The following is a 273,532-nucleotide window of genomic DNA, read 5'->3' on the forward strand; positions in this document are numbered from 1 at the left end:
CAGGGAGCTGGATGGGAAATAGGGCCACCAGGATTAGAACTAGCACCCATATGGGATCCCAGAGCATGCAAGGCAAGGACTTTAGTCGCTAGGGGACTTTTGAAGGTGGTAGGTCTTGGAGCCACAGGGGCAGCACAGCAACGTGTATCTTGTTGCACCACTTTCAGAATGACAACGTTCCTTTTGTCTCCTACCAGGAAGCATACACATATGTGTGCGGGCTACCCAGGTCAGAGACTGGGAAAAGCTCCATGGAACTCTGCGGCTCAAGAGCCTACACCGATCCGATCCAGGGCCTAATTCCTGTCTTCTGCTCTCTTTTATCCAGAATCCTGGTCCCTTAAGAAAGAAGGCAGAGCGGCCCCCAATACAAAGATACAAGATATTCCTGAGAAGCGTTGAAAACAATTCACCATCTTTCATCACTAACTTAATTTTTTTTCTGGTCCCGGCGGCACAATAGACTAGTGGTTAAATCCTTGCTTTGCATGTGCTGGAATCCCATGTGGTCAACGGTGTGTGTCCTAGCTCCTCCACTTCCCTTCCAGCTCCCTGCTTGTGACCTGGGAAAGAAGCAGAGGATGGCCCAAAGCCTTGGAACCCTGCACCCATGTGGGAAACTGGGAAGAATCTATGGGCTCCTAGCTTTGCCCCTTGTGGCCATTTGAGAAGTGAACCAGCGGACAGAACATCTTTCTGTGTCTCCTCTCTGCCTTTACAAGAAAAAAAAAAAAAAAACTTGAAATAATTTTTTTCTTCCTTTTTTTTTTTTTAAGATTTATTTATTGGGGTCCGTGCAGTGGATGTAGGGGACACGAAGGTGTGAAGAGTATTGTTCCATTGCAGGCAGGGCCGCAAGGAACTTCCCGCTGTTTGGCAGGGCCCTGAGGACAGAGGTCTCTACAACCACCTGAACGCAGCTCCACCTTCTTTTGCATGGACACTGGACCACCCTGCAGAAGAATTCTAATCCATCCAGGCGTTGTTTGCTACTATGAGGTTGGCCTTTTACTCAATGTGAGCTTGGAGGTTAATGTCAATAATAATGTCTTGCAAAAGGGCCTTCTATTATTCCTATTGTCTTGGCTGTTCCCATTGATCTTATGCCAATCAATGGACCTACTTTTAGGGTTTCATTCTTTCCTCATTCTTTAGGTTCCCCTTTTCTTTGTGATACAAGATTGAGTTATAGGATAAGAATTGTAGCAGGAACTTCTATTGTTTCTAGGTAAAACTAATGGCAGAATTATCCTTAGAAATGTCCAACTTGACCATGATGTAAAAAGTCTGAGCCAGAGTTTGATTTTGTATAAATAAAGTGGACAGCTTTCGTGTATTGTCCATTATGATCATGAAATCCTAGTGGTCCGTCTGTCTTTCCTCTTTGCGCCTCATCCACACACCCTTCTCGAGTCCTGAACCCAGCTGGAGCTGGACTCTGGCATTTATTTATTTTTATTGCAAAGTGAGATATACATAGAGGAGAAGAGACAGAGAGGAAGATCTTCCGTCTAATGGTTCACTCCCCAAGTGAGCGCAACAGCTGGAGTTGAGCCAATCCTGGAGCCAGGAGCTTCTTCTGGGTCTCTCTTGTGGGTGCAGAGTCCCAAGGCTATGGGCTGTCCTTGACTGCTTTCCCAGGCCACAGCAGGGAACTGGATGGGAAGCGGGGCTGCCAGGATTAAAATTGGAATCCATATGGGATCCTGGCACGTTCAAGGCGAGGACTTTAGCTCCTATACTATTGCTCCGGATCCTCTTTTTTTTTTTTTTTTTAAGATTTATTTTATTTACTTATTTATCCCATATGGGATCCCAGTTGTTGCATGGCAAGGCTTTAGCCACTGGGCCACTGTGCTGGGCCAAATTTTAAAATTTTAAGGAAAATTTAAGATATGACACTAAAATATAAGATGTGGGGCCCGACGGCATGGCCTAGCGGCTAAGGCCCTTGCCTTGAACCTGCCGGGATCCCATATGGGCGCCGGTTCTAATGCCAGCAGGTACACTTCCCATTCAGCTCCCTGCTTGTGGCCTGGGAAAGCAATCGAGGATGGCCCAAGGCTTTGGGACCCTACACCCACGTGGGAGACCCGGAAGAAGTTGCTGGTTCCTGGCTTCGGATTGGCACAGCATGGGCCGTTGCGCTCACTTGGGGAGTGAATCAACGGATGGAAGATCTTCCTCTCTGTCTCTCCTCCCTGTATATCTGACTTTCCAATAAATAAATAAATCTTCAAAAAAAGTAAAATAAATAAAATATAAGATGTGTGTGCAAGGGATTAACAAGTCAGCCCATTTGTCTAGAGTGAAAAAATTGGCCAGTATAGCGGCAGACATCTGACACAGTAGTTAAGTTGCCACCTGGACACCCATATCTAATATTGGAGTGTCTAGTTCAAATATCGGCTTCTTTCACTTTCCACTCCAGTTTCTCTCTAATGCCCTGGAAGGCAGCAAATGATGGCTCAGGTATTTGGGTCCATGACACCAAGGTGAGAAACCCAGATAGGGCTCTGGTCTCGCTTTGTTCAGTCCTGGCTGTTGTTGGCATCTGTAAAATCAGCAGATGCAAGATTTCTCTCCTCTCTCCTCCCTCATCCTGTGCCCTCTGTGCCTCTGCCCCACCTTTCAAATGTATAGATTTGACCATAATGAAATGAAATAAAAAACACAAAGGCCAATAGAGGTTATATTGTGGAAGTCCCTGAATGTGCTGTTAAGGATATTCAGAAAGCATTACAATATGGAGAGATTTCTGAGGTGTGTAAAAGTGCTACTTGCTAACTTGGCAACAGTGAACAATATGTCTACACTTCTTACTGCCATCCAAAAGGCCCTAGTGGGGGACCAGCACTTTGGCGTGGTGGTTTAAGCCCCTTGCCGTGCGGACAGCCCATAGGAATCCCACTTCTGACCCAGCTTCCTGCTAATGTGTTTGAGAAAGTAGTGGTGGATGGCCCAAATTCTTGAACCCCTGCACCTGTGTGGGAGACCCAGAAGAAGCTTCTGGCTCCTGGCTTTGGACTGGCACATTCACAGGCAATAGGGACATTTGAGTAGTGAGGCGTGGGATAGAAAATTTGTCTCTCCTTCTCTCACAGTAACTCTTTCAAATAAATAAAAATCAATATTTCTTTTTGTGTGTTAAAGATTTATTTGTTTTTATTGGAAAGGCAGATATTACAGAGAGAAGGAGGAACGGAAAGATCTTCCATCTGCTGGTTTAATCCCCATATGGCCACAATGGCCAGTGCTGAGTTGATCTGAAGCCAAGAGTTTACTCTGGATCTCTCAGATGGTTGCAGGGTCCCAGGGCGTTGGGTCATCCTCTACTGCTTTCTCGGCCACAAGCGGGGAGCTGGAAGGGGAGTGGAGTTGCTGGAACACTAACTGGTATCCATATGGGATGCTGGCACTTGCAAGGCGAAGATTTGGTCACTGAGTCATTGCGCCCAGCCCATCTTTATTATTTTTTTCTCCAAAGATATATCTATTTCTTTATTTGAAAGGCAGAGTTACAGAGACAGAGGGAGGGACAGAGAGAGAGGTGCTCCATATACTGGTTCATTCCCCAAAAGGCCCTGATACCTCCAAAGCCAGGAGCCAGGAGCTTTTGTTAGATCTTCTGCACTTGTGCAGTGGCCCAAACACTTGGGCCAGTTTCTGCTGCTTTCCCATGCAATTAGCGGGCAACTGGATCAGAAGTGGAGCAGCCAGAATATGAACCAGTGTCATATGAGATGTGACGTCCCTCACCAGCAAAGTCAGCACTATAGTTTTTTTTTTTTTTTTCCCATTGTTTAAGTTAAGAGATGAAGGGGCCTGTCAGGGAGGTATTAAATCTATCTCCATTTGAGCTTGACTGTCCCCCAGTTATACACCCATAGGCTTATTCTTGGCTAAGTCCATTCACTAAATCCAACACCTTGCACCTAGCTGCTGGTGTTCTGAGGAGAGAGCAGAACTTTGCAGCTAGTCTTGCCCTCAAGGAGCTGATTAGCAAACTCAGCCACTTCAAAGGGCCCTTGGTTGGGGAGACAACGTCCTCCGGCGATCCAGTCAGGTCCACCTTCTCTCCCACACCACCTCCGGGAGTCCTAGGCGGCCCCTGCACTCCAGCCCTCACGGGGTCTGCTTGGGGGTCTGGCGGATCCCGCCACCCACCCACCCACCCCACTCACCCCACCCCGAGGCCGTCCCATCCACCTGGGCCCGAGGCCCCCAGCGTCGCCGCGCGGTCCGCCGGGGCCGGCCGAATGCCGCGAGGCCCGCGCAGCTCGGCGGCGGCCAGGGGCGGGGCCGGGGGGAGGGAGCGGGCCGAGCCGCAGCGCTGAGCCGGGCGGGCTGCGGCCACCGGAAGAGTCGCGGTCGCCAGCCCCGCGCCGGGGGAGTGCAGGGCGGAAGCGGCGGCCGCGGCCGCGGCGGGCGGCGCTGGGACCCGGGAGCTCCGGGAGAACAAGGGAGCTGGCGCCGCGGCCGGCCGCCGAGCTGGGCTGAACCGCTGGGCCGCGCCGAGCGCGAGCGCCGCCGCCGACCGAGAGGCCCGGCTCGGCCGCCCGAGCAGGCCGCGCGCGGGCCGCCGGGCCCGAGCCGGGGCCATGGGCGAGACCAAGATCATCTACCACCTGGATGGGCAGGAGACACCGTACCTGGTGAAGCTGCCCCTGCCCGCCGAGCGCGTCACCTTGGCGGACTTTAAGGGCGTCCTGCAGCGGCCCAGCTATAAGTTCTTCTTCAAGTCTATGGACGATGATTTCGGGTGAGCGCGGCCTCCGCCCTGCCTCGGGGCGCGGTGGGGGGCTGGCCTCTACTCCCCTGGCCTTCTCGGGGCCACCCTGGCCCCTAGCCCTGCGCTCCCCCTCCCCCAGCCGCAGCTTTTGCCGAGGCCGGGATTCCGGCCCCTCCAGGGACTCCCCGTTCTTCTCTTGAGGGTGGAGGATGGAATCTGGGCCTCCTAGTTTGGGGGCTGGGGGAGCGTACAACTCTTCAAAAGGTCAAGTCCCCCCGCCCCCCGCCCCAAACCTCCTCAGAGACCTCACTGAGGGACACACACCCCCCTCCACCCGATCTCGTAGTCCTGCTACCCCTTCTGTGTCCTCCGGTAGACTTGGGGGCGTTGGGCCTTCCTTCGCCTTCCCCATATTTGGATCTGCAGCATCTGAGGGCCCGTCCGTGGAACTTTGAACTGGGGGAGGGGGCGTTCGGGGATGCTCCGGTGGCGCCAGGCCGGTGCAGACCTGGTGTTTATTTAGCCGTCTCCCCTCCGGCCCCTGAAGGCTGCTTGGAGATTGTCTAGAGGGGACGGGTGCCCGAACCTGCGGGAGCAGCCTTCCCCTAATCCAGGTGCTGATCCCTGCCAACTGGGGCCTTTCCCCTGGAGTTGGGGCCAAGGCCGATGCTGGAACGAGGGGGTGGGAAAGAGCCGGGAAGAGCTCTGGGTGTTTGTCCTCTCCCCAGCGGGGTCTCCCCTTGGGCTGCAGGGGCTCTGGGACTCAGTTTGCATGTAACGACTTCCCCTTTAAGAGGGGATGGAATGTTGGAGGAAGGTTCTTAGCAGCTGGCTTGGGAGGGGGGAGTCTGGCTGATTCTCTCTCTCTCTCTCTCTCTCTCTCTCTCTCTCTCTCTCTCTCTCTCTCTCACACACACACACACACACACACACACACACACTCCCTCCCAGCTCCCCCTGGGGACTGGGGGAGGGGAAGCCCCCACACTAGCCTGCCCCACATTAGCTGGGCGCCGGGCCCTCACCTCTGGAGGCCTCAGAACTGAGGGAGGGAGGGACATAAGTGTTCCCCAGGTTTCCTCCTCCAGCTGGCTGCCTTCCCAGGACCCTGGCCCTCGGGAGCCCCAGGAAGCAAGCCCCTTCTGTGTCCATCTGGCCTGTTTGGCTGTGGCCTTCTGCCCTGGAACTCAGGGTGTGGGGAGGCCCCGGAAGCCCGTGTGTGTCAGTGTGTAGTTCCGTGGGAATGTGGGTGTCAGTGTGCTTGCTGCGCCTCCCCTGGGGTTGGTTGGGGGGCTACTAGTATGATGATGACTGCCTGGGCACTCCAGCTGAGAAGATTCTTGAAGAATGAATTAATCTTGAAGGAGTAGGGGCCTTGACCTGGTAACAGAAGGGACCAGAATGCAACCTGGGTGGGGAGGCAGATGCTGTGTGTGGACAGAAATGAGATTGAGAAGAACCAGCCAGAGGATGCCTTGCTAGACCTGTTCTGTACCCTCCACTGGCCGGTGCCTGCTAAGCTTACATCTCTTGGGGGCTGTCTTTCCTTTTCCCAGGCCTAACTGCAGCCAAGCCCTAGACCCTGCTCACTCTTTCCTTAATAGTTTTCTTTAAATCCTCTGTCAGTCCACACTTTTCTATTTCTTCTCTCTCTTTCTGTCTCTCTTTTTAACATTTGTTATTATTATTATTTTTACTTGAAAGGCACTATTACAGAAAGAGAGAGAGGGAAAGACAGATAGATGTTACTTCTGCTGGTTCACTCCCCAAGTGGCTGCAACAGCCAGGGCTGTACCGGACCAAAGCCAGAATCCAGGAACTTCTTCTGGGTCTCCCATATAGGTGCAAGGGTCCAAGGACTGGAGCCATGCTCCAGTGCTTTACTAGATGCATCACTGCCGCAGTCCAGCTCCAGCTGAGTTCGGAACTCGCGAAGGGTGCGTGGATGAGACGCAAAGAAAGAAAGAGACGGACCAGTAGGAACTCTTGACCATCGTGGACGACGCACAAAAGCTGTCTGCTTTATTTATACAAATTCAGTAAAACTCTGGCTCAGGCTTTTTACATCACGCTCAAGCGGGGGGGGGGGGGGGGGGGGGGTTCTCAAGATAACTCTGCCATTAGTTTCATCTAAGGCTAGGTTGCTATTCACCTGGCACCTGGCTAGGAAAAGGTTCTCAATAGATGATGCATATCAGTCAGTAGCACATTCCTACCACAATTACTTTACAGCTAGGTCTTGAAACAGTCAAGGAAGGAAGGGCCCTAAAAGATCAAAGAAAGAGGGAAAGAATAGATTCCCACTACACCTGAAGACAGAACACCCTTGATTAGCATAGGATCAAAAGGGGAGTTAGCACCCTTGATTAGCATATTGCCACAGGATGCAGCCGGAACAGCAATAACAGCTTTTTGGCTAAAAAATCGGCAACAGCAGTATCAGCTTCTAAGCTCCCATTGATATTTAACAGTAACTCCGCGAGGCAGACAATTTACAGAAATTTCAATGGGGTTGTCCGGTGTCCATGCAAAGGGAGGCAGAGCTGCATTCAGGTGTTGTAGAGACATCCACCGGGCCTTGCCACACAGCGGGAAGTTCCTTGTGGCCTTGCCTGCAATAGAACGATACTCTTCACACTTTCCTGTCTTCCACACCCATCACACGGACCCCAGCACATCACCAGCGAGCTGAACCAGAAGTAGAACAACTGGGATGGAACCAACATTCATATGGTATGCCAGCATTGTGGGTGCTGGCTTAATCTGTGCCACTGTGTTGGCCCCTCCTCTTTATTTTTTCTTAGTCTGATCCAACCAATAATATGAAATTACAGGTCTGATTGTCCTCTGTATATTTCCTTCTGAAACACATTAAAAATAGATACTCATCTGAGCAATATTTCTTCTAGTGCTTTAGTCAACTTGCATACATGAGCTGTGCCTTCGTGAGCTCTCAGAATCTGCCACTGTAGCAGGATTGAGAACAGCGCTAAAAATGAAGTGGGCAAGATTGGTTTCCCCTTTATCCCCACAGGGATAATTGAGCAAAAGACTTGGTTGGGCTGTCTTATCACAGAGAACAAATAGCTGAGGAGCTATTATATATAGGTTTTATCTATTTATATCTATTATATATATTTTTTCATCTATTTGGTAAACTTTTTGTGATGCTTCCAGTACACCAAGCACTGACCTAATGCTGTCCAAATCTTCATTCACTGAATCCTCATAACAGCCGAGTGAAATAGGCCATGTATCCCCAGTCTGTAAATGAGGGAAGGGGAATGCAGGAAGTTCAGAGCTCAAGGAACTTGCTCAAGGTCACACAGCAAGTAAATAGCATATCTTGATTCACCATCAGAACTTTTCCTCCAAAATCTGAAGCCTTACTCACACAATTTCAATTCCAGGTGACATTACTTAAAAAAAAAATTATATATTTGAAAGCCGTTGTTAATAGAGAAGAAGAGACAGAAGAAATCTTCCATCAGCTGGTATGATTCCCATATGGTGGTAGGCCTGGCTGAATCCAGGAGCTTCCCCCTGTCTTGCAAGTGGGTGGCAGGGGCCCAAGCACTTGGGACATCCTCCGCTGCTTTTCTAAGCACATAAATAGGGAGTTAGAACAAAAGTGGGACAACCAGGATTCAAACCGTTGCCCATATGGTGCCACATTGCCACCCCACACTCTCAAATGAGAATGTTGTCTCTATGATAGAGATGTGTCCCCTAGGAGAGAGATGTAGAGGCCCCTGGGGCGGCCATTCATCCTGGCCCCAGGCCAGTGACCCCTGCTGGGAGAGGGGAAAGTAAATCAGAGGAGGAGGGTTGCGCTCTCCATACCAGCTCACCCCTGAGGTTCTGGGTGTTAGTCCTGAGGACGCCCAGGTGCCCTCTGGTCTCCAGAAGTATTTTCAAGCTCAGAGTAATCCCAGCACTCCTAAACTATTTGAGAAGTGGAAGAAGGACAAACATTTCAGCGCTGAGGAGATAGCTGATGGATAGAAAGGATAGGTACCCGCTGCTAGACTTGAGCTGGGGAAATGCATCAGGAGGGCAGATGAACTCAGTTTTTTTTTGTTGTTTGTTTTTAAATATCATTTTATGACACAGTTCCATAGGCTCTGGGATTCCCCCAGCCCCTCCCCAAACTCTCCTCCCATATTGAATTCCTCCATATTGTTACAGTAGTACAGATCATGTCCAGTCATGATTCCTTCATTGTGGGTATGGACCATCCGGAGAGTCCAGCATCTTATTGTCCAGATAAATTCAACAATTTCATTGGGAGATCATCCTTGGTCTGAAAGTAGAGTTGGTAGAATATCATCTCCTCCAATGAGATGCCACTACACAACTTCAACCACAGGAAGAAACATCAAAATTAACAACATCATGAAGTTAATTAACATGGTATTGAGTGACCAATATGTTAGAAAATGCAAGTTCTTTTTTTTTTTTTTTAAAGATTTATTTATGTTTTGTTACAAAGTCAGATATACAGAGAGGAGAGACAGAGGGGAAGATCTTCCGTCCGATGATTCACTCCCCAAGTGAGCTCAATGGCCCATGCTGTGCCGATCCAAAGCCAGGAACCAGCAACTTCTTTCAGGTCTCCCATGCGGGTGCAGGGTCCCAAAGCTTTGGGCCGTCCTCAACTGCTTTCCCAGGCCACAAGCAGGGAGCTGGATGGGAAGTGGAGCTGCCGGGATTAGAACTGGAGGCCATATGGGACCCCGGGGCGTTCCAGGCCAGGACTTTAGCCGCTAGGCCATGCCGCTGGGCCCAGAAAATGCAAGCTCTTAACCACATCCTGTAACTACTTCTTTGGCATCTCAATTTTAATGTATACACAACTAGCTACTAGAAACCTTTTTTCTTTCTCCCAAGCTAACATGTTTTTGAGTTTAACCTAAATCAGAGTGGCACAGGAGCAGTGGAAGGATCAACGTGAACACCCATCATATATATAACAGCTGAGTACAAACTTAGCATCAAAGTTTCTATGCAGTTAGGTCTTGTTCAGCATTAACAGTCGTAAATTGATAAAGTTTTTTGGAGAGAAAATTAAGCCACAATTTAAACTTTGCAGTATATACTGATTAAGCATGGTTTTACAGAACTTTGCATTTTAACAATTGAAGAATAGAAAAGTTTTAGGCAGATGAACAGAGAAATCTCCAACAACCCAGTGAGTAAGGAAGAATTTAACTCTACATCCTACCTAGTAAAGTCCAGGAGAAGCAAATAGGAAGCCTGACCAGTAAGTATAGGCTGGAGCTCAGTTTTTGTTGCTTCCCACTCTGTGTCACACACTGGCCCGTCTCTGGCCTCTTAAATCAGTGTGCTTACCCTGCCTTCTTAGCTCCGTGTTCTCCCATCCTCCAGGGTGAGCTTTCTTTGAGAACATCATGGTACCTTATTCTCTTTCTCTCCACATCCCTAGCCAGTGCCTGGCCAGAACCTGACACTGGAGGGTAATGCTCAGCAGATGTCTCTTCTCTGCACACATCTGCTGCTTCTCCCTCTCTGCCTGCTTCCCACTTACCATGCATTTACAAGAACTGTCTGCTGGGAGGCAAGGCAACCCCTATCAGAATAAGGCAGATTCCAGGCCTGGTGCTGTGTACACATGTGCTCAAGTCCGTTGTTCTCTCAGCACCTCCCGCCTTTTAGCTGGATGAACAATGAATGTTGAGCAGATATTTGGTCCCTGCCCTTAAAAACTTATACCTAGTTAGAAAGAAGTTGTAGATTCCAGTAAAAATTGACCTAGCAGTGAAGCTGCCTTTTGGAATGCCTGGGTTTAAGTCAGCTCCAGCTCCCAAGTTCAGCTTCTTACTAATGCAGTCTCTGGGAGGCCGCAGGTGATGACTCTAGCAGTTGATCCCTGCCACCCACATGACAGACCTGAAGATGGAATTTCTAGCTCCCAGCATTAGCCTAGTCTAGTCCTAGCATTGTGCACATTGGCACATTGTGGGGGATGAACTACTGGATGGGAGCATAACCAACTTACTCTCCCTACCCCCACCAAACCCATCTCTGTCTTGCAAGTAAAAAAAAAAAATAAATAATGACCATTGACCAACTTAGTAATAAGTTTTTATTGTATGTCTAGACAGTGTAGGCCATAGCAAGAATTTAAAAAATCTCATTTGCCTTGATGAGACAAAGATAGGAAAGCTAATAAGTGGTAGAATTGCGATCTGAACCCCTATTTGTCATACTGTGCTTGGACTCTGTGTGTGTGCGTGTGTGTGTGTGTGTGTGATTCGTGCCGTGGAAGCCTGAGCCATTTGGCTCTGTAGTGGTGGGGGAGGGCCTGGCTGAGGTCCCCCATGGCTGCTAAAGATCAGCTGATGGTTGTGAGTCAGCAGAGTCTGGGCGACCTGTCAGTGACCCCCAGAAGAGAGAAAACATCTGTGATGCTGTGGGGCCTGCTAAGGGAGGGAGTGGGGACTGTGTAGACAGATTCCCACCACGGGGCTACCACTCCCTGCAAGGCAGGCCATAGAGTCCACGCTGTGCACCCCCTTCCCACCCCTCTTCCTTTGAGCCCCAGCTCGATGCAGGGCTGCAAGCTTGGGGTACCCCGTGGGCAGTCTGGCGGTGAGTCTGAGCTACTTCTGTCCCTTCTTTCCAGTCTCCTCTGTCTCTTGACTGTGACCTGGAACAGGATGATTTGGAGCAGGCTGCCTTTTTTAGGGTCACTGTAGAGTTGGAAATGGTAGGGGAGCCAGAGCTGAATGGGAGGGAGATGGGCAGGTTCGGCTGGCAAACTTGGCTGTGAGTCCAAGAATGTAAGCATCACAAGGAACCAGATGTGTTCCCAGCACTGGGCAGAAGCTGCTTTAAGAATAAGGGGAAACAGGGCCTCTCAATGTCTTTCATTGCTGTCATCCTTTGCCATGAACTCTAGACATGTGTCATTTTCAGCTCTGCTCACAGCTTCCTGGCCCTGTACTCCTGGGTGTTTGACAATCTGATGTCCTCACCTTTTCTGTTCCCTTCCCTGACTCCACCCCAAGTCCATGTCTGATTCTACCTCACTACATTCTCCAAGCCAGACTACATGGCCGCAACCACATCCACATCCCTCAGGCCCCATGTCACTGCCTTTCACCACCCACCCTCCACAGAGACCCACATTAGCTCTGCCTTCATACAGGAAAGACTGAAATACAATGGGAAAAGTTTGGGTTTAGGAGTTCAACAAGTGTAGGATGAATTCAGACTCTGTGGCCTTGGCCAGGTTGCTGAATGTTGCTCAGTATCCTTTTTCAGAAAATGAAGATTGTATTGTCTACCTAATAAGGCTGACATGAAGACTGTATATTCTAACTGTAGGAACACCTAAGAAGGATAAGCCAGTGAAAATAGGTAAGATTATATACGTTAAGGCAGTCTGGCCAGGATGCGCGCTCTAGTTCTTCACTTACTTAGGCGGTATGAGTTTAGGTGAATTACCAAATTTACCAAACCTAGCTTTCCCCATGATGTACCTACTTTATAGTGGCATCCTCGGATTAAGTGCGATCACTTATAACTCTTCAGTTGTCTTAAGGGCATCTGGTCCTTACTAGTTTCCTAAAATTCCAAGCCCACGCCTCCCAGGACAATGTCAGGATTCCTAGGTGAGAAGAGAAGGACAGTGGTGATTGTGTGCTTTCTGCCTACTTTGGGGTCGGAAGGAAAGAGGAGGGCCGTGTGGGAGTTGGACACAGCGCTGAGATTCTCAGGGGTGGCCTGGGGCAGCCATGAGCCTTTTGTAGGTGGCAGTCACCTGACAGAGAAGCTACCCCAGAAGGCAGCTGGTCCCTGTGGGGCTGGCATCTTCCAGGTGGTGACAGAGAGCTGCCCTGGGGTGACCCTTGCTGTGCCCATCTGAACAGGCTTGTGCTGTTGCTCGAATTCCTGACTCGGTGACCCTCCATTTTGATGCTAGAATGTTCTCTCTGACATCCCCATTTTCCTGCAGGGTGGTGAAGGAAGAGATCTCAGACGACAATGCCAAGCTACCCTGCTTCAATGGCCGCGTGGTGTCCTGGGTGAGGAACCTTGCATCCACCTGCATCCCTGTGCAGGGCCAGAGGGAGAGGAGGCATTATTGCACTTGTAGCTAGTGGTAGCTGCTTTAATATTACCATCTCCCTAGTGTGTTGTTGTTGTTGTTGTTTTTAAGATTTGTTTTTATTGTAAAGTCAGATATATATAGAGGAAGAGAGACAGAGAGGAAGATCTTCCATCCACTGATTCACTCCCCAAGTGGCTGCAATGGCCAGAGCTGAGCTGTATTGAGGCCAAAAGCCAGGAGCCTCTTCCGGGTCTCCCACTCAGGTGTAGGGTCCCAAGTCTTTGGCCGTCCTCAACTCCTTTCCCAGGCCAAGAGCAGGGAGCTGGATGGGAAGTAGAGCAGCCAGGACATGAACCAGTGCCCATATGGGATCCTGGCAGTTGCAAGGTGAGGACTTTAGCCATTAGGCTACCATGCTGGGCCTTCTCCTTTAGTTTCTTTTCTTTTTTTTTTTTTTTTTTTTTTAAGATTTAGTTATTTTTATTGCAAAGTCAAATATATATAGAAGAGGAGAGACACAGAGGAAGATCTTCTGTCTGCTGATTCACTCCTCAAGTGACCTCAATGGCTAGAGCTGTACTGATCCAAAGCCAGGAGTTCTTCCAGGTCTCCCATGCAGGTGCAGGGTCCCAAGATTTTGAGCCATCCTCAACTACTTTCCCAGACCACAAGTAGGGAGCTGGATAGGAAGCAGGGCTGCCAGGATTAGAATTGGCGCCCATATGGGATCCTGGCAGTTGCAAGGTAGGGACTTTAGCTATTAGGCTACCATGTTGGCCCCTCTCCTTTAGTTTCTAATGAAATTATTTTTTACCTCACAGTCTTAGCCTCTTCAAGAAGGGTGAGAGTGGTAGAAAGCAAGAAAAAAAAATGGGAGCAGAATCGGAACAAAAATATCCTCTGGGCGCATTAGGCCAGCTGCTCTCACCTGCTGATCCATGCCTTGGACCCATATACCCACTCTGCTTCACCCCCCATACCTCCCAGCCTTCCTGCCTTCCCATCACCCCCCAGGGCAGGGGGCTGTCCTCATACAGCTCTGTTCCTTTTCCCTTAATGTCTGGCTTTGTTCCCCGTCCTTCAAGGCCTTCATGCCCTATCTGATGCTCCTTGTTCCTGTTACCCTGTAACATAGTTCCCCTCATTTTCTCCCCATCAGCTGGTGTCAGCTGAGGGCTCACACCCAGAACCTGCCCCCTTCTGTGCTGACAACCCAGCAGAGCTGCCACCACCTATGGAGCGCACCGGAGGCATCGGGGACTCACGACCTCCATCCTTCCAGTGAGTGTGACTTGAGGGAGGGTAGGAAGGGCTGTGGGGGAGGGAAGGCTGCCTTAGCTCAGCCCAGTATTGGGGCAGGAAGCCCTCAGCCCACCCAGCCCCTGCCCAGGCCTCTCTTTCCCACAGCCCTCATGCAGGTGGGGGCAGCCAGGAGAACCTGGACAATGACACCGAGACGGACTCTTTGGTGTCCACCCAGCGGGAACGGCCACGCCGGAGGGATGGTCCAGAGCATGGTGTGTGTTTTTCTGGAGCAGGAACATGCTCCCTGCCCCCTCGCCCCACTTTCTGGCCCTCTCTTTTTACTCTTGTGCTACCCTGGGCGCGGTGTGAGCCCAGCTGCCTCATCTCCTGCAGCAGCCCGGCTGAATGGAACTGCCAAGGGGGAGCGGCGGCGGGAGGCCGGGGGTTATGATAGCTCCTCTACCCTCATGAGCAGCGAGTTGGAGACCACCAGCTTCTTTGACTCAGATGAGGATGATTCCACTAGCAGGTGGGGCTTTGGTTCCCTGGGAACCTTGGGCAGGGAACCCTGAGGATACTTGGTCACCAGGGTGGGACATGGGCTTTGTGTCAGAGGGCTAGGCCCTGCAGTGCCTCATGTGGGGCAGGGCTGGGAGCCTGGTGGGGAACGGCTGTGGGCCCCCCAGGTTCAGCAGCTCCACAGAGCAGAGCAGTGCCTCGCGCCTAATGAGAAGACACAAGCGCCGACGGCGGAAGCAGAAGGTCTCCCGGATTGAGCGGGTAGGCAGCCCGGGGTGGGGTGGCTGGCGTTGGGGGCAAGCAGATGGCAAGCCCTTCCAACTCTGGCAAGGCTGGGGCTTCTTCAGCACCCTAGCCCTGAGGCTCTTTGGCTCCAACCCTTGGGGCTGTGGGGCTGAGGGCTAGCCTTGAGGAGGAGGCCCCGGCCGCCTGGCCCGTACTCAAGGCTTCTGTCTCTTCCAGTCCTCCTCCTTCAGCAGCATCACTGATTCCACCATGTCGCTGAACATCATCACTGTCACCCTCAACATGGGTGAGTGCGGGATCAGCATGCTCCAGCACCTGCCACCTGCCAGACCCCAGGCACACTCGAGCACCTTTGGGGACAGAACATGATCCCTGCCTTCCCTGAATTTTCTTTCATCACCATCCACTGATGTCTAAACTGATCCTTTTAGCATCTGTAATTTTGGCTGTCTGGGAGATGAGCACAGGCAGCTTGTGGGTGGAGCAAATGACATCAAGGAGGGCTTACTGGAGTCGGCTTACTGGAGGAAGAGGCTTCCTGGAACCCTTTCCTTTCCATCTTTCAACTTCTGCTTTCTTGCTGTGTGGTGTCTGTCTGCAGTCTGGGTACTGGCTTTAGGAGATAGCTGGATGCAGTAAAAACAGCCCAACTTTGGAATGTAGTGCTGAGTTTGCATTCTGGCTCTGTCACTTACTGCCTTAGGAAGTTATTCCAATTCTGTGAATGTCAGTTGCCTGCTCTGTGAACTGGGCTCCTACAGCTGGGGAGGTGGAGTGAGCATGCATGTTAAACATGCTGAACACAGGGCCTGAGTCAGGTTCTGTGAATATCATTTCTTGCCCCTTTTCATCCTTTCCTAATAAGGGGTTGATGATTGGCCTAGGAACCATGCTTCTCTCTCAAGCACTTCAATTACTCCCTGTAGAAAAGTACAACTTCCTGGGCATTTCCATTGTGGGCCAAAGCAATGAACGTGGTGATGGAGGTATCTACATTGGCTCCATCATGAAGGGCGGAGCCGTGGCAGCTGATGGACGCATTGAGCCTGGAGATATGCTGTTACAGGTACCATCAGCCTTCTGGAGTGGCTGTAAGAGTAGGGGGCTAGGCACAGTCCCTGCCCTTTGTACCCTTCTGCTCAGTGAGAGGAGGACCCTCTGACCCACCAAGCTGAGTCTCCCAGCCCCCACCCCCTAGCACAGCTTCTTGGCCCACTTTGCTGGTCCTTTTCCCAGGTAAACGAGATCAACTTTGAGAACATGAGTAATGATGATGCAGTCCGGGTGCTGCGGGAGATTGTGCACAAACCAGGGTATGGCTCGAGATGGCCCTGGGGAGGATGGGCAGGCATTTCCAGCTGTTGAAATGGGTTCAGTGGCTTCCACACAGCCTGCCCTCAGTAGGACCACCTTGTTTTCAGGCCTATCACCCTGACCGTAGCCAAGTGCTGGGACCCAAGTCCACGTGGTTGCTTCACGTTGCCCAGGAGTAAGTGCAGGGGGGACTTGATCCCACAGGTGGTTGTTGACCTGTCTGAGGCCTGTCTCTCCTTTCTTCCCTGTAGTCCTAACCCCCTGAAACCTACCATGTTGGGCTTGGCAGGGTGGGCAGGCCATGACTCCTAATCCTCCCTGCAGGCGAACCCATCCGGCCCATTGACCCTGCAGCCTGGGTCTCCCACACTGCAGCCATGACCGGCACCTTCCCCGCCTACGGCATGAGCCCCTCCCTGAGCACCATCACCTCCACCAGCTCCTCCATCACCAGCTCCATCCCTGACACAGAGCGTGAGTGCCCAGCCCTGTGCCCTGAGGCAGCAGACTGGGCTAGGTGGGAGGGACTGGTAAGGGTCACTGGGTATCTCTTGCCTGAGCACTGGAGAGGGTCAGAGAGGGGGACTCACCTCATGTTGCAGCTTCCCCAGGGAGCACTCCAGCCCTCACTGAACACGTCTACTTCTGAACCCAGACTGAGCATCCTAGGGACCTCAGTTCCCTTTTGTAAAATGAGACTCACAATGCATGCCTCATCCCAGGTTCCTATGGGGTTACTGAAGGGACATATGTGAAGCCCCATCACAGTGTGTGCGTAGGAAGCACTCGGTGTGCCTTGCTAATGATCACAGTGTGCGTTATACACTGTGCTAAGCCTCACATTGACGTTATTTAGTCCTTCAACCATTCTTGTGAAGGAAGTATTGAAATCCCCATTCTTTACAGAAGGGGAAACTGAGTGTCCAAGAAGTCAGTCTTTTTCCCCCCAGTGGTCCCATTACTATCAGATGGTAGGGTTGGCATGCCAAGTCCTATCTGCCTAACCCTGAAGTTCCCTTCTGCCTTCCTTACCCAGGCCTAGATGACTTTCACCTGTCCATCCACAGTGACATGGCTGCCATCGTAAAAGCTATGGCCTCTCCTGAGTCAGGGTTGGAGGTTCGTGACCGCATGTGGCTCAAGATTACCATCCCCAATGCTTTTATCGGTGAGAAAGTCCTGCGGTGGGAGGAAGGATGAGGGTGAGGAGCTAGGGGCAGGGAAGGCCGAGGGCCCAAATCTAGTAGGCCTCCCAGTGACTGACCAACATCCACATCTCCAGGCTCAGATGTGGTAGACTGGCTGTACCACAACGTGGAAGGCTTCACTGACCGGCGGGAGGCCCGCAAATATGCCAGCAACCTGCTGAAAGCCGGCTTCATTCGCCACACTGTCAACAAGATCACCTTCTCCGAGCAGTGCTACTATATCTTCGGAGACCTCTGTGGCAGTATGTGCCTCCCACTTGCCCTGTTTTCCTGGTGGGGAATGGGGAAGTACCCAGGGATATGGCAGCAGACTCTGGGGATCTAGATGGAGTGGGGAGGGGAATAGAGCTGGGGATCCAGCTCCAGGCCTGAGAGGTCCAGGCCAGGCCCAGCCCTACCTCTCCCTCCTCACATTCCTTATGTGCCCGCTTAGCTTGGCTGGCCAGTAAACTGGTTACTTCTAAAGCAGCATTTGTCTCAAGCCTTCCAAGGGCACTTGCCATTGCTGTCCAGTTGCTATTTCTGTTCCAGAGGAGGGGCCCCTGATCTCTAGCAGGTGGTCTATTCTGGGTCTCAAAACTAGATGCATGGAGCGTCTCTGTGGCCCCTAACCCTCTGGGGTTACCCCAAATGTGTGCAGCAAGGCTAAGCACAGTTCCTGCCCAAGCAGGCTCTACCAGATCCCTAAGGATTGCACCCTGGGATGAAACCAGAGGGGTTGTTCAGGGCTCAGGGAACGTGTTGATCCTGAGGGAGGACCTTCTTTATGTGGAGGCCCTGAAAGCCTAGTGGCCACTCTGGGCTTTTCATGGGACTTTTAAATTCTAGGTGATAAGGAGTGCAATATTTCCCCAAACTTTTTTTTTTCTTGGAGAGTCATTTATTTAAAGGAATTACAAAAAGAGCGTCCACTTGCTAGCTCACTGCCCAAAAGGCCGAAATGGCCAGGCCTAAGCTAGACGCTTCATCTGGGTCTTCCACATGGGTGGCAGGCCTGTGCTCATATTGGATGCTGGCGTTGCAGGCGGCAGCTTAACCACTGTCCCCTTCTGACTCTTCAATAATGACTTCATTTAGAAAGGTCAGGTAAACAGCATTCCCTAGCTCCTGCTCCAGCCACAGTGCAGGCTGCCCTCAGGCTGTCTGTTTGAACCTTTGGACCTACCTCACTTTTCCTCATCTGAAGGAAATGGGAGGCCTTCTTTCTAGGGTAGTGGTAGCATTTTCGGGAGACACCTCAATTATAGGTGTGTAGTACCTCATGGTCCTGTTCTTTCAGCCTTCCACTTTTCCCAAATTCATGTCTGGCTAAAGAAAAGAGGAAGTAGTCCACTAAGAGTTTTGTGCCTTCTCCCAGCTGGCTATGGAGGCAGGGGTTGCCAGGCTGTTTGGCTGAGAATCTGAAATGGTGGCTTTAGCTCAGTGCGTTTGGAAAGGCACTCTTCCAAGGCTGGCTTGGAATAGGCAGAGGGGAACCACAAGGGGTGAGCTTCTCTGGCCACCAACTACCACTGCTGCCTTACTCGAACTGGTGCTGGGGGCCTCTTCTGGTCAAGGGGTATAGGGATCTGGGGCAGACCCTGCTTACCCAGCCTTCTCTCCCCAGACATGGCTAACCTATCCCTACACGATCATGATGGCTCCAGCGGTGCTTCAGATCAGGACACGCTGGCCCCCCTGCCACATCCTGGGGCCGCCCCTTGGCCCATGGCTTTCCCTTACCAGTACCCACCACCCCCACACCCCTACAACCCGCACCCTGGCTTCCCAGAACTGGGCTACAGCTACGGCGGGGGCAGTGCCAGCAGTCAGCACAGTGAAGGTGAGGAGCTGAGACCACGGTGGGGGCCCCCTGAGAGTCCCAGGACTCCTCTCTGGTTCTGACCGTCCCTTGTGCCTACCTTGTCCCCTTGCAGGCAGTCGGAGCAGTGGCTCCAACCGCAGTGGCAGCGATCGGAGAAAGGAAAAGGACCCGAAGGCCGGGGACTCCAAATCGGGCGGCAGCGGCAGTGAATCAGACCACACTACCCGCAGCAGCCTTCGTGGGCCGCGAGAGAGGGCCCCCAGTGAGCGCTCAGGCCCGGCGGCCAGCGAGCACAGCCACCGGAGCCACCACTCACTGGCCAGCAGCCTGCGCAGCCACCACACGCACCCGAGCTACGGCCCTCCTGGAGTGCCACCACTCTATGGGCCTCCCATGCTGATGATGCCTCCGCCGCCTGCAGCCTTGGGGCCCCCTGGAGCACCCCCGGGCCGTGACCTTGCTTCGGTGCCCCCTGAACTGACCGCCAGCAGACAGTCCTTCCGCATGGCCATGGGAAACCCCAGTGAGTTCTTCGTGGATGTGATGTGAGCAGGCTCCCCCATCCCCTGTTCCGTCCCACCCCATTCCCGAGCCGGTCAGTCCCCCCCCATCCGTCCGTCAGTCTTTTTTACTGTGTCTGGTACCTAAAAGGGAAATAAACAAAACTAAACCGAGGCGCACTAACTGCTAGCTAGCTGGCGAAGTGAGGAGGGGCCCCTTCTCCACCCACTCCTCAGCCCCTAACCTGCCTCCGGCCCCAGCTTGCCTCTTTGCCCATTAACCACTGTGCAGTTTCCTCCTTGCCCCAGAGTCTGGACTTGCTAGTGGTGTCCTGCTCTGCCCCCTATACAGGCCAGGAGCTGAGCTGACCCTGGGGTGTCCTGTCAGTTTTCACTTAACCATTCATTCAGCTTCCCCTTGTTGGCACCCTGCCCCCCACTCCCTGCATGTGTGCAGGTCTCTTGAGGGTGTCTCATGATACTGACACCAAAACCCGCTGCCCTTGCCTGCCCCTCCTAACTGCCCCTGCTTGCAGCCTCAGTCCTGCACCCTGTTGTCTTCAGGAGCCATTTGTGCCATCCCTGCTTGTATCCAACTGGGACCACGCCTGCCCGTGTGCTAGTTTCTCCAGAGCCTAACCCCACTAACCGGCAGGCTCTTCTCACTCATGGGCCTGAAATATTTCTTTTCTCTCTTTTTTTTTCTTCCCCCACTTTTTCCTGGGCCTGGAGCAGCCAAGAATTTCGGGCTCTTTGACTTTCTGTGAGCCCCGAGGGGAGGCCCAGCCTCTGAGGAGACCAGGAGCCCTGCTTCAGCAGCACCTCAGGGCTTCCCAAGGATGTTCAGCCCCCACACCCATACCACATTAGGTCCCTGGGCTTCTGGGGAGGGCCCTAGGCTTGCCCCACACAGGTCAGAGTGCCCCCTCTCAAGAGAACACACTGTATCTCTACACACACACACACCCCACACACACACATGTGCACCTATGCAAGTTTGCTCACACTCAGGGCTGGTCCCTGCAGAAAGGGCTGGACCCTCTCCTTTACCCTTAGTCATTTCCCAGGTTATGGGGCTGGTCCCCTGTCTTCCCTCTCCTCTTCCTTTTAACACTTTTAGTCTCAGACACACACACATACACACGGCCAGCATTGTTCCACCTGGATAAAGCCTGCAAGCTGAGCTCATCAAAGGACTCCCCACGACTGATAGGCCATTTGTGGGCCCACAAGACACTACATTCATGACACCCCAGAGCACAGCCGCAAGGGCCTAGAGGCCAGCTTTAGACAGGGGTCTTCTGGGACTTGCAGACATAGTGCCAGGTTTTCTTACTTTTTACCTCATTCTCTTTATACAGATCAGGCCTTCTCTCTTTAAGCCTCTGTGATAAATCCTGGCTCCTTCAAGTTCCCATATTTTCAGGGCTGGGGTGTCAAGAGTAAGATGAGATCATTCGCTCTAAGCTTTGGAGCTAACCAAGGTAGGGCTGTTAGCATTGATTTCTCCAACAAACACTTCCTGGAGTTCTGCTGGGCAAAGGCTGTCTTTGTTGAAATTTGACTCAGTCTTGCCTGCTCCCTGGGAGTTCTGGGTTTACTCCCTCCTTAGACCACGGCTTCCTCTAGCCATCACCACAGAGCTGTTTGCTCTACTTGCTTCCACTCTTGCTCATGACAGTGTCAATGCTTCAATTACTCCATCCTTTGGTGCACTTCTCTTTCTCTATTACTCTCCAAACGGTGTCCTCCATCTTGACATCTTCAGTGCTGCTGACATGCTGGGAATTTACCACCTATGTTGCTCCAACCCCAACTTTTCCCCAGTCTCAGCAGAGTATTTTTTATGAAGACCTGGACAGTCTCATGGACCTGTCTACATGAACTCAACTCATGCCTCCCTCCTTCCCCTCCGCGCCGATCAAATGTGTTCCTCCTGCATTCCAGTGCTGATCACCTGCATCGTGACCTGCATAGGTTCACTGACTAGGAACATTTATGGGCTTAAGTTCCACTCCCCCCCCCCTTTTTTTTTTTTCATATCTTACAAGTCATCATACCATATCCACTGCATCCAACAGCCTTTTTGGAATTTGGCTTTTCTTTCCCCTCTGCCTCTACTTTAGTTCACTAGAGTGTGGGATTTGGACTGGGGTTGTTCTGAGTCTGAATTCTAGCTCTGATCCTTTCTGATTTTGTGATAGGAGAGTTATCTAACCTCTCTGAGCCTTGGCTCCCTCCTATGTAAAATGATAATAATACCTACCTCACAGGGTTGTTGTGAGGATTGAAATTAGAAAATTGTACGAAAAGTGCCTAGCACAGTGCCTGGCACAGACTAGAGTAGGTGCTCAATAAATGGTAGCTATTATTACAACGGTCATCATTACTGTTTATTCCACCTTGATAGGAGTATGTTTGAAAGATGAAGCTTTTGCAGGTATGCACGAAGGTTTCGATGCTGGTCATTCAAGGGCTTCCGGTCGTGAGAACACATCTTCGTCCTGCTACATTCTGTCTTCTGGCTGAAGACTGCTAGGGACAATACTAAACCAGATTTTCAGGGAATCTGCCCACAGAGAGAAAAGAAGCCCAAGATTTTTCCTTCTAGTCCTGAAAGACCCAGGCAGGCCTTTCATGTTTGAGGGCTGGTTCTGTTTCTTTTCACCTTGGATGTGAAGATTAATTCTGTTCACCAAGAGGGCATTGCCAGTCCCTTGGCCAGTGAAGTTCGACTTGCTAGCGTTTTCTAGAAAACATAGAAGGTGCACACAGAGAACAGCACACTCATGAAAAGCTTCAGCTAGTTTCAGGTTCTGGCTTTCTGATCCATCTGGTCCATCTGTCTGGGACAGATAGAAGAGCTTGGGGGAACCGGAGGTGGTGTTAGAAAACAAAGTCAGCACAGACACTACTGCCACGGTGCATGTTTGTGTGCAAGGTGAGGACAGCCAGTCCTTGGACTCCACGCAGAAAATGCCTGAAGCAACCCGACAAAAAACTTCCTCTGAGGATCTTCCCAACATTGAAATAGGAACGGGGGACTACAAACCCCAGAATGCTCAGTGAGGAAAATGAAGTGGGTGGGGCGGCGTATGCCGGAATGTTAGACTTCTGCTCGGGGAGGATAAGGCCACGCTCGCCTCCACCCCACTCCCGGAAGGCGGGTACAGCTTCTCAAAGGCAATCGGTAATTGTAGTCTTGCTAGACCTGTTAGTGTTTAAAAAAAGCAGGCGAGGGGCCTGACGGGATTTGTAGTCTATGCGGGAGGCGGGCGCGCACGCGCAGCCGGGGCCGGGGCGGGGCCGCGGCACTGCGGTGAAAGCCGAGGCAGCGGCCAGGCGAGCAGGGGGCGGGCGGACATCTTGGGATCCGGAGAGTGGCCAGGCCGGCCTAGCGCTGGGGCCGCGGGGCACCAGGTGAGCTGGGATCTAGCCTTTTGGGGTGGAGGGTCGACGACGCGGGTCGCTTACTCCGCAGCCCAGCGATGCTATTCCTTGCGTGGGCTATAAGGCTACCCACACCCGGGAGTGGCCTCAGCCTTCAGACCCGGGAGGGAGCTGACGGCGGGGCGGGGGTGCCCGGGGCGCGGTTGCAGGACGGGTGGGGAACGGCGCCTCCCGTGACGGGGAGCCTCGCTGGAACCCTCCCGGAGCTGGGCCGCCGCGCGGACCTTCTCCCTGGGATCGTGACAGCCCCCCTCCCCCAAGCTTTGAGCACAAGGACAGCTCCACCCGTCTCCCGGGGCAGTGACACCCGCTCGTGTCGCTTGCTTGGACGGTGACAGGGCTAACTCCATGCAGCCACCAGTGCTCCAAGCTCCGTGGCACTCCGTGGCGCCGTCTCTTCCCGCGATGTCTCCTGTTTCGGGCCAAAAGTCCCTACTCCTTCAGGCCTCGACACGCGGACCCCAAAACAGGCTCCGTCTCCCCAGCTTTCTCGCTTTACCATTGTCCATCTCTCCTGCCAATTTTTTCCTCCCTGACACCGTCACCCTGGCCTTTTCCATACTGGAAACCCCTTCCTTGAGATGCCCACACAGCGGCCCTGGCTGCAGACTCTCCCAAGGATCCGCTGTCCGCCGCCCCCGCCAGTCGTTTTTTCCTTCAGTGAGATAGCTGCCATCCCCATCCAGGGCCTCACCTCTGGTTCTCTGGCGCCCTGAGCTATCTACAACTTGATACCCCACAGCCTTGGTTCTTTGCCCTGGGCTGAACCTCCATTTTGCACTTCTCCCCTCAGCCTGTGTGGGGCTGAGGGATGGGGTGTCTGCACCCTTGGAGACCACTCACAGGCCTGGGTGGCCTTGAGCTCGTAGTAGAAGGCTTTATTTTTCAGTTTTTGAAATCCTGCTGAACAATTCCCTGTGAAATGAATGCCAGGGCTAATCTAGGAAATCTAGAACCAAATTAATGCCTTTTTATATTAGTTTGACCTAATAAATCAATTGGATGGATCAGGCGTTCTGGCCCCCCAGCCTCTGGCTTATAGGTGCTCTGGCCAGAAGGGAGTTCCTGAGGGAACCTAGAATCACTGTTCCAGCTGGAAGGATCTGTGACCCACCCTCCACCCCATCCTTATTTTTCTTACACTCTGGCACTTTTTGAAAGAGGGGTGTGCGAAATAACTAATTTGCAGTGTGGGTCATTGACCAGTGCCTGGGACCTTTCTCCTCTGTTCTTTAGCCTGCTTATCTGATTGCCTGGGAGAAGTTGAATCCTTGGCAGGTCCTAAGGCCTCCTTTCTCTCCTCCCCTGCACACCCTTTCCTGGAATGTTTAGGCTCCTGGGGCTTCAGGCCTTGCTGCCTTCCCAGAGTGCTAGAGGAGCCTCAGAGACAGGGTGCCTCAGGCTGAGTACCAGGCTAGAGTGATTGCTACCGCCAGCACTGCAGCGGCAGGCAGGTCTTCCTTCCCACTACAGCTCATTGTCGTTGGTCTTAGAGGCTCCCAGGAGGGGTTGGAAAGGACCCTTACTGAGCTCAGCTCAGCTTCTCTGCTTATACAGGAGGCAGGAGCTACTCTGGCTCAGCCTGGGAGAAAGAAGGCTCAAAATGGCCTTAGTGACCCTGGACCCAAGTCTTTGCTATTTCTTTTCCTTCATCTAGTTTGGAATAAACAGGAACTGGAGCCTAGTTGAGGGGAAGGGCATGCCTGGGAGGGCCATAGGGTCACTTGCTGGAGGGTTGAGTCAGGGGAAAAAAAAGCAAGCCAGTGATCTGTGCAGCCCCAGCGGGGCTGTTGGCTGGCCTTCTGAAGTCTTTGCCTGCCCCACCCCTGCCTGTCCTAGGTCTGTTCTCAGAGCGATGGGCCACCGAGACTGAGCTGCCGCCATGATTGGAGGCCTGTTCATCTATAATCACAAGGGGGAGGTGCTCATCTCCAGGGTCTACCGAGATGACATTGGGTAAGTCCCCTGACTGAGCCAGCCATGCCCCTACTGCTACAGCATGCAGGACAAAGTGTGTGCCAACCGGAGGCTTGACCTGGGCCACTCCCGCCCCTCGCTGCATCCTTGAAACTCAAGTAGTGTATCCCAGTTCTGAGTAGGTCTGGTGGTGGTGGCCTCGCATCCGGCTTGCCAGCCTCTGGGTGGGACCTGAGAAATGGCGTGGCTCCCTTAGCCCTAGAGATTCCTACACCTCCCCCAACCCCATTTCCCTTAGTTACAAGCCTGTCTGCCGGAGATGAGTGCCTTTGCCCAGACAGATGGGACAGGGATATTCCTCCCCCATACCGAGGAAGTAGAGTTAGTGACCAGGCTGCAGGTGTTAATCCATCTAACTTGCTCTCCAAAACCTTATGCGGAGCGCCTGCACTGGATTCTCTTGAAAAGCCCCTTCTGCTGCCTTTCTTAGGAGGCTGCCGACTCAGCTGTTTTCAGTTCCTCTGGAAGATAGGCCATTCCAGGAAGACAGGTTGTGGGCAAACTTGAGGCACTTCCAGGTCTTTGAGGGAAGGGCAGGGAGGCCACACTGTCCTTTCTGGCCCCTCAGAGGATACTCAGCACAGTGCCATATTCTGAACCCTTAGATCCTACAGCACCACGGCCTTACTTCTGCCGCACCCTGCACACCATTGTTCTGTCCTGGCTGAGGGGGCTTGTCCCCGCCTCAGTAGCTCTGAGGAGATTATGCCCCTCTTGTTCCTGCTACCCTGTTTTGCTTCCTCAAGGAGCTTGAGATCAAAGCCACTGAATGGACCTGTTGCAATGTCCCTAGCTCTTTGGCTCCTCCCTGGCTGATGGGCTAGCCTGGCCTTCGTGGCTGTTTGCCTCTCAGCTGCTGGGAACGGCATGAGCTAGGCTCTGGGCAATACCTGGCCCATCTGGCACTGGCTGTCCGGACCTGGGTAAGTTGAGGTGAGGCCACACTCCCTTGCAGTGCCTCGCTGTGCTTTAATCCTCTGCCTGCCTTGTCTGCTCCCACCTCATGGTGTGTGCTATGCCCCTGGTGTGTCATGTGTCTAACCCTCTCTCTCATTGCTGTCACTCTCCTCTTCTTGCTGGCGTCATTTCTCTCATCCCATCTCATTGGCTGCCGTAGCAATAGGTAAGCGGCCTGTCAAGCTGCTGCCCCGGTACAGGGTACAGGTGGGTGGGGGACCTTGCCCACCTCCACCCCGCATCTCCTGAGTCACTGTATTCCTTCAGCCTTTTTCTGTTCCTTGAATTTGCCCTGGAGTTAGATCCCAGACAAGAATGGATGGCTCAGTTCCATGTTCCCATGGTACTTCTCCTCCACTAGATCAGAGCCTTCTCCAAAATCTTGCTAGCTTTGTCTGCCTTCTAGAGGAGTCAGTCTTGCCCACTGCAGGGGCAGCTAGTGGAAGGACTAAAGAAACAGGGTCTCATTCTCTGCCGGAATTTACCAGGACACTGGAGAGGTGGTAGCTGGGTTAGAGCTGGGAAAGTGGAGGCAGGCCTGGCAAGCCAGGAGCGTATCTTTCCATATCAGATGAGCCTCACTTTACATGCTCACATCTGCCCTCCCAGCATTGCCTCTCGACTTCCCTATTTCTCATGGTCTTTGGCCCAGCTCAGGTTCCCACTGGTTTCCTGGTGGTGTAGGCATTGTCTATGGAATGCATGATAGACTTCAGCTGTAAGCAGGGTGGGGCTTTTGGCAGCTGTAGTTGGGCCCAGCAGGCTGAGGTTTGTCTAGGTACTGAGCAGTCCCTGTGCATCCTTTTTCCCACAGGAGGAATGCAGTGGACGCTTTTCGGGTCAATGTTATCCACGCCCGGCAGCAGGTGCGCAGCCCCGTCACCAACATCGCTCGCACCAGCTTCTTCCATGTTAAGCGATCCAACATCTGGCTGGCAGCTGTCACCAAGCAGAATGTCAACGCTGCCATGGTCTTCGAATTCCTCTATAAGATGTGTGACGTAATGGCGGCTTACTTTGGCAAGATCAGTGAAGAAAACATCAAGAACAATTTTGTGCTCATATATGAGCTGCTAGATGGTAAGGCCAGCAGGGCTGCAGGCCGAGGGTGGGGATAGACCTGTCTGGGCCCAGCCTGCTATCTGAACTTTCCTGAGTATGTAACCTCTGGGGCTGGGATCAGGCCAGTTCAAATCCAGGCCTAAAGGCTGCTGAGAAGTAGAACACAGAAATAGGCCAGCAGGTGGGGGTTGGGGAAGTTTTGTTGTTTCTTGAGGGATAGAACATGATTGGACTGATGCAGCTGGACCTCCTGCATTCTCCTCCTACCTTTGTGCTTTGCACCTTTGTCCGCTGTCGTCCTAGCTTTCCATCTTAGCAGTTGCTTCAGAGCCTGAGAGGGGGTGAGGTGTTGCAGCCCCTTGGGATGTGCTGTGCGAGTCCTCCCACCTTCCCAGGGGCTGTTTTCTAGAGAAAACAAAGTCTTACTTCTTGACCTCTGACTCACTGGCCGTGTGACACTTCTGCTGACATCTTTACTTGAAAAAAAGCCAAAACATTGTCATGTTTTCTTACAAAGCACAAATCACAAGGTAAATTCTACAAAGCTGAAGGGTGATTGCTATGGATGATTCTGTAGGGTCTTTACAACCATGCTGACCAGACATGTCCAAGCCAGGGGAGGGGCTGGAAGGAAAGAGCCTTCAGCTTGGTCCAGGGCCTTACAGTTCCCTTCCCTTTGCAGAGATCTTGGACTTTGGCTACCCACAGAACTCTGAGACAGGCGCTCTGAAAACCTTCATCACCCAGCAGGGCATCAAGAGTCAGGTACTCAAACTGTCCAACCAGTGTTGGGGAGGAGCCCAGCTCCCTTGGGCCAGCTGACTCCAGCCTTGTCCAAGTTACTCAGGAAGTGCTGGCCTAAGCCTCCTGCCATGACTGCACTCTGTTCTACCCCATGTGGCCCTCCCACGTCAGGAGCAGCCGAATCAGCATCTCTGTTGCCGGGAATACAGCTTGAGCAGTTTCCTGTTGCACTTTTGGGTGGGGGTGTGAGGGAGCACTGCTCTACGCTCCCGCTGTTCTTCTGGAAGAGAGTGCTTGGGCCTGCCTCTAGGACCCAGGCCTCACAGCCTTGTCCTTCTTTTCTGCTTCCCCTATGGCTTCCTGTGGACACCGTGTTGGTGCTGTGGTCTACAGCATCAGGTAAGCTGTCCTGTCAGCCTCAGCCCTTGCAGCTTTGCTCTGTTGGTCTAGACCCTGCACCCTTTAGAGACTGAAGAGGAAGATGGATTACAGGGTGGAGACTAGAAAGGAGAGAGGAGAACAGAGTAGGGACTGAGACAGGAAGAGTGACAGGGCAGAGAAGTGAGGCCTCTGCTGTGTCTCCACCCACATACAGACAAAAGAAGAGCAGTCGCAGATCACCAGCCAGGTGACTGGGCAGATCGGCTGGCGGCGAGAGGGCATCAAGTATCGCCGGAACGAGCTCTTCTTGGATGTGCTGGAGAGTGTGAACCTGCTCATGTCTCCACAGGGTGAGAGTCCTCTGTAGGAAAGCCGAGCAGGGCCAGGGCAGGATGTGGAACCCCCCCCCTTCCTGGCTTGACTCTGTTTCTCCCATGTCTCCATTTGGTCCCCAGGGCAGGTGCTGAGTGCCCATGTGTCTGGCCGAGTGGTGATGAAGAGTTACCTGAGTGGCATGCCGGAGTGCAAGTTTGGGATGAATGACAAGATTGTGATTGAAAAACAGGGCAAAGGCACAGCTGATGAAACAAGCAAGAGGTATCTGAGTCAGGGGAGCTGATGGAAGGGGAGGGCTCCGTGGGGTCCAAGTTCTTTCTGAACTTTATTTGCTGTCTTCAAACTCTTCTCAAGGATGTGCTTGGCTGGCTGGTTGTCTATAGCCTTGATGCGCTAAGTCCATTTTCCTCAGAAAACATGCCCTTGGGTGGGTCCCAGGAGTGAGCTATACGTGCCACTGGCCTCTGCCTGGTGTTTCAACACCTGCAGCCTGAGCAGCAGCATCCCGAGATGAGGAGCGCACGACACTCCCACTCGGTCCGTGTGCTGGGTGGGGGCTCAGGCTCCCACATCCGAAAGCTGCATTTGGGCAGCTTTCTCTAGTGTGTGGAGTCAGTCTTGGGCGGTTCCCTGGCGTGCTACCTGCCACTCTTTGGACCAGCAAGATTTCTTTGCCTCTGACTGCAGCGGGAAGCAATCAATTGCCATTGATGACTGCACCTTCCACCAGTGTGTGCGACTCAGCAAGTTTGACTCTGAACGCAGTATCAGCTTCATCCCACCAGATGGAGAGTTTGAGCTCATGAGGTGCCACTGGAGTGCTGCTGGCAGAGAGCAGGTATAGGGAGGGAGGGGAGCAACTCTCTGGTTCTAACCTTGATCCCTCTCCTCAAAGGTATCGCACCACCAAGGACATCATCCTTCCCTTCCGGGTGATCCCACTGGTGCGGGAAGTAGGCCGCACCAAGCTGGAGGTAAAGGTTGTCATCAAGTCCAACTTCAAGCCCTCACTGCTGGCTCAGAAGATTGAGGTGAGGGCAAGGAGCTTGAGGGCAAGGAGGTACTTGTCTCCAGAAGTAAAGGCCATTACTGTCAGGGCTTGATCCAGCTCCCTGACAGCTTGGTTCCTTTCAGGTGAGGATTCCGACCCCACTGAACACAAGTGGTGTGCAGGTGATCTGCATGAAGGGGAAGGCCAAGTACAAGGCCAGCGAGAATGCCATCGTGTGGAAGTGAGTCCTGGCCAGGTCATAGCAGGGATCAAGATGCCATAGTGTGCCCTCTTGTTAAGTTTCCCCTTTCATCCTCGTTGTGGGGGGGACAGGGGCTGAGAAGTGTGCCTGTTGCTTCCCAGGAGCTTCTGTTCATGTGGGTAGACTGTGTTTGGGTTTGGGTATGCACTTTTCAAGATGCTTTAGCATTTCTCCACTTGCCCCTGTAATATCCGTGAAATGGAGCAGAGGACATCATGCACTTGGGTTGAGGTAGAAACTGCAGCCCATGGTGCTATATGAGGAGCAAATGTAGGGTTCCCCAGCCAGTGGCTTTCAGTCCCAACAGCTTCCACAAGCTCCCAGGCGTCCTTCCTGTGTGAAATAGTGATCCCCCTTGAAATTCTTCCAACCTATTTCGGGCACTTGCTGCCCGTTGCCCCTGCATTCCCAGGATCAAGCGCATGGCAGGCATGAAGGAATCGCAGATTAGCGCAGAGATTGAGCTTCTACCCACCAACGACAAGAAGAAATGGGCTCGGCCTCCTATTTCCATGAATTTCGAGGTATGGCAGAGGGTGGGCCTACAGCCATGTGGCAAGGTGTGCTCGGAAGGGTGGTTTTCTTTGATTGATTATTTGAAAGACAGAAGTTCCAGAGAGAGGAGGGGAAGCAAGGGGGTGGATCGAGAGAAAAGTACCTGCCAGCTAGTGGTTCACTTTCAAATTGGTGCCAAACAACAGCCAAGTCTGGGCCAGGCCAAAGCCAGGAGCCCAGAACTCCATCCTGAACATTAGCAGGAAGCTGGGTTGGAAGTAGAACAGCTGAGACTTGAACTGACATATATAGGTGCACAGGTGGTAGCTTTAACCAGTCATGCCACAATGCCAACTCCAGATGAGCAGAATGAGGCTTAGGAAGGAAAAGTGACTTACTGATAGAACCATTTCTTCTGCCTTCAAGCCTCTTAATAGAGAACACTATTCAAATCTTTGACTTCTCTTAGCTTGCAAAACACTTATTTGGGGAAGATTCAGATCATCCGAATGCCGGAAATGACACCAAGTTTAGTCTCATACAGGACAGCCAATTGGCTTTATTTTGAACTCATTATTACTGAGCAGGGAAGTGAATTTTAAAGCTGTCTGTTCCCTGCTGACTAGAGGAGTCGATTCAGGTTACCATAGGCTGGGCCTGTCTTCAATCCAAAATGATTGCTGGTTACTCTTGGATATGCTTTCGTCCATAGTACCCTTATGAGGGCTTCTCCCACCTTAGTTTCTCAACTTTCAGTGTGGTCATTTACATGCTTGCAGTAGAGATGGGGGAAGGAGGCAGGGAGGGAAGAACTATAGAGCTTCCCAGAGGAGAGCAGCTGTGCTAAGAAGGCTGCATTCCTGAACTGGAACTTCCTTGTGCAGGTGCCATTCGCACCCTCTGGCCTCAAGGTGCGCTACTTGAAGGTGTTTGAACCGAAGCTGAACTACAGCGATCATGATGTCATCAAATGGGTGCGCTACATTGGCCGCAGTGGCATTTATGAGACCCGCTGCTAGCTACCTTGCAGCAGCTAGCCCACTTCCCCAGCAACCCTCTTCCATGGGTCTGGATGCCCCCGGCCACCACATATCAGTGTCTCCTCCCTTCTGCTTTGCTACCTTCCCTCTGCACCAGCCCCTGAGTCTAGGTCTGGACCAACTGCATTGTGAGCTGGACTGGCGGAGCAGCCCTCGGGCTCCCTGCTCAGGGTAGTGTCTGGGGCTCTTGCTCTTCCACCTGTCTGTCTTGGCCTATGTGCCAGGCCCTGAGTTCTGTGACCAAAGCCAGGTGGGCCCTCTCTCCTCCCAAACCCTGTGGCCGCAACTTCTGGAGTGGGAGGGTTGGCTGCCCCTCACCTCGGAGCTCCCCCAAAGGCCAGTAATGGATCCCCAGCCCCCAGTTCCTACTCTGCTTTGGGATAGTGTGAGCTTCATTTTGTACACATGTGACTTCGTCCAGTTATAAACCCAATAAACTGTAGAGTGGAGTTGTTGGCTGGGTGTTGCTGCACAGACAGGGAGGGGAGCTGGTGGGATTTCTCTCCCTGCAAGCTGTGAGTAGGGGTTGTGAATTGCATGGCCAGGTCCAAGAAAACAGCCTCAAGGTCACACTGCCCCACCAGTCCTTGAAGAGATTCTTCTCCCACCTCACTCTGGTATTACCATAGTTAACATAGATAACCAGGTATACTTAACCCTGCAGTCTCCCAGAGCGAGACTGTTTCCCCTGGCCTCCCACACCTCAGGGGGTGGGAGGGAAAGATTGGATTGTTCCGCCCTCCAGGTTTAGAGAACTTCCTTGGATACTATCACCACACCAGAGACCCTGTGGTAAGCAAGTCCTGAAGAGACTGCATCCCGGGGCTGCCCAGCGGGCTGGGAAAGAAGAGTAGACTTTCCCTCAGCAGTTGCCCATGGTTGGAACAAGTCCAAGAGTAACAAAGTGAATCCCCCACAAACCAATCCAACTTCAACAATGATTAACTCATGGCTGATCCCCTGTCTCGCATCAGTCTATTCATTTACTCCAGCTATCTTACAAAAACTTCCAAAGGTTCCATCTGGATCAGGTGGGGATCCATTGTGGTTGGTTAATCTGTCTTAAAAACTCAACAGTCTTTCTCCTCCGCTCTTGTTATTTTGTTGAACAAACAAGAGCTCTGTAGTTCCCCATCAAAATTTGCCTGTTGTGTCCCTACATTCCTCTTTTTTTATTATTATTATTTTTATTGGAAAGGCTGATATACAGAAAGGAGAGACAGAGAGGAAGATCTTCCATCCAATGATTCACTCCCCAGCTGGCTGCAACAACTGGAGCTGAGCCAACCCAAAGCCAGGAGCCTCTTCTGGATCTCCCACGTGGGTGCAAGGTCCCAAAACTTTGGGCCGTCCTCGACTGCTTTCCCAGGCCACAGGCAAGGGAGCTGGATGGAAGCGGGGCTGCCAGGATTAGAACCGGTGCCCATATGGGATCCTGGGCGTGCAAGGCGAGGACCTTAACCACTGCACCATCATGCCGGGCCCTCCTCTTTTTTTTTTTTTTTTTTTTAAAGATTTATTTATTTTTTATTGGAAAGGCAGGTATATAGAGAGGAGAAGAGACAGGAAGATCTTCCCTGCGTTGATTCACTCCCCAAGCAGGCTGCAAAGGGCGGTGCTGCTCTTAAAGCCAGGAGCCTCTTCCAGATCTCCCATGGGGGTGCAGGGTCTCAAGGCCTCGGGCCATCCCCAATTGCTTTCCCAGGCCACAAGCAGGGAGCTGGATAGGAAGCGGGGCCGCCGACTGGCGCCCATGTGGGATCCTGGCACATACAAGGTGAGGACGTTAGCCACTAGGTTACCACATGGTCCCCTGCGTTCCTCTCTACCTTTATCCTATTAAATAGATCTAGAGATTCCGGGCATGTTTTTCTTCAGCAATTTGAAAACTTGAGATTTGGGCAATGCTTAATCCAAAAAGATTGTACAATGTTAGGTTCATTTAGAGTCGGGTCACAATATTCACATGAAATATAAGGCAGTGGCCTCATCTACTTTACGGAATCCATCAAACAAGCGGCCTTTTACTATGACTGAAACTTGGGGACAGAAGTCGGTTCTGGGACGCAGGTAGGGAACAAGCACCAGTGAATTTACACGGGCCACCTCGTCCACCAGATTCTGTTGCCCCTTTGGCAGTGAGCGAAGAAGTGTCCTCGGGGGAGGAGGGGAGGGTGAAGAACTCAAAAGGCAAGACTCCCGCTAGGATCCGCTGAACACAGGCTGCGGGAAAGGCTGAGGCACAGAACAGCAGGGGATTTCTGAGAGTTCAGGAAACGGCATGAGTCAGCAAAGCTCACGGCGGATCTTCAATATGGGCTCGTTTGGTACGTGCGCCCCGCGGGAGCACATAAAACCTAGCAAAACCAATGTGCTTTATCAGCCGCCTGTCTGTCCTCCGCTCCCACCAGTGGGAGAAGCGCTTCTCCGCACCCTGATAAGCCTCCAGCTTGCAGGTCCCGCCCCGGCCCAGCCCTGGCCTGCGGAGCTCCACCACCCACCAACCACGCAGCCAGAGTCGCACGCGGGGCTAACCCTCCAAAGCAGGCGTGGCGCAGGCGCAGAGAGCCCCTCGGCACAAGCTGAGCTGCGCTTGCGCACGGTTCTTCCGGCGTCGGTGCACCCCACCCGCGGATTCCGCGCCTGCTGCTCCGGGCTTACGTCACCGTTACGCTTGCGCTTTGGGAATAGAGGCGCGCGCTTTCCGGGGAGGGTAGGGGGCGGGTCCAGGCCGAGGTCTCAACGCGACTGCGCAGACGGGATGCCTCCTGGAACATGGCGACCTGCGCCGAGATCCTACGGAGCGAGTTCCCGGAAATTGATGGACAGGTCTTCGACTACGTGACTGGTGAGCTGAACCGAATCAAGGGGCTAGGGAGGCTGAAGAGGAGCTCGGAGTAGGAAAGACTGCGGGAGGGCAGGGCCGGGGACCGCTGCCAGGCCTCTCCTCCGCGTGACCTCTCGTCCCGGACGCCGGTAGGGTCTGCAGCCCCAGTTGGGGGCCGCGGGTTCAGGGACTGAAAGTGTTTGTGTGTCCGCCGCTTCCCATGTTGTCGTTATCCTGCCACGTCCGGCCTAGGTGTGTTGCACAGCGGCAGCGCGGATTTCGAGTCTGTGGATGATCTGGTGGAAGCTGTGGGGGAACTGTTGCAGGAGGTGTCCGGGGACAGCAAGGATGACGCGGGCATCAGAGCCGTGTGCCAGCGCATGTACAACACACTGCGCCTGTAGGTGTTGGGAGGCCGGGGCCGGAAAGCGGGAGGAGGGGAAGAAAGCCGGACCACCACAGGAGGGCTCCTACTAACTCTGTTGTCCGCCCCGCCCCCCTTAGTGCCGAGCCACCAAGTCAAGGGAACAGCCAGGTGCTGCTGGACGCCCCCATTCAGCTGTCAAAGATAACGGAGAGCTACGGTGAGCTGAGGAGAGGCTGCGCCCTGCCCTTCCCCAGCTGCCCGCCCCCACAGGACTGGGTGCCCGCGTTTCTGTAGTGACGGCCAAGAACCCCAGGGTGCAGTGAAGCCCTTGAGCTGGGCAACTTACTAACCAATTGCTCTGACTCCTCAGAGGAGGAGGTGGTGTGGCCCAGCCTTAGCTTCTGCCTCCGTGGGAGTTAGTGTTTTGGCTGCAGGGAGGGGAAGGATGATAATAGCTCCCTAGCTATCTCAGGATGCTGAGACTTTTCTTTTTTTTAAGTCATTTTAAACCTTAGCTTCCTTTCCCTTCAGGGAGAAGGTGACTGCTTTTCTTATCACTTACAGACTGTGACCCCAGACTTCCAGGATTGCTAAAGAGAGAACAGTCCTCGGTGAGCAGGAGGAAGAAAGGGAGGGTGTGTGTGTGTGTGTGCAAGGTGGAGGTGGGAGGCAGGAGTTGTGTGTAACTGTCCCAGGGAGAGTCTCGTGGGAATTTCTGATGCTTGCCATTCTGCAGTCTTTAATGGCGGTGACTAAGTGGAGAGGGTATCCTTGAGGCTTTTTCTCTGGGGCTTCCTTTCTGAGCCTGCACCCTAGGGTGAAGTGGTTTCCTTTGCAACCTCAGACAGTGAACGCCAAGAAACTAGAGAAGGCCGAAGCGCGCCTGAAGGCCAAGCAGGAAAAACGCTCAGAGAAGGATAGCCTCAAGACCAGTGGCCCTCCGTGAGTTTAGGAAGAAGGGCTCTGCTGGGAGCAGGGCAGGGGATGCAGGGCGCCCAGAGGCACTAACAGCCATGGCTCTCTGTTCAGAGTCTTGGAAGAGGCATCTGCAAGCCAGGCAGGGAGCAGGAAAGAGAGTCGGCTGGAATCTTCTGGCAAGAACAAGTCCTATGACGTGCGCATTGAGAACTTCGACGTGTCTTTTGGCGATCGGTGAGGGATTTGCCAACAGGGTGGCAGTCTGTTTATTTTTCCAATGAAAGGATCATCTGGAGAATGGAGCCAAAACCTGCTTCACGTTTCTGTTGGGGAAACTAAGCAGGTCTCCCATCTGCTACCCCTCACAGGGTACTGCTGGCTGGAGCTGACGTGAACCTGGCGTGGGGCCGCCGCTATGGGTTGGTGGGGCGAAATGGCCTGGGAAAGACGACGCTGCTGAAGATGCTGGCCACCCGGAGCCTGCGGGTACCAGCCCACATTTCTCTGCTGCACGTGGAGCAGGAGGTGGCGGGAGATGACACTCCTGCCCTCCAGAGTGTGCTGGAGAGTGACAGTGTGCGGGAGGACCTGCTGCGGAGAGAGCGGGAACTCAGCAGTCAGATTGCTGCGGGCAGGTGAGGTTCTTCTCTCTCACAGCCCGAAATGCCTGGAGCCGGCTAGAGCCTGGGACGAGACACGATGGGACACTGATGTTCTACTGTCTCCATCTCTTTCTATCTCTTTTAAAACTTTTTAAATTGTTAGGGTTATTCCATTTGTTAGAAAGGCATAGCAGTTGCGGGGGGTGGGGGAATCTTCCATCAGCTACCCAAATGGCCACAAGAGCTTGGGCTGAGGGGCCATGCTGAAGCCATGAGCCTGGAACTCCATCCGGGTCTCCCATGTGAGTGGTAAGAGCCCTTTTGACTGCTTTCCCAGGACATTAGTAAAGAGCTGGATCAGAAATAGGGCAGCTGGGATTGGAACTTATGCTCATATGAGATGCTGGTATTGTAGGTAGAGTCTTAACCCTCTGTTCCACAGCCACAGCCCCTGGCCCCCCTCTCCTCCCTCAAAGCCCTGTTCCTTCCACAGTGCTCGTACCCTTACTACTTTGGGAAGGTTTTTCTTACAGTCTTTTCTTGTCCCAACAACATAGTGGCTAGGGGCCCACTTTGCAGGGTGCTGGAGGACATGCTGCTGGGCTGCCTGGGCTCAGGCTGCTTGCTTTGTCCCTTTTTCTCCAGGGCCGAAGGCACTGAGGCTGCACAGCTGGCAGAAATCTATGCGAAACTGGAGGAGATTGAAGCAGACAAGGCACCTGCCCGGTAAGTAAAAGCCCCCCTTTCTTCCAGTTCCCCTTTTCTCTCCTGTGAGTTGTTGTAGCTGGGTTCTTGAATGTCTTCACTCCTAGGGCCTCTGTCATCCTCGCTGGGCTTGGCTTTACTCCTAAGATGCAGCAGCAGCCCACCCGGTGAGTGCCCTGCCATTGCTGCCCCTGAACACTGTTGACCCTGCTCTGGTGAACCGCCACCCCTGACATGTGGCTCTTTGTTTAGGGAGTTCTCGGGTGGCTGGAGAATGAGACTGGCCCTAGCCCGGGCCTTGTTTGCTAGGTAAGCATCCTGGGCCCCATGTCTAGAGCCCCATGGAAGATGGGCCCTGACTCCTGCGGGGTCTCAGTGGAGTCAGTGATTTACTTACACCCTGATGCTATGTGTTCCCTTCCGCAGGCCAGATCTCCTGCTGCTAGATGGTGAGTTTGACATGGATTCTCCTGACTTTGGGATGAGAAGGAGAGGTAGTGCCTACGCTCCTGGTTCTGCAGTCCTTTAATCACTGTGTGTGCTCCCTGACTTCTTCTCCAGAACCTACAAACATGTTGGACGTGAGGGCCATCCTGTGGCTGGAGAACTACCTGCAGGTTAGTGCCAACAACTACAGGGAAGTTGGGGGGCAGTGGGGAGAAGGGTGGATATACTGCTTTGGAGAAACACCTGGGGGCCTGAAAACTGACTGCCCTCCCAAACTGGGCCTTGCCGTCCTGTGCCCCTTCCTCAGACGTGGCCCTCCACCATCCTAGTCGTCTCCCACGACCGCAACTTCCTGAATGCCATTGCCACCGACATCATCCACTTGCACAGCCAGCGGTTAGATGGTTACCGCGGTGACTTTGAGACGTTCATCAAGAGCAAGCAGGAGCGCTTGCTCAACCAGCAGCGGGAATATGAGGCCCAGCAGCAGTATCGCCAGCACATCCAGGTGTGCAGTGTGCACAGGGCATGCATGGGTGTCAGGAGTTGAGGGGAGTGAGAAAGCTTGACCGATCTGCCTACACCATGCTTGCCTCCTCTCCCTCCACAGGTTTTCATCGATCGATTTCGCTATAATGCCAACAGGGCTTCTCAAGTACAGAGTAAACTGAAGATGCTGGAGAAGCTGTGAGTACTTTGTCCTTGGCTGGGCCCCAGCCCCGCCTCATCTCTGTGTTTTCCCTCCTGCAGGAGAGCAGACTGCTCTGTACTGCTCTTTCAGAGCCCATCTTGCCTGGGCAATGACACACCCACTTCCTGGCTCTGTTTGCTCACTCGGGGATTGCCCATAAGTAGAGTCAGAACCATGTGACTTTTGGTGTCTGGTTTCTTAGCATCATGTTCTTCAAGGTTCACCTGTGTTGTACTATGGATTAATACTTCATTTATTTTTATGGCTAGATATTACATCCATATAGAGAACATATTTTGTTTATTTCTCAAGGAATTGACATTTGGTTTTCCTTCGTTTTGCTTATTATGAATGATGTCGTTATGAATATTTGTGTACAAGTCTTCATGTGGGCATGCGTCTTTACTTTGCATACCTAGGAGTGGGTTTTCTGGATGATGAGATAATTCCATGTGTAGCTAAGGAAAGCTAGCCTGTTTTCAGAGGGAGCCGCAGCAGGCAGCAGTTCACATTCCTGCCTGCAGCCTAAGAAAGCCTGTTTATTCTTGGTAGGCATACCAACGGCTCTTGGCATTTCAGCCATCCTAGTGAATTATCAGTTTTGGTCTTGATCTGCTTTTCCTTAATAAGTATCGATCTTGGCCATCATCCTTGAAGCATCCTTGTTAGAAGTGCCAGTGAGGGGTAAGGGAGTGGAATGGTGACTTGGCAGCCCACCCGTGCTACACCCTGCAGGGGCAGCTGTGTTTCAGAGCGCAGTGAACCATGAGACTGGGGTTATGTGAGTAATGTTTAGAGAAGCCTTTTCTGAGTTTTAATCTATGCACATGCTGTGTGTTCAAGAACAGATAGGGGCTGATGTGATGGCTCAATTGGCTAATCCCTTGCCTGCAAGGGCTGGCACTCCATATGAGTACTGGTTTGTGTCCCGGCTGCTCTGCTTCCCATCCAGCTTCCTACTTGTGGCCTGGGAAAGCAGTGGAGGATGGCTCAAAGCCTTGGGACCCTGCACCCATGTGAGAGACCCGGAAAAACAGGTAGTTATTGGAAAAGCAGAGTGAGAGAGACATCTTTTAACCACTGGCTCATTCTCTACATGACCACTGAGGAACCAGGAACTCCATCCCAGCTGGCAGAGTTCCAAGGACTCTGGCCACCCTCTGCAGCCGTCCAGGGACCTGGATTGGAAGTGAAACAGCCAGACCTCAAATCAGTGCTGTGATATGAAATTCTGTATTACAAGCTATGACTTAACCCACACACAGGCCCTAGGGTTCATATGTCCCATCTCTCCCTGCAGACCGGAACTGAAACCTGTGGACAAGGAATCGGAAGTTGTGCTGAAGTGAGTGTGGGGCCAGGGGGTGCCGGTAGGTGACCCTTGCTCCCGGCTACCACCCTGGCTTCATCCCCACCTCCTATAGGTTTCCTGATGGGTTCGAGAAGTTCTCCCCACCAATCCTTCAGCTAGACGAGGTGGATTTCCACTACGACCCTAAGCATGTCATCTTTAGTCGTCTGTCCGTCTCTGCTGACCTTGAGTCCCGCATCTGTGTGGTATGTTTGCTGTTTGCCCGCCTGACGCACCGACCCCTCTAAGAGTCCAGGGCTTGTGGGATGGCATGACCTGAGGAGGGTGGTTCCACAGAGGGCCAGCACATTGTGTTACTGATGCTCCCCTAGTAAGTGCGAACTACAGGTGGGGAGCCTGGTGCGGGGTACTTGTTGGCTTCTTAGAGCCACACTTGATCTGAGTTTCCTTAAACCATGGGGCCTTGAGGATTTGGCATGGCCCCAAGAGCCAGGCTGCAAATTCTGACTGGGTCATTTCCTGCCTCACTTATCAGGCAACTCCCTCCTCCTTAAGATGGAGATAACATCTGGCTCCCTTGGTTATTGGGAGCAGTCAGTCCCCAGCACTTAGCAAGTGCTAAGTATCAGTTATCGGCTCCTTTTCTAGCTTTACTTTGTATTTCTATACACATCCTTGAAACATCTGGTTTTGGTTGCAGGTTTTTTTTTTTTTTCTTCATTGGAAGGTCAAATATACAGAGAGGTAGAACTTCCATCTGCTGGTTCACTCCCCAAGTGGCTGCAAAGGCCGGAGCTGAGCCAATTCAAAGCCAGGAGCTAGGAGCCTCTTCCGGGTCTCCTATGCAGGTGCAAGGTCCCATCCTCAACTGCTTTCCCAGGCCACAAACAGGGAGCTGGATGGGAAGTGAGGCTGCTGAGATTAGAACTGGCACTCATATGGAATCCTGGCATGTGCAAGGCGAGGACTTTAGCTACTAGGCTACTGCTCCAGGCCCTGGTTTTGGTTGTTGAAGCAGCCGTGGGTACAGTGAGGACCCCTCCTTGCGACCTTCCCTTCCGCATGCACTGTAGCGGGTCATGTTTCTGCAGGTTGGAGAGAACGGAGCTGGAAAATCGACTATGCTGAAGCTGCTCATGGGGGACCTAGCACCCGTCCGAGGTATCAGGCATGCTCATAGGTAAGACCCACCCACCTCGCCCTCATCTCCTAACCCTATACAGAAACTGCTTATGAGCCTCCTTGGTTGCTGCCTCCGTGCGCTTTCAGCTTCCCTTCTGCCCATAGGAACCTGAAGATTGGTTATTTCAGCCAGCACCATGTGGAGCAGCTGGACCTGAACGTCAGCGCCGTGGAACTACTGGCACGCAAGTTTCCCGGTGTGTTAGGGACCTGAGTTGAAGCCAGACAGCAGAGCTGGCCCCTTTAGGTCCACTTGCCTTGGGATGGGTGCAGAAAAGCCCCTGAACAGTAGGTGTCAGAATGTGGGCGTTTGTTTTTAAAGGTATATTTATTTACTGGAAAGACAGAGTAACAGAGAGGGTTAGACAGAGCTCTATCTTCCGTCTTCTGCTTCACTCCCCAGATGCCTGTGACAGCCAAGGCTGCCCTAGGCTGAAGCTTGGAGCCAGGGCCTCCATTCATCCAGGCTTTCCCCATGCCTAGCAAGGGCTCAAGTACTTGGGCTATTATCTGCTACCTTCGCAGGTGCATTAGCGACAGACTGGGTCAGAAACAGCAGCCAGGACTTCGAGCTCATGCTACAGTAGGGGATGCAGATGTCCCAAGCAGCAGCCTAACCCACCACAATGCCCACCAGCAGACATGGATATTGGAGGCAAGGCTGGAGGGAGAGGGAGGGAGCCAGGCCAAGAATTCACCTGATGCCCCTTTTCCAGGGCGGCCTGAGGAGGAGTATCGGCACCAGCTGGGCCGGTATGGCATCTCTGGAGAACTGGCCATGCGTCCTGTTGCAAGCTTATCGGGGGGCCAGAAGAGCCGGGTGGCCTTTGCCCAGATGACCATGCCCTGGTGAGGCCTCATCTGTTAGCACTCCTGCCCCTGTTTCTTCTTCGTGTGCTGTAGAAAATGGTCCTTCCCCCTTGTACCAGGACAGTTTTATTTTCTCCCATCCCTTCAGTCCTGTAACCGTTCATCTTCCTGGCTTCTATCCTTCAGCCCCAACTTCTACATTCTGGACGAACCCACCAACCATCTGGACATGGAGACGATTGAGGCTCTGGGCCGCGCACTCAACAACTTCAGGGTGAGTATGCCTTGGCGTCAGCCCTGACACAGGCCGTGGCGCGCCTCTATGTACCCTGATTCTTCCCACTCCCCTATCTTTCAGGGTGGCGTGATTCTGGTGTCCCACAACGAACGCTTCATACGGCTGGTGTGCCGAGAACTGTGGGTGTGCGAAGGAGGTGGTGTCACTCGGGTTGAAGGGGGGTTTGACCAGTACCGGGCCCTCCTGCAGGAACAGTTTCGCCGGGAGGGCTTCTTCTAGAGCCCAGGACATGGACTCATCCCCCAGACCCATGAATCACCACGACTTCCCCCAGCGTGGGACAGCCTTAGCCCTGGACACCTCTCTCCACTGTGCAGTGTGGAGGACTAGTCTGCCCAGGCAGGAGCTGGGACTGCCTTCTGGAGTTAGGGGTACCCCCTGGCCCCAGCTCTGACTGGGCCCAGGTGGTTGCTATGTAAATTAAACCCTCCTGGCACCTCCCTGGCCACCTGTCTGCTGCTCCTGGGGTGAGCCACAGTGGTCACCTGCTGCCGGGCCTGGACATCTAAAATGAGTCTAAGATGCAGTCTAGATGAGTCTAGGCCTCCCATTGTGGTCACACAGAGGAAGCCACAGCAGCACCAGCTGCGTCTCTGAGAGGAGGTGACGTGGAGATCACCTTCCCTGACTTGGGGTGGTCTGAGCCAGCCCATGCAACCAAGGGGAGTGTGCAGGCACTGCTGAGGTGCTATCCCCCTCGCCTGCACTCAGCCTCTGCTGAAGGAATCAGGGGCTTGCTGTCTCGGCCCTGCTGCTTTGGAGTTGGAACTGCCTCTGGAGCCTGGCCCTGAACACACTCTGCCACCTGCCTTCTTCTGCAGGCCCTGGCCCAGACTTGTCTTGTTTCTCTGCTCTGGACCCTGGGGCTGAAGGGAAAGCCAGCCTTGTCCCCGTTCTGCTGGAGTGTTTTCCTGTTTTTTTGTTTTTCCTGATTGAGAACCAGATCTGCTAAAAAGAAAGCAGTGTGCTTTATTTTCTAATTGAGCAGTCTGTAAGGGGAGAGGAGGTGGTAGCCCAAGCAGTGTGCTTCATAAATGGTTGCCACAGATGCAACATTAAAACGCAGGTGTCACTGTGCTCTTGGTGACAACTGGGAACCCAGGGTCAGCAGCAGATACTTGCTGACTCTGTGGAGCTGGTGACTGCTGTGAGAGCTGCCACGGGCCCTGAGGGTCAGGTGGCTGGGGGGGCAGCAAGTTGGTGAGTGCTCATGGTGTGGCTCCCAGGGTGAGAGGGCTGCTGGACCCACTACCTGCGAGCCCTGCAGTGCTCTGCCTCCTCGGGCTCCCCAGAAATGCAGCAGATAGCTTCCAGGACACAGACTCTGTTTCTGTGTGTGGACACAGCTGGGTCTAAGCTCAGCCCTCTGCCTGCATATCAATAAGAAAAAGCCCTGGTGTTACATGCTTAATTTATTTGAAAGGCAGATCTTCATCGGCAGCCAGAGCTGATCAGGCCAAAGCCAAAAATTGCAGCTGTATCTCCTATGGGATGGCAAAGAGCAAACCAGGGCTCTGACCTGCTGTCTTCAAGGCACATAAGCAGGGAGCTAAGTCGGGGAGACAAAGAACAGCTGGAACTTGAGCCAGCGGTATGTTACAGGGATTTGGGCATCCCAAGTAGCAACTTACCTGCTGTACCACAACCCTGGCTTCTTTTTTTTGTTTGTTTGTTTTCTGCCTTGTGGGAAAGAGTTTGCTAAAAAGACCACAGCCAACTTACAACAGCCCACACTGTTAGATGAGCAACTTCTAATAGCCTGCACTGCCTTCTGAAAGTACATGCCTTGGACTATGGCCCTGGCAGCCTGGACGAAGCGCTGTCTTGTGAGGAGGCACCAGATGGTTTCCAGTTGCCTTGTGGTTTCATGATGTCTGGGATGCGAGGTTGCTGTACGTGTAGTAACCGAAGCTGTGCTGCAGGAGCCAAGAAGTGCCCTGCCTGTGGTAGAACGGGGGAGGCAGGAATATGCTGCTGGCAGCCAGCTTCTCTTCAGAAAGCAGAGGGCAAGAGGGAAGAATCTGCTGTGGGAGGGTGGGAAGGCACCATCGGCCACTCCAGCCACCACTTTCACTGGCTAACCCCCAGCTAGCTGCCTGACCAGCTCTCCATGACTGCAGGCCTGTGGTTGCTTTGGAACCTTGAGTCTCCAAGCCAGGCAGGAGTTGTCTAGGTTGCCACCTGTATCTGGGTCTAGCCTCCCTGCCTCTGGGTCCTTGCTATGATCACCTTAGGCAGCCCAGCTGGGACCCAGTGGGAGGCGTGAACAGGCCATGGGTTCTTGACATCAGTCCATGAGATACTCTTAAGATACCAGCCAGAACTGTTAACTCAGGGGCAAGTGCTGGGGCGTAGTAACACATCCTGTGTGGCAGCCATTCGTGCCCAGACTGCTCCACTTCCAATCAGGCTCCTTGCTGATGGCTTGGGAAAGCTGTACAAGATGGCCTAAGTGCTTGGGCCCCTGTACCTCTGTGGGAGACATGAGTGAAGCTCCTGGCTCCTGGCTTCAGCTTGGCAAAGTCCTGGCTATTTCATTCTTTTGGGAGTAAACCAGTATATGGGATATTGTTTGTAATTCTGCCTTTCAAGTTAATAAAGAGGAACCACCTGGAGATTTGTGGGGGGAAAAGAATTGTTATCTCAAAAAAGATAATATCTTGAGGCTTGTTAAGCATCACAGGTTTCCAAGCAGAATTCAGCCACATCAGTGCCACCCTGTGGCAGGCCTAGGTACCCATGCTGGTATATGGAGCAGGGAAGACCTAAGCCTGTTTTGGTTGGGCTCTTGTTGCATTTTGCCTTTCCCTTTAGGGGCTGTGCGTATCTAACACTGTAGCTTGCACTTAGGGGACATCCTTGAAGCCACACCAAGGCTTAGGCTTGCATCTTCAGTTCCTGCCATAGGCTTGGGTCCCCACGAAGGAGGCTGTGTGGATAGGTCAAGACAGCTTTTGCAGGGAATGGGGGGAGGAGGGCAAGTGGCCAGCCAGGCCCAGAGTACTTCAGACAATCCCACATTATGGAGCTAGGATTGTGCCCCACAGGATGGTCCTGAGTCAAGCCAATGGCTCAGGTGGCCATGTCCTGGAGGAGGCATGGCCTTGGGGAAGGACGTTTTCCAAGGCTGAACTTGTGTCCCTGAGGGCTGGCCTTCAGCAGCCAGGACGTGGTGGCCACCACATTGCCCAGTACAATGGGCAGTGTCTTACAGGTACTGGTGCATGTGATGCCAGCATCCTATACTGGTGCCAGTTCAAGACCTAGCTGCTCCGTTTTTGATCCAGTTCCCCATTAATGCACACAGCAAAGCAGCGGAGGATGGCCCAAGTGCTTGTGAATATGGGAGACCTGAATGGCGCTCCTGGCTCATGGCTTCCAGTGGGCCCAGACCTGGCTGCTGTGGCCATTTGGGGAGTGAATCGGTTGATGGAAGATCGCTAACTCTTTCAAATAGATTTTTAAAAAATAAAGTCTTAACACTGACACAATTTTTTTTCCTGTCACATGTAAGAGGGATTTCAAGGGACTGGCATTATGACAAAGTTGCTACTAGTGATGGTGGCATCACAGAAGGGGACTGATTTGTAGCCTGACTGCTCCTTTGCTAATGTGCCTGGGAAAGCGGTGGAAGGTAACTCAAATGCTTGAATCCCTGTGTGCACGTGCAAAGCCCAGATGGAGATCCTAGCTCATGACGTTGGCCTGGCCCAGCCCCAGCTTTTGCAGCCATTAGAGAGTGAACAGATAAAGGGGAGATCTGTCTCCTCATTCTCCCTTTCCCCCCACCCCCCGCCCCTGCCTTCTCTCATTTTGGCTAGCAAATAAAATAAATTTATTTTTGAAAAGTGGAAATGCAGGGTGCTGACAGGTGGTATCAGTGCTAGGGTTCAAAGCCAGTTTGACTATGCTGCACAGCTCTTAGCGACTATGCTAGCCTGGCATGCTAATGCCCTCACTTAAAACAGTTCATTAATTGCACGGGAGGGATGTTGAACACACACACACACGTGTGTGTATAGATAGATATAAACACAATGTTTGTTTCACCTGTTCTTCACACACGTTTGCACCCCCATCTGTCATACACACACATACAAAACTTTGTATTTAAGCAGAGTGGTTCATGAATAAGTTGCTCAGCACACAGAGGCAGCAAGGATTCCTTTGCTCCCTTGCCCATGGGTGCTGTGCAGGGTTGAATGAGAAAAGACCAGTATAAACTCAGCTAGTATTTTTGTGAGCTGTGTAGACCCCTGGCTCTAGGAAGTATTGCATCATGGGAGGATCAACAGGGCAGGCTGAAGCCCCTTTGAATATACACAGACCCACCTGTGCTCAGCCCGCAGAAATCAAGACAAGAGCCCAGCAAGCCACCCCCTAACCCTCCAGCAGGCAACATATGCTCTGCCCAGGACCTGCAGTGGGTGGGACAGAAGCTATGCAGCTCAAGTCCATTCCTAACAGATAGAGGTCATTTTTGTCAGCGAATCTCAGCCTTTGCTTTCTTCATGTAGAATGGGTAGTTTAGGAGTGATTTTTGCAGATCTGGCACAGTGGCTCAATCCTTCCCTTTGAGGTGCTGGGATCCCATGTGGGCACTGGTCCATGCCCCAGCTGCTCCACTTTCTGTCTGGCTCCCTGCGTGTGTCCTGGGAAAGCAACAGGGGACAGCCCAAAGCCTTGGGACCCTGCACCCACCTGGGAGACCCTAAAGTTGTTCCTGGCTCCTTTCTCCAGATTGGCTCAGGTCTGACCATCGCAGCCATTTGGTGAGCAAACCAATATATGGAAGATCTTTTCTGTTTCTCCTGCTCTCTGTAAATTTGCCTTTCTAATAAAATAAAATAAATCTTTTTTTTTTTAAGTGAGTTTTGCTGTGCTGTTAGAGACCTTTGAAACCTTAAGTTATGCTGAATGTAAATCCATACAACAGGTTGGGGTTTTTTTAAAGACATATTTATTTTCATTTGAAGGGCAGATTTTAGAGAAAGGAGAGACAGAAATGGTCTTCCTTCCATTGATTCTCTCACCAAGTGGCTGCAATGGTCAGAACTGAGCCATTCTGAAACCAGGAGCCAGGAGCTTCTTCCAGTTTTCCCACATGGGTGCAGGTCCCAAGACTTTGGGCCATCCTCTACTGCTTTTCCAGGCCAAAAGCAGGGAGCTGAAAGGGAAGTGGAGCAGCTGGGACATGAACTGGTGCCCCTGTGGGATCCCAGTGCCATGGCACAGGCACCCAACAACAGTTTTCCACACCAAAGAGTGCTTTCACAAACGCTTTTTTGTGGTCTGGTTTTCTCAGTAGTCTTGCTTTAAAATTTATCTATCAATCTATCTGTTTATCTATCTATCTAAAATGCAGAGTTACAGAGAGAGGGAGAGAGATCTTCCACTGGGTTTCTCCCCAAATAGCTGCACTGGCCTGATTTGGGCTAAGCTGAAACCAGCAGCTTTTTTGGGGTCTCTTACATGGGTGCAGGGGTCAAAGGATCTGGGCCATTTCCCCAGGCTATTAGCAGGGAGCTGGATCAAAAATGGAGCAGCTGGAACTTGAAGCAATGCCTAAATGGAATGCCAGCATCTCAGGCGAAGGCTTTATGCAGGATGCCACAGCCTTGGCCCCTTCTCAGTACTCTTACGTTAAGTGGCTTCTGCTGAGTTATTCCCATTGTATAGAAGAAAAGGAGGGGGCATGGCCCGGCAGCGTGGCCTAGCAGCTAAAGTCCTCACCTTAAACGTGCCGGGATCCCATATGGGCGCCGGTTCTAATCCCAGCAGCTCCACTTCCCATCCAGCTCCCTGCTTGTGGCCTGGGAAAGCAGTCGAGAACGGCCCAAGGCTTTGGAACCCTGCACCTGTGTGGGAGACCCGGAAGAAGTTCCTGGATCCTGGCTTCAGATCGGCATAGCACCGGCCGTTGTGCTCACTTGGGGAGTGAACATCGGATGGAAGATCTTCCTCTCTGTCTCTCCTCCTCTCTGTATATCTGACTTTCCAATAAATAAATAAATATTTAAAAGAAAAGGTGGGAGCAGAAAGCTGTTGCTTTGCTTAGGTTCAAGTACCTTTATGCCTGCAGAGATGGGGGTAAGAACCCAGCTACCTGAGTCCCCCAAGCTCCTGACACCCAGGTTGGCTGTTCTAGGCTTTGCTCAGTAGCTGTTCCTGTTGTAGAAAACATTCTCATGTTACATGTGTCCATAGCATGCACCCTCTGTCCTTTCAGAAAAGTTTTTTTTTCCCTCCCATTCACTTAAAATAGAGAGGCAAATTTTCCATCCACTGTTTCACTCTTCCAGATTCTCACATCAGCTGGAGCTGTACCATGCTGAAGCCAGGAGCCTGAATCTCCCAGGCAGGTGGCAAAGACCCAGGGCCTGGAACCATCACCTCCTGGCTCCCCGGGTATGCACTGGCAGGAAACTGGAATCAGGAGTGGTGCCAGGACATGAACTCAGGCCCTCTGCTATGAGCTGTGGGTGTTCCAAGAGGGTCTGAATCACCGTGCCAAGTACTTGGTCCTGCTCCTGGAAAAAGATTTTCATCAGGAGTGAGGGAGCATGACAGTGAGTCTTATTTGTTTTCACTTACAAATAAGAGGTGAACATCCTGGGATTAGAAAGAACTGTATTTGATCTGGATTCTGTTAACTAATAGCTGCGTGGCCTTGGCAAATTCAGCCTGGCCGCACCTCTGTTTCCTGTTGTGTCAAGTGAGGATGATGAAAGTCCCGTGATGGAGGGTCACGGTGGAGATCAAGTCTGCAAGGCTCTCCCGATGGCTTCTGGCAATTTGCTATCAGGGATGGTGATCAGCATTTGCTTGGTCGATTTTTATTAGAAATTGATGATGTGGGCCCACTGCAGTGCCCTAGTGGCTAATGTCCTCGCCTTGAATGCATCAGGATCCCATATGGGTGTCAGTTCAAATCGCAGCAGCCCCATTTTCCATCCAGCTCCCAGCTTGTGGTTTGGGAAAGCAGTGGAGGACAGCCCATGGCCTTGAGGCCCTGCACCCGCATGAGAGACCTGGGTGAGGCTCCAGGCTTTGGATCGGCATAGCTCTGGCTGTTGGGGTTACTTGGGGAGTGGATATTGGAAGGAGGATCTTACTCTCTGTGCATCTGACTTTACAACAACAAAAAAAAATCTTAAAAAAAAAAAAAAAAGAAATTGATGATGCTCTGTGGTTGGGGCCAATCCTTTTGATCATCACTGCTCAAACAAACAGGTGCAGGTTGGGGGAAGGAGAGCAGGTGTCAGTGTCTCCCACCTGGAAGAGAATTTCCCCCTCAAAGGCGTTTTGTTCCAGTCCTACACACCTCTAGACTCCCGCACATCCAGTGTGTTCCCAGTACTTTGTTTCAGTTTTGCAACCCTCCCTACAAGAAGGCTTTGAGCACAGCCACCCGAAAACTCCCTCAGAGTCTCTTCTTTGCTAGTGATCTCTGTAGTCAGAAGCAAGACATGCTATAGCTGGAACTTTGGAGTAGTCTTGTTAGAGGAAAGCTGGGCTGAGCCAGGGAACAATGGGTGAGATGCACAAGCTGTTCAAGGCGAAGTCTGGTCTTGGTGGTGCAGGTGTGTCTGTCAGAACTGGGGCATACTTATGAACCATGTTAGGGCTGCTGCTGTAGCCCAGCGAGTGAAGCTGCTGCTTGCAATGTCAGCATCCCATATTGGAGTGCCAGTTTAAGTCCTGTTTACCCTGCTTCTGGTCCAGCTCCCTGTTAATACACCTAGGAAAGAAAAAAAAAAATGGCCCTAGTGCTTGGGCCCCATATGGAGACCCAGATGGAGTTCCTGGCTCCTGGCTTCAGCCTGGCCCAAACCCTGGCCATTGTAGCCATTTGGCGACTGAACCAATGAATACAAGGTCCTTCTTGTTCTCTGTCCCTCTGCCTTTCAAATAAATCAAATCTGAAACAGAAAGAAAGAATGAAAGAACAAAAGGAAAGAAGAGGCCCCGGTGTGGTGGCCTAGTGACTAAAGTCCTCGTCTTGCACACGCAGGGATCCCATATGGGCACTGGTTTGTGTCCTGGCAGCCCCGCTTTTCATCCAGCTCCCTGCTTGTGGCCTTGGAAAAGTAGTTGAGAACAGCCCAAAGCCTTGAGACCCTGCACCTGTACGGGAGACCCAGAAGAAGCTCCTGGCTCCTGGCTTCGGATTGGCTCAGCTCTGGCTGCTGCAGCCACTTGGGGAGTGAATCATCGGCCGGAAGATCTTTCTCTCTGCCTCTCTTCTTCTCTGTAAATCTGACTTTTCAGTAAAAATAATTTATTTCAAAAAAGGAAGGAAGGAGAGAAAGAAAAGAGAAGAAAGATGGGAAAGAGGGAGGGAGGCAGGGAAGGAAAGAATGAGCGAGGAGGGGAAGGAAAAAGGAGAGACAAGAACTGTGACACACAACAGAAAAGGAAGGGGCTGGAAGGACAATGGACACAGGGCCCAGATTCATAATGCCAAAGCCTCCAGTGGAGAGAGGGACTGAGAGGGGCCTTTAAAATAAATATATACATCTTAAAAATGAAAAAACCCTGCCTGGTTGTTCCCCAGCACATGGGACTATGAACAGAGGCTTAACCTGAAGCCAAGAGTGCCGCTTCACAGCTGACATTGGTGTTGACACCCTGGTGAAGCCACGGGAAGCCCCTCGATGCTGTGGAGATCTCAGCATTGGCTTTCCCCTGGAGGTCACACCTGAGCAGCCTGGCTGGGGCTCACCACTATGTTTCAAAAGATTTCATCTTGGGGGCCGGTGTAATCATATAGCAAGTTAATCCTTCATCTGCAGCGCCAACATTTCATAAAAGGATCAGCTTGTGTTCTGGCTGCTCTACCCCGATCCAGCTCCCTGCAGCAGAAAATGACCCAAGTTTTTAGCTCCCTGCTTCCACATGGGAGACCCTGAAGAAATTCTTGGCTCCAAGCTTCGGATTAACTCAGTTCCAGCTGTTGCAGCTATTTAGGGAGTGAACCAAAAAAAGCTATTTGGGAGTGAACCAAAAAAAAACCAGATCTCTTTTTCTGTCTTCCTTCTCTCTGTGTAAAATCTGCCTTTCACATAAAAATTAATAAATCCTTAAAAAAAAGAGAGAGAGAGAAGAAACTTTCTCAGGAAAATAATTGTACCTTAAAAAAAAAAAAAAAAAAAAAGAGGGGCCCAGCGGCGTGGCCTAGTGGCTAAAGTCTTCGCCTTGAATGCACCAGGATCCCATATAGGCGCTGGTTCTAATCCCAGCTGCTCCACTTCCCATCCAGCTCCCTGCTTGTGGCCTGGGAAAGCAGTTGAGGACAGCCCAATGCTTTGGGATCCTGCACCCGTGTGGGAGGCCTGGAAGAAATTTCTGGATCCCGGCTTTGGATCGGCATAGCATCGGCTGTTGCAGTCACTTGGGGAGTGAATCATCGGACAGAAGATCTTCCTCTAAAAAAAAGAAAAGAGAAGAAAGGTCCCACTGGAAACTGACCTAATGCATTAGATAATTTCCCATGAGAACTGCATCAGGTGTAACTTGATTGCAGTCTCAGTCGCCGGGCCGAGCTACTCACTACTACCGAGGAGGGGGCGCTGTTTCACTGAGCTGCGGCTTTGGCGGATGCTGGCCCTGGACCCGTCCTCCCTCCAGCAGCAGCCATGTCCTGCACTCTGAAGCCAGCAGCTGCCTTCTCAGACCCCAGGCTGGCACTAGGGAGTTGGAGGCCACTGCCTGCTGCCTCACTCGCTGTCTCTGCAGCCATTAGCGGTGCCCAAGCCTGAACTGCCCGAGCACAAATGTGTTAGGTCTGTGGACACAGCAGGCAAGGTTGGCCCAAATTGTTCAGGCATCTGGGGAGAGAGAGCTCCATCTAGTTGGATGTTTGCCCTGGAGGCTTAGATTTTCCCCTTTGGCAAATGGGTTTGCCAGCCCTGATTTATTCAGTGTGATGACCTAAGGGCTGCTCAGAGATCTAAGCCAGAGAAATGCCCATGGAGGGAGAGCGTGCCCAGAACACACCTCACACCCCAAATCCTCGCTGCTGGAACCCTGGCCTGCTTGTTCAGGACCAACAGTGCCAGAGCCTGGGAACATCTCACTGAGATGTTAGTCTTTGCCTCAGGGTCTGGGCCACCCGGGGGAAGGCAGAGGAGCTGGGTGCACGTGTGTCATGGTCATAGGAGCTGGTTAACCAGGGCTGAAGCCAGTAATTAGGATGTAGCCTTACTTAAACTGATCTGAAGCCAAAAGCCAGGAGCTTCCTCCTAGTCTCTCATACAGGTGCAGGATCCCAAGGCTTTAGGCTGTCTTACATTGCTTTCCCAGGCCACAAGCAGGGAGCTGGATGAGAAGTAGAGCATCTGGGACTTGAACCAGCATCCATATGGGATGCCGGTGCCTGCAGACAGAGGATTATACAATTGAGCTGTTGTGTTGACCCCAGTAAATAATTTTTAAAGAACTATAAAAAGAACATAAATGTAAAATTACCGTACTCCCACTGTACAAATCAGGGACAATTTGAGCATAAATATAAGTAATAATAGTAATAGATCATAACCTCTGATAAAATTAAAGCAAGCTTTTGTATAATTTCTAATTCTATTTTTTTGTTGTTGTTGTTGTTGTTAATGTTTTTTAAAAGATTTATTTTTATTATTTTTTTTATTGGAAAGGTGGATATACAGAGAGGAGAGACAGAGAGGAAGATCTTCCGTCCAATGATTCACTCCCCAAGTGAGCGCAACAGCCGATGCTATGCCAATCTGAAACCAGGAGACTCCTCCGGGTCTCCCACGTGGGTGCAGGTTCCCAAAGCTTTGGGCCGTCCTCGACTGCTTTCCCGGGCCACAGGCAGGGAGCTGGAAGGGAAACAGAGCTGCCGAGATAGAACCAGCGCTCACATGGGATCCCAGGCGTGCAAGGCGAGGACCCCAACCACTTGCGCCACCACGCCGGGCCCTGTTGTTGTTAATGTTTACACAGTTGGTTAGTGTCGGAAGGGTCAAGAATTAGGGGAAAGTGAGTGAGACTATTGTTTCCAAATTTTCTTTTTTTTCTTCCTGTATCCCAGGGAAGGGAGGAGATAAAGAGAGAAGCCTCACACAGCCTCCCAACTGCCTCAGTTCCCAGGGATGGGGAAAAGCCACTTTACATCATCCCAGGGTCCCCATTGTGGAGCATGCTCCAAGGGTCCTGCTTAAATAGTTTTGATAGTTCTGAAATGCTGTCGATCTCATGAATCCAAGAATGAAGGAATCCTTCCAATGTCTGTTGGCTGATGTAGTTTACCTTAAAGTCTCCATTTGCCCAGATATTTGCTGTCAACACTTGGCTGGGATAGTTGACCAATTTGTTCTGCCCTCCTTCCTCTGCTATGGTATCAAATGTCCTCTGCAGGGCTCAATACACTGCTAAATCCCCCATGTGCATTTGGGTATGCTGTCCACTGCTCTAGCTAAGCCACTGAGGAGGCCTAGTTCTAACATATGCACTCCACGGTCAGGCCACAGATCATGCGATTTTCCCCATGGGTGGAATTCTGAGTCCAGCGGTTCAGTTACAAGGGTCCCCAAAGAAACCCTGTCTGAAGTGATCCCAGACTAGACTTTGTGTGTGCTTGCCAGTCCAGCTCTTTTCATCACCTACATCAGCCTGTACACACATTGGTAGTACAGTCGCTGGGTTAGTTCTGTCCCCAGGTCCATCTCTTACATAAAGGAATAGATGCTGTGGCCCAGCCCAATCCTACCCACCACACACTGGTCACTTACATACACGAGCAAGAACTGCAGCCCAGTCAGAGCGACCCCGAATAACTCCCACTAGACCCACCCCAACACTAGTTCCTGTACTTGCCAGTATGCTGCGGACTGATCCAGTCTGTCCCACATCCCATTCAGCTCTCATGCATGTCAATGGGTGTTGGAGCCTCCCTTAACCCAACTGACCCCACTATCTGGCCCATTCTCGTGCTGATGTGAGCCAGCACCTGTCCAGTCAGACCTGCCCCCAGCACTCGTTCTCATGCTCACCAGAAGGGGATACAGCCCATCAAAGAGGTGCCCACAGTTTTCCTACTAGGTGCACTCCCAGCCCCAGATCTTGCACTTTCTAGGTGGTTCTACAGTCTAGTTTAACAGGTTTTGTCCTTGGTCCCAGCACTTGCCAGCTGATGCTATGGTTAAGCCCAACCAGCCTGTACTTTCTCTGTCCTATGCATATACCAGTGGGTACAATTGGTTAGCCCAGCCAGGCTCTCCCCTAACCCAGTTTACAAGTAGGCTAATGGGTGTTGTAGCCATGCCAAGCTTGGTCTGCCCCAGTCCCAGCTCTCACACTCACCAGCAGGAACAGTGGCCCAGTAGGGAGTATTTCTGGATATTGCAGGATGGCCTGGCCCAGACTGCCCCAAGTCCCAGCTCGAACGTGAATTGGCATGTGTTGTGGTCCAATCTGGCCCATCCTGCACTCCATCATGATTCTCTCATCTGCCACTAAGTACTATGAATTGGCACAGCCTGGAACATCCTCAGAACTAATCTGCACTTGTGCCAGCAGGTACTATTACCCAGCCTGGTCTGGGCTGTTCCCAGCCTTGGTTCTTGCACTCACCTGCAAGGATTACCTCCTCCCAGAGGAGTTCCCCAAGCTCCTCTACCAGGTATCCTCCCAGTGGTAACTCTTTTTTTTTTTAAATATTAATTTATTTTATTTGGAAAGTCAGATATACATAGAGGAGAGACAGAGAGGAAAATCTTTTGTCCGTTGATTCACTTCCGCAAGTGACCGCAACGGCCCGTACTGCACCGATCCAAAGCCAGGAGCCAGGAGCTTCCTCCAGGTCTTCCACACGGGTGCAGGGTCCCAAGGCTTTGGACTGTCCTCGACTGCTTTCTCAGGCCACAAACAAGGAGGTGGATGGGAAGTAGAGCTGCTGGGATTAGAACCAGCACCTATATGGGATCCCGGTGCATTCAAGGCGAGGACTTCAGCTGCTAGGCCACGGTGCTGGGCCCCCAGTGGCAAATCTTGTGCACACTGATGGGTCCTTGGTCAGGACTGACTTTATCTACCTCCTGTCCTGGCACAGTGGCCTTGCCTGACCAACCCTCACCCATTCTGGCTCTTTCTGGTAGGTGCTACATCCCAACCAAGCCTGGTCCATGCCCAGATCCAGTCTGGTTTGGTTCAGCAGGTACAGACACCTAGCCCAGCCCATTGTACACTCACCCAGGCTCTCACAAGCACCAGCAGGTGCTGGAGTCTAGCCCAGTCTGGCATACCCCAGGCCCATTCCATACCCATGCCAAGGGATACTACAGCCATGTCCTGTCCAGGTCACTGCCCCATTCTGGCTCTCTTTCTCACTAGTGGGAACTGTAGCTCAGCTGAGGCGTCCCCTTGGCTCCCCAACCAAGCTTGCTCCCAGCCACAGATCTGTGCATGCCAGTGGTTGCTCATACCCAGCCTGGCATAACCCATTACCCAGTTTGACCTTTGCCATCAGATGCTGCAGCCTGACCTGGCCTGTCCTGTCCCAAGTCCCAACTCTCATTGGAGTGGGGGGAGGTGCTGCAACCTAGTCCTGCCCAGCCTGTCACTGTCCCTGACTTTCATACAAACGAGTAGGTATGATGACCTAACCCGGCATAGCCCACACTCCAGACTGACTCCTGCATATTCCAGTGAGAGAAGCTTGACTCAGCCCCGCCTGATCTGTCCCCTTCAAGAACCAACCAACACACCTGCCAACAGGTGGAGCTGCCTTTCCCTGCCTGACCAACATCCAGGCCTGAATCTCTTGTTCACCAGAAGGAGCGATCATGGGAGTTCCTCAAGCTCCCTTACCAGGCCCACTCCCAGACCCAGATCTCACACGTACCAGTGGAGGGTGCTAGGCTCTTACTCAGTGTAGTCTGCCCCCTCCGACCTGGCCTTTGTATGGGCAGGCCTGCCCCTCACTCTATTCTTGGGTGTACCAGTGGGTGTTACAGCCTGGAACAGCCTGGCCTGTTCCCAATCCCAGTACCCATGAGTGTCAGAAGATTCCATGGTCGTGCCTAGATCAACCCGTCACCACCCCAGCTCTTAAGTAAAACAGCAGAAATTGCAGTTCCACAGGGATGGGCCCTTGTATCCCCCACAGAATCTTCCCGGACCTGGTTCTCTCCGATTGTGCTTAGTGTCATGGTCCAGGCTAACATGACTTGTTCCCTGTTCTAACACTCACTGGTGGGTACTGTGTTCTAGCCCTTCCAGTTAGGCTCCCAGCCCTAGCTTTTGTGTGCACTAAAGTTGGTGGTTGTGTGTATTGGTTGGCTGTGGTCAATGCTAACTAGCCTAACTTGTATCAGTCTAACCCAGAAACATCCTTCAGCTTCTCCCCTCTTCCTCCAAACTGTTTAGTCTCAGCCCCCTCATTTACCTGCAAGTACAGCAACCATGTCAGTGGAAATCCCACAAAAGTCATTCCTCACCTGCAACCTACTTCCTTGGTAGTCCTCCTTCTCCTGAATCCCCATACCCACTTCCCTGAGCAATCCACAATCCCTGTGCACGGGAGCACACGGCTTCCCAAGCCCAGCCTTCTGCTGCAGTGGCATGCTGGCTTGGAGCTCTGCCTGCCCACCAGTGACCCAAGATCATAAACGGGTTCCCAGACCTGGTCCTCTGGCACATGTGCAGATCTGAGACCTTACCTTTCCACTTGTCTGGGACACAAGTGTGCGTGTGAGGCCCCAGACACGACCCATGGGCACAACGCTAGCCTGGGATCTTCCCCAGACCCCTTCCCAACTGCTCTTGGGACAAAAACACGCAATGATCTCAGGTCTGCTCTACCTGCCCTTAGTGCAAGTCTCCAGACCCCAGAGTACATGGAAGAGAGCAAAGCTGCTGGCAGCTCCAGCTCAGCCTCAAATCTATTTTTCTACAAACTGTTTTTTTGAAGTACTCTAATACCTAAGTACATGAATAAATTGAAAGCTTAGTGAGGAATGATATACTCACACATTTTTAAAGTGTCTCTATCCCCAAAGCATTTATTAGTTATAGGAACAGAAGGAGCTTGTTTTTGCAAGGAAAAAAAAAGTGGCTGATCCTACCTTAATCAAGTCATCAGAATGTCCCATCAACAAGGAACATGGCAGCATCTTGTGCCCTGGAAGGACACAATCCACAGACAGAAAATTCCTGCCAAAGACACGTAATCTAATTTATCACAGGAAAGCATTGGCAGGCCAGACTGAGGAACAGTCTATAGAACAAATTTCCTGGATGGTCACAGAATGTCAAGGTTGTGAACCTCAAGAAACCAGTGAGGGGCCCAGCAGCATGGCCTAGCAGCTAAAGTCCTCGCCTTGCACACACTGGGATCCCAGGTGGACAACAGTTCTAATCCCAGCAGCTCCACTTTCCATCCAGCTCCCTGCTTGTGGCCTGGCAAAGCAGTTGAGGTCGGCCCAGTGCTTTGGGATACTGTACCCGCGTGGGAGCCCTGGAGGAGGTTCCTGGCTCCTGGCTTCGGATCGGCGCAGTACTGACTGTTGCGGTCACTTGGGGAGTGAATCACTGGACAGAAGATCTTCTCTGTCCTCTTCCTCTCTGTATATATCTGACAATGTAACAAAAATAAATAAATTAAAAAAAAAAAAAGACAGTGAGGACCATTCCAGAGTGAAGAAGAAATGAGAGAGCCAACACCAGGTGTGACATGCATTGGATTTTTTTTTCCCACTGCATTAAAAAACAAAAATACTTAGGGCCCAACATGGTGACCTAATGGCTAAAGTACTTGCCTTGCATGTGCTAGAATCCCCTTTTGGTGCCGATTCATGTCCTGGCTGCTCTGTTTCCCTTCTAGCTCCCTGCTTGTGGCCTGGGAAAGTGGTAGAGGATGATTCAAAGCTTTGGGACCCTACACCTGCATGGGAGACCCAGAGGAGGTTCCTGGCTTCAGGCTCCTAGCTTCAGATTGGCTCAGCTGTGACCATTGCGGCCACTTGGAAAGTGAACCAGTGGATGAAAGATCTTTTTCTCTGTCTCTCCTTCTCTCTGTAAGTCAGCCTTCCTAATAAAAAAAAATAAACCTTTGAAAAAAACTGGGCCCAGCACTGTGGCCTAGCGGCTAGAGTCCTAGCCTTGAATGCACCAGGATCCCATATGGGCGCCAGTTCTAATCCCAGCAGCTCCACTTCCCATCCAGCTCCCTGCTTGTGGCTTGGGAAAGCAGTCGAGAACAGCCCAAAGTTTTAGTACCCTGCACCCGTGTGGGAGACCTGAAGGAGGTTCCTGGCTCCTGGCTTTGGATCAGCGCAGTACGGGCCGTTGCAGTTACTTGGGGAAGTGAATCAACGGACGGAAGATCTTCCTCTGTCTCTCCTCCTCTCTGTATATCTGACTTTGCAATAAAAGTAAATAAATCTTAAAAAAAAAAAAAAAACCTAAAGGACATTATTAAGAAAGAGGATAAGACAGAGTTTTAAGGATTAGAGGGTTGGGGGCCAACCCTATGGCATACCAGGCAGCGCCAGCATCCCATATGGGTGCCAGTTGGAGTCCTGGCTGTTCCACTTCTGAAGAGTGGAGATTCTGAACAAGTTCTGAACAGGCGCTCTGCTAGTGCACCTGGGAAAGCAACAGAGGCTCCTGCACCCATGTGGGAGACCAGGCTTAGTTCATGGCTTGGGTCTGGCCCAGCCCTCATTGCTGCAATCATCTGGGGTGTAATTCAGTAGATGAAAGTGGTTTTTCGTTTGTTTAGTTTTTTTTAGATGTATTTATTTCAATTATATGTTTTCAGAGGAAAGAGACAGAGAGATATTTCACTTACTCTGGTTCATGCACGCCCCCATGGATGTTTGTTTAGCCCAGACCACCTAACCCAGCTCACATGCAGGCACATGAGTTTCGTAGCCCTGCCCAGCTTGGTCTGCCCTGGTTCCTCTCACACTCACCAGCAGGAGCAGTGGCCCAGCAGGGAGACCTTACAGCGCCCCTGCTGGGCCCATGCTCACCACCCTTGTCCTGGGTCTTAGTTATGCTGATGGGAGTTGTGGCCCAGACTGGCATGGCTCACCTAACCTTGGCATTCACCAGCAGGTGCTGCACCCTAGCCTGGCCCAGCATGGCCCCAGTTCCAGCTCATGTTAGCAGGTGCTGTAGCCTAGCCCAGCCCAACCAACCCCAGGTTGTGGTCCAACCTGGCCCATCCTGCACTCCATCATGATTCTTTCATCTGCCACTAAGTACTATGAATTGGCACAGCCTGGAACATCCTCAGAACTAATCTGCACTTGTGCCAGCAGGTACTATTACCCAGCCTGGTCTGGGCTGTTCCCAGCCTTGGTTCTTGCACTCACCTGCAAGGATTACCTCCTCCCAGAGGAGTTCCCCAAGCTCCTCTATCAGGTATCCTCCAGTGGCAAATCTTGTGCACACTGGTGGGTCCTTGGTCAGGACTGACTTTATCTACCTCCTGTCCTAGCACAGTGGCCTTGCCTGACCAACCCTCACCCATTCTGGCTCTTTCTGGTAGGTGCTACATCCCAACCAAGCCTGGTCCATGCCCAGATCCAGTCTGGTTTGGTTCAGCAGGTACAGACACCTAGCCCAGCCCATTGTACACTCACCCAGGCTCTCACAAGCACCAGCAGGTGCTGGAGTCTAGCCCAGTCTGGCATACCCCAGGCCCATTCCATACCCATGCCAAGGGATACTGCAGCCATGTCCTGCCCAGGTCACTGCCCCATTCTGGCTCTCTTTCTCACTAGTGGGAACTGTAGCCCAGCTGAGGCTTCCCCTTGGCTCCCCAACCAAGCTTGCTCCCAGCCACAGATCTTGTGCATGCCAGTGGTTGCTCATACCCAGCCTGGCATAACCCATTACCCAGTTTGACCTTTGCCATCAGATGCTGCAGCCTGACCTGGCCTGTCCTGTCCTGTCCTGTCCCAAGTCCCAACTCTCATTGGGGTGGGGGGAGGTGCTGCAACCTAACCTTTTCCCTGGCTTTCATACAAACCAGTAGGTGTGATGACCTAGGCTAAACTAGCATAGCCTACATTCCAGACTGACTCCTGCACATGCCAAAGTATTATGGGATGACTTGACCCTTTGTGGCCTGCCCGCTATAGAGCCAACCCCCACACCTGCTGACAAGCAAAGCAGTCCTGGCCTGTACCAGCAGATGTTAGGCCCTTATCTGGCATTTTCTGTTCTCCAGTGTCAGCCTTTACGTGTGCTGGAGGATTTTGTGGCCTGACCCCACCCACATCCAATTCTTGGGTGCACCTGAATGTGCTTCAATCTGGAATAGCCCAGCCTTTTCTCAACTCCAGTACTCATGAGTATCAGAGGGTTCCATTGCGATGCCTAGTTCAGCCCATCACTACCCTAGCCCTTGAGCAAACCAGCTGGCATGAAAGTTCCACACAGGTGAGCCTAACATCCCCCACAGCATCTGCTCCCAAGACCCTGTTCTCTTGCATTCTGCTTAGTGTCATGACCCAGCCTACCATGGTCTACTCCCTACCCCAACATTCACTGATAGGTACTGTGGTTGGACCCTACCAGGCAGGCCCCCTAACTTTAGTTTTGTGTGTGTCAGTAGTCAGGGTTGATACCAACAATCCCAGCTCAGGTCTCCCGTGGGGGTGGGCATATTGGTGTGGTCTCAAAAGGTCCTCTGGTTTCCCTCCTCTAAACCAGCCAGTCTCAACCCCTCATTTACCTGCGAGTGCAGAAGCCAAGTTGGTGGAAGTCTCCCAGAAGTCACTCCTCACCTGTCACATTGTCCCTCAGCAGTCCTCCCTCCCACACATTTCCAGACCCACTTCCCTTGTGCAATCCACGGCTTACCTTGCATGGTCCTCTGGTGGTATGCTGTGCCAGCCTGGGGCCCTGCTTGCCTACCCAGAGCCCACCCAGTCTTGGGTGCTGGTCCCTAGATCCTGTCTGTTGGTGTGCCAGCATCTGCCCCCACATATCTTAAAAAAATAGAGTAGGTAATTATGCTGGCTAAGCCCAGGTTACATACTAGCTATTAGCTGCCCAGGAGCCAGAAGCTTTTTCTGGGTCTCCCAAATGGATGTAGGATCTCAAGAAGTTGGGCCATCCTCTACTGCTTTCCCTGGCCATCAGCAGGATGTTAAATTGAAAGTGGAGCATCTGGGACAGAATCCAGTGCCCGTATTAGATGCTGTTCCCATAGGCAACGCATAAGCCTGCTGTGCCACCTAATTTTTTTTTTTTAAGTATTAGTAAGTAGAGACAAATGGATGCTGACTTCCTAATTTGGTTGCTTGTGCTGTGATTGTATAGCAAATGACCTGGTTTTTAGAAAATAAACACTGAAGTATTCCTGAACGATATTGACACTAAGTTGGCCACCTGTGAATCCTGGAGAAAATGTTCTTGGTCCTTGTACATTTCCTGTGTGCTTGAGGTGGTTTCATTTTTTTTTTTTTAAGATTTATTTTTATTATTTTCTCATTGGAAAGGCGGATATACAGAGAGGAGAGACAGAGAGGAAGATCTTCCGTCCGATGATTCACTCCCCAAGTGAGCGCAACGGTCGATGCTATGCCAATCCGAAGCCAGGAGCCTCTTCCGGGTCTCCCACGCGGGTGCAGGGTCCCAAAGCTTTGGGCCGTCCTCGACTGCTTTCCCGGGCCACAGGCAGGGAGCTGGAAGGGAAGCGGGGCTGCCGGGATTAGAACCGGCGCCCATATGGGTTCCCAGGAGTGCAAGGCGAGGACCTTAACCACTTGCGCCACCGCGCCAGGCCCTGGTTTCATTGTTTAAAAGATTTATTCATTTTTATTGGAAAAACAGATTTTACAGAGAGAAGAAGATAGAAAAATCTTCCACCTGCTGGTTCACTCCCCAAGTAGACACAATGGCCAGAGCTGAGCCAATCTGAAGACAGGAGCCTCCGCCGGGTTTCCCACGCGGGTGCAGAGTTCCAAGGCTTTGGGCCATCCTTGACTGCTTTCCCAGGCCATAGCAAGGAGCTGAAAGGACAGTGCAGTAGCTGGGACATGAACCACTGCTCCTATGGGATCCTGGTGCTTGCAAGGCGAGGACTTTAGCCACTAGGCTACCACAGTGGGCTTGAGGTGGTTTTATTTTGTAAAATATTTCCAAAATATGAAAGTAATGCATGACTTTTGTAACAAGTTGAAAAATGCATCCAAAGAAAGTTAATATCACTCCAAAAGAGTCAGTGTCCTACTTGAGAGTTAGTGTCCTTCCCTCCAAAGCAAGTTAGTATCTCCTTCCACCTTGCGGAGATGGAGCTACTGACAGCTTCACCCTCGCCCGCAAGCTCTGAGGTCTCAGGGCTTGCACCAGGAGCTTTTTGGAGTAGGCCTGGAGACTTGCACACATGTTCCCATCCCAAGGGCAGGTGGGCAAAGGAGAGGGAAAGGGCCCATGCTGGTGTGCTGTGCTGTTGGGCTGGGCCTGGGCTCTTGCACACATGCTTATGTCCCAGGCAGGTGGAGCGGTGAGGTCGCAGGCCAGCATGCGTGCCAGAGGGCTGGGGCTGGGAACCTGTTATGAACTTCGGTGGGCTCCAGGCCAGCATGCCACCCCACCAGAACACTGGGCTTGACAAGACCAGGATGAGGAACCCATATACTCCTAGGTGCAAACTGTGGATTGCTTAGGGAAGAGGGTATGGAGTGGGCTTAGCAGGGAAATTGTAGGCACCTCTCTGATGGGCTGCAGCTCCCACTGGTGAACATAAGAACCAGGGCTGGGGGTGGGCATGGCTAGACAAGCAGTAGCACCCGCCAGCATAAATGTGGGCTGGATAGTCAGTTGGGCTAGGCTCCAACAATAATTGGTATGTACAAAATCCAAATGGGATGTGGATGGGTCAGACCAGAGCAGTACGTCGTATATAAAGGCGTATGTAGAAACCATGCCTTGGGGCAGCCGTGGTGGGAGTTATTGAAGATCGCTCTGACTAGGCTACAGTTCCTGATGGTGTATGTGAGGACCATGTATGTGGTGGGTAGGGTTGGGCTGGGCCAGCATCCATTGGTTTACATAAGAGATGGAGCTGGGGACAGAAGTGACCATATGACTGCAGCCACCAGTGTGTGTGTGTGTTTGTGTGTGTGTGTTTGTAGGCTGATGTGGGGGACAGACTGAGCCAGACCCAATACTGGCTGGCACACACAGGAGTCAGGATGGGGTCACCTCTGGTGAGGTTTCTTTGGGGGCCCTCCCGTCTAAACCCCTGGACTCAGAACACCAACCATAGGGAGAATTGCAGGATCTGTGGTCTGATCGTGGAGCGCATGTGTCAGAACTGGGCCTCCTCACTGAAGCCTATGCAGTGGTCGCCCAGATGCACATGGAGGATATGGCAATGCCCTCGGGACGTGTCCCACATCAGGGACCCTGAGATGACATCGGTGGCTGCCACCCATCCCTGGGTGCTGATGCAGTTAGGATTCTGGCTGTGGCTTTTCCCTTTCTTTCCTCCATTTTCCCAGATATAGGAAGAAATAAAAATTGGAAACAATGGTCTCATTCACTGTCCCTATTCCTAGATCCTTCCCACCCTAATCAGTGGTTCACTTGGGCATACATCCTTCTCTACTATGTAAATATCATCAAAAATAAAATAAATTTCTTATAAGTTTTTTTTTTGAGGGCCTGGTGCAGTGGCCTAGCAGCTGAAGTCCTTGCTTTAAACACGCTGGCATTCCATATGGGAGCTGGTTCTAATTCTGGCAGCCATACTTCCCGTCCAGCTCCCTGCTTGTGGCCTGGGAAAGCTCCTGGCTTCAAATCGGCGCAGCTCCAACTATTGCTGTCACTTGGGGAGTGAATCATTGGACATAAGTTCTTCCTCTCTGTCTCTCCTCTATATATCTGACTTTGCAATAAAAATAAATAAATCTTCTAAGAAAAAGTTTTTGTTTTGATACAGCACTGGTATCCAGTCTGTAAAATTTGTTTGCATTTCTTTTTTTCTTTTATTTTTTGTTTTTTGGGGATTTTTAAAATTCCTATTTAAATTTGTTTATATTTCACCAATTGTGCCACCCACTTCCTTTATAGAAAATGAATGGTAGGACTCAGGATCCCACATTGCATGGGGTTGTTACGCGTTTTAGCTTCCTATTCTTTGTTTTTCATAACCTTGATATCTTGGGAGAGTACAGACATGCATGCATCTGGGTTGGTCTGAAGCAACCTCATGGTCAGAATCAGGCAATGGGCTTCCAGCAGGAGCATCCTGGAAGCGAGGCTGTCTTATCAGCGGCGGCAAGACCAGCTCCTCCCTCCACTGCTGATGGCGACCTTGAATGCTCCTTTGAAGTGGTGTCTGCCGGGTTGCTAATGAACAAGCATCTTTCCTTTTGATCAGAGAGGCAGGTAGAAAGATTAAGAAGTTTCCTGTGGAGAAGAAATACTTAAATTTAATCAAAGTCATCAGTGTTTTGCAAAGATAATTTGTCCTTTTTAAGTTGTTTTTCACTTTCTCCCCCATCTCCACCCCACCTTCAGGTGACAGATTTCTCTGCAGCATTTTTTTTTTCCTATTAGCTGCATAGTTTCATTTTTTCTATTTAGATCTTTAATGCCTCCAGAATCTGTGTGTGTGATGTGATATTCAGCTTTCTCCGTAAAGTGAAACCATTTTCCTGACATTATCTGCTACGCAAAGCATTATATTTCAGTGATGATGGAGGTACTTGAAAAAATATTTATTTTTTACTCCAGCATTTATTTTTTACTCCTTTCATCGTCACAAAGGTACCTTTTCTTACTCCTTTTCCAGTTGGCTACAAGTGGCACAGAAAGGAGCTATTGATTTTTGCAGGTTGATTTTATATTTGGCCACCTTGCTGGATTCTACTAGGCTTGTTGCATCTGTTGCTTGGTTTTTCTTTTCCTGAAGACTAGAAAATACTTTATTGACTTAATCATGCATTACACAAACAAAATCTTTACACCATTAAATTAAGCACATCCAAAAAAAAAAAAAGTAAAACAAGGAAAAACTAGTCTAAACAGATTTCTGTATCCTGGTTCAACTATTTTTATACCCCATTTATAATGCAAGTAAAATTTTACTCCAAATATTTTTATTTTTATTTATTTATTTTTTAAGATTTATTTATTTATTGGAAAGTCAGATATACAGAGAAGAGGAGAAACAGAGAGGAAGATCTTCTGTCCAATGATTCACTTCCCCAAGTGACTGCAACGGCCCATACTGCTCCGATCCAAAGCCAGGAGCCAGGAACTTCTTCCAGGTCTCCCACATAGGTGCAGGGTCCCAAGGCTTTAGGCCGTCCTCGACTGCTTTCCCAGACCACAAGCAGGGAGCTGGATGGGAAGTGGAGCTGCTGGGATTAGAACCGGTGCCCATATGGGATCCTGGTGCATTCAAGGCGAGGACCTTAGCTGCTAGGCCACACCTCCATGCCCCAAATATTTTTAAACAAGATAGTTTTGTCTGGAATCATGGTGAACATACATATCTTGAGGTGAACATACATACCTTGGGGAGAATCATCTTGGTTTTTAACTTAAACTATAAAATACTCTGTTTTTAGTCTATTTTAGACTATTCAACGAGTTCCAAAATAGATATACAGGTTCCTTTAGCACATTAATAAAAGGAAATAAAGAACAACAGAAAGTGAAATAAATAATCAGCCATTAGGAAGGTGGATAATCCTTGATAAATAAACTTGTAAATACAGTAAAATGTGCAAAATGTCACATAGTGATGGAATGCCAAAATTCGTTTTTTTTTTTTTTAAAGAGTTCCTTTGAGTTATTGAACTCCACTGTTTCATATGAATACACTCAATAGTCCTTGGTTTATGAAGACCTTTATACGACGTTAAAGGTGATTTAGCATCCTCATGGAAGGACTTAGTTGAGCTGTATCAGGGAAAAGGAGGAAAGTGGTGACAGGGCAGTGGGTCAGAGAGTTCTCTGTTCTGAGGGTGTAGAATACAACAAACATCAATACAATCCCGAGCACTGTAGTGACAGGCTAAATATACAAAAAGACTTATAAAAACTAGAATTTTATCCAAAAATTTTGTGCAATTAATGCTAAAATATTTTAAGTTAAACTTTCTTTTTTATTTTTTAAAGCAAAATAACATGAATTTTGATTTTTTTGTTAGTTTCATCTCTTTAAACCATTTTCTTATGATTAAATTCTTCAATGATCATACAGTAACGGCATTTTAAAAAAATAAGATTTATTTATTTTTATTGGAAAGGTGGATATACAGAGAAGAGGAGAGACAGGGAGGAAGATCTTTCGGCCAATGGTTCACTCCCCAAGTGGCCGCAACAACTTGAGCTCACTTCCCCCAACAAGAGCACCACATTCGTAACCCTAAGGCAACACACAATAATAATAATAATAATAAAGTATTTTTGTAAGATCAGACTCCACATTGGTTTAAAGACATCTTCTAAAACAAAACAAAACAAAACCAGCACACACACACACATTGAAAAACATATGCTCAGTTCATATCCAATAAAGGCTACAAATACTGGAGTTCTTTTTTCCATTTCTCCCATGAAATATAGTAATTACAGTTAAATTAATGAGCTACACAGTAAGCTGTGCTTCCCACCAACTTACACCTGCCCCAGATGTCCTTCAGCAGGTGGCCTGCATGTAGTGTTGGAATCAATAACCTTTTTTGATGGCAGTGATGCAGACCCTTTTTCTGTCCAAGCAAATATTTTGCTGTGATGTCAGTTTTCACTGATTCACACAAATACATTGGCAAGGACTTCAGCTCCTGCACTGGCAATACATGCTTTTGAGAGATGAAAAGCAACATTATAAATTGATTCATCTAATTTCTTCCTATGAGCTGTTATTTCTTCCACACAAGTCTTGCTGTCTAAATTCCACAATCTAATAGAACTCTTATGACTTCCAGAAATCAGACAGATTCCATCAGGGTCTACTGTTGGACTTGTAACAGAATCCAAATGAGCTACTACAGAATGGATCATTTTGCCTGTTTATTGTCAAAAAATTTGATGTGTCTGTCCTCGTGAGCAGGTACTGTTACAGGAAGTGTGGGATGGTTTACTAGTCTATTAATGTAATTAGTAGATTGTAAACCAAAATCTACTTGTGATGAAAGCATCACCAGTGACTGTGATGTTTCTCAATCACAAATGACCACACTACCAGTGTTGAAAGAGGTCACCGTATAAGCTGGACCACAGCCTATCACAGTGAACAGTGAACAGAAGTAAGGATTCCATGCTCCTGGTCTCCGTTGTAAGTGCAAATACAAGGCATTAAAAAAAAAAATTAACAGTGCCATCTGCTGAACAAGACAGTAACTGATTTTTTTATGCCACTATAAGCAAGACCCCAGACGGCAGCTGAATGTGTAACTAAAGTGGACATTTGGCTCTGGGCAGAAACAGCAAACAAACAACAAAATTTGTTATAAGAAGTAACAAGGAAATGTTTATATAAAGATAACTTATCATATAATTAAAGCCATAAGAAGATGAAACTAAATATACATTGAGGCTACTTCTAAGCAGTGGAATTATAGCTCATTTTTATCCCTTCCCCTCTTTTGTGATGGGCTTCTTCCGTTTATCATAATGTTCTCAAAGTTCATCCATTTTTTAGCATGTGAGTCTATTGCTGCTCTGAGATAGATTCTTGTATCACTTATGTATGACTTACGTATACACACACACAGTCCCTACTTATTTCCGTATGTAGCCGTGTGCAACTGTGGCACGCTGCACCTGAGACGGCTCCATCTCCCACCCGTGTGATCATTCCAGCCTTCTCTTCTTTTCCTAGCATCCCCCATTCCAACAGTGAGAAACCTGGTGTTGCCATTCATTGACCAAATCGTTCATTTTCAGGATCACAAAAATCACTTTGTAAGTTGTTAACCCACTTCCCCATGGCGGTTTTCTCAGCTGCAGTGCAGTACTTTGGCACAGTTCCTTAGGGACGCCACACATCTCCAGATGAACTTAGGTCAACACCCATCGCCTCCTCAGTGAGGCTGCTTCACGCATGTACAAAATGTCAAGACTCTTTATTCAGATTCTTGATTCTATTAAGCATTTTCTAAATCTGCTGAATGATTTTTAATTAATTAATTTTGAGGCCAGTGTTTTTTTTTAAAGATTGAGTTATTTGAAAAACAGTTACAGAGAGAACAAAAAGAGTGAAAGAGAGAAAAAAAAATCTTTCTTGCTCTGATTCACTCCCCAAAAGACCACAATAACCATGATTGAGCCATGCCAAAGCAAGAGATGTGGAATACCATTCAGGTTTCTCTTAAGGGGGCAGAGACCACACACTTGGGCCACCTTCCTCTGCTTTCCCAGGCATGTTAACTGGATAAGAGATGGAACAGGTGAGACTTGAACTGGTGCCCACATGAGATGCTTGTATTGCAGGTAGTGGCACAATGCTGTATGCCCTGGGTTTTAACTTTTCTAAGAGACCCCGTGGTACAGTAGATTAAGCTGCCACTTGCAGTGTCAGTACCTGTGTGTGAATGCTGGCCTAAGCTCTGGCTGCTCTGCTTCCCATGCAGCTCCCTGCTAATGCAGTGGAAGTTGACCCAAGTGCCTGGGTCCTTGCAGCTGTGTGGAAGACCCAGATGAAGCTCCCAGCTCCTGGTTCAGCCCTGGCCATTTGGGAAATGAACCACCAGATGCAAAATCTCTTTCTCGCCATTTCTCCTGTCTCTCTGTTTTTGTTTGTTTGTTTTTATTGCTTTGCTGTTTAAACTAACAAATACAAATAAGTCTTTGTAAAAAAAAAAAGTATGTGGTGTTGTTTGTGTGTGTGTGTGTGTGTGTGTGTGTGTGTGTGTGTGTGTGTGTGGTGGTTTTTATGGCATTTTTTTTCCAGTGAGCCAAATAAGATTTATTAAAGATAGGTGTCACGGCTCAGGAAGGAATGTTACATGAGAGAAAATCTCTATTTATGCCATTTTAAAATAAGTTTTCTGGGCTTAGTGACTAAAGTCCTCGCCTTGCACATGCTGGAATGCCATATGGGCACTGGTTCTAAACCAGGCAGCCCTGCTTCCCATCCAGCTCCCTGCTTGTGGCCTCTAAAGGCAGTCAAGGATGACCCAGGGCTTTGGGACCCTGTATCTGTGTAGGATACAAAGAAGAGGCTTGAGGCTCCTGGCTCCTGGCATTGGATCGAGTGCAGCTGTTGCAGCAGCTTGGGGAGTGAATCAATGGTTGGAAAATCTTGTCTGTCTCTCCTTCTTTCTGTATATGTGACTTTCCAATAAAAATAAAATAAATCTTTTTTTTCTTTTTAAAAAAAATTTTAATAATCTTATTTAGTTGATTAGGCTACAAAGGGTAAATAAAATAAATCTTTAACAAAATTTTAAAAATAAGTTTTCCGTCTGTGGTCCTGATACAATTGCTCAATTGGCTAAACCTCTCCTTGTAAGTGCCAGGATTCTGTACGGGGTCCAGTTCATGTCCTGGCTTCTCCACTTCCCTTCTAACTCCCTCCCTGTGGCCTGGGAAAGCAATGGTAGATGGCGTTGGGATCTTGCACCTGCATGAAAGACCTGGAAGAAGCTCCTGGCTTCAGATCAGCTCAGCTTTGGCTATTGTTTACTTCAGAAGTAAACCAGTGATTGGAATACCCTTTTCTCTGTCTCTCCTCTCTGTAAATCTGCTTTTTTTTTTAATACAAATAAACAAATCTTTAAAAAAAAAAAAAAAACATTTTCTCTTTGTGAGTAATGTTCCATTGATGGGAATGTACCTAGGGAGCGTGGTCTACGTTGGCCTACATCGGTGGTCCACTGGAATGCGCTTTGGGCCTTCCAAGTGACTGGATGCTTTTAAGCCTCTATCGTGATAGGCTCCCTGCAGACAGAATGTAGCGCAGCTGGGGGTTTGGGGTACAGGTTTTGTTGTCAGCCTGCCTGGTTTCAAATCCTGTTCTAAGGTTGTTAACAGCAGGACTTCAGACAAACTTAAACTTAACTTCCTTGCCTCAAATTCCCCTTCTTCTTTTTTTTCTCTTGCTTCCTTTTTTTAAAAATTTTTAAATTTTTTTATTTTTTGAAAGGCTGAACGGCAGAGAAAAGGAAGGGAGAAGAGGGAAAAAGAAATCTTCCATCCACTAGCTCACTCCCCAGATGATCACATAAATTTAGGTAAAACCCAGGAGCCAGGAGCTCCATCCTGGTCTCCCACATGGGTGGCAGGACCTGGACACTTGGCACCTCTTCAGCTGCTTTCCCAGGAGCGAGAGCAGGGAGCTGGATTAGAGGGAGAGCTGCCGGGACTCAAGACCGTGTTCTGAGAGGGAAGGCCAGCGTTAGCAGCAGCTTCATGCGCTGCACTCTTACCTCTCAGAGTCTTTACTATGGATGGGAAAATAGCAACAGTAGCTACCCTCAGAGTTATGCCGAGATGGAAAAGCTAATATTTGTGAAGCGCTTAGAAATGTCCTGGCAGAGATTTGTGTGAATGTAAATGAGAAAAATGCATTTATACTTAGTGTGTATTTTAGGTCTTCTGTTTTCCTTATGTATGTATTTTTCCATCTTTCAGTTTACAAATAGAATGTTAAAATCTCTAACTGTAGCCTGGCGCTGTGGCATAGCATGGAAAGCTGCAGGCTGCAATGCTGGCAACCCAGGTGGTGTGCAGCTTGAGTCCCAGCTGCTCCATTTCCAGTCCAGTTCCCTGTTAATATGCCTGGGAAAGCAACAGAAGATAGCCCAGGTGCTTGTGCCCCTGTATCTGTGTGGGAGACTCAGAAGAAACTCCTGACTCCTGGCTTCACACAGGCTTAGCTCCAGACAGTGGCTGTTGCCATTTGGGAAGTGAACTAGTGGATGGAAGATACCTCTCTCTCTCTCTCTCTCTTTCTCTCTTAATCTCTCTCTCTGGCTCCCTCTCTCTGTCTGTAAATTCTTTCAAATAAATGTTTAAAAATATCTGACTGTGATTGTTACAACACTCACTTCTTGCTGTTCAAACAGCTGTTACTTGGTACATTTTAAGGGCATTGTTAAACTCACATGTTTGTGACAGTTTTTCTCCAGATTTCTTTAAGCTATAATTTTCTGCTACATGTTTTAAAATTAATTATGTATTTGAAAGGCACAAAAGCAAAGAGGCTTCCAGCCACTGGCTTACTCCCCAAGGAAGCCAGGAGTGGGAGTTTACTCCAGGTCTCCCAGGTGCATGCCAGGGGCCCAAGTCCTGGAGCCATCACTACTGCCTCTCAGGGTCTGCTTTAGCAAGAAATGGAATCAGGATCCAGAACCAGGTACTGAACCCAGGCACATCCGTATCTAGTCTTGGGGGCTGGTTCGTGCTATGGCATAGCAAGGTTAGCTGCAGCCCATGACACCAGCATCTCATATGAGCACTGGTTCAAATTCTGGCTGCTCCACCTCCGATGCAGCTCCCTGCTAATGGGGCTTGGAAGGCAGCAGAAGCTTGCCAGCGTGTTCAGACTCCTGCTATCCATGTGGCAGGCCCAAACAGAGTTCCAAGCTCTTGGCTTCAACCTGGCTCAGCATAGCCCACCCTTAATGGTTGAAGCCACTTAGGGAATGATTCGATACATGGAAGACCTCTCTCTCTGCCTCTCAAGTAACTAAAAATAAATAATAATAATTTTAAAAAATAGTTCTTTCTACCTCATCACTGCCTGTGAGGACGGGAGCCTTCTCCTTGGTATCATGGTCACCCTAAGACTTGAGATTGTCAAAAACAGGTCTTGGGCCCAGCAATGTGGCTCAATTGGCTAATCCTCCTCCCTCAAGCACTAGGATCCCATATGAGCACTGATTCGTGTCTCGGCTGCTCCACTTCCCATCCAGCTCCTTGCTTGTGGCCTGAGAAAGCAGTAGAGGATTGCCCAAAGCCTTGAGATCCTACACCCGTATGGGAGACCTAGAGGAAGCTCCTGGCTCCTGGCTTCAGATCGGTTCAGTTCTGGGCATTGCAGGTACTAAGGAGTGAACCAGTGGATGGAAAAATCTTTGTTTCTGTCCTTCTTTCTGTAAATCTGCTTTTCTAGGAAAATCTCCTTCCCCTCTCCACAAAAAAAAAAAAAAAAAGAACAGCTTATGTGCACGTTCAGTTGTGTTTGAATAAAATCATGAAAACAAAACAAGAAAAATGCCCAGCATCTTACCTATATGGCCCAGTTCCTGCCCATTCCCCATGCTGTACCTGCTTCTGTCTTTTCATTCTCAACTTCTCACTGTCTATTTGTCTCTTACAGACCATATGTTGTTGGATTTTGTTCTTTTTTTGTTGTTGTTGTTGTCAAAGATACTTAAGAAATGCCTTATTTGAAAGAGAAGAAGAGACAGAAAGAAAAAGCTCTTCCATCTGTTAGTTCACTTTCTGAATGGCTGCTACAGCTGAGGCTGATCCAGGCCAGTCAGGAGACTACAACTCCATCTGGGTCTCTGGGTCTTCTTCTTTAAGATTTATTTATTTTTATTGGAAATTCAGATATACAGAGAGGGAAAGAGACAGAGAGGAGATCTTCCATCCCTCCTCAAGTCTTCTCCCCAAGTAGTCACAATGACCAGAGCTGAGCCGATCCAAAGCCAGGGGCCCAGAACCTCTTCTGAGTCTCCCACATGGGTGTAGGGTCCTAAGGCTTTGGGCTGTCTTCTACTGATTTCCCAGACCACAAGCAGGGAACTGGGGCTGTTGGGATTAGAACCAGCATCCATACAGGATCCTAGCGTGTGCTAGACAAGAACTTTAGCCACTAGGCTATTGCATTAGGCCCCATCTGGGTCTTCTGAGTGGGTGGCAGAGCCCAAGGACTTGGGCCATCTTGTGATGCTTTCTCAGGTGCATTAATAGGGAGCTGGATCAGAAGTGAAGCAGCAGGGGGGCTAGTCATGGCACCTCAAGCTAATCCTCCATCCGTGGTGTTGGCATCTTATTTGGGTGCTGGTTCATGTCCCAGCTGATCCACTTCCCATCCAACCCCATGCTAGTGCACCTGGAAAGCAGCAAATGATAGCCCAACTTCCTGAATTCCCAAACCTCCTGGAGACCCGGAAGTAGCTGCTGGTTCCTGGCTTTGCCCAGGAACAGCTCTGGCTGTCTGGCTATGTGGATTATCTCCCATAAGATGGGAGATATCTCTATCTCTCTCTCCATAACTTTACCTTTCTTTTTTTTTTAAGATTTATTTTTTATTATTTTTTTATTGGAAAGGCGGATATACAGAGAGGAGAGACAGAGAAGAAGATCTGCCATCCGATGATTCACTCCCCAAGTGAGAGCAACAGCCAATGCTATGCCGATCCGAAGCCAGGAGCCTCTTCCAGGCCTCCCACACGGGTGCAGGGTCCCAAAGCTTTGGGCCGTCCTCGACTGCTTTCCCGGGCCACAGGCAGGAAGCTGGATGGGAAGCAGAGCTGCCGGGATTAGAACCGGCTCCCATATGGGATCCCGGGCGTGCAAGGCGAGGACCTTAACCACTGCGCCATTGCGCCGGGCCCTAACCTTACCTTTCAAATAATAAGTAAATAAGTCTTAAGAAAAAAAAGAAGAAGAAGACGGCCCAGCATGATGGTCAGTGACTAAATCCTCACCTTGCATGTGCTAGGATCCTGTATGGGCAACAGTTTGTGTCCTAGTTGCTCCACTTCCCATCCGCTAACTGCTTGTGGCCTGGGAAAGCAATGGGGGATGACCCAAAGCTTTGGGACCCTGCACCTGTGTGGGAGACCTGGAAGAAGCTCCTGGTTCCTGGCTTCAGATCAACTCAGCTCTGACTGTTGCGGCTACTTAGGGAGTGAACCAGTGGACAGAGGATCTTTCTCTCTGTCTGTCCTTTTCTCTGCATATCTGGCATTCCAATAAAAATAAATAAATCTTAAAAAAATAAATAAATGGAGTAGGTGGGACTAGAATGGGTGCCCATGTAGGATTCTGGCATTGTAAGCATCAGCTTAGTGCCATGACACCAGTTCCCAGATTTTGTTCTTGAGTTTAGAATCTCCTTTGTTTTTAAAAGTCTCCTTCTTAATGTTCAAGTATTTCCTGGTATGTTGAGACTTAACTCTCTCTTCTTGTGTTGTAATTTCCTTTTACTATGTTTTATTTTTGTGTTTTTCTTCATTTTCTGACACATTCTCTCTTATGCAAGAAGACATAAGGACAGTCTCAATGCTGGCATTACTGTACTACCCATGACCCTTTGTCAGTTCATGTTTTGCCACTCAACAAGCAGTGCTTTCAATTTTTTTAATGTCTTTTTAAAATAGTCCTGGATTTCAGAGTTGCGTGTTTAAGTTAATTTTTATTTAGCTGAAAGGAAAAGAGAAAGACTGAGACAGAAACTGATCTTCCCTGTACTGGTTCACTTCCCAAATGCCCACAGACAGCTTGGGTTGGGCAAGGCCAAGGGCAGGGGCTGGCGATCTAGATCTCCTACATGGTGGCAGGCACCCAGGCACTTGCGCCATCCTCTGCTACTTCCCAGGATGTATATTAGCAGGAAACTGGATTGCCCATGCACCCAGAATTGATGGGACGCTGGTGTTCCAAGTGGCACCTGCTCCTGTGGCCAATGCCCACCCCCATCGTCCCATTGTTGCCGTTTGTTGGTTTGGACTGTTGACAGGGGATTTGGATCCACAGCTCACATTGTATTTGTGGTTTCCTGCTCTCCCTCTGTGTTGCTGATGAGTTCCCTTCTCTCCTCACATTTTGATTAACATCTGTTCTAAATTCTTGATCCATCTCACTTACTTTAGAAGGTACATGTTATCTGGTTTGTTGCCTTTCCCTTGGGCCCTCTAGATGCCTGGCAACTCATGAGAAGCTCATCCCCACCTCTCACCCCCACTTCAGTTGGGGGTTATCTGTCATTCCATCCTGGAACAGAACAACAGACCAGGTGCTGGAGATGCTCTGCGGCCCCAGGCTATAGCAGTCCTGATTAGGCCTAGGACTGTGCAATGGAAAGGAGCTGCAGGGCAGAGAGCAGCTGGCACAGTGATTCACCACCTCTGTTGGATGCCACCCACTCGGATCCTGAGACCTGTTAAGCCCCTAGGGGGAAGCAGGTAGGAAGGAGGTTATGGCAAGGAGGAATGCAAGAGTGGCACAGTCCCCTCTGTTCTCTGGGAATCCTCTCCTGGAGGTGGCCGTGCAGTGTCCTAAGATGATCTCTAGGGGATTTAGGCAATATTTTCAGCCACACAGAAGTGTGCCTTTTGGAAATTGGCTTTGTCAACTGCAGCCATGGACAGCATAAGGCTGTATTCCATTCACAGTGGGGACATCCAGGGTCGGCTCAGCAGTTCTGCTGGTGGACATTCAGGTTCCGGCCCTCTTTACTTGCCCCTTATCATGCCCTTTCCTCTTTGACTGTGGGCTCCCACACAGCAGGGGCGGCTAGCTTCTGTAGGCAGGCTTTCCAAGGGGAAGGTGGCAAGACACAGGATAGTCACCCATCCCACGAACGGCCTCCAGGAGAGGGATGCAGGAGGGAAAGGGAAGGAAACTGGCGATTTTCCATCAAATAAATACACAGTAAGATTTTGTGTCCCAAATGTGTACTCATTTTATAGTGTTTAAAAAAAATAGACCAGCATGGAAGCTCAGCAGGCTAATTTTCCACCTTGCAATGTCAGCATCCCATGTGGGCACTGGTTTGTGTCCCATTTGCTTCACTTCTGACTCAGCTCCCTGTTTGTGGCCTGGGAAAGCAGTGGAGGATGGCTCAAGTGCTTGGACCCCTGTACCCAAGGGGAAGACCCAGAAAAAGCTCCTGAGTTCCGACTTCAGATCGGCTTAGCTCTGGTCCTAGTGGTCATTTGGGGGTAAACCAGTGAAAGGAAGGTCTGACTGTCTCTCCTTCTCTCTGTAGAGCTGCCTTTCAAATAATAAATACATCTTTAAAAAAAAAAAAGGAGCCAGCATTGTGGCACAGGAGGGTAAGCCATTACCTGAGATGCCAGTATCCAATTTGGGTGCCAGTTCAAGCCCTGGCTGCTCCACTTTCGATCCAGCTCGATCGCTGCTAACACCTTTGGAAAATAACAGGTGCTGGTCCAGATCTTTCTTTCTCTGTTGCTCTGCCTTTCAAATAAATAAATAAAACCTTAAAGTAACACACAAGAAAAGACAATGACACAACAGAAATAGGACCTAGGACTTTGTGAGGCATTCTTAGACATGACACCAAACACAGAACCCATAAAGGGGGAAAATGGGTAGGGTGAGGGCTTGGCACAATGGCTAACGTCTCCCTCCAAGTACTAGGATTCCATATGTGCACTGGTTCATGTCTTGGCTATTCTTTTTCCCATCTAGCCCCCAGCTAGTGGCTTGGGAAAGCAGTAGAGGATGACACTAAGATATGTGAGTGAGGGCCTGGCGTGGTGGCCTAGTAGCTAAAATCCTCATCTTGAATGCGCCAGGATCCCACATGGGCACCAGTTCTAATCCCAGCGACCCCAAGGCCCAAAGCCTTGGGATCCTGCACCTGTGTGGGAGACCTGGAGGAATTTCCTGGCTCCAGGCTTTGGATCGGCTAAGCACTGGCCGTTGTGGTCACTTGGGGAATGAATAATCGGCCAGAAGATCTTTTTCTCTGCCTCTCCTCCTCTTTATATACTTGACTTTCCAATAAAAATAAAATAAATCTTTTTTTAAAAAAAAAGGTATGGGGCCCGGCGTGATGGCGCAGTGGTTAAGGTCTTCGCCTTGCACGCCTGGGATCCCATATGGGCGCCGGTCCTAATCCCGGCGGCCCCACTTCACATCCAGCTTCCCTGTGGCCCGGGAAAGCAGTTGAGGACGGCCCAAAGCTTTGGGACCCTGCACCCACACGGGGGAGACCCGGAAGAGGCTCCTGGCTTCGGATTGGCTCAGCTCCAGCCGTTGCAGCCGCCTGGGGAGTGAATCATCGGAAGGCAGATCTTCCTCTCTGTCTCTCCTCTCTGTATATCCCCCTTTCCAATAAAAATTTTCTTAAAAATCTAAAAAAAAAAAGGTATGCAGGTGAGATTTTGATCGTCAGGATGATTACATAGGTCAAAGCATTTCCCTACACAAGTACTTATTTCTCTTTGAGGAGATAAACCAATTTATATTATTTACCATTAGGTTATGCAAAAATGAGAAATACTAGATATATACAGAAAAAATCATGGATAATGAATGAGAATGCACGAGACATCATTCTACTTGCCATTCCATGCACCCCCTATGATCTTCGAGTGATAACCATTTCAAGGCACTTGCATCTGGCTTCAGGCTTCCTGCACTAGCCCAAAGTCACACAGCATTAAGGCCTTAGTGTCGCTCTCTGCTCTGCTCCGGCTCTAGGCAAATCTTTCAGATCCTGGCAGAAACTAACATCCTCTTGACGCCGCAGGGTGCTGCTGCGCTCTGTCACCTCCTCCATCAAATGCTGCCCACTCCCTGTCCACAGAGAACTCCACCAGGTGGTTACACAGGCCCCGGGCAGGGAATCGGCATGTCCTTCTGCTCCAACTGCCTGGTGGACAGTAAGCTGAATTCCCTAGTGCAGAAAGCACCATGCTCAGCAGATCCCAGACAGATATACAGACAGGAGAGACAGAGAGGAAGATCTTCCATTCGATGATTCACTCCCCAAACAGGCAGTGGGAGAACAGGGTGCATTTCACAGCCATGTCCACACACTAGAGCCTAATCAGGCACCATTTTGTTTAAGGAGGCAAAGCGTATAGGACAGGACTGCACATGCATTAAGCTGGGAGTGAACTCATTTCTGGCTCAGTGAATTGAACTGGTCTCACAGGGAAAATAATACTAACTTTGGCATTATAAGGATCAAAACAGCCAACGGGTTCCAGCAAGATCAGCACCACCAACAATCTAGCTATATAGGACATCTTGTGTCTCCCTAATCCTGTGAACTGCTTAAACTGGAAATGGGAGAAAGGTTGTACAGACAATGGTGCAGCCTTGGCACAGTATCACAGAAGGTGGAGACTGGTGAGCCAGGAGCTGGGGCTACAGAGACCATGGTGAAAATCTAACATAAGAACCCAGACCTGGAACTTGCTGTAGGGAGTGGCACAAATGATTGCAAACAAAGAGCCATGTACAAACCAGAACAAGTAAAATCGAATTATAGACCTGTGGGTGACACAGCTTAGAAACCTGCCCCAAGGAGAAGACTCTGCTGACCAGAAGTACAATGATCAAGAGCAAAAGAAGAGACAGAGGCACAATGAATATTACTGAGGACTCCCCTGCAAAGGAGCAAATAATTCTTTGTCACCCTCAGAGTTAACTGAGGAATACATTGAGAAAATGGGGGATACAGAATTCAGAAAACTCATTATTATCATCAATGAGAAGTACATACAGGTTTTGAAGGAATTTAAGGAGTATGTCACACAGGAAAGAGCGACACTGAAACAAATTCAAGCCGAATTATTGGGAATGAAGGACACAATAGAGCATTATTAAAAAATCAATAGAAATTCTCCATAATAAAATGAATGAGGCAGAAAAAAGAATCTCAGCATTGGAAGATATCTCTTGTCACAATGGGGAAACAACCAAAAAGCTGCAGGGATTGTGTCCTAACAGAGGAATTTCCCAAGCTCCTTCATCAGAACCTCTCCCTATGCAAGATCTTGCACATACTGGTGGGTCCATGGGCTGGCCCTCCTTGCTGACCTTCAATCCATTCTGGTTCTTACTGTTGGATGTTTCAGCCCAGCCAAGGCTTATCCATACCCAGACACTGCTCACACATGGCTCAGTAGGGGCAGAGACCTAGCCTAATCCGTCCTACATCTGCCCAGGTTCTCCAGAGCACCAAATGGTGCTGGCATCTAGCCCAGCTAGGTGTACCCAGCCCCAGTTCACACTTGTGCCAAGGGAGATTGCAGCCATATCCAGACCAGAATGCAGCTCCCACTCTAGTCCCCGCACTCTTCCATGAAAACTCCAACCCAGGAAGGGTGTACTCTCACAGCTCCCTAACCGAGCCTATTCCCAGCCCTAGATTACACGTGTACTAGTGGTTGCTCTGACCCAGTTGGCTTAGCCCCTCACCTGTTTCAGCCTTTGCCTTCAATGCTGTGGCCTAGTGTCCCTGGCTCACGCAGGCCAGTCAGTGTAAGAATCTAGCTCGGCATGACCTGTGCTCCATCCTGATTTCTGTTCTTCCTTGTGAACTGAAGTTTGTTTGGACCTGCTCGGTCCTCCCTCTTCCAGCTGTAGCTTGGCCCACCCCACATCCTATATTAAGATGCACGTTTAGGTGCTGATGCCTTGACCTGCCCAGACTGTTGTCGGTTCCTTTACCCATAAGTGATGGCAGGTTCCATGATCACACCTAGCTCAGCCCATCACCACCCCATCTCATGAGCTAACCAGCGGGACTTGTATTTCCACAGGGTTGGGCTCATACTTTCCCCACAGAATCTATCCCTGGACCTTATTCTCTTGCATGCCAGTTAGTCTTGACCCTGCCAAGTGTGACCCGTCCACTGTTCCAACACTCAGTCAGGTACTAGTACCTAGCCCTGCCATACAGGCCCCCAGTCATACCTTTTGTGTGCACTGGTATGTCGCAGTCAGTGATGTTCTATGCTAACAGTCCATCTCAGAATTCCTATTTAGGCTGGTGAATCAGTCTGACCCAAATGGATCTTATGGACTCTCCCCTCCAAACCACCAGAACTCAGTCCCCACACTTGGCAGAAAGTTCTGTGACCCCATTGCTGGGAATCACTCAGAATTCATCCCTCACCTACAGTCACACTGGCCTTATTCCTGCATGTCCCTAGGCAGCAATTATATATCCTAAAAACCCCAGAGCTTGCCACCAGAGGGCCAGCAGGTAGATCCTCACGCCAAATAGGCACACTACCTTTGGACCCAAAGCCTAGGACTCGGTCACTGCCTTTTGGCAGTGACTTTGGCCTGAGTCCCCAGCATTGGGTCCGGCCTGGCTGGGACACCCCCCACAGCCACCACACTGCCGGGAGCTGTTTTTGCCCCAACCCCACGGCGAACACTCGAATAGGTAAATCTTTTAAAAAGAAAGAAAAAAAAAGAAAGAGAGGGAGAGAGAGGAAAAAAAAAAAAAGAAAAAGAAAAGAAAACCATAAAACCATGTAATCATATTTGTTGGGGCTGGGGGGACATGTTTGTACTTGGGACACCTGCCTTCTATAGTGGAGTGATTCCAGTCCCAGCTACTCCTGATTTAGTTCTCCTGGAATGTACCTGGGAAGACAACAGATGATAGCCCAAGTACTTGTGTCCCTATCAACCATGTGGAAGAACCTGGATTGGGTTCCTTCTGTTTTCTGTCTAGCCTGGCTTGGCTGTTCCCAGCATTGGGGGAGTCAACCAGCAGGTGGAATATTTCTCTGTCTTTGTTCATCATTATGCCTTTCAAGCAAATCTTTTACAAACAAACAAAAAGCGTGGCATAACAGGCAAAGCCACTGCCCACAACACTGGCATCACACAGACAATGGCTCATGTCTCAGCTGCTCCACTACCATCTCAACTCCCTGCTAACGGTCTAGGAAAAGCAAGGGAGGGAGGCACAAGTGTTTGTATCCTTGCCACCCACAGGCAAGACCCAGAGGGAGTTTCAGGTTCCCGACCTCAGCCTGGCCCAGCCCTGGCCGTTGTAGCCATCTGGGGAATAAACAAACAGATGGAAGATCTCTGTCTCTCTTCTCTAATTCTGCCTTTCAAATAATTTTTTTTTTAAAGAAAATAAGCCATATGATCTAGTCATTCTGCAAAATAGACATAATTCAAAACAACATAACACACAATACATATATGTGATTTTTATTTTTCAGTTAAATACTTAAAGAATGACATATTGTCTATATTTTAAAACAAGAGTTCTGGAGGCTGGTGCAGTGGCACAAGTAGGTTAGTCCTTTGCCTATAGCATCAAGTTGTGTCCCAGCAGAGGATAGCCCAAAACCTTGGGATCCTGTATCCACCTGGGAGACCCTGAAGAAGCTTCTGGTTCCTGGCTTCAGACTTGGCCAGCTCTGGGCGTTGTGGCCATTTGGGGAATGAACCAGTGAGTGGAAGATTTTTCTCTTTGTCTCTCCTTCTCTTTGTAAATCTGATCTGCTTTTCCAATAAAAACAAATAAATCTCTAAAAAAAATTTTTTTCTAGACCCAGCACGATAGCCTAGCAGCTAAAAGTCCTTGCCTTGCACATGCCGGCATCCCATATGGGCACCAGTTCATATCCCGGCAGCCACATCTCTCATCCAGCTCGCTGCCTGTGGCCTGGGAAAGCAATCGAGAACAGCCCCAAAACGTTGTGATCCTGCACCCAGGTGGGAGAACTGGAAGGAGCTTCTGGCTTCTGGTTTCAGCTCGGTTTAGCTCTGGTCATTGCAGTCACTTGGGGAGTTAATTAGCGGACACATCTTCCTCTCTGTCTCTCCTCCTCTCTGTATATCTGACTTGGAAATAAAAATAAATAAATCTTAAAATTTGTTTCCCCAAATTAATTTTAATTAAATAAAATAATAAATAAAAATAAACAAAATAGATGAATATATAATAGAATAAATAAATAAAATAATAAATAAAAAAAGAATTCTGGGGCCGGAGCAGCCAAGTTCAACATCACTGTCTTGTAATGAATGTTTTTCACCAGTAAGTAAAACAATGATACCCCTCTCTTGTCGATTGATTGATGATCCATGCTTGTGCTGCAGGTGTCTGGCCCATAGTAAGAGCTCCACGAATGCTAACTCAGAGCAAATGTACCCTCACTTGCCCTAATACCACCTTCCCACCCCTCACTGCCTCTCTCACCTTTTGGCAAGCAGATCCCCTCAGCTGACATACCTTCCACTTAGGGCTCCGCCTCAATGCCTGCCCTCAGCAGCTGGGGCGCTCCTCCCAAGAGCACCCATTAACCACTTTGACCCCTCCTACGGCTTCTTTGTGGTGCAGCACTTATCTAAATGCAGGCACCCAGTGCCCTGTTCCCTGCAGCGCGAGCCCCTAGGGGCTGAGCCTTTGCAGCTGTGTGTCCTCTACCCTGAGGATTCCTGGCACCCAGCACCCACACTGTCCTTCGGACCTGCTCAATTCTACCTGGAACACAGCCCTAAGAGGTTATGCTGTCCCCTCCCTTCTCCGCTGCCATCCTGCATTACCTCCCCACCCTTGCTGCTCTGAACCCAGATTCTGGGCAGCCTGCCCTGACTGCCCACCTGCAGGACAATAGAGCAGCCTTACCCCAGGCAGCCTTCCCAACAGCACCCGGGGGCCGTGTGCTGCTTCCCAGCCACGCTTGCCTTGTGCCAACCTGTTCATCTAGTCTCTGACAGGGATCCCATCTTTCAGGGGAGCTGTGTGACTTCCAAGCCCTCCCCACAACCAACAAAGACAGGACCTCTCTTTCCATTGCCATGTTCTCCAGGCTCCCTGTGACCATTCTGTCACCTCATCAATGCCTGAGGGCACAGAGCTCACTGTTTTTAAAAGATTTATTTTATTTATATGAATAGAAGAGAAAGAGAGGGAAGAGATAGACATGTTCCACCCACCTGTACACTCCCCATGTAACTGCAATAGCTAGAGTTGGGCCAGTCTGGAGCCAGGAGCTTCTTCCAGGTCTTCCAGGTGGATCCAGGGGTCCAAGCCCTTGGACCATCTTCTGCTGCCTTCCCAGAATTAGCAGGGAGCTGGATTGGAAGTGGAGTAACCGGCACTCGAACCTGCACTCATGGGATGTGGGCATTACATGCCACAGCTTACCCTGCTGTGCCACACACTGACCTTTCATGGTTCATTCGCAGAAAAGGCAAAGCACAAAGGGTCAACGGTCTGGACAACAGGGTCAGGCAAGGTACCTGAACCCCTTGAAGGGACCATCAGCTCTCCACTGTCACTCCCCAGGCCCTCTTACAAGAGGGAGCTTCTTTTGGAATAAGGCTGAGAGTGAAGCTGACTGGGAAGAAAGAGAGGAGTCAATGGGCTAAGAGCTTAGAGTCCTGATTGCAGCTGCCCCCGGGGGCTTCCTCTGTGTGGCCGCCTGAGTGCTCCCTGGCCTCTTCACTGAGTGCTCCCTGGATGGTCCCCTGGCCCCTGCACTGAGTGCTCCCTGGATGGTCCCCTGGCCTCTCCACTCGCGGAGGCCTCTGGGAAAAGGCACAGCTGTTGCCAGTCCTCTAAGTGCTTTGTGCTGGGGAGGGCTCAGGTGCTGAGAGAGAGAGAGAGGTCCCCAGGGCCAATGTGACGAAGGTGACTTCGATCAGGAGGATGAAGTTCACCAGGAAGGCTGAGCTTCTCCCTCCATCATAAACAAACAAAAAGTCCCTCTCTTTGCAGAACCTAAGTGGGCCAGAAAATATGCACAGGGGACGGCCAGACCTCACTCCCCCCGGGGGCTCCCAGACTTTCCCCGCAGGGGTCCTGAGAGGTTTGTAGACTTCCTGGCAAGCTCAGCTCAGGGACCCTAAGCAGCGACGTCTCATGAGGTGCTGCAGTCACTGGCCCAGAAAGGGCTGCAGGCTGCAGTGCCTGCACCCCGAGTTACAACCGGAAAAAGGCGCCCCGCATACGGCAAAAGTAGGGAGGAAGGCTGGCTGCTTTGGAGCGGGAACCAATCTCTGCAGTGCCGGGGGAGTCCCGCCTCGGGGCTTAACTGCGTGCGCAGGAGCTAAAGGAGCCATCGGGATGCGGGAGTTTGTCGCAGAAATAAGAGCACTTGGTTGGATGCTTGCGGGAAAGTGTTCCGCGGTGCCGCGGCGCAGGGGCTGGGTGCAGTGCGCTGCAGGGACAGAAGCCTTCCCAGGGCGGGGGTGGGTGGGCTGCGCGCGGTGACAGCGGACAGCTGAGGCAGGCGCTGCAGGGCCCGGGGCGCGCAGGATGAGCTGCTCGGGCCCCTCTTCTCCCGAAAGCTGGAAAAGGTGGGGGCCACAAAGGCCTCGGTCCCGCACTAAGTGTGTGGCGGTGGCGGGGGACGCGCGGGTCCCTGCACTGCGGAGTCCATTCTGGCTCCCGCGGCCCGGGCTGGCGCGGAGGCGGAACCGCGCCCGTTGGAGGGGGAGCGTCCACCCGCCGCAGCGGCAGGCGGGGCCGAGGCGGACTGGCAGGGCGGACTCCCGGCGCGGGGGGCGGGACCACCGCCCCGACTCGGAGCAGCAGCTGCAAGAGGCTGGAGCCGGCGCCCCAGCAGGTGCGGGGACCCAAGTGCAGCTCGGGGTGCAGGGCCCGCATCACCCACCCTGGACCCTTAGCGGCGCCCCAAACTCCGCGGAGGACGTGACGGTGAGGTTGGAGTCGCCCGCAGGGATGGGTGGGTGGAGAGAGAACCCACGACCCAGCCCGCAGCAACCCGAAGCGGGGAGACTTCCCGGTGGGTTCTGCCAGGGTGGGGGAGAGGTGCCCTACACCCATCGCTCGGGCGCTCTCTGTCCCTACACCTCCTCTCACGCGTCCCAGTCTCTGTTACCCCCACCACTCGGGCATGCAGCCCCTCTGAACGCCTCGGCCCACCCCGCCCGCGCTGCGCCCCCGGGCTAAGGTAGCCAGGGTGGATCCGGTCCCTTTAAACCTTCGCTCCGCACGCCGAGCATCTCCCAGCGCTCCTCACCCACCCCACCCCCGCAGCGCTTCCGACAGCTGGCAGCCGCCGGGGCCCCGGGGGGCCGGCAGGTACAGGGGTGGCGGGGAGGCCCGGCAGCGGCTGACGGAACAGCTGTGGCCGCCCCCCGAGCCCCAGAGGAGCGGGCGGGCGGCGGGACTGCCGGGCGCCGGGGGGTGGGGGGGACTCCAGTTAATGATTAACCCTCGGCTCCCCGGGTCCCCACGCCGCGGACAGCCGCGTCTGCCCCGGTTTCCCAGGTAACGGGCGAGGATGCCCCAACTCGCCGTGCCCTCCGCTCCCCTCGGCTTATCATCGCCCTTGCCACCTGTCGGCCGGGCGGAAGCCCCCGGTCTCAGTCTTGCGCCTCCCGCAGGCGAGCCGCCTCGCGGCGGAGTTAGACCGGTCCTCCCCAGCTCCTGCAGCGCCCACCTCCCGGCACCATGCCTGGCCTCTACTGCCCCTCCAGCTGGACGCCGCTGCCCCTCACCGACTCCAGCGTCCGGGCCTGCACCAACGGCCCCTGCCTCAGCCTGCGGGCTCGGCTCACCTACCACAACCCTCAGCCGCAGCCGGTGGAGGGTGAGGCCCCGGGGCAGGGGGACCCGGGGTGCTGGGAGCCGCTGGGGTGTGCCGGGCGCGCTCCGACGCCGTCTCCGGCCCCGCAGGCGTGTTCGTGTACCCGCTGGCTGAGGCCGAGGTGGTGTCGGGCTTCGAGGCCGAGGCGGCGGGACGGCGCGTCTCCTTCCAGCTGCAGAGCCGGCGCCGCTCCCAGCCCGCCTGCTGTCGCGCGCTGGGCCCGGCGCTGGGCGCCTCCACGCCCCGCCGCTGCGCGCAGGGTGAGTCCAGCGCGGCCACTCCGCGTTCCTCCTGCAGGCCAGCCGCCGCTCAGATCCCTGCACCCGCTCTCCCCGCACTGAGCTTGCCACCCATTGATTCATCTCTTCATTCAACAGTCGTGGACTGCATACCTGGCCCGCCCCCAGGTGCTGGGGACACGTGACCTAGGTTTGGCGCTAGGTCGCAGGCAGATAGCACGGGTTTGCTGGGACACTTGCCTGTTCTGCCCAGGTGATCGTAACCCTCCAGGGGGTTGCCGAGGGAGCTACCTCTATGGCTAACCCCTCAGACGTCCTCTGCTAGGCCCTTTGTGACGCCCAGCTCCCGGGTCAAGTGCAGACTCTTCTGTTTAACAAACCCCTTGCTCACCTGATCCCATCCCTTCAGCCCCTTTCCCACCCCTGGCACCACACTGGCCACCCTGCCAGGTCCTTCTGCACCTCCCTTCCCTGATTTCCCATTTCTGAAGAGCAAAATGTGTACTACTGGTCCTTTAAGAACCATCCAGCTGTCACTCCCTGGGAAACCCTGCCACACCTCCCCTCCTTAGGCCCCTCAGTGGGTAATTGCACTCAGAGGCTTTTGGCGCCACCTCCTCACATCCTGATCTGTCGGGTCTGCCTGTCGGGTCCCCAGTTGAGCACTAGCTCCTGGGCTTGGGACAGGGTTCTGTTCACCTCCAAAGCCCAGCGTCTCCCAGGGGACCCAGCTTGGCCAGGTTCTGTGGCTCTCCCTGTGTCCTGTCATTTATTCATCCACATAGTGCTTGGATTCCTGCCCAGGGGTTTACCATCTGAGTGAGAAGGACACAAGCAGCGGTGCTGAGAGCTGGGATAAAGCCCGCAGGTGGTTCAAAGCCATTGTGAGTTCTGGGCCAAGTGCCAGGAATATTCCAGAAGGACATTTAGGCAGCCTGTGGAAGGAAGGGTAGGACTTGGTGAAATGGCTAGAGGCAGTGGTATGTATATACCAGGATTGTAGGCAGCTTCTACTGAGTAACCCAATATCTTGTGTTTGTAGTGATTTATAGTTTAATTTGTGTTGTCGCTGGCATCCTCTCAATTTGAATCCAGAGAGGTAGGTAATAAAGCAAGAGTTTCTCTTGCCCTCTTTTTTTTTTTTTTAGGATTTATTTATATTAGGCAAATTTACAGAGATCGCAGACAGAGAGAAAGATCATCTGCTATTTTACTTCTCAAATGGCTGCAATAGCTGGAGATGAGCCAATCTGAAGCTAAGAGTGGAAATTTCTCTGGGTCACCCACAAGGGTGCAGGGTCCCAAGGCTTTGGGCTGTCCTCCACTGCTTTGCCACAAGCAGGGAGCTGGATGGGAAGTGGAGTAGCTGGGGTATGAATCAGCACCCATATGGGATCCTAGCACTTGCAGGCACAGGATTGGCCTCTTGAATCACAGTACTAGCCCCATATTCCCTCTTTCATAGGGGTTGAAAATAATAGCAACACATTTACAAAATTGGAAGCTTTGTATATAATGTTTCATTTATTTTTTGTCACAGTGTTTGACCTGTAGTTTTTTTTTTTTTTACATTTATTTATTCATTTGAAAGTCAGTTACAGAGAGAAAGATCTTCTGTCCACTGGTTCACTCCCCAGATGGCTGCCTAAGGCACTGGACTGGGTCAGGCCAAACCCCAGCTTCAACAGGGTCTCCTACATAGGTGGCAGGGGCCCATCTTCTCTGTTTTTCCCAGGCACAGAGAGCTGGGCAGGAAATGAAGCAGCCAGGACTTGAACTGGCAGCTCTATAGGATGCCCCCATCACAGGTGGCACTTCTGCCTGCTACGTCAGGATGCCAGACCCCATGGTATAGTTCTTAGGATTCCCAGTCTGTGGATAATGAAGCAAGAATTACCAAAGGATATCATTAGGAGTCACAGAGCTGATGGAAAACCTGACCTTGTGTCCTTGCCATGGATCCTGCACCTCGGCAGGCTGAGAGAAAAGCCCCTTTCTCCTTCCTTTCCTTCCTGTCCATCTTTGTCTTCCCCTCATTTACACAGCAGGTATTTCTCAAGGTGACTGCAGTAAGGCAGGGAGGTGACATGATTGCTCTGAAGGCAGGCAGCCCACGTGTGTGGGACCACACATGTATGTTCTTCCCTAGTGGCAGCAGTGACTGTCACGGCTCCACCAGCCATCTCATCCCACCCCAACCCAGGAATCCTATGTCTAAACGCAACCGTTGCCTGGAAGGTACATGCGGCACTGTGTCTTCTGGCCTACCTCCCGCCTCAGTCCTGACAACTGCCACAAACTCCTCCTGGGGCACTCTTCTTGGTTCCCAAGCACCCCAGCCACAAGGCAGTTATTTTATTTTTATTAGATTTATTTGGCCATTTGAAAGGCAGACTTACAGAAAGAGAAAGAGAAACCAAGAGTGATCTTTCATCCATTGGTTTGCCTCCAAAGGGTTGCAATGACAAGAGCTAGGCCACTCTGAAGCCGGGAGCTTCTTCTGGGTCTCCCACTTAGGTGCAGCACCCAAGGCGCTTGGGCCATCCTTTGCTGCTTTTCCAGGCACATCAGTAGAGAGTTGGGTTGGAAGTGGAGCAGCCAGGACCCGAACCAGTGCCTAACTAGGATGCGGCATTGTAGATAGCAACTTTACTTGCTGTGCCTCAGTGACAGCCACCAGAGTTTTTAGAAAGATGGTGTCCAGGGTTGACTGAGAAAGGCAGATAGGCAGAGAGACACAGAGTGTGTGGGCCCCCCAAAGTCCTTGGGAGTGGAGCTGCTCCCCATCTTTCAGCCCTCTGTTAACAGGGTTGGCCAGGTCCTTTCAACACCCCTGCCTCTCCTGCCATGGTTCCATCTCATGCCCCCATCGGCTTAGTGCCTGCCAACTGCTCAGGTCCCCTGGCCGGGGCACCCCGAGTCAGCCCCTTCACGTACCTCAAGCTCCCCTCATCTCTTCTGCTTCTGGTTTCCTCTGAGCCCCCATTTCTCACCTACCGTAGGTCATCTCGTCTTGGATCTGGCCCAGGCTCGGTCTGCGCTGGTGCTGCCTACGGGCCTTATTGCTGCGGCTGGCACCATGACAGTGACCCTGTGCAGCAGCTGGGAGCTGCCCTCAAGGCCTGACGGGGTGCTGCATGTGGTCCTGCCCACTGTGCTCACCCCGCTGGCCCCACCAGGCCCACCGGGGCCCCTCAGGCCTCCGGGGCTCTGTGACGACAGGTTGGGCCTATGGTGATTCTCTTCGTCCCTCCCTCGACTTCTCTGGGTCTAGTGCGGGTGAGGGGGCTTTGGCAGCGTGCCCTGTGGGGATGGGTGGGGTGAGGAGGGGCTGGGGCCAGGGTCAGCCAGAGGCTTGGGGCCTTGCTGGTGGTCCTGTGACGCTCCTTGCGTTCCCTTGCAGCCCCACCAGCTGCTTTGGGGTGGGCAGCCCCCAGGAAGAAGGGCTGGCCTGGGAGGAGCCAGTTGCCCCGCGGGATGTGTTCTCAGGCCCTGCCCGCTGTCCTGCTCCCTACACCTTCTCCTTCGAGATGCTGGTGACAGGGCCATGCCTGCTGGCAGGTGGGTGCCTCTGGCCTGGCCTCCCTTCCCGGGTCCACCCCTTTCCTCCCAGGACAGCTGATGGGACACTCATTCAGGGCTTAGGGGTGGGAGAAACCTGGGACAGGAAAGAGGATGGGCACCGGAGCCATGCTGCAGTGGGAGCATCCCCTGGGGCACTTGGACACTCACTCTGCCTCATCAATTATGTCACTCATTTACTTTCCACCCTTTACACTGATGGGGAGAGTTCTTGACAATGGGGTACATCTAAGCTACTACATGTACGTCCCTTGGTAAATAGATGGGGACAGGGTGCTGTATCTGTGATTGGCTGGTGGCTGCCACTTTAAGCAGCCAGAAACAGATCTGATTGCCCACTTCTATGAAAACAGGCAAATCAGCCCTCTCTCCGACCCCATGGATCAGACACTAAGAGCTGAGCAGACTCAGCCATGATCCCATCTACAGCCATGGACTAACCTGGATAGGTTGAGTATGTGTTCTGTCTTGGCCTGGGGTAGGGCAGCTATCACCTCTCCCTACCTCTATGCATCCCCAGGCCTGGAGAGCCCCTCCCATGCCCTGCGGGCAGATGCACCTCCCCATGCAAGTTCAGCAGCCACCATCTGTGTCACCCTGGCTGAGGGCCACCGCTGTGACCGGCTCTTGGAGATCCTGCTGCACCCAAGTGGTAAGAGACTGGCCCTGGGCCATGGGCTGTGGGACAACCCCAATCAGCCATCTCGGGCAAGCAGAGGTGGGAGGGCACACAGGAGGCTGCCAGTGCAGGCTCCTCCCAGGACCGGGGTTGGGGACAGGGGCCTCCCTAACACTAGCTGTGTCCCTCTCCATCAGAGCCCCATCAGCCACACCTGATACTCGAGGCAGGCAGCCTGAGTGCAGTGGAGTACGAGGCGTGGGTGAAAGCCCGCCGTGATTTTCAGAGGCTGCAGCGAAGAAGGGACAGTGATGGGGACTGGCAGGTATGGCTGCAGAGTCAGGGCCCAGTCCCTGACGTTGTTGCTGGTTGCATTTGTGTACATAGGCAGGGACCTATAGCTGCCACCCAGCTTGGCAGAGGGCTGAGGAGTGCTGCACAGGAGAGCCAGCCTGGGTTTCTCTGGACTCTCCCCACCCTGCCTTGCAAATGACCTTCAGAGAAAGGCCCCAGCAAAGGGTCCCACTGCTCCCCTGGACGGAACTTCCCTGACCCTGGCCCAGGTTGACACAGCGCTCCCATGTTCAGGTGTGCTTCTTGCAGCGACGCTTCCACAAGGACATCCTGCTTAACCCCGTGCTGGTGTTGAGCTTCTGCCCTGACCTGAGCACCAAACCTGGACACCTGGGCACCGCCACCCGAGAGCTCCTGTTCCTGCTGGACAGCAGCAGCACTGTGCACAAGGCTCGTGAGGGCAGGGGGTGGGGCAGGCCTGGGGCGGCAGGGGCAAGAGGCAAAAGGCAGGTCTGGGGCAATGGGAGGCAGGCCTGGGGCAACAGAAGCAGGGCGTCTGAGTGGGGCTGGAGGCCGCCTTGTCAAAACCAGGAGTTTCCCCAAGTGGACATCCCCACCTGCAGTAACTCCCCAGGGAGGTTCCTTAGGGAATAGTCCAGCCCTTGCCACGCACACAACATACATACACTGTTGTGGTTTCCCTGCTTTCTCATGCTTGTGCGCGCGCACACACACACACACACACACACACACACACATACATCTCTCACTCCCAAGGGCCCCTCCTATAGAAGGACCCTCAGTCACTCCAGTCATACACACATCACATGTCTCCTGTACCTGCTGAGTCCATGGAATTGGCTCACACACACACACAGTCTCCTCCCTCTATTCTACCCCGCTCTCCCCCACCCCTGTTCCTGGAAGCACACTGTGCAGTCCCCGCCGTCCTCCCCATGACCTCAGCCAACCTGTCTCACCAATCACCCTGCCCGGCTCTCCCCAGGATGCCATCATTTTGGCTGTGAAATCTCTCCCACCCCAGACGCTCGTCAACCTGGCAGTGTTTGGGACATCAGTGCGACCACTCTTCCCAGACAGCAGGCCTTGCAATGACGTGAGTGCGGCCCAGGGATCCTGCGGAGCTTCGTGGGTGATGTCCCAGTGCAGCATGGCCCAGCATGTTCTTTTTTGCCCAGGACACTGTGCAGCTGATATGTGACAGCCTTGAGACCCTGCAAGCTGTGAGTGGTCCCCCAGACATTCTGGCTGTTCTGGACTGGGCCATGGTGCAACCCCAGCACAAGGCCCACCCTCGGCAGCTGTTCCTGCTCACTGCAGCCTCACCTGCGCTTACCACTACCCACCAAGCTCTAGAGCTCATGAGATGGCACAGAGGGGCAGCCAGGTGAGCAGGGCCAGGAGCTGAAGACTGACTCCCCCCAGTCTCACTCCAGGGGGTTCACACCTGCTTTGCTTGCCCTGGCAGGTGCTTCTCCTTTGGGCTGGGGCCTGCTTGCCACCAGCTGCTCCGGGATCTGTCGGCCCTCAGCAGGGGCCAGGCCTACTTCCTGAGGCCAGGGGAGAGGCTGCAGCCCATGGTGAGCTTGGGCCTCGACCCTGTTACCTGCCCCCAGAAGTACATATCATGGCCGATTTCTAGTTAGGGAGCTCTGGACCCTCCTCCCTCCCCTCCCTGAGATGCCAATCAGTGGGGAGCAGTTGGTACTGTCTGAGGTTTGGGCACAAATCCTCTGGCCACCCCCAGATCTTCTCTCCCTTTCTGTCCTGAAGTTGAGTCTCACCCTGGCAACCTTGTCCCACCATGTGGGCAGTCTCTGGCCAAGAAACTGCCCAAGTTCTGAGCATGCTCAATCCCCTTGCTTATCCGCTTGTTCCTTCTCCTGACATCAGCCCAACCCTGGTCCTCATTCCCATCCCACACACACACACACACTGCCCCACCATGGACCTGGGGACACAATGTGTGGGGTCAAGCTTAGCATGGCCTTCCTGCTGTGTTACCCCGTGTGTGACACCTGCCCTGCCCTCTCTTTGGCCATTCCCCACAGCTGGTGCAGGCCCTGCGGAAGGCCCTGGAGCCCGCTCTGAGTGACATCTCTGTGGACTGGTTTGTGCCCGACGCTGTGGAGGCACTGCTGACTCCCCGAGAGATCCCAGCCCTTTACCCTGGGGACCGGCTGCTTGGTTATTGCTCACTTTTCAGGGTGGACAGCTTCCGGCCCCGCCCATCAGGGGTAGGCCTGGACTCGGTACTACTGTATGTGCATATGGGGCCTTTCCCTTTCCTGTTCCCCCTTCTCTCTCTGCCAGGCTCTCCGGCTGTGTCCCCCAGGACTCCATAGGGGTCCCACTGAGCATCTCAGTCCACTGCTCTTCCTGTCCCATAAGGGCATGTACTGAGTGGCTTTGTGAAGTGTGACCCCTTTACCGAGGTCCCTAAAGCACCTGGCTACAGGGAACAGCTCCAGGATTGCTGTGAGCTCCTTCCCCCGGAGCTCTGTGGTGGGAGAGGAGTCTAATGTGGATATGGGCTCAGATCCCACCTCTGTCACCCATTAGGCACCTGCTGAGGGCAAGTCACCAGACCCCTCTCAGCCCATTTCCTTACTGGGAAATGATGCTTTTTTGTGTGTGTTGGGGAGTGAGGGAGGCGTTATCCTGGTAGGGTTCTTGCTGCACAATGTGAATCTGAGAGGTGGGCTTTAAGAAAATCTTGCTCCCTAAGACACAGCATGCTTTTCCTCTCTGATCCTAAGAACTATGAAACAGGCCACCTCTGCCTGGCCCCCAAGCAGCTCAGGCAGCCCCAGAGCTGCTGCTAATCCTCAAGGTTAGCACAGCCCTGCCACCTGCCTTCATGAGGGGCATCCCTTTCTGCTATAGGCAGCTTTCTTGCCTCTTGCTTGTGCCACCTTCACATCCTGTTTGGAAAAAGGTAATGTGTGACAATCCATTTTTTTTCCTCCCCATTGATTTTCTTCTAGGGCCAAGAGCCAGGATGGCAGAGCTTGGGCGGCTCGGTGTTCCCGTCCCCAGAGGAGGCACCATCTGCCACAAGCCCTGGCACTGAGCCCACAGGCACCTCTGAACCACCCGGGACAGGCCTTGTGTCAGCAGAGCTGTCTGGTCTGTGGACTGCTGGGGACTCCGAGCGGAGTGAGTGCCTGGTGTGTGTATGTAATGGTGGTGGCAGAGGCTAGGCAGTTGAAGGGGTCAGGATTAGGACTGTTGCTCTTCTCCCAGCAGGTTCAGATGCCCTGACAGAGCCCATCACAGACCCTGGCCCCAACCCCTCTTCTGATCCAGCCATATGGCGCCGCATCTTTCAGTCCTCCTACATCAGGGAGCAGTATGTGCTCACCCACTGCTCAGCCAGCCCTGAGCCCGGCCCAGGCTCCACAGGCAGCAGTGAGTCCCCAGGATCCCAGGGCCCTGGCTCCCCTGAGGTCAGCACTCCCCTGGGACCCCCTTCTCAGCAGGGCTGCCGTAGCCTGGCCTGGGGAGAACCTGCAGGCTCCCGCTCCTGCCCCTTACCGGCGGCACCCCCACAGACTGCACTCAAGGTGAGACGTCAGCCCACCTTCACTCACTATGTATTCAGTGAATGTTTGCTTAGCACACCTCCTGGGTGCTGGCTGTGCCACACTGTTTACTGTGAGGTCTTGCTAGAGAGTCTGGTGAATGTTTGCCCATCACACAATGATGAGCAGGGGAACATGGTGTCACGAGGTGCAGAGTCAGGGTGATCAGCTCTAAGAGAGTTCGGGAAACTGCGAGCAGTTACAGGAGTGGGAGCTGTCAGCCGGGTAAGGGGGAGAAGGTAAACAGTACAGAGACGAGTGACAGCTTTAAGTGGGAAATAGGGAGTGGAGGCAGATGACACTGGGAAGAGGGCTGGAGCATGATCTGCCTCCTGAGGGTAGCAAGCAGCCACCCTGAGGTGTCCCACCAGGGCCGTGTGGCCAGCAGTGTGTAGGAGAGCCAGGGAGCTCTGCTTTCCTTCATCAGTGGCCCCCATGTCTCACATGCAGGCAGTGGCCTTGAGTACAGAGGTGTTAGGTCGTCGGCGTAGAGCAGCACTGGCAGGCCGAAGCCTCTCATCCCCTCCAGACCGAGCAAACCCAGCTGCTGGCCGGCCACGGCAGCCCTCTCTGGGTACAGTGCTGGACGGGCCAGGCCTGGAATCAAGCCAACAGTTGGGACAGGGCCTGGATGACTCAGGTGAGAGTCCGAGTGGGGAGCTGGGGTCCTGACACGAAGGAGGTGGAGCCCAAGGTGTTGATGCCCACCACCCTTCTCTCCCCAGTAGGAAACCTGCTCTCCCCGGTCCCCATGGACTGGGATATGTTGATGGAACCGCCCTTCCTGTTCACATCTGTGCCCCCTGGTGGGGAGTCGGCTCCACCAGCAGTGCCATCGCCTCCCCAGGTGCCGCACTGCCATGTGGTGATCCGGGGCCTGTGTGGGGAGCAGCCCATGTGCTGGGAAGTGGGTGTTGGGCTAGAGCCACTGTGGGGAGCACAGCCTCCATCACCCTCTGTGAAAGAAGCCACCTGGGACCAAGCACTCCACAGACTGACTGCAGCCTCTGTGGTGCGAGACAATGAGCAGCTGGCTCTCCGAGGAGGGACAGAGACCACAGCGGACCGGGGTGAGTTAGCAGCAGGGTGGTGAGGTCAGGGCCTCAGGGACCTGGGACTCAAAATGGAAGATAGAAGCCTGTGCTTCTGTTGCTACTTTAAGATAGACAATGATTGATGTAGATAATCAATAGATAGGAATATACATTGATTTGAAAGACAGGGAGACAGGAGATCTATTCGCTGGTTACTCTGCACCTGCCTGCAATAGCCGGGTCTGACTGAGGCTGAAGCCAGGATCCAGGAACTCCAGCTGGGTTTCTCAACTGGGTGACAGGGCCCCAGGTGCATGGGCCATCTTCCACTGTCCTCCCATCAGTGGGCTCATTAGCAGGCATGCCAGTCAGAAGCACAATGCTCCTACGTGGGATACTACACACTGGGTCCTTGTTGCCATCTACACCCCACTTCATTCACAGAAGACCCAAGCTGGCACACCATTTTAGCAGGAGAGAAACTTCAGCAGAGCAGAAGGGTGTAAAAGAAAGTGGAAATAAAAGGCAGCTGAGAATGTAGTTAGATGGCATGCTATGAGGTTATGTCTCCTGGCAAGCAGGAGAATGCAAAGTTGACAAGCTTCCTGGCAGCCGACACAGCACCCACAACATCAAAACAGATTTTTGTCACTTGGGAAATGATGATTAAACTCTAAGTTAAAACTTTAGTTGCCCGCAGCAGCTCCAGCCACACCTGAAGTGCTCAATGACCAGTCATATATGACTGGCCGCTGTAGTCCTGCATCATGTAAACCTGGTACCTTTCCACTCTTGTAGAATGTTCTATTGTATGGTGCTGGAGGAGTGAAGGAAAAGGCACTACCAGCCAACCAACATTTCCTCTGGGTGCTGTCCATTCTGTTGAATGCTGTCTGGGTTTCCAGGGGGAATCCCAGTCCTGCTGACACTTCTTGCCAGTGTGTGTGTGTGTGTGTGTGTGTCGGGGCGGGCTGAGCTGATCTGGGCCTGAGCACTGGGCAGAGGTGGCTAGTGGTACCTCCAGCAGACACTTCCTTGCTTTCACAGGCCACGCCCGGAGGTCTTGGCTCCGAGCCCTTCAGACTAGCAAGGTCAGCTCTGCCCCCTCCTGCTTCACCTGCCCTGTAGCTGTGGATGCCAGCAGCAGGGAGGCCCTACCCGAGGCCCTGCAGGTGCAGAGCTCAGGTAGGGGCCGTCCCCTGGTGGCCTCTGGGTGCAGCCTTCGGCTCCATGGCTGCCTTTCAGACGAGTCTGTGTCTTATGTTCCTGCAGAGGTCCTCGAGCCCCCAAGTGCCCTTTCTGCCCCGCAGACCCATCCCACTGCAGCTCCTTTGCACACCAACGCCCCCTCTAACGGTAACAGCCCACTCCAGAGCAGGGTGGAGGGTCAGAGGGAGATGCCATCTGGGAGCTCTATGGGGCCCGCGCCAGCTGGCATTTCATGGGCTCTCTCTGGTAGGTGCCTGTGATTTGGGTCAAAATGGCAACTCCAAGGCTGCTTTGAGGGACCCCGCGTTCCCTACTGGAGGTCCTCCCCACCCACTCCCACAGCCTCCATCCCGGCTCAGCTTGGGCCGCCGCCGCACACTCTGCAGCCCCGACCCGGGTCAGACCAGCGAGGGTAGCAGCGAAGGCAGCGACCATGACTACTTGCCCTTGGTGAGGACTCGGGAGGTGGAGGGCAGCATTGCCAGAGCCGGGACGTCTGTCTCAATTCGCTTCTCCCCCCACCTCCTCTCTCCTCAGGTGCGGCTGCAGGAGGCGCCGGGGTCCTTCCGCCTGGACGCACCCTTCTGCGCAGCCGTACGCATCTCACAGGAGCGCCTATGCCGAGCCTCACCTTTCGCAGCGCACCGTGCCAGCCTCAGCCCCACCTCAGCCTCATCTCCTTGGGCACTTCTAGGTCCTGGTGTAGGCCAGGGTGACAGTGCAACAGCCTCCTGCAGCCCGTCCCCCAGCTCAGGCTCTGAGGGCCCATGCCAGGTGGACAGTGGGCGCGGCTCAGACACCGAGACCTCGGAAGGAGCAAGAGGGTCAGGTGGTGCTGACTTGAGGGGCCGCACGTGGGCCACGGCTGTGGCGCTTGCGTGGCTAGAGCATCGCTGTGCTGCCGCTTTCGGGGAGTGGGAACTGAGTGCTGCGAAGGCAGATTGCTGGCTGCGGGCCCAGCATCTGCCCGATGGCCTTGATCTGGCAGCGCTTAAAGCCGCCGCTAGGGGGCTCTTCTTGCTGCTGCGCCACTGGGACCAGAACCTGCAGCTCCACCTGTTGTGTTACAGCCCTGCCAATGTGTGATAGCTGCCTGCTCCTTGGGGCTGGCTCCCCAAAACACTGCCGCCCAGCGCTGGCCTCCCCAGGCGGGAAAGGAGTAGGCTGGCGCCAGCCTGTCCCCCACTGCTTCTCATCTCCCTTTCCACCACCCAGAATCTTCTTGCCCCACAAAAAGTGCCTGCTCCAGCTCTATCCTGCTCTTCCCACACCATGCCCTTGGGCTCCAGGCTGAGCTCTGTGTAAAGGGAGAAAGTCACAGTTTCCTATGCAATAAAGTGCCTCTTGGGGACTCTGAAGTGAGTTCTTCATCTGCCCTGCACATGCACAGCTTTGTCCAGGCACCAGCTTCCTCTGCAGAGAGGTGGACTTGGCAAGGTTTATTCCCCAGGGCACAGAGTCCACCCCACCCAGGGTCCTGAGAATGGAGCTGAAGGGAGTAGGTGGGCTTCAGTGGGCTTTCTTGTCACGCTGGATGCTCTCGGGAAAGGGCTGTGGGCCCAGCCAGAGCTGCAGCAGGATGACCGCATGGCACACGTGCAGGGCAGCAGAGCTGCAGGATGTGGATGGGTATGTGTTCCAGCAGAGCTCGATGAGCCCCAGCACCAACAACCTGGAGGGGAGAAAGGCTCTGCATTGTGTCTGGTTTCGAGGTCTGCTGTTCTTCCGCTACCTGTGCCCTAACGTGGGTCCCTCTAAGCCCCTCCACGGTCACAGCCTTGTGACAGGATCTCCCTCACCCATCCCACTCCCCAGGTTGGCCCAGCCAGTACCTGAGCAGGTGTGTGAGCCAGCGTGCAGGCGCAGCCCACAGGAGGTAGGGCAGTGTGTGGAAATACCAGACATAGAACTGGTAGTGGAGGGAGCGGCTGAAGCAGATGCCAATGAAGTTGGAGGTGAAGAGGACAGAAACGATCTGTATTTGATGGTCAAGGGCAGGAGCAGAAAGGGGCGGAGTTGGGATTCCCAAAACAGAGGGGCAGAAACCTTTAGGGTTGAAAGACCCCTAGCTCTGCCTTCCCCAGATTCTCACTTTTGGTCCAGTTTCTTCCCCTCTCTGCATCTTTAGTCTAACCTGGAGCCATTAACAGCTGGGGCCATAGATCCTAATGACGGAATCCCTTCCTAGCTGTGTGGCTTTGCTAAGTTCCCTAGCTTTTGAAAGTTTTAGTCTTGCCATGTGTAAAGAAGGGTCAGGTGATGAGAGCTATCTCACCTCAGCATCTCCTGCAGATTCTGGATGTCAGGATGCACACACAGCTCTCAGGACAGTGCCAGACAGATGATGTGAACACATGCACCAGCAGCTCACAGTTCAGAATGTCCATCCGGGACATGCTCAGCTTAGCTTGGTGACTGGCATGAAGCAGGAACCCTGTGGGTGGGCTCCCCGTCCTGCTCCCAGGTCGCCAGCCACCTGGGACTGATGACTGAGGCTCCATTTGCAACTGCAGACAGCAGGCCTTACCTTGCAATGATTGAAAGGATATGATTGGGGGAGAGGGGTTGGGGCGGAACCTTCCTTTTAGAGGGATCCTTCAGCAGTGACAGGATGCTCTCCCCTGACCTGGGGAGAAGTCAGAGGGCATGCATCAGAGTCCATCGTGGGCCAGGCTCTACGTTCACCCTTCATGAGCTTAACCCCAACCCTCACCCACCCCCACTCTACATCCAACCAAGCAACCCTAAGCCTGGGACCCTTCATGCCTTCTCCCAACTCGACCAGGGCACCCCCTCTCCACTTTCTCACCTGTGCCATTTGCAGAGAGCAAACAGCAAAAGCAGGGTGAGGTGGGCAGCCAACAGGGCAAGGTGGAAGGCCCGATGCAGGAAGAGGGCCTCAGGGAGGAAGCGCCAATTCACTGTCCAACGGAAGAGAAACTGGCGGCCCAGGTCGAAGGAACGGGACAGGTAACCGAGGGGATTCTTCAGTAGGAAGGGCAGCCCCAGCACCACCTGAGGGTGGGTTGAAGTTAGCAGAGCTTCCAAGCCTCACCCCCACACACCATACTAACTACTGAACGGTGCAGCAGTGGGACACAAGGAGGCTTTGGAGGATCTCTCATTCCCATCCCCACCCCCAACCAGCACATGCAGCCCAAGCAGCCAAGGAGGCAGATGATAACTGTGCTTTAAGGTTTCAGTTCACCAAGTTACTCATGGGCCATCTAGTTCAACATCCTTGTTTTCCAGTCCAAGAAGATTGAAGCCCAGGGACAGCGGCTGTCCAGCTCAGAAGCAAATCCCAAGTTCCTCCTTGTGTCTTTGAGGCCAGACAGGTGGCCTCTCCTTCAATGACAAAGGGCAGGGGGAGGTACCTGAAGGCCAGCACAGATGCCCAGCTTGGGGAGGGCCCCACGGAAGCCAAACTGGGTGAGGAGAAGGAACAGTAACCCCGGGGCGAAGAGCAGTATGTTCATCTTCACAGAGACTGCCAGGCTGGGGTTGGCAGGGGAGGAAGGGCAAAGGTCAGCTCCAGGACCAAGTGGCCCACCCAAATCCCCTCCCTGCTACCATCACCACAGCAATGGTTTCCCCATGCCAAAAGGCTCCAGGTTGGGGTGCCTACTCAGGTAAGGTAGCCTGGAAGCAAGCTGGTGACAGGGGTAGGCACCACCTTTATACCCAGACACATATTTAGAATGCGCAAAGACCAACTCCAACAATGGGGAGTGAGGCTGGGAAGGGGTAGCAGACACTCTTTACAGATCCTGGACTTGCCTTGGCGGCTATGAGTGACCCATTACGGTACCTGCCTGCTTCAGTGCCCCTTTGTTGCAGAACCCTGGGGGAAAGCACTGGAGATGCCAGACAAGAGGAGAACTGACCTGAAAAAGCAGCAGCCCCATCCCCAGCGCCGGGCCAGGATGAGGTTGATGCTGAGGAAGAGCAATGCCATGGCCACTGGGTCATTGAAGAGACGCAGCATGAAGATGGAGTGGACACGGTAAGAGGCACAGCACATGAAGAAAAAGACAAAGGGAGGTACCTGCAGGATGGACACAGTGAGGAATGTCAGTTCAACAAGCCTGAGCTGACTTCACTCCCCAGGCCTCCTGAGATGGGCCCCACCCCCACAAGCACTGGGAAGATGAATGTACTTTGCAGGTCTGGTGGTAGATCAAGAAGACCAGCAGCAAGGTGACCAGGTAGAGCACAGCGAAGATGTTCTGTGCCATGCGGATGTCAGTGCCCCGGCCAGTGGCATAGTACAGCCCCATGAAGACGTACACGAAGCCAGCTGGGTACCTGGAAGGTACCAGGGAACGTGAGCCTGGGTCCTCGGCCGGCCCCTCCCATCCATCCTGAACCCTCTACTCCACTCACTCACACAAGAGGTCCGGTGTCCCCCTGCAGCTGGGTATAGTCATAGGTGCCATTGAGGACGCCCTCTACCTGAGACATGTAGGCCTTCCAGTCAATCTCTGTGTCTGTAAGAAGGCAAGAGGAGCGGTCACTTCCAAGTCCCACCCTTGTCTGCCATCCACCCACCCAGAGCTCCAAATGACCATACAATTCCACCTCCTCCTCAGGGGTTCCCACACTCGGCTGCCCATCTGACACTGTGTGGGTGAACTCTGAGCTCTGACGGGAGGCATGATCGTCCCTCCCACTCCAGCAGAGCCTGCTGTCTGTCTAGGTCAGGAACCTGTTAACCAGCCTTGATGCTGCTTTCTCTCTTGTGTCTATTCTTCCTCCTGCTTCTCCCCCATCTGACCCACCTTCACTTTACATACGCAAACCCGCTGAGTTTGACGCCTTTGGCCACAGCATGACAGTCCCTAATGAGGGTCTCCATTTCTATTTTCTTCCCACTGGAACACATCTCCCACCCCGTGCCAGATAGCTCTTCCTAGATCTTATTGGATCTGTTGTAAAACCCTTTAGGGATATTCTTTTTTTTTTAACCCATGCCAAGGTTTAAAAGACAAAAACCCAACTCAATCACTTTTTCTTAGAAGAACTGATTATGTAAAGTGACTTCAGAGGGTAGCCTTGGGATTGGAACTCACCCAGTCCCAAGTACCTGATCCTCATTCTGCCTGTGACAAGGGCTTTCCAAATTCTTCATGAGTTCACCTCTCCCTGCTACCCACACTTGATCTCTACATTCTAGATTTACAACAGTGTTTCCAATTCTTCAAAGGAACCAGACTGTTTTTCTGACTGGTGGTTTCTGGCACAGGAGTCCCTCTCCTTGTGCTGCTGGCTGCTTTTCAGGGGGGCTAGAGGAAGCATTCCCCGACCCCTCAGGTGCAGCTGAAGCACCGGGCCAAGCCCTTATGGCATCTGATTTTACTACCGTGAAGATGAACAAAAGACACTGTGGATGTATTACTGTCAGCTCCACATACCCAGGTTGGAAACACATCTCTGATTCACTCCGGCCCTGCTACCTAGCACAACCTCAGCATATACTAGTATTCAAGACATACGCTGATTTTTTTTTTTTTTCTTTTGAGACTGGAATTGAGGAGTTGAAAACACTGAGATAGGGGTAGTGATGGAGACTGGCAGCAGCAGTACACTAACTGGGGCTCAGGTCTCTTGATTTTCACGCTGCTTTGCTTTCTGCGATTTAGCAGGTTCATCTCCTGAGGTCCTGCCCTCCGGTTTTCGGGAAGGTCGGGGGAGCAGGCTCTGCAGCTGGTGAATGAGTACACCTGCAGTCTGGTTTGGGGTGCCTCCGGGCCTGGGTCCCAGCATGGGTCTGGGATCTGGGTCTCCTGCCCATCTAGCCTCCTCTCCCCTCCTCGCCCCCCTGCCCCGTCAGTCCCCTCCCGCCCCTTCGGCGCACTCACATGCCACCCTGTGAATGACCCAGAAGGTGATGCCCACCTCCGCCAGGCAGAGGCAGGCGGCCACCAGCAGCGTGTAGCGCGGCTCCCGCAGCAGCAGGCGCCGCTCTTGCCAGACGCGTTGCAGCCATGGCCCGCACAGCCCCGCCGTCTGAGCCGCGGCCCCGGCCCGGCCGCGTTTCCGCAGCCCCGCCGCCATCTTGATGGTGCGTCACTCTTTGTAGACCCAGCACTCGGGAAAAGCAGAGCCTTCGACACTTAGGTTCCGCCCCTCCTCTGCAGGGCGCCACGTCGCCTGGGGACTGACTGGAGTCACCAGAATTCCCAATTTACTCTTAATGAAAACTTAACTTCTGCACCAGCCCGCTAAGATGCACTACACGATCCGTACGAGCAGGAACCTAGTGTGCTGAGCACACAGTAACGAAAGCCTGCCCCTGCTTCCCACTTCCCTATGAAAGGACGCAATAACGGTGCGCTTTAAACGTGAGTGGACCCAGCGACGAGCCCGAGCGGGTCAGCTGCCAGGAGCGCGGCCAGCCGCAGGACTGCGGCTCTGACGGGCCGGCTTCCCCGGCCGGAGGCTTGTCGGCGGCGCGCCGAGCCGCAGGCGGAAACTCCACGTGTTTGTGTTGAGAAACTCGGGGCGGGGTTGGCGGCGCGTCCACCTGCGGCTTCCTCGGTCCGCGCGGGCTCCCCAAGCCCTGCCGGAGGACGGCATGGCATCTCCCGGGGCCCCGGAGCAGCAGCCCGAGTTACCCGAGCGCAACAGTGGCTACTGCGAGGTCCAGTACTGGGACCGGCGCTACCGAGGCGCGGCCGACGCTGCCCCCTACGAGTGGTTCGGGGACTTCTCCTCCTTCCGCGCCCTGCTAGAGCCGGAGCTGCGGCCCGAGGACCGTATCCTCGTGCTAGGTGGGTTGTCCCGACGCCAGGCTCAGGAAGAGCTGACTGCTTCGGGCCGGCCTCGCTGTCCGCTGGTCTGTGCAGTACTTAGAGGACTCCCCCGTGGGGAACAGGCAGGAGGAATGGATGGCACTGTCGGGGTCCTCCGTAGAGGGGGAAAGAGACAGTCAGGGAGGGGGTGTCCCGGGGATCCTCGGAAGGCAGGCAGCCCGGGGCATTTGAGGGCTCCCAGCTGCTTATTTGGAGCCACTAAGCTAGCTGTGTGTGTAACTTAGGTCTGTCAGTGTGCTCAGGCTGAGCTTTAAGCCTTATTTGGATCACCATGAGACTGCGAGGTCAAGGCCAGTTCGGCCCGCACTGGCTCCGCGAGCCCCGGGCCTCCGATAGGGTTTGGAAGCAGTGGCCAGCTAGAGTTTCCTTCAGCACCCCGCGACCGTGCGACCGAGGCTGCCTTTGGCGCTCGCACCCGGCGTCCAGCGAGGGTGAGGACAGCGCCCTCTGCGCTTGGCAGGGCGAGTGCGGCTGCCGCGGGTGCGCTTCCCCTGGGGCAAGTGCAAGAAGTGAAGGAGGGCTGGACCGGCAGCCCCCACCCCAGGTGCTGGCTCAGTCTGAACCACAGATTGCCTAGCAATTATAGCTTTTATTTCACTCTTTGTAAAAGCCTTTATGTGCCTAAGTGCAATGTGTAATATATATGAAAGACCTCTTTTCATATAGACGATGCAGTAGATATTTGTTTGTGTACTATGCAATGTGTAGATTTACCCGACTGAGCTTGAGAAATGGGACATTATTAGGTTTGGGAAGGGAGCGTATCCTAGTGGGTTAAGAACGTGGACTCCAGGCAGCTACTTGTCTTGGTTCAGTCTGCCCCTCGAACTTGAATGTGTGTCAAGATCATCAAGAAATCTGCAATGCTCTGACATGGGTACCAGAAGTCTGTTTTGTCTTTTCTTTTTCTTTCCTTCGTTCTGTTCTGTTCCTTCCTTCCTCTCTCTCTTTTGTTCTGTTTCTTTTCGTTCCTTTCTCTTTCCCTCTCTTCCTTCCTCTTTATTTATTTGAAAGGCAGAGTTACACAGAAAGAGATCTTCCATCTACTGGTTCACTTCTAAAAAGGCTGCAGCAGCCAGGCCTGAGCTGACCTGAAGCTGGGAGCTAGGAGTTTCCTCTGGGTCTCCCAGGTGGGTGCAGGGCAACAAGCACTTGAGCCATCATCTGCTGCTTTCCTGGGTGCATTACCATGGAGTTGGATGGGAAGTGAAAAAGCTGGCATTCAAACTTGCACCCATATGGGATGCTAGCAACTGCCGGTAGAGGCTTAGCCTGTTGTGCCACAGTGCCAGTCTGCAGGAGCCTGTTTTCAACAAGTTCCAAAACTAGTTCTTAAAAAAAAACAGAAGTCACAGTAATAGGGAGAGAGTAAGAGAGAAGATCTTCCATTCACTGCTTCACTGCTCATGCAGTAGCCAGATGTGAGCCAGGTTGAAGCCAGGAGTCAGGAATTCTATCTGACTCTACCTTGTGGGTGACCATCATCCCAGTCACACTAGCAGGAGGCTGGATGGGAAATGGAGCAGCCAGTGGTGCCTGAACTTCTGCACCACAAGACCAGCCCCAGCTGTTGGTTTGTTTGTTTTAAGATTTAATTATCTTTATTTGAGAGGCAGATTTTACAGAGAGAGGAAATGAGAGAAAGTTCTTCCATCCACTGATTGATTCCCCAAGTGGCCACAACAGCCAGAGCTGGGCCAATCCAAAGCTAGGAGCTTCTCCCAGGTCTCCCACAGGGGTGTACAGAATCCTAAGGCTTTGGACCATCCTTCACTGCTTTCCCAGGCCATAAGCAGGAAGCTGGAAGGTCAATGGAACAGCTGGGACATGAACCAGTGCCCCTATGGGATCCTGGTGCTTGCAGTGGGAGGATTTACCCAACTAAACCATTGTGTTGGGCCCACCTGCTTCATTTCTGATTCAGCTCCCTGCCAATGGCTTGGGAGGGCAGCAGTGGACAGCCCAGATCCTTGGGCCCCTGCACTTACATAGGAGACCCTAGTTCCCAGCCAAGAACCTCCTGGCCCCCAGTTTTGGACCAGCTCTGGCTACAGCAGCCAATTGAGGAGTGAACCAGTGGATGAAAGATCTCTCTGTATAATTCTTCAAAGTAAAATAAATAAATCTTTTTAAAAATTATAAATTTTAAGAGCCTTACTCTAGGTGAGGGATCTGAAAATGGACAGATAGAAAACATTCTATATTCTGCAGGATATACTCCCTTTGTTGCTGCTACTGCTGCTGGTGTTGAGAAAAATCAGCTCTAGACAGTGCATAATAGTTGTGTTCCAACACTTTACCAAAACAGGTGGAAGCTGGATGTGACAAGCCCTGCTGGAAGTCATCGTCTTAAGCTTGCACTCACTGGGAGCAAATCCTGAGAAAAAGGTTCATGTTCAAGTCATTAGTTAGGGAACTGCTTCTAGGAGAAATTATGGTAGAACAGGAAAGAGCCATGGGAGGAGGAAGCCAGCAAGGTTATGATCACTTAGTTTCACCCTAAAAGCCTCATTAGAAGCAAACATGTGCCAAAACCTAAGGACATGCAAACATTGTCAAAAAGACTCCAACAGGGATCTGGTTAGGGTATGGGCAATGTCCACTGCCATCATGCAGCAAGTGGTGAAGGTGTCTCTGTTTATCACCATGCAGACAGGTGCAGCGTCACCAAGAAGGCTTCTAAGACAGCTGAAATGACTGTGCTGGAACTCAGCCTCCTGTTTGTGGTCTTACTGCACTAGGCGGGTGGGCCTCTTAGTAACCAGAGGAGGGCTGGCTCTGTAATGAGACAAGCCTGGGTGCCAGTTTTTGCTCCACCACTGACCCTCTTACCTTGGGCAAGTCTCTTATCTGCTTCTCTTAATTTTCTCATCTAGAACATGGGAGTGGGAGTAACAGTATGCTACATCCATATGTGATCATTCAATCTAGTGTCTAGTGACTGTGCATGGAAACAGGAGTCAGAGAAGCAGTTAGCAGGGCTGTCCAGAAGTCACAGGCCCCTGCCCAAGCCTGCTCCCCAGGGGCAGGTGAACGTGTGTGGCTGACTGCCGCAGCTGTGCTGTCATGATCCTTTCATTCTCCATCCTGATTCTGTGCTTCCTAGAAATCTTTTAATAAACTGACTTCCAATTTAGATTTCCTAAATCTAAAGGGACTGACCAGCAGCTTCTACTGTCCAGTGCCTGCGGTGGGTATTTCTCCTATTAAAGATGAGCATGTTGGCTCACAACTTCCCTCTCAGCTTCAGTGCTGGTTTAGCTTTCTCATGGCTCTGGGCCCCATGTGACATGCTCTTGGGGTTTTAGATTGATTCTATTGGCTCTGTTGTCCAGGGGCTCCACCTTGGCAGTCTGTGGCTTTCCCAAATCCCATTTTAGTTGCTGGCTCCAAATCACATTCTGAGGCAGCAGAATCAGAAATCAATGCTTTGTAAGCACCCCTGGCCTGTGATCAGGTTTCATTTTCCCTTCATCTTGGGGAAAATACTGTGCTGTACCAAGAGGAATAGAAGGGACCGCCGTGGGTTTGTCCACAGTAGACACAACCCAGCAGACACATGACACTGAGTAGGTAGGGATGAAGGGATTATGGGTCCGGAAACCCAGTGTAACTGCTTTCCCCCAACCTCCACACACACTGTGTGCTGTATTTACCAGTGCTTGTTGTGGAGCCGATTGGGTTCTCCCAGATGAGACAGTACTCTCCCAATTCTGGATCCTGAGAAGAGGAAACCCAGGAAGTGGTCACTGAGAACTGGCCAGTTGCCTCTGAGTGCCCTGTCCAAGTGCCAAGCCCTGCTAGATTAGGGCTATCCCAACAGCTGATTCTGTGATCCTCTTAGGGGGCAAGTGGGGATTAAAGGCAGGGGATTCCCAAATGCGGCTGTGGAAAGCTGTCATCCAGCTGTGCTCTCAGGAGGAGACTGGCCACTAGAGGGCCCTGCAGAGGCTCCTGCGTCTTCTAAGGAAGTTATACCCACTGGGCCACAGACCCACACCCCCTCGTCTAGTGTCCAGCCTGACTCCTGCCTTCCTGGAAACTGCGCAGACACTTCTCACAGTGTTGTTAGTTTGCACAAGACCCTGCCTGGTTCTTGGCTCCCCTTAACTTTCTGGCTGGCCCTCCTCTGTGTCCCTGCAGCCTGGTACCATTACAATACTCATCACCTTAGGCGGCCAGTGCAGTGCCTGATTCCACAGTGGCTTTTTCCGCCAGAACCTGAGCTCCTCTAGGACAGAGACTCTTAACTACGCAGAGCCAGAATGGAGAACTACAGGGCCACCTCGGCTGTATCCCTACCTGGTTTCCCCTCTGCTGGGTGGTGGCGAAACAGGTTAAGCCATGTCACCTGCGAAGCCAGCATCCCACATGAACATCAGTTGGAGTACTGGCTGTTCTACTTCCTGTCCAGCAACCTGCAAAAGCAGTGAAAAATGACCCAAGTGTCTGGGCCCCTGCCACCCACATGCAGTTCCAGACCTAGCCCAGCCCCAACTATTGCAACCATCTGAGGAGTGAACCAGCAAATGGAAGATCTGTCTTTTCCTCTTTCTCAGTAATTCTTTCAAATAAATAAGAAAGAAAAGTAAATTTAAACAAAAGTTTAAAACATATTAAAATAAAGTAGGATAGTCATTTCTGTCATGAAGCCTTCCTAGGGTAGCTGTCTTCTGAAGTTCTAGAACAGGTTAGATGTTACCTTGAGAGTAATGATCTTCTAGGGAGCCAACATTTAGCTTAGCAGTTAGGACACCAGCTCCCACGACAAAGTCCCCGAGCTTAGTCCCTGACCCCGGCTCTAGCTCCTCTTTCCAGCTTCCTGCCAATATGGACTTGAGAGGCAGGAATGATGGCACAGGAAGGCCAGGAGCCTTGTGTTGTGTTGTTCCCAGCTCCCAGCTTTGGCATCAGGACATTTAGGGAATGTAGCAGCAGGTCACAATGTCTGCTCTTTTCCCCCACCCCCTTCTCAACTCAGTAAGTAAATAAAATTCTGAACATAGTATCCTAGCCTTGGATTCCAGTATTATCCCCATTCTCAGTTTGCACAAACTAATAATTGAAGAGTAGAATGACTTGAATTGGCTATGCGACTAGAAGCTTCCTAAGTTCAGGGCTCCCTCAGCTACTCCTGGGATGTTTACTTCTTAAAAGCAGCAAATCATGCTGTACATGTGAGTTAGGCATATTTTTCATTCCATGACCAAGGAGCCCATATGCTTGGTTATGTGAGCAGTTTGCCCTAGCCCTCCCAGCTAGGAATGAGGTAGCCAAGATTTGTGTCCGGCTATGTGTCCGGGTGGGGGATGTTTGGACAGAGAGGAAACGGGGCCAAAAGAAATGCATGATCAGGAAGGTGAGGACTGAAGGCAGTCTGGCTTTTTTGCCACCCATCCCTTCCCACTCTAGGTTGCGGGAACAGCGCCCTGAGCTACGAGCTATTCCTTGGAGGCTTCCCTGATGTGACCAGCATCGACTACTCATCAGTTGTGGTAGCCGCCATGCAAGCCCGCTATGCCCATGTGCCCAGTCTGCGCTGGGAGACCATGGACGTGCGAGCACTGGGCTTCTCCAGCGCCTCCTTCGATGTGGTACTTGAGAAGGGCACACTGGATGCCCTGCTGGCTGGAGAACAGGATCCCTGGACTATCTCCTCTGAAGGTGTCCAAACTGTGGACCAGGTGCTGAGTGAGGTGAGGGGGCAATGAGAGAGAAGGGCAGATGGTCAAGTGGGGATGAGAGGTTGACACTTCAGGGGTTGGATGAACTCAGAAGTCAGAGGACACGTTTTAGAGTAAGTTGTGGGTCCCCCTTTGGAGAAAGGCGAAGCTGCCATGCTGAAATTAGAGCAAGCTTAAAGTAGCCAGCCTCACCCAGGCTGATGTTTGGCCACTGGGTTGCATAGGGATGAGGTGGCACAGGTTTTAAACAGGTGACACAGACTGGGAGGTGAGCAGCTGACAGGAAAGCAGTATCCCCTGCATCTGACAGCACTCTGTGCTCCTCACCTAGCTAGAAGATAGCCTTACTCCACTGTTGCAGCCAGAAGTGGAAAGTACTGTTAGCCATGGAAAGGCTGAGCTTGCCATGTAGAGTGCCCGAAGTCAGCCCAGGGAGGCCATCGTGGGAAGCACTGACCTTTGCAAATCTGGAGCGTGACTCCTCACTGACGGCTTCTCCATCTGCTTTGCAGGTGAGCCGGGTGCTGGTCCCTGGGGGCCGGTTCCTCTCCATGACTTCTGCTGCCCCCCACTTTCGGGTCAGACACTATGCCCAAGCCCGTTACGGCTGGTCCCTGAGGCATGCAACCTATGGCAGTGGTTTCCATTTCCATCTCTACCTCATGCACAAAGGCGGCGAGCTCAGCGCAGCCCAGCTGGCCCTGGGGGCCCAGCTCCTGTCACCCCCCAGGCCTCCTGCCTCACCCTGCTTCCTTCAGGACTCGGATCCCGAGGACTTCCTCAGCACCATCCAGCTGTGAGGCCAGAAGCAAGGTCCTCCCAGCCTCTGGCCTTTCCACTCTGGCTTTCTCAAGCAGTTAAGATTCCTGACTCCAGCTGGAGGTGGTATCTGAGTTGTTCACCCCTGAGCTGCCTCATGTCTAAGAACAAGCTCATGTGTCCCAGTACAGCTCAGGTTCAGTTCGATTCCTCAAAGCTGTCCTGGGTTCTCCATCTGCCTCCTCCAGCATACTGAACCACCCATGACTCCATCTCCTTCAATAAAGTTCAGCATAACCTCTCTGTACACCAGCCAGCTTCAGAGACCCCCATCCAGCCTGCATTTATCCACCTGAGGCTGCAGACTTGGAATCCAGATTGCTTTATGCTTCTGACCCTGCCTCCAGCTTCAACCTCAGGGACCTGTCCAGCATGGTGGGTAACCCAAGCCGGCCAGCAACATGCACTGGAAATTCCCACATAGCTGTTCTCCTCCCATTCTGGCCTGGATCCACGGCCAACAGAAGCAGCGGGCAACACACACAAGGAGGTCTGTGTTTATTCACACACTCCTGGTACAGTGAAGACAGAGGGACATTTACAAAGGATACCCCTGGATTGAGAACATCGCCAGGGCCACAGGTGTCATCCGAAGGTGCAGAGCAGTCTCCTGGCTTCTCAGGGACAGGACGCAGGGATCCAAGGTAAAATCAGATCTGGGCCCTTAAGGAGGTTGATACCTTGGTGAGAGGGGTCTGCCCCACAGCCTCCTGGGGTCCAGCCTGGATAGACTGGCCATGGGATTGGTTACCATGTTGGGGCTTGGCCCAGCCCAGCCTCAACACCCGTCCTATCTGCCAGGCGCAGAAGAGCTTGGTGGAGACTAGGTTGGGGGTGGGGTAAGGGGTTGAGGAGGGGCACGAACCATGAGTGGAGCCAGTAAACAAAGAGTCGGATATAAAAATACAAATGTGCTGAGGAAGTCCCTTAGAAAGAGGCTGAGGCTGGGGACACGCCAGACAGGGGTGGGGCAGGGGTGAGGAGCGGCCCTGAGGGCTGGACTCAGGTGAGTGGGAAGCTCATGCAAATACGCAGCCAAACATCCCTGGCCACGCACGCGGTCCGACACCGGCAGCCGTCCAGTCTGCAGACCGTACTAGCCGGAGGGGGCGGGGCGGGGGAGCCGTGCAGGAGGGGGCGGACCGGGAGCTGGGGGCCGCGGGTCTCTGTCCGTTCCGGTGCGGGGTAGGGCTGCGGCCCGAGGTTCTAAAGTGCATGAGCGCGGTGGTGGGCTCCGGGCCGGTCCGCGCCACCGCCGCTGCCGCCGTGGTGCTGAAGCGGACAGCTCCGGAGTGTCGGGCAGCGGCGGCAGCGACACTGACCCGGCGGCGGCGCGGCCCTGCAGCCCCCGCCCGCGGGCGCCTGGGCCGGGGCGGGGGACGCCGGCAGCCGCATCGCCGGCCCGCGCTCCTGGCCGCTGCGGGGCTGGGCCCGGAGCCCGCCGCCCGAGCCGGCGCGTCTACACTCCGGACGGCGGCTTCTCCCCCATCCCTTTCAGCACGTCGTCTATCCGGTCATCCTCGATCACCACTGCGCAGGGAGAAAGCGCGTCAGCCTGCGCGGGCTACTTGCCCGGAGCCCAGCGGTGCCCCTCGAATACCAGCGCCACCGATCCGATCCCTCCCCTGCCCAACTCTCCGGCCGATCCAGCCGCGGCCAAGCCTGGCTCTCTCAGCCCTTTGCTTCCCTATCCCTTGGAGGAACGCCCCTCTGCCAAAGGCTCCAGCTCTCTGCCTTCACCAGAGATGATCAGAAACCTCTCGCTCAAGGAACATCCCTTCCCCTTCAACCCTCAATGGAACCCCCTCAGTGAATAGGACTCAAGCGGAATGCCAGCTAGTCTAGCACTACCCCCTGCCCAAAACTCTTGGCGGCCAGAACCCCTCTTCTGACCGTGGCAGCAACAGAGCCCCCTCTCCCCTATGCAAACAACCAGGGCAATCGCACGCCCCTCCCTCCCCCTCCCCCCAATGCGACGCCCCACTCGGCCCAAAGGTCTCTCTCCGTAGCTTCCACCAACTCAGCTTTGATTTCCAAGGTTCGGCCCACCCCGCCTTCTACTTGCAAGAAAGCCCCAAATGCCCGGACCGGCCCCTCCCCCTCGCCAGGGCGCCCTGGGCTCAGCTTCCAGAGGTGGAGAGCATCGAATCCGGGGCACTGTGTTCCCGGGAGAGGGGAGGAGAGGGACACCGTACTGCGGCGGGGACCCCCCTCCCGCCTCCCACCCGGGCCGGAGAGTGACTGGCTGGCTGCGCTGGTCTGCGGCACGAGCTGCGGTCGCTCGGCGGGGAAGTGGAGGCTGCGGGGGATGCCCGGCGGAGGGTTTCTGGGTCAGGCGGCGACTCCGGGCCCGGGCCGCGTACCTCGCTTGGCTCGGCCAATTTGGCCCAGCTTGGGGGGTCGCTTGGCCTGATTGCCCGCGAAGAAGGAGTTGGTGTCCTGCAGGCGGCAGCTGAAGGAGAGGTCGGAGCCCTCGGGGTCTGCGCCGAAGCGGCCCATCTTGTCTTCGCTGTAGGGCAGGATCTCGGACATGGCGGGCGCGGGGCGGGCGCGGGACTGCAGCGGGGCGCGGGCGGCGGGCTGGCTGGCCGGACCGGCCCTAGCTCAGCAGGGGAGCCGGCGGAAGGATGAAGTCATGCAGCATCCGGGGCTGCGGAGCCAAGCGGGGCCTCCTCCCCCGCGCCTCCGCCTCCCGGGCCGCTGGGCAGGCGGCGGCGGTGGCGGGGACCGGGCGGGGGCGGCGCGCGGGGGGCGGGGGCGGCGGCGGCGGCGGCGAGAGCGGAATGACGATGAGCGCCCGACTGCGGCAGAGCACGGAGGGCGGGGCGCGGCGGAGGCGGGGCGGCAGTGGCCGGCCGGGGGAGGGGCGGGGTGCAGCGCGCCCCGAGGGGCTGCAGGCTGGAGCTGGGGGCGCGACGTCGGGAGGGTCCCGCTCGGCGGCGGGAACGGTCCGCACGTGGATCTGGCGGGAGGGGCGGGACCGAGATCGGGGGATGCGGGAGCGATCCCGGTGTACCTAGGATGTGAGGGGGAGGGTCCGACCCCGAAGTGTGCGAGGGGCAGCTGGGGACCGGACGGGGGAGGGGCGCGGACGGCTGCGGCCAGGCCAGCAGCGCGGCAGGCAGGGTCAGGAACCGGGCGACGACTGGAGAAGGCACGGAGGCGCGGGACGCGCGCCCAGGCTGCTCGGGCCGGGGGATGGTGCCCGCGTGGCTGGAGCGCTCTGAAATCTGATTGCCTTGCGGTTTAGACCGGGATCTGTGCGGTGTCTGCCTAGCTGTGTGTCAGCCTGTGTGCGTGTCTGTATCCGCACCTTTACGGTCTCTGTTTTACTTCTGTCTCACGTGTCTTTACGCTTTTGTAACTATCTCTATGCCAGGCGGCGTGGTCTCCGGGCCACCGCGACTCTCATAGTCTTGTATATTCCTTGCGGCGGGGTGGGGTGGGGGGCTGGAAACGGCCGACGGGCGCGCCCCGGAGTCTCCCAGGTTCCGAGGCCCGCAGCTGGCGCGGAAACCCGGACTCAAAGCGCCCGCCGCGCGCCGCAGTTCCTCGCTCCCCGCCCCTTCTCAGAGGCCCGCGCTGCGCCTGCCGTGTGGGAGGAGTGAATGGCAGCGTCGCGGGGGGCGCCCCGGCTGCGGGTGACGCGGGGAAGCCCGGAGCGCCCGAGGACGCGCCGTGCGCTAGTGCTGTGTGGCCCGAGGAGAGGAGGGGAAGGAAGGGCGCCCCCCGCCCTTTTTGCCGGGGACACGGATGGGAACCCTCGCTCTCCGCTGCGCACCCTCGCCCCGGCTGTCCGTCAGCGCCAGCGTCACCTACCCACTCCCTTGCAGCGGTTCTGGCCGCGGAGGGGGCGGGACGTTACACGTGCAGCCACGGTGACGACAGCTCCGATAAGGTAATAATCGCCCCCACGGGTTCAGTCCGAGCCGGGTGGAGGCGCTTTCCTCCTTTGTAATGCAACCGCATCGCTCAGCTAATAGGATAGGATACTGAGAGTCATGTCTCGTTCTAACTACAACACCTCAACGTCTAGTGTTCATTCTGGGGACACCGAGGCCAGTGCGGCGGTGCCTGCCTCTGGGAGAAGGGAGGGCGAGGGGTGGTGTCAGAGAGTGCCTGGAAGCACAGGCTTAGCCCGGATAAAAAGCCTGGATCACCATCCTTATGGAATGCTCTTTCACCCACCCTAGTTCCTGGGAGTAAGGCGAAAACTGGAGGCAGAGGACCAGCCTGGAAGGGCAGGGCAAGGGAGGCTCAGCTAAGCAGAGAATCCAGAAAATTCTATCCCTGCTGGAAGTCGTGCAGCAATGAGCTCCATCCTGACTTCGCCACTTTCTGAGCAATCTTGAGCTGGAGGTCTAGTAACTATCGCAGGAAAAAGAATTCAATCCATCGGTATTTATGACATTGTAGGAAAATCACAGAAAACCTTAGGTATGTGTTTTTCTGGTCTTCCCTCCTCCCCTCCGTGTATTTGCATAACACGGATGATGAGAGGTGGGACTGAGGACAGATTTGCGGGATGAAATCAAACGATGCGCAGGGGAGGTGAGTGTCTTGGAGGGTAATGGGCTAAGGGCACAGTACTCTCCAAGCGGCCAGGAGGGTTCTTGCCAAGGATGAAACCACTGCATGAAGACTTGAAATAATTGCCTTCTCTCTCCCAAGAACCAGGGAGGTTGCAAGAAAAGCGACTTAACCCAGAATTCACTTGGTTAGATCCTGGATCAATAATCTCTGTGTAGAGAGTTCTAGTTAAAGCAGAAGACCTCAGTCAACAGTGCTGCAAATACTGTGTCCAAGCTTTAGCTCTAGTGTGAAAACCCTGAGAAGGTTTTCAATTTATAATCTTCTCCAGAAATTCTGAAGTCCTGCTTCCCTGCCCATCTCAGATAGGACATCCTCTCTAGTGACCTAGCAGTTAGGATGCCACAGATGGGAGGTGTTCCAATCCGCATGCAGGCTCCAGCATTTCTGCTGTTGTAGACCCTGGGAGGCAGCAGTTACGACTGAGCCACTGGGTTCCTGCCACTCACAAGGAAAACCAGGATGAAGTCTCCAGCTCCAAGCTTTAGCCAGACCTAGCCCTTGGTGATTGTGGGCAGGTATGGAGGGAACCTGTGGATGTGGGTGCTCTTGTCGGGAGTCCCTCACAACTCTCTATTGCCCTCTCTATTCTCTGTCTTTTAAAATGGAACTGGCATTATGGTGTGATGAGTAGACTTACTGCCTGTGGCACTGGCATCCCATATGGGCACTGGTTCAAGGACTGCTAATAATCCTGGAAAAGCAGCTGAAGATGACCCAGAAAGAGCTCTAGGCTCCTGGCTTCTGCCTAGTCCAGCCCCAACCATTCAGCCTTTTGGGGAGTTTTGGGGAGTGGAAGATTCTGTCTCATTCTCACTTTCTCTTTAACTCTGTCTCCAAATAACTAAATATTTATTTATATATTTATATATTTACTTATTTATATTGAAAAGGCAGACATATACAGAAAGAGAGAGAGAGAAAGAGAGAGATCCATCACCAATTCACTCCCTAAATAGCCACAATGACAGATGGTCTAAATCCAGGAGCAAGGAGCTCTTCAGGGTCCTGATGTAGGTGCAGGGACCAAGGACCTAGGCCAGACTCCACTGCTTTCCCAGGTTATAAGTAGGGAGTTGGATTGGAAGTGGAGCAGCTGAGACATGAACTAGCATCCACATGGGATGTTGGTACTACAGATGGAAGGCTAGCCTGCCATGCCACTGTGCCTGTCCTGAATAAATAATTTTTAGTATTTATTTTATTTATGTAAAAGGCAGATTTACACACAGAGAAAGGTCTTCCATCTGTTGGTTCATTTCCCAAATGGCTGCAGGGGCTAGAGCTACACCAGGCTGGAGCCAGCATCCAGGAGCTTCTTCTGATTGCCCATGTGGGTGCAGGGCCTTAGGAACTTGGGCCATTTTCTGCTGCTTTCACAGGCACACTAGCAGGGAACTGGATTGGAAATGCAGCACCCTGGAATCGAACTGGTACCCGTATAGGATGATGTTGCTGTCATGGTTTAAGCCACTACACAATAACGCCAGCCCCAAATAAATAAATATTTTAAAATAAAAGGGGCTTATAGATTATTTTTTTAAAAAAGTTACAAGAGTGGAGCCAGACTTGTATAAAAACAGATAGTAAGACTTCCTTGACCTACCAAAATATTACCAAACAAGGATAGACTGTGATTTCACATATGTGGGAAGTGTACATACATGTGCACACACATTTGTGAGCATTTATTGTTTAATATGCTTATGTATGTAAATGCATACAAACGGTTATGGCTATCTCTAATTAGGGTGCTGTGATACCAGCAGCAGAAGAATGGACTGTGTTCTTCTAGTGTATTTTACATTGCAGCAAAAAAGTTTTAATGATTAAAAAAAAAAAAAAACAGACAATGTAGTCCTAGTTCACTTACCAGCATCACACTGCAGCCCTAGACAAATCAGTTACCCTTTTTTTCTTTAAAGATTTATTTAATTTTTTAGAAAGGCAGATGTACAGAGAGGAGGAGAGACAGAGGAAGATCTTCCATCCGATGGTTCAATTTCCAAGTGGCCTCAACAACCAGTGCTGCGCCGATCCGAAGCCAGGAGCCAGGAACTTTTTTCCGGGTCTCCCACACGGGTGCAGAGTTCCAAGGTTTTGAGCTGTCCTCCAGTGCTCTCCCAGGCCACAAGCAGGGAGCCGGGTGGGAAGTGGAGCTGCCGGGATTAGAACCAGTGCCCGTATGGGATCCCAGTGTGTTCAAGGCAAGGAGCTTAACCATTATGCTATCACACTGAGCCCCAAATCAGTTACCTTTGGAAAGAGAGTACTATAGTGATTAAGAGTCTGAAGTTAGGGCCTGGTGCAATGGCTCAATTAGATAATCCTCAACCTGCAAGTGCCAGCACCCCATATGGTACTAGGTTCATGTCCTGGCTGCTCCGCTTCCCATCCAGTTCCCTGCTAATGGCCTGGGAAAGCAGCCAAGGATGGTTCAAGGCCTTGGGACCCTGAACCTGCATGGGAGTCCCAAAGAGGCTTCTGGTTCCTGGCTTCAGATCATCTCAGCTCTGGCCATTGTAGCCACTTGGGGTGTGAACCAGGGAAGACCTTTCTCTCTGTCTTTGCTTCTCTCTGTAGATCATCTAACTTTACAATAAAAATAAATCTGTTTTTTAAAAAAGTCTGAATCAAATCAAGGTTCTGCCTTCCCTCTGACTTGGGTCAGTTATTAAGCTTCCTATGTTTTAGAGTCTCCAGCTGTAAAATGGAGCCGATGATATCAATAGACTATCTTACTGGGGACTTACAAGAATCACAGAAGCCAATATAGAGTGCTTAGGTTAATAGTGAGCTATAGAAAGAAATGTTAGCTATTTGGGGTATTGTTTTAGCTCAATAGACTAATCCCCTACTTATCAGCAATGGCATCCTATATGGGTGCCAGGTCATGTCCCCGCTGCTGCACTTCCAATCTAACTCCCTGCTTGTGGCCTAGGAGAGCAGCAGAGGGATGCCCCAGTGTTTGATGGGAGAACAGAAAGAGGCTCCAGGCTCCCAGTTTCTGGTCAGTTCAATTTCAGCTGTCAGGCGAAAAGACTTGGGACCAGAGCCTATGTGGGAGACCTAGAAGAGGCTCCTGGCCTCAGATCAGCTCAGCTATGACCGTTGTAGCCATTTGGAGAGTGAATCAGCTGGTGGACGAGGATTCTCTCTCTGTCTCTTCTCTTTGTAGATCTGCATCACCGGGCCCAGAGCAGTAGCCTCGTGGCTAAAGTCCTTGCCTTGCATGCACGGGGATGGGTACCGGTTTGTGTCCCAGCTGCTCCACTTCCAAATCCTTGAGACCCTGCACCTGTGTGGGAGACCCAGAAGAGGCTGCTGGAACCTGGCTTCAGATCAGCTCAGCTCTGTCCATTGCAGTTACTTGGAAAATGAGCTAGCAGATGGAAGATCTCTCTCTGTCTTTCCTATTCTCTATAAATCTTTCCAATAAAGGTAAATAAATATTCTTTGTTAAGAAAATGGTTTTGGGCCTGGCACAGTGGCCTAGTGGCTGGGGTCCTCATCTTGAACGCACTGGGATCCCATGTGGGCACTGGTTCTAATCCCAGCAGCTCCACTTCCCTTCCAGCTCCCTGCTTGTGGCCTGGGAAAGCAGTCGAGGATGGCTCAAAGCCTTAGGACCCTGCACCCGTGTGGGATACCCGGAGGAAGTTCCTGGCTCCTGGCCTCGGATCGGTGCAGTACTGGCCGTTGCGGTCATCGGATGGAGGATCTTCCTGTCTCTTCTCTCTGTGTATCTGCCTTTCCAATAAAAATGGATACATCTTAAAAAGAGAGAGAGAGAGAGAGAGAGAGAGAATGGTTTCATATATATTTTAAAATCTTCTTTTCAAATAAAAAAGTGTTAAAAACGTATTATGTATTATTAAACAGAAAAATATAAAGGAGGAAATATTTCACTCATGAGCAGTAAGACACCTGAGTCCCTCATCAGCATATGTGGTTCAGGTCTCCAGCTCCTGCTTGCAGCTTCCTGCTAACACAGACCCTGGAAAACAGTAGTGATGGTTCATGTGATTTGGTCCTGGCTACCCTTGTGGCAAAGCTGCCCTGAGTTCTCATCTCCCAACTATGGCCCCACACAGTCACCTACTTCAGGGATTTGGGAAAGTGAGTCAGTGCATAGGAGCTTTCACTGACTTTCCACCTCTTGATTTTTAAAAAAAGATTTATTTATTTTTATTGAAAAGTCAAATATACAGAAAGAAGGAGAGACAGAGAAGAAGATCCTCCATCTGATGATTCACTCCCCAAGTGACCGCAACAGCTGGTACTACACCGATTTGAAGCCAGGAGCCAGGAACCTCCTCAGGTCTCTCGCATGGGTGCAGGAACCTAAGGCCTTGGACCGTCCTTACTTTCCCAGGCCACAGGCAGGGAGCTGGATGAGAAGTGGGGCTGCTGGGATTAGAACCAGCGCCCCTATGGGATCCCAGCACATTCAAGGCGAGGACTTTTAGCCACTAGGTCACCGCACTGGGGGATATACATATATAATACACATCATATATATATCATATATATATAGTATATTTATATTTATGTATTTTTAAATCTTCTAACTGCTGGTTCATTCCCCAAGTACTTGCAATAGCTGGAGTTGAGCCAATCTGAATCCAAAAGCCTCTTCCCTGTCTCCCCAATGGGTGCATTGTCCCAAGGCTCTGAGCCAGACTCCACTACTTTTCCATGCCACAAACAGGGAGCTGGATGGGAAGTAGAGCAGCTGGGACACAAACTGGTGCCCGTATTCCCAGTTTATCAAGGTGAGGATTTAGCCATTGGGCCATCACGCTGGGCCCTGAAATAAATTTGGAAAAAAAAAAAATTCAAGCGATGTTATGTTAGATATATTCTCCCCCTTCCCTATCAAAGATCAAAAATTCACTTATTTTAAAAGGCAGAATGGGGCCCAGTGCAGTAATCTAGTGGCTAAAGTCCTTGCCTTGTACGCACCGGGATCCCATATGGGTGCCGGTTCATGTCCGGTGACCCACATGGGTCTCTCATGTGCGAGGCAGAAGCCCAAGCCCTTGGACCACCCTTCGCTGTTTTTCCAGGCACATCAGCAGGGGGCTGGATCAGTAGCTGAGCTGCCAGGACTCCAATTGGGTTGCATGTGAAAAAGCCCCAGCCCAACCTGCTGTGGCACAGTGCTACCTCTCAGATATACTGTTTTTGACATTCAGTCTTGCATCTTTCCAATCTTTTCTTTTTCGGCCTGGGCTCTTATATGTTTTGCTTCACAGAAGTGAAATAAAAGTTATTTGAAAAGTAAAGTGATATATAGAGATGTCTTCTATCCACTAGTTTACTTCCCCAACTGACTCCAATGGACATGCTGGCCCAGGCTGCAGCCAGAAATTTCCTTCTTTCTTTTTTAAAGATTTAGTTATTTTTATTTGAAAGGCATATTTTGTAGAGAAAGAGAAGGTGAGACCCAGACAGGTATTCCATACATTCCATCCATTGGATCACTCCCCAAATGATCACAATGGCCAGAGCTGAGCCAATCAGGAGCCATGGGTTTCTTCCAGGTCTTCCACATGGGTTGCAAGATCCCAAGAACTTGGGCCATCCTCTACTGCTTTATCATGCCACAAGCAGGGAGCTGCCTGAGAAGTGGAGCAGCTGGGACATGAACCAGTCCCCACATGGGATACTGGCTCCACAGCAGCAGCGAGGATTAGCCTATTGAGCCAGATGCCAGCCCCTGAAACCAAAAATTTCTATCCAGGTTTTCCAGGTCTTGGGGTACTGGGACCCAAATATTTATGCCATCTTCCATTGCCTTCCCACGTCCATTAGCAGGTTTCTGGATCAGAAGGAGGCTAATCATGACTGCGGTCAGCATTCCATCCAGTATGGGACGTTAGCATCATGAGTGGTTGCTTCACTGGCTGTGCCACCATACTGGCTCTAGATTGTGTGTGTGTGTGTGTGTGTGTGTGTGTGTGTGTGTGTGTGTGTGTGTTCACTTTTGTTCCTTTTAAAGGCAGAGACACAAAGATCTTCTACCCACTGGTTCACTCACCAAATGCTTGCAGAAGCGGGAGAAGGGTAAGATAAAAGTGGGAGCCACAGTCACAATCAGGTCTGTCATCTGGGTGGCAGGAACCTGATCACTTGTGCCATCAACTGCTGACTCCCAGGATGTGCATGGATCTGAAGAGAAGGAACAAAGGTTCAAATCAGGCACTCTGGTGTCCCAAGGTGCAACTTAACCATTGCACCAAACACCTGGCCCCAAGAAATTCTGATGTGTATGTGTGTTTGTGTATTCTAAGATTAATTTAGGGATCAGTGTTGTGGTATAGCAGGCCACTGTGATGCTGGCATCCCATATGGGTGCTAGCTGCTCCTCCTCCCATCTTCACTTGGAAGGCAGAGTTACAGAGAGAGACCTAGCTTCTGGTTCACTCCCCAAATGGCTTCAACAGCCTGGACTGGGTCAGGCCAAAGCCAGGAGCCTGGGACTCCATCAGGGTTTCCCTTCTGGGAAGTAGGGGTTCAAGCATTCAGGCCATCTTCCACTGCCTCTTCATGCACATTAACAGAGAACTGGATCAAAAGAAGCCAGAACTTGAACCAGCACCTCATAGGAGATGCTGATCTGGCAGACAGCAGCCTAACTCACTGTACCGCAACACCAGCCCTACCCCAAGGGATTTTGTAATCCTTTTTCTCTTCCACTTAATCCCATGTAAAGAACAGTTCCCCAGTGTATTAACTCATATCATTTGCAAGTGTTGCATAGTGTGTCCCATTATGAGTACATTTGATTTATTCCACAAGTCTTCCAATATTGCACATTGATTCCATTTTCTGCCCCCTTTCAAAAATATTTTAATTTGGGAAGCAGAGAGGCAGAAGAAGAATATCCCATATGCTGGTTCATTCACTGAATACGTACAACAGCTGGAGTTTCATCAGGCCAAAGTCAGGAGTGTGGATATCAGTGTGGATGGCAGACACCCGTGTACTTGATTCTTCCCCTGCTGCTTCCCGGGGTGTGCCTTCTTAAGAAGCTGGATTCAGGAGCCGATCCAGGACCTGATCACCGGCACTCTACTATGGGATGTGGTGTCCCAAGTGGCACCTTAACTGTTACACCAAACACTTGTCCCCATTCTCCCTTTTTCAGTATTAGAAATAAGGCCGAGATGAACAAACAGAAAAAAAAAATGGCTACAATGGTTTTAGTACTTCCAAACAAAAAGCTGAGTCAAGGATGGGCCTTGTGGCACAGCACTGCTTCTTCGTTTCTAAAGTTTGTTTTGTTCTTAAAGACTATTTATTATTTATTTGAAAGGCAGAGAGTTACGGAGAGAGGAAGAGATTGAGAGAATCTTTCATACCCTGGTTCACTCCCCAAAGGCTGTAATGGCCAGTACTGAGCCAGGCCAAACCCAGGAGCTTCTTCCGGGCCTTCCACGTGGGCGCAGGGGCCCAAGGCCTTGGGCCATCCTCTGCTGCTTCCCCAAGGAGTTGGATAGGAAACGGAGCAGCCAGGACTGCAACCAGTGCTCATATGGGATGCCGGCACCACAGGCAGGAACTTAAAGTCAGATATATAGAGAGGAGGAGAGACAGGAAGATCTTCTGTCCATTGATTCACTCCCCAAGTGGCTGCAACAGCTGGAGCTGAGCCAATCTGAAGCCAGGAGCCAGGAGCCTCTTCAAGGTCTCCCACACAGCTGCAGGGTCCCGAGGTTTTGGGCCATCCTCTACTGCTTTCCCAGGCCACAAAAGCTGATGGGAAGCAGGGCTGCTGTGGTTAAAATTGGCACTTATAAGGTGAAGAGTTTAGCTGCTAGGCTGTGGTGCCGGGCACTAAGTGCCATTTTTTTGTTTCCATTTTACAGACAAGGAAGCTGGGTCTAAATCCAGAATCTCTAATCTCTCCTCCTAGTTGTAACATTGTTGTGTCTCCTGCTTGGGAACTTGAGATTCTGGGATGGACCCTGCACTTTTCATGCAATCTATGTGGGAACTCTTTACAGGAGGAAGTCAGAAATAGACGGCACATTTGTCACCCCTCCAAACCACCCTCCTGTCAGGAGGTCTGGAATTGGGGACCTGGCCTCAGATGAAAAGAATGGACTTCTGGCGCCATCTTGATGTGGCAGGATGAGGCAGCCCCTTCCCCCACTGTAGAAAACACCAGGCCTTCTTCTGCCAGCTGAAGGCAGCACTGCCAGGCCTGGTGACGGAGTGACAATATGGAAGGCAGATGGCAGATGCATGGATGCCACACGATTGCCTAGCAGTTAAATATTGCTTAGTGGGTTTTTTTTTTCCTCTTGTAAACCTCCCAAATAAAATGGTTTGCTTCCCTCAACTTAGAAGTGTTAGCACGTCTTTTCTTTAAATATCTGTGTGTGGCTGTTTTTTTCCCTGCCAATTTGTCACCATCTGTAACCTTCCCTTTATGAGACGATCTGATGACAGCAATTATCTTGAAGAGTAAAAGTGCATCTTGAGGCCACAGCGGGAGAGTGGAGTCTGGGTGGGCCGCCTGTGCAAGCCGGACAGATGCTACCGCTGCCCCTGCCCTAGGCGTGGGGGGTACCCAAGAACTGCATACCCGTTTGCTCGGGGTGCAGTGCACACATCCACCCGTGTGAGACGGGATGGTGATGCGTGCACCATGCCTGGGGCTGTGCCTCGGCCTGTCTGACGCCTGGGGTCTCCATGCTAGGGGACACCCAGTTCTGTGGGGCCTGCCGGGTGCTACTCGGGGAGGATGTTTCTTTAGAGGGCACATCCCCCAGGTGCCTGGGGAGCTTGGGGGAGAGCCTGGGTTCTGGAGATTGGGTTGGGACTTGGATCGCAGGAAGACAAACCATAGGTGGCTTTCAGAGTGGGTGCTGCTGAGATGGGGGGGGTGCGGCTCAGGAAGAGTGGAGGGACCCCGGGTGTCGCGGTGGGGGGAGCAGGGGCTTTCGCCCAGCGTCGCGGTCTGGTTCTCCACCCCCCGACACCCGCAGCCCCTCCTTCCCTCCGCCACCCCCACCCCGGGCGCGGCGCCGCGGGGGGAGGGGGACTTGGCAGGGCGGGGGCGGCCGCGGCCGGGCGGGGAGGGGCGGCGGCCTCGGCGGCTGTGATGGCGGGCGGCGGCGGTGACGGGGCCGGGCAGGGGTCCGGGGCCGCGGCCCGGCAGAGGGCCAGCCGCGGGTAGCCCTAGGTACCGCTCGGCCCGACTCCACCATGAACGTCGCGCTGCAGGAGCTGGGCGGTGGTGGCGGCGGCGGCAACGTAAGTAGGGGCCTGGGGAGGAGAGCCGGGTGTGGAGGGGGCCAAGCCGGATAGGGGTCGGCGGAATGGGGCAAGAGCTCCGGCTGCGTACGGGGTGCGGTGGAGGGAATCCTGGCTGGGGAAGTCTCTGGCAGGTGGGAAAGGGCTTTGGTCGCTGCTGGGCGAGGGGTGCAGGGACAGGGCCGGGGGCGGGGGTAAGGGGAGCGCACAGCACCCCTCTGGCTGACCTCGGCTGGCGCCCCGACTGTCTGGCAGATGGTGGAGTACAAGCGGGCCACGCTGCGGGATGAAGACGCACCCGAGACCCCCGTAGAGGGCGGGGCCTCCCCGGACGCCGTGGAGGTGGGCAAGGGGGTCCTCCCGTCCTCAGCAGGCCCTCCCAGTCCTGGCATGACGCCTGGTCCGTACAGGAGCTCTGGGCTGTGCTGGAGGGTCGCCTGCCCCCACCTCTGTCCGCTCCATCTCTGGCCTCTGCGCTGGGACTGTGGTGAGGCGAACTCAACCATGACGTTGCACAAAGAGGGGGCTCGGGGCGCCCCCTCATCCTGCTTCGTGGCTCCAAGTCCGAAGTTCACTCCCTTTAAGCTTCTTGGTGGCTCCGTGGCTCTTGGAAACTGCCTGAGATTGCAGATCCCTGTCCCGCAGCTGAAGCAGCTATCTGTGCCTCTTCTTCCCAGGTGGGGTTCCGGAAGGCAACAAGACCACTCCTGGGCTCCCGCACGCAGCTGGAGCTGTCACTGGCTGGGATCTCGCTGCTGCTGGCTGCACTCCTCGTGGGCTGCTTGGTGGCCTTAGGGGTTCAGCACCATAGAGGTAGGTGGTAGGCAGCCACAGCCCCCCACCCTTGTATCTGCAGGGGCTCTGGCTGGCTGCCCAAGGGCCTCTGAATTTCTCCAAGACTTCTTTCTCCCTCCTTTTGCCCATCTGTGGTCAGGCCCCCGCCCCCAAGGGTCTGCTTGCTTTTCCTAGACACATTGATAGTCTCCCACCCTGCCACAGAGCCGTCGCCCGGCACCTGTCTCACGGAGGCCTGCGTCCGCGTAGCTGGGAAGATCCTGGAGTCCCTGGACCGCAGTGTGAGCCCCTGTGATGACTTTTACCAGTTTTCCTGCGGTGGCTGGATTCGAAGGAACCCCCTGCCTGATGGGCGCTCTCGATGGAATACCTTCAACAGCCTCTGGGACCAGAACCAGGCCATACTGAAGCACCTGCTTGGTGAGTGGGGTCAGCAGTGTGGCTGTGTGTGCTTCATACAGGCTCTGGTGCCCAGCGCAAGGGACTGTCACTTTGCAGGGACTCATTGAAATCCACATGTGGAAAGTGCTTGTCGCTCCCTGGCTCTGGGAACGTGGAGGGGGGTGCGGGGGGGTGAGCGCCACTGGAGGGGCCTCTTTCTGCACCACAGGGGTGTCATAGAAGCCCAGAAGCCACGGTGCTTAGGGATTGCTGGATAACGTCTCTGTGGACAGAGCAGGGAGTACATTGCCTTAGTGGCTCCCTAAGGATGAATGTCCACCTGCTGAGAGGGCAAGCAGCAGGAGTGTGACCAGCCTAAGCGAGGGACACACCCCCTCACCCCCACCCTCAGCTGCTCACCTCACTGCACTTCTGCCTCCCACAGAAAACACCACCTTCAACTCCAGCAGTGAAGCCGAGCGCAAGACACAGCGCTTCTACTTGTCCTGCCTGCAGGTGGAGCGGATAGAGGAGCTGGGAGCCCAGCCCCTGCGAGACCTCATTGACAAAGTAGGCAGCTCCAGACCGCCAGCCGCTGGCTGAGTGGGGCTGCAGACCGGGGTGAACCGCCAGAGGGGGTGTGAGAGAGGATGTGACCCCAGAAAGCTCCGAGGAGGGAAGCCTCCTGGCCACATGGGTACCACTCGTGTTCTTTCCTCAGATTGGTGGGTGGAACATTACGGGACCCTGGGACCAGGACAACTTCATGGAGGTGCTAAAGGCGGTAGCAGGGACCTACAGGGCCACCCCGTTTTTTACCGTCTATGTCAGTGCCGACTCCAAGAGTTCCAACAGCAATGTTATTCAGGTGCCGTCTGGAGGAGGGGGAGGACTTGGAACCCCGGGGTGGGGGCTGGGCTTGTCTCTGTTCCCTACTCCCTGATCCTTACCCCTTGGCTCCTCCCAGCTCTTGCCTAAGTCCAGGTTGTGCTTGGTGGCAGGCGGGAGGGGAATGAGGCCTCACTTCTTTCCTTGCTGTTGCAGGTGGACCAGTCTGGGCTCTTCCTGCCCTCTCGCGATTACTACTTAAACAAAACCGCCAATGAGAAAGTAAGGGTCATCTTTAAGAGTCCTTGCCACTGCTGGGCAGGCCAATGCTGGTTTAGTTTACTCTTTGCCCAAGGTCAGGGTAGGGAAGGTGAGCCTGGACTGTCACCCAGGAAGCCAATAATCCTTCTTCCTCTCCCCACCCCGCACCTCCCCAGGTCACTTTGTAGGCACCCACTGTTTCCATGGAAGACTCACAGTTCAGGGCCATTGTCACAGGGAGCTTCTGGTGTTGATAGTTCCTGGGCTTAGAGAGCTGAGACCCAGGTTGGAAAGAGGGTCTGTCTCTAGGACTCAGCAGAGACTCAGATGGCCAGAGGAAGTTTCCCAAAGCACCAGGCCCTGCAAAATGCAGAGGGCTGGAGAAAAACACACTGAGTAGAGAGAACAGGAAAACAAAGCATAGAAGGAAGGCAGGCCTGGTGTGTTGGGGCCCAGTGCAGTCAGCAGTGTGGGGTGTCCAAAGCAGACAAGTGGCTGGAGATGTGTGATGTGGGCAGGGGCTGCAACCAGAGGGTGGGCACCCCGAATGCTATCCCATCACACTTCAGAGTGCCAACTGCACCTTCCAGGAGAGGGAGCGAATGACCTGGGAGGTCATTTGGCTGAGATATAGATGCTAGATGCAAGACGGGGCCTGGGCACAAGTTGGCAGTTTCTGCTGGGCTCTGGACTCAATGTTAGCAAGTGCCCAGGAAGAAGATGTGATAAGTGAAGGTAGGAAGTACAATCTCAACAGAGACTAGGGATGATGGGCTGTTAGGACAGGGAGGAGAGGAGAGGAAGGTTGAGGCTGCACAGCTGGGTGATAGTGGAGTGGAGGGGTCCTTGGGAAGGGACAACAGCTTAGGGCACATGGGTTGGGTGCAGGCAGAGCAGGCGGTGTGATGTCACCAGCAAAGACTTGAGGTCAGACCTGGATTTCAACCCAGCTCAGCTGCTCTGTGTGAGAGAGTTTCTCTGAGGTTGAAACGGGCATCCCAGCCGCTCCCTCATTCAGTGCTAGGAGGTATGTGGGGTGCAAGTTTCTACTCCAGGATGTGACAGACATGTGGGGCATGAGAGGTGGAGGGGTCCAGACACCTTGTGTGGGGAGAAGTCAGCAGGCAGCCAGGCAAGTTGCTCTTGTGGAGGCTTAGAGTACAAATGAAGATGAAGGCGGGAGTTTCTGGGGCCTCCCCTGGAAGAACTAGCCAGGGCCTTAGGGGAGGTATGAGGAAAGGGGTGGGGAACAAACACAGGCCAGAAGGAGAACTTTATATTTTGAGGGCAGCTAGGGGAGGGAGAGAGAGGGGCCAAGGAGACAGCCATGGAGCACGACAAACCAGGAGGACAAGCTTTGTCCTGTCCTTCCTGTCCCATGGCCTGGCCTTCTTCCAGACATGGAATGATAAGACGGTGTCACTGCTGTCTAAGTGTGTGTGTGTGTGTGTGTGTGTGTGTTGTGGGAATATGCAACGTCCTGTTACCCCGTTGTCCTGTTTGCAGGTGTTGGGGCTGGCAAAGAGGAGAAAGGACAGCCCAGAACAAGCCTAGTGTGAGGGTACAGGTGGCTGTGCGAAAGGGGAGGACTGCGCAGTGGAAACACAGGGAGAGGGGAGGGGAGGCCTGAGTCCTTCGGACAGATGTGCAGACTCCTGATGGCTGAACATTGTGGGTCAAGTTCAGGATATACCCCAACAGAAATGAAAAGGGGAACTCCAGAAAGTAGGCGCCCAGGTGCAATTTGAACTTCACCCGAACCAGGGGCAGACAGAAGCTGGGGTAGATAAGAGAGAGCAACTTCAGCCAGCACATTGAGGGTGGGGAGGGAAAGTATGTCCCCAGTGGACTTGGACAGGAAGCCCTTGTGATGACATCTGGGAGTCACCACAATGCAGAAGGGCAAAAGAGGAGAAAAAATAGGGTGGAGGCAGAGCTCAGGGCAGTCGCCCAAGTTGGAAGCTGGAAGGAAGTAAGTAGGCAAGGGCTAGTGTGAGATGGCTTGCTGGTGTGTGCTTAGCAGCCTGTGGGAGCTGGGATGGCTGGGATCAGAGCAGCTTCTGTGTGGCAGGCACTGTGGACCACAGGGGTGCGCAGAGAAAAGCACAGCCCCTGGCCTCACTTCTGGAGCTAGCATGCCAGCAGGGGATGCAGCGACTTCTGTTTGTCCTGGTCCCCAAGGAAATGCTATAACCCCTGGAGTCATCTGGCTTGGGCTCTGTCCTGGACAGAGACACATTAGATGTCAAGCCCTTAGCAAAGCCTGAGCTCTGTCTACACTGGGAGCTGCTGACTTTTTTCTGCCCTGTGGAAACTGGAAAACAGTGCAGAGGCAGCCAGAGTGAGGCCTGGCAGGACGTGGGGTTGCCACTGGCAGGTGGGTCATGGTAGGTGCATGGCCACTGATGGACCGGACCAACTCACAGGGCTTCAGGGAATGAGAAGGCAATGTATTGTGGGAAACAGCTCCACCCCTGGACAGATTTTTTTTTAAACTTTATGTTTATTTAAAAGTCAGAGGAAGAGAGAGAGGGGTCTTTCATTGCTAATTTCATTCCCCAAGTGACACGACAGCAGGGGCTAGACCAGGCTGAATCCAGGAGCTGGTAATTCTACCCAGGTCTCCCACATGATTGTAGGGGTCCCAGCACTTGGCGCCCTCTGCTGCTGCTTTCCCAAGCATACTAGAAGGGAGCTGGTTTGAAGTGGAGTAGCTGGGACTCCAACTGGTGCTCACAGGGGCTGCTGGTGTTCCACGTAGTGGCTTTGATGACTTAACCTGCTGTGTTACAATGTCCCATGCCACTACCCCCACCATCAGACAGATCTTTACAGAGAGCTTGTTTGGGCCCGCCTTGTCTTCTAGTGGCTATAAACTGTGGTAACCTGGAATAATGCTCTCTCTGGGGAAATGGGTATAGGTAAGCACACACACATGTCAATAAGACAGGAGTAAGCTTTCTGTGAAGAATGAAGCCGGGCCATTCAGGAATGCTTCTCTAAGCAGCCTCAAGCAGACAGACCCCACCAGCCTCAGGCAGGACCTGTTGTTGGGCTCAGGGAGTAACTCGAGTGATGGTCCTGACAGGTGCTCACTGCCTACCTGGACTACATGGAGGAGCTGGGGTTATTGCTGGGTGGAAAGGCAGGCTCCACGCGGGAGCAGATGCAGCAGGTGCTGGAACTGGAGATGCAGCTGGCCAACATCACAGTGCCCCAGGACCAGCGCCGTGACGAGGAGAAGATCTATCACAAGATGAGCATCTTGGAGCTGCAGGTGGGGAAGGCGAGGGACTGGACACATCCGGGGTGGAGTTGGGAGGCCAGACCAGCTGGCCTTCATGGCATGTTCCTGAGGCTGCCGCCCCCAGTGCTTCCTAGCTTATCCTGCTGTTCTGAGCTTCCTGGTTGCTCATTCAAGGCCACCCCTCCCAGATAGACATGCTCTCAGCCTTTCTTGTCCCAGAGGGTTAGGGTTAAAAAGGTGTTCTTGACTATGTGAAATGTCCATGAAACTATCCAAATGGTGATGGGAGCCCTGCTGGTACCAGGAATTGCCCTTTCGGGGCTGGGCTCAGAAGAGGTTGGAGGAAGAGGGGGCCCTGCAGGAGAGGCCAGGGAATGGGGTGGAGTTGGGGGGGGCAGTGGCAGGGGCATGGTATTTTATCAACTGTTAGGAAAATATTTGCCTCTCTGTGCCACAGCTGAACATCACACATGGTGGGTTTTCCCAGTATAGCAAGTGGTTGGGCTCCCAGACTGAGAAGCTGTTAGAGCTTGGAAAAGGATTTATTGCAGAAGGGAGTTACCAAGCAGCCAGTAGTTGTTGCCATGGTGATGGGAAGAGCTCCCAGGCTGCAGTGGATCCGTGGGGGAAGGGTCTGCTGGAAGCCGGAGGGGGTAGGCTGGGAGGTTGGGAAGGTTGCAGAGCTGGGGGGAGGCAGGCAGCCTGAGATGTTCTCTCTGGCTCACTTGCTGGCTCGCAGGCTTTGGCGCCCTCCGTGGACTGGCTTGAGTTCCTGTCTTTCCTGCTGTCACCGCTGGAGTTGGGGGACTCAGAGCCAGTCGTAGTCTATGGCACAGATTATTTGCAGCAGGTGTCAGAGCTCATCAACCACACGCAACCAAGGTAAGGGGGAGCCCGCCCCCCAGGTGCAGAGACTGAGATTCAGGATTCTTTGGAGCGCTCCCAGTAAGGATAGGGCATGGTGGCTTGGCACAGCTAGCCAGAGCAGGACTTGCCACATCAGAATGTCTGTGGCCAAAGTGTCAGGGCTCTGTTCCCACTCCATGCTCCGACCTTGCATCTCCAGGCAGGTTTGTGGTCCCGGTGTGAGTTGGGAGGGGAGAGAGCGAGCGCCTTGTGTGCTTCTCAGGCCTCCTGCTGCCTGTGTGACCCTGGGGAGCCAGTTTGGGGTTGGGGAGAAGTGGGGAGAAGGCCTCTGCCACTCCTCCTTATTTCCCCATCTGGTTGTCAGCGTGCTGAACAACTACCTGATCTGGAACCTGGTGCAGAAGACAACCTCCAGCCTGGACCGGCGCTTTGAGTCTGCCCAGGAGAAGCTGCTGGAGACCCTCTACGGCACCAAGAAGGTGTGCTCACTGACTCTGCTCAAGCCTCCCTTCCCGCTGGCGGCTGCTACACCCTGACAGTATGCTTCCGGCTGCACAGGTGCAGTGGGTCACAGAGAGAGAGAGTCGCATTGAATCCACTTGGGGTCCAATCCCAACTACCCCTCCTTTTTTTTCAAGATCTCTTTACTTTTATTTGAATGGCAGATTTTACAGAAAGGAAGAGACAGAGAGATCGGTCATCTACTGATTAACTCCCCAAGTGGTTGCAATGACCAGAGCTGATCTGATCTGAAGTCAGGACCCAGGAATATTTTCTGGATCTCCTACATGGGTGCGGGACCCAGGGACTCTGCTCTCTCGGGCCATAAGCAGGGATGTGGATTGGAAGTAGAGCAGATGGGACTGGCACTCATATGAGATGCTGGTGCTGCAGAGAGAGGATTAGCCTATTGAGCCACCATGTCAACCCCAAGATCCTCTATTTATTAACCTTTGAGAATGTAAGCGTGTCACCTGAAATCTCTAAGCCCATTTCCTGGTCTGTAAAGCAGGACTGGCTTGCAGGATTGAGATGCATGCATGGTCCTCATGGGTCCAGATATTGTGGGGGAGGGTGGGGAGCACTGGTGGGAAGCAGGCCAACAGAAGAGATATCAGACAGTCAAATCCACTAGAAAAGCAGGGAGAGAGCATGTTGAGGGCAGAAGGAGCAGCCTGTGCACACACCCAGAGGTCAGAAGGAGCCTGGTGATTCGCATACATTCTGGTCTGAATTGTTTGGTGGGAGCAGGCCCTCCAAGACCCGGACCTGAATGTTGTGTTAAGAAGCCTGGCCTTGGTGCTGTCTGGCCTGGGGAATCACGGAATATGTAATGATGAGAGAGGAATCACCAGCTTGGTTACAGAGGAGATGGTCTTTCTGATTGCTGTGTGGGAGCTGGGGTGTGAGTTAGGAGGCCAGAGCTGGAGTGTTGTGGGATCAGGAGGTGTGGTGCAGAGAAAAGGGGGTACAGAAGTGATTTAGAAATGGAATCCGCAGAAACTTGTGCCAGGTTGCAAGGGGGTGGGGGTCAGGGAAAGGGAGGAAGCTGGGACGGCTCCAGGGTTTCTGGCATCGGGGACTTAGTGGATAGAAGACTGGGATATGGGGCTGAGCCAGAGAAACTTGTGGACTACCACCGGCCCCTCTTAGGAACTGCAGAGGATGATGCTGGGTGCAGAGTGGACACTGTGTGTGCATCTGCTGAGGTTTTGTTTCCGAGATGGGCAGGCTTGGGGATACCACTTCTCCTTTCCCTGGGAGAGTGAGAAAGACCTAGCACCCCACTGAGAAGAGCTGCTCCCAGCCCCAGGGACAGAGCTCTTCCTCAGGGGCCTGACTTTGCCTCTTTCGCAGTCCTGCCTGCCGAGGTGGCAGACCTGCATCTCCAATACGGACGACGCTCTGGGCTTTGCTTTGGGCTCTCTCTTTGTGAAGGCCACCTTTGACCGGCAAAGCAAGGAAATTGTGAGTCTGTAAGGTTCTTCTGGCACTCTCCATTCCTGGTTCTGTTTCAGATTCTGGTACAGGTGTGTATGCATAGGAAATAAAGCCCCCAAGGACATTCGTAAGCACAGCAGCAGCTGTGGAATGGTAGGATTAGTAAAAGTTTTCTTTGGTTTTAAAGATATCTATATTTTTGAAACTTTTAATAAACAGCTTTTTCTAGAATTAGAAAAAAAAAATAAGCTTGTTTATTAGGAGATGGTCATGGCTGAGCTTAAAATATTACCCACAAGATGGTTGTGGCAATGTTATTTATAATAGAGGGAAATGAAGACAGCTTAAGTGTGCAACCAGCTGGGAAGAGAAAAAATAAATTGTGATTATGGTGTATTATGAGGCAGCCTTCGTGCTAACAGGACATATCTCTAGGTGAAAAAAAATAGATTATGAAAGTGTATGTTATTTAACCTAACTTTGGGTATAGAGTGTATGTGTGGGTGTGTGTCCAGGCAGGGGAAAAAGCAGTCCCTGGGTGGGAGAGATGGGTTGGGGCTGTGGGTGGAGGTGGGGGTCTGAGTCATGTCCCTGTCTCTCAGGCTGAGGGGATGATCAGTGAAATCCGGACAGCCTTTGAGGAGGCCCTGGGGCAGCTGGTCTGGATGGATGAGAAGACCCGCCAGGCAGCCAAGGAGAAAGTGAGCCATGGCAAGGGTTGGGGCGCCATCTGGAGGTGGGGTTGGAGAATGCAGTGTTTTCCAGGACCTAGAAAGGGAAAAGCCTTCACCTGGTCTCTTCAGGCAGACGCCATCTATGATATGATTGGCTTCCCCGACTTCATCCTGGAGTCCAAAGAGCTGGATGACGTGTACGATGGGGTGAGTGCCAGTACTCACCAGGGCTGAGCTTCGGCCCCATGGAAGCCCTGTGCCTGGAGCTCAAGCACTCGGAGGGAAGGAGATACTTCTCAACCCCTTTCAGAGGCAGGTGCAAGCCCCAGCCTGGGCTGAGGTGCTGGCTGTGTGCAGGGCCTGAGGCCAGACAGGAGGGGAAACACAGTGTTAACACCTGGGGCAGGGGAGTCAAGGCCCAGTCCACGCTTGCTTCCATCCCTGTCTACTCCTGTCACTACTCTCAGGACCTCAGTGTGCTCATCTGCAAAACAGGTGTCCTGCCAGCACCTGCCTCCTGCAGTTGTGAGAATGAAAAATAGGGCAGGATGCGAACAGGATGGGTGCAGGGGTCAGTCCCTGGCACAGTGTGGAAGATGCAGCCTAGGACACCTTCATCCCATCTACTTCCAATCCTGGTTCCACCCTCCGATTCCAGCTTCTTGCTGATTTGCCCTGTGGGAGGAAGTAGGGGATGGCCCCTGGCCTTGGGCCCTTGCCCTCCGTGGTGGGAAACCTGGCTGGAGTTTCTGGCTCCTGGCCTTGGCCTTCCACTCAGCCTTAAGCCTGTGGGCATTTGGGAACTGAACCCAGCGATAGAATCTCTTGGTCTCTGTCTCTCCCTCTCTCTGGTTCTCAAATATGTAAATACAGATTTGCAAGAAGTCAAGACCAAAAACACAACCTACAATGTAAGTGCTGTTTAAATCCTGGCAAGTATGATTTATAGGCTACTTTAGCCCCATTTTACAGTTGGGGAAACTGAGGTTTGGAGAGGCACTAATTAGCAGCTGGGCTGAGACTATTATTTCCTGCCATATATCCTCACTCGCTTCTGCTTCCCACTGCTCCCACAGTATGAAGTATCTGAAGACTCCTTCTTCCAAAACATGTTGAATCTATACAACTTCTCTGCGAAGGTGATGGCTGACCAGCTGCGCAAGCCTCCTAGCCGAGACCAGTGAGAGTGGGGATGGGGGACAGACATCTAGAGCAGCAGAAAGATGGGGAGAGCAGTGCTCCAGGGCTGGGGGAAGGGGGTGGCAAGACTGATACTAGAGCAGAGACCAAGAGGCCCTTGTAGGAAGCTGGGCAGGGCAGTAGGGCACAGAGGGACCACAGGAGCCTGTGCCTCTGTTTCTCTTCTGCCCTCAGGTGGAGTATGACCCCACAGACTGTGAATGCCTACTACCTGCCAACCAAAAATGAAATTGTCTTCCCCGCTGGTATCCTGCAGGCCCCCTTCTATGCCCGCAACCATCCCAAGTATGTCTGAGGCAGGGGGCGGGGGCTGGCATTGAGTTGGGTGCAGGCTAGGGGTGGGATTTAGCAAGACCCTTCCCATAACTCCCTCACCTCACACCTCACCCACCAGGGCCCTGAACTTCGGTGGCATCGGTGTGGTAATGGGCCACGAGTTGACACATGCCTTTGATGACCAAGGTAGGGGCCCAGGGAGCTGTCCCCTCCAACCCAGAAGTCCCTGTGGCTCTCACAAAGGCTTTGGGGTGTTGAGCTCTCCCTGCCCTTGCCCCATGGTCTATGCAGCAGGCCATGGTCTATGCATCCCACCACGGGGTGCAGAGGTGGGTTCTCTGCAGGGCGCGAGTATGACAAGGAGGGGAACCTGCGGCCGTGGTGGCAGAACGCATCGCTAGCCGCCTTCCGGAACCACACAGCCTGCATGGAGGAGCAGTACAACCAGTACCAGGTCAACGGCGAGCGGCTCAACGGCCGCCAGACACTGGGGGAGAATATCGCCGATAACGGGGGGCTCAAGGCTGCCTACAATGTGAGTGAGTCACTGGCCCTGGAGTGGGGAGGGCACTTGGCACAGGTGAGCATGTACAGGGCCCTGACTACACTCTGCCCACCTGCCTCCCTGCCGAATCCCCCAGGCTTACAAGGCGTGGCTGAGAAAGCACGGTGAGGAGCAGTGGCTGCCAGCTGTGGAACTCAACAACCACCAGCTCTTCTTTGTGGGATTTGCCCAGGTGGGTGTGGGCACTGGTCGGGCCTGGGGGCTGGCTGACTTGCTGTCTCATGGCCTTCTGTATGTGTCACTAGAGGTCTGGGGTGTGGCAGAGGCTGGGCTTGGAAGGCCTGGCCCCCAGGGATGAGGGTCTCAGGTGGGATTTTTGCAGATCACACAGGGAGACAGGATGGGAGCAGGTGTTGATTCCCAGTGTGCCTGGGAGGTAACTATGGGGAGGAAACTGAGCTTGGGGACATGAAATGGCCTGTCCGAGGCTACCAGGAATGAAGAGAATGGCAGAGTGAAGACTCAGACAAGGTCTGTGCTGGGTGCTTTGGGTCACAGCAGGCAGGCTCAGGGAGCCCACTTTCCCCAATCTGCCACATCCATGCTGGGCAACCCAAGATGCAGCGAGACTCTGGGGTAAGGGGACTTCAGGGTGCTGGCAAGGAGGGAGTGATCCCAGCCCTTGGTGCTGGTGGCCCAGGGTCAGGGCGGAGGACAGGTCTCCTGGGCCAGGAGCGGCTCTGCCCACAGTCGGGTATGTGGTCCAGCAGCACCGCAGACACTTCTAGGCACCCTCCCACCCCTACCCCATGTCTGTCCTGGCCCGCAGGTGTGGTGCTCGGTCCGAACGCCAGAGAGCTCTCACGAGGGGCTGGTGACCGACCCGCACAGCCCGGCCCGCTTCCGCGTGCTGGGTACTCTCTCCAACTCCCGTGACTTCCTACGGCACTTCGGCTGCCCTGTTGGCTCCCCCATGAACCCAGGGCAGCTGTGTGAGGTCTGGTAGGCCTGGGCGGGGGTGGGAGTGGGGAGTAGCTTGGAGCAGTATACCTGATGAGGCTATGACCTCCTGGCTCAGGAGAAAACCCAGGCAATACCTGGCTGGGTTCAGTACCTACCCTTGACTGACCATCACGTTGTGCCTCTGCCCTGGGGGTGCCCCTGCCTCCAGCAGAGCCCCCACCATTCACTGTGACACCCTTCGGTATCCCCCTTGCCTGGGAGAGGTCTGGGCCAGGGGTGCTGCCCCTCATAGGAAGGAGTTGGCCTCATCTGGCCCTGGGGTTTGCTCAGCTTGGCAGCCCAGGGGCTCGCTGTGCCTGCCCCACTCCAAGCAGGCAAAGCTGGGGGGGGGTGTGTGGTGGAGAGTGGGAAAGAGGCTTGTTCCCTCACCCCCATCAAGGCTCACCCAGTGCTTAATTGAGAGTGGACTCAGCCCCGTCCTTGGTCGGGGGGCAACCCCTGCCCGTGCTCCTATGTTACTGCTCATGATACAGCTGCCAGCCCTCACCAACGAGACCAGTTGTGCCCAGCTCTTAGTGCAACGCTTGCCTGTGTCATACCGCTATCATTTCTCTAGGTTGAATGTGGAAGTGTGTATGCGTCGGGGGTAACTGATTCTCCCTGGACTCAGTAAGAAAGGAGACAGGGAGAAGGAAGGACAGAATTTATTTTTACAGGGAAGAGGGCATGGGACGGTGGGAAGGGTGTGGTCTTGGCCCTGCAGGACCCCGTGCCAATAAATAGCCACACACATCAGTCAGCCTGTCTCTTCTTCTGTCCTGTTTTCACGCATTTATGTATTCATTCCACTAGCAAGCACTGAGCAGCTACTGTGCGCCAGCCACTCAGTTACTCACTCTGCAAGTCCAGGGGCCTGAGCTTTGCACCACTCCAGGAGCAAGAGAAGGTGAGGCAGAGGGAACGGTGGCACTCGCCAGTCATGCCTTTGCTGCTTCCTCCCTGGGTGTGTACAGCCAGGCTTGATGCTGAGCTGAGCCACTCCAAGGTCAGCACTGGCTGGGAAGATCCTTCCCTGGCCGTGGGAGTGAACCTCTCCAGGCTGGGAGAGAGGCTGGAAAGACACCTGCAAGGCTGGAGCTCCTGCAAGTCAGTCATCCCACCTCCATCCATCCATCCATCCATCAAGGTCTGCCAAGTGCCAGCGAGCCAAGGGGAAGGAACCTTGAGGGAACACCTTTGTGTTTCAGGCCCCTGTGCTGGGTGGTTCATTTCTTTATTTATTCATTATGATTAATTTATATATTCATAGATTTATTTTTCAAAGACACGTTGGTTACCACTTTTGTGTTGCTCCCTGGGGAGGAGTAAGATGGCATCTTCCCTGAGGAAGCTTTGTCTGGGGCACTTTCTCCTTCAGGAGCTTACCCAGGCCTCGAGCCAGCTGAATCTCAGAAGTTCAGTGCTCTCCATTTTTTAAAAAAGATTTATTTATTTTTATTGTAAAGTCAGATATACAGAGAGGAGGAGAGACAGAGAAGAAGATCTTCCGTCCAATGATTCACTTTCCAAGTAACCACAATGGCCGGAGCCACACCGATCTTCCAGGTCTGCCATGTGGGTGCAGGGTCCCAAGGCTTTGGGCCGTCCTCGACTGCTTTCCCAGGCCACAAGCAGGGAGCTGGATGGAAAGTGGGGCCAACAGGATTAGAACTGGTGCCCATATGGGATCCCAGCTAGTTCAAGGTGAGAACTTTAGCCACTAGGCCACTGTGCCGGGCCATCAGTGCTTTCCATTTTTATATCCAACCCCCTAACTGCAATCAAAGCAACCTGGGTTGAAAGTGGAGTTGCAAGGGCTGGCACTGTGGCATAGTACGTAAAGCTACTGCCTGCAGTGCCTTCATCCTACATGGGCTACATCCTACATCCACTTCTGATCCAACTCCCTATTAACATGCCTTGGAAAGCAGCAGAAGATGCTTTTTGGCTTCCATGTGGGAGACCCAGAAGAAACTCCTGGCTTTGGATGGGTCTACCTCTAATCATTGCAGCCATTTGCAAAGTGAATCAGCAGATGGAAGCTCTCTCTGTTTCATTCTCTACAACTGTACGTTTCAAATCAATTTTTTAAAAACCCACAGAAAGGAAAGTAGAGCTTGAATAGCTTTGATAGCTATATCACAGAGAGCGAGAGAGAGAGAGCACTTTTACCTTCAGATCTGCTCCCACACAATGATCAGGCCTGGGCCAGGCCAAAGGCGGGAGCCTAGAACTCCATCCAGGTCTCCCATTTGGGTGGCAGGAGCCCAAGGACTTGGGCCATCTTCTGCTTCCTTCTTAAGCACATTAACAGTATGCTGGATAGGAAATGGAGGAGCCAGAACTTGAACAGACCCTGTGACACTGAGATGCCAGTGTCGCAAGCAGTGGCTTAACCAGTTGTATCACAAGCCCTAGCCCTGGAATGCAGCTGTTCTTAATCACCACCAGTGAGTCTTCTAAGTCATGGCTGAGTTAAACTTGAGCATCTTCTGGGCAGTTTTGTTATGCTTCTGAGAGGACCATCTCCTGCAGGTGCATTTCTGTGCTGCCCAGTTCCCCTGGACCAGGCACATGTGACAAAGAGGTAGCTGCGCAAAAGCTAGTGCATATGGAGCTGAGATTAAGCCAGGTAGCACCTGTTTGTTGAGCACGCCAGAGGCAGGGCCAGGTGACCAGCAGGTGACAGATGTAACCTTCACCCTCCATTGCTGCCCTGTCAGGGTGCATTTGTGCTTTGCTCTGATGTGTTCAGGCAGAGGGGGAAGTAAGGGAGTGTGCTGCCAGATAGACACGTGAGAGCAATTATCGGTGAAGCACTGAGCCTGTCTCTGTGTGGTCCCATTGGGAGATCTGAGAGATTCCAACCCACAGCAGATAACATATGATCCAACAGTCTGCTCTCATGCTGGGGAGCCATCTGCAAATACACAGTTTCAGGGAGACTCTCATGAACCACAAATGAGAATCCTGCTTGAGTTTCCCCAATTTCCAGCTGAGTTCCAAAGACAGTTCTGCCTTCTCCGCTATAGGTCATTCAGACTCTGACAACCCCAACACAAATGGAAAACATTATTATTATTATTATTATTATTATTATTATTATTATTATTATTATGCCTGTTTAACAAATATTTGTCAGGACCTGCCACAAGCTAGGCATTATCTAAGCTGGGGCACAAAATATGCCTAGGGAGTGAGCAACATGATCCAGATATAGTGGGAGCAGAGTGAAGAAGTGAATGTGTAGACAGGTTGGGAGCCTCCTAAGGAAGTGACAGAAACTCAGAGGATGGATGAAACTGGTAGCTGAAAGCAGCAAAGTACAGAAGGCATAGCAATGCAGAAAGCTGACCTGCTTGAAAGGTGAGGAGTGTTCAGAAATCGTAAAATGGCTCAGAGTGAGTGAGGAGAGTTCACAGAAAAGGCAGCAGTCACTGCAGGTGTGCGAAGAGAATGGCAACATCTGCCATCAGTCCCTCAGTCCTGGGGATGAGCAGTAACAAGGGCCACAAGGTTGGCTGGCTGTTGGAAGAGTAGCACAAACACACAGGAGCAACCCCATGGAAGCAGGCAATGCCATCTGCTGCCAGGAGCACCACTGGGTTGAACAATTCTCCTTGTGAGCAGAGTCATCTATGAGGGTAACTTAGGCCACGTCCAGGAACAGCATGACAGGCTTACAAACACTTAACAGAGGTATGAAGGAGCCAGTAACAGGGTTTGGGCCTGAGTGGAGTCCATTTTGGCCACGGATGAGGGAATTGGTCCAAACGAGAGGAAGGAGTGCTTTTTGGGAGGGTGTTTTAGATGATGCCATCGAGAGGCCTTGAAAATACCTGGCAGGCTTTTGTACTGGGTTGGAGAGGAATGGAGGGTTGGTGGATTAAAATTACAATGATCACTGACTCTTCTCTAGTTCCTAGGTGCCCAGCAAGGCATTCTTTATACACTGTCTCCTTTCATTCACAAGAGAGATACTTTATTACACTTTACATAGGCAGTAAACAGGCTGATTTAGCTAGCCTGCCCAAGTCTCCCAGTAGAGGTTGGCAGAGGCAGATTCGGGTTTTAAGCACTAGATCTCTGTGTCTCCAGAACTTGTGTGGCATCCTCTCTCCCCAGCAAAGTTTTATTTTGAAACATTTCAAACCTACCAAAGGAAATGAAACAAAATACAAGTGTTCATTTACTCTTCATCTGGAGTCGCCGGCTGGGTAACAGCTTGTGTGTTTAAGTCACGTTACTTCATCTCCTGCAAGTTACTGGTTTGCCTATGATTGGCTTGGAGAACAAACATTTGAGACTTGACATAGAAGGAAGTCATGGAAAAAGCTGATATTTGGGAGAAATTCCTCTCCAGGTGATGGAAGAAAGGAAAATATAGGGATCTGTTGAAGGCAGAGATGAAAGAGGCAGACAGAGCAGCTACAGACTGCCCAGTTCCTGTCCATATGAGGGCTGGGGATTCACTGGCAGTGGAAAATGGAAGGTTAGTCCTTGAACTCAAGTACTCAGGAGAAAAGATAAACAGCTTTTTTTTTTAATTATTATTAAAAGATTCATTCTATTTGAAACCTGGTGTGGTGACTCAACAGGTTAACCTTCCACCTTACAGCACTTACAGCACCAGCACCCTATATGGGCACTGGTTCTAGTCCCGGCTGCTCCACTTCTCAACCGGCTTCCTGCTTGTAGCCTGGGAATGCAGTAAGAGATTGCCCAAAGCCTTGGGAATCTGCACTCCCATAGGAGACCTGAAAGAAGCTCCTGGGTTCCAGCTTCAGATCAGCTCAGCTTTGGCTGCTAGGGCTATTTTGGGGGTGCACCAGTGGATGGAGGATTTCTCTGGTCTCTCCTTTTCTCTTAAGTCTTTCTAGTGGAAATAATTCAATCATTTTTCTAAGAAAAAAAGATTTATTTTTATCTACTTGTTCACCTCCTCAAATGGCTAAAATGGTTAGAGATGGGCCAATCTAAAGCCAGGAGCTAGGAGCTTCTCCTGGGTCTCCCACATGGGTGCAGGGGTGCAAAGACTTGAGCCATCCCCCACTGCTTTCCCAGGTCATAAGCAGGGAGGTAGATTGAAGTGGAGCAACTAGATATAAACTAGCACCCACACAGGATGTCAGCACCATGGGTGGAAGCTTGGCCTACTCTGCCATGATGCCAGCCTCCCAAACAACATGTTTTCAAAATGAACATTAAGACATTTACATCTGCATCTCTATAAACATTTAGCTAAACTCATTCAGTGCTAATTATGTTTTATATATATATAACATACATACATATATAGAGAGAGAGAGAGGGAGAGAGAGAGAGAGAGAAGGAAAGATTGAAAGAAAGGACTTCCATGCACTGTTCATTCCCCAAGTGGCCGCAATGGCCAGAGCTGAGCGAATCTGAAGCCAGGAGCCAGGAGCTTCTTCCAGGACTCCCATATAGATGCATGGTCCCAAGGCATTCTCTACTGTTTTTCCAGGCCACAGGCAAGGAGCTGGATGGGAAGTGAAGCAGCCAAGACACGAACTAGTCCCCATTTGGGGTCTCGGCACTTATAAGGAAAGGATTTAACCACTGAGCCATCGCATCAGGCTCTGTGTAGATTAGTCTTAAACTAAGGATTTATTTATTTGAAAGGCAGAACGTCACACAGAGAAAGAGAGAAATCTTCTATATGCTGGTTTACATCCCAGAGATCTGCAACAACCATTTCTGGACCAGGTCCAAGCTGGGAGCCAGAACTCTATTCTGTGCTCCCATATGAGTGGTGGGGACCAAGAACTTGGATCATCATCTGCTGCCTTCCCAAGCACAGTAGCAGGAAGCCGGATCAGAAGCCAAGTAGCTGAGACTCAAGCTGACACTCCGATAAGGGAGGCCCCTGTCACAAGTAGTAATGTAACCTATTGCATTACAATGTTTTTAAACACTTTCTTGAGTAAACACTTAGTGGGTAAAACTACTATTTCCAATGCCAGTATCCCATATGGGTGGGTGCTGGTTTGAGTCTCAAATGATCCACTACTTCTTTTTTTTTTCTTAAAGGAGACACAGATGTTCCATCTGCTGCTTCACTTCCCAAGTGGCTGCCATGTCTAGAACTGGGCCAGTCCAAAGCCTGGGGCCAGGAGCTTCTTCCAGGTCTTCCACGTGGGTGCAGGACCCCCAAAGCTTTGTTGTTTTCCCAGGTCATTAGTACAGAGCTGGATCAGAAGTGCAGCAGCCAGGACTTGAAATAGCACCCATACGGGATTCTGGCACTGCAGGTAGGGACTTAACCTATTGTACTATAGCACTGACCCCGGAATGTTCCACTTTTGATCCATCTCCCTACTAATGGGCCTGGAAAGGCAATGGAGGATGGATCAAGTTCTTGAGTCTCTGTACCAATACAGGAGACACAAGAAGCTCTTTGCTTCAGACTGGGATAGCTCTGGCTGTTGACATAGACCTGGACATTGAGGCCATTTGGGGAATGAGCTAGTGGATAGAAGCTCTTGATCTCTTTTTCCATCTCTCTCTGTAACTCTTTCAAATAACTAAGTGAATAAATAAATCTTAAGAAGAAAAACACAGCACTTTTCTACATTTAAACAAAAAAAATATTTGTTCATTTTATTTGAGAGACAGATTTACAGTGATCTTCCATCTTCTGAAGATGGTAGCAGTGGCAAGAGATGGGCTTATTAGAAGCCAGGAGCTTCTTCCAGGTCTCCCACATAGATACAGGGCCCCAAGGACCTGAGCCATCTGCTGCTGCTTTCCCAGGTCCTAGACAGGGAGTTGGATTGGAAATGGAACAGCCGGGACTTAAACTGGTGCCCACATGGGATGCCAGTGCTGCAGGTGGAGGATTAACCTGATGAGCCACTGTGCCGGCCCCTCTGTATTCTTAAATGCATCAGAGGAATTGTCATTGTGGTACACCAAACTAATCCTCTGCCATTGACACTGGCATTCACATGGGTGTTGTTTTCAGTCTTTGCTGCTTCACTTTGCATCCAGCTCTCTGCTAATGGCCTGGGAAAGCAGCAATGACCCAAAGCCTTGAGTGCCTACATCCATATGGGAGACCTGGAAGAAGCTCCTGGTTTCTGGCTTTGGATTGGTCTAACCATTGCATTTGGGAAATGAACCAGCAGATGGAAGATCTTTCATTCTCTTTCTCTCTGTAATTCTTTCAAGTAAAAATAAATAAATCTTAATAAAAATCAAATGCATCAGAACTCATAAAACAAGACTCCAAGCCAAGTGGTGAATGTTCCCACCAGGCAAAGGGGAGTACTTACTTCCTCTTTTTTTTTTTAAGATTTATTTTATTTGTATTACAAAGTCAAATATACAGAGAGGAAGATCTTCCGTCCGATGATTCACTCCCCAAGTGAGCGCAACGTCCTTGGTTGCCTTCCCAGGCCAGAAGCAGGGAGCTGGATGGGAAGTGGAGCTGCTGGGATTAGAACCGGCGCCCATATAGGATCCTGGCATGTTCAAGGCGAGGACTTTTAGCCACTAGGCCATGCTGCTGGGCCCCCTTACTTCCTCTTAAACTCACTTTTGGGGCATAGGCATGCACATAGCCGTAAAGTGAGAACGTTAACATCCCTGCTTGCCTGACACAGTTCCAGCTTGGAAGGCTAAAAGGCTGATATTCAAATATTGAAAGTCACATGCTGTGGGATGCTCTATAAAATAGACACAACCTTATCCATCTCGAGCTTATGAGAACTCTGTGTGATCACTTAAAACCAATCCTAGAGAAGGTGAGTGGCCTTCTAGTTATAGATGCCTGCATTCCCTATTGGAATGCTTGGGTCAGGTTCCTTGCTCTGGCGCCTGATTCTGGCTGTCTGGTAATACAGACCCTAGGGAGCAGCACGTGACGCCTCAAGTGGTTGAGTCCCTGCCACCACATGGGAAATCTCGATCGAATTCCAAGTTTCCAACTTTGGTCTGGCCCAGCCTCTGCAGATGTGAGAATTCAGAGAGTGACCCAGCAGTGGGAGACAATTTTTTTTTAAGATTTATTTATTTTTATTGCAAAGTCAGATATACCGAGAGGAGGAGAGACAGAGAGGAAGATCTTCCATACACTGATTCACTCTCCAAGTGGCCGCAATGGCCAGAGCTGGGCTGATCCGAAGCCAGGAACCAGGAACCTCCTCAGGTCTCCCACACGAGTGCAGGGTCCCAAGGCTTTGGGCCATCCTCGACTGCTTTCCCAGGCCACAAGCAGGGAGCCGGATGGGAAGTGGAGCTGCTGGGATTAGAACCGGCGCCCATATGGGATCCCGGCACGTTCAAGGCAAGAACTTTAGCCGCTAGGCCACCGTGCCAAACACACAAATACGTTTCTTAATAATACTGCTAAGGCAGTCCTGACATGAAGCATGTCAGTCACGCTCCTTATTACATACCCTGGCACCCGCAGGATGCGACTTCCTTGGTTGCTATCTGCACCCTGCTCCCATAAAGGGACAGCCTCACAGTAAAGCTGCTGCACCCCGCCCCATGCGGGGGAAACGTCAAAGGTTAATGTTTCATGGTGGTGTTTCATGAATGGCAGCCAAGTGTGCTGGATCTCCGTTCCTTTTTCGCACCCAACTGGAACGCCATTGGGGGTTGCATTCACACTATCATGAGAAAACCCCAGAACACGAGTGAGGAAAACCTCTGGGATTTTGGTTGGCAGCCGTTTATCTCCTAGCGGGGATTCGGGACAGCCTGGCAGGCGCCATGGCCCGGGCGCTGCAGATTCCATCCTGGGAGCCGGGGGAGTTCTGAGCTCGCCCAGGCGTTTCCGGGGCGCGCCCCGGCCTGGCTGGGGCGGGGCCGCGCGGCCTCGGCGCGCGAGGCCGTCTGGGAAAAGGGGCGGTGCGAGCAGGTGCGCGCGCAGGCGGCCGGCAGTGGCGGCGGAGATGGAGGAGGGTGGCCGCGACAAGGCTCCTGTGCAGCCACAGCAGTCCCCCGCGACGGCACCCGGAGGCGCGGACGAGAAGTCGGGCAGCAAAGAGCGGCGCGATGCCGGGGACAAGGACAAAGAGCAGGAGCTGGTGAGGCCGCAGTCCCGAGCACCGGCGGAGAGAAGGCCGCGGGCTGAGTCACGGCGGCCCCGCAGGCCTCGGGCCCGGCCCCTAACGGCCCCACCGCACCTGGGGAGAGGGTGCAGGGGGCGGCGGTGGGGTTCGCGGCGCCCGGGCTGTCTGCCCCTCGTTCTCCGTGCCCCAGCTGTCTCTTCAGCGTGTCCACGGAGCTTCACCCCCGCCTCGTGGTGGGTCATTGTCACTCCCCTTTCCTAGTGCAATCGGAGCTGGGCTGGGAAGCCTACCAAGGAGCCCCGTTCATTCCCCGCCCTGCTTGCTTAGCCACCTGGCCCCTGGTGAGGAGGCAGACTCGCTGTCACCTGCTCTGGCGTGAATGGGAAGAGCATGTGCTGGGGGTTCCTCCTCTTGATAAGCTTCTCTCCCCACCCCACTCCACCCTCACCCCTCAGTCCGAGGAGGACAAACAACTTCAGGATGAACTGGAGATGCTGGTGGAACGGCTGGGGGTGAGTCACGTGGGGTATGGGGCCTGTTGGCTAGATTCTGTTTCTTGGCATCAGTCTCCCAGGTGAGGGGGACCATGTTTTAGGGTCAACTTAGGGCCCTGCAGTAAGGGAGAAGAGTTGCAAAGTTAACTTGGTTTGCAGGGAGTTGGGAGATCAGAGATGAATGACAGTTGGGCCAGTGGAGGAATTGCTAGTGTGGAGCGTCTGTTTCTTGATGTGGAGGGATGTGTGTGTCCCCTGATCAGGAGAAGGACACGTCCCTATACCGACCAGCACTGGAGGAACTGCGAAGGCAGATTCGGTCTTCTACGACTTCGATGACATCAGTGCCCAAACCTCTCAAGTTTCTGCGACCCCATTATGGCAAACTGAAGGAGATCTACGAGAACATGGCCCCTGGGGAGAATAAGGTGAAGCTTCTCCAGGCTTCTGGTTGGGGGTTCTTTCCTCCCAGGGCTCATTGGTCACTCAGAGTTGGATAGATCCAAGACCTGACCTAGTCGGACAAAGTGCCTTGTGGTCAGAATGCCCACCAAAGAGCTGCACGGAGGATTTTTGCACCTCAAGAAGCAGCTGTGTCTGTCCTTTGTGTTGGACCTCAGGGTTTCTTTCTCATGGTGTGTTTCCAAATGGCACTCCACTCATTTTTTTTTTTTTTCTTTTATCTCTAAAATATACCCCCAGTTCAGTCACATCTCTGCTTGTCGATGTAGTGTCAGTCCAGGATACCTTTGGTTCTCACTTGGACCTTTTCAACCAAATTGGCTCTGCCTTTGACTTGCTACACAGACCATCTTTCCTGTAATAGTCGGGGATTTTTCTAGATTGTGGGTCGTCTTTCAATAGTTATTGGCAGTTAGCATAACATTTGGAGATTTTATCTTTGCTTCCTCTCTTGGGTATTGGCATTTTCAATTGTGTTGGTGTAAGAGAGAGCACGCCCACCTTGGGGTTGTTGTGAGACTCAGCTTAGGAAACCGGTGTAATTTTAGTACAGAAGCTGGGATGTAGTTGATAGTTAATTTAGAAGCAAGTAATCCTAATTGGGTAATAAAACACTGCTGTAAGTCCATATGTTGGGGTTTGACTCCAAATGACTGGTTTCTTTGTAGCGTTTTGCTGCAGACATCATCTCTGTTTTGGCCATGACCATGAGTGGGGAGCGAGAGTGTCTCAAATATCGGCTGGTGGGCTCCCAGGAGGAACTGGCCTCATGGGGTCATGAGTATGTCAGGTAAGACCTGAGGAGTCCCAGTGCACTAACTACCCCAAATACCAGATTTCTCCAGCCGAGGGATGGGCATCCCCCAAGGCCACACCCTCTGCATAGTCTGGGTCTGCCCACAGGCATCTGGCAGGAGAAGTGGCCAAGGAGTGGCAAGAGCTGGATGATGCAGAGAAGGTCCAGCGAGAGCCACTGCTCACCCTGGTGAAGGAGATTGTGCCCTACAACATGGCTCACAACGCAGAACATGAGGCCTGTGACCTACTCATGGAGATCGAGCAGGTGGACATGTTAGAAAAGGACATCGATGAGAATGCGTATGCGAAGGTCTGCCTCTATCTCACCAGGTGAGTGAGCGCGCTAGGGGTGGCTGGTGGACCCTGGCCATTCTCCCAAAGCATCTGCTTCCAGAAGAGCATCAGGCAGTAACTAATTTGTTGATGGCTGTGAGTTTCCTGACGGAGACTCCATGTGAATATTCAGTAGTCCCAGCGTCTAGGACAGTACCTGATAAATCATAGATATTCCAAATTTGATCTTGGGGTAAATGAATTAAAGGGGGTGAGTATCTGACACTTGCTGAATTCTGAATTCTTTGTTACCTTTTCCCTCCTAGTTGTGTGAATTATGTGCCTGAGCCTGAGAACTCTGCCCTGCTGCGTTGTGCCTTGGGTGTTTTCCGAAAGTTTAGCCGCTTCCCCGAAGCTCTGAGATTGGCGCTGATGCTCAATGACATGGAGCTGGTGGAAGACATCTTCACCTCGTGCAAAGATGTGTATGTAGGGAAGAGGCTGGCAAAGGCGTGGAGAAGTTCGTGCATGGAGCATTTGTGTGAACTGGGATTCTGGCAGTTCTGGTTATGACTTGAGAGGCGACCTGTGCCTTTGATGGTGGGGGCGTGAGCAGATGGGTTTATTTTCTCCTACAGGGTAGTACAGAAGCAGATGGCATTCATGCTGGGCCGGCACGGGGTGTTCTTGGAGCTGAGTGAAGATGTAGAGGAGTACGAGGACCTGACAGAGATCATGTCCAATGTGCAGCTCAACAGCAACTTCCTGGCCTTGGCTCGGGAGGTGAGACCCTTTTGTGCCTTTCCATCCGGCTCTTTGATTATAACTCTGCCTTCCATTTCACCTCCCTGACTGTGTCTGAGCAGACTGTTCTTGATTAGAATTGTTACTAAGTGGGTTAGCAGGAGGGACAGCTCAGGGAGTGCTGGGCAGCAGTGGTAACCCTCTGCTTTCTCTTCAGCTGGACATCATGGAGCCCAAGGTACCTGATGACATCTATAAAACCCACCTAGAGAACAACAGTGAGTAGCCTTCTCTCTAGGTGGGGGGTAGGTTGGAGGGCTGTTTATTAAATCTCATGTTGGGAGAAGTGGGTTGATCAATGTGCTATCCTGCAGAGCTTAGCATCCTCCAGGTCATTATTTAGGCTCATGGATAGCGGATCATCAAAGACCAGCTACCATGTTGTGTTCCCTTCTTGTCTTCCTCTCTCCAGGGTTTGGGGGCAGCGGCTCTCAGGTGGACTCGGCTCGCATGAACCTGGCCTCCTCCTTTGTGAATGGTTTTGTGAACGCAGCCTTTGGCCAGGACAAGCTGCTGACTGATGATGGCAACAAGTGGCTGTACAAGAACAAGGACCATGGTATAACGTCTTTACCCTTGTGTTGCTCTGCTTGCTGTGTTTGTCCTTGTAGAGTCATGTGACCCGCTAAAGGATCTATAGGGGAATTCTTCACAGTGGTCATTGAAACAGTTTCCTCAAAGTAGGGCATTTTAAGAATAATGAAATTCTTCCTTGGTACAGGAATGTTGAGTGCAGCTGCATCTCTGGGCATGATCTTGCTGTGGGATGTCGATGGTGGCCTCACTCAGATTGACAAGTATCTGTACTCCTCTGAGGACTATATCAAGGTTGGTCTGGGCCTTACCCAACCTTGGGCTATGTCCCACACCCATGTTCCTATACCTAGCACCCAGCTTCTTTGTTTGTTTTTTAGTTTTTTTTTGTTTGTTTGTTTCATTGGAAAGTCAGATTTACATAGAGGAGAGACAGAGAAAGATCCTCCATCTGCGAGTTTAATCCCCAAGTGGCTACAACAGTCAGAGCTGAGCCGATCCAAAGCTAGGAGCCAGGAGCTTTTTCCAGGTCTCCCACGTGGGTTCAGGGTCCCAAGGCTTTGGCCCATCCTTGACTACTTTCCCAGGCCACAAGGAGGGAGCTGGATGGGAAGTAGAGCAGTTGGGATTAGAACTGGCACCCACATGGGATCCAGCAGATGCAAGGCGAGGACTTTAGCCACCATGTCAGGTCCCCCAGTACCTAGTTTTTAACTTCAGTTAAGGTAGGCACTGTGATGGGATCCGTGTTGGATACTTCATGTTGAGGAAGTCAGGATAGCTGAGTGAAAGATCTACTTGCCTTTTTTTTTTTTTTTTTTTTTAATATTTATTTAGAAGACAGTGGAGAGAGGAAGAGTCAGAGAGATATATCTTTATCCACTGGTTCATTCCCCAAATGGTTGCAACTGCAAGGTTTGACCTGGAATTCCTGAGTGGGTGGTGAGGGACCAAGCACTCAGACATCTGCAGCTGTCCACTTTCCCACACACATCAGCATGGAACTGCATTAAAAGTGGAATAGGGGCCCGGCTTGATGATCTGGTTACTGAAGTCCTTACCTTGCATGTGCTGAGATCCCATGTGGGTGCTGGTTCATGTCCTGGCTGCTCCACTTCCCTTCTGGCTCCCTGCTTGTGGCCTGGGAAAGCAGTCAAGGATGGCCCAGGGTCTTGGGACTCTGTTCCTACGTTGTAGAACTAGAGAAAGCTGTTGCTCCAGCTGTTGCAGCCACTTGGGGAATCAACCAGCACATGGTGGATCTTTCCCTCTGTCTCTTCTTCTCTGTAAATCTGACTTTCCAGTAAAAATAAACAAATCTTTGAATAAATAAAGTGGAGCAGCTGAGGCTCAAAACTAGCATTCATGCAAGGTTCTAGCTTTGCATAGGATAGCTTGGCTCGCTGTGTGATAGTGCTGGTCCCTTATTTATACATTCTGTTTGGTCTGTGTAGTCAGGAGCTCTGCTTGCCTGTGGCATTGTGAACTCAGGGGTCCGGAATGAGTGTGACCCTGCTCTGGCGCTGCTCTCGGACTATGTTCTCCACAACAGCAACACCATGAGGCTGGGTTCCATCTTTGGGTAAGGCTTCTTGCTTCTCCTGGTAGCACTTATCTCACCTGTCTAGGGAACAGGAACTTGGCTGTTCTCACCTTTGTATTACTCAGGATTGCCTCCTGAAGCTTTTATGTGGCTCTTGGTGAATGTTGAAATGATGAGAGTGATCATCCTTTTTTGTCTTTCTTGCCCCTGTCCTCGGTTATGTATTGGGGGCTGCCTCCCCCTGACTTTTGCAGACTAGGTTTGGCCTATGCTGGCTCAAATCGTGAAGATGTTTTAACACTGCTGCTGCCTGTCATGGGAGATTCCAAGTCGAGCATGGAGGTGAGTAGACAGTGTGGGTCACTGAAGGAAGGAGGAAGGGAAGGTGTGGGAGTCCTGCTACCCTCTGCAATTAATAGTGGAAAAGATGTGTGTGAGGGAATATGGAAGTGTGAGCAAGAGAGAGGAGGTGGGGCAGGGCCGGACATCAGCTCCATGAAATCCTTTAGACTTAGTGTGTAGGCTGACGAGCTAATATTTTGGTATTGAGGCCAGCCCTTGAGTTCCTAGAGGAGCTCCTGGGACCAGCATGAGAAGCAGATTAATACAGCTTGGGGTTGATGATTTGCACGCAGTTATTTTAGCCATTGACCAACTTTAACTTTTCTTACTTGTGCAGGGTCACTGTAATGGTGTTTAAAATTAGTATGGTGGCTAAAAATCATAGGTTTTAGAGTCCTGAAAAGAAACCTGAATTTAAGTTCTGCCATATCTGTGATGAGCATTGTGATCTTAAAGAAGTAACAATCTGTGCTGGCCTTGCTTCCCTCATTAGTGAAAGGAGAACAACAGCAGGTATCATCCCCTGGCGTGGCTGGGAGGTTGAAGTGTTAACAGTGTGTGAAGCAGTTAGCATAGTGGCTGGCATATAGTCAGTGCTCAGCATGTGGTTGCTGCCAGTTCTGCTTTGATTTTCCATCAGAAAGGGATCTCTTGGATAAAGAGAAATTAACAAGCATTTTAATATCTTACTCAATGTGTGATATGCCTTTCCTATTTCTAGGTGGCAGGTGTGACAGCCCTGGCATGTGGCATGATAGCAGTGGGCTCCTGCAATGGCGATGTCACCTCTACTATCCTTCAGACCATCATGGAGAAGTCAGAGACTGAGCTCAAGGACACCTACGCCCGTTGGCTTCCCCTTGGGCTAGGACTAAACCACCTGGGTGAGGGGATGCCTCTCTCTGGGTGAAACACTGATGGAAACTAGATGGGGGGTTGTGTTTCAGGCTGTGCAAATAGAAGAAAGTGTCCTTAGACCTTCTAAATCTGTCTTGTAGGGAAGGGGGAGGCTATCGAGGCGATCCTGGCTGCCCTGGAGGTTGTGTCAGAGCCATTCCGCAGTTTTGCCAACACGCTGGTGGATGTGTGTGCCTATGCAGGTGGGTGTCTTTGTCACTCTTTTGTGCTTTTCCAGTGATTCCACTTGTTTTTGGCCCACATCCCTCCCTCCCTGCTGAAATTGGTGTTCATTTCTCATTGATCCCAGTATACTTTAGGGATTGTTGGGGTGTTCTGTTCTTTCTAAAATGGGCTTCTCTGTAGTTCGTCCTCCTGTTGCCCTTTCACCCTCTACCCTGCCACAGGCTCCGGCAATGTGCTGAAGGTGCAGCAGCTGCTTCACATTTGCAGTGAACACTTTGACTCCAAGGAAAAGGAGGAGGACAAGGACAAGAAGGACAAGAAGGACAAGGACAAGAAGGAAGCCCCTGCCGACATGGGAGCACATCAGGTCCTGAATGTTCTCGGAGGAGAGATAAGCAGGGAGCAGGGCAGTTGGATTTGGTTTTGTTCTAGAGCCGTTTTGAGTGGTGGTCTGTTCTGAAAGGGCAGGAGCTGAGGCTCTGCACAGGAAGGGGAAGGGTGCTCCCTGGGGAATGTCTGTTCCTTCTAACATGAGATTTGACTCAAGAGTGGCTGATCTGTGTCCCTTAAGCTTAAGGGTGCTGCTACCTTTTCCCTGCAGGGAGTGGCTGTCCTGGGCATTGCCCTGATTGCCATGGGGGAGGAGATTGGTGCAGAGATGGCGCTTCGAACCTTTGGCCACTTGGTAAGTATAGTGTGGAGAGATAGAAATATACTCTTTTTGGTGGCCTGGGGTGCCCCAGAAGAGAACTCTCTGATGGATTTTTCAATGGAGAAGTGGTCTTTTATCTTTCTATGGATGATAATGTTCCCTACTCTGCACTTTATCTATCATTCCATTATTGGAACTAAAGCTGTACAGCTTTCCTGCATTATTTTCTTCTACTGTTCTACATCCAGCTGAGGTATGGGGAGCCTACTCTGCGGCGGGCTGTGCCTTTAGCGTTGGCCCTCATCTCTGTGTCAAATCCACGGCTCAACATCTTGGATACCCTAAGCAAATTCTCTCATGATGCTGATCCAGAAGTTTCCTATAATTCCATCTTTGCCATGGGCATGGTGGGCAGTGGTAAGTATTGGGCAGAAAAAGACCGATTGGGGATTTGGAGGAAAGCTGACTGAGGGAAGAGTCAAGGTCTATTTTTCCTCTCTTAATATTTAACATCTCCAGGGACCAACAATGCCCGCCTGGCTGCAATGCTACGGCAGTTAGCCCAGTATCATGCCAAGGACCCCAACAACCTCTTCATGGTGCGCCTGGCACAGGTAAAGGACAGAATGCTTCTCCTTGGAGTGTGCAGAGGGGATTGTCTGTGGGGATGGAGTGGGGACATGAAGTCTTGGCCTTGGAGGAAAGATGTAAGCCTTCTGTGGGTTCTCTGTTTGGCTGGGTTAGGTGGGGTCTCCTCAGATGTGATGCACTACCATTGTTTGTTTTTCTTCCAGGGCCTGACACATTTAGGGAAGGGCACCCTTACCCTGTGCCCCTACCACAGTGACCGTCAGCTTATGAGTCAAGTGGCTGTGGCAGGGCTGCTCACTGTGCTTGTCTCTTTCCTGGATGTTCGCAATAGTGAGTTGCTGTCAGAAATCTTACACTGTGGACACAGTGACCTATCCTCTCCTGCCAAGGCCACCTTGGTAGTTTAGAATCAAGATCTCCAACTCAACTCTGTGCCATTTTGGTTTCCTGAGGTTCTTTGGCTTAGGGTAGGCCACACTTGGGGTCTGGCCCAGAGGGATTCAAGAAAAATGAGTGCAGTCACTGCTTCTAAGTAAAGGGAGAGAAAGTGATTTTGAAGTGTGGTTGTAGGTGAAGAAAGGTCAAAGTGGAGTTTGAGGGGAGGCGTGTGGGTTTAGTTTTAGGGCTGAGGGTTAGAGGGTCAAGGCCTGCTCTGCTGCCTTTAAGTGTTACACTTACTGTACTGTGTACTTCCCTCAGTCATTCTAGGCAAATCACACTATGTACTGTATGGACTGGTGGCTGCCATGCAGCCCCGAATGCTGGTTACGTTTGATGAGGAGCTGCGGCCATTGCCAGTGTCTGTCCGTGTGGGCCAGGTAAAGTGTTGGGTAGATGGTGGGGAGGGAGCTCAGGCTGTGCTCCAGAACTTCTCTGAAGCTGGTAGTATGAGCAGTGGGTTATTGCTCTTCTCCCCGTCCGGAGTCCCTTCAGCCCACTTTCTTATCCTGCAGGCAGTGGATGTGGTGGGCCAGGCTGGCAAGCCTAAGACCATCACAGGGTTCCAGACACATACAACCCCGGTATTGCTGGCCCATGGGGAGCGGGCAGAACTGGCCACTGAAGAGTTTCTTCCTGTTACTCCAATCCTGGAGGGTTTTGTTATCCTTCGCAAGAATCCCAACTATGATCTCTAATGGCCACCAGGAGCCCTGAGCCATACCGGTGTGTTGGTGGGCCAGGCTCCCTGCTGCCAGGGCTGGATACTGCTCTAGACTTTTGGGGGAATTGTGGCTTCTGGATCTTTTGTTACTAAGTGAGCTGACTTTCCTGAATAAAGATCTTTATCCCCAAGGTCTCTCTCTCTTTTCCTAGGTGCCATGGCTGGAGGCTAGATTGGAGTGGGGAGTTGATGTGTTTGGAGCCACCCTGAGTTTAGAGTAGCAGGGAAGCTGTCCTCAATAGAAACAGAGTCCCTTTCTCTCCTTCATCAGCTTCTGTTTCATTTTTTAGGATGCTTGAGAAGCTGGTAAGTGTAGTAGATCTTAACTTTCTTAAGGGACTTGTGGCTCCTGTGTGTCCTCTCTCCCCTCAAGAATACATCCCCTTGAAGCCTGCTGTCTCTTGACCTTGAGTGAAGGATGTCCCAGAGTGACAGCCCCTCTTTTCTAATTCATGTGTGTGCTGTTGAATGAAAGGGGTATCTTTCCCCTGTGACCTGCTGTCCCTCATAGGAGGAGGCTGTTAGAGGGATTTGCCCATATTAACTTGTGCTGGGCTGGTCATGTCCAAATTGGATTTGAGAAAGCTTGATGTTTTCTTGTAGTGAGGCAGTGTGAAAGAGGAGTGGCCTTCCTGGAATGTAATCACTCCATCTGCAGTGCCCCTTCCTGGTGGAGCTGGTATGAATATAGCTGCACTACCCACTTAGGGCCAGGATGCAGCTGTGGAGGCCATATGGTTCTCCTAGATAATCATGGTTAGTATTCATCTAGCGCTCACTGTGAGCTTAACCTCATCATGGTGGCTGTCACCAAATAGGTATTTCATAAAGAAGAACTGTTGAATGCTTTTGAGGCTTCACCACAATTTTGAGAGGTATTATCCCATGTTTGGTGAGTAGTGTGAAATTTGGAAAGGGTTCAGTAGGTTGCTCAATATTAATATAGTAAGTGGTGGAGCAAGGACAGGAACCCTTCATTTATTTTAAAGAGGCATTTTTTAAAAACTTATTTAAAAGGCAGCATTACAGGGAAGGGAAACAGAAATCATCCATCCTTTGGTTCACTCCCCAAATGGCTAAAATGGCAGGGATGGCCAGTCCAAAGTCAGGGTCTAGGAGCGTCATGGGGATCTCCCATGAAGGTACAGGGCCCAAAGTAGTTAAGCCATTTTCTACCAAGTTCCCAGGCACATTAACAGCTGGGTTAGAAATAGAGAAGCTGGCTTTTAAGTATTGCCCCTGAGGCATGCTTGTGTCACAATGAGCAGCTTAACCTGCTATACCACAACAGCAGCCCCTACTTTGCTTTGAAAGGCAGAGAGGGAGTCAAGAGACAGAGTGTCCTCTGGTTTATTTCCTCAATGCTGCCAACAACTTGTCCTGGGCCAGCTCAAAGACAGCAGCCCAGAATGCAGTCTGTCTCCCATGCAGGTGACAGGGTCCTAGTTGCCTCCCAGGATGTGCATTATTAGCAGGAAGCTGGAATTGGAAGCAGAACTAGGGCTCATACCCAGGTGCTCCGATGTAAGATGCAGGTGTCCCAAGCAGCATCAGTCTGATCCCGCTGTTCTTTAAAGTGTTTGAAAGCATATCCATTGATGGTTCATTTCCCAAATGCCTGCAATGTCAAAGGCTGGGAGCCAAGAACTCGATCTGCTCTCCATGAGTGGTAGGGTCTCAGCCACTTCAGCCCTCACTGCTGCCTCCCAGGATCTGCTTGAGGTGGAAGTTAAAGTCAGGAGCCAGGAACCCAGCCCACCTAACTCCCCAAGTGGAATGCAGATGTCTGAACCTGCATCTTAACCACTAAGCCAATTCCTACTCCTAGGGTTAGACTCTTTTTAAGTCCATCTGATACCAAAGCCCATGGTTTTACTTCTGTACTTCCAGTATTAATCTATCTCTTTAGCCTTGGAGATTTGAGAGCCTATTTCTAGCTCAGTCTCTCTCTTTTTTTTTTTTAGCTTAGTTCTTTTCTCCCTGGGAAACAGCAACAACTTTGGATAACATGTTTCCATTGTATTTCCCCCTGCTCTTCCTTGGCCTCCTGTACAGAAGGTGGAAGCACTGAGTTTGGGCAGCACTAGACCTCTGAAGCCCTCTGGCAAATCAACAGGATGAGTCTCTGTTACTGTATAATGAGGACATAGTAACTACCTTACTTGACATCCAGTGGTACTGATGATAGTTTAGAGTTGGGGCCTGGTGCTGTGGTTCAACAGGCCAATCCTCTGCCTGTTAATGCCAGTGTCCCATATAGGTGCCAGTTTGTGTCCTGGCTGCTGACTTCCCATCCAGTCTCCCTGCTTATGGTCTGGGAAGGCAACAGAAGATGGGTCAAGTCCTTGGGTTCCTGGCTCCTGGCTTTGGATCAGCTCAGCCCTGGTTTTGTGGCCATTTGGGGAGTAGATTAGCCGATGGAAGATTTCTTTCCTTCTCTCTATAAATCTGCCTCTCAAAACTAAATCTTAAAAGGGGGGTGGGTAAAATGAAAAATAAAAGGGAATTCTCTCCCAAACCTGTGATTGTGCTTTAGAGTGAGATATTTTTTTAGTCCTCAATTTTTCATATTCAGACATTCAGCAGGGAAACAAAGATTAAGGGAAAAACATCTTCAAAAAAATTTAATACAATGGAAAAGAAAATCACACACAAACTATTGATGCTATGTTGCGATCAGGCCTGTTGAACCTGGTGTGAACTAGATTCCCTGAGGCCACAGAATCCCTGAGGCCCTGGGTGAGTCTGGGAAGGCTTGTTTAAGGAAGCTGAGACAGTTTGTCCTGAGGAAAAGAAGATAGTATTGTAGCTAAGGAGTGGCAAAGGCAGGAAGGAGAAAACTGCTTGTTTTCAGAAACAATGGATAAATATAAAGAGAGTAGGGAAAAATGTGGGAGGAGATTCAGGCACAGACTAGCTTGAGGGGAGCTTTGTTGTGCTAAGAATTTGACAGGATCTTTCCTTGGGGACTACTAAATAAGGAAGGGTCACCCTACCCTGGAGGACTAGAGACCAGGCAGTGGAACTGAATATTTGAATTAGAGTAGAGGTCAGGAGATAAGAAAGGGTAAAAAAGATGTTTTTAAACTAATAGATTAATAGGATTTGGTTTTGATCCAAACATTGTTAGGACCTGTTGTCTGATTAGATGTAGAGTATGGATGGGAAGGGATGTGAATGAATCTTAGACTTTGAGGTTGGAAAAGGAAAACGGGGGCTTAGGCACAGAGGCCCAAACCATTATTTGGATGTTCTGTGTCTCCAGCAGGGTGGCCACTTCACACCCAGCTTCCTGCTGATGCAACTGGGAAGGCAGCAGATGCTGGCCCAAGTGCCCATGTGGTAGATCCAAATGGGATTTTGAGCTTTGGCTTGGGTCAGCCCTGGCTGTTGGAGGTATCTGGAGAGTAAATCTCCAGATGGAAGATCTATTTCTCTTCCTCTCACACTCTGCCTTTCAAATACATGTTAAACAAAGAATAAAACAAGACCAACGGACAGCACGTTTGGAAGTGAGCTGGAGAAGAGCTTTAAGAATTCTTTGGTTGTGTGCATATAGGTGAAGATGTTTTTTGCATGACACCAGCTTTGGCTGGAAAATGAGAGGTTTCTGAGTTAGGAGTGGACTGAGTCATTATCAGGCAATATTTGATTTTGGTTCATTGTCTGGCTGAAAGAAAAAGTAGAGAAAAGAATATAGATGGATGTGCTGTGTAACAACAGATAATTCAATTGAAAAGTGTCAGAAAATATTCTATATTTTCATTCTTACTGTGGTTCCTGCTGCAAGTCTATCTTTTGTTCTACCTTTATTTTTAATATTTGAAAGGCAGTTACAGAAAGAAGATACAGAATCTAGCACCTGCCTATTTAGTACCTAAATAGCCTCAGTGGCCATGGCTGGACCAAGCTGAAGCCAGGAGCCCAAAGCTTCCTCCCCTGTTTCCCACATGGGTGCAGGGACTTCAGCCACCTGCTGCTGCCTTCCCAGGAGCCATCAGCAGGGAAACCAAATGGGAACTGGAACAGCCAAGTCCTCAACCAGTGTCCAAATGGAATGCCAGCGTCATAGGCAGAAGCTTAGCCTACTGTGTCCCATAGCAGCTCTGTTTTCCCTTCTTTGTTCTACCTTTGCAGAGAGGGGACTTGTGCCTAAGTTTCCCACACTGTAATCATCCTTTCCTAACTGGGATGATGACTACTTGATTAGCATTTCACCTACCACATCAAGTTCTATGGTCGCACACGTACCAGGAGGCTGGCTGTGACCTCAGAAAAAGTAGGTTTCAGAGTAGATCAAGGTGCCAGTTCTACATGTAGATTTCCCAGAGCTTCAGTTCCTAACTATAGTGGGGAATAGTAACAAGAGGAATTAGTGGTCACAGGTCACCACTGGTGCTGAGAAAACATGTTAGTACTTTCTAAGAGTACTCTGGTATGAAAGAGCAGGGAGTAGGAAGGGGAACAGCTTCTGTGCCAGGTGTTTGTTCCAACAGTGTTTTTTATACATTTTCATTTAACTCCTTAATTCTCACAGTCCAATTAGATGTCAGAGTGAGAGAGCAAGCATAGTGGTTGGGATGGCTGTTCTGGCAGCGTGGGCTAAGCTGGCCCCCAGGGACACATGCAACCCCACACTGGAGTGCTAGTGGATTCCACTGTACTTGGTTTCCAATCCAGCATTCCTCCTGGGAGCCAATGGATGATGGCCCAAGTGGCCACTGTTCCCACCACCCACCTGGGAGATCTGGGCCCAACTGCCTTTAATGCTGTCATTGTGAGAGTGAACCAGCAGATGGAACTCTGTCTCTTCCTCTCTCTGCCAATCTGCCTTTCAAACAAATGAAAAAGAGAACTTTTTTTTTTAATGATGTTTTAAAAGCCTTGGTGCATTTAAAAATCTTGGCATTTTATAACGGGTAAACTAAGGCAGTCATCAGATAGTATCAGTTTGGATTAGAAATTAAAACGGCTGGTGAGATTAGGTTTACGATAATCCTTCTGGCCTCCAAGATTTAGCAGCATAAAAGGACTCTCGAGCTATTTCTCCTACCATCATCCCGTATTTTTCCCTGAATGACTTTTGCTCCTCCCTGAGAAAGACTGGTTTTTGTAAACAAGTCCACCCTAAGTAGTTAGAATGTTTCAATCTTTTCAGTAACATTCAGTTCCCTTTGTTAACACGCTGCAATCCTGTGGAGCACTGGGAGGCTGCACAAGTCACACTTCACCACGGTTTACTTAGGCCTGAGTTACATTTCAACATTCTCAGTCCCCCTCCCCTATCCCCCACGCCCGCCGCTGGCACTTAGCATGCACTCAATAAAATGCTCCAAGTATGAATGAACGAAAGAACTGCCGAACAGAGACGCCGAGAGGTGTGGAACTGGGAGTTCCAAAGTTCGGGAGGGGACAAGGGGGCGGGCAGAAGCTGTCACGTGACGGGGTGGGGTAAGCCCCATGTGCTCCGCTGCGCCGGCGTCCGGCGTGGCTCCGCCTCCTGCGCCGGTCACGTGGGTGCGCCGGCTGCGCCTGCGGAGAAGCGGTGGCCGCCGAGCGGGATCTGTGCGGGGAGCCGGAAATGGTTGTGGACTACGTCTGTGCGGCTGCGTGGGGCTCGGCCGCGCGGACTGAAGGAGACTGAAGGTAAAGCCGCCATGTCCGGGCCCGACCCGGCCCCCCCACCCCCTCCCCCCGCATCCGCCGCCATCCGGGCCGGGACCGGCCACCCTGCACCGCCGCCCCGACGCCCTGGCCCCGCGGCCCGAGCTCGGGCCCCTGCCCGCCCAGGGCTCGATCCCCGGCCCACGTGTGTCCGGCCTGGCCGGGCCTGGCTGCTGGGTGGGGGTGGGGAGCGTGGGGCCCCGCGGGGCTGGGTGGGCTCCGGGTTCGCCGGCCGCAAAATGCCACTCGGGCCCGACCCGAGGAGGCCCGGCGGCCCGCGGACGCAGGCACCGCGGCCCCAGGCCCGCCGCCCCCCCTTCGCGGCCGGGCCGCCTGGAAGTGACACGTTGTTCTTTGGCACTGGCCGGCGCTGCGCAGGGAGGGCGCAGGGGAGGGAGGCGGCGGGCAGGGAGGAGCCCCCGGCCCCGCCCGCCCTCCGGGCAGACCCTCGCGTTGCTTGAAACCGGCTCGCCGCCGCCCACCTGGTCTTTTATAAAGCCCGACTCCCGCCCTGCCTTGGCCTGCGCTCCTGGGCTGCAGCAGCGGCAGGCCTCGCCTCTGGCCCCGCGGCGCGGGTGCCCCTGCGGCAGGAGTCATTTTTCTGCGCCCCTGGGCCAGGCCCCGAACCCGGTGTCCCCGGGTGGGGGTTGGGGTGGGGACACCACGGCTGAAGCTGCTAGCTCCGTGTGTGATCCGGGAGCCTGGTGCCAGCGAGACCTGGAATTTCCGGTCTGGTTGGTCTGGGCCCCGTGGAGCCAGGTTGATACCCCTCACCTCCCAACCCCAGGCCCTCGGATGCTCAGAACCTGTAGGCCGCACCGTGGACTTATTCTTAACCGAAGGGGTGAGTGAGAGGGGGCCCTTGCAGCAGGTCAGGGTGGGGAGGTTGGGGGTAGTGTGGATTCGACAACGTTGTTGGTGGGGTGGGGACATGCACAGCCAGAGTGTTTTTTCTGCTCTTCCTCTCTTGCCACCTCCAGCGGCAGCGCTTTGCGTTGGACCCAACCCTTGCTTCAACCCTTCCTCCCTTCCCCGCCCCCTCCAACTCCCATAGCTTGGGTCTCTTCCCCTTTGCAAGCTTCATTCTTTCCCAACAGGTGCTGGGGGGACCCTGATGTGGCACCAAATGAAATGAACAAAGCTCCACAGCCCACAGGCCCCCCGCCCGCCCCATCCCCTGGACTCCCACAGGTAATTAGAGAGGAATTAGCTGGGATGGGGGTGGGGGAGACCAGGTTCCCGCCCGCGTGTGTCAGAAACAGGTTCCAGCATCGGGATTTTCCCACCCCCATCCCTGTCAGGGCAAAGTGCAGCTGCCAGCTGCCAAATGGAGACAGGTCCCCTTGGCTGTCCCCAGGGGCTGTCATGGGGAGGGGGTATGTGGATTGCTGAGGTTCTTGCTGAAGGTCTGCTCCCCTGACTTCACCCGTGTGGGTTCCAGCCCTACCCTGGCTTCCCCTCTTGCTGAACTATGGTCTCCCCCCACCTCCTTCAGCCTGCGTTTCCCCCGGGGCAGACAGCACCGGTGGTGTTCAGTACGCCACAAGCAACACAAATGAACACGCCTTCTCAGCCCCGCCAGGTGAGGGGCCGCTGGGAGGGGAGTAGGGGACCTGGGTAGCAGCTGGGAGGGGAACTGTGGAGACTGTGTGCTCTGCCAGTTTCCAGGCAGTTGATCTGTTTTCTGGCCTGAGGCTCTGCCACTGAGTACTGTTGGTTACTTGGTGGCTGGCCCCTTGGGGAGAAGGTTGTCCTTGAGAGGGGCACACTGGGGGCCTAGCGCCTGTGGAAATTGGGGTAGTGCTTTGGCCCCTGCTGCCAACCCTTTCTTTCCTGGTTCTTTTCCTGGGAGGTGGTCATTGCCCTGTTCCCTTCCCTGCCTTCTGTTTTGGACTAGGGCAAGATAAATGCTCGAGCTGGTTTTTTGCCTTTTTCTGTTCCTCCAGTTCTTTCTCACTAAGCGGGAGGACTCTTGTCCCACTGCTTTGGGTTTTCTAACCCCTCATCACCCTGGGGGTAATTCTCTTCTTTCCTGTCCCCATGTGCTCTCAGGGAGGATTCAGGTCTCTGCAGGTAAAACCCCTTTTCTAATCTGGACCATCTCCTGGTCTCATTTTCACCCTCATCCCTACCTAGTCAGGCTACAGACAGGGGTTGGGAGTTTTTGGGGTCATACTTTATGCTGATTGGGTCCCTAGTTTCAGTGATGCATGTTAGGGGCTGAATTCTGAAGAGGGTATGCGGGAACTGGGAGACCTGCATGTTGGCTATTAGCTCCTCAGGATCTCAGGCAGAGTAGTGCATGCTGGGGAGGGAGGGTGTCCTTGAAAGGGCCCTTCCTGGGCATGCTGCATCTAAGAGGGGTCAGGAAGCCCCTCAGAGGGTTGTGTGGTGGAGGTTCCGTGAGGATGCGTGGCAGTGAGGATAAAAGCACACACCCAACACCAGCTGTTCTTCTGAGTTTGGAGGGCTTATTGAGTACAGGAGGCTACCCATCAAGTGTATTTTGGAAGGGTTGGTGCTCATGCTTAGAACCCCACAGTACAGTACTTCTTTTCCAGACCAGAGAGACATGGCGGAGGGACCTGATTTGCTGCACGCTTTCTTTCTCAGTGTCAACTTCCTCTCTCCTCCCTCCTGACAGCACTTCTATGCTAGCCGGGCCCAGCCCCCGAGCAGTGCAGCCTCCCGAGTGCAGAGTGCAGCCCCTGCCCGCCCTGGCCCAGCTGCCCATGTCTACCCTGCTGGATCCCAAGTAATGATGATCCCTTCCCAGATCTCATACCCAGCCTCCCAGGGGGCCTACTACATCTCTGGACAGGTGAGGCTGGAGGCTTGGGAGCCCTCGCCCTCCCTTGCCCCAATTCCCTTGACCTGTCTTTTTGTTAGAGATGGGACTTCTGCTCATTGCCCAGAATTGGCTTGTCCTGTCTTGCCCTGTGTTCTGTCTGTAGTCTGGTATGGTAGCTTCCTTAACTCCTCTTCGCTCTTCTCTCTTCCCCACCCAGGGGCGTTCCACATATGTTGTCCCGACACAGCAGTACCCTGTACAGCCAGGAGCCCCAGGCTTCTATACAGGTGCAAGCCCTACAGAATTTGGGACCTATGGTAAGCAAGAGAGGGAGTGAGAGGTGAGAGTGCGTCTCAGGGAACCGGAAAACACCCACTGCTTCCTAAAGCCCAAGACTCTTGTCATTGTCAGACTTGGCTTGGGGACTAAAAATAATAGGGTTAGTAGTAGGGATTGGTGGATTAGTGCTTAATGGTTAACTGGTGTTGGTGGAGATCAAGGCTTGACTCTGTTGCCAAGGGGTTTGGGAGTCCTTGTGTTGAGGAACGTAGGCCCAGGGTGCAGATTTAGAACAGCCTGTTAGACTTTTTTGCGGTGGTCTTTCCATGGTGGTGGTGGGAGGAGGGATTGGCATGCAACATGGATTTGTGGCTACTTTTCATTTGTATTCTAGGAGAGGATTAGTCTGTTCTTTATGGCAGTGGTTTCCAAAATGTTTTTGATCACCTATCAGGAAAAAGTTTGAGTATGTACTTTAATGCATGTATGTTTCTTTGTATATCTGTATGCATAATTTCATTGTAATGTTTGTGATGCTTGGGAAAACCAAGTGTAAATCATGAATGAGATTAAAGAATTGATCCCACTTTGGAGACCATTGCTTTAAGGAATTACTTTTTGGGGGGTTCCTTCATAATGTTACCTTTTGTTTCTTTGCTGCTTTGCAAAGGGCCAGATACTGCAACTAGGCTAAGGTTGAGTTGAACAGGCTTAGCAAATCATTTGCTTCCTAGCCAGGCTGTCTGTTTCAGGTTCAGAGTAGTATGTGTTGTTGTGGGTGGGATACATACACAAGAGTACCTTGGAAGGTAGAGAAGACCTTGGCTCTGCTGGTCAGTAGCTAGCATGTCATGTGAAGGAGTGCCTGCTTACGGCATGTGTGTGTCTGTGTCAGTCAGTGTCAGGAATTCTTGTAAACGCAGTTTAGACTGGTTCCCCAGCTTTGACAGACACCTAATTCCCTGGGGGAGGAGGGCAGGGCAGGGCAGTGGGCAGGCTGTGAGTGATGAGAGGTTCTGAGGGTGGGAGGTGTTTGAGCATTAGTATATGGTTGAACCCGGACGCTGCCACCATTCTTCTTTTTGTCCCCTCCCCCAAGCTGGCGCCTACTATCCGGCACAAGGTGTGCAGCAGTTTCCTGCTGGTGTGGCCCCTGCTCCGGTTTTGGTGAACCAGCCACCCCAGATTGCTCCAAAGAGGGAGCGAAAAACGGTGAGTGACAGCAGACGCTCTGGGGAGGGTCTAGGAAATTGTGAGTGGAGGTCAGGTACCCTGGGGCATTGGTAGGAAGGAGATCTTTAGCTGGGAGTAGGCGGAGACAGCGTGGGGGTATGTCTGGAATGCTCAGGTCTCTTTTTGAAAGACATTAGATTTGGGCATAGCTCATAGAAAGACTGATGTAACTGGAGTCAGTTCCCTGGGACCCGTGGGCTCTGGAGGCCCATCGGAACTCTGTTGGACTCTGGGTTTCTGGTGGCTTGATTTGAAAGTAGTTTGTTTTGTATGACCCCACCCCCCACTCTCAGTCCTGGAAGCTCTCAGGCCTCCGCCTCTGCTCAGTCCTCAAGCCCTGGGCGTGGTGCCCAGAATAGGGTGCCAGTGCTGGGGAAGCCGCTGAGTCACCCTGGCTCCACCCACTGGATCTGGGCCCTGCCCCCAGAGATCAGGCCGACTAGCCACAAGTGAGCCTGGCTAGGTGCTTGATGGGGGTCCTGCGGCTCAGGGTGTGCAGGCACTGACTTGGGGATTGCTAGTGGGGCAGGGATGAGGGAGGGAGGGGCATTATGATGTACAGGCTGCTCTGTGAGGTCAAAAGTCTCTTGTGGGTGGGGGCTAGGGCAGGGACTACAAGAGCAGCTAGATGGGTTGACAGTAGAACTCATGGGGTTTCTGGCACCCACCCACCTGCTGCCCAGTGGGGGGGTGAGGGGTTGACCTAGAGTCCCAGCAGTGGGGCAGGGTGGAGAGGGGTTTCCTCCTGCTTCCCTCTCATCCCATAGCTTTCTTTCCTCAGATCCGAATTCGAGATCCAAACCAAGGAGGGAAGGATATCACGGAGGAGATAATGTCAGGGGCCCACACTGCCTCTACACCCACCCCTCCCCAGGTATTGTCTGCTGTTTGAGTGGTACCTTGCCTGGGATTGGCTATGCTTGCCTGGATTCCCAACTCCCTCAATCTTTTCCTTCAACTAAGGGATTTATTTCCCTGCTTTCCTGGATTTCTAGGCAGAGCTAAAGTAGAAATGGCTCTAGTAAAGAAGGGTTGTGGGACTCTTCAGTGCAAACTTGGTAACCCTTTGTGTCCTGCAGACGGGAGGCGGTTTGGAGCCCCAGGCTAATGGGGAGTCGCCCCAGGTTGCTGTCATAGTCCGGCCAGGTAAGTAAGTGGAGTGAGGTGGAGCCTTCCTGGGAAAAGGAATGTGATAGTTTAAAACTGCTGAGGTGTGGTAGGGCTGAATTGAATGGTGCTGGATAGTGGCATGGGTTTCAGGTGATGGGATTGTAGGGGTCAGTTTTATTTTGGATGAGAAGGGGAAAATGTTTGGGTGGGAGATGCTTTGGCTGAGGGGAGGAGCACCAGCACAGAAGGACTTGCTTTTAGTTACTCACTCTTCCTTCCTATGGCACAGATGACCGGTCGCAAGGAGCAATCATGGGAGGCCGGACAGTACTGCCTGGCCCAGAGCACAGCCCTTCAGAATCCCAGCCTTCGTCACCTTCCCCGACCCCGTCCCCACCCCCAATCTTAGAACCAGGCTCTGAGCCTAATCTTGCGGTCCTCTCTATTCCTGGGGACACTATGACAACGGGGATGATACAGATGCCTGTGGAAGAATCAACCCCCATCTCCCGTGAAACAGGGGAGCCATATTGCCTCTCTCCAGAACCTGCTCCTCTCGCTGAACCCATACTGGAAGTTGAAGTGACACTGAGCAAACCAATTCCAGTATCTGAGTTCTCTTCCAGTCCTCTCCAGGTTCTCTCCCCTCCGGCATCTCACAAAATGGAAATTCATGAGCCTAATGGCGTGGTCCCCTCTGAGGCTCTGGAACCAGAGGTGGAGTCAAGCACAGAGCTCGCCCCTCTCCCCCCTGCAGCTTGCCCCTCCGAATCCCCTGTGCCTATTGCTCCAACTGCCCATCCTGAGGAACTGCTCAATGGAGCCCCCTCACCACCAGCTGTGGACTTAAGCCCAGTCAGTGAGCCTGAGGAACAGACCAAGGAGGATACAGTGTCTCCAGCTCCCTCTGCCGGTCCCTCTGCCACTCCAGCCACAGCTTCCCCAGTTACTTCCCCTGCTCAGGAGGAGGAGATGGAAGAAGAGGAAGAGGAGGAGGAAGGAGAAATGGGAGAAGCAGAGAGTGAGAAAGGAGGAGAAGAATTACAAGGCCCAGAGAGCACCCCTGTCCCTGCCCCCTTACCCCAGAGTGTGGAGGCAGTCACTGCCACCCAAGGTAAAGTGGCTGGATGGTGAAGTTTGGGGCTGGGCGGTGAGAGTAAGTCTTCTGTTTGGCTGATGACCTGTGCATGTCATGTGTCTGGGTCACAGAAGCCTGTGATGGCACGGCACCTGAGAGCTACAGGAAGGACTTTATAAAGCCTAGACAGGGTGATGTGAAGAGAAAATTGCATCCTGGATTGCCTTTTAATTTTTCCTGGCATTAGCTGTACTCCTTGAGATTATTTCCATCCCTGATTTGCTTCTTTCTCAATTAGTGGCAGTATCTGTGCCAAAGAGAAGACGGAAAATTAAAGAGCTAAATAAGAAGGAGGCTGTGGGAGACCTTCTAGATGCCTTCAAAGAGGTAAGGAAGCACAAAGTAGGAGAGGTGAAACTGGTCATTTCCTTCTGCAATCAAAACTGGATTGTGCTATGGTTCCAGGTTAACCCGGCAGTGCCAGAGGTGGAAAATCAGCCTCCTGCAGGCAGCAATCCAGGCCCAGAGACTGAGGGCAGCAGCGCGCCCTCCCGGCCTGAAGAAGCAGATGAGACCTGGGATGCAAAAGAAGACAAAATTCACAATGTGGAAAACATCCAGCCTGCGGGGGAACAGAAGTATGAGTATAAGTCAGGTATGCTGGAAAGGAGGGTGAAGAAGGGCTGGTCATTCTTGGTAGAGTGTCAGGAGCTGAGAATATATCAGTACTTCATCCTCTCATCTTGCAGATCAGTGGAGGCCTCTAAACCTTGAGGAGAAAAAGCGTTATGACCGTGAGTTCCTGCTTGGCTTTCAATTCATCTTTGCCAGTATGCAGAAGCCGGAGGGATTGCCCCATATCAGTGATGTGGTGTTGGACAAGGTTGGTGGTTTGAGGAGGATGGGGGGGGGGGAGGTTGGGTGGATTAGGGAGGAGCCTGAGGACCTCAGAGGGTAACCAGGAACCCCAGCCCCCTCCATGAGGCTTTCCATCTTCTCTTCGCAGGCCAATAAAACACCACTACGGCCGCTGGATCCCTCTAGACTATCAGGCATAAATTGCGGCCCAGACTTCACTCCATCCTTTGCCAACCTTGGTCGACCAGCTCCTAGTGGCCGTGGTCCCCCCAGGGGTGGGCCAGGTGGGGAGCTGCCCCGAGGGCCGGTGAGTAGGGCTGGCTGGAGGCCCAGCTGGGTAAGGGAGGGGTGTGGAGTGGGAACAAGTCAGCCATGATGTCTCGTGTGCTGAATAGTTGTGTCTTTATCTTATGTTTAGCAGGCTGGCCTGGGACCCCGGCGCTCTCAACAGGGCCCCCGAAAGGAGCCCCGTAAGATCATTGCCTCAGTGATAATGACAGAAGATATAAAACTGAACAAAGCTGAGAAAGCCTGGAAACCCAGCAGCAAGCGTACAGCAGCTGATAAGGATCGAGGGGAGGAGGATGCTGATGGCAGCAAAACCCAGGTACTGGCAAGTCTTGCTTCTGGTGTTCCTGCTCCTCCGATTTGCCTGCAAAGCTGCCTTTGCCTGCTCCATCTGACCTTAACCACTTAGCACCTGCCAAAAAGCCCCTACACTGTCCTGCCTCACTGGATCTTTGTCCACTCTCCTCGCCAGGACCTGTTCCGCAGGGTGCGCTCTATCTTGAATAAGCTGACACCCCAGATGTTCCAGCAGCTGATGAAACAGGTGACACAGCTGGCCATTGACACCGAGGAACGCCTCAAAGGGGTCATTGATCTTATCTTTGAGAAGGCCATCTCCGAACCCAACTTTTCAGTGGCCTATGCCAACATGTGCCGCTGCCTCATGGCGGTTAGTTTTCTGCTTTTCTCGGTTTCATGGTCCGGTTTCCCGTTTTGGTTCCCAAGACACTGAGGGGTTGGAGGGAGGATGTGGGAGTTGAGGCCAGAGGTCTGCAGGCAGCATAGGGAGCACACCAAAGCATAGCAGCTCATGGCCAAGGGCAGACTTGGATTACTACCCTTGCCTCGAGCTAGACTAAATGTGACATTCTTCTTACTGGCAGCTGAAAGTGCCCACTACAGAAAAACCAACAGTGACTGTGAACTTCCGAAAATTATTGTTGAATCGGTGTCAGAAGGAATTTGAGAAAGATAAGGATGATGATGAGGTTTTTGAAAAAAAACAAAAGGAGATGGATGAAGCTGCTACGGTGAGAAAATTTACCTCAAGTTTGCAAATTTACCTCAAGTTTGCGGTCTAATCACTGCCTTCCTCCTCCCCCCCCACCCAAGTTATGCTTGGAGTTTGGGATAAGCCTAGGTGGGGTGGAGATTGTAGTATCTTGAATAAGTTCGTCTTCCTCAGGACATGAATACTTGTGGTTAGATTTGGCTGTCTAGACAACAGAGGAGAAGGATTTTAGTTGAGTATTTGGATATGTTTAATCATCCCTGTCCCTTGACTGGCAGGCAGAGGAACGGGGACGCCTGAAGGAAGAGCTGGAAGAAGCTCGGGACATCGCACGGCGGCGCTCCTTAGGGAATATCAAGTTTATCGGGGAGTTGTTCAAGTTAAAGATGTTGACGGAGGCCATAATGCATGACTGTGTGGTCAAACTACTTAAAAACCATGATGAAGAGTCCCTAGAATGCCTTTGTCGACTACTTACTACCATTGGCAAAGATTTGGATTTTGAAAAAGCCAAGGTAGGGAATCTTGGCTTTTGATGGGGAGGACCTGAGCCACACATCCCCGCCCCGCCCATCGTTCCCTAATGAGCTGCTGAGGGCCTGTAGTTGGTCATGAGGTGCTGAAACTCCTGGACCTGTTTTTTTTGTTTTGTTTTGTTTTTTTTTGCTTCTCACTAGCCCCGAATGGATCAGTACTTCAACCAGATGGAAAAAATCATTAAGGAAAAGAAGACTTCATCCCGCATCCGCTTCATGTTGCAGGATGTGCTAGATCTACGACAGGTGTGTGTCTCCTCCTTAGAAGTTTCTGTATTTATGGATGCTGCTTTGTCTGGCTGCCCCTGACAATTGTGCCTGGCCTCCTATCCCCACAGAGCAATTGGGTGCCACGGCGAGGGGATCAGGGTCCCAAGACCATTGACCAGATCCATAAGGAGGCTGAAATGGAGGAGCATAGGGAGCACATCAAAGTGCAGCAGCTCATGGCCAAGGGCAGTGACAAGCGCCGGGGTGGCCCTCCTGGCCCACCCATCAGTGAGTCTGAGGCTGGGATTAAGGAGGGAGCAGTGAAGGAATCTAAGGGCATGCTTCCACTGATGACTTTCTGTTAGTGCCACGTGTCTGGGCCACTGAGTCCTCATGATGGAACTGAGGATCTGAGGAAGAGAAGGTGGGGATTCCCAAGGGGATGGGGCTGTTAGAATTTGCTTGTTATAGCAGTGTGACTTCTTCGTCTCAGGCCGTGGCCTTCCACTTGTGGACGATGGTGGCTGGAATACAGTCCCAATCAGCAAAGGCAGCCGTCCTATTGACACCTCACGACTCACCAAGATCACGAAGGTAAGGGGTTATGCTGTATGGTCAAGCAGGCATGAAGCTCACTTTGGCTCTTGGTCACCTTGCTTTCCTAAGATTGGGGAAGTGATGGCTGAATCTTCTCTCTTAGACTAACTGGTTAAGATGTTGGAGCTAGGACTACTGGCTCTAAGGAATATATTCACATTGGTCAGAAAATGGCCAGCTAAGTGCCACACATACCAGTTCTAGCCTTTTGCCTGCTTTTGTGTATTCTGTGAGCCAAGAATGGTTTTTACATTGTAAATGATGGAGAAAAATCAAAAGTAGAGTGTTTTACTACGTACAAGTAATGAAGCTTAAAATTTGACTGTCCATAGACGCTGTATTGGAATGCAGTTGCATTCATTCCCTGAAGTATCACCTGCAGCTACAAGCATGCTACAGTGGCTGCAGTAGAGACTTGGCAAGGCTGTCTGACCTTTTCACAAAAACGATTTGCATGATCCCCGGTCTGGGCCTCACTATCTGTGTGACAGTGTGTGGGGATGCTGGTTAAGAGCTTTGGCCAAGCCAGGCCTGTAACTGTACCCCCTCTCTTTCCCCAGCCTGGCTCTATTGATTCTAACAATCAACTCTTTGCACCTGGAGGGCGCCTCAGCTGGGGCAAAGGCAGTAGCGGAGGGTCAGGAGCCAAACCTTCAGACGCAGGTATGGAGGCTGCTCTGTGGAGCTGTGTGGTTACAGTCTGGGCTCCCCTGGAGGCAAAGTGTTATAGGGGAAGCTTTCAGTTCAAAGGTTATCCAAGAGATACATACGTGATTCAGAGGTGGAACTCCTTTATTTTGGCCCTGGGACAAACCGTCGTTAATGGCAAGTAGGGGAGAGAATTGAAGCAACCAGAAGATATCTTAATTAGAGCTTTCTTTATTTTCCTTCCTAGCATCAGAAACTTCACGTCCAGCAACTAGTACCTTGAATCGCTTCTCAGCCCTTCAGCAGGCAGTACCCACAGAAAGCACAGATAACAGGCGTGTGGTGCAAAGGTGAGAGCTCATGCTTGTCATCTGAGTACGGCAGCTGGGTTTCACTTGTTGCTATAGGATAGGGATTCCTTAAGCCTGGAGCCCCTGGCTGAGAGGCTCAGACTGGGCATATTCCTAATGCCAGGAATGCCACCCAGCATACTCTGCATGTAGGATCATTATCAGCAAGTTGTCTGGGCAGTACAGGTGAGAAGTGGCGTGTTGTCCATTTTTCTTACAGGAGTAGCTTGAGTCGAGAGCGAGGCGAGAAAGCTGGGGACCGGGGAGATCGCCTAGAGCGAAGTGAACGGGGAGGTGACCGAGGAGACCGGCTAGATCGTGCACGGACGCCAGCCACCAAACGGAGCTTCAGCAAGGAGGTAGAAGAACGGAGTAGAGAACGGCCCTCCCAGCCTGAGGGACTGCGCAAGGCAGCTAGTCTCACAGAGGATCGGGACCGAGGCCGGGATGCTGGTGAGACTGGAAAAAAAGGGTGTGAGGAGGGTGCTGTCTGGCTTTGGTTCAACTGGTCTGCAGTTGTCTTGGGAGCTCCAGATTGTTTACTAGGGAAGAGTGGAGCTGAAGAGTTAGTCTGTTTTCTTACTGCAGTGAAGCGGGAAGCTACCCTGCCCCCTGTGAACCCGCCAAAGGCTACACTCTCTGAGGAGGAGCTGGAGAAGAAGTCCAAGGCCATCATTGAAGAATACCTCCATCTCAATGACATGAAGGTAGGTGACACAGGGTTGCAGGGGAGGGGATGTGTGGATGTGTGATGGATTGCACATCGAGAGACTTGGAGGTGGCAGCTTCTTGTTCAGACAGTGACCCCTTCTTCCCCATGCCCTTTGCCCCTCAGGAGGCAGTACAGTGTGTCCAGGAGCTAGCCTCACCTTCCTTACTCTTCATCTTCGTGCGGCATGGCATCGAGTCCACACTGGAGCGTAGTGCCATTGCTCGTGAGCATATGGGGCAGCTGTTGCACCAGCTGCTCTGCGCTGGACACCTCTCCACTGCTCAGTACTACAAAGGGTATGATTGATTGCTCTGGACATATCCACAATTCCTGTCTTTTGTGTTGGATCCATGGAATCTCACATCAGAGTATAGCCTCCAACATCTCTGTAAATGTTGCTTTGGGAGGAGGGGAATGGCAATCACCCTCAACCATCTAAGACAAGAAGAAGGTGGTCTTAACTTGAAGAGTTACCCCATATCTTTTATTATTTTTTTATTGGCAAGTCATATGTACAGAGAAGGAGACACAGATTTTTTTTGTCTGCTGATTCACTCCCCAAGTGGCTGCAACGGCCGGAGCTGAGCCAGTCCGAAGCCAGTATCCTGGAACCTCTTCCAGGTCTCCTGTGCGAGTACAGGATCCCAAGGCTTTGGGTTCTCAACTGCCCTCCCAGGCCGAGAGCTGGGAGCCAGATGGAAAGCGGAGCTGCCAGGATTAGAACCAGCGCCCATATGGGATCCCGGCACATTCAAGGCGAGAACCTTAGCCGCTAGACCACCATATCAGGCCCAGTTACCCCATATCTTAAAAAGTGTCCTTGGGGAACTCTGTAGTAGATCCTTGCTTTGTTGTTCCAGAAGAGGCTAGGGGCCTGATTTGCCTCTCCAGAGTGCTGAGTTGGAATTCGTTTTTGCAGGCTATATGAAATCCTAGAATTGGCTGAGGATATGGAAATTGACATACCCCATGTGTGGCTTTACCTGGCAGAACTGGTAACACCCATTCTGCAGGAAGGTGGTGTGCCCATGGGGGAGCTGTTCAGGTAAGTCCCTCTTGGAATTTGGAGGAGGGTAAAGACTGGTGGAAAGGGATTAAAGGAAGAAGAAGGTATGGGAGATTGGGTGCCTGAGTTGTGGAAGCTGGCAGCAGTGTTTGTTTTTTGCTGTTTTTTCCTTCTATTCTAGGGAAATTACAAAGAATCTGAGACCCCTGGGCAAAGCTGCTTCCCTGTTGCTGGAGATCCTGCGACTCCTGTGCAAAAGCATGGTGAGTGACTATGTTTGGGGTTCCTCCTCCTGCCTGGTGTGGCTGCTTGTGGTGGTTCTGAAGCCTTCATGGTTCTTTGATGGGATGGAGTCATGGTGAGGGCAGGACTGTGCTGGTACTCAGAGGAGGAGGAAAAGGGAAGCGGGCAGTATACTTCAGATTACTTCCTGTCATGTAGGAAGTAGTCTTTTTCTGGCCATGCTGGGCAAGAAAGGCAGTCTAGAACCCTAGGTTGGTGATTGACTTATTATTCACATTTTCAACTAGCACTTCTTTGCTTATGATGTACTAAACACTGGGATACAGCAGAGGATAGGAAACAAATTGATAGGGTGAACATTTGGCTTAGTGATTAAAATGCTCATGTCCCATGTTGAATGCTGGGGTTTAGGTCATCTACGTGGGAAATCTAGATTGTGATCCCACCTCGTGAGTCTCCAGCAGCCCAGCCCAAGCTGTATGGGGCATTTGGAAAGTGAACCAGCAAATGAAAGGTTTTTCTGTGTCTTTCTCAAGTAAATAATTCTTTTTTAAAAAAGCGCCAGTATTGAGTAAGTAAAATTGTCGAAAAGGAGTTTTGAGAAGGTTGCACATAAGCATTTGCAGTGTTCATGCCAGCAAGCTTTCTTTGAAGGTCACTGGAGACTGTACTATGAAATTTATGGTGATGAGTGAGTGTAAAGGTGGCAGGATGGGGAAAGGCAGTTTAGGTGTGGTAGTGAGGAACCAGAAAGTGTAGTTTCAAAAGATTTTGGTTATCTGGTACCTGGAGAAAAGAGGCTAAAAGGACTTGGTATTTCAGCATCATGATCTGTTGATAAACATGTATTCCAAGGCATTTTCTGTTTATAATTAATAATTGGCATATGTACACTATTTATGTACATACAGTCCTCGACTTAACAGTGGTTTCAATTTAGGATTTTTCAGTTTTATGATAGGATTTTCAAGGTGTTGTTTTTTTCAGATTAGGATATTTTTGACTTAGAATGGATTTTCTTAAATGTTACCCGTGTCATAAGTCAAGGAGCATCTATTATTCATAAATTCTAAGGTGCCGTGGATTAGAAGATTTATTATTTACTAACAAAAGACCTTCTATTTCTAAAGTGCAATATAACTATAATAATGTTTTTTAAAATATGAAAAAATGCATTAGGATAAATGAATTATGGCCTTGTTATTGGATGGTGTCATCACTCTTACAAAAAGTCCTGTGGGGTCTCTTTTGCTCCCTAGAGAAAATGAGCTCAGATTGTTACTTTTTGTTTTGTTTATTTATTTATTGTTAGTGCAAGTTCAGATATATGGAGAGGAGGAGAGACAGAGAGGACGATCTTTCATCTCATGGTTCACTCCCTAAGTGGCTGCAATGACTGGAGCTGAACCAATCTGAAGTCAGGAGCCAGGAGCTTCTTCTGGGTCTCCCATTAGGGTGCAGGGTCCCAAGGCTTTGGGCTGTCCTTGACTGCTTTCCCAGGGCACAGGCGGGGAGTTGGATGGGAAGCGGGGCTGCTGGGATACAAACCGGTGGCCCTTATAAGATCCTGGCATGTTCAAGGGCGAAGACTTTAGCTGCTAAGCTATTGTGCCGGGCCGAGATTGTTGTTTAAGATTCATTCCTTTCCATAAGCAAACACCTGCTTTATGGAATTATGAGAAGCCAGGCTTTTTAGATGGAGGTGACATTGGAAGAACAACAGGGAAAATATATAATCTGGTTATTTGTAGTTTTGAGGTCTTTTCCTTCACCCTAATGTTAGGATTATAGTGGACAAAAAAAATTCCTGCTTGTTGGATGCCTTTCCTCCATTGGACTTATAGGCATGGAAACATTGTGTCTGGGGTATCTCTGTCATCCTTAGCTTCTAATAGGTACTTAGTGGATTTTCAGCAAATAACCTACTGGATTATTGTTGAGCCATTGAGTCCTAGGAGAGGGTGGTGACTGAGTTGGTCTTGTGTTTTCCAGGGTCCAAAAAAAGTGGGGATATTGTGGCGTGAGGCTGGTCTCAGCTGGAAAGAATTTCTGCCTGAAGGCCAGGATGTTGGAGTATTTGTCACTGAACAGGTTTGGAACTGGAGTTGGGTTAATTTTAGCATTTGATATTCTGTCCAGTCTTCACCTAGTTGCCTCATGTGTTGAGTGGTAGGTCTTTATCACTTGACTGGGTCTTTTGGTTGCAGAAGGTGGAGTATACCCTAGGAGAGGAGTTAGAGACTCCTGGCCAGAAGACACTGTCTTGTGAGGAGCTGAGCAGGCAGCTGGAGAAACTGCTGAAGGAGGGGAGCAGTAACCAGCGGGTTCTCGATTGGATAGAGGTGTGTTTTTACTGATTGTGGTCAGAAGGGCACCCCTTCTTGGGGTGGCCTTGGGGGAGGCTGTGCAAAAGTGGGCCTAGGGCAAAATTTTGAACCTGTGAACCATTGTTTCTCCTATATAGGCCAACCTGAGTGAGCAGCAGCTAGCATCCAACACATTAGTTCGAGCTCTCATGACAGCTGTCTGCTATTCTGCAATTATCTGTAAGAGGGGTCAGGGGAGATGACTGGGGACAAGGGTAGACCTGACAGACAGATGGGAGGGAGTTCAGTTTTTAGCTCTAGGTCTGAAATAGATTATGACTGTCATTTCACTAATTCCTGCCTTCTTTCCTATAGTTGAAACTCCTCTCCGAGTGGATGTTCCGGTGCTGAAAGCGCGAGCAAAACTGCTACAGAAATATCTGTGTGATGAGCAGAAGGAGCTGCAGGCGCTCTATGCCCTCCAGGCCCTTGTAGTGACCTTAGAACAGCCTGCCAGTAAGAGCCAGGCCTCAGGGTTGGGTAGGGTAGGGTAGGGAGGGACTGCTGGATAGCAGAAAGTAGTCATGGAAGGGGATAATCTCTGGTGCAGTGCCTTGCTGTTTTGATTCCCTACCCCAGAGGTTGCTGCTCTGCTTACCAATGGAAAAAGTAACTGAAGGACTACCTGCATTTATCTGTTACACAGTATCTTATAGGGAATCACCATGTCATGTGCCCCCTCTGGTTCAGGGCTGGAGTGCCTTACCTTTTTCAGTTGCCACCATTGTTTAGGGTAGATAGATGGTGTTAACCCACTGTTTTCCATGTTGAGAGGTTGAGTCTGGGGTTACACATTGAACAGATAGCTGCTGTGTTTTGTCAGGGCATGGACTGTTCTCAGAGACTAGGGTCAGATGCCGTTCTCTTTCTGACATGAATGAGCTGAGGCGAGGGGGTCTCTGTCTGCTAGCACACCACTTTGAGGGGTGGTGACTGGGAAATGGGGTGCATGAAAAGTGGGAAATGGGAGGGAACTTTTAAGCAAAGGCTGTGTGTGTAAGGAAGGAAGGCCATGAGGTCAGGAGAATTTAACACAATGGAAGAGAGCTGTGGAAGAGTGCAGCTGCCTGTGGTGAATGGAGGCAGGAGGAGGTGGAGTGAGTTAACAGTGGCCAGGTTGTGCAGGGCTGCTGTCTTCATCCTGCCACAGTGACAGAGATGGTGGAATATGGTGAGTAACTGCAATAGGATTGGTGCTGGTGACTCAACTTGGTTGGTGACGGTAGGGATGGTGGAGGCAAGTGGGCAGAGCTAAATATTTGGATAGCTGTTGGTCACACCAGTCTGGTAAGGGACCGTGAGACTAGGAGTCAGGGTGAGACTCAGGATAGTTTCAGCAGGTGAGATGATAATGTGGTGCCATTGGCTGGGATAGAGAACACTGGAACAAGTGGGCAGCAGTCCCTGCATGGGAGGGGCAAAGATGTCAGCCAGACATCCAGGCTGGGTCCATTTGGAAAGAGGAAGAGAGGTTAGAGGCAGCTTTGAGTTGCTGATACTGAATCATGAGTTCAAAGCACAAATGGAAGAACGGGGAGTTGCCTGAGGCAGTGAGGAGGGCAAGGGGAATACTGAGATGGGGTACAAAGAGGTGGACAGTTAGGCCTCTAGAATCCAAAATTATGGTGACCACCCTGATAGAATTTTTTCTTGGTGGGGAGCGCGGGAGACTACAGGTTGGAAAAGGCTGGGGAGCATTTCACTAAGAACAAGTATGGACAAAGTCTTACTGAGTTGTAATTGGAATGGGAACCCTCTGCTTAGGTGGCAGAATGGACATTTGATTGTATGGAATCCTCAGGATGTGGTGTGCATGGGATTATGTGTGCGAGTGTGGGATTGAGAAACAGATGGACCATGACTCTGGGATAGGATTGGGGCATGGCTGGCATTGAGGAGGCCCAGAAGTGTGAATTTGAGGCTAAGAATGCTGCTGAAAGTCCTGGCTTTTTCAGGAACTTCCTCATATCTGAAATTTAGTAATGTGCTTTTTAAATTTTAATTTACTGCTCTCTGATTTTTGGGTATATTTAGTGTGAAAGTTTGTTCTGGGAAGAGTAATAGTACATGTGTGGAATAGGGTGAGTTGTGTTCAGGGATTATAGGTCAAGTGCTTGGGAGATGATACCCAGCAGTCAGGGATGGTGGAGGGAAAAAAGAGATGGGGCTCAGGTTGAGTCTTGGCAGGATTCCACAGTGGAGATGAAGGATGCTCCTGGCAGGGGATATGGCACCAGCAGATGTGTCCAGGGCCAGGGAAGACACTTAGGGAGAAACAACTTGGAACAGGAGCTTGTTGGACATGGACTGTTTGGGGCCAATGAGTGTTCTAGATTACACCTTCAGCACTTGTGATCATTTAGGTAACTCCAAATGCTTAGAAGTTGCCAAAGTGAAGCTAGGCAAGTTTATAAGTTTTTTCTGATGGTGGAGCGGCTCGTTCCTGCACACCATTCTCTGATTCTGTGTGTGGGGGTGATCAGACACAAATGGCAGGCTGGTGGGTCAGGGTCTTTGAACTTCTGAAACTTGGGAGGGAACCCTGGGGGACAGGCTGGCATGGCTATGGCCACGTGGCTCTGACTGCTGTCCTACCTGCTTTCAGACCTGCTTCGGATGTTCTTTGATGCCCTGTATGACGAGGACGTGGTGAAGGAGGAAGCCTTCTACAGCTGGGAGAGCAGCAAGGATCCTGCCGAGCAGCGGGGCAAGGGTGTAGCCCTTAAGTCAGTCACAGCCTTCTTCAAGTGGCTTCGTGAGGCGGAGGAGGAGGAGGAGGAATCCGACCACAACTGAGGGCTGGTGGGGCTGGGGACTTGGAGCCCCATGGACACACGGATGGCTCTGCCAGCTGCCTGGACTGCAGGGGGGGCGGCAGCAGTGGCGGCAGTGGCAGTGGGTGCCTGTAGTGCGATGTGTCTGGCTAATAAAGTGGCTGAAGAGGCAGGATGGTTTGGGGCTGCCTGGGGCCCCCTCCAGGATGCTGCCAGGGGGTGGCCCTCTCCTCCCTCTGGGGCACAGAACTATATTATATATAAAGTCTTGAAATTTGGTGTGTCTTGGGGGGGGCACCACCGCCTGCCCCTGGGGTCCTTTTTTATTTTCTGAAAATCACTCTTTGGGACTGCCGTCCTCGCTGCTGGGGGCATATGCCCCAGCCCCTGCACCACCCCTGCTGCTGCCTGGGCAGGGGGAGGGGGGGCACGGTGCCTGTAATTATTAAACATGAATTCAATTAAGTTCCCTGCCTCTCTGTGTTATGGCCTGCTGTCTCTGGAGAAGGGGTGTGAATATGGGCAGCCCCCTTTCCAGAGCTGGCACAGTAGCACTGTTCCCTGTAACCTGGCACCCCTCCTTCCTCTTCCCCTGTCCATGATTGCAGGGATTTGTTCCCACTTTCCTGAAGGGTGGGAACTTTGTGGTGGGCACGGTAGGGCTGCCCCTTTGGAATGGAGAAGTGCTGGGGGACAGCTGTGAAAACTGGCATTCTGGAGTGCTTGCTGCCAGAAGGTGGTCCAGGACCTTAAGTGGGGTGGAAACTCTAGATTGCAGTCCGTAATAACAGAAGTCCCTTATGACCTCAAGATGGCATCTGAAATGAGGGGGGCTGGATGCGGTGAGGTTTTCAGCCCCTGTGTAGAGTACCTGGGCACAAGTTTCCTGCTGACCTGCCTGCCTTGTTCCCTCTGGTCTGGGAGCAGAAGACTGGGCGTTTTCCAAACTCAGTCACAGACTGCTGCTGCGTGGCTGTGACGTTGCCCTGGCTCCGCCTGCTTTGGGTGGTGACGCCTACGGCCACGCCCCCGCTCTTACGTCACCGGCCCGGTTCCCTCTCGGGAGCGGCGGCGGACGCCCGGCTCCCACCCCCTCCCCTCTCCCGGGCTCTCCCCTCCCCGGTGTCGGCCGCGGCCCGACCTTCTGCAAGGCGATGGCCCGGGCCCCGAGCGCGGGTTAGCGTGCCTGGGTCCCCGGCCATGGGCTGTATCGGCTCTTGGAGCCCGGCGGGTCAGGGTAAGAGGCGGAGGCCGGGCACAGTTGGGAAGCCGCTGCTGTCGCCCGGTGCGCGGGCCTCGGGTGGGTGGGGGCCTTGGGGAAGGGGCCGGTGTCGCGAAAGGGAGGAGCCTGCACTGGGGAGGCGGGCCAGGCAACAGGAGGGAGTGGGAATGAGTGGGGAGGGGGCTAAGCCAACTCCAGTTTGCTCCTGTGGCCTTCCTGCCTCTGCTTTGCACCGCGGTCGCGTGGTCTCGCCAATGAAGGAATACCTTCAATCGAGGGTGTCGGGAGGGACTAGTCAAGCCCAGGTATACAAACCATGGTGAAGAGCTTTGGATGCCTGAACACTAACTGCCCTATTGCCCTAAACACCTCATCTGCCGGCCTGGGAGTGACCCTGTGCTGGGAACCTGCCTCTCTCCAGCTGTGTGTCTGCGCTCTTATAAGGAGGTGGCCTGCAGACACTGGGCAAAGCACCCTTTGACAGTTTCCTCCCAACACTTGCTCCCTCCTCAAGCTCCAGCTGGTTAATGAAGGGTACTGAGGCTCCAAGCAGGGCACCTGTGAGCACCTGATAACCACTTCCCCAACCCTGAGGAGGAGAGGATGAGTCCAGAGGCAGGCCAGGGAGGGCTGCTTTGCCAACCTGCTGACCCCTGCTTGGACCTTGGTCCCCCGTGCATGGCGGTGTTTTGCTGGGGCCTGGACTCAGTTCCATGCATCTGAGGTTGGCTGCCTTCTTTATTTGTCAGGTTTCTCCCAGCCTAAGGCCTGGCGGGGGCTTGTGACATTGAAGGTGGGGTTTGGAATGGGTCCTGGGCCTTTGGGGCAGGTGGTCAGTCTCAGACCTGGTTGCTACTGGAGGTTCTTTCGCAGCTGTAAGACTGCAGCTTTGAGATTTGTGTACTTCCCATGAAGAGGAATTCTGGGATTTGTAGTCCTAAACTAACCTCATGGCTTTTGAAGTTGAGAAGCAGCAGGCTGTTTTGATCCCTCTAGCCAGCCAAGGCTTGGAGTTCAGGAAGTCAGGGGTAAGGGTTTGGCTGACCCTCAGGACCAGCCTCATAAGCCCTGATTTGGATGGCCTGTAACCTGTCTTCCTTCTGGTTGGTAGCATTTCTGGGGACCACCAGCTGGCTGAGGCTCAGGGACAGAGACGGCTGCTCCAGCTAAAGGTCAGTTGTGATTCTCCCGTTGCCTGTTGGCACTGTCTAAGGGATGGGCCTCAGCTCCTCCAGCCCCAGAGAGCTGCGCTAGGCCCCTGGCAACGCCCACCTCCTCAAAGCCATGAGGCAGGAGTGTTCTCCTTATGTGACTAGGCACAAGCTCCAAGTGGGGAGGGGACTGGCTCAGCATCCGGAGCCAAAACAGGAATAGAACTGGGAGCAGAGCCTGGAGCAGTTCTGGGCTTTTGGTTCTCCGCGTCAACACAGCCAGCATGCCCATGATTTCTGTGCTGGGCAAAATGTTTCTGTGGCAGCGTGAAGGGCCTGGAGGCCGATGGACTTGTCAGACCAGTCGCAGAGGTGAGACCAGGGACCTGGGAGGTGATGGGCAGCTGAGAAATGTAGGGTGCTCAGGTGGAAGGAGGAAAATCACTGAGGCTCAGATAGCAGCGGCAACGGGTCGGGGAACCTGGCTGGGGAGAAACCATGCATAGGAGGGGAGTGGAGGCTCCACTTCCATAGAAGGGTCAAGGGGGACTGTGGGGAGGGGTCAGGGATGCTGGTAGAACACAAGGTTTTCTCTGGAGGACTGGTTAGGCTGGGAAAAGTGGAAAAAGAATTGAATCAACGTTTGGGTTTTCATCTAGAGTTCTGATGGCAAAATTATTTGTAGAGGAGGAAGATGGCCAGCCCTAGGGTCTGCCTGTGGCAGAGGGGCTTACTAAGTTGAGGAACCCACCAGGTGGTCCTTGTGTCCTGGGAGATGGGGGAGGAGTGAGGCGTAACTGCCAACACCGGATGTTAACAAGGGGGCGGGGAGAGGGGAGTGCTCAGCTGAAGCATCTCTCCCCTACCCCCAGTGGCCTCGGACCCCGCGTGGGCTGTGGAGTGGATCGAACTGCCGCGGGGCCTCTCTCTGTCCTCCTTGGGATCTTCTCGGACCCTCCGAGGCTGGAGCCGGTCCTCGCGACCTTCCTCCGTGGACAGCCAGGACTTGCCAGAGGTGCTGGGCGTCCCTCCACCCCACTCGCGTTGGCGGGGTGGGGGTAGGAAAGCCGCATCTACACGAAGGGAGCCTGTGTCCCCCGCCCCCGCCTCGCCAGCCTGCTCTTGGCTGGCTCCCTGTTCCTGCGAGCGGAGGCGCTATCCGGCCGGCGGGGCCGGGAGGCCGCCCCCGCGCCGGTCTGCTCCGCTCGGCGCTGTGCCAACGGGGCGGGCTCGCTCACGCCTTCGGTGCTGACGTCAGCGCATCCCGGGCCGTATCCCGGGAGACCCTGTTGCATGGTGATGGGTTGCCAGGGAGACATACACTTTTTCTCTGGGCCGGAGCCACAGCTGCGCACGGAGCTGTGCGGGCACGGATGGCTGCGCCTGGGGGGAGTTGAGAGGAGGGAGGCAGGGCGAGTCAGGAAACACCCAGTTGGGGCTCCTCCCCGCCCCCCGCACCCCTACCCCACCCCGGGCCTGGCTGGCAGCTACCCGGGGGGCCTTGGCGGCCAGGTACCGAAGGGGCGGGACTGAGGGCGGGCCTGGGCTCTAGGGCAGGTGGAGGCCAGCTTTTGAGGGGTGGGGCCGAGACAAAAAAGAGCTAGGCAGTGCCTGGGAAGGGGTGTGTGGGTGCACGCGCGGGGGAGGAGGGGGGCAGGGGTCGCTAAGCCAGGTGCAGGAAAGAGCTTCCAAAGATGGAACTGGGTCCTGGCATCCTGAAGAAGGCAAGACAGCAAGGCAGTGATGCGCTGGGAGGGGCCTGTCAGGGGAGAGAGAGGCAGCTGTGAGCTGAGACCCAGGATCCTGGGGAAATCAGCTGCACTTGGGGCTAGCCTGGGGCAAGGGTGGCGTCCATTGCCCAGAAGAAAGCTGAGTTTCTTTTGCTGGAGGAGGAAAGGTGGAGAGGTGAGGTCGTGTTGGACAGAGATCAGGGGTGGGTCCCAGGGAAGCCCCAAGTACGGTCCTTTCAGACCTGGGTCAGAGGCCTGTCCAAACTTTGCGGGCCAGTGGGAAGTGGGAAGGAGGCCCAGGAAAAGACTTTTACAAAGGGACCATACTGTGATTCACTGTGCTTCGGGAGAACTGTTTGTTTACATTGCTGCTTCACCTCATTCAGGCTGTACTTTGGAGGAGAGGCCTCCAGATGAGGCCCTGCACTAAACACTAGGGTGCAGCCATGACCACAATAGGCCAGATTCCTCAAAGAGCTCCCAACCAGTGTGGGAGATGGAAGAGAAACAGGAAACACACCACAGGGACCATAATTGCACACTGTGATTCAGGACTCAATTGGAGAGGTTAGCAGTTTGTTGGAGATGATGGAGGGAGGACAGAGTTCTGATAGAATAGTCCAAGAGTTCCTCTGATGAGAAGATGGCCCACCCAGAAAAGTATGAAAGAGCCAGCCAGTTGTTGGAAGAGAGGAAACAGTGTGGGGTTCGGAGGAGGTTAAGGGCCCACCCCTTCACTGCTCTGGTGGGGGACCCAAAGGGCTGGAGACTGGCAGTGGCAGAGGCAACAGAGGTAGTGTGGGATTTACCAGGCAGATAGCCATGGATGGGGCAAGGAAAGCTCAGAGGAGAGTGTGTGCATGGCAGTGCTGGCGTTGGGAGCTGAGCTGCATGGGAGAATGGTGGGTGATGCCAAGTCAGGAGGCAGTAAGCAGGCAGGTGTGGGGAGGGGCTGGGTTTGAGCTGGGCCATGTTCAGTGTGTGGCTGCCGTGGGTGGTCTAGGAACAGCTAGAACCCGGAACTGAAGCATGAGAGGAGGAGCAAGGCAGATGGAAGGGACCTTAAGACGTCCTTGATGGCATCCGCTTCTCCCTTCCCCCTCTGCCCTGCCCTTGGAGGCCCACTTCCACCTCCGTGGTCTTCACTTCCTGACTTGCTTACTTCTCTCCTCCCTCCTCCCCACCTCCTGGAGGGGTGGTGGGCATGCTGATGGGGGGTCAACTGCCATTCTGACCCTGGGAAGCCCTGGTATAATGGTCTCCCTGAAGCCCTGGGTACATGGTGGATGATGGGCATGGGGTGGGGGTGCCCCGGGAGGAGCGCTGACCTTTTCTCCTGGCATCACACAAGGTGAATGTTGGAGACACAGTCGCGATGCTGCCCAAGTCCCGGAGAGCCCTCACTATCCAGGAGATCGCTGCGCTGGCCAGATCCTCCCTGCATGGTATGCACCTGCCGCCTGAACCACTGCCCACTCTGTGCTGGCTCCTCCTTTTGGCATGTACCCCTTGGAACTGTTCCTGGGAGCGCTAGCTGGGACTCCCTCTTCCCCCCAGCCCCTCAGTCTTTTCAAAAGCACCTCATGGGTCCTCCCTCATGACCGCCACACTTTTGCTTCCCTGCCCAGGTACATCCTGACCCATTGCCCTTACCAGAATTTTCTAACTGTACCTTCAGGCATCTCCCAGGTGGTAAAGGATCACGTGACAAAGCCTACTGCAATGGCCCAGGGCCGAGTGGCTCACCTCATTGAGTGGAAGGGCTGGAGCAAGCCAAGTGATTCATCTGCTGCCCTAGAATCTGCCTTTTCCTCTTACTCGGACCTCAGTGAGGGTGAACAAGAGGCTCGCTTTGCAGCAGGTAGGGAGCAGGAAAGGAGACCAATTGACTGACCACACATAAATACCACGTACTTACAAATATACATGCAGCAGTCATGGGGCTGCTTGCTGTCTTCTCTTTGGGTCTGGTCTGGGGCCTGGAGCTTAACACACCATTCATTTGCTAACTGCCCCCTAACTTTGCTAAGGAATTCCATGCCCCCTCTCCCCAACCCCAATAGGAGTAGCTGAGCAGTTTGCCATTGCAGAAGCCAAGCTCCGAGCATGGTCTTCAGTGGATGGTGAGGACTCTACCGATGATTCCTATGATGAGGATTTTGCTGGGGGAACTGACACAGGTAAGGAGGGATGGTGCATGCTCTTGCTGCCAGGTGGACCTTCCTGATGGGACCTTGTGAATCCTGCAGAGCCACACTTTGAACATCCTAAGCTTTTGCAAGTCTGTGTCCAGGCCATTCGGGCTTTCCCTGGACTAGAGGGGCAGGAGTGCTGGCTGAGAGCTCATGGCCAAGAGATCAACACTTGGCAGAGTAGGAGTTCTAGTGCTCAGTTTTCTCTACCTGTCTGAACAAGTGGACTTTGCAGTCCTCAGGTTTACAAACAGAAACAAAAACTTAAGACCTTAGCAACACGTCCTGGGCAGTCATGCCTTTGGGAGTGTCTGCTCACCACTTTCCTCTGAGCTGGCCACTGGCACCTTGCAGGGCTGCAACCCCAGGCAGAAAGGAAAGCATGCTGGATCTGGAACAGCCACAGGGCTGGGCTGCCTCCAGTTCAGCCTCCTTGCATTCCAGCCAGTGTGCTGTCCTCTGGGCCACCATTTGCACCGGGGGCCCCACAGGGCAGTGTAGCAGGGCTGCCTTCCCTTGATTTTTCAGTTCCTGGACCTAAGGGTTGTCTTTGACGCTTCTGGGCTCAGGTGTCCCACCACCTCCACTTCCCCTCTACTTCAGCAGCTCCCATTCCTCTCACTAAAATGCTGCAAGGTGGAGACTATGTTAGAACAGGCCAAGAAGGAACCATACAACACAAGCATTTTTGTTTGATGCAGTTCCAGGTCTGTCCTGACCCCTGGGATAATGATAATAACTGATGTTTGTTCAAGACCGCCCCTAGCGCATGTGGAATCTCTGCACATTTCCAGAAGGCATCACTTTTCCTGGCAGGCACAGCCCCATGTCAGGGTGGGCCACTCGATGAGCAGAGCAGGGTTGGATTTCAATCCTTTTGCATCTTGCCTTGGACAGGCCCCTTCCAGGGAGGGTAATGCAGTGGCTCTGCCTTTACTGGCTGCTTGCCGTATCACATGACAGGCTTGTTCTCCCAACAACCTCGCAAGATAGCAGCTAATTTGATTGCCCAGTTCAGGAAACCCAGACATGGGACAGTTGGGACTTGCCCGAGGTTTCCTTGCTCCTGTTTTGCTGCCTCCAGCACTATGGCAGAGAATGGGGTGGGGTGGGCTTCATTCAATAAGAATGGCACCAGCAGGGCTATCTTGTCTTTCTTTTCACAGACATGGCTGGGCAGCTGCCCTTTGGGCCCCATCTCCAGGACCTGTTCTCTGGCCGCCGATTTTCCCGGCCTGTGCGTCAGGGTTCCGTGGAGCCTGAGAGCGACTGCTCACAGACCGTGTCCCCAGACACCCTGTGCTCTAGTCTCTGCAGCCTGGAGGATGGGCTGCTGGGATCCCCAGCCCGGCTGGCCTCCCAGCTGCTGGGTGATGAGCTGTTCCTTGCCCAACTGCCCCCCAGCCGGGAAAGTGCCTTCCGCAGCCTGGGCCCCTTGGAGGCCCAGGACTCACCCTACAATTCGCCCCTCACGGAGTCCTGCCTTTCTGCAGCCACCGAGGAGCCAGACCCCTGCAAGGACTGCCACCCGCACTGCCCGCCGGCCATGGGCAGCTGGGAACGGCAGCGGCAAGCCTCCGAGGTGGCCTCCTCTGGGGGAGTGTCCTTAGAGGAGGATGAGGTGGAGCCAGAGGAACAGTGACCCAGATGGCATGCTGGATAGTGGCCCTGGTCCCCCTGGCCGCTGCCAAGGGGGCAGAGCCTCTGCGTCCCAGCGTGGGCCCCGGGGCTCTCAGCAGCAGCTGGCTCCACAGCGGGAGCACTCACTTCTCTGTTGTCGTCGTGTGTTTTGCATGAAAGTGTTTGGAGAGGAGGCAAGGGCCAGGCTTTTGGGGGCGCATGTCCTGCTCCCTACTCGGGGGGGTTTGCCGGGGGTTGCCCGGGACCCCTGGAGCATAGCTACAGCTGTGGCAGACAGTGATGTTCATGTTCTTAAATCAACAGCGCCACACACACACATTTCCTCCTTGAATGATGTGAACCCCTAAGGGACTTACTGTGACTGTGCTGTGTGGGGGTGGCGTGGGAGGGAGCCTGGCTACCGCCTCCACGCGCCCTGTGCCTCTCTTTTCTGCTTCTCACCTCCAAGTCCATGTGTAGTGCTTGATAGACTCACCCCCACTTCAGGGGAGGGGGAGCCGTTCCCCGGGACCCCCTGCTCAGCTGGGGCTCTCCCTGCCCTGTCCCAATGCCGTGCTTCCTTTCCCCATCAGCTCTAAATCTTTTTCCCCGTGAAGCCAGGGCTGTGGGTCTGTTCTTTCAGTGGGAGGGTGGGGAGTCTTCTTGGGGAGGCATTGGGATGCTGTATGAGTGCCATGTGTCTACCACCCTTTCCCTGGCTACCCCAGTCAGCCTGGGTCCAGTTGCTGGGATGTGGGAGTATGGTGCAGCCAGCATTTTCCATAAGGTGGAGCCAGGGATGGCTCTGGTGGCCACTGGGCTGTAGCTTCTGTGTTATTCCAAGGATTGCCACGAGGGGGCCTCCAGGGTAGCCAGGCTACGGTTGGATGCCCTCCTTAGAGCTGGAGATGACTCTCCCTGGGGATGGGAGAGGGTAGTGCTGCCTTTGGCTGAGTGGCTAAAGCTATGGTGCTGGGAGCCCCCTCCCAAGCCAGGGTGTTAATGACCAAGCAGGGGCAGACCCAGTGTTCAAGGACACCAGACTTCTGGTTTTTATGCCTGAGGGGAGGGGTGGTACGGAGAATTACATTAGCAGATAAGAAGGGCCCAAGGTAAGAACAAGAGCCAGTGGGCACAAACATTCTATACATAAGTGGCTCATTAGGTGTTTATTTTGTTCTATTTAAGAATTTGTTTTATTAAATTAATATAAAAATCTTTGTAAATCTCTATATACATCTTGTCATTGGAGGTTCCAGTATAAACCCATCTTAGTTCTAGCCTTTTCCCCCAGTTCAGAGAGGGTGCAGGAGGTGCTGGGTCTGCTTCCACGGAGGAAAAACTGGGAGAGAGACCAGTAGGTCTGGGAGTGTGGCCAGGGCCGTGGATGGCTGACTCCTGCCTTCCCACGGGCAGGAGCCGGAGAGCTGCCTCTGGAGGAGTTTCACTGGCACTTGTCATCGCTGTCAGAAGGACTGCCCTCCCGGGGGAGGCCGTGGCGAGAGCGGGGCCCCCAGAGTGCGTGCACCTCGGTGGTCTCTGTGTCGCTGCTGCTGGTGGCACTGTCTCTGAAGCTGGCGAGGGGTGGCCGGACCTTCACGCCCTGTGCCGTGACAGAGCCCTCAATGGCCTTGCGGAGCTGGACAGGTGAGAGGGACACGTTTGGGATCAGAATTCCTGGTCATACAGCCTCACCAGCTCCACAGGTGGGCCGGACATGAGCTTCCCTGCCTCTCTTGAAATTGGCTTTGATGGCTAGTGCCTTACCTCCTTTAGGGTAACAATTCCAATGAGTCGGCCGATGCTGGTGACATAAGCATGGTCCACTCCCAGCAGTGAGAAGATGGTGTGGGTCTGTGGGGTGGGGAGAAAGCACACTGGACTTGGTATGCCTAGGTAGCTACTTCAGGCTTAGGTGGGAGGATGGGCCAGAGAGGACAGGATTATGGGAGGGGAAATGATGGTGACAGCAGTGTTTGTGTCCCCATGCCTCGGATGCTTGAGTTGGAATCCTATTGTTTCCACTGATGGGGAAGTGGTTTCTTGGACAAGACATGGTTGAGAGAGCTTGTTTGGACACCGAGTCCCATGAGCTTCATGCCAGAGCTCACACCAAGCCATTTCAGTACTGTCCTGAGAAGCAGCTTTACCGTTCTGCAGGAGCGGTAGCATGAGGCTCAGCGGCAAAATGTTCTGGGTGGGGTTGACAGCAGTGCCCTACCCCAGGCCTCTCATGCTATTGTTCCCCTAGTTATAGGGTAGTCCCAGGAGAAAGCCCCCACCTCCAATCATGCTCCCCATTTGTCCTCTAGCTAGCTGGCCTGCCAGCGCTTTCCGACCCCCGGGCTTAACTTAATGCCCTGGTATTGGCTTAAAGTGCTCCACCCCTCTCAGCTGGCTTTTTCTGGAGTGCCAGTGTCACCCCAGTCATCCCCAGGGCCTGGGGAGAGGCAGCCTATAGTCATCCCCCTTCCCCATGTTTTTCTGCTTTGGGCCCTAAAGCTTTTCAGCCTAATCCCTGAGTTCAGAAGTTGTCGGTCAGCTCCTGGGCCAGATGTCTTAAAAACCACTCTCCTGACTCAGCAGTTCCTGGAATTTCTGGCCTATCATTATCACTCTGTTTTGAATTCCGTTGTAAGCCTCTTGGTTTAATATCTGAATAAAAATGGGCAGTATTATTGCTAGTTTTGAGGACCAGTTACCCAAAACTCACTTTTTAACACTTTGGAATTCTTTAGGAAGAGAATTCTAGAATGTTCCTAATGTTCTGCATCCAAGGCATGAAAGTACTTATAAAAGGAACAAGAAGTTCAGTTTTAGAATAAGCTGTGTTCCTTTAATATCTGCAACAGAATTAGCAGGTCGTTAGCAAGTTGCTCTTCATATCTAGCTGGAATCCTACTCACTACAAACTAACATTAACTTCAGGGAGAAATATCTTTATCCTGAGCTTTCCTGTTTTAGCCTTGTCTTCTTATTAATTAACCCCTTTCATCTTCTCCCAAGGAACCTACTAAACAGTTCCTTGGAAATTATTTTTCTCTACCACCTTTAATCCAGTGGGCTTCTAGTAGGTTTTTTGCCTTTGAAGTAGTAAACCACTTGTCGCTAGCTGTCACCAAGCCTTACTGGTATCCTTTCAGAATGCCCTGGCTGTTCTCCACAGGCCCAGGACTTCTGCTTCCCCCTTCTGCTCTCCAGTCCAGGCCTTCTTTTTTCTCACACCTGAGTAGTTTCTAGGCTTGCCCAGGAACAGCCCGGAGCCCTTTCCTAGGCTGAAACCTTTCAGTCTTTCCAGATTGGGTCCACTAAGTAACTACCCAGTCCTGACCTCCCATCTCCGTCACACATCTCATTCTGAAAAGCATCCTGTCACAGCACACATGGGTCTGCCCTTCATCGTGCAGCCCTGAAGGCACCCTGCAAGGCGAATGGCCGCACTTATTGACACAGGCTGTAGGCACACTGCGTGTGTGTCAGGCTCCGTTCTAAGTGCCTAGTGTGTTTCAGGTTCATTAGTCCTCAGAAAATCCCAAGGCATGGTCCCCATTGTTGAGATGAGGAACAAGATGTGCAGAGGCTAAGCCAGGTGCCACAGTTACCTGGCTGGCACATGGCATAGCCAGGGTTTGGTGGCTCTGGCCATGGCATTAGCACTGAGACCTTCCAGAATGGATGAGGCACTCAGGACAGGACCTCCAGGTGCACAGATTTCTGAATGGCACCCGTGTCTCCTGGCTTCTCCCTGAATGCTCCCCCTCTTACACTGCCTTGGACTCAGGCTTGCCCCTACCTACTGGATCCTCGTCTCATGTTCTTATCACTTCCAGTTCTTTGTGCTTTCCTCAGCTGGATTCTCAAAGGCTTCTTTATGTCCTCTGATTTTCAAGTTTGTAACAAACACCTACTTTGTTCTGTTTCATCTTAATTTAATTAGGTACCAGACTGCCCATTGGATGGCCAGGACCTGGAGTTAAGAATGAACTGACCGGGAAAGGGACAGCATGGCCTTCTAAATAAATCCTGGGAGCAGGGCCAGGAACGCTGGGGCTCTGGGCCTGGCTGCTCTCCTGACTTGGACAAATGACCTCCTCCCTGTGTGCCTCAGTTTCCCTATGTGTTCCAGTGGTTAAGATCATAGTCTGTTGAGGCAGATCATTTTGGGAGTCATTAAGTAGAGTGATCTGGAGCAACTTTTCAACCTCTTTGTGTACTTCCTCATCATTAAGAACTGTAAGACCAGTGCCCACCTTATTGTGTGTTGGTAAGGGTTCAAACCTGTGAAGTGATTGGCAAAGAGCTTGGGCATATCATAGGCAATATGCAACTGTCAGCTTGGCCATCGTCCTCGTCACTACTGCAGACGCAGGAGGACACAGGGAGATGCTGGGTCACTGTGTAAATGTGTGAGCTATCTTGAGGAAGATAGACTTTAAACGAAAGCCCAGTGTAGACTCCTCAGGCCTGTCTCCACTTTTTCTACACCTGCATGCAGGTCCCCACTCATCTGGACTTGAGATCTTCATCCAAAGACAGAGTTCTTGGTCACATCTTGCATTTTTTGCCTCACTTTTATCCTCATTCCTTATCTTCCTGCTCACGGCTCTGCTTGACCATGCTCTGCCGTCTCTCTGGCACAGCTTTGTGTCTAAACCCCAAACTTCCCTGTCGCCTGCCCCTCACTTTCCCAGCACAGCCTTAGAGTCCCAAGATTGTCCAGAGTTTAGCTCACATACCTCAGCTTTTGCTAGTCCCAGGATCCATCCTACTGGCCTGCTCAGCCATCCTGCATTCGCTGCCTTTTCCTGGAAGCCTACAGGTGCTAGCAGCCTCAGAGCTCAGGAAGAGCCGAGCCCGCCCCCCCCCCCCCATGGGGTCTGCCTCACCCACTACTGACTTATTTAGGCTGAACTCCTTTTTTTCTTTCTCTCTCGGGAGGCCTCCTTGCCCTTCTGCTGAGCTGTCTCCCTTTGTTCCTATCAGTTTTCCTTTGGCCCACATGAAGTGAAAACTTTCTGGAGTCTGACATTCCAGACCCCCCACTGGGTGTTTCTCATCTTTGTTGATCTCTTCTCCACCCCTGCCTGGATGCTGGGGAGCTTGTTTATTCGATTTCCTGATCCTGCCCATTTCTCACCCATTTCTTTCAGTGTGGGTGTCTTGGCTTTGCTGGGCTCTCTGGCAGCCTCCAGCCTTGTTCTAGACCCTAGCCCGGTCTCCTGGCTTCCACCCAGCTCCAGCCCTGTCTTCTTTGCTTCTTTGGTCAAGAGTTCCCAAGAGGCCTGACCAAGCCGAGGGGGAGAAATGATGCCTGTGGCTCCACCACCCAACAGGATGAGGCTCAGGGCGCCTGGCTCCCTGCCTTCCAATTAGAGGCTCTTCTGAAGACCATCTCCCTGCAAAGGACCACTTTCTGCTCCTCCCACCTTACTTCCCTACTGGTCCAGTTTGTAGGGGGACCCAGATCTTGGCCCTGGTCTCTTGAGGACCCCAAACCAGGCTGCCAACAACCCTACCTTGTGCAGAGAGGTCCGCTCCACCAGCTGGAAGGGGGCAGGGTCAATCTTACAGTCACTGAAATTGACAGGCTCATCCAGTTGCTGTTCTTCCCACTCCAGAATCTGGGGGCAGAGACAGGGAGGGTGATAGAGGCCATGGCTGCTCTCTCCTCCCTTTTTCCTATCCACGGTTCCTCCCATGGGGACAACAGCCAGGGTGATAATTGAACAGCACCCAGGAAGAAACAGGGTCCAAAGTTCAGGTGCACCTTACCTCCTCAGGGCTCATGTCACCTTCTAGGTCCGAGTCACTCTAGGACAGAGGGGTGGGAAGGGGGACACTGAGTGTGCCCCCAGCTCTGGAGGTATCCCCAGCATAGACCCTGACCACCCTTCCTGTCCAGTATTTTTGAGAAGTCAGAAGGGGTGTACTTACTGCTAGGGAGATGCGGACTCGCTTGGATTTGCGTTTTTCGCTAGATTCTGACTTCTCCGGCTTGGTGAGAAGCATACGAGAGAGAGGAGGTGAGGTTATGGGGAGAGAGGTGGTGGGTGCTAGTGCTAGGAGGAAGGGCACCTGCAGGGCTGGGGGGCTCTGACGGTGAGCAGGCTGGGAGGGGAGGCTTACTCACTTCAGCTTTGGCCTCCGGAGGGGGACTGCCACAGAAGAGGCTCCTGAGGGCGATGCCAGCAGACTCCACGTGCCCTGTGCCCCCGAACACAAGGCCCCAGGCAGAGGGGAGGAAGACAGGGTGAGATGCTTCCACCCCAGCCTCCCTCCCCTGGGTGGGGTAAAAGTGGCTCAGCCCAGGTTGTGTCTAGGAAGGAGGGGAGAGGGGGGGCTCACCTGTGGGACTGTCACCAAGGTTCATGGGGTTACTGGACCCCCTTTTGAGAGCAGGCTTTAGGGGTTTGTGAGTTTCCCCTTGGGCTCCAGGGAAGCCGGAGTCCTCTGCCTTCACCTGTATGGGTGCGGTAAGGTGAGGGACTGGTAAGGCTGCAGCCACACAAGCTGCCCGCCTTTCTCACACAGCCTGCACAGCAGTGACCCTCAGGAAGTCTGTGTGGCTGGGGCCAGAAGGTGGGGACTTCTCCCTTACCTGGAAGCACACAGAAGGTTCAGGGCTGGGGGGACTCACCTGCTCAGACGGCGGTGAGGTCTGTGCAGCCCTGCGCTTCTGCTTGGATTGCCGCCGGCGGGCTGGGCTCAGCTGGGCTGCCAGTAGTGACACAACCTGTGCACGCTCGATGGAGCCCAGCAGGATCATGGACTCTGCATGGAGAAAGTGTGAGTACTCAGGAGCTAGGGGAGATGCCTGCACCCTGCCATGTCCCTGGAGAGGGAAACCTCTGCCCGGCCAGGGCTGGCCCATTCCCTCCAGCCCGGGGCTCTGAGCTCCCTGGCCCCTTCCTGAGCATCCTCACTCTGAGAAGTGCCCCCAGCCACCTGGGTCCCCTCTTGGTCTCACCAGAAGACTCCACCAGGGCCAGAGTGCGGCCCTTGGTCCTGTGCAGTACTAGCCGCAGGTCCCGGAAGGTGCAGCTGAGCGCCACATGGGGAACGTCCCGCACCATAATGTCTTCCACTCGCACCCGGTACTGCCTGGGGGCAGAGGGAAGTACCCAGTTTGTGGTTAGCAAAAGTAGAGGAGCCCACTAATTCCACGGAAGGTCCCAGAGCCCAGAGAGACTATGGGTGCTAAGGGCCAGTGTCCAGGAGTGTGCCCCATCTTTCTAACAGGCCAGCTGCCCTGGCTCACAGCTTCATTGGTGGTGGATGTTGGAGGGGAACCCCAGCTGGCCTTTGGCCCAGCACCCGACACCCCCAGCCCCTGCTATTCGTACTGGTGGCGGCCCCAGCCCAGCTCAGGCAGATAGGGGAGCTTCTTGATCCGGATGATGCTGTCATAGAGTGAGGGCTGCAGACTCTGTGCCACGGCATTGGCCAGGATGACGGCAATCATGACAGGCAGGATGTGAGCGATCTGGCCCGTGAGCTCGAACACGATCACAGCCGTGGACACAGTGTGCGTCACTGCTCCCGCCAATGCAGCCGCTCCTGGAGACAGTCATCTTCAGTCTGGGTGTCTGGGCCCCAGAAGACCCTCCCCACCAGAAACAGTCCTGGGGGGAGGGGAAGGGGTGTCCCTGAGGGCCACCAGTACCTCCCCCCCCCCATTCTTGCTGGAGCATCTGATGCAAAGCCAGGCTTCTGCCAGCAGGGGGCACCAGAGGCCCAGCCCCTAGGGGCCCAGCCAGGTCTTCCAAGGCCCCAGTGGCCCTGGGTACTCACCCACCACTGCATAGCCCCCTGGCACAATCCGGTAAGTGCTGCTGTCTGTGTGAATCCCATCGGGGAACCAGGCTGCCATGCTTTCTCCCACCAGGCGCCCGAATGCCGCTCCTTCACGGAGGGGGGGTGGGAAGAGAAAGAGGTGGTGGAGGGGGAGGGCAGGGGCACTAGGAAGAGAGAGGAGTAGAGGATGGGGGAGGGGCCGGTGGATCATTCAGTGCAGGGGACAGCCCTAGAGGGAGAAGGGATCGGGCTAGGGCTGGTCCACAACCCGCTCTGGGCAGAGAGGAGGGACAGTGGGGGCAGGGTTGGGGTGAAGCAGGGGGATGGGTGGCGTGGCCAGAGGGTGAGGAGAGTACAGGCTGGCAGAACAGGTGGCTAGGAACTCACCGATGACAAACACTGGCATGAAGGCACCACAGGGCACTGGGATGGTGGTGGCCAGCGCAGACATCCAGAACTGCAGGGCATGACAGGGTCAGTACCACACCTGCCCCTCCCGGGGAAAGAGCCCTCTCACAAGGCATAGGTTCAAAGCCTCACTCTGCCATCTAGCTGTGCAGTGACTTTGTTTTTTTTTAAGATATTGTAAAATTGCAGGTCTTTTAAAAGATAGTATTATAAAAATATTGAGTTGACAGGTTAAAGAGGTAGGAAGGAGAGAGAGAGAACTTAAAAAATGTCATTCATTGACAAAGGCCAGAGAGTGCCCATCCACTGGGCCACTTGCCAAATGCCCATCAGGGTCCCTGGCAGGACCAAAGCCACTAACTGGGAACTCCCAGCAGGCTTCCCATGTGACAGCTGTCAGCACTGCTTCTCAGGCTCTGTGCTAGCAGAGGCCAGGGGCAGGTCTGGCATGTGGGCACCCTGGACAGGGGCCGTGGGCATCCTGACCGCTAGGCTAAATGCCTATCCTTGGCTGAGTGTGACTCTGGGCCAGTGACATAACTCTCTGGCTCCCACATCCCAGTTTTGAAACAGAGGTAACAACAGCACCAGGCTCATAGCATTGCCTGGAGGTCTGGAGGGAGGAAGAGACACATGGCAGGTGCTTGGAACAGTACCACCTGCGTCCCTGAGCACAAGCCATGTGCATGAGGGCCTCACCTTCATGAGAATGAAGATGACCAGGGTGAGGAAGACGTTGGCACGGGGTGGGCTCCAGGCCTGCGAGGTGCTGGGTGGTTCCAGTTCCTCCACCAGGCCCTGGCGGACCCAGGTCCGGTTGTCAAACAGGGTGACCAGTGTCTCCTTCTGTGAGAGCTAAGATGAGCAGGGTCCCTCAGACTGGTGCACCAGAGAGGGTACAAGGAAGGGAAGGGACCCAGGGGACCCACAGGGGACACAGAAGCCCACATACAGGCTGGGGGGTCCTGAAAGCAGGCCAAAACCAGCATACTTGCCAATACCAGTCTGGCTTGCCTGGGGTTACCTGTCCGGCCATGAACTGTCCAAAGCCAGGGGGAAAGGTCAGGGTGGAGATGAGTAAGGTCACCAGGGCCGGGAAGAGCAGGCGCCTAGAGAAGTAGGTGTCACATTGTCACAGGCACTGTGCCTCCTGGAGACAGACTAAGAGTCCTCGCGAATCTCAGGGTTGGGCCCAGAGCAGGGTCTGTGATTCATAATGTGACAGCCCCAAGGGCATTGGGTGACAGAGCGATGGGTTCAGCTGGGCCTTCCCACGCACAGGCTTTTCTGCGGCCCCTGATCCCGTCAGCAGATAGCTACTGCAGAGGGAGCTCTCTACCAGGCAGCTGTGAGCCAGGATTCTGTAGCAGGTAGAATATAGGGGCATCACCTGGGGTCTTTCACAGGGCATAGGCTGGCTGCTCTCTCCCTGAAGGACGTCAGTTGCCCTGGAAGTCATGTCTCAGGCCTCCCCTGCTCCATGTCCTCAGGGTCATGGCCATGAGAACTGTGTCCCAGAGATGCTGCCTCACAGGCCCCATATGGCCCAGGTGGGCAGTGCAGGTTCAAACACATTCCACTCAGGGATACCACCACCTAGGCCAGGCCAGGGGACCAAGGAAGCCCAGATTTTAGTCCACAGTGTCCCCTGCCATCGATGGCCTTCAGTGGTTCAACTGGACATCTGAGCAGAGGCCAGTTGGGGAGACACCATTGTGTAACCCTTCTCAGGCCGGGACTGTTGGCTCTAAGCCATCACTGATCCACTGGAGGTCTACCGTAGCCCTCACCCAGCCTGAAGCTGCCTCAGGGTAGCCGGGGACCAACTCACTTTCGCATCAGGAAGCGGTTAATGGTTTTCTGCTTCCTCATCACCTGCACGATCTTGCGGTTGAGGTAGACAAAGAGGGCACCCCCAAAGCCACTAGCGATACTGCAGGAGGAAGAAACACCAGGGCAAAAGGGGTGGTCTTGTGGAAACCACCCTTCCCCCTGTGACATCCCAATCCCTCAGGAGCCCTCACCCAATGACAGCAAAGGCTGGCAGCTCCTGCAGGTCAAAGGGGAAGTCGAGCCGGAATCGGGTTTTGAAGAGGGCAGTGATGGTCTCTGCAGCGGGAGAGAAGCAGTGGGGCGTGGGGCCTAGCCCCATGGGCCTATCACCCAGCTGGGCTGTCTCAAGGAGTCCCCACCTTCATCCCGGTTCCAGACAGCCAAGACTCTGAAGATGAAGGCGCTGAAGGTGGCGGCGAAGAAGCCACGCCAATAGTTGCGCACGGCGAAGAAGGTGGAGGTGACCTCGATGCTGAACAGGACGCCTGCAAGGGGGCAGGAAACAATGCTACTGCTGCTGCTGGAGACTCAGGGCCAGGGAAGACGGGGGTGGGGTGCGGTGGGGTGGGTTGGGGGAGGGGGCCCAGGGTGTGGGAGCTGGTCTGCTGGGAGCCTTGCCTACCTCCGATGGGGGCTGCGAAGCAGCAGCCCACGCCCACAGCACAGGCGGCAGCCAGCATCTCTGTGTTCCGGGATTCATTCTGGCAAGAGTGGCAAGTGGGAGTCAGACCTGGGCCCAGTAGCCTGCCTCTCCCCACCCCACACACTGCCTCTGGAACTGCCCCCTTACCTCGTAGATACCTCCAAAGAGGGAGAGGAACTTGCTGAGAAGGGCGGCACACATGCTGGCGATATGCACAAAAGGGCCCTGGGGAGTGGGGCCAGTGCTGAGTGGGGAAGGAGTCTGCCTTGACCTTGACCGTGGCCTCTTCCTCCTTCCTTCCCCACCTGGCAGTTACCTCTTTGCCCAGGGGCATGCCACTGCCCAAGGCACAGGTCAGCCCGATGACCTTGGCAACAAAGGTCTTCAGGGTGAGGTATTCTTTCAGCACCACTCCCCGCAAGATGGTTTTCATCTCGGGGATGCCGGACCCTGGCAGGGTATAGGGAGAGGGGTCACAGTCCCTGGAGTCACCTGCGGTGGCCTGAAGTTCCAGGAAGCCACCACACCTCTGCCCTCGTCCCTCCTGTCCTACCGACAGCCTGAGGGGCCAGGATCTGTGTGAATCCAGCAGAGAAAGTGATGAGGACAACTGGGTAGGTGACCCAGGCAAGGTACTGCAGCATGAGGTTGGTGTTGAGGCCTCGGGACATCCACTGTTGAGCTGTGGGCAGAGAATATGCTGCTGGGATCCCCCGGTACGTGGCTGTGGGGACACACTGAGGGGAGAGCTAAGTGACAGGGAAGCCTGGGCGACATTGGGCAGGGAGGGACAAGGCATTCATAGGGACAAAGCCCACTCTAGAGAGGAGGATCTGTGGGAGAGAGGAAGCAGGAGGTTATGGCCTGGGCATGGGATGGGATATGGTGGAGGTGAGGGTGGGGGGTTGTGATTGTGCCTAAAGACGGGCAGCCAGCAGGGCGGGACTGTGTGGAGGGAACAGGTGCCCTCCCAGCCCCTGCCCTCACCCTGCAGACAAGCAGCAATGGCGTAGTCCATGGCCCAGCTGACCAGTGCCATGAGGAGCCCTAGCAGGACCAGGAAAATCCAATCTTCACCAACCCTGGACACCAGGAACTTGTGGCATCGCACAGAACACACTGGTGGCAGCCAAGGAAGGAGCAATGAGAAGGCGGCCAAAGGTGTGCCCCCTCTCCCCTCTCCTGGGGGTCTCTGATGGCCTCTGGCCCCCTTAGGCCCCCACCCCAACTCAGCGCTCACTGCGGCAGGGGGCGCAACGACTCTGTCCGTATTCCAAGAGTTCTGGGGGCGTCCGCGGGGAAGGCGGGCTCCTCCAGGGCTCCGGCCCTCCCAGGCGAATGCGGGCAGCTTCCTCTTTGGCAAAAGCCCCAAGGTCCTGGGTATAGCGGCCATACATCTGGAACACCGGGGAAAGTGGGGGGCGGGGAGGAGGGAGAAGTTGTCAGTGGTGCCCTTTCTCCTGGGCTTGCACTGCATTGCATACCCCCTTCCCTCTGTCCCTCCTGCCTCCTCCTGCCCCACTGAAACCCCTCGATCCCATTCTGGCTCAGGGTGTGGGAACAATGCATACTGCAGCCCGTGGGGGTTGTCCTGGCAGGGGTGATGAGGACAGCCAAGGTACAGGGACACAGTTCTGGGGGTGGCAGAATAATTCAGGCTTCTTCTCCCAGGCTTGGGGCACAGAGGCCCTGAGGAGGAGGAGGAGTGGGAGGGCAGGCTCCAGAGGAGGAGAAGACAGAGAAGCCCAAGGCGCAGCAGGCAAAGTGGGAGGAGGGAAGGTCAGAGAATAACGGGATGGTCAAGGGCACACAAGGCTCATGGAGCTGGGGGCAGCTGAGTTGGGCCTGGGAGCAGGCACGGCCCCAATCCTTATCACGTTCCCGCTGGGCCTCTGGCCTGGGACCAACTCAGCTGCACCCCTCCCTCCAACCCACCCACCCTAATCCCCTTGTCCCCATTTTCCACTCCACCCCCACCAGTCTGCCAGCCCAGTCCAGAGTGAAAAGCTTCTCTGGGTGGGTGGAGAAGAGTTCGGTGGCCTCAGCTCCACTCGGGAGCTATCCTCTGAAGCCAGCGGCCCATTGAGCAGAGGCTGTGGATGGCTGGGCTGTGACTGTGGATGCTGGGGTGATGGGCCGGATGGCAGGACCTGCCAAGCTGGGCGTGTTGGGGGGTGGGGAGGAGTAGATTCCGGCTGCCACCCGCAGAGCCTCGAGACACAAAGGGCTCCTGTTGGGGCTGGGGGGGGCGGCGTGTTGAGGGAGGGAAAGATAGAGACAGGGAAAGGAGGGTGAGCAATAGAGTGAGCAAAGGGAGGAATAGAGGGAAGGAGAAAGGGGAGAAAGGGATTGGGGAGAGAGGAGAGGGAAGAAGTGGGCAGGAAAGAGAACAGAGTATACAGAGGCAGACTTAGAATGAGGGTGGGAGGGAGAGAGAGACAAAGGGATAGGAAGCAGGAGGGCAGAGGCCAGAGCGGAGCCTGAGCCAGAGACGACGGACAGCTGGTGGATGGGGCCACCCTCTCCGCCAGGTGTCCAGGCCACCTTCCACGCTGTGTGCCCTGCACAGGCTCTTCCCCAAGGCCTTGTCCTTTTACCCTCACTGCCCCCACCCTGCCACCTCTCCCTGTCATTCCTGTCCCATTACAAAACTGGGCAATTGCCAGACTAAAGTTACAGCCCAGGCCCTCTCTTCCTTGGGAGGTCCCCTCCCAGCCACCTTCCTGGGCAAATTCCAGCTGGGGCTGGTCAAAAGAAGTGTCGGAGCCTACTCTTTTCCTAGGGCTTGGGTTCCCCACCCCACTGATAGGAAAAGGGGCCAAATGACTTCTCAAAACACTGAGTAACCGCAGTGGCTGTGAGTCAGCGTGGAGCCTGGGACCCCTGTTTCTTCTAATGAGGTCAAGGGACACCAGGAGGCAGCATGGACAAAGGTCCCCAATTCCCACAACCACGCCTGCTGGTCCTATCTGCCCTTAATGCTGCTGTTCCCCAGGGTGTGTGTGTGTGTGGTAGGTGGGTGGTGGTGGTGGGAGCACCTGTCCCCACTCAACTAAAAGGCTGCGCTAGGGTTACTCTATCTTTTTTCGCACTTGATTCTGTGCCTAGCACCATGCACTTGACGGGACCCAGGTGATGGGAGTCTGGGGTGCTGAGAAAGTTCAAGGGTGTGAATGGTGCAGGGGAGAGGGAAGAAGGTGTGCTGAGATTTGGGGATACAGGTGGAGGTGCGGGAGGAGCAGGGAAGAGGTGTGTGGGAGGGTGAAGGGAAGGATACCTGGGGACAGACTCCTGGTGTCCTTGTCCCCCTGCCAGGAACCAGCGGCATGCAGCTTGGCCATTCTTTTGGCCCTGCAGCTTCCCAGACTCAGTTTCCCCCTCTCACAAGGCCGGCGCAGGGTAAGGGTAAGGGATAGGCCCTTGGCCTGCCTGCACGCTTCCAGAAGCAGCGGTCTCTCACGGCTCGGCTCGGCTCGGCTCGGCTCGGCTTCACTCACCAGGGTCTGCTCATACTGCAGCGCCCGCGGTTCCATCCCTTCCTCCGCCGCTGCGGCCGCCGGGGCCGCCATCTCGGCCGTACTGCCCCTCTCGCTTCCCACTGCGGCTCTGGCTCCTCCGGCCTCGACTCGGCGGCTGTCCGCCCGCAGAGCCGGCGCCGGTGCCCGTCCGGTCCCCGCAGCCCGGGGCGGCCAGAGCAGAGTGCAGCGGGCCCCGCGCGGGCGCCGCTGGCACGGCCTCCCGCTGTCGTCCCCTCCTCGGCGGGCGGGCCGAGGGCGGTGCCCTCTGCTTGTGCTCCGCCCGCCGGCCCATCCGGAGGGGTCGGCCTAGCCCCGCTAGGGTCTGCGTTGGGGCCGCCTTCCAGGCTCCGGAGCTAGGCAGCAGGGGGCGCTGGGGACGCGCCGAGTGTGCGCCCCCTGCCCGCCCAGGCCGGGCCTCGGAGCCGTAACCCTGCCCGGCGGGACCGCAGGCACGTGGAGCGGCAGGGACGGCTCGGCTGCTGCCGAAGCGGGGCTGAGGGGACGGGAGCCACCGGGCGCACCGGCCGGGGGGCTACCTAAACCGTCAGCAACAGCCCCGTTCTCTGCTCAGGCGCGCTGGGGAAGGCCCCGTTACGGGGGGTCTGGGTGAGGTGCCAAACGGGGCCAAAGGGGGAAATCGGAGGGCGAGTTGGAGCCGTCTCTCTCATTCTCACATCCTGCCGCTCCTGAGGTGCACCTGGAGCCACCGGACCTGCCGGCGTGTGCCGCTTGTGGAGGATAGGGAGTTCTAGGTGCCGGGGAGGCTATTCCTTAGGAATAAGGCATGGGTGAGAACAGAGGTCGCTTCTCCCTGCCAGGGCCCAAGGAGAAACCCGAGTAGCTGCTGACGTCTCTTCTCCTTGGCCTACAGAGGTTTGGCTTTCTCTATCAGGGTCCGGGGAAGGACAGACCGGAGGGTGGGGTGAGCACGGGGTGCCCCGGCAGCTTAGAGATAGTGTCGTTGGGCGCAGGCTGCAGGAGGGGGGCGGTAGGAGGATGAAGGCGCACCGGGGAGGCGGGGCCCCGGGAGAGAGACGAGGGGGTACCCCGTGGTGGCGGTGGCAGTGGGGGACGGGACGTGAAGTATAAACTGAAGGGGCGCGGCTGAAGGGAGTTCATGCCAAGCCGAAGGATCGATGTGCGGGGCTGGGGTTGGGGAGGGCGCAAGGCAGAGGTGGGGCGGGCGCAGCCCCACTGGACGGACCGTGGGAGCTGGCTGGCCTCTTCCCCTATCGTGAGTCCGTGGCACATGCCCAAACTGGACGGCCCCCGGCTCAGGTGACGTCCAGCAGGGCCGAGCCGGTCCGGGCCGGTCGGGGGCCCTCGGTGCCAGCTGAGGGACTGGGCACGACGCCCTGCCGAGGCCAGCGCTCCGGAGGGGGGCGGAGTCCCGTTCCACCCGTCCCCGGCGCGGACTGTGCCCTCCGAGGACACGCGCACCGCGAGGGTAGGGCTAGGGCCGGGCTTCTCTGGGGCAAAGATCAAGGTCTCGGCCTGGGGTAGGTCCCCTCGCATTCCAGTAGTCAGGACCCGGACTCTGGGGAGGGCGTAACGGAACCCCAGCGGCTGCTCCGGGCGGAGCGCGATAACCCGCGCCACCTGCGACGGAGGAGGAGCTCAGCGTGCTTTCCCGCCCAGGGCGGAGTCACCGGGCCCTGAGACACGCCCTCGGGACCCAACCTCTCTCCTGCGCTCTGTCGGGGCGGAAGTTCAGAAGCCCCGAGAAAGCAGGCGGCGGAAGTGGTCGTTGTACTGGGCGCTGGTGCGCATGCGCCCAGCTGCTGCTTTGCCGGCGCTCCTTAGTCGCTGTTTTTTTTTTTTTTTCTTCAATCGCTGCGACTCGTTTTTCCGCGCAGGAAGGAGGGCTGATTCCTAGTCGTGGCCTCGCGTTCCGCGTTCCTACGGTTCTCGTGACCCGCTCACGATGGCGGGCATCCTGTTCGAGGATATTTTCGATGTGAAAGACATTGACCCCGAAGGCAAGAAGTTTGACCGAGGTAAGCTGTGTGTCTGGAGGGGATTCTGGAGGAAGAAGTGGCTTCCTCGGGGACACACCCCTGGGCGCCAGCGCACGTGGCTTGCCCTGAAGTGGGGGCCTCTCCCGGACGCCTCTGCTGGGTGGGTTAGGCCGAGGGCCCGAGCCCTCCGTGGCCGTCCGGGCCGTGGCCGCCCGGGGCCGTGGCAGCAATCGCCTCACATGCACACCGTGCCTTGTCTGGTCCTCCAGGGAGACAGGGGCCTCCGGGAGGCTCAGTGTTGCACGCAGAGCTGGCTTGGGCGGCTGTGTTCCGGTGTGGCCTCCAGCTGAGTGATGTGTAGGCTTCTTGTGCGGGCGCTGATCAGGTCTGGGTCCTCCCTGGTGCCTAGTATTTTTCAAAACGGACGCCAGGCAGTACGTCTTGGCACAGGGGTGAAGCCAACTTGCCCAGAGCCAGCTTCTCCATCACCCAGGCGGTGCCTAGAGCTCTGTTATGCACTGCCAGGGAATTGCACTTGGGGCGTGGGGGTCGTCCATTCATTTGCCGTGTTTTTTGTTCTTCTTGCATATCCAGTTTTGCTTGAGCCTACATTTTGTTGATGATTTGAAAGGCAAAACCCAAGTGGACCCAGGTCTGAAGCCAAGCTGCCATGCTGCAGCTGCGACCCTGATACAGGATGCCTGTTATAAACAGCAGCTTTACTACTTTTTTTTTTTTTTAAGATTTATTTTATTTTTATTGGAAAGTCAGATAAACAGAGAGGAAGATCTTCCATCCGATGATTCACTCACTCCCCATGTGAGTGTAACGGCTGGTGCTATGCCGATCCAAAGCCAGGAACCAGGAACTTCTCCAGGTCTCCCACGCGGGTGTAGGGTCCCAAGGCTTTGGGCCATCCTCGACTGCCTTCCTAGGCCACAAGCAGGGAGCTGGATGGGAAGTGGAGCTGCTGGGATTAGAACTGGTGCCCATATGGGATCCCGGTGTGTTCAAGGCACGGACTTTAGCCACTAGGCCACACCGCCGGGCCCTACTTCTTTTTTTTTTTTTTTAATTTGTCTGTTTTTTCTTTTTTTTTTTTAAGATTTATTTATTTTATTACAAAGGCAGATATACAGAGAGGAGGAGAGACAGAGGAAGATCCTCCGTCCAATGATTCACTCCCCAAGTGAGCGCAACGGCTGATGCTGCGCCAATCTGAAGTCAGGAACCAGGAACCTCCTCCAGGTCTCCCACGCAGGTGCAAGGTCCCAAGGCCTTGGTCTGTCCTCGACTGCTTTCCCAGGTCACAAGTAGGGAGCTGGATGGGAAGTGGAGCTGCTGGGATTAGAACTGGCTCCCATATGGGATCCCGGTATGTTCAAGGTGAGGACTTTTGGCTGTTAGGCCATTACGCCGGGCCATAATTTGTCTATTTTCAGTGGAAAAGCAGATTTGCGGAGAGAAGGAGACACAGATCTTCTGCCTGCTGCTGGCTTTCTCCCTAGGTGGCCACAACAGTCAGAGTTGAGCTGATCTGGAGCGAGGAGCTTCTTTATCTCCTATGTGGGTGCAATTAAGGCCAAGTCCTTGGGCTAGCCTCTGTTGCTTTACCAGGAGCATAAGAGGGAGTTGGATTGAAAGTGGAGCAGTTGGACCTGGTGTAGTAGCCTAGCAGCTAAAGTCCTTGCCTTGTAAACGCCACTGGCATCCAATACGGGCATTGGTTCTAATCCCGGCGGCTCTACTTCCCATCTAGCTCCCTACTTGTGGCCTGGGAAAACAGTAGAGGATGGCCCAAAGCCTTGGGACCCTGCACTCGTGTGGGAGACCTGGAAGAAGTTCCTGGCTCCTGACTTTGGATCAGCCCAGCTCTGATTGTTGCGCTCACATGGGGAGTGAATCATCAGACGGAAGATCTAACTCTGTCTCTCTTTCTCTCTGTATATCTGACTTTCCAGTAAAAATAAATAAATCTTAAAAAATGAAAGTGGAGCAGTTGAGACATAATCTAGCAGTCATGTGGGATGCGAGTGCCACAGGCAGAACCTTTACCCATCACACCATAGCACCAGTCCCCAGTTCTATGAGCAGAGCAGATTAGCTGAAATAGTGTATTGCCTGGAATCCCCAGTTGGGGCTGTTAGAGTTAGCCTGGACTTGGTATCACCTGTCAGTCTTCCTCCTCTTCCCCAGTATCTCGACTGCACTGTGAGAGTGAATCTTTCAAGATGGACCTCATCCTCGATGTAAACATTCAGATTTACCCCGTAGACTTGGGTAAGTGTGGGACACAGAGAATTGGAAAAGGCTTTTTCCTATTTCTCCTCTTCTTTACCTTCAGATATTGCTGTTATTTTCAGGGGACAAGTTCCGGTTGGTCATAGCTAGTACCTTGTATGAAGATGGTACCCTTGATGATGGTGAATACAACCCTACAGATGACCGGCCTTCCAGGTAAGGAGTGGAGACGGGAGTAGCTGCACTACACCCCCAGGATAAGTGGTAGAGAAGGACTATTTAAATCTTGGACTAAATACCATCAGAATTTGAGTAATCTTAAGGAAATAGCTGCACTTAAGAGTTCAAACAGGGGCCTATGCAGTGGCTCAGTTGGCTAATCCTCAGCCTGCAGCACCAGCATCCCCTGTGGGTGCCAGTTCATGTGACAGCTGTTCCACTAAACACCTAGCTCCCTGGTTAGGGCCTGGGAAAGCAGTGGAGGATGGCCCAAGACCTTAGAATACTGCACCTGTGTGGGAGACCCAGAGGGCGCTCCTGGCTTCCGATCGGCTCAGCTCCAGCTGTTGAGACCATCTGGGGAGTGTACCAACCATGGAAGATCTTTCTTTCTGTCTCTCCTTCTCTCTGTAAATCAGCCTTTCCAATAAAAAAGGAATAATTTTTTTTTTTAAGATTTATTTATTTTTATTGGAAAGGCAGATATATAGAAAGAGGAGGAGAGACAAAAGATCTTCCGTCCAAGATTCACTTCCCAGGTGACCGCAACAGCCGGTGCTGTGCCGATCCAAAGCCAGGAACTTCTTCCAGGTCTCCCACGCAGGTGCAGGGTCCCAAGGCTTTGGGCCATCTTGACTACTTTCCCAGGCCACAAGCAGGGAGCTGGATGGGAAGTGGAGCTGCTGGGATTAGAACCGGCACCCTTATGGGATCCCGGTGTGTTCAAGGTGAGGACTTTTAGCCACTAGGCCACACCGTCGGGCCCAAGAAATGAATCTTAAAAAAAATAAAAGTTTAAATAACTGATGGAGTTGGTATGTGATATAGCAGGTTAAGTTACCTATGTCAATGTTGATTCATTCCTGGTTCCCTGTATGCCATCTAGCTTCCCAGTAATGTAACTGGAAAGGCAGTGGAGGATGACCCAAGTGCTTGTGTCTCCTGCCACCTGTGTGGGATACTTGAATGGAGTTCCAGAAACCTGACTTTGGCCTGGCATAGACCTGGCTATTTGGGCCGTTAGAAAAGTGGAGCAGTGGATAGACAATCTCTGTTGCTCTGTTTTTCAAATGAATAGATAAATTAAAATGAAAACAAAACATAAAAAACTGTCAATAATGTAATGATTACGGACTTGAGAGTAGCAGTCTTTTTAAATTTTTTATTGGAAAGGCAGATTTACAGAAAGAGAGAGAGAAAGGTTGTTCATTTGCTGGTTCATTCCCCAAATGGCTGCAACTGCTAGAGCTGAGCTGATCTGAAGCTGGAATCTAAGATATTCTTCTGGCTCTCTCATGAGAGTGCAGAGGCTCAAGCACTTGGATCATTCTCTGCTGCTTTCCCAGACCTTTAGGAGGAAGCTGGATGAGAAGTGGAGCAGCCAGGACACGAACTGGCACCCATATGGAATGTTGAGGCTGCAGGCGGAGATTATCTTGTTACATCACCACACCAGCTGCTACCTGTTCCATTTCCAACGGGTCTGTTTTATACATGCATGCACACACACACATATATACACACACATTTTATTTACTTTGAAACTCAGAGTGGAGACAGAGTGAGAAAGATCAATCTTCCATCCATTGATTCACTCACCAGATGGCCACAATGACCAGTGCTGGTTCAGGCTGAAGTCAGGTGGCAGGAAACTCAGCTGGTCTCTAATGTGGGTGACAGGAGCCCAAACACTTGGGCTGTTTTTTTTTTCCCAAGCCAGTAGCAGAGAGCTGGATTAGAACTGGAAGAATGGTGCCCACATGGGATGCTGGCATCACAGGCGCCAGCTTTACTTACTATTCCACAGTACTAGCTCCTATTTGTTTGTTTAAGATTTTTTTTTAATATGTATTTATTTGAAAGGCAAAGCAGTGCTCGCTTCAGCAGCACGTATACTGAAAGGCAAATTTATAGAGAAAAGGAGAGACAGAAAGATCTTCATCTACTGGTTCACTGCCCGAATGACCATAATAGCGAGGGTTGGGTCAGTGTGGGGCCTGGAGCTCCATCTGGCTTTGCCACATGAGTAGCAGAGCTCCAAGTACTTGGGACATTCTTTTCTAGTTTTCAGGCACATTAATAGGGAGCTGGATTGAAAGTGGAGCAGCCAAGAGTTGAACCAATTGCTTCTAGGCCTTTTGGCTAAGATCAAGTGAAGAGTTGAACCAGTGCTCATGTGGGATGCTGACATTGGCAGGTGGTGGCTTAATTTTGCATGCCACAGCACTTCCCCAAGATTTATTACTATTTATTTGAAAGGCAGAATTAGAAAAAGAGGGACAAAAGGGGTGTTCCATTTACTGGTTCACACTTTCCTTGACAACAGCTGGAGTTGAGTCAGGCTGAAGCCAGAAGCCTAGAACTCCAGTCAGATCTCTTATGTACCCAAGTTGCCAGGCACATTAGCAGGGAGCTAGATTAGAAGTAGAGCACCTGGGGCCCGGCGGCGTGGCCTAGTGGCCAAAAGTCCTCACTTTGAACATGCCGGGATCCCATATGGGTGCTGGTTCTAATCCCAGCAGCTCCACTTCCCATCCAGCTTCCTGCTTGTGGCCTGGGAAAGTAGTCAAGATGGCCCAAAGCCTTGGGACCCTGCACCCATGTGGGAGGCCTGAAAGAAGTTCCTGGATCCTGGCTTTGGATTGGCATAGCATCGGCCGTTGCGCTCACATGGGAAGTGAATCATTGGATGGAAGATCTTTCTCACGGTCTCTCCTCTCTGTATATCTGCTTTTCTAATAAAAATAAATAAAACTTAAAAAAAAAAAAAAAAGAAGAAGAAGTAGAGCACCTGGGACTAGAACCAGCACTCTTATGGGATGGGCAGTGTTGCTGGCTGTTGTTTAAGCCGATGCACCACAGCACCAGCCCCTATTGTATTGTGAGTTTTTCTTAACTGCTGGGCCTGGCGTGGTAGCCTAGTGGTTAAAGTCCTTGCCTTGCATGCCTCAGAATTCTATATGAGTGCCGGCTCATGTCCTGATGGGCCTGCTTCCCATCTAGCTCCCTGCTTGTGTCCTGGGAAAGCAGTAGAGGATGGCCCAAAGCCTTGGGACCTTGCTCCTGTGTAGGGGACCCGGAAGAAGCTTCTGTCTCCTGGCTTCAGATCGGCTCAGCACTGGCCATTGTGGTCACTTAGGGAGTAAATCAATGGACAGAAGGTCTTTGTCTCTCCTCCTCTCTGTATATGTGATTTTTCCAATTAAAAAAAAATCTTCAAAAAAAAAAAAAAGATAACTTTGCCACTTCTGTTCCACAGGGCTGACCAGTTTGAGTATGTTATGTATGGGAAAGTGTACAGGATTGAGGGAGACGAAACATCTACAGAAGCAGCAACACGCCTGTAAGTCCACGGTCACGTATGTGGATCCTTTCTCCACCCTGCTGTTCTGAGAGTTTGGGCCACATTCCTGCTTTCTGTGCTTCAGCCCCCTACCCCCGCCCCCTCCCGTCTCCTGCCCCCCTCTCCCCTGCTCCGAAGCAGTTCAGACCTGAGGCAGAGCTCGGCCTCTGTTGGGACCTCAAGACTCAGGGGTCCTCGCGTGGAGAAGAGGTGCTTTCCCGAAGTGAAGGCAGCAGTAGGTGACTACACAGGCAGCCTGTTGTGGGCTTTGTGTGTGTGTGTGTTTCCCTGCTCTGTAACCCAATCTCTGATTCTTTGGCTTCCCTGCCCAAGTATTTTCTCTCTTCTTTAAAATCTTATTAAAACAATATGTGTTCCTTTTAAGAAATTTGAAAAGCGGAGATGTAATATGAAGAAGGAAAAAGTCACCTATAATTCTCTAGCCAGAGAGAAGCTTTTCATGTAAACATTTCTGGATAGTCTAGCTCACTTTTTTTTTTTTTTTTAAGATCACTTTGTTTATTACAATGTTCTGCTCGTTTTGCTTCCTGTTGCGTAAGATATGTTTCCCCATGGCAGTTTAAAGCTTTTCCTGAGCATGTTGATAGCTGCATGACATTCCGGGAAACGAATCCATTTTAATTCACTTGACTGTTCCTCTAGTTTGAGGCATGTAGGTGCTTTCCACCTTCACTGAAGTAAAGAACATGGCCTTGTATACATCTGTGCACCCATATCTGCACTCTGGTTCCTAACAACAAAGCAGCAAACAGCTGCCCCTTCCCTGTCTCAGGCTGGGATGCAGAGCTGCTGAGCAGCGGCTGCTCCAGGCCACAGACTTATGGGACTGGCACCTTCCATTTCAGCTCTGCCTACGTGTCCTATGGGGGTCTGCTCATGAGACTGCAGGGCGATGCCAACAACCTGCACGGGTTTGAAGTGGACTCCAGAGTGTATCTGCTGATGAAGAAGCTGGCCTTCTAAAGCTTGCAGGAGGCCTGCTTGCGGGAGGTTTGCTGCTCACTCCTCAAGGTCGTGGATCGTGTCCAAGCCCCCGTGGCAGGTGCTGCTGTTCACCTGTAAAGGAGGGGCCGGCTCTCCGTCTACCGTGGCTGCGTCCTTAGCTAGCGGTCTGCACTCCCTGAGACATGGACTTGCCTGTGAATCGCTCAGGGGGAAAGTGTGAAATGCATCACAGATTGTTTTGTGTGTGTGACTTTTTTTTAATTAAACAAATTTTTTCAGACTCTCCCCTCCCTTTTCTTTTTTTTAAGCTTCCATTTACTTTACAATCATCTTGTCCTGTTTGTCTGTTTGTCTTGTTTCTGGCTCCCATCCAGGTGATCAAGTATTATCAATGTAAGGATCCCAGAACTTTGTGGAACTTTGAACGAAGTAGTTTTTGGTGTCTGAGTGCAGGGTTTTCTGTTTTTGGACTGACTTGTTCCTGCTTCTATCTTCCAGTGTGGTTTTCTGTCTGGGGAGGAGTAGGGGGAGAGTGTTGTGCTTTGACTCCGAGGGGAGCACCCCAGACCCAGAAGACACCGCCCATTTGACACAGGTTTTGAATTGGCGAGGTGCCCGGCCTTCCAGCACTTGTAGTCTCTTAGGAAGTCAGCTCATGTTGATGTGAAGGAATCGCTTGCATAGCCCGGGAGTGCCTATCAGAGGCTTTTAGACACAGGGCATGAACACAGCGACTGTGACACAGCAGGGAGGACATGGGTGTGGAAGCAGGTGGAGGAGCTGGCTTCCTGCTCGTTGTTCCACTGGTGGTAGCATGGGAGGAGGGTAAATGGTAACGATTCTGACTAGTGGTCCCTGCTGCCCACATACCAGCGAGATGGCAGAGCAGCCATACCAATGAGGTTGGCCGGCCTGCACTGCAGCAGTGCAATAGCTGGATGGCAGTCACTGCCTTACAAGTGGGGGAAGAAGGAGTTAAGGAAGTGGTGGTAATTACAGGATTCCAGCACAGGAGGCAGCTCTTCATTTTGGTATTAGAGGTTCCCCAAGAAAGCACATTATATGCAACTGTGGTTTCCCCCTTGGAGATTCAGGGTAGCAATCCCAGGATTGTCTGTGTTCTAAGCAGTCAATCTGCTGGTTTTGCCGCCTGAGCTTGCCTCCTGCTGGGACACCTGGGACAGTCCCTTTCGCCATCATTTTCAGGTCTTTATGTGAGGTGTTAGAAATGATCTTTAGCGAAATGGGTTGAAAATGGTTGGCCTCAGCAGGGAGGGGACAAGGTGTGCTTGTTTGACTTCACAGTGGGTTGGGGGTGGTAGGTGGGAGTGGAGTTGGAGCCAGAGATGTATGGGGGTTGGATGTGTCTGGATGGAATTCTAGAACCTTTCTACAGCTGCCAGGTTTTTCTCCAGTGAAACTTTGTGCATGTGTTGATTCCTTCCCCATGGCAACCCATTCTGTCCATGAGGGGAGAGAAGGACATGTGGAGATAGGTTCTCTACTCAGAAGCTTTCAGTTGCTGATGTTCTGACCCACTAAGGGCCAGGAACTCTGTCCCAGTACTTGGAAGTACTGTGTGATATATTGGACACTACCACGCTGAGCAGAGTGGACTCTGCAGAGACTAGGGTGTTTCTTCTGCTGCTTGTAGGCTGTGTGGCTAGGGGGAACTCACCTGGCCTCCTGAGACAATACTACCCACCACAGAGTTGTGGGGCCATGAAAGAGGTAAAGGGCCTAAGGCTCCTGGCACATTGGTTTTCTGTGCACAGTTTTACTACTTTTGGTGATCCTGGGGGATTATTTGGAACTCTGGCTTCCTGCCCTCTACAGGGGAGCCTTTCCTTTGGGGTGACTAAAGGAAAGGGCTGCCACGCAAGACAGCATGTGGACTTCTATCCTGGAGGCCTAGCACCAAGGCACCACTTCCTCATGATAGGCCCAGCAAGCCACCTGGCCTTCTTAGTTTCTAGCCATCCGCAAGGCCCAGTGGATGGTGCTCCCACAGGGTTGCCTTTGAGATGCACTTGCGGGAACTGGGAAACTTGTCCTTGCACTTGTCCTGCTGTGTGAGCACCAGGAGCCTCCTGCCACTTCCTGCATTCCCCCTGACCTCCACAGGAGGGAGGCAGGAGCCCACTTGCCAGGCTGGGCCTCCTGCCAGGCTGCTGAAGCAGCAGCTGTTTGCTCAGCTGCCCCAGTCAGTTCTATGCTGTAAGGAAACCTGGGCACAGCCTTACCTTGGGGGCTGGGTGGTGGTGGTGGTGGTAGAGTGGGGGGGTGAAGCTCTAGGGGGTTCCTGTTGGTTTTCTTGGTATGTGTCTGCTCTCTGGAGCAGCACCTTTCCCTTGCCTTTGGGTTGGCTGCTGGGTGCCCCCTTCGACAGGCTCAGCTCTGCTGCGTACAGCCTCCAGAGTCTTTCTGAGACAACCAGTAGATCACTAAAGAGTAAGGAACTCAAGGACAAAGGCTCCTACCCCTGGGAACCACAATGAAAGAGGCTGGGCCACTGGAGGGCCTTCCCTAGGAGGCAGAAGAGGCTGTCTTTCTGTATCTTCTGATAGATTAACCTGGCCTCTGTTCAAAGGCAGGACCGGTTCAGACCTTTCCAGAATTGTATGGAAAAGTGTATAGTACATTCATGAGATGGAAAGTTGTGTGCAGAAAACAGACCAAAAGAGATGACCAGCTGCTCTCATGAACATCATTGATAGCTTAAAAAAAATAGTAGCTTCTTTAGGTTTATAATGTACAGTGAAAAAAACTGTCCCCTTTGGGTTTGGCTTTTGGTTTTAGGTGGGAGCAGGACGTGTGGTCTGACCTCAGTTGGCCATTGCCCAGGATGTCTCTCCCTGGGAGGGAGTGGCAGGTAAGAGACAACAGCCCGTGTTGGCAGTGTCCAAGTCCTTTAGCCTCCCTGAGACAGATTCTGGGAGTGAGGGTGGATTGCAACTGGAAGAGGACTGGTAGGCTTGGCTGTTGGAGCAGGAAGGACTGTTGGTACAGTTGACTGTTGGTGCAGCTGGACCGTGGGGCTGGGCAAGGTTAGGGATTGTGGGGAGGGTGGGTACTGTCCAGGAGGATTCTGGGTTGGAGAATATCTGGACTGGAAGCCCGGTGGCAGGGAACCTGTGTCCCAAGTCTCTACAGTGCTGATGGAGGATCCTAGAGTCCTGGGAGAGAGTCCAAGAAAGAGTCCCCAAGTTCCATTCCAGGGTCCATGGGTCCTGTTCAAGTGTGCAGGCACGTGGTCCAGGGTTTGGTTGAGCAGGCCAGGTATCTGGGCCCCGAATGCCCGCAGCCTGTCCAGAAGTCCAGAGCCAGCAGTTCTGGCTGTGACCCTGGAGGTGCTCTCTGACAGCCCAGAAGTCCTGTTTGGCAGCTTGTTTGGGGTGAGGACCCAAGGGATGCTGCTGTGGCCTGGCATAGTGGAGGTGGGCGGGACCCGCCTGGTGCACAGGGTGGGGCCCGCCACAAGCAACAGGAAACGCACCTTGCCTTGGAGCAGTTGTTGGAAGTTCAGGAAGATGGCGTTGGGATCCTTGTGAGCGGTGGTCCTGCTCTGTGGAGGAAGCTGAGGGCAGAGGGTGGGCCTGAGGCTAGAGACCAGGTACTCCCTCGTCTACCTGGGAAAGAGGCTGCCAGCACCTCCTGGCCTTCTTTCTAGGAGGAACAGTCCCGAGTGGACCAACTCTTGGGCCCTTGAGATCTTGGGAGCACCCTGGGCTCCTTCAGATCCTCCATACGGACCGAGTCAAACAGGAACAGGCTCTGTCGATTGTTTGACTGTAGGCTTACCTGGGTTCCCAGCAGGCCTTGCAAGGCACCAAGGAGGAGGCGGACCTGTCCAGAAAGCTGTCCCAGCAGGGCTGAGAGGCAGGTGGGTCCCAACTGTCCTCTTGCCGTCATCACTGCCTCCAACAGAAGAGTCACTGCTCCCAGAAGGTCCTGGGCTTTGCTCTGCTCCTGGGAAAGTGATGGAAAAGAAGTGTGGACTGCTTCAAAGGGCATTCTAAGAGTGGGTGGGGAGCCTGTAGGAGTAGCCAGCAGGATGAATCATAGGAGCCAAGAACCGGACAGGACCACGGTCCCACCCAGTGCAGGAATGCCTCACAGTCTCCCGACAATTGGTCATCTGCCTTGGCTTCAGGAACTCCAGTGTCCACTAACCCAGCCTTGTCTTACAACCTACGGAAAAAAGTTCTCTCATTCTCACTTAAGTCTGCCCTAGGATGGCTTTCACATTTGGGTTCTAGTGCTGCAAATCTATTCTACTTGCTACAAAATCTTAGGCTCATAAAATTTGTAACGTAAAGGTGGAGATGGGACCCCTCACAATGACCATTAAGTCAAAGAGAAGGGACTTAGGAATGGATGGGAGAGCTGCAACCACAAAGGCCCATAGGATCTGCCCTTTTCTCTGGCCCAGGGGCCCTGGAATAGCTAAGGAAACAGCTTCTGGGCCTCTGGCGGGTGGGAGGGTTGACTTACCAACAAGGGCTCCTACTCAGAGATGTCCTGAGCTCCAGGCTGGAGTGTTGCCTGCTCAATCATGAGACAGCCACTTTTCCCCAAGCTAATCAGACAGGTTTTTTTTTTTTTTTTCTTAACCATTCCTCAGAACATTTCTCCAATCTCTCACCCATATATGAGTGTCCCAGCTGCTTTGCATCTGATTCAGCTCCCTGCTAATGCCCCTGGGAAGGCAGCAGAGGGTGGCCTAAGTACCTGGGCCCCTGGCATCCACAGAGGAGACCTCTATTAAGCTCCTGGCTTTGGCTTGGCCCAGTTCTGGTATCTGCAGGCTTTTGGGAAGTAATCCAGCATATGGAAGATTTGTCTTTGTTCCTTTCCCTTGGTAATTCTGCCTTTTAAATAACTAATAGTTATTTTAAACAATACAAGTAAGGGCTGGTGCTGTGGCATAGCTGATAATGACGCTACCTGTGTAGCTACTCTGGTTTGAGTCCTAGCTGCTTCACTTTCTGATCCAGATCCAGCCATCTTCCTCCTAACACAGCTGGGAAAGCAATGGAAGATGGCCCAAGAGCTTGGCCCCCGCTACCTACATGGGAGACCTGAATGAAGCTGCTGGTTTTGGACTAGCTCAGTTCCAGCCATTTTACCTTTTGGGAAGTGAACCATATGGTACAAGATCTTCCTCTGTCTTTTTGTGTAACTCTGCCTTTCAAATAAATAAATACTTAATTAAAAAATAGCAATCAAGATTTCTTGTTGTTTTTAATCATTTTTTAAAAGTTTGTTTATTTGGGCTCGGCGCCGTGGGCTAGTAGCTAAAGTCCTCTCCTTGAACATGCCAGGATCCCATATGGGCGCCGATTCTAATCCTGGCAGCCCTGCTTCCCATCCAGTTCCCTGCTTCTGGCCTGGGAAAGCAGTTGAAGATGGCTCAAAGCCTTGGCACCCTGCACCCGTGTGGGAGATCTGGAGAAGTCCCTGGCTCCTGGCTTTGGATTGACATAGTACTGGCCGTTGCAGTCACTTGGGGAGTGATTCATTGGACAAAAGATCTTCCTCTCTGTTTCTCCTCTCTTTATATCTGACTTAGCAATAAAAATAATTTTTTTTTGAAGTTTGTTTATTTAGAAGGCAGAGACAGAGAAATTCTTCATCCACTAGATTACTTCTCAGCTGGCCATAATAGTGAGGGTATAGCCAGGCATTCCAGGAGTCCTAAACTCAATCTGGGTCTACCCTGTGGATGACAGGTACTCTAGTACTTGAACCATTATTTGCTTCCTCCCAAGATGTATATCCAGAGGAAGGTAGAATTGCAAATAGAGATGGGACTTGAACCCAGATACCTGATAGGAGATGCAGTCCCTCAAACAGCAGCTTAACCCCTGCAACAAGTGTGGGCCTTCATCATTGCTAGCTTTCAAAACAGCTGCTTTAATAATGTGACATGCTCCCCAGCTGTAGGCAACTGCCTAGGTTGCTTTGTACTTGGGCAAGTGTTAACACTGCTGGGAGAAAAGCAGCCAATAGCTGGCAAACATTCTGGACCTGGTTAATACTCAATCTGTGTTAACTATACCATTATACCAGTATTGTTGCCTATTTGTTTTCAAAGTTATATGGAGAAGACAGGGAATGTAGGGCCAGGGCATGCCACCACTCTGGCTCCCAGGCCAGGGTTGAGGGTTGGGTACAGATTGCCTGGGGAGGGGTGTCTGGGGATGGATTGGAGTGGGTGCCACTGAAGGTGCCATTGACAGGGCAGGAATGACTTCAGGTGGCTTCCATGGATTGGGCCACTGCACTTGTAGGTAGGTGAAGGAGCTGAGACCAGGTGGTTTAGAGGAGGAGAAAACAGAGGGCATGTCTGTGTCAGGCCAAGGCACCAGCCCACATGGGAGAGCTGGGCAGTGTTGGGTTAAATAACATCACTTGCGTCTGTCTATCATGCAAAAGCTAGGGCTAGGGGTGTGCCTAGCTGAGCTACGCCTCAGCACCCGCCCACAAGAGTCAGAGCAGGGGGTGAGCTATGTCAGGCTGGGCCACAGCACATACCAGAACACAAGAGAATCAATTATGGGGGCAGATTCTGTAGGAGACTTGTGGGCTCACTTCAGCAGGACTACAGCACCTGCTGGTTTGCATAGAGAAGGTGGGATGGTAATGAGCAGAGCCAGGCTGAACCATAGAACTCACCTGACACTTGGGGCAGGGGGAGGGTGGAGTTGAGGGTGTATCAGGCTGGACAAGGCTGCCGCACCCACAGGCATGCATGTGTCCTGGGCTTGGGGGCAGGACATATTGGGCTAGACTCCAGCACCCACTGGTGCTCACAAGAGCCAGACTTGATGTAAGATAAGCCAGGCTAGGCTATGATACCCACTGGTTCACATATGAGCCAATTCTGGGGGTAGGCTAGGCTGTGGCACTCATCAGCAAGAGCCAGAATATGTGCAGGGCACTCAGGCTAGGCTGCAGTTCCTGCCAGCATGTGCAAGATCTGGGGCTGGGAGCAGGCCTTCTAGGAGAATTTCTGCTAGGTTGTAACTCCCACTGATGAGCATGAGAACCGGGGCTGGGAGCAGGCCAGGCTGAGTTGCAGCCCTTGTCAGCATATGCATGAGCTAGGTCTGTGGGTAGGCTGGTCTGGACCAGTCCATAGCACACACTGCACAAGCCAGAGCTAGGTTGGGGGGCAGCCCAGGCTAGGTTGGACCACAACACCTCCCAGTTCACACGAGGGCTGGGAATGGGCAAGGCTGGGCTTGCTGCACCCACCCAGTGAGAGCTGGGACTGGGGGTGGCCAGGCTGAAGCAACTGCCAGTGAATGCTAAGACTGGGATAGGCCATCTCAAACTGGGCCATAGCACTCACTGGCATGCACAAGACCTGGGGCTGGGAATATGCTGGTATGGGAACTTCATGGATGCCTTTGCTAGGCTGCTGTTTCCACTGGTGAGAGTGAGAGCTGGGACTGGGTATGAGCTGAGCTGGGCTTTTACACCCATTAGCAAGTGCTGAGACTGGGTGTAAGTCATGTCAAGCTGGACAGCAAGTACTCTCTGGTAGGGGAATTATGAGTACTCCCCTCCTGGACTGCAGCTTCTGTTGGTGAGCATGACAGCCAGGGCTAGGGGAGTGGGCCAGGCTGGTCAAGGCAGCAGCACTTATGAGCATATATGTAGGCCGGGTTTGGGGGCAGGTTGGGCTGAATTAAATTGCAGCACCCATGGGTGTGCATGAGAGATAGATGAGATGCAGGATGGACTAGGCTAGGCCATAGCACATTCTGCTACACGCAAAACCAGGGCCAGGGGTGGGCCTGGTGAGGGTTATTGGGGGTTGCTTCAATGCTGTTGTGCTTTTGTGAAGACTGGGCCTGTGCTGGGCTGGGCTGAGCCACAGCCCCCATCAGTTTCTGTTGGGGCAGAACTGATCAAGCAGCTGTATCTACCAGTATGCACTGATGGTACAGGTGACAGACTGAACCTGAACCTGTGCTAGCTGGTACACATGAGAATCAAGTCTGAGGTCACCTCAGGTGAGACTCTCGGGGAGATTACCCAACTAGATGGCTGGACTCAAACCCCAGCTACAGGGAAAATCACAAAGTGTGTGGTCTGACCTTGAAGTGCATGTATTAGGACTGGGCCTCAGTTGCTGATGCCTGAGCAGTGGCCAACATGGTTAGATGCACACGGGGGACATGACAGCCAGCTCTTCTAGCTTAGCAGAGTGCTTCGTCAGAGAATGGAAAGTAGAACGTTGGACAACTTTCCTGAACAAGCTTTGCAACGTGTTCCTGGGCCTGTGGATGCACTAAGGTAAACTTGGTCAGCCAACAGATGTTAGAACAATTTTTTCAACCCTGGTGCAATAAACCCAACAATGTCTAAGAACTTTCAAAACCATTCAAGTAACACACTTGGAACACTCTGGGGTCTCTAAAGGCATCATCAAATAACTGTCCCTCATCCTGATTTATCATGACTGATTTGGTTTGACAGCAAGGAGTTGCCTCCTTCCCTTACACCCATTGTGGAACACAGGAGAAAAAAAAGTTGAAACTTTTGTCTCACGCATCTTCTCCATACCTCAACCCTCTCCACTCACATGAGCATGAATCCCTCTCAACTATGTAAACAATCTTTAAAATAAAAGGAAAAAGAAAAAAATGATAATGTGACATTGTAAGTTCTGGACCAATTTAACACTCCTAAATCTTTTTCAAAGGAAGTGCTTAGGGCTAGAATATTAAATGAAGGAAGCAGGAAATCCTGACCTGAAAGCTGAATGGGGTTTACTTTTTTGGGGGGGAGGGGGTTACGTTTTAATTTCACTTTGATTTTGTAAAAAAATCGTTACCTTTTAAAAATTGATATGCTTAGTCTCTTTTATATTTATAGAAACTTATTTGAGAGAGAGACAGTCAAATACATGGAGATAATGCCCATTATCTGGTTTGCTCTTCAACTACAATAGCCAAAAGGAGGTAGGTAAGGACAGAAGCTGGGAACTGCAAACTCAGTCCCAACCACTGGGGCAATCACTAGTAGGAAGCTGCATTCAGGAGCTGGAGGAGTGAACTGAAACCAGACAGGAACATGAGTCTCACAGGCTAGGCAAAATGCCAGTCCCTTCAGCTTGGTTTTCCTTCCAGCCATTTTAATTTTTATTCCATTTTTTTGTTTTATTTTAGTGGTGCTTTTTAGCCTTTTGTCATCTGTGGATGACAGATCACTCTTCTGAGGGAGAGATCTTCTATCTGCTGGCTCACTCCCCAAATGGCCACAACAGATAGAGGTCTGGGCCAGATCTGAAGCCAGGAGCCACAAGTTTCTTCTGGGTCTCCTACAGGAGTAGAGGGTCCCAAATGCTTGGGCCACCCTCTTTTGCTTTCCCAGGCACAGGACAAGGCTGGATCAAAAGTAGAGCGCCTGGGACTTGAGCTGATGCCCATATGGGATGCTGGTATCACAAGCAGAGGCTTACCTGCTATGCTATACAACAGCTCATCGTTCTTATTAATGCAAACTTATGAAGGTTAAGTGGGAATAGATCAAAAGTGTGGCCACGACAGACCTCTATTGGCTTTAAATGGTGTTCAGCGTTGAATCTCTTTAACATACTGAATTTATAGCTATCTGTCCATGGAATATCATCATGGCTGAATCCATGTAGATGGGATTAGGGTGGCTAAGCTGAAGGTGAGATATTTTTAGGGAGTTCAAGAATTTTGAAGATTTGGGATGTGGTACTATGGTATAGCTGGTTAAACTGCTGCCTGTAGCATCAACATCCCACATGTGTGCCCATTTGAGTCCCAGCTGCTCCACTTCCAATCCAATTCCCTGCTAATGTGCCTGGGATAGCATCAGAAGATGACCCAAGTAGAGATGCAGATGGAAAGCTCCTGGCTCCTGGCTTCAACCTGGACCAGCCCTGGATGATACAGCTATTTTGAGGAGTGAATTTATGGATGGAAGATTTCTGTCTCTCTTTCTAACTGCCTTTTAAATAAACCAATCAATCTTAAACAAGAAAGAATTTTGAATACCCCTTTGGGAAGGAGCAGAAGTAGATAGGACGGGGTGGGGGGGGGGAGCGGGTACCAAAGTAAGGGATGCCTTAATTCTTACCGTCTGAGTCTTCCATTCTCCCAAGCTGAAGTCTACAGCAGGCAGCAGGACAGGTGTGGACAAAGGGTTAACGTCTGGGCACTGGCTCTGTTGAGAAAGATTGGTGGGATAGAAGGAAGCTGATATTGGGGGGCGGTACAATGGCCCAATGAACAAGTGCCTAGATAGTCTTCAAACAGTCCCAATTATGTCCAGACTAGAATTTTTTCAAAAGGCTCTATGGCAAATCATGGTCCATATCAGGGGGTGGTTGTCAGTAGGCAGTGGTCTCACCAACACAATACCAGAGGCACAGTCATAAGGTAAAAGAGTGGGAGGGAGGCATCTTACCAGTTGAGTAGATAGAGGGACTAGTGCTTGGGAATTCTCACCAGTCTGCCGTGGAGGACATGGGCATCACGGAGCAGTTTATTTAGGAGTCGGGGGTCACAGGCGGGAGGAGCTGGGCTGGACAGAGTTAGTCTCGCAGTTAGGAGAAGCATGACCATGAGGAGCAGCTCTTAGATGACCAGAGGTGAGGTTGGAAGGTGGGGGTTGGGGAAGGATAAGGAAGAAATCATTGTCGGGTGGTGGCCCAGGAATTCCTCTTAGGAACCCAGAAACTTGGAGAGATAGGCAACTTATTCCCAGGATCCTGGGTTACCCCAGCCCCTCACCCCTACCTCCTCTGCAGCAAGTTTCTTTCCTATTCCTCCGCCAGGATCTGATCTGGTCCCAGCCCTCCCCCTTCCCACCCTAGCTTTGTGGCTTCTTACCAGTCAGCACCATTCTGGCCAGCGTGTCTGGCTGGAGTGGCTCCCTGAATGGGGCCAGTCCCCTGACTCCTTCCTGAGGCCATGGAGGCGGCTGGAGCTCTCGCACTTATGGGCAGAGTTGGGTGGGGCACAGCTAGGCCGGTGAGGAGGGTCTGGATTCTATCTTGAAAGTGACAGGGGAAAGTTGGTCAGGCAGGGGAACAGGTGCTGGCAGAGTGAGCCCTGAACAGCCCAGAATTTCAGCATGGAATGTGGATGCTCCAACCATTCCCATCATGGCTGCAGTTTCCCCTTTGTCAGATTCCCCAGTGAATCTGTACCTCTCTTCCCAAGCTGACCACAGCAGGATGGGGTGTACACACACACACACACACACACACACACCTTAATGGACCTCAAATTCTAAGCAACTTTGGTTCTCAGGTGAGAGAAAATGTGGGGCAGGGAAAGAGACTGCAAGTACTATGGCTTCAACCCTGAGCCAAGAGTGGGAGTGGGCTGCAGGGATGGGATGAGGGCTCGTAACCCTAGGCAAGTTTTGAACACGGCTTTGGTGCTGGGCAGTGGAGCTGGGGAGGTGAAAAGGAAACTGAGACTACCAGGGGTCAGGGCTTAGGAGGTGATGTGGGAAAAATTAATCTCCTGTTCTTTTCTTCTACTTATCCCCCACATATAAAGCTCTTGAAGGATTTTCTCGTTTGCACCTCAAACTCTAAAACAACTCCATTCTCTGTGACCAAAAGATGGGCCAGTAGTTCTGGGGCTTCCTGAGGCAAGTAGCCCAGGAATGGACACCTGCTGAGCAAGGCGATGCCAACCTTCCACGGCTGGCCTCACCTTACACACTCGCCAACATGTCTGTCTCATAGCCTGCACCTGCCTCCCCACCCCCTCTGCAAGCCCCTTCCGCCACAGGACCCCCCACAAGGCTTTCTTCTCCTTTCACAAGTTGTGCAAAGAGGCCAGCACCTGATTCAATATTGGGATTTCCTGTAGGTCTGTCAACATGCACCAGTCCTCCTCCTCCCACCCCTCTCTCCTGGTGCCCTAGCTGGCCCAACTCGGTTTCCCCTGCTCCAGAATCAGAACCTTAAGCCAGTAAGCAACGTTGGGAAAGAAGAGAGACCGAGGCTGTGTCCACCTTGGTACCATGTTCCCTATGCTCTAAATAGCCTTCGTTTCTTACATCCTCCCTGTGCCATGTCCCTGTTGTCTGGAATCAGGCAGGACTGTGCTGTGTGGGACTAGTCCCCCGGCACCCAGCACCCCACCCCCTACCCCTGCTCTGTACTGCTCCTCCCATTCTGGGAAGGCTCCACTCTTCTCGACAAAGGTCAGTAGCCTGTAGGTTCCAGTTTGCCTGCCCCTCCCCCCCCCAGCTGAAAGCCCAAGTCCTCTTTTCTGTCCTTCTTACCTTCACCCAACCGCAAACTCTGCTCCTCACTCAGCAGCTGGAGTAGGGCTCAAGGACCCAGGCACACAGCAGACAGTGCTTGCGGGAGCCGATGGGTGGGAAGACATGCGGCGCTGGGGTACGGCCCCTCCACGGCAGTGGGGTCACACGCCTGCCCCTGGACACTGCTGCCCAATCAGGGAGCAGAGGGCCAGCAGACACTGGCAAAGGCCCCCGGAAGTGACGCCTTTCTCTTCCACCCGCGCTGGACCTGGAGCCCCTGCCTGGCTGGACCATGGTCCACTAATGGAACCCAGCTCCTCCACCCCCACACATACACCGCTGGGAAGAATCCGTCCTCTCTTAGGAGATGGGAAGTCTGGGACCTGCCGCAGGAGGAGATGGGAAAGAAGCACAGGATCCTTCCTCAACCCCTCGCCCTCAAAGAGGAATCTGGCAGGACATTTCTGTCCTAGAGGTCTTGTCTTAGGTTGCTGTATTTGCAGCTCCTGGCTATCTCCACTTCTCCCTGGACTGCACACCTGCTGCTACCTCATGGACTTTTTTGTTTTAATATTTTTGAAAGATTTAGTTATTTTTATTGGAAAGTCAGATATACAGAGAGGAGGAGAGACAGAGAGGAAGATCTTCCGTCCGTTGATTCACTCTCCAAGTGACTGCAATAGCTGGAGCTGAGCCAATCCGAAGCCAGGAGCCAGGAACTTCTTCCGCGTTTCCCATGTGGGTGCAGGGTTCCAAGGCATTGGGCCATCCTCTACTGCATTCCTAGACTACAAGCAGGGAGCTGCCGGGATTAGAACTGGCACCCATATGGGATCCTGGTGTGTTCAAGGCGAGGACCTTAGCCTCTAGACCCCTCATAGACTCTTATTTTCTTACTTTGTTCTCCTAGGATTCCTTTCCCAAGTGGAGTTCTGGGTATGCGCTATGCTAGAGAACAATCTACTTAGGGGTCACGATATGGGGGAAGGCTTTGGACAGTTGGTGGGGAGATGGCACTGGAAAGATGGAGGCTGGGTGGAGCCCGGCCAAAGTCCACTGATCTTGGTGCCCATGTCCTCCTTTGCTCACCCTGCCTTGCTCCCTCTTTCCATCTCCTGCTGTCCCCCATGTGACAAGGGGAATAACTAGGCCCATGTGTCCCTGTGTTAGAAAGACAGCTGCTGAGCCTCTCTTGCCAATCCCTCCCTGCTGCCCCCCTTCTTTCTCTGGCCCTGGTTCTGTTCCTTTGCTTCCCCCAACCTCAGTCCTGGTCTCCCCGCAGTTTCTGTCCTCATGGGCCTCCAGCACACACACACACACACATACACACTCCCCTCCCACCACCCCCACCAGTTCCTCCCGAGGATGGGGCTGCCTGGGAGGAAAGGAGGATGGCCTAGATCCCGGAATGCTCCTATTCAGCCAGACGAGATGCTTCCCGAGATTAGGAAGGAGGGTGCTCAGACGGCCTGGAGGATTGGGGGGGGGCATGGGGAGGCAGCAAGAGTAAAATAGGTTGGGGTGGGGGTGGTCTGGAGAGGCAGAGGGCCCCTGGGGGTGAGAGCAAGGGAGTGATTGATGGTTGACTAGGTCTGAGGACAGGTTACAGCAGGGAGGGAGATTCCCTTATAGGACCGAAGGGGAATGGTGCCTGTTTCTGGCCAGGTCCCTTGTCCTGGGGCACAAAGGAAAGGGGACAGATGTGTGTGTGTGTGTGTGTGTGTGTTGGGGGGCGGGTAGGGGACAGGAGAAGGAGGTAGGGACACAAACTAGGCAGTGAGAAAGGGTCCCAGTGGGCATGGAGGGTGCTGTGGGCCCAGGCTCCAGGGCCATGGTTTGATGGACTTTTTCTGCCCACTGATACCTTGAAAGGGTAGACTCCATCCTTGGGGTAGGAGCCAGGTCCTTACCCAGGGACTGGCTCCAGACCTCAGGCCCCAGCCTTGGCCTGGAGCTCCTGACCCGGGCGAACTCAGGACACCTCGGGGGTTCAGTCGCTCTGTGGCTGCCAGCAGCGTGGCAGGGGTTGGGGGTGGGGGGCTCCAGGCCCGCCTCTCCTTCCCCTCTTAGCGCCCCCTGGTCTCTCTTCTCCCCCTCCCCCTCTTCGTTCCCCCTTCCCCGGCAGCCGCTCCCTCCTCCCCTGCCCGGTCCCAGCCCCTCCCTCTCCTCCCCCCATTCGCGATTCGGGCCGCGGCTGCTGGGCCGGACCCCCCGGGCTCAGCCCGGCCCCTCGCCGAGCCGCCGCCGCCCCCGTTTGCAGAGGAGGAGGCCCCCGGCCGGGGCGTCGGGCGCAGGGCATAAAAACGGGCCGGAGCCGGCGCCCGGGGCACTAGAAGCCTCGTACGGCCCGGGTCAGCGCCCGGCCGGCTGCGCTCCTCCCGGCCGCTCTCCACCCGCCCCCGCCTGGCCCGGCCCGGCCCGGCGCCGACTCCGCGGCAGCCCGCCCGACGAGCCCCTCGCCGCCGCACTGCCCCGGCCCTGGCCCCGGCCCCCTCCCGCCGCACCGCCCCCGGCCCGGCCCTCGTCCCTCCTCCCTCCTCCCGCTCCCGCGCCCTCCTCCCTCCCGCCTCCCCAGCTGTCCCGTTCGCGTCATGCCGAGCCTCCCGGCCCCGCCGGCCCCGCTGCTGCTCTTCGGGCTGCTGCTGCTGCCGCTCGGCCCCGAGCCGGCCCGCGGCGCCGGCCCTGATCCCCCTGCGCTCCCCATCCGTCCCGAGAAGGAGCCGTTGCCCGTTCGGGGAGCAGCAGGTAGGTGGGCGCCCGGGGCTGGGTGGCAGGGCGGGGGTGGGGAGAGGCGCGGGCAGGGAAGTCAGCTCCGGGGCCAGTGCGCGCCAGCCTGGAGGGGGCCGTGGGGCGCAGGTGGCTGGCGCGCGCCAACCCAGGGGGTGTCCTCCTCGCCGGCGTCAGGAGGGCAGCGCCCAGGGGCGGGGTACCCGGCACGAGCCGGGCAGCGGCCGCTAGCCAAGACCGTCCCCGCAGGCTGCTCGTTCGGCGGGAAGGTCTATGCCTTGGACGAAACGTGGCACCCGGACCTGGGGGAGCCCTTCGGGGTGATGCGCTGCGTGCTGTGCGCCTGCGAGGCGGTGAGTTGGACGCGGTGGCGGCGGCCGCCGCCCGGGCCCTCGCGGCGCGGCAAAGCGCTGGGCTGGCGAGCCGGCGGCGTGTACTCCGAGCTGCTGGGCAGACGGGAGCGCTTGGGGGGCGGTGGCTAGGGAGGTTGTTCTATTGCCCGCTCCGCGCCTCGCTTCAGGTGTTGGCTTGGTTGAGCACCCTCTGTGCTGCCTGCTCGGTGCCGGCGCCTACTTGGTCTCCCCCGTGTCTCTGCTCGCTTCCCTTCCCTTAACGACTCTGCTAGACAGAGGCTGTTCTTTTCCCGAGTGGGGATGGGCAAGGCCCAGAGAGGTCACTCGTCTAGGACCACACAGCCTGAAGATGCGGCAAAGCTGCGGGTCTAGGGTCGCGCTTACTTGTCACCTGACACTCACTTGGCATTTTTTTTTTTTTTGCCATTTCTCTCCCGGAGCAGCCCCAATGGGCTCGCCGTGCCAGGGGGCCTGGCAGAGTCAGCTGCAAGAACATAAAGCCCGAGTGCCCGGCCCTGGCCTGCGGGCAGCCACGGCAGCTGCCAGGACACTGTTGCCAGACCTGCCCGCAGGGTAAGGCCTGCTGTGCCCGCCAAGGTCCTGGGAGCGCTGGGTCGGGGGCAGCTCTCTCGATGGTTTGCTGAAGGCAATACTCCTTACACCCTTTGGCACAGAACGCAGCAGTCCCGAGCGGCCACAACCGGGCCTCTCCTTTGAGTATCCACGGGACCCGGAGCACCGCAGTTACAGCGACCGTGGGGACCCGGGCGCGGAGGACCGGGCGCGCGGTGAAGGCCACACGGGTAGGCGGAGCCAGGGGTAGGGTCGCCCGGAGGCCGTATGTCCTGCTGCGGCAGCTGACGGCACTGCTTGGGCCATCCTTCCTCCCCGTGCAGACTTCGTGGCGCTGCTGACAGGGCCGAGGTCGCAGGCGGTGGCACGTGCTCGGGTCTCGCTGGTGCGCTCCAGCCTGCGCTTTTCCATCTCCTACCGGCGGTGAGGAGGGAAGAGGGTCCAGGCCAGGAGAACCGGGTTGGGGGAGAGGAGGACACCAGCTGGGAGCCGGTTGCTCTGGATCCGGTCGTGCTCACACCTTTCTCACCCTTGCAGGTTGGATCGACCTACCAGGGTGCGTTTCTCAGACGCAGCTGGCAGCGTGCTGTTTGAACACCCTGCAGCCCCCACCCAAGACGGCCTGGTGAGAGGATACTACTCCTGAATGCTTGTCCAGTGTGGGTGTGGGGCTGACAGCCTGAGCAAGCAAGCAAGGTGCTGACACTCCTATGCCCATTTTGCACCTGCAGGGTTTCCTCCAGGCCACACGGCTAGGGAGAGGTGGAGCGAGGACCCTGGGCCCCTATATGAGCCTCTTGGGGAGCAGGCAGGCCCCTCTCCTGTCCCTCCTCAGTTGGCCCACCTGGCCTGTGTGCCTGCATTCTAAACCTCTGCCCTCTGGTCTTGCTGTTCCAGGTCTGTGGGGTGTGGCGGGCTGTGCCTCGCTTGTCTCTACGACTCCTCCGGGCAGAGCAGTTGTATGTGGCCCTTGTGACAGCCGCTCACCCTTCAGGGGAGGTGTGGGGGCCTCTTCTGCGGCACCGAGCCTTGGCTGCAGGTAAGGGATGCATGTGGCCCCTGTATGTGCCATCCTGGGTGGCCCTGGGCAAGTGGTGGTGGAGGTGAGGGGGCAGGCAGAGGCCAGTGTGTTCTTATGGCTTCTTCTCATGGTGCTTGCTTCCGCAGAAACTTTCAGCGCCATCTTGACTGTGGAGGGCTCACAGCAGCAGGGTGTAGGGGGTGTTACCCTGCTCACTCTCAGTGATACCGAAGACTCTTTGCACTTTCTACTACTCTTCAGGGGGCTGCTGGAACCCAGGAATGGAGGTGAGTCTTCCTGGGTGGGGAGGAGTAGACAGCAGGGCAGGGGGTGGCAGGGCAATGGAAGGAAGAGCAGCTATCCCTCACTGCCTCAGCAAGGTCCACAGGTGTAGCTGTTGCAGGGCCAGCACAGGCACCTTTAAGGCTCCAGATTCTGCACGAGGGACAGCTGCTGCGAGAGCTCCAGGCCAATGGCTCAGCCCAGGTACGTGAGGCTGCGACTCTGCTGCCACCAGCTCTGGCCTCTTGCTGTGTCACCCACTGCACCCTGCTCTTTCCCCAGGACCCAGGCTTCGCTGAGGTGCTGCCCAACCTGACGCACCAGGAAATGGACTGGCTGGCGCAGGGCGAGCTGCAAGTGGCTCTGGAGAGGACAGCTGGGCCAGAGCTGCACATCAGTGGACATATAGCTGCCAGACAGAGCTGCGATGGTGAGGCAGGATGGGACTGGCACTCTCGGGTCCATAGCCAGGAGCCATACACGTGTCAGAAAAGGGGCCAGGATGGATTTGGGGGAGATTGGGGAGCTAGGGGTGTGAGTGACCATGGTGCAAACCTGCCACCACCTGTCTTGGCAGTCCTGCAGAGCGTCCTTTGCGGGGCTGATGCGCTGACCCCTGTCCAGACTGGGGCTGCCGGTTCAGCCAGCCTTACACTGCTAGGAAATGGCTCTCTGATTTACCAGGTAAGACTCAGGAGTTGTAGGGCAGGATCTGGGGCTGCCAGAGGTCAGGCCTCAGTCTTTCAGTGCCATACCAACTAATTCATCCTCCTCCAACCTTGCTTATCAGGTACAAGTGGTGGGCACTGCCAGTGAAGTGGTGTCCATGACACTGGAGACCAAGCCCCAGCGGAGGAACCAGCGCACTGTGCTGTGCCACATGGCTGCACTCCGCACTGGAGGACAGATGGTGAGGGCCCCTGGCAAAACTTCCATAAGGTCATGTGGGGAGGCCGGGTTGCATGACCAGGGATGGTGTCACTCATTCACTCCTTCATGCATTTTTTTGTTTACTCCTTCATACATCTTGTCTTTTTCCTAAACTTTGTTTTTTTCTTAACTTTCATGGTTGGAAGTTAATTTAAAACTTTAAAAAAAAATGTATTTGAAAGTGAATGAGTGAGAGAGAGAAAGAGAGAGAATCTTCTATCCACTGATTCACTCCCCAGATGGCTGGGGCTGGAATAGTAGAGGAGTAAGGAGCTTCTTTTGGACTTCCCATGTGGGTGCAGGGGCCCAAGTACTTTGGTCATCCTTTGCTGCTTTCCCAGGTGTATTAGCAGGGAGCTGGATAGGAAGTGCAGCAGCCAGGACTCGAACCAGCACCCAAATGGCATGCTGGTGCTGCAGGTAGGGGGTTAACATGTTATGCCATGGTGCTGGCCGTGGTTACTGGGCCTTTCCATGTGTGACTGCACAGAGAGGTTGTTATCATTAGGGTTGTCACGAAGCTAGGAAGTGGCAGAAAGAGCTGAAAACTGGGTGTTCCAGGTTCTGATCCAGTGTTCCTGGAGTGTGAACACATGAGTGGCAGTAGAGGGAGTGCAGGGCATGTGAAAGTTTCATAATCTTGGGCAGTGGACAAGCTGAGGGAGGGGGGTCACTTATTCTTTCCTGTCTCTACTTTGTTACCCCTGCAGACTGTGGGCATCTGCCCAGAGCTGGGTGCCCGAGGGGCTCACATGCTGCTGCAGAATGAGCTGTTCCTGAACGTGGGCACCAAGGACTTCCCAGATGGAGAACTGCGGGGGCATGTGGCCACCCTTCCCTATAGTGGGCACAGTGCCCGCCAGGAGAGTGAGTGACCCGGGACTCTGCCTGCTCATTGGTGCCCTCCAATTTGTGACTCAAGCATGTCAGGGGCAATGGCAGGGGCCTGTCTTTGTGCTTGAGCATCTGGGGAAGGCATGGGTGGCCAGCTGGACTCCGTGGTGCTTAGTGCAGGCTCTCTGGACTTCTGGCCCATGCGCAGTGCCTTCCAGCTCATGGAGTCTGTGTTAGGAAAGGTGGGGTGTGTTGGGAATGAGGGGCTCCTCTGGGCCACCTTCTCATCTGTTGCTTCTCTGTCTGGACCCAGTGCTACCTGTGCCCCTGGCAGGAGCCCTGGTATTGCCTCCTGTGCAGAGCCAGGCAGCGGGGCATGCCTGGCTCTCCCTGGATGCCCATTGTCACCTGCACTATGAAGTTCTGCTGGCTGGTCTTGGTGGCTCAGAGCAGGGCACCGTCACTGCCCACCTCCTCGGGCCTCCTGGGATGCCAGGCCCCCGGCGGCTGCTTAAGGGATTCTATGGCCCAGAGGTGAGGACGTGATGGCACCATGAAGCTTGAAGGGCCTGTGGTGGGGGAAGCAGAGAATGGGCAGCATGATGTTGCAACACAGACCTGGGTAGGGTTCTGCCTCTGCTTATTCACCTTCCTTTCTATGTCCTCTGCTGCTGGCTCCCTTGGGTGGTATATGATATTCTGTACCTGCAGAGGGGTGGGGGGCCTGGGCCACACCCATGGAGTAGGGGGCATGACCATGAACTTGAGACTTGATTTCCAGCCCCAAACCCCCTTGAGAAAGGGGCTAGGTTACTCTGAGGGAGAGAGTTTGTTTAATCTCCCTGGGGCTCTTTCTTCATTTGCTAATCAGGGGCCCAGGAGGCGGGGCCTTTTTGTAAGGTGTGATCCCTCACTCCCGGGTAGGCTCAGGGCGTGGTAAAGGACCTGGAGCCCGAGCTGCTGCGACACCTGGCCCAGGGCACTGCCTCCCTCCTCATCTCCACCAAGGGTAGTCCGCGAGGGGAGCTTCGGGGACAGGTACGTGGGCAGCATGGGTTGTGGGGAAGGGCCAAGGTGGGGCCCCTGTGGTCATCACCCTTTGCTGTCTCTGAACCCTGGGGTAGCAGTGGGTATCAGTTTGCCTGGATGCAAAAGGGCTATACCAGGCTGTCCATGGGCAGCCTACAGCCCACAACCCTGTCCCTCGTGGCTGGGTTGATGGTTGCTGCTAGGAGCACCCTTCCAGAGTGCCCTCAGAGTTCTAGGGGTAGAGATGTTGCCTGGGGACTGTTTGAGCTGTCTGGTGGAGACTTTGCTGCCTCAGTTGACCAGCTTCTCCTCCCAGGTGCACATTGCCAACCAGTGCGAGGTGGGCGGCCTACGTCTTGCTGCAGCTGGGGCAGAGGGGACACGGATGCCTGGGGCTCCAAATGTAGTACCTGCTGCATTGCCAGCACCTCCACCGGTGCCTGCTCCCGAGGTCCCAGTGCCTGTCAAACCTGGTGGTCCAGGGCGGCCCAGAGACCCCAACATGTGCTTCTTTGAGGGGCAGCAGCGTCCTCATGGGGCACGCTGGGCACCCAACTACGACCCGCTCTGCTCACTCTGCACCTGCCAGGTAGGAGGCCCCAAAGGGTGTACTGAGTTCTAGGCTCTGGGGCAAGGGACCCTTTCAAGCCCCTGCCTCTTCATGCAGAGACGGACTGTGATCTGTGACCCTGTAGTGTGCCCAGCACCCAGGTGCCCCCACCCAGTGCAGGTGCTGGACCAGTGCTGCCCTGTGTGCCCTGGTGAGTACCCTGCAGGAAAGGAGAGGGTAGGGATGAAGGGGCCTGCCTGGTGGGAGATGGATACCCGCCTGAGGGAGAGCTGGAGGGGTAAGATTGCTCTCTGCCTTCACCATTTCTGTGGCTCCACAGAGAAGCAAGATGTCAGAGAGCTGCCAGGGCTGCCTAGGAGCCGGGACCCGGGAGAGGGTGAGCCAGAAGGGTGCGTGCCGGAGTGGGAGGATCCAGAGAAACCGTTGGGTTGGAGCAGGGTGGGGAACGGAGGGGGTGGGCTTGAGTGCTGTATATTCCAAGTGACCCCTGGCAAGCCTCATTTATGTTACTGACCCGTAGGCTCTTGGATTAGGCTAGTGTGGCTGGGTGCCTGAGGCTCAAGTCTTGCTTATGGGCCCAGCTGCTGGGCTCAGTACTAATGGCAGCTGGGCACTGTCCCCCTCATCCTCTCCCAGGTTGCTATTTTGATGGTGACCGGAGCTGGCGGGCAGCAGGTACCCGGTGGCACCCCGTCGTACCCCCCTTTGGCTTAATTAAGTGTGCCGTCTGCACCTGCAAGGTATGGCCACCCACCGCCCAAGCTTTTCTGGTGCCATAACCCAGCCGGGTCTGCAGAGATGGGGAGGGGGCTGCCAGGAGAGGAAAAATAATGTAGGCAAAGTACTCTGGGCTCTGAGAGTCAGCTTTCTGTCAGGCCAGGAAGAGGGCTGAACTGGGGATGAGTCCTGCTTGAACGATGGCCCAGTACCACATGATCCCAGGTGCTTTCTGTACCTCCAGAGCCTCACCGCCACCCCAGGGCAGACGTGGTAGCACCTGCCTGGCAGGGCAACTGTGAGAACTGAGTTGAGTGAGGTATATAAAGCCAGGCCAGTCTTCTAGGGCAAAGGCCAAGAGATACCTTACACCTGAGGTGGGGAAAGGAGAGAGGCAAGGCCCTAAGGACCCCCTTAGGCTTTAAGGAGGCTCTAAGGCCTCTCCTTCCTGACCTCCCTCCTTGCTGACATCTCTACAGGGAGGCACCGGAGAGGTACACTGTGAAAAGGTGCAGTGTCCCCGGCTGGCCTGTGCCCAGCCTGTCCGTGTCAACCCTACCGACTGCTGTAAACAGTGTCCAGGTGAGAGGGTGGACAAGGAGGTCTGATCTTTGGAGCTGGCGTGGGTCTTATCCTGGCTGAAGGGAGGCATGGGGAAGGTGGTGGGAAGGGGCTTCACAGCCAGGTCAGCTTGTGCTGAGCACTGCTTTATGCCTAGCCTGGAACTAGGGCTCTATGAAAGTGTGTGGAGTAGTGGGCTGTGAGGGGTTCCAATACCTGCTCCATCCATCTTTCCATCCATCCACCCATTTATTCACTCTTTCACCCCCATATCAACCCTCCACCCACCCATCCACCTAACCAGTTAGCCAGCCAGCCAGCCACCCACCCACTCACCTATCCATCTATCCAGCTAATTATCCATCCATCCATCCATTTATCAACCCATGTATATACCTTCCTTCCAGCCTCATATAATGCCTACTCAGTATTAGAAACTGCTAGACACTGAGGATTCGAAGAGAAAGAAAACCTGATCTGTCCCTCTTGGGCTGACCCCTTCTTGTTTACTTTCCTACAGTGGGATCAGGAGCCCGCCCCCAGTTGGGGGACCCCATGCAGGCCGATGGGCCCCGGGGCTGCCGTTTTGCAGGGCAGTGGTTTCCAGAGAGCCAGAGCTGGCATCCATCAGTACCCCCCTTTGGAGAGATGAGTTGTATCACCTGCAAATGTGGAGTAAGTGGTGACAGGGGCTTTAATGAAATGGGTCCCGGGACTCTGTCCTGGAGTCAGGACACCTTGCCAGGCAGGCTTCACTGCAGAGGCTGCAGGCCACCCTCAAGTGCTCTGTCCTACTCCAGGCAGGGGTGCCCCATTGCGAACGGGATGACTGTTCAGTGCCGCTGGCCTGCGGCTCCGGGAAAGAGCGTCGCTGCTGCTCTCACTGCACACTCCGGGGCTGTAAGTGAGGGAGTGGCTGCCAGGGGTAGGGGTGGGTGGGTGTGGCAGCTGCAGGCTGGGGAGGGCAGAAAGCAACATGACACTCAGGGGCAGTGCAGTTTGTTTCGGAAGTGCCACTGTTGGCACCCCAGGGAGGTTTCTGAAGCTCAGAAGATAAGCTGGATCACTCAGCCTAGAAACTTCTGACCACTGTGGGGTCAGGCAGGTACAGATGCAGTGCTGTGTCCTGCATGCCAGCCTGTTCTCTCTTCCTCCAACATGCACTCCTTTCTGTCTCCAGCAGCCCCAGAGACCAGGACTGTTCCACAACTTGAGAAAGCAGCTGAGGGCTCGTAGTAATGGCTGGAAGCTGCATGACCAAGAGGACTGGGCCTGAGTTGGGGGAAGGGGCAGCGCCGTGGACCCCACATTCTCCTGTGGGGACACCCAGTGCCTTGGGCTCCTCCAACTGCCTCTTCTCCCCACCCCACTACCTCTGGGCACCACCTCCACGGGGGGCGGGGGTGGACAGCAGCCAGGCCACACCTAGGCCATCTCTACTCGGACTTCTGGCCTGCCACCCCCTGGCCTGTGCCCTTTCCTTTTGTACATACTGTCACTGGCTTGTTGGGAGTTTTAATTTATCCTCACTCAGCACCCAGGGTCCTCCTTCCCTCTTCTTTTCCCCTACTCTACTCCTGCTGCCCCTGAGCTGAGCAGAGTCATCGCTGGAGAGTTATGTATTTATTAAAATATTCTGTTTTTCAGCCTTTGTGCTTGAGGTTGGCTGTTTGTGGCCAGGGCTTGAGAGATTGTCTTGTGGGGACCAGGGTTCTGGAGAGTGGGGGCTGGGGGCATCTGGCTGCCTCTCCTGCATTCTGCCCATGGGCCCAGGACTGTCCTGGAGACAGCTATTGCCTCTGGGACTCGGGCCACCTGAGGCAAGATACACATGCCAGCATGGCTTCCCACATGGCTGGCATTCTGGCTGACTCCATGGTTGAAGTTGTTCCAGAGAGAGAGTGCCTGCCTCTCCATGGAAACTGATTGCATTCGGCACCCATTCAGGGGCAAATCGGGTCAGGCAGGGGCTGATGGGGCTGGGATCAGCCCTTGTCCAGCTGTTAGCTGTTTGTCTTGATTTGAGACGAGACTTACCTTTCCTGGTCCTTTCATCTCTTTTCCTTCACTCCCATGCCTGCCATCAGGAGCCAGGAACTCCCATGGCCTCCACAGGCTGCTAGCAAGTGGGAAGATGCAAGTGCATTGCTTATACCTGTAGATCTATTGCTTGCATACCATGTGTGGTGCCCAGGGATGACCTTGGGGTCTGGGGCTGGATGGGCTGGGGGAAGCAAGCTGTGTGCGGGCAAGGAGTTACTGTGTCAGCCCACGGAGCCCCTATCCACTACCTAGCCAACTCACTTGTTGCCATGCTCCTGCATGCCCTGTATAAAACAGATGTTTGCTCTCTCGTGGGATTCAGTGAGAGCTTGTGCATTACACAGCCTGCCATGTGTTACTTGGATAAGTTGCTATAACTCGGGATTTTTTTTTTATTCCACTTTCCACAAAATTTTAAAGAAGATTTATATATAAACATATATATATGTATATATATACACACACACATATATATATAAACTAGAAAGGTGGATATACAGAGAGGAAGAGAGACAGAGAGGAAGATCTTCTGTCTGATGGTTCACTCCCCAAGTGACTGCAATGGCCAGTACTGCGCCGATCCGAAGCTGGGAACCATTAGCTCTTCCAGGTCTCCCACACGGGTGCAGGGTCCCAAAGCTTTGGGCCATCCTCGACTGCTTTCCCAGACCACAAGCAGGGAGCTGGATGGGAAGTGGAGCTGCCGGGATTAGAACTGGCACCCATATGGGATCCTGGGCGTGCAAGGTGAGGACTTTAACCATTATGCTATTGTGCCAGGCCCCACTTTCCACAAATTTAAAAAAGTTATTTATTTGAGAGATAGAAGTTTCACCTGCTGGCTCACTACCTTCATTCTTGTAATGGGCGGGACTGGACTGGACTGGACCAAGAGCTAGGAACTCAATCCAGGTCTCTCAAGTGGGTGGCAGGGACCCGAGCCCTTTGGGCCATCCCTGGCTGCCCCTTAGCATCTATACTGGTAGAAAATTAGAGTCAGGAGCTGGAGCTGGGACTCAAATCAAGGTCTTCTGATGTGGGATGTGCCAGGTTGAACACTTGGCTCCTGAGGTGTGATTTCTGGGGCTGAGCTGGAGAGAAGGGCAGGGAGCAATGCTGGGGGAGGAAGTGGTAGTGGGCTGCCCTGCCTAATCTGGATCACAGTGAGGATTGAGTGAGTAACCAGGCTGAAGGCTGAAGGGGAAGGGACTTTACGGATGGGGATGATTGCTCTGAGCCTAGGCCATGGTTGTGAGTAGAAGGCTGATGAGGTTAGGTTGGTCAGGTAGGGATAAGCAAGCAGCAAGTATCAGCAACAAGTGTGAGGTGATGGGTGATTTGGCTCTGAGATGGGAGCACTGGCAGTCTTGTCCTCCATAGTGTAGGATGTGGTGGGAAGTTAGATTCTTAGACCTGACCGTGCTTGTTATTCATACTCCCAAGAGGAGTACCCCACAAGATGGCTTGGTGGTGCCATCCCCATCTCCCTCCGCAAGGCAGCAGCTTCTGCCCTGGATCTTGGATTGCAGTCGCCCAGAAGAGTTCAGGGTAGGCTTTCGTGGCGAGTGAATTAGCAGTAAATAGAACCAAGTGGGACACCATTCTTGAGACTCCTTTCCTGTGTCAGCTCGCTTTCCCACTGAAGCTGGCCAGTTCCCCACAGGCTCTGCCTGCCACCAAGGGCGGATGGGAAGGAGATCCAGGACGGCTAGCCTGGACAGGCTGTCTGATTTCGTGGGAACCCTGGCACATAGGCACCTCCAGAGGGCACCCCATCCATTCTCCTGTGGGCAAGTGCACGGCCCTTTCCCTTTCCAGCCAGACCAAAGCGAGGCAAACAAATAAACAAACTAAAAACAAATACAATCAAAAACTCCCAAATCAAGACCAAAAGAAAAAAACCTAAAGTGGTTCCAGCAGAACCCAAGGAAAGGATTTCAGTATCTTAAAACAGTTCCCAGCAGGATTGAAAACTTGATCGTTACCCCAAGTGCAGGGAGACGTCTACTTTGTGGAGACTGGCTCTCCAGGGCTCTTCAGCAGAAAGGGCCAGGAGGTCGCAGACAGAGGATCTGCTGGCTTGATGGGCAGGTCCGGACACACCTGCTTTTCCAGGAGCAGACACACTTGAGGCCCTCTTCTTGGCCACATGCCACTCCTGGGACTGCTTTGTCTGCATTCCCAGGATGCCCTTTCTCACTTTTTCATAAACCAGGCCCAGGTTTGGGCTGCCAAGTGATGAACCGCCACCTGCTCAGCGCTATGGTGTGGTGGCACTGCCAGCAGCCATCAGTTTACCTGGGGCTGAGTCACTAGAGCAGTGACTGTTTAGGCTTCTGAATATGAGTGATCTGTAGCAGTGACTTAAGAATGGTCATTTTCAAACCTTGGCCATGGATGTGCTAAAGGATTACTGGTCAGAGGGAGATATGGAGAGTGCTCTGGGGACCTACTGGTATCAGGAAACCAGGTCCACACTCTACTTCCCTGCCAGCTGTTCGGCTGTATTCCAAAAACTTGATTGCTTTCAGCAAAGCTTCAGAACAGCCAGGTGATTGCTCATCTTAATAATGTGTTATGGTGTAATAGGTTAAGTCTCCACCTGAAGTATTGGAATCCCTTATGGGCACCAGGTTCATGTCCCAGCTTCTCCAATTCTAATCCAACTCCCTGCTTACAGCTTTGGAAAGCAGCAGAGAACAGCCAAGACCTTGAACCCTTGCACCCATGTGGGGGACTCGGAAGAAGTCCTAGGCGCTCTGCTTCTAATTTTTTTTTTAAAGATTTATTTTTATTATTTTTTTATTGGAAAGGCAGATATACAGAGAGGAGAATCTTCCGTCCGATGATTCACTCCCCAAGTGAGCGCAACGGGCCGATACTATGCCAGTCCAAAGCCAGGAACCTCTTCCGGGTCTCCCACGCGGGTGCAGGGTCCCAAAGCTTTGGGCTGTCCTCGACTGCTTTCCCGGTCCTCGACTGCTCTCCCAGGCAGGGAGCTGGAAGGGAAGCGGGGCTGGCGGGATTAGAACCGGCGCCTATATGGGATCCCAGGCGTGCAAGGCGAGGACCTTTAACCACTTGCGCCACCGCGCCGGGCCCTCTGCTTCTAATTTTTAAAAAATAATTTTTATTTTATTGAAAAATATTAGTTAACATAGTTGAAAGTGATGCATGCCCATGTGGACCCCTGATTAGGGTGGGGAGGGTTAAGGTATGGAGGAAAATGAGTGAGACAAACGTTTCACTTCTTTTCTTTTTTATCTTTTGTGTCTGGTGTGGGGGAAGGGCAGGGGCCTAGGAATTGGGGACTGTCCTTCAATGATTCCTTCTGATGTGGGGAAAAACACTCTGGGGTGCTACTTGAATGTTCGGACAGTTCAGAGATGTTATCAGCTTTGCTGAATCAGGGTTGAGAAAATCTTTCCAATGCCTATTGACTGACCAAGTCCACTTTAGGGCATCTGTAGACCCAGATACTTGCTGCAAGGCTTGGCCAGGAGAGTTGTCCAACCTGTTCTGCTGTCCTCTGCTGGCCTAGATGTGCTGGCTGTAATGTCCCCTGTGTGCATCTGGGCTTGCTGTCCACAGCTGATGTTCAGTTGCATCAGCAACTGAGGAGGCACAGTCCTGATAAATGCTTCCCAAGGTCTTTTGACCACATACTTAGTGAATTTCCCTGTGGCTGGAAGGTTTGAGTCTAGCCATCTAGGTGGGGAGTTCTCTAGGAAACCTTGCTTGGAGTAGAGGGCCTCAGACTTGACTCTTGTGTGTGTGAGCTAGTTCAGAGTCAGTTTTAGTCCAGCATTTGCACCAGCCAATGCACATTCTGGTGGATGCAACTGCCTGGTCAGTTCTCTCCCCAGACCCATCTCTCACATGAACTGATGGCAATGCAGCCTAACCCAGCCTAGCCCTCCACAGGCCTGGTGCTCAAGCACACCAATGGGTACAGTGGCCTAGTTGAGGAGACTCCCAACAACCTGTCCCCAGTCCTGGTCTCCACACATACTGGCATGGTGTTGTGGTCTAGCCTAGCTTGTACTGCATCTCACTGGGCTGTCATGCACATCCATGGGTGCTGTGGCCTAGAAGAGCAACCAGCCCTAACACCTGGTGCACACATATGGCAAAAGATGCTGTTGTTTTATCCAGTCCAGCCCACCCCTAGGACTTGCTCTTGTGCTTACCAGCGGGAAGTGCAGCCTAGAAGGGGAGTGCCTACAGTTCCCCTACTACGCCCATCCCCAGCCATGGATTTTGTCCTTGCCTGGGGATATTTAAATCCAGCCTGATATGACTTGTACCCAGTTGTGGCACTTGCCAGTGAGTGCTATGGCCTAGCTTGGCCAGTCTTCATTCATTCTGACTCTCGTGCCTGCTAGTGATTGCAGAAGCCTAGTCCAGCCTGGCTTGCCCTCAGACCCAGCCCACATGCTGGTCAAGAAGTGCTATAGGCCTGCCTGAACTGGTCTGTCCCCAGTCCCAGCTCTCATGCTCACCAGTGGAAGCAGCAGCCTAGCAATGAAGTCCACAGATTTCTTTACCATGCCCACTCCCAGCCCTGGATCTTGTGCATGCCAATTGGTGCTACGGCCCAGTCTGACATGGTCTTCTCCCAGTCTCTGCATTTTCAAGCAGGTATTAGAGCCTGGCTCAGTCTGACCTTTGTCAGGTCCAGCTCATGCTAGTGTGTTCTAGCCTAGTCAACCCCGGAACTGCTCTCATGTGAACTGGTGTGTGCTATGGTCCAGGCCAGCCTGTCCTGCACTGTAAGTGCCAGGAAGTGCTGCTGCCTAGCTCAGTCTGGCATGCTCTCAGACCCAGGCCACACACATGCTTATGGGTACTTCAGCCTTGCCCAGTCTTGTCCATCCTCAGCCCTGGCTCTTGCACTCACCAGTTTCCCTACCAAACCTGTTGCCAGCCCTGGATGTTGCACATGCAAGAGGGGTGCTTTGACCCAACCTGGCATGGCCTACTGCAACCTGATTTTTTGCTGATAGGTATTATAGCCTAATACACCCCAGTGTAACCCTTACCCCATCCTGGCTTTCACACATGCCAGCTGGTGCTATGGCCTGGCCCAGCCTGACCCAACTTAGCCCTGGCTCTTGTGCTTCCCAATTGGAACCACAGCCTAAAAGGAGAGTTTCTCAAGTTCCCCTATTAGGTCTGCTCCCAGCCCCAGCTTTCACTCATGTCAGTGGATGTTCCCTTCTGGCCTTTGTGTAGGCCTGCTTGGCCCACCGTGGCCTCTTCCCAGCCCTAGTTCCCACAAGTGAAGGAGGGTTCCATGGTCCAGCTGACTTGGCTCATCAGTACTTCAAGTTCTTTGTGCAAACTGACAGGCATTGCAGTTCCTGAGAGGTGAGCCTACAAGTCCCACAGTGACAGAATCTGTCACTGGATTTGCTTCTCTTATGTTCTGATAGGTGCTGTGGCATAGCCTGATATGGCTCAACCCTAGCTCTGACACTTGTGGTGAGTAATGAGGCCTAGTTTGGCCAGGCATGTCCCCAGCCCCATCTTTCTTGTGCATCGGTGGGTAACAGGCAGAGCTACTTAGTTCAGCCCGGGTTTCCCATGTGGGCAGCTGACTTGACCTGGGCCAGACATGCCCTCCAGTTTCCCCTCTAAACCACCTGGTTTCAGCTCCCTCACCTACCTGTGAGTGCAGTGACCCAATCCATAGACGTGCCAGAAGTCATTCCTGCCCTGTCAGACATGCTCTCAGCAGCCCCCACTCAACACATCCCTACACCCCTTTTCCCGAGTAAGCTACAGCTCCACCACCCCACAATGTATGTGGCATATTTGAGGGTCAGGGTGGTATGTTCTGACCCCTCCTCCCCCACCTTCTAATGCACAGAATTCCCCACATATCTTTAAATAAAATAAATAAATTTAAAAAAAGAGTACAATAGGCAACTATGCTAGCACACTGGTATGGTTAACAGATTTGGCATTAATCAGGCCCAAATACCCACCAGCTATTGACTGTTTTTCTTCCAGCAGAGTAACACTTGTCTAGATACAAGGCAGCCTAGGCATTTGCCTATAGCTGAGGCAGGCTCTTGCCTTCTGCTTAGTCCAGCCCTGAAAGTTTTGGATATTTAGGGAGTATGAGGAATGAATCAGCAGGTGCAAGCTCTCGTTCTGTATGTCTCTCCTTTATCTACAAATCTGCCTTTCAAATAAAAATAATTTTTTTCTGATTTATTTATTTTATTGGAAAATCAGATATACAGAGAGGAAGACCTTCTGTCCGATGATTCACTTCCCAAGTGACCTCAATGGCTGGTGCTGAGCTGATCTGAAGCCAGGTGCCAGGAGCCAGGAACCTCCTCCAGGTCTCCCATGCAGGTGCAGGGTACCAAGGTTTTGGGCCATCCTCGACTGCTTTCCCAGGCCACAGGCAGGGAGCTGGGTGGGAAGTGGGGTTGCCAGGATTAGAAACCATGCCGGGCTCAAATAAAAATACATTTTAAAATGCTAAAAAAGTAAAGGATTGTGAATAATCATGGCAATACACACATATAAAAAAGAAAGAGAAATCTGTTCCTCTAATCCCTGCACAGCTATTCAAAAAAGAAGAGAAAAAGAAAAAAATTACAGAATAAACTCCTAAGCTTGAATGAGCTACAATATGCAGTTGCCTGACCTCAGTCCTGGCCTTGACACCCACTTGGTCCTACTCCTACAGCACCTGCGCCCCCAGCCATGAAGCAGCTGGGCCGTCCCAGTCTCAGGGCTTGGAGTGATGGTCTCTGGAGCTGGTGCTCCCTCCCCTACCTCTACTCCTGAGGGAAATCAGACATTCCTCATTGGGAAGTGGCTGGGAAGCACAAAAACAGAAATTCAGAAAAGAAGTCCTCAACCTTGCAGCGAAGCTGGCCTACGTCTACCTATGGGGGTCTTATCTCCTTGGCTGGCAGGTGGTGGGTGGGCCTGAGGGGTTCCCAGACCTCACGGGAATGGCAAGAGTCAGATCGGGGCTGTGTCCTGGGGCGCCAGTGCATTTGTCATTCTTTGGGAGGAATCAGCCATGGTTTCTTCTTGTCTACCTGCCTTGGCTGGGCTGGCTCACTGGCTGGACCACAGCCTCCTGGGATATTCTGAGGCTTCCCCTCTTGGGAACACGTGTGTCACACTCTTCTGAGAGATTCCTAGTCTGCAACAGGGACAGAGGTTCTCACCCTCTCCTCTGTGCGGTGGCCCCAGCAGTTGCTTGTTGGAAGAGGCACTGGCCAATGGAGTACCGTCCTTCCCCATGTTGGGGGACAAAGGCTGCGGAGGCAGCTCTGCCAAGTGCATGTTCTTCCAGCTCAGCAGCTGGGGAACTTCATGCCTGCAACACAGCTGGTGAAGCAGCTCATGAGACAGCAGCAGGTGGCCAAGGCTGTGACTCTGTGCTGGCAGCTGGAATCCCCCGGAGATGGTGTGGATAGCTGGCTGTCTCTGCTGATGTTGCTGGTGGCCCTGGCGCAGTCTCCTTCAATCTGGTGGCAGGGGAGGGAGGGTGAGAAGGAGCTCTGGGCATTTTCTTCTTTGTGAACAGGAAGGAAGGAAAGAGCTTGTTCTCCGATGTGTGAAGCTTCCGCTGTGCTTCTGCTTCGCACGTGGGTTGACAATAAAGGCACTCTTTATGCTGGTTGGGGAGGGAAGCAGGTGTTGTGGTAAGTAGTAAGATGCAAGGCCACAGAGAACAGAGATGATGGAGAGGAGTGGGAGGCCTTTATTACAAACTATCTGTCTTATAAGGAATCAATTTAAGCACCTTCAAATGGTCAGCAACTGAATACAAAGGTACACAATGAGATCTAGGGTGTGGTTTATTCCTCTCGGCCAATCTCACAGGCATCAAGGCCCACCCCCCAGAGACACTCACTGTGACCAGTTTTGTGCATATAAGAAAATGCTTTTCTTATTGTTTTAAAATTCATTTATTTATTTGAAACGCAGAGTTACAGGGAGAGGGAGAGAGAGCGAGAAAAAAAAAAAAAAAGAGAGAGAAAGTGAGCAAGAGAGAGATCTTCCACCTGCTGGTTATTCCACAGATGGTTGCAAAAATGGCTAGGACTGAGACAGACTAAGCCAGAAGCCAGGAGCTTCATCCAGGTTTCTCATGTAGGTTCAGGAGCCTAAGTGCTTGGGTCATCCTCCACTGCTTTCCCAGGCATGTTAGCAGGGAGCTACACAGGAAGTGGAGCTGTCAGGAAAGAAACCAGTGCTCTTTTGGGGCACCAGTGGCACAGGTGACAGCTTTATCTGCCATTTTACCGAACCCTATAAGAAAAGCCTTTGAGAACAGGGTATCTGAGGCTGGTATTGTGGCTCAATTTACTAATCCCCCACCATAAAGCTCAGCATCCCATGTTGGTGCTGGTTCATGTCCCAGCTGCTCCACTTTTGATCCAGCTTCCTGTTAGTGGCCTAGGAAAGCATTGAGACCCTGAACCTACATGGGAGACCCAGAGGAAGCTCCTGGTTCCTGGCTTTAGATTGGGTCACCTCTGGTCATTGCAGTCATTTGGGGTAGGAGCCAACGGATGGAAGATCTTTTTCTCTCTGCCTCTTCCCAGTGCTTTTCAAATGGAATAAATAAATATATTTAGAAAACAGGATCTGTTTATTTGAAAGGGGGGATGAGATATTGAGAGAGAGAGAGAGAGAGGAGAGATACAGAGAGATTAATTTTCCATCTACTAGTTTACTCCCTAGGCGGGGCCAGGTTGAAGCCAGGAGCCAGGAACTCCATCTGGGTTCCTGTGTAGGTGGCAGGAACTGAAGTACACAGCCATCATCTATTGCTTTTCCAGGTACATTAGCAAGAACCTAGCTATCAAGCAGCTGGGACCTGAACTAGCATGGTATTTACTCTGACATGGGATGTGAATGTCCTGAGGGGTGGCTTAGACTGCTGTGCTACAATGCGTGCCCCTCTAATGATTCTTTAAAAATTATGAAAGCTACTAAGTTGCTTGTCAGGAGAAAAGAAGGGAAGAGACTGGTGTAACTATAAGACACATGTTGGTGCACATCGGACTGCTAAGAAAACTCAGAGTATCAGGGAGAGGACAGGCTGTGCCAAGAACAGACGATGATACCAGTGATTTTTTTGAGATTTATTTATTTATTGAAAGTCAGAGTTATACACACACACACACACACACACACACACACACACACACAAATATACACTGAGAGAGAGAGAGATCCATCTTCCATTCATTGGTTCATTTTCCCAAATTATTGCAACAGCCCGGAGTTACAAACTTCATTCAGATCTCCCATGTAGGTGTACATGGCCAAGCACTTGAGCCCCTTCTGCTGCTTTCTCAGGCGCATTAGCAGGCAGCTGGATTGGAAGTGGAAAATCTGGGACTCAAACTGGTGCCCACATACAAAGCTGGTGCTATAAACAGTAGCTTAACTCACTGCGCCACAGTGCTGACCCCTGGAGGATAGTCCTGGTTTGCTTGTGTGGAAAGTTCAGAAGCCAGGGTGGCTCATACTGTGTCTAGATTATACGTTAAATCAAGATGAAACACAGCCAGAGTGAGATGGAAATTAACAGCAGTTATCAGGTACAATGGGGTCACATACATTAACATGTCTGCTACTCCCCCATGAGTTTTCTTACTAGATCTCAGCCACTGTGAAGAAGACGAAGGAGGGAAGAGGATCTATGACAGGATCCAGTGATAAAGCCTCACTAAAGGATTTAGCCTAGTGACTAAATCCTTGCCTTGCATCCGCAAGGATCCCATATGGCCACCAGTTCAAATCCTGACTACTCCACTTCCCATCCAGCTCCCTGCTTGTGGCCTGAGAAAGCAGTTGAGGACAGCTCAAACCCTTGTGGGCCCTATACCCATGTGGGAGACCCAGAAGAAGCTCCTGGCTCCTGGCTTCAGATCAGCTTAGCTCCAGCCATTGTGGCCACCTGGGGAGTGAACCAATGGATGGAAAATCTTCCTCTCAGTCTCTCTTCCTCTCTGTATATCTGCCTTTCAAATAAAAAAGAAAAATCTTTAAAAAATCTCCTCAACTAAGGAAGAACTGCAATTTATCTATTTGTTTATAATTAAAAAATGTTTTGGGGGGCCCAGTGCAGTGGCCTAGCAGCTAAAGTCCTCACCTTGAATGTGCCGGGATCCCATATGGGCGCTGGTTCTAATCCTGGCGACCCCACTTCCCATCCAGCTCCCTGCCTGTGGCCTGGGAAAGGCAGTCAAAGATGGACCAAAGCCTTGGGACCCTGCACCTGCATGGGAGACCTGGAAGAGCTTCTGGCTCCTGGCTTTGGATCGGCACAGCACTGGCCATTGCACTCACTTGGGGAGTGAATCATTGGACGGAGGATCTTCCTCTCTGTCTCTCCTTTTCTCTGTATATCTGACTTTTCAATAAAAATAAACAAATCTTTTTAAAAATAAAAAAATTTATTACTAGTTACAAAAAGACTTATTTACTTTTACTTTGAAAGCAGGTTTTATACAGACAAAAGGAAAGATGGGGACAGAGAAGTCTTCCCATCTGCTGATTCACTTCCAAGTGGCTACAATGGCCAGAGTTGAGTTTGTCCAAAGCCAGGAGCCAGGAGCCTCTTCCAGGTCTCCCACAGGGTGCAGGAACTCAAGAACTTGAGCTATCCTCTGCTGCACTCCCAGGCTTTAGCAGGGATGGGAATTGGAGCAGCTGAGACACGGATCAGTGCCTATATGGGGTGTCTGTGCTGCAGGAGAATTAGCCTTCTGTGCTACCATGTCTAATAATTTGAAAGGCAGAGAAACAGAGAGATGGAAAGGGATACAGACAGATGGAATGAAATCTTCCATCCACTGGTTCATTCCCTAAATGTCCACAACAGCTGGGGCAGGGTCAGGCTTAAGATCTCCCACATGAGCGATAGGGACACAGTTACTTTAGCTGTCATCTGCTGCCTCCTAGGGTGCACAGCAGTGGTTTGCTGGACTCAGAAGCAGGACTCCCACCAGGCATTCCAGTGCAGGATGCAGGCATTCCCAAGTGGTGTCTTGGCTGCTATGCTGAATGCCTGCCCCGAGAGTTGCAATTTCAGCGCATACTTTGTGGAGAGAAGCAACAGAGGGCACTGGGTTGTTTGGAGCAGCCAGTGCTTTCCAGATTGACAGCAAGGGAGGGTTGTGCTTTGCCCATCCCACCTAATACCACCTAGAGAGTGGCACCAGGCCAGAAAAAAGCCCCTGCAAACTCCAAGGAGAGGGGTTCATGAAGGAACGGGGACAAGGTGGTGGAGGGAAGCACTGGATAGACCTGCCCTGGAAGCATAGACTCCACAAAGGACAAAGGACAGTTACAGCAGGAGCTATACCAGTTCCAGTTTGTCCTCTCTGGGGAGTGCCCCTCCTCCTGGCCCCTTCGCTGCCCAGGGCCCAGAAAGTCTGAATCAGATTTACTTTCAGGACTCATTCCTGCTCCTCTTGGCAAAAACATTGTTGCACCTGCCGGCTGATGCCTGGCATTCCTGTGGCAGAGGTTCTTTCTGTAACCGGAAGACGAGAGTTCCAAAAATGCTAATGACTGGTTGAGCTCTCAGGCCAGCTGCTGGAGGGGAATATGGCGAACGTCAGAGACTACTGCGGGATCTGTTGCCTTCCGACAAGCAGGAGGGTGAGAGCAAAGGGCTGCTGCAAGGGGATGGGGCTGGAGACAAAGGGGGTCTTGACAGCCGGTGGCCGGCTAGGGGCCCTTGCAGCAGCTGGGCTCGGAGGGGAGCAGCCGGCGAGCAGGCAGCAGTTCCTGCCTTGCACATCTGTGTGCTTGCCGGCTTAGCGGGAACTCCGCCACTCAGGCATATGATTCACATCAACTGTGTTTTTCAGGAGCTGTGGACTTTTTTTTTTTTTAAAGCAATGCTGACATCATTAAGAAGGAACTTTTTTTTTTCCTCCTAGGTTCCAGCGAAGGTACCACTGGCTGTGGGCGCTGGAGAGACCTGTGGGCTCACTTCTCACTTCTTCCCTCTCCTTTCTTCTGGAGGTCAGTGGGTGAGAGGGTAAATAAAATTGTGTTCTGTTCCCTGCCCCCCTTTGGTAATAAGTGTCACGCTTCTTCATTGGAAAAGCAAAAGTGTAACATGAAGCTGATTTAAAGCTAATTATTTCAGAAATTAAAACCCCAACTGGGCAGGTTACGTGGAGGTGACACCATGGCTCAATAGGCTAATCCTCCACCCTGTGGCACTGATATCCCATGTGGACACTGATTTGTGTCCCAGATGCTCCACTTCCCATCCAGCTCCCTGCTTGTGGCCTGGGAAAGCAATAGAGGTTGGCCCAAAGCCTTGAGGACTCTGTACCCATATAGGAGACCCAGGGGAAAACTCCTGGCTCCTGGTTTTGGATTGGCTCAGCTCTAGTCATTGTGGCCATTTGGGGAGTGAATTAACAAATGGAAAACCTTTTTGTTCTGCCTTTCCTTCTCTCTGTGAAGTCTGCCTTTCCAATAAAAATTAATAATAATAAAAAAACTTGGGATAATATGATTCACTTTTCCCTTTGCTTGCACTCCCCAATTTCTTTCTTTCTTTCTTTCTTTTTCTTTCTTTCTTTCTTTCTTTCTTTCTTTCTTTCTTTCTTTCTTTCTTTCTTTCTTTCTTTCTTTCTTTCTTTCCTTCTTTCTTTCTTTCCTTCTTTCTTTCTTTTTCTTTCTCTCTCTTTCTCTCTTTCTCTCTCTCTCTCCCTCCCTCCCTTCCTTCTTAAAAAGATTTATTTATTTATTTATAATTGGAAAGGCAGACTTATGGGCAGAAGGAGAGACAGAGAAAGAGCTTGTTTTTGCTGGTTCACTCCCCAAAAGAGCTGAGTTGATCCTAAGTGAGGAGCCTCTTCCAGGTCTCCCAGGCAGGTGCAGGGTCCCAAGGCTTTGTGCCATCCTCTATTGCTTTCCCAGGCCACAGGCAGGGAGCTGGATGGGAAGTGAAGCATCGGGACATGAACCAGAGCCTATATGGGAGGCCATGCTACAAGACAGAGGATTCACTAGTTAGGCCATCATGCTGGCTCCCAATCTTTTTCTTTGATTTTGAATCTACCATGATTTATTCCAAAAGATGTAGGTGCTATTTTTAATGAACTTTTTTTTTTTTTTAATTACTAAGAGGCTGATTACAGTAGAAAATTGGGCAAAACATGTTAAACAAAAAGAATCAGGAGCGGTTCGGCCGTGACCACAAGGTTCCTCAACGCGGGTTCTGCCTCCTGCGTGATCCCAGGACTTTTCCTGGTTCATACATTGCCTGTGGTCCTTCTCTCTGCCTGGCCATTGTCGTGCTGGGAAGGTTTCAAGTTTTTGCTGTCGCTTGTCGGAGCTGAGAGCATCTGGATGCAGCCGGATCCCGAGGCAGAGCGCAGGCTGGGAGGGAGAGACCTAGCCTTCGGTCCAGCGGGGTGAAAGCCCAGCCGAGACTTGGCCACCGCGCCGCGGAAGAAGAAAAGAGATACTTTCGGCAGTCAGAGCCAGCCGCGCTCTGAAGCAGCAAGCAGCGCTGGAGCAGGGAGCCACCGGGGAGCTGGGAAGGGTTCGTTTTTGAGGAGGTGGCTGCCACCGGGGCGGGGGGCGTGGATGCGCGTCCTAGGACAGCCGCCCTGACACCAGTCAGAACCGCTCCGGGGGCTGGGCGCTCTCCCCACATAGTTGTGGTTACCCTCGGAGTGTGCAATGTGGGTATTTATTTTGGTTGCCAAGAAGACTTAACAGACAGACATCTGGGCGGGGAGTAGAGGCTGTTGGGGGAGGGCGAGCCCTTCCAGGGAGCCTGGCTGGTGCTTTGACCTGACTCACCTCTGTTCACTGATTCCGGGAAACTTCGCAGCAGCGTAAACAGAGGGGCTTGGATCCAACAGCTCGACGTTGTGAGCTGTGTGAACTGGGCCAGGTTGTCCAGTAGATCTGAGCTCAGTTTCCTGCAAAAGGATGATGACAATGGTCAGTGACCTAATGATGGCGAGGACCGTGCAAAGTGTGCATAACTGCTTGGCCTGCGTTGGTTTTCACAAAACGGGTGGGAAACGTATATTGTGACAATATTATGCGTGGATTTCAAAGGACTTTTTTGCATAAAAATAATCGTGTGTGCTTTTTATGTTTTCCGATTTTCAAAAGCCAATGAGAATAGAAGCAAACGTGACATCACTGTTTGACTTGATGAAAAGTTATGTAACAAGAAGGAAGGTCCTGGAAGCCTTTTTTTGTTGTTTTCCTTTAAAGAGTTGTTTATTTGGAAAGCTGAAAGAGATAGATAGAGAGAGAGAGAGAGAGAGAGAGAGAGAGAGAGAGAGAGAGAGAGAGATTCCGTCTGTTGGTTCACTCCCCAAATGGTTGCAACATTCAGGGCGGGCCAGATCAGTCAGGAGCTTAGAACTTCTTCCAGGCCTTCCACATGGGTGCAGGGGCCCAAGCACGTAGGCCATCTGCCACTGCTTTCCCAGGCATATTTTCAGAAAGCTGGATGCAAAGTGGAGCCAGTCAGGACTCTGACCAGCACTTCCATATAGGATGCTGGTGTTGCACAGAGCAGCTTAACCTGCCAAAAGCTAAACAGTTACAATTAATTCAATTTTCTGCAGACTTTCTGAAGTCATTTTATACAGCTGGCACTCAGTAGTGTCAGGAGGGAGGTGTGACGAGTTCTGCACTGCCGGGAAAGGCAAGGGCATCCCTCGAGGCAGAGAGCTCAGGGCTCTGGCTTTCGTGATGGATGAGATAGAAACTGAGGGCATGGCCATAGCCCCTCCACCCTTGGTGGCCTGTTTAGGGGAACTTGTCCCTGTCAGCTCATCTCCCACCCCACTCCTAGCCTGTTAGGAAGCTCTCTTGCCTGCTGGGAGTGAGACTAAGTCAACCTGCCTCTCAAATGCCAACAGGCAGGGTGCAGGGGTGAGGGCTCTGGGGCTGGATGTGGGGGTGGTGTGTGGGGTGTGTGCAGGAGCGCATGTGAGGAACAAGCCAGTGGATGTGTGGGTAAGGAATGCAGCGTGCTGCTGGGGCGAGGTGATGGATTTCTCTGGAGGTTATTCAAGAGCTGAACAAACAACGGGCAATTTTTAAACATGATATTAAAAAAAATTGTTGGAAAGGCTGGGGTGATTTGTTTCTAAACACCTGCAATAGCTGAGGTCAGAGCCTGGAACTCCATCCTGGTCTCTGCATAGGTGGCAAGGACTCAGGTACTTGAGCTGCTCCCTGCTGCCTTGGAGGGCATGCATCAGCAGGAAGCTCGCATTATGGGGTCAGAGCTGGAACTGGAATGTAGGCACCCCGATATGGGATGAAGAGATCCCTCAGCCCAACCCCAAGAATGAGGCATGCCTCCTTCTCCATCATCATCATCATCATCACCATCATCATGAGCCTCTTTGTATTAACCATTGATCCTGAGCCGGACACTTTAATTGCTGAACGTACTGGGGTCCTCACCAGGGTGCCTGGCAGATGCTAGCATGGCCACTTCATTCCTCCTGTGCAGATCAGGAGAACAAGTCCCACAGGATTGCTTTTTCCAGGTCACGAAGCTGGGTAGATTCCTTGAGACCTCCTCCCCTCCTCCCCTCTATTCCCCTCTCCTCTCCTCCTCTGCCTCCCTTGGACCTCAGGCCCTAGCTTTCCAGGACGATGGTGCCTGACAGGGCACCTTGAACTCACAGCTGCCCTTGGCTTTCACCCTGTTGCTGTTGAGTCCAGGCTACTTCCTGATGACTTCCAGGTGCTGCTGAGGTTACAGCCTTCACACACTGGTATGTTCATCTCAGATTGGGGGTCAGCTTACTTTCTGTGGGGGGTACAGAACACATCATTGTACACCTTTAACACAGGGTGGCGCTGCTCAGTTGCACAGGAGCACCAGGTACATTGCCAAGGTAAGAACACAAACCAATAAACCACATTCCCTGTGTTGGGGTTCATGTCGAAAACTTCTGCTGTTTTGCTTTTCAGTTTTTGCTACATCAAATACATAATGCTTTCACAGTAAAAATGAGATAGATGTAATCTTGGAAATATAGAAGTCTAAGAAGAAAGTTAAAATAGTTTCTATTTTTAAAAAGTTACATTGTTTGTTTTTTTAAAAGGATTGATTTATTTAAAAGTGCCTGTTCATTTTTTCTTTTGCCCATTTCTTCTTCTTCTTCTTTTTTTTAAAGTTTTTTTTTTTTTATTGGAAAGTCAGATACACAGAGAGAAAGAGAGACAGAGAGGAAGATCTTCCGTCCGATGAATCACTCCCCAAGTGAGCGCAACAGCTGGAGCTGAGCTGATCTGAAGCCAGGAGCCTCTTCTGGGTCTCCCACGCGGGTGCAGGGTCCCAAGGCTTTGGGCTGTCCTCGACTGCCTTCCCAGGCCACAAGCAGGGAGCTGGATGGGAAGCAGGGCTGCGGGGATTAGAACCGGTGCCCATTGGGATCCTGGCACATGCAAGGTGAGGATTTTAGCCGTTGGGCTACTGTACCGGGCCCACCTTAATTTATTTGGGAGACACAGTTATAGAGCAAGAGAGAGAGAGATTTTTCATTCCTCCATGACTGTAAAGGTGGGGCTGGGCCAGACCAAAACCAGGAACCTGAAACTCCATTAGGATTTCCCACAAAGGTGGTAGGGTCCCAAGTACTCGGACCATCATCTGTTGCCTTTCCGGGTGCATTAGCCAGAAGCTGAACTGGAAATGGAGCAGCCAGGATTCACATGGCACGCCATTGTGTGCAGATGGCAACTTACCCTGTGCCATGATGCCAGCCTCCAAATTGTTGTATTAATACCTGGAAACAACTCTTGGAAATATTTATTAACTATCTAGACTCCTATGTTTTAGAAAACACAATATTTGTGATTGGGGTTGCCTGGCTGTTTTGGTCACATGTAACAGAAGTCATCACTAGGAAGATTAACCAAAAAAGAAAAGATAGACCTGGTGTTGTGGCATAGTAGATGAAGCTGCTGCCTACAACACCAGCATTCCATATGAGTGTTGGCTCAAATCTCCACTGTTCTACTACTGACCTGCTTTCCTGCTAATATGCTAGGGAAAGCAGTGGAGGATGGTCTAAGTGGTTGGGCTTCTGTGCTCTAGTAGCTCCAGGTTCCTGGCTTCAGCCTGGCACAGTCCTGGCCACTGTGGCCATTCAGGGAGTCAAATCAATGGATCGAAGATCTCTCTCTGTATCACAACACTGCCTTTTTAATAAGTAACTAACTAACTAACTAACTAAGTAACTAACTAACTAACTAACTAAAGGGAATGGCATTTGGAAGATGGAGGGAATTGGTTGGACAGTGAGGTCTAGGCGTTCTGAAGCAGTGGCAGGAGGAATGCTATCTGGAGTCAGGTCTCCCCATCTCTGCCCTGAACAGGATCCAGGCAAGGCAGACTACCCCTCAGGCTAGTGCAGCCCTGGCCCAGCCTCCTGTGCCTTTTGGGACTCCTCTCTGCAGGCTGCTCTCAGAGTTTCCATCCCCAGTTGCAGACCCACGCAGACGTGCAGGGCGGGGCATGTCTTTGGCCTTCTTTGGTCCCCTGTGGACCCAGGGCTGGAGTGTGGTGCCAGAGTCTACCTTGGACAGACCCCGCCATGGACAGGCAGGTAGGGAGGGAACCGAGTGTCCCTGGGTCATCCTTATCTGCAGGAGCAGGGATCTGGTAAAGCTGCTGCCTGCAGTGGTAGCATTCTATATGGGCTCTGATTTGAGACCTGGATGCCCCACTTCCAATTTAGTGACCTGCTAATGTGCCTGGGAAAGCAGTGGAAGATGGCCTAAGTCCTTGTGCCCTTGCACTCATAGGGGAGACCAGAAGAAGCTTCTGACTCCTGGCTTGGGCTTGTGGCCATCTGGGGAGTGAATCAGTAGATAGATGATCTCTCTTGGGCACATGCGCTATGTCTCTCCTCTCCCTGACTCTCTTTATAGCCTGTCCTTCCTTCCTTCCTTCCTAAGAGATTTATTTATTTTTTATTGGAAAGTCAGATTTACAGAGATGCGGAGAGACAGAAAGGAAGATCTTTCATCTGCTGATTCACTTCCCAAGTTACTGCAACAGCTAGAGCTGAGATGATCCAAAGCCAGGAGCCTGGATATTCTTCTAGGTCTCCCATGTGGGTGCAGGGTCCCAAGGCTTTGGGCTGTCCTCGATTGCTTTCAAAGGCCACAAGATGGGAGCTGGATGGGAAACAGGGCTGCTGGAACTAGAACCAGCACGCATATGGGAGTGTCAGCGTGTGCAAGGTGAGGACTTTAGCCACTAGGCTACCACGCTGAGCTGTATAACTCTCTTTCAAACAGACATTAAAAAAAAAAAAAAGACTTGACCAATGCCACTCATCTAGGCTTATCTGCTGCAGTGCCCTTTGTGGCCACAGCCCTTGGATGCTTTCTTTGTTTCTTTCTTTTTTTTTTTTTAAGATTTATTTTTATTACTTTTTTTAAAAAAAAGATTTATTTTTATTATTTTTTCATTGGAAAGGCGGATATACAGAGAGGAGAGACAGAGAGGAAGATCTTCCGTCCGATGATTCACTCCCCAAGTGAGCGCAACGGGCCGATACTATGCCGATCCGAAGCCAGGAGCCTCTTCCGGGTCTCCCACGCGGGTGCAGGGTCCCAAAGCTTTGGGCCGTCCTCGACTGCTTTCCCAGGCCACAGGCAGGGAGCTGGAAGGGAAGCGGGGCTGCCGGGATAGAACCGGCGCCCATATGGGATCCCGGGCGTGCAAGGCGAGGACCTTAACCACTGCGCCACCACGCCGGGCCCTGGATGCTTTCTTTAGTGTAGGATGCTGTGCCCACAGTGTGGTGATTTATAGAAACTCAGTCCCAGCCACACTCAGGGACTCACCAGCAATGTTGGAACCTCAAATTCCTGGAGAGGCAATTTGGTCAGAGATGAGAGTCACATGAGAAAAGGAGGGCCCCAGAGACCCTCTTCGGTGGAGATGCAGATGGAGGAAGCAGCCACAGAGAGGGCATGGATGGACGGCTGTGAGCTGGCAAGTCCTGTGAACGGGTCAAAGTGCACAGATGCAACTGTACATTTTTGTGTGGGCAGGAATGGATCAGATGCCACGGAGCTCTTGCTTGCCCCAGAGTTACCAGGACCTGTCTTTCACTAGGGACCCTTGGTCTGCTCCCGCCTCAAATTATTTCAAAGTCAGAGTTACAGAGAAACACACACACACACACACACACACACACACACACACACACAGACACACAGAATTTTCCACCTGCTGATTCACTTCCCAAATATTCATAACGGCCAGGGCTGAGCCAGGGTGATGTCAGGACCCTGAAACTCCATCTGGGTGACAGGGGCCCAAGCAGGTGGCTCATATTCTTCTACTTTCCTAGATGAGACATTAGTGGGGAGCTGGATTTGAAGTGGAGCGATCAGGATTTGGAACCAGTGCTCATATGAGATGCTAGTGGTGCAGGTGGCGACTTAAGATGCTTCATCACAACCCTGTCCCCAAGTAAGGAAATCTTTTAAAAATGTTTTTCTCTGTTGTTCAAGATTAGTAACTGGCTTTCCCAGCAGATCCCACAGTCAGGTCCGGGTTCCAAGGACACATCAGCCCCTGTTGGCTTCCTCTGTCCTGTTCTCTGACTCTCTGCCCTGTGGGGAAGCGGTTACCCTGGAGAGTTGGGGTGGTGGTGGTGGGGTTCTGGGCCTCATGCCTGCAGTCCCTGTGTGAACTGAGGGGGCAGCCTGGTGAAGAGACTGTTCTCACTGGTCCAGCAAAGTAGGTTCACTAGTGGGAGCACACGATTTAGAATCATCCCTGGGCCCAGCGCGATGGCACAGCGGTTAAGGTCCTCGCCTTGCACGCCCGGGATCCCATATGGGCTCTGGTTCTAATCCCGCCAGCCCTGTTTCCCATCCGGCTCCCTGCCTGTGGCCCGGGAAAGCAGTCGAGGACGGCCCAAAGCCTTGGGACCCTGCACCCGCGTGGGAGACCCGGAAGAGGCTCCTGGCTTTGGATTGGCTCAGCTACAGCTGTTGCGCTCACTTGGGGAGTGATTCATCGGACGGAAGATCTTCCTCTCTGTCTCTCCTCTCTGTATATCTGCCTTTCCAATAAAAAAATAAAAATAAATCTTAAAAAAAAAAAGAATCATCCTGATTTGTCAATCACAGAAAGATATCAAAGTTCCTGGCTATGGATGGTCCACAGCCGGCTCTTGGGCTGTGCGGTGCTGTGTCCATGTGTCAGCTCTTGTCCATCTGTGCTCCAACCGTGGAGCTGCCCTGGGTCTGTCATGCACAAGCTGTGGGGTGGCATGTACCAGGGCCATCCATCTGGCCTTCTTATGGTTTGTATGCCATGTGTTAGGCAGACTGGCCCAGCCGCCCCCTTCAAGGTCTCTCAGCATCTGCTCTATGACCTCAGGGTTCCAGTCCCACAAGCTGCCTCACTCACCTTGACAACTGTGGCATCGGGCCCCCTGGCCAATCCTCATCAGGGGTGTGCAAGGCTGGGGTGTAGTGAGTACCTCTAGAGGAGTCTCAGTTGGCAGATGTGCTGTTCAATGTTTACCCTACAAAATCCCCATGATACATTGCATGCTGAGAAGAAATACCTGTTCCTAGGTTGCAATTCATACCTGTGTTGGGTGTTGACGAGGCACCCTGAAACCTTCAAGGGAGTCCCTGGCTGCTGGGACTTGAGGACTGCACCGCGGGTGAAGCGGCATCATGAGCAAGGATGGACCCAGCACTGGACGGATGGGGATTGTGGAGGCGGGAAGGGTCTGGATTGTTGCTGCATAAAAGGGCTCCTAAGAGCCTCAGCACTGTGAGTCCTAACAGCCTCGATTTGTAAAACTGGCCAGGAACAACAAACCGGACCCTGAAGATCATGAAGAGATGGTTTCTGGACTGAACGGGAAGAGGTAAAGGCTGCCTACCCTGAGATCCTTCTTGCGTACTGGCCAGACAATAAATAAATATGTGAACGCCCTTTTAATTGATTCATATTTTTCAGGCAGGTCCCAGGACTCTTTTAATTCATTACAAAGTTAAGTTGTTCACTTTGAGCAGGGCTTGTCAAGATGAATTTGCTCCAAGTCTGTAGATACTGACGGTGGATTGACCTTGGGATGGAACTGGGAGCCCACAGGGTCTCCCTAGGGGAGCTGGCCTGGAAGAGTTAGTCAGTGCCTCCCTTGGAACCTAGAACTTTGCTTCCTGTGTCTGGGTGTCTAGCCAACCTTAGGACCAGGTGGACAAGGAAGACAAGAGATGTGGGGTGGGGAGGAGAGACCTCAGCAGCGGAAAGAAGAGATTGGTGGGGAAAAGGTGTCTTGGCTGGTATCTCTTGACACCAGGTGAATAGCCCTGGTCAGACACCTAAGTCTTGGGCGTGGTGTGATGGCTCAGTGGCTGAATCCTTGCCTTGCATGTGCTGGCAATCCCAAATGGGTGCTGGTTCATGTCCTGGCTGCTCTGCTTCCCATTCATTTTCTGCTTGTGGCCTGGGAAAGCAGTAGAGGATGGCTCAGAGCCTTGGGACTTTGTGCTTGCATTCGAGACCTGGAAGAAATTTCTGGCTTTTGGCTTTGGATCGGCTCAGCACCAGCTGTTGCAGCCACTTGGGAAGTGAACCATTGGATGGAAGATTTTTCTTTCTGTCTATCTAAAATCTGCCTTTCAAAAAAAAAATCTTTTAAAAAACAGACACCTGAATCTTGAATCAGGGTGTGGCCCTGGGCTCTTGTTCTTCACTGCCGCCAGTGGCTTAGGCATGTCCTGCCAACTCTGCCTTCCATAGCCTCATTTCTCCAGTCTAACATACTCAACAGTGGATCACCTGTCTATCCTGCTATCTCCCTCCCAATCTATCATGAATTATGGGAGTTATGGAGGTCTAGGAGCCCCACTGTGTGCCACCTGCAATCTGGAGACCCTGGCAAGCAGCCCCTCTCTGGCTGTGTTTCACTCTGAGCCAAAGAACCCCATAACTAGGCACTGGGCTGCCTGAGGGGTGGAGATGTCCTGGCCCAGAAAGAGAAAGGAAACACCCTCTTCTCCTCCTTTGTGTTCTGTTTGGGAATTCAAGGGATTGACCAATGCCCACCCTTCTTGTTGAGGGCGGTTGGTCCTCTTTCTCAGTCCCCTGAGTCACATGCTAGTGTCCTCTGGAAACCCCTGTGAGACACACTCAGAAGCAGTGCTCACTGGCCCTGGCATGTTGTGTTTCTCCTCTCTCTCTCTCTTACACACACACTGAATTGTTGGGGCAAGCATTTGGCTTAGCGGTTGGGACTGGGTTGGACATCACATCACGTATCAGAGTGCCTGAGTTCAAGTTCCAGCCATGTTCCTGATCCAGCTGTTCAGGTACACCCTGGGACACAGCAGGGGAGGATGGCTCTGGTACTTGGTGCCAAGGCCAGGAGATGAGAACTTGATTCCAGTCTTTCACTCGGGTGGCAGGGACCCAGGGGCTTGAGCCATAACCTGCTACTTCATGGTGTCTGTTTATAGAGCTGGGACTGGAACCTAAGCGGTCTGACACCGGTTGCAGAGAGCGTCTCAGAAGACTATGGGCTTATCTTACAGTACTGGGCTGTAACGATGGACTTTTTCATCCTGCCAGTAGAGGGCGCACCCTTGGGAGTGTTTTTTTTTTTTTTTTTTTTTTTGTAGAGTGCACCCTTATTTTTTCTTTTTCTTTTCTTCCTCTTTCAAAGGAAGACGGAAGGACAGCGATCTTCCATCCCCTGGCTCACTCCCCATCAATAGCTGGGTTTGGGACAGGCTGAATCCAGGAGACAGGTTCTTTTCCTGCACCCCCTCCCCCCGCCCCATGGCTGCAAGGATTCAAACACTCTGGCCATTCTTCTCTGCCTTCCCAGGGCGTAAATAAGCAGGGAACTGGATAGGAATGGAGCAGCTGGGTCTTGAATTGGTACTCATAAGGGATGACAGCTTCGCGTGTGGTGATGTGGTGGCTTAACCCACTACCATGAGTGGTTTTATAGCCAGTGGTTTTCTGGATGTTTCACCTGATGGAAATGCAGGCAGTGTGGTTTGTACCAGCTGTGGTATTGGGATGACCTTGCTCCTTCCTTTCTACCTTGGCTGGAGTTCAAAAGACAGAGCTGGCATTAGGGAGTACCCACCTGTAGCCAGCATTTACACCAGGGCCTGTCTCTCCTGTTTCAAACCTTCTGTGGCTCCTATTGGCACAGGAGAAAAAGGGAAATTCTGTCAGAGTTTACCTCCCTCATGGAACAGACTGTACTTGAATCTGGTAATTTTTTAAAGACTTATTTTTTATTTGAAAAAGTTACAGAGAGAAAAGGAGAGACAGAGAGTGCTTCCATTCCCCCAGCTTACTCTGCAAATAACTGTAATAGCCAGAGGTGGGCTGGTTCAAAGCTGGGGGCCAGGTGTTTTTTCTTGGTCTCGCATGTGAATGCAGGGGCCCAAGGTCTTGGACCACTCGTTGCTACCTTCCCAGGCCACTAGCATGGAGCTGGATTGAGAGTGGAACAGCTGGGACTTGAATTGGAGCCCATATAGGATACCAGCACTGTAGATGGAGGATTAGCCAGCTATGCCATAGCACCAGTCTTGATTCCATTAGTTTTTATGAAACAAAGTTTAGGACACCTAGAGATAGGAAAAGTCAAAAGTTTCTCTGTTAAATGCTAACGCTGCAACACCACTGAGCTGTCACCAGTGTGACTTTCAGCTTCTCAGAAGGTAATTTGACTTGCCAAGCAGTTAGGAGCCCTGCGTTGGCTAGAGTTAGGGTTTGGGGTTCAGTCATGGTGTCTCCATGTGTGTGTGTCTTTATACCAGCAGCTCACCATCTTGAATCATTGCAGGCACTGTCCACTATACATTACCAGGGACCTGGGACTGATTTTTAAAAAATTCTTTCAGAGGCACAACTTGCAGCAAGAGATGAAATTCATTCAGTTGCATTCAACACTAAATTACATGGGACCTTACAAATCCTCGGCCAAAGCAGTCTCATTGCACCTAAAACCAAAGGGACTCACTGTACAGGTAGACGTCTCTCTGTGGGAGCCACCAGCATCTTGCGTTTGTCTTAGTGATGACCAGTGAGCTGTGGATTGTTCTGGTCCGCAGGCCTTGACTAAGAGGAGGATGCAATGATCAGAAAAGGTCGGTCCTACTTCTGGAGAGTGCTGGGCCTCATGGGAGGTGGGGTGGGAGGTGAGGACTCGCTGATCCAGCAGGGAAGGTCTTGATTGTATGTTTCCTGTGTGCTTGTCCTTCTTCCCCCGAACAAGTCCCATTGTCTTCCTTCTGCAATCACAGAGAACTACCCACCCCAGCCAGCTGAGAGACACTTCCTCCTCCATGACATCTGCAGGTCTGCTCCCTCTGCCCAGAACACCTGCTCTGTCTTCTCCACTCCACCCTCCTGGCTGCTTCCTTTCCGCACAACCAGCAATGGGTCACGCTTTCTGCCTGGAGGACCCTGTTCTGCCCTTCCACACACCTCATCTCTCTCTCTCTCCCACTGGGCTCCACCCCAGTCCTCTTCTGATTCTCACTGTCCATGCCATCCACCCAGAGTCTCCCTCCAGAAAGCAGTCCGTCATGGAGCACTTGGAGTTAACTGCCTGTTGCAGTGAAAGTGCGGACACATCACGGGGCTCCGTGGGCATCCCAGGCTCTGCACAGCCACAGCTTGGGCTTTTCTGCTATTGATATTCTGTGGCCTTGCAGTGGCACTGAGGGCCAGGCCAGGCTCTGATGGCAGCAGCTGCTCTCTTCCACCCTGCCCCCTTCTCATTACCCTGGTGCTGGAGCTGGAGAGAAAGGGAGAGGATGACGTTGGGTACAAATGAATTGGCGAAGTTGGTCTTCCATGGAACGTTCTTACTGCACATTCAAGAGCCCTGGCAGAAGTGCCTCCTCTGGGGAGCTGATTGTCCCAGGTAGCCCCCATCTCTGCCCCTCCTGTAGCCTACAGCCTCTCACTAAAGCAGGTGGCTTCCCCACTGTGCCGTGAGCTCCTGGGAGCATGGCCATGGTCCTTGCCTCAAGGATCTCCGGTGAAGGGTGATGGGCTGTGGTGCACAGGCTTGAGTTCCTGTATTTGTTTCTGATCCAGCTTCTTGCTGAGGCTCAAGTGCATGAGTCCCTGCCATTCATGTGGAAACTTGAATGGAGTTCCAGGACTTTTGACTTGGGTCTGGCCCAGCCTTGGCTGTTGTGGCCACTGGGAGAGTGAACCAGTGGAAGGAAGATATTTCTGTCTCTTCCTTCTCTCTCTCTGCAACTCTGCCTTTCAAGTAGATGAACATGAATAAGTAAATGAACACAAAAAATAATAAAAAAAAGACTCCCCAGTGCCAAGTACCGTGCAGGTGTCTCATATGTTGGCATGACTGCCAGGCCAGTGAAGGCTTAGCCAGGCGCAGCTGGCAGCTCTAGGAAGTCTGTGGCCTGGGGAACTGCAGGGTGGGAAAGAGTTAAGCAGGGGAAAGCCAGGCACAGCAGCTAGGTGTGTTTGTGAGTCTGGGATTCCCAGGGACAACTTCAGGTCCAAAGACTTCATCTGCCCCCATGCAGGGTCTCTTTGGTGGGATGAGAACTCCATCAAGGCTGACTGTTCCTCAAAAAATCTCCCATCCCTGCTGCCCAAGGCCCCAAAGAGATCTGTGGGTTCCCGGGATGGCATGAGGAAGAGGCAAGAAGGGCTAAACAGCTCCAGAATGGGGACCGTGTCACGGAGAGATGGGAGACCCTCTCAGACTGGCTCTATTCTTGCAGCAACTCATTTATTCTTTCCTGCCACTTTGCAGATGAAGAAGCAGAGGCAGAGAGAGGTTAAGTAACCTGTCCAGGGACATGCAGCATCAGAGCGGTGGAGGTCGGCTCAGAGCCTGATGTATCTCCAGTCCTGGCCCCTACACCGACAGTCCTCTATGTGGCCTTGAGATACTAGGTGTTTGAGTTAAGAGCCCAAAGAACTCTGGGGACAAAGTGGTCCCTGGAGCCAGTATTCTAGAACTGAGAAGGGCAGACAGGAAGCATCTGCAAGGCAGCCAGAGGCTGCCATGTGTCCAGGTCCCAGGTTGGAGGTAGAGTGGAAACTTACCTCTTGATGCCTGTTCCTAGGTGGAGGGCACTGCATCTGCTTCTTGTGGCCACCAGGGGGAGGTACTCCCCTGGGAACCGCATGCCCAGGTGCCTCCAGCTACCACATGCCCTAGCATGGCTCATGGGGTCCCAGGCTGCTTCCTGATGTTACTTTCCATTCTGCTCTGCCCTGGGAATGAGGAGGGGTCTCCAGTGAGCACCTGTGTACATTCTGTGACATCCCCTGGTGGGCTCTGTGTGTGTGTGTGTAAGAGGGAGATCCACCCTGCACTTGTGCTCTACCCAGAGGAAGTCAGTCCATCCTTGCCCAGCCCCGGGGCCCCAGGCCTTGTCCATAGCAGAGCCTGTTGGATGTTGACAAAAGGCTCTCTCCTCCTTTGCATCTAATCAATGAGGGCAACCAGTGACTTCTCTATGAGTGTGGCAGCCACATGACTGAGTCCTTAACTTCTGGTCTGGGTGTCATAGAGAGTTCATGCTCTGCACAATAATAATTGAAGAAACAGCCAACATAGCTTCTTTAGAACAGAGCTAGACCCCAAACCAAAATGGGGATCTCTGTGTACCAGAAGCACCTTAGGAATGCAGAGTGGGGAGGAGGGGGCTGGGGCCTGCTGGTATAGGATGCAGGGCACAGCAGTGGCTGCTGGGCCAAGCCTGCACCCACAGTGCTCTGTGCAAGGCAGGGGACGAGAGCCGGGCTCCAGGAAGCCAGTGGACACGGGAGGTTCAAGAAGGGAGGAGGGACAAGAAACAGGCAGTTGTGTGCCTACAGGCTGGAGCTCAAGATGGAGGAAGATGAAGGAGACAAGCTCTGGGTCGGGGTTGAGGTGTTTGTGATGTCTCCCAGTGGATAACACAGTGGGAGCTCAGAAGGGCATTCAGCTGGGCCTGGAGTCCCAGCTCGGCATAATTAGAGAAAAAGAGAAAGAGAGGAGAACAGATATAAAAACGGAACAAAGCAAAAATCTCCAGACTCACTGAGGTTGGAAGCCAAAACACATGAAACATACCTGATGGTGATAACAGTCAACAAGATCAGCCTTTAGAATGTGAATTCACTCTGAATTAAATTTGCCTTATACAAGGTAAAGTTACTTGAGAATAATGCTCAGGATACTTACAGGCAAAGGTTCAGAGTCCACTGGAAATGAATAAGAGATGAAATGAGAACAAGAAGATATGGAAACAACCAATTAGAAATCTTACAAGAGTTGAAAATGAAAAGTCATGGAAGATAAACTAGACACAGAGAGAGGTTTAGCAAGTTGAAAGAGGCTCTATAGGAATTCATACTGATACAACGCATAAGGGCAATGTTCAGAAGTATGAATGCAGTTATGGGACGTGGGGGCTGGCTTGGATACGAGAGTGTCAGAGGAAGGGAATGGCAATAAAGGAAGCTGCATGAAAAAACGCTAGTCAAGAAATCCCATGGGGAAATTTCAGAGGTAAAAAAAAAAAAATCCAAACCCCCAAAACCAAAACACCTTCAGTAGACAATAGAAAAAGGCATACTGCTTAAATGACCTCAGCAAAGGCAGAGGCAACAGAGTAATAGCTTCTAAGAATTTTTATAACCAGTCAACTTGCAGCTAAAATTCAAGGCAAAAACAAAAATCCCATATCCCCCCAAAACAAAACATGTTTTTGACATGGAGTTGAGCCAAGTTTCCTGGGTAATCCTAAAGATACAAGGTACAGACTCTCATTGAAGGCCTTATAGTAAGATGCATGTCAAAGAAGAAACATCAAGTTTAAAGCATGTTGACAGTCCACATGAGCATGACTACAAGCAAAAGCTCTTCTTAAAATTCTCATTTTGATCGAGATATGTGTTTTGTAAGGCCAAATAACTCTCCAGGCTTCTGTAGTGGCGGCTTCTCCTAGGGCCTCCCCACTCCTGTCCTGTCCTCATCGTCCTAGTCGTCCTTGTCTTTGTCCTTTGTAGCAAGTCCCTTCAGTGCTGAGAAGGGCTGATCGGCATGACCAATAAAACAGTGGGGCGTGGCTCCTGGTTAAGTTGTGAACGGCATTGCAGCTGATTTCCTCCTGGCACCACTCACTCACTGTCCCTGGAAGGGGCTCTGGCATCCCTAAAGAGTGGTCCATATGGCAAGAGGCATCTTGTCATACTCAGCATGAGTGGGCAGCGTGGGAATGAGCCGCTCTGAAGGTGGATGCTCCAGTCTCATTTGAGACCTCAGCTGCTCCCAGCCCTTGCTGGAACTTGGACAGTAGTCTCATGAAAGCTCCGTGACAGAACTACCCAGCTGAGCTGTACCTGAATTCCTTACGCACTGAAACTGTGTGAGATAACAAGTGCTTATCGCTGCTTTAGCCTAATCAGTTTTGGTGGTGGTTTGTTAGTCAGCAACAGATAACATGGCTTGGAATGAACACATGGCAGCTCTTTCTTCTACCTTGCCTCACTCCATCCAATCCCTGAAGTCCTTTAGCAAGTGTCTCTGTTGCTTTGGGATTGGCCTGTAGGTTTCTCTATGGCTTATTTGTACTTTTTCTTTCTTTCTTTCTTTCTTTTTTTTTTTGTTTTGTCTTGTGCATTTTTCTTATTGCTTGATTTTTCTTTTTCACACGTTCCACCCCTTCCCTTTCAAGGAATGATTCTGTGCTTACGTCAGTATTGCCACATGGGTATTACTCACTGCTAATCCTCTGCTGTAATATGATCGTATTTCCTTGCTTGTACAACTTCTTGTTTTTCCTGGTGATAATGCTCTAGGACTGTTGTGTGTTTATTGGCTTGGATTTTTTAATCCAGTGAGTAATTTGTCTCCTTGCTCGATCCATCCTGGTGCATTGACCTTGTCCTGGGGACATTTGCAGAACACTCTGCCCCAAGCCTGTCTAGGCTGGGGCAGGAAGCAGGGCTGGGACTGACCCCGGCAGTGGGACTGAGGATGCGGGCACCCTTAGCGGCCTCATCACAGCTGGCTCAAAGGTGCATCTCAGCACGTGTTCCTTGGTACTTTGCTCCATTTTCTCTCTATTCAGATGTTTGGGTTGGACTTTTTAGGTTGATCTTCCACACATTCTACCTTCTTTCTCCTGTTATCATTCTGTCTTTTTGTTTGCCTTTCAGGAATATCCATTGTCTTTGGTTCAAACCTTCTTTTTAATTACAAATTTCTTCTCTTGTTTGTATTATCCACGCGTCTCTGATGCCTTCTCTGTTCAATACGGGAGCTGCTAGTTAAAGATGTGCTGAACCATTGAAACGCAGCCTTTAAGAAAGTGTGTCTATTACATGGACAGTAAGTACACGTTGGATTTTTGAGACTCAGTGTGGAGAAACAAAGGTAAAATATCTCATGAGTGCCTTAAAACACTGATCGCATATTGAAACAACAATAATTTAGATTTAAATAAAGCATAGTCTACCTGCTAAAGATTCTTTACAATGTGATATTATTTAATATAAAATTACATGTGTAGGCTGTTGCTTATTTCTTTTTTAAAAAGATCTATTTGTTTTTATTTAAAAGTTAGATATACAGAGAGAAGGAGAGACAGTGAGAAAGATCTTACATCTGATGATTCACTCCTCAAGGGACTGCAATGACCGGAGCTGCGCCAATCCGAAGTCAGGAGCCAGGAACTTCTTCCAGGTCTCCCACGCGGGTGCAGGGTCCCAAGGATTTGGGCCGTCCTTGACTGCTTTCCCAGGCCACAAGCAGGGAGCTGGATGGGAAGCAGAGCTGCTGGGATTAGAACCGGCGCCCTTATGGGATCCTGCTGTGTTCAAGGTGAGGACTTTAGTTGCTAGGCCACTGTGCTGGGCCCTAATTATTTCTATAGGCTGGTACACTCTAGATGGCAAAAAACTGAGGATTTGTTTAATAATCAGATCAAGTGTGATAATGTCTTTGATGCATAAAGAAGCAAAAAATGGAACAGTTTTCATTTTTTAAAAAAAACTTATCATACAATTTTGTATAGTCTGGGATTCCCCTCTCCCCAATTTCTGCCCCTGACTGATTTTTCCCATAATGTCAAGCTCTTCATAAGGAATTAGAATTCCATCAGTCTGCTGCTTAAGTGTGCCCCAACAATACTGGCACAGACAATGTCAGACCAGCTCTAGGATTTTTAGACTAAATTAAAATTATGTTAAGAATTATGGAGATGCTGAAGAATGAAAATACAGCCCATATTAACTTCCAAATCAAGGGAATAATGCAAAAGGAAATCGAAGGCTTAAGTCCAGCAGGCTATAGCAAAGGTTTTTCAAAGAGAAAAAGTCCTTAAACAGAAAAATGATCTAATTAACTGCAAAGATTTAATCGACTCATTTATACACACATACACAACCAATTAAATTTAGGGATGATCAGAATGAATGAAAAGATGAACTGAACATAATGCAGTGTAAGCCGCCCATTGGAAACAGAGCCAAACCAGAAGGTTGAAGAGCTTTGAAAGCCAGCTCCGGGAGGTTGATGGAAGAACGCTGTAGGTGTGGCGTCTGGTGGCGGGCCATGGTGGAGAAGACAAGCTGGGATCTACCAGACTCAGTGATGAACTCTGGCGGGGGGCGCTAAACCACAGTGCAGATACTTGGAGAAGGGGCCTGTGGAGGTGTATACTAGGGGAGACACAGAGCAGCAGGTCAAGTTGCAGCCATCAAGACAATCAGACTGCAACATGAAGAAGAAGTGGTTCCAGTCCTGCAATTTGCGAGATTTCTCTGTAGACAAACTTGGCCATCTGAATATAGTCAGTCTTCAATATGTGCTTTTTGTAGGATTCCAGGCTGTATCTCATTTTTAAAAAAATTTTATTTGCATTTTTATTGTAAAGTCAGATATACAGAGAGGAGGATAGGCAGAGAGGAAGGTCTTCTGTCTGATGATTCACTCTCCAAGTGAGTGTAACGGCCAGTGCTATGCTATGCCGATCCGAAGCCAGGAGCCAGGAGCTCTTCCAGGTCTCCCACGCGGGTGCAGGGTCCCAAGGCTTTGGGCTGTCCTCCACTGCTTTCCCAGGCCACAAGCAGGGAGCTGGATAGGAAGTGGAGCTGCTGGGATTAGGACTGGTGCCCATGTGGAATCCCAGCACGTTCAGGGCGAGAACTATAGTCACTAGGCCATGCTGCCGGGCCCATGTATCTCATTTTTAAATTTCTTCTCATGGATCTCAAAAAAAAAAAAATGTAGCTTCAATCCCTCCCTGTCAGTTCATGGATCCTCCACTTGTTAAGAATTATTTGTACTAGGTCCCATAGAGGGGTTGTGTTTTGTCACTTTGGAAGAGTTCTTGGAGACTAAAATCTCAAGATCTATTGATGGATGACAAAGGAACAATTAAGCTGGCCGATTTAGGCCTTGTCAGAGCTTTTGGGGCTCCTGTATTAGATCACATACACTTGGGGTAGTAACATTAGGATACAGTTTGCTGGGAGTGTTGTTGGGGTCATGGCTCAGCTCCGGGTGATGTCTGGAGTACAGGTACCACGTTTGCAGAATTAGCAACTAGGAAAGTGTTTTTCCATGGAGACTCAGAAATCAAATCAGCTCTTCAGGGTTCTCAGAGCCTTGGGTGCCGCTCATGGTGAAGTGTGGCCAGAATCTTTACAGGGTTCGAACAACGCATCTAAGTGGGAAAGCCTAGCGTTCCTTGTCAACAGTGTCCATGAAAATGGCTTGGAATTGCTCTCAAAAACATATGTCTATATAAATGCCAAATGAATCTGAGGCAAAGTGGAGCTAAATCATCCGCATTTCCATGTTGTAGACAGTCAAATTAAGACGTATCTCTCTGACAAGTTTCCGTATGTTACACCAAGAATGAATAGTTGAGTTTTTACTGTTAACTTAGTTTTTGTCTTACATATTTTTATTCTCTTTGATGTGATGTGTTCCTCCAAATCTCAAAACTGTCACTTATAAAACATAAATATTATTGTATGTGAATTTAAATATCATAATTTCATATATGTGTACAGATCTCACGGCAACAACTCTTTGCTATAGTAACATAACTATAAATCTAAGAAAAGAGAAAAATGTACAAGGAACAAACACATCCTATGAAAACATGACTCAGCAAAAAGCTGGTACAATGATGATAACGTCAGCCAAAGTCACCATGAGCAGCGGTAATGGGAGGGAATGAAAATGGAGTTACCCAATCATGGGAGGAATAACCCACCAGGGGGACGCCGTGAGCCCAGGAGCCTAGGTCCTTGCCAAACAGAAACACTCAGAAAGTTACCTAGGGAATGCACAAATCCTGGAACTGGGGATTTTAACATCTCTCTCTGCCAAGAATACATTTATTAGACAAAATATAGCAAATATTAGATGATTTCCCCATAATATTGTGAAGCCTAGTATAGTATGCTCAACAATTTTACAACCTATTGATTTATTTTGAAAATAACTTATTTTATTTTACTTGAAAGAGTTACAGAGAGAGAGAGAGAGAGAGATCTTCCACCTTCTTGTTCACTCTCCAGTGGCCAGAACTGGGTTGGTTTGAATCCAAGAGCCAAGTGAGTGCAGAGGCCCAAGCATTTGGGGCATCCTTCACTGTTTTTCCAGGCCATTAGCAAGGTCTGGAAATGGACAGCTGGGACTAGAACTGGTGTCCATATGGGATGCTGGCACTGCAGACAGAGGTTTACCTGGCTATGCCAGCACACTGGTACCTATTTATTTTTATTTCAAAGGCAGATTTATAGAGTGAGAAGGAGAGACAATCAAAGGGAGAGAGAGAGAGATTGAGGAGAGAGATATCTTGGATTTGCTTGTTCACTTCCCAAATAGCCAGTCCAAAAGCAGGAGCCAGCCATTTCTCCCAGGTTTCCCACATGGATGCAGGAACCCAAGGATTTGGGCCATCCTCTACTGTCTTCCCAGGTACAGTAGCATGGAATTGGTTTGGAAGTGAAACAGCTGAGACTCGAGTGAACACCAGTACAGAATGCCTTTGCCACAGGCAGAGGCTTAGTATACTACGCTATGGCTTCAACCTCCCCAGAAATCACTTTTAAATAAACAGTGAAATAACAGGCCTAACAAATTAAAAAAAAGAAAGAAAGAAAGAAAGAAATAACAGGCCTGACATGAGGAACTCCATTTTGGGTTGGGCTCCATCTTAGCCGGGGTACCTCCTCAACCAGTGAGAATGTTGTCCAATTGAGAAAAGCATGTCCTGCTCGGCAAGAATGCTGGAACCCTTGGCTAAGCTGTTCAAGCATAATTAGGAGAAAAATGAGTTTCGCTTGGTTCAGTAACAGAAGGTTCAGATTTAGCAATTGTTGTATTCATAAGGTGGTTCCACAGTAGCTCAGCACCTCTGAACCGCTCCCAGTTTGTGTTTTTGCCTTTATAAACACAGCTCTTCTGTAGTTTGGGGTCCAGAGATCTTTGGGGCGTGAAGCCTCCTTCTCCGAGGTGCTGGCTTGTCTGTGTGTGTCCGATAGCGTGTGGCATGGGAGGTGAGTTCGCAGAGGCAGTGCAGCTTCTGCCTTATCTGTTGGGAAATCTGGCTCAGGAGGAAGTCTGTTAACTGGCCATGAACAAACTCTGCCACTGTGATTTGCCAGTCATGTGAGGGAGTCACGCTGGAAGGAGAGGTGCCAGCCACTGTCAAACCTTCTGTTGAACACAGCACTGCTTGGCTCCTGAACTGAGGCCTCAGGAGAAACTCCAAGGCACAACCACTCAGCAGTGTCACTAACATCTTTTTTTTAAAATGTCTTTTCCATTATTTATTTATTTATTTCTGTTGGAAAGTCAGATTTGCAGAGAGAAGGAGAGATAGAGAAGAAAATTTTCCATCCACTGGTTCACTCCCCAAGCAGCAGCAATGGTTGGAACTGAGCTGATCTGAAGCCAGGAACCAGGAGTTTCTTCTAGGTCTCCCACACATGGGTACAGGGTCCCAAGACTTTGGGCTGTTCTCCACTGCTTTTCCAGGACACAGGCAGGGAGATGAATGGGAAGTGAGCACCCGGGACAAGAACTGGTGCCCATATGGGATTGTGGTACATGTAAGGCAAGGACTTGCGACACTAGGCTACAGAGTTGGGCCTTCCCCCCCCCCCCCCAATTTATTTATTTTTATTGGAAAGGCAGATTTACAGAATCAAGGAGACACAGAGAGAAAGATCTTCCATTTGTTAGTTCACTCCTCAGGTAGCTGCAATAGCTGGAGCTGAGCTGATCTGAAGCTAGGAGCCAGGAATCAAGAGCTTCTTCTGGGTGTCCCACATGGGTGCAAGGTCCCAAGGTCCCAAGGCTCTGGGACATTCTTTCCCAGGCCACAAGCAAGGAGTTGGATGGGAAATGGAGCAGCCAGGACACCAATTAGTGCCCATATGGGATACTGGTGCATGCAAGGGGAGGGTTTAACCACTATGCCATTGTGCCAGACCCTATCATATTTCTTTTAAGATGATCTATTTGTTTTTCATTTTATTTGAAATGCAGAGAGAGAAAGAGCGAGCGAGAGAGAAAGAGCATAAGAGCACTTCCACCCCTTGGTTCACTCTAGAATTATTTGCAGTAGCCTGGGATGTGACAGGCAGAAGCTCAGATCTCAATCAGAGTCTCCCACACAGGTGGCAGGGACCCCAGCAATTGATCTCTTACCTGCTTCCTCCCAGGGTATGCATTAACAGACAGCCAGGAATAGGAGAGGGAGCCAAGACTTGAACCAAGACACTCCAGCATGACAGCTTGGCACTCCAGGTGGCATCTCAGCTGCTGTAACTTGGGAGAATCATTGTGTAGCAATGAAGATGATACACAGAAGCAAAAGTCATCAATACAATGCTGGTAAACTAAGCAGGCTGCTGCTGGAGTGGCATTCATCACATCATTAAATTAAAGGAAAATAGATCATCATAATTGACATGGAAAAAGTATTTGATGAAGTTTTACCTTCCCTTGATAATGAAAGCTACCAAACTGGGGACAAAAAGACACTTTGAACCTGATAAAGCTTATCCACCGATAATCAAAACAGTCACATGGCATAATTTCAGAAGTGTTTTTCCAAACTGAGGAGTCAAGCAAGGACTGCCCAGTGTGGAGAATCTACCTGCTGCAGTGATGTAAGTAATACAAGCAAGCATTTGAAAGTGTGTAGAAATTGGATGAGGGCAGGAGTCAGGAACTCCAACCAGGCCTCCCACGGGCAGGAAGCAGAGGTGGGACTCAAGACCAGGCACTTTGATGGGTGATGCAGGTCTACCAAACAGCAGCTTAACACACTGCACCACAGCACTCTGATTAAACATTTGTGTGGAGAAAATGATAAAGCAATGTTCCGCAAATAAAAAGAAAAGCTGAGAAAAGTAAAGACACATATGCTCATGGATCAGAGAACTCAATATTCTAAAAATGCTAATTTCTCCCAAATAATCTACACATTTCATTAAATTTAAATTAAAAGCCCAATCAAGGATTTTTATTTGGACAAGCTGATCTTAAAATTCATACGGAGGATCAAGAGTGAGATAATTTTGGAAAAGAACACCAGGCGGTGGGGTGGAAAGTAGACATCATCTACACCAGAAGACGGAGTGGTATTATCAAGGAATAGTAATTAGCGAGTGGGGTGGCGGTGCCGAACGCAGGGCCCAGGAAGGGACCCACGCACAGATGGCAGAGGTATGCAGCAGCTGGGGATTCAGATCAGTGGGAGCGAGATATGACTTTTAAAAACAAGCGATGCTTGGAAAACTGGCTATCCACATGGAAAAGCATAAAATGAGTTTCCCACTTCCATACCTTAAGGCGCAGAAGTAAACGGCTGATCTTTGACATTTTTGGAAGAAACAGGCATTTGGGCATGTGGGTAAGACACAGGCTGGGACATCCGGGTCTTGGCTGCTGTGGGCAGTTGGAGAGTGACTCAGAGTTGGGAAGCTTTGTGTGTTTGTCTCTGTCTCCTCACTCTCTCTCTGCTTTCCCAGTAAATCAACTTGCGGAAGACAGAGAGGGAGAGATCTTTATGAGGTTTGGTGGAGGTGATGACTTTTTAAAACAGGACAAAAAGCTAATTGTGAAAGAAACAATGGCAGTTTAACTGCCTTAAGAGACTAGCTTCTGGTGACTAAAAATGTGTTGAACAAAACCAAAAACAGGACTCCGGCTAGGGGAGGGTAGATGCCACACAGAGGACTGATGGAATATTTACATCTTCAATTTGAAAAGAAATTGTGGAAGTTAAAAAAGACAGGGATGGTGCCATGGTTCACCAGACTAATACTCCAACTGCAGGCGCCAGCATCACAAAAAACACTGGTTTGTGTCTTGGCTGCTCCACCTCCCATCCAACTCCTTGCTTATAACCTGGAGAAATGGCAGAGGACGTCCCAACGCCCTGGGTCCCTACATCCACATGGAAAACCTGGAAGAAGTTCCTTGCTCCTGACTTTGGATCAGCTCAGTTCAGCTTCAGTCATTGTGGTCATTTGGGGAATGAACCAGTAGATGGAAGATTTTCCTCTCTGTTTCTTCTTCTCTCTGTAAAATCTGCCTTCCTAATAAAAATAGATCTTAAAAAAAGGGAGGGACATACACAGTACAATAGAGAGATATGAGAAAATTCAGAGAAAAGGAGAGGTGAATGGGCAAGCTATTTATTTTCCAAGGAAATAAACATTTCAGCTAGAGGAGTTGCCAGCTGCTACCCCTCAGGCAGGTAACTCCCAGAAGGGGTACCACCAAGGCTTGCAGGTTACACAACCCTCTCCCAGGCCTCTGCGGGCAGTCTGCAGAGCACAGTTGCTTTCACTTGATCTTAGCCAAAAGGCAGAGAAGCGATGGGGCACAGTTGCTTTCAAGAGCCATGTGGCCACATCGGAAAAACTTGAGTTGAGTGAGTCCTTCAACACCATGACTAAATTTCAGAGAAAGCCTTGCGGCGCACTGGGAGGGATGTGTGACAGTCCGTTCCAACCATTCTCCTAGGAGGGAAAGGCAGGAATTCCTCCTGACTCATCCACAGAAGAAAGCTGAAGCATGTGCATAAACACACACACACACACACACACACACACACACACATACACACACACACAGAGAATGGGGAGGGGGAGAGAGAGAGTGTTTGAGTGTACGGAAGCTGCAAACCTTGTGAACCTTAGCCCTGCTGGACCTGAGGCATAGCTAGACTGAGAAAAGTGTGAACTTCCCAAATGGAGGAATGGAGATGGTGGGGCCACCTCTAGAGGTAGGAACCCCTAAAGACCAGGTGGGTGCAGGAGGCCAGCATAGTAGGCAGCGTTGTAAAGTGCCACATGAAGTCCCACACAAAGTATACAGGTGTGGGGAGCCCAGGAGGGAGACTCGGGCTCTGTGAGCTGTGCTGTGAGTGGAGAACCAGCTAAGCAGTGGGGTTGTTCCTACAGTTCCCACAGCATGAGTGGGCAGCATGAGAAGACAGGAGGCAGATTGACCCCAGGTGGGATAGCCCAAGGAAAGAATTCAGGTAATGAGGCCGAGAGGAGAAACAGAAACAGAACAGGAAAGGAAAGGAAAGCGCATGTGAATTCAATGGAGCCAGAGAGGCGGGAAGGGTGCAGAGAAATAAAAACTTGAATTTGGCATAAGAAGAACGTGGGTTGTCTCTGTTGGAAGAATTGCACTTGGAGGTGAGTGGGGAAAGTAGAGGGCACTGTGCGTGCATGAGGACAAGCTGCAGAGGGTAAATGTGACCAGTGGAATCCAAAGCCCACTTGTCTCCGTGTGTGTGAAAGGCCTTGAGGATCGTGGTGCTGGCTGGTGGGGAGGAGTGATGGGATGAGGGAGTTTACTTAACAGCTGAGAGGAGGAATCTGCAGAGAGAGACTTAACATGTGGGAGGGGAGGTAACTGATTCATCAGAATTTTAGAGAAACAGAAGACTATGCCAACAGGAACAGTTCTAGGTAGGATGGCTACTGTTGGCACTCCAAGAGTACCAGCTGTGTTCCAGACACTCTTTTCAGTGTACAATATACATTTAATGCTTATGAAAATTCCATGAAGTAGGTTTTTTAGTTACCTTCTCTTCTTTTTTTTTTTTAAGATTTATTTATTTGTATTGGAAAGGCAGATTTACAGAGCAAAGGAGATACAGAGAGAAAGGCCTTCCATCTGCTGGTTTACTCCACAAGTGGCCACAACAGCCAGAGCTAAGCTGATTTGAAGCCAGGAGCCAGGCACTTCTTTTGGATGTCCCATATGGGTGCAGGGTGCTAAGACTTTGGGACACCCTCTACTTTCCCAGGCCACAAACAGGGAGCTGTAAGGGAAGTGGAGCAGTCAGGATACGAACCGAAGCCCAAATGGGATACTGGTGCATGCAAGGTGAGGACTTTAACCACTGGGCTACCATGTTGGGCCCTCTTCCTCCTTTTTTAAAGATAGAAAGAGAGAAAGATCTTTCTTCTGTTGGTTCACTTTTCCAATGGCCCCAGTGGCCAGAGTTGGGCCTATCTGAAGCCAGGAGCCAGGAGCTTTTTCTGGGTCTCCCATGCAGGTGCAGGGATCCAAACTCTCTTGCACTGCCTTTCGCTTTCCAAGCCTGTTGTTCAAAGGCGTATGCAAGCCAGGACGTGGCTTTCATAAAGACATACTCCTGTCATGCAAAGTCTTCCCTTACAATGTGTTGTAGATTCTGCTACTTCTCAGTGTTGCAGCATCTTATACACACCTTCTACCCCAGATGTGCTGGATCTGCCTATCTCCTGTGCTTCACGGCTGAGCACACAGGATGCCAAGGAGTGGCAGGGTGTCCTCTGGCTGCCTCAGAGGGCTACTCCGGGGCTGCGGCTCCTTCCCCTGCACAACACTGTGAAACCCTCCTAGAGCAGCTCTCTAGACTGGGAAGAGCTCAAAATGCAATGGATGGCTTCTGTGGGTTGAGCATTGCTTTCCCAGCATCACAAGTTGAAAGCATCAATTGGATCACTGTCATTGGTGACTGTTTCTGTATCTGTAAGTGTTCTATGAAATGCAGATGGGCAGGGCTGGCCTATTGGCCCCTCATGTTGGACTGGACCCTTGTGGAGACCACACTTGGCCTAGATGTGTGTTGGCCAGTGTTATCTGCTTCCTCCTAGGACTATGGCTAAGTCAGCTGCCTCTGGCTCCCATCTCCCTGCATGGCTCTGGACCACCTGCTGAAGCCTTGGCATGCTCAGAGAAGCTGTGAGGAAAAGGCGATCTGAACGCATGGTTGTGACTGGGAGTCCACCACAGGAACCTTGTCCTCCCATGGTTTCCGTCTTGGCTGAACAGAGCCCCGGCTGTGGTGTTTTTGGTGTTTGGCTTGGATGTGAGGCCAGGTGAGTCAGTTGTCCTGGCACCCTCCCTCGAGCTAAAAGTCACATGCAATTGCAGCTGCTGCCAGACCAGTGGATTTGCCAGTCTCTCCCACAAGCTCTCTGAGGAGATGTGGGCAGAAGCAAACCCTAGGAGCTGGACTGATCAGCTCCAAAGTAACTCAGGCTTTGTGGTAACCTATGACCTGGATCCTAATGGAAGGATATGGCTCCTTATGCACTCCCACATTTGTCTCTTGGTCTCTGGACCAGCAAACACCTGTCCCCAGATGTCATATAGACTTGGTTGGAAATGCAGTTTGGTTCCAGACTGCTTGGGTGAAAAATGGCCTCAGAGGAGTGTTTTCCTGACTTTAATATGGAAAATTTCAGCTGTACTCATTATATTCATGAAAATTAAAAAGGTCAATGCATGCAAGTGACACAGGGCCTTCCAACTAAGCTTTCCAGCAGGCAACATTGTGTGCTGGGGACATATGCATGTAGTGAGCTGCTGAGTCACCTTATGGAGATGTTTCTATGGAGATAGTAAAGATCTGTTCCAACGCTTTCTCAACCACTTGCCCACTTGCTAACTTGAGAAAGTAGGCAGAGAGGAGGCTGGAGGATTCAGTGAAAGGGATGCCCTTGAAGTAGGCTGCTGTTCTTGTACCTGAAACTTTGTGAGTGTCCTGATAGTGGCTCCTTAAGAGTCTATGCAACCCCATGGCTGGGGCGTGGTGGCCTTGGGTCTGCTCTCACTGGGGCATCTGGAAGGTGAGAACAGGGTTTACTGGTTGCTCTGGGGGTAGGGGCATCTACTGCAATCTCATTAGGGGCCCAAGTGTGTGGGTTCCTGCACCTATGTGGGAGACCCATCAGGAACAATTGCATAGCCTGCATTGCCAGAGACATTTTAGGCAGTGGAAAGGATGAGCATGTGTCCTGGACACATGTGGGGCCGGAGGATACAGAGTCCCCAAGGCTTCCACGTCTTGGGTGCTGTGAAGGAAGACTCAAGCAGTGAAAGCTTGGTTATGACTCAGGACAGCTGGTAGAACAGCTATTCTGGCAGCAAAGCATACAGCCTGCTGCACAGCAACTTTTAGCTGCTTATGTAAGCTGGGAGAGGGCAAAAACTACTTAAAGGCAGAATTTCTCATCCAAAGGAAACAAAGTGGAAAGATTTTGGAAACTCTTGGCATGGAAGAGAACGAAAAAGAATTTTGAGAAGTGAAGCTGGGGCTGTGACTGAGCAGCCCTTTACTGAGGAGACAACTCCTGGTACGAGCAAGATCACAGAACAAAGGGAGATAGAACTGGAAGGTAGCTCAGGGAGCTTCCATCCTGTGGCTCCCGTTGCAGGCCCAGAACTCTGTCAGGGGAAGATGGTTGTGGGAGACAGGTCTGGGTACCCTTCAAGGCTGCCAGCTATGGATCTTGGCAGAATCCACAAGGTGTTATCCACAGTGTGCATGAGCTGTGGAAGTGTGGAGTCCACTATCTCAATTCCATTAAATATATATGTATTTTTTGAAGGCAGAAAGACAGAGATATGTGGAAAGGTAGATCTTTCATCTGCTTGTTCACTCCACACATGCCTGTAAAAGCCAGGGTTGGGCCTTTATGAATCGAAGAGCAAGGACACTTAAGGTGGGTAGCAAGACTCAAGCACTTGAGCCATCACTGGTTGTCTCCCAGGCTCTGCATTAACAGGAAGCTGAATGCAAAGCTTTGTTATGGGAAAGGATGTCTCAAGCCAAGCATCCGCCTTTATTTTTTTTTTTTTTTAAGATTTATTTATTGTTATTGGAAAGGAAGATTTATGGAGAGATGCAGAGACAGAGAGAAAGATCTTCCATCCACAGGTTCACTCCCCAAATGGCCGTAATGGGCAGAGTTGAGTCGATCCAAAACCAGGAACTTCTTCCAAGTCTCCCACACAGGTGCAAGGTCTCAAGGCTTTAGGCCATCCTCCACTGCTTTTCCAGGCCACAAGCAGGGAGCTGGAAGGGAAATGGAGCAGGCATATAAACTGGAGCCCATATGGGATCCTGGCACTTGGAGATCGAGAATTAGTCAGCTGAACCATGATGCTGGGCCCTCACTTTCATTTTCAAATGAATTTGTTTTAAAAAAAATTCATAAGCCTGAGAGGTAGAGATGGATGAGCAAGCTGCCATTCTCTGGGTCATTTTCAAATGTCCCCAAGACCAGCTCTGAGTCCGGCTAACATTACAAATCAGAGACTCAAACAGGTCTTCCATGTGGGTGGTGGGCATCCATTGCTTGAGCCATCACTGCTACCTCCCAGGAATTGCATTAACAGGAAGCAGGAGTCAGAGGCAGAGATGATTAACGGACTTGGACAGTCTAATGTGGCATGTGAGAATCTTAAACATTGGGCCCAGATATCTGCCCCACACCTAGATTTTGAAGAATGTCTTGGTCAGTATTGGAACCGAGGCAGAGGCTTGTTGCATAGTGGAGCCATAAGATAAAGGCTGGTAGGAATGAGAGGTTGGAGTTCTGCAGAGAATTCTTTTTGGGGCAATGCCTAGTGGTGCTGTAAGGATGGAGACTCCAGACCTGTAGTGCCCACATTATGTGATTCCAGCCTAGGAGAGCCCCAGGTCCCCAACTCCTCACCTGTAAGAGCAGTACTGGGCCTGGAAACAGCTAGTCATAATCATTCCTTACCCCTTCTCCCCTGCCGCTGTCCTGCCCCCAGTGTGACCACACATGGAATGAAAGACTGTCCTGAAGTCCTACAGCTTCATGCCCTGCTGGGTTTTGAACTTGCATGGAGCCTGTTACTTCTTCCTTTTTGCCCTCTGCTGTCTTCCAGAATGGGAATGTCCCTCCTAGGCCTCTTCTGCTATGGAAGTAGGTAACTCATTTTTGTGTTCACCAGTTCACAGCAGGAAGGAGTTTGCCTTGACTGTCACAAGAAATTCTGACTTTGGAGGAGATGCCAGCATGATCTAAGAGTTTTGGGTTTGTTGGGATGCAATGATTGAATTTTGAAAAAGGTAGGGGCTTAGGACAGATCTGTCATTGTCTGGAGTGAGGCTGGACTTGAGATAAATCCCCAGATTGGAGGGAGCTTCAAGAGTAAGGGGCTGAGTGGGAACCTTGGAGAAGGCAGAAAAGCAAAGCATGTGTACACACACACACACACACACACACACACACACACACACACACACACAGAGCACGGGTACCAGGAGAGAGAGAGAGAGAGAGAGAGAGAGAGAGAGAGCGCTTACCATCCTCCCAGCAGTAAAGCCAACTTACAGCTGTGGCAGCTGTGGCTACCCCTTCCTCAACTTGATCAGCCTGGTGTTAATTGCCCAGAGGAGGAGAGGAGGCAGCGTGGAAAACAGAAGGACAGGCCAACCCTGCTACACT

The 273,532-nt window shown here is 52.2% G+C and overlaps 15 protein-coding genes, 1 non-coding gene and 1 pseudogene across 35 annotated transcripts; 13 read left to right on the plus strand and 4 right to left on the minus strand.

The window, feature by feature from the left end:
• The first annotated feature begins 4,368 nt into the window (after positions 1-4,368).
• Positions 4,369-22,013, plus strand: DVL3 (dishevelled segment polarity protein 3). Of its 4 annotated transcripts, XM_041002801.1 has the most exons (16): positions 4,369-4,762; positions 12,714-12,783; positions 13,969-14,090; positions 14,217-14,326; positions 14,448-14,583; positions 14,741-14,834; positions 15,036-15,105; positions 15,746-15,885; positions 16,056-16,132; positions 16,241-16,308; positions 16,458-16,607; positions 17,170-17,301; positions 17,416-17,583; positions 18,948-19,163; positions 19,258-19,668; positions 20,381-22,013. In XM_041002801.1, the coding sequence occupies exons 1-16, from the start codon at positions 4,602-4,604 to the stop codon at positions 20,410-20,412; spliced, it is 2,157 nt and encodes a 718-aa protein (XP_040858735.1). In that variant the 5' UTR covers positions 4,369-4,601; the 3' UTR covers positions 20,413-22,013. The 4 variants fall into 4 exon arrangements, with proteins under 4 accessions (XP_040858735.1, XP_040858737.1, XP_040858736.1 ...); XM_041002803.1 differs by having other exon boundaries at positions 4,536-4,762; positions 16,509-16,607; positions 19,258-22,013; XM_041002802.1 differs by having other exon boundaries at positions 4,566-4,762; positions 14,451-14,583; positions 19,258-22,013.
• A 928-nt stretch (positions 22,014-22,941) lies between these two features.
• On the plus strand, positions 22,942-31,789 carry AP2M1 (adaptor related protein complex 2 subunit mu 1). 3 transcript variants are annotated; one of them, XM_041002653.1, is made up of 12 exons: positions 22,942-23,065; positions 24,935-25,051; positions 26,844-27,109; positions 27,774-27,856; positions 28,229-28,234; positions 28,431-28,566; positions 28,672-28,813; positions 29,240-29,359; positions 29,448-29,583; positions 29,687-29,784; positions 30,218-30,329; positions 31,185-31,789. In XM_041002653.1, exons 2-12 carry the CDS (start codon positions 24,978-24,980, stop codon positions 31,317-31,319), a joined length of 1,308 nt encoding a protein of 435 aa, XP_040858587.1. In that variant the 5' UTR covers positions 22,942-23,065; positions 24,935-24,977; the 3' UTR covers positions 31,320-31,789. The 3 variants fall into 3 exon arrangements, with proteins under 3 accessions (XP_040858587.1, XP_040858588.1, XP_040858589.1); XM_041002655.1 differs by lacking the exon at positions 28,229-28,234 and having other exon boundaries at positions 22,971-23,065; positions 26,844-26,916; positions 26,956-27,109; XM_041002654.1 differs by lacking the exon at positions 28,229-28,234.
• A 2,220-nt stretch (positions 31,790-34,009) lies between these two features.
• Positions 34,010-43,967, plus strand: ABCF3 (ATP binding cassette subfamily F member 3). Of its 3 annotated transcripts, none has more exons than XM_041002743.1 (21): positions 34,010-34,188; positions 34,420-34,567; positions 34,672-34,751; positions 35,099-35,145; positions 35,379-35,476; positions 35,564-35,686; positions 35,821-36,087; positions 36,700-36,780; positions 36,867-36,926; positions 37,012-37,068; positions 37,186-37,208; positions 37,321-37,376; positions 37,514-37,714; positions 37,817-37,893; positions 39,198-39,242; positions 39,322-39,454; positions 40,301-40,389; positions 40,497-40,588; positions 41,108-41,240; positions 41,388-41,475; positions 41,560-43,967. In XM_041002743.1, exons 1-21 carry the CDS (start codon positions 34,116-34,118, stop codon positions 41,716-41,718), a joined length of 2,130 nt encoding a protein of 709 aa, XP_040858677.1. In that variant the 5' UTR covers positions 34,010-34,115; the 3' UTR covers positions 41,719-43,967. The 3 variants fall into 3 exon arrangements, with proteins under 3 accessions (XP_040858677.1, XP_040858678.1, XP_040858679.1); XM_041002744.1 differs by having other exon boundaries at positions 34,052-34,188; positions 34,420-34,549; XM_041002745.1 differs by lacking the exons at positions 34,010-34,188; positions 34,420-34,567; positions 34,672-34,751; ... (1 more) ...; positions 35,379-35,476; positions 35,564-35,686 and having other exon boundaries at positions 35,889-36,087; positions 36,672-36,780.
• Positions 43,968-84,562: 40,595 nt separating this feature from the next.
• On the plus strand, positions 84,563-96,366 carry VWA5B2 (von Willebrand factor A domain containing 5B2). The gene is made up of 19 exons (XM_041002582.1): positions 84,563-84,701; positions 84,788-84,958; positions 87,940-88,159; positions 88,341-88,498; positions 89,040-89,171; positions 89,336-89,463; positions 89,727-89,882; positions 90,439-90,549; positions 90,632-90,840; positions 90,922-91,033; positions 91,505-91,690; positions 92,441-92,612; positions 92,703-93,019; positions 93,488-93,677; positions 93,766-94,107; positions 95,119-95,256; positions 95,344-95,427; positions 95,531-95,730; positions 95,818-96,366. Exons 1-19 carry the CDS (start codon positions 84,563-84,565, stop codon positions 96,364-96,366), a joined length of 3,714 nt encoding a protein of 1,237 aa, XP_040858516.1.
• Positions 96,367-96,637: 271 nt separating this feature from the next.
• ALG3 (ALG3 alpha-1,3- mannosyltransferase) lies at positions 96,638-101,354 on the minus strand. 3 transcript variants are annotated; one of them, XM_041002867.1, is made up of 9 exons: positions 101,179-101,354; positions 99,671-99,770; positions 99,441-99,588; positions 99,168-99,328; positions 98,658-98,778; positions 98,090-98,295; positions 97,830-97,906; positions 97,113-97,257; positions 96,638-96,952 (listed from the first exon to the last, which is right to left on the minus strand). In XM_041002867.1, exons 1-9 carry the CDS (start codon positions 101,267-101,269, stop codon positions 96,790-96,792), a joined length of 1,212 nt encoding a protein of 403 aa, XP_040858801.1. In that variant the 5' UTR covers positions 101,270-101,354; the 3' UTR covers positions 96,638-96,789. The 3 variants fall into 3 exon arrangements, with proteins under 3 accessions (XP_040858801.1, XP_040858800.1, XP_040858802.1); XM_041002866.1 differs by having other exon boundaries at positions 101,142-101,354; XM_041002868.1 differs by lacking the exon at positions 99,671-99,770 and having other exon boundaries at positions 101,142-101,354.
• Positions 101,355-101,831: 477 nt separating this feature from the next.
• On the plus strand, positions 101,832-109,633 carry EEF1AKMT4 (EEF1A lysine methyltransferase 4). Its single transcript, XM_041002915.1, has 3 exons — positions 101,832-102,053; positions 107,508-107,791; positions 108,292-109,633. Exons 1-3 carry the CDS (start codon positions 101,858-101,860, stop codon positions 108,577-108,579), a joined length of 768 nt encoding a protein of 255 aa, XP_040858849.1. The 5' UTR covers positions 101,832-101,857; the 3' UTR covers positions 108,580-109,633.
• Positions 109,080-111,383, minus strand: CAMK2N2 (calcium/calmodulin dependent protein kinase II inhibitor 2). Its single transcript, XM_041002916.1, has 2 exons — positions 110,962-111,383; positions 109,080-110,128 (listed from the first exon to the last, which is right to left on the minus strand). The coding sequence occupies exons 1-2, from the start codon at positions 111,128-111,130 to the stop codon at positions 110,058-110,060; spliced, it is 240 nt and encodes a 79-aa protein (XP_040858850.1). The 5' UTR covers positions 111,131-111,383; the 3' UTR covers positions 109,080-110,057.
• An 11,024-nt stretch (positions 111,384-122,407) lies between these two features.
• ECE2 (endothelin converting enzyme 2) lies at positions 122,408-134,470 on the plus strand. The gene is given in 20 exon segments (XM_041002914.1): positions 122,408-122,455; positions 122,711-122,905; positions 122,907-122,942; positions 123,133-123,268; positions 123,455-123,670; positions 124,077-124,201; positions 124,353-124,499; positions 124,676-124,741; positions 127,809-127,997; positions 128,707-128,849; positions 129,199-129,313; positions 130,692-130,802; positions 131,378-131,476; positions 131,579-131,656; positions 132,526-132,629; positions 132,824-132,934; positions 133,044-133,111; positions 133,270-133,460; positions 133,567-133,662; positions 134,260-134,470. Coding segments are annotated over 20 exon segments (2,451 nt in total). The 3' UTR covers positions 134,437-134,470.
• An 8,818-nt stretch (positions 134,471-143,288) lies between these two features.
• Positions 143,289-152,342, plus strand: PSMD2 (proteasome 26S subunit ubiquitin receptor, non-ATPase 2). 2 transcript variants are annotated; one of them, XM_041002647.1, is made up of 21 exons: positions 143,289-143,488; positions 143,929-143,985; positions 144,231-144,395; positions 145,098-145,219; positions 145,333-145,557; positions 145,827-145,985; positions 146,139-146,283; positions 146,462-146,522; positions 146,717-146,863; positions 147,026-147,132; positions 148,293-148,420; positions 148,636-148,723; positions 149,445-149,607; positions 149,722-149,823; positions 150,028-150,173; positions 150,408-150,491; positions 150,707-150,875; positions 150,978-151,072; positions 151,253-151,379; positions 151,749-151,867; positions 152,003-152,342. In XM_041002647.1, the coding sequence occupies exons 1-21, from the start codon at positions 143,354-143,356 to the stop codon at positions 152,183-152,185; spliced, it is 2,727 nt and encodes a 908-aa protein (XP_040858581.1). In that variant the 5' UTR covers positions 143,289-143,353; the 3' UTR covers positions 152,186-152,342. The 2 variants fall into 2 exon arrangements, with proteins under 2 accessions (XP_040858581.1, XP_040858582.1); XM_041002648.1 differs by lacking the exons at positions 143,289-143,488; positions 143,929-143,985; positions 144,231-144,395 and having other exon boundaries at positions 145,107-145,219; positions 145,344-145,557.
• A 5,363-nt stretch (positions 152,343-157,705) lies between these two features.
• Positions 157,706-176,431, plus strand: EIF4G1 (eukaryotic translation initiation factor 4 gamma 1). Of its 5 annotated transcripts, XM_041003132.1 has the most exons (34): positions 157,744-157,857; positions 158,663-158,719; positions 158,973-159,066; positions 159,371-159,457; positions 159,928-159,948; positions 160,520-160,696; positions 160,884-160,983; positions 162,045-162,157; positions 162,960-163,052; positions 163,258-163,324; positions 163,578-164,402; positions 164,665-164,753; positions 164,832-165,021; positions 165,116-165,249; positions 165,373-165,531; positions 165,646-165,831; positions 165,985-166,182; positions 166,397-166,543; positions 166,803-167,039; positions 167,202-167,306; positions 167,399-167,558; positions 167,764-167,864; positions 168,428-168,530; positions 168,763-168,865; positions 169,086-169,318; positions 169,454-169,572; positions 169,701-169,873; positions 170,497-170,622; positions 170,765-170,846; positions 172,819-172,917; positions 173,034-173,168; positions 173,291-173,372; positions 173,508-173,648; positions 175,798-176,431. In XM_041003132.1, the coding sequence occupies exons 3-34, from the start codon at positions 159,007-159,009 to the stop codon at positions 175,986-175,988; spliced, it is 4,836 nt and encodes a 1,611-aa protein (XP_040859066.1). In that variant the 5' UTR covers positions 157,744-157,857; positions 158,663-158,719; positions 158,973-159,006; the 3' UTR covers positions 175,989-176,431. The 5 variants fall into 5 exon arrangements, with proteins under 5 accessions (XP_040859067.1, XP_040859068.1, XP_040859069.1 ...); XM_041003133.1 differs by lacking the exon at positions 158,663-158,719 and having other exon boundaries at positions 157,706-157,857; XM_041003134.1 differs by lacking the exon at positions 159,928-159,948 and having other exon boundaries at positions 157,730-157,857; positions 165,643-165,831.
• LOC121171433 lies at positions 167,613-167,688 on the plus strand. Its single transcript, XR_005886138.1, has one exon. It is a non-coding gene; the product is annotated as a small nucleolar RNA SNORD66 (small nucleolar RNA).
• A 135-nt stretch (positions 176,432-176,566) lies between the features above and the next one.
• On the plus strand, positions 176,567-184,516 carry FAM131A (family with sequence similarity 131 member A). Of its 2 annotated transcripts, XM_041002925.1 has the most exons (7): positions 176,567-177,203; positions 178,300-178,360; positions 179,212-179,354; positions 181,421-181,514; positions 181,748-181,930; positions 182,133-182,249; positions 183,428-184,516. In XM_041002925.1, exons 4-7 carry the CDS (start codon positions 181,445-181,447, stop codon positions 183,901-183,903), a joined length of 846 nt encoding a protein of 281 aa, XP_040858859.1. In that variant the 5' UTR covers positions 176,567-177,203; positions 178,300-178,360; positions 179,212-179,354; positions 181,421-181,444; the 3' UTR covers positions 183,904-184,516. The 2 variants fall into 2 exon arrangements, with proteins under 2 accessions (XP_040858859.1, XP_040858858.1); XM_041002924.1 differs by lacking the exons at positions 176,567-177,203; positions 178,300-178,360 and adding an exon at positions 178,384-178,711.
• A 600-nt stretch (positions 184,517-185,116) lies between these two features.
• CLCN2 (chloride voltage-gated channel 2) lies at positions 185,117-198,128 on the minus strand. Its single transcript, XM_041002923.1, has 24 exons — positions 198,057-198,128; positions 195,800-195,956; positions 195,547-195,678; positions 195,113-195,241; positions 194,876-195,009; positions 194,707-194,784; positions 194,539-194,617; positions 194,276-194,401; positions 194,108-194,192; positions 193,915-194,016; positions 193,108-193,192; positions 192,783-192,938; positions 192,063-192,132; positions 191,673-191,783; positions 191,225-191,438; positions 190,849-190,982; positions 190,480-190,652; positions 190,227-190,341; positions 190,012-190,085; positions 189,816-189,875; positions 189,654-189,692; positions 189,398-189,502; positions 185,649-185,735; positions 185,117-185,520 (listed from the first exon to the last, which is right to left on the minus strand). The coding sequence occupies exons 1-24, from the start codon at positions 198,126-198,128 to the stop codon at positions 185,326-185,328; spliced, it is 2,712 nt and encodes a 903-aa protein (XP_040858857.1). The 3' UTR covers positions 185,117-185,325.
• A 1,701-nt stretch (positions 198,129-199,829) lies between these two features.
• Positions 199,830-207,084, plus strand: POLR2H (RNA polymerase II, I and III subunit H). 3 transcript variants are annotated; one of them, XM_041002935.1, is made up of 5 exons: positions 199,830-200,074; positions 202,232-202,315; positions 202,399-202,492; positions 205,755-205,838; positions 206,632-207,084. In XM_041002935.1, exons 1-5 carry the CDS (start codon positions 200,002-200,004, stop codon positions 206,774-206,776), a joined length of 480 nt encoding a protein of 159 aa, XP_040858869.1. In that variant the 5' UTR covers positions 199,830-200,001; the 3' UTR covers positions 206,777-207,084. The 3 variants fall into 3 exon arrangements, with proteins under 3 accessions (XP_040858869.1, XP_040858871.1, XP_040858870.1); XM_041002936.1 differs by having other exon boundaries at positions 199,834-200,074; positions 206,705-207,084; XM_041002937.1 differs by lacking the exon at positions 205,755-205,838 and having other exon boundaries at positions 199,832-200,074; positions 206,705-207,084.
• On the minus strand, positions 206,859-217,845 carry THPO (thrombopoietin). Its single transcript, XM_041002583.1, has 6 exons — positions 217,682-217,845; positions 217,298-217,425; positions 216,927-217,013; positions 210,606-210,773; positions 210,301-210,369; positions 206,859-206,915 (listed from the first exon to the last, which is right to left on the minus strand). Exons 1-6 carry the CDS (start codon positions 217,692-217,694, stop codon positions 206,859-206,861), a joined length of 522 nt encoding a protein of 173 aa, XP_040858517.1. The 5' UTR covers positions 217,695-217,845.
• Positions 217,846-221,403: 3,558 nt separating this feature from the next.
• CHRD (chordin) lies at positions 221,404-229,911 on the plus strand. 3 transcript variants are annotated; one of them, XM_041002763.1, is made up of 23 exons: positions 221,404-221,822; positions 222,054-222,157; positions 222,601-222,730; positions 222,832-222,960; positions 223,054-223,153; positions 223,268-223,355; positions 223,628-223,769; positions 223,898-224,038; positions 224,155-224,237; positions 224,316-224,463; positions 224,611-224,717; positions 224,824-224,943; positions 225,674-225,830; positions 226,111-226,331; positions 226,722-226,835; positions 227,143-227,415; positions 227,494-227,587; positions 227,717-227,773; positions 228,034-228,137; positions 228,594-228,696; positions 229,196-229,350; positions 229,476-229,575; positions 229,856-229,911. In XM_041002763.1, exons 1-23 carry the CDS (start codon positions 221,669-221,671, stop codon positions 229,909-229,911), a joined length of 2,880 nt encoding a protein of 959 aa, XP_040858697.1. In that variant the 5' UTR covers positions 221,404-221,668. The 3 variants fall into 3 exon arrangements, with proteins under 3 accessions (XP_040858697.1, XP_040858698.1, XP_040858696.1); XM_041002764.1 differs by having other exon boundaries at positions 229,859-229,911; XM_041002762.1 differs by having other exon boundaries at positions 221,669-221,822; positions 221,985-222,157; positions 229,859-229,911.
• Positions 229,912-261,968: 32,057 nt separating this feature from the next.
• Positions 261,969-262,658, plus strand: LOC121171107 (annotated as a pseudogene).
• The last annotated feature ends 10,874 nt before the right edge of the window (positions 262,659-273,532 follow it).

The sequence above is a fragment of the Ochotona curzoniae genome, unplaced genomic scaffold (genome assembly GCF_017591425.1).
Source record: "Ochotona curzoniae isolate NIBS_2020 unplaced genomic scaffold, NIBS_Ocur_1.0 scaffold_2587, whole genome shotgun sequence".
NCBI classification, from domain to species: Eukaryota; Metazoa; Chordata; class Mammalia; order Lagomorpha; family Ochotonidae; genus Ochotona; species Ochotona curzoniae.

Bases quoted from the DNA above. Each gene is read 5' to 3' on its own strand.
- DVL3 (XM_041002801.1), top strand. From the start codon at position 4,602: ATGGGCGAGACCAAGATCATCTACCACCTGGATGGGCAGGAGACACCG. The intron at 14,327-14,447 runs GTGTGTGTTTTT...CATCTCCTGCAG, and splicing joins GAGGGATGGTCCAGAGCATG to CAGCCCGGCTGAATGGAACT. The intron at 16,608-17,169 runs GTGAGTGCCCAG...TTCCTTACCCAG, and splicing joins CTCCATCCCTGACACAGAGC to GCCTAGATGACTTTCACCTG.
- AP2M1 (XM_041002653.1), top strand. From the start codon at position 24,978: ATGATTGGAGGCCTGTTCATCTATAATCACAAGGGGGAGGTGCTCATC. The intron at 25,052-26,843 runs GTAAGTCCCCTG...TTTTTCCCACAG, and splicing joins GTCTACCGAGATGACATTGG to GAGGAATGCAGTGGACGCTT. The intron at 27,110-27,773 runs GTAAGGCCAGCA...TTCCCTTTGCAG, and splicing joins CATATATGAGCTGCTAGATG to AGATCTTGGACTTTGGCTAC.
- ABCF3 (XM_041002743.1), top strand. From the start codon at position 34,116: ATGGCGACCTGCGCCGAGATCCTACGGAGCGAGTTCCCGGAAATTGAT. The intron at 34,189-34,419 runs GTGAGCTGAACC...CGTCCGGCCTAG, and splicing joins GGTCTTCGACTACGTGACTG to GTGTGTTGCACAGCGGCAGC. The intron at 35,477-35,563 runs GTGAGTTTAGGA...CTCTCTGTTCAG, and splicing joins CTCAAGACCAGTGGCCCTCC to AGTCTTGGAAGAGGCATCTG.
- VWA5B2 (XM_041002582.1), top strand. From the start codon at position 84,563: ATGCCTGGCCTCTACTGCCCCTCCAGCTGGACGCCGCTGCCCCTCACC. The intron at 84,959-87,939 runs GTGAGTCCAGCG...CACCTACCGTAG, and splicing joins GCCCCGCCGCTGCGCGCAGG to GTCATCTCGTCTTGGATCTG. The intron at 94,108-95,118 runs GTGAGTTAGCAG...TTGCTTTCACAG, and splicing joins AGAGACCACAGCGGACCGGG to GCCACGCCCGGAGGTCTTGG.
- ALG3 (XM_041002866.1), bottom strand. From the start codon at position 101,337: ATGGCGGCGGGGCTGCGGAAACGCGGCCGGGCCGGGGCCGCGGCTCAG. The intron at 99,589-99,670 runs GTGAGTGAGTGG...GGTACCTTCCAG, and splicing joins GGGGACACCGGACCTCTTGT to GTACCCAGCTGGCTTCGTGT. The intron at 99,329-99,440 runs GTACATTCATCT...TCCATCCTGCAG, and splicing joins TCTACCACCAGACCTGCAAA to GTACCTCCCTTTGTCTTTTT.
- EEF1AKMT4 (XM_041002915.1), top strand. From the start codon at position 101,858: ATGGCATCTCCCGGGGCCCCGGAGCAGCAGCCCGAGTTACCCGAGCGC. The intron at 102,054-107,507 runs GTGGGTTGTCCC...TTCCCACTCTAG, and splicing joins GGACCGTATCCTCGTGCTAG to GTTGCGGGAACAGCGCCCTG. The intron at 107,792-108,291 runs GTGAGGGGGCAA...TCTGCTTTGCAG, and splicing joins TGGACCAGGTGCTGAGTGAG to GTGAGCCGGGTGCTGGTCCC.
- CAMK2N2 (XM_041002916.1), bottom strand. From the start codon at position 111,130: ATGTCCGAGATCCTGCCCTACAGCGAAGACAAGATGGGCCGCTTCGGC. The intron at 110,129-110,961 runs GTACGCGGCCCG...CTCCCTGCGCAG, and splicing joins AATTGGCCGAGCCAAGCGAG to TGGTGATCGAGGATGACCGG.
- PSMD2 (XM_041002647.1), top strand. From the start codon at position 143,354: ATGGAGGAGGGTGGCCGCGACAAGGCTCCTGTGCAGCCACAGCAGTCC. The intron at 147,133-148,292 runs GTTGGTCTGGGC...TGGTCTGTGTAG, and splicing joins CCTCTGAGGACTATATCAAG to TCAGGAGCTCTGCTTGCCTG. The intron at 151,073-151,252 runs GTAAAGGACAGA...TTTTTCTTCCAG, and splicing joins TCATGGTGCGCCTGGCACAG to GGCCTGACACATTTAGGGAA.
- EIF4G1 (XM_041003133.1), top strand. From the start codon at position 159,007: ATGAACAAAGCTCCACAGCCCACAGGCCCCCCGCCCGCCCCATCCCCT. The intron at 165,250-165,372 runs GTTGGTGGTTTG...TTCTCTTCGCAG, and splicing joins GTGATGTGGTGTTGGACAAG to GCCAATAAAACACCACTACG. The intron at 173,373-173,507 runs GTAAGAGGGGTC...TCTTTCCTATAG, and splicing joins CTGCTATTCTGCAATTATCT to TTGAAACTCCTCTCCGAGTG.
- FAM131A (XM_041002924.1), top strand. From the start codon at position 178,624: ATGCCCATGATTTCTGTGCTGGGCAAAATGTTTCTGTGGCAGCGTGAA. The intron at 181,515-181,747 runs GTATGCACCTGC...CTGTACCTTCAG, and splicing joins GGCCAGATCCTCCCTGCATG to GCATCTCCCAGGTGGTAAAG. The intron at 181,931-182,132 runs GTAGGGAGCAGG...CAACCCCAATAG, and splicing joins AGAGGCTCGCTTTGCAGCAG to GAGTAGCTGAGCAGTTTGCC.
- CLCN2 (XM_041002923.1), bottom strand. From the start codon at position 198,128: ATGGCGGCCCCGGCGGCCGCAGCGGCGGAGGAAGGGATGGAACCGCGG. The intron at 190,983-191,224 runs GTACGAATAGCA...CTCTGCCCCCAG, and splicing joins CTGGGCTGGGGCCGCCACCA to GCAGTACCGGGTGCGAGTGG. The intron at 190,086-190,226 runs GTGAGCCCCCCC...TCGGGGGCACAG, and splicing joins CCTTGGTGACAGTCCCACAG to GGCACGTGGAGTCTGCTGGC.
- POLR2H (XM_041002935.1), top strand. From the start codon at position 200,002: ATGGCGGGCATCCTGTTCGAGGATATTTTCGATGTGAAAGACATTGAC. The intron at 202,316-202,398 runs GTAAGTGTGGGA...TGTTATTTTCAG, and splicing joins GATTTACCCCGTAGACTTGG to GGGACAAGTTCCGGTTGGTC. The intron at 202,493-205,754 runs GTAAGGAGTGGA...TCTGTTCCACAG, and splicing joins ACAGATGACCGGCCTTCCAG to GGCTGACCAGTTTGAGTATG.
- THPO (XM_041002583.1), bottom strand. The intron at 210,370-210,605 runs GTAAGCCTACAG...CTTCCTCCACAG, and splicing joins AAGGCCTGCTGGGAACCCAG to AGCAGGACCACCGCTCACAA. The intron at 206,916-210,300 runs GTGCGTTTCCTG...CCTCCTTTACAG, and splicing joins AACAACTGCTCCAAGGCAAG to GTGAACAGCAGCACCTGCCA.
- CHRD (XM_041002762.1), top strand. From the start codon at position 221,669: ATGCCGAGCCTCCCGGCCCCGCCGGCCCCGCTGCTGCTCTTCGGGCTG. The intron at 223,154-223,267 runs GTGAGGAGGGAA...TCACCCTTGCAG, and splicing joins TTTTCCATCTCCTACCGGCG to GTTGGATCGACCTACCAGGG. The intron at 229,351-229,475 runs GTAAGTGGTGAC...GTCCTACTCCAG, and splicing joins GTATCACCTGCAAATGTGGA to GCAGGGGTGCCCCATTGCGA.